A 288,358-nucleotide genomic window follows, 5' to 3' on the forward strand; every position below is an offset into this window, starting at 1 on the left:
AATAAATAATGGAATTACATGATCAATGCTTGATTTGTAGAGTATGAATCATGCTGCCGTGTTCTGTTTCAGTTGGAGGTTTTTTTCATTAATTTCACTGAAATTCCCGAAAGTAGTGCGTTAAGAGTAGTCCAGTAGTGACAGGATAGTCAAATGGACCAATATCCTGTAGTGTTGGCGGAAAAAATACGGTCTAACCTTTGTTAGCTGTAGCAGTATAAAAAAAACAATTTTCGGACTAAGGGCTCCTTTTACGAAGGTGCGCTAGCGTTTTTTAACGCACGCATCGGATTAGCGCGGGCTATAGTGCGCGCTAGCTGAAAAACTACCGCCTGCTCAAGAGGAGGCAGTAGTGGCTAGCACGTGCGGCATTTTATCGCGCGCTATTCTGCGTGTTAAGGCCCTAAAATGCCTTCGAAAAAGGAGCCCTAAGTTGTTGACATGGTTTTTTGATCTCAGCAAGCCATCTAAGGTGACTCCTAGGATCTAAGAGGATTTTTCAATTTTGAAGTTGGTTCCATTTGCCAATATCATGGAAGATGAAATCGAGTGTGTTTATAGCTCAAACTATAGTATTGTAGGGTTTTTTTTTAAGTATTTAGTTTAAGATGGTACTTTGTCAACCATTCTTGTACTTTACCACCTCCTTTTTTACAAAACTGCAAAATGCTCTGTGCAACTCCTGACACTCATAGAGTTCCTATGAGCATTGGGAGCAGCGCAGAGCATTCAGCACGCTGGCCTGCTCTAAAAACCACTCTCGTGGTTTTGTAAAAAGAGGGGGGGGGGGTAAATAAATAAAAGAAAAATATAATCTGCATATGAGAAAAGCCATTCTCCTGGTCTTAGGGTAATTGAGTTTAGAGAGGTCATAAAGATGTTGTATAGCAGTGTTGATATAGGAGATCCTTAAAGATTCCATCTTTCGGGACTCTCCCCCTCTTCTACAAAACTGTGCTAGCAGTTTGTAGCGCAGAGAGCCGCGATGAATGGCCCAAGCTGCTCCCAATGCTCATAGGAAGTCTATGAGCGTCAGGAGCAGCGCGGACCATTCAGCGCGGCTCCCTGTGCTAGAAACTGCTAGCGCAGTTTAATAGAAGAGGGAGTCTGTATTGTCTATTTGCCACCTTGAAGCCACTGTAGAACAAATCCTGATATTCCTAACTTGTATAATTTATCTAGTAACAGAGTGGGATTTACTGTGTCAAATGTCCACCCGCACTTAAAGCTGATTTTACCCTGGACTCTATCATCAACTAAACATGTCTCTTTGCTGTGTGAATTTCTGAACCCATGTTAAGAGGGTAACAGCAGATTCTGGCTGAGTATGAACATAAATGGGAATATCCTATTGCATTTCAATTTGTGAAATGTTGGTTTCCTTACATAGTAACATAGTAAATGACAGCAGATAAAAACCTAAATGGTTCATCCAGTCTGCCCAATAGGCGCATGCATTACAAATCCATGATTAAGTTCAATTGTCTTTGTTCATTGATATTTCTGAGTTATAAACCCTAGAAGTCTGCCCAGTAATGTGCTTAGGTTCCAATTACTGGAGTTACCATCGAAGCTCACTACAGCCTATCTCGACCATCTCAAATTACTGGAGTTCCCATGAAAGCCTTCTCCAGCCCATCCTAAGCTGGATAGCCATATACAGGTCAAACCGTTCAAGTCTGCCCAGTACTGGCCTTGGTTCTTCCAATTATACCCTTCATTTTCTGATTAGGAATCCTCTGTATTTCTCCCATGCTGTTTTGAATTCTGTCACTGTTTTCTTCTCCACCATCTCCTTCGGGAGAACATTCCAGGCATCCACCACCCTCTCCATGAAAAATAATTTCCTAATATTATTCCTACCACTCCACAACCTCAATTTAAATCCTCTAGTTTTACCATTTTTCTTTCTCTGGAAAAGATTTGGTTCTATATTAATATCTTTTAAGTATTTAAATGCCTGTATCTCCCCTGTTCCTCCTGTCCTATAGAGTATACATATTCAGGTCTTCCAGTCTCTCCTTGTACATCTTTTGGCTCAAACTTCCTACCATCTTTGTTGCGTTTCGATGGACAACTTCAAGTCTTATATCCTTCACCAGATACAGTCTCCAAATTTGAACACAATACTCCAAGTGGGACCTCACCAATGTCCTGGACAGGGGCATAAACACCTCCTTTCTTCTACTGATTATCCCTCTTTCCATACAGCCTAGTATCCTTCTGCCTTGTAGGCACGTCTTGTAGGCACGTCATTTGGCGGTTTGCAGTTGAAGGGCATGACCAGGCCGAGTTATATCCACTGTGGCCCACCCTCTCTGACTACTTCCTGTTTCCGCTAGGGTTGGCCACAGTGGATAGAAGACGCCGAAGCCAGCGGTAGCGCGGTGCAGCACTTTTCTCTGAATTTAAACGCAGCGGCTGGGAAGGGGGTGGCAGGAAATGCTGCTGCTGCACAGGAAAGGCTGGGAAATGCTGCTGCTGCACAGGGAAGTGAGTGTGTGTGTGTGTGTGTGGGAAATGCTGCTTCTGCACAGGGAAGGCAGGGAAATGCTGCTGCACAGGGAAGGGTGGGAAATGCTGCTGCTGCACAGGGAAGTGTGTGTATGTGTGTGTGGGGGGGAAATGCTGCTGCTGCACAGGGAAGGGCGGGAAATGCTGCTGCTGCTGCACAGGGAAGGGTGGGAGGGAAATGCTGCTGCTGCTGCACAGGGAAGTGGAGGGGACAGAGAGGGAAAGGGGGCCTGGGAGCAATCTTGGTTTGCTTTGGGGGAGGGGAGACAGAAGGGGGCCATGGAGAGACAGAAAGACAGGCAGGCAGCGCATTAGAACGAAAGACAGACACACAAAAAGACAGCAGGCAGGGAGAGTGACAGAAAGAAAGAAAGAAAGACAGACAGGGTGCCAGAGAGAGAACCAGAAAGAAAGAAGGACAGACAGCGGAAGGGAGAAAGACAAAAAGAAAGGAAAAGAGAGACAGGGGCAGGGAGAGACACAGAAAGAAAGAAAGAAAGACAGACAGACAGACATATATTAATAAATGTTCTGGAAAAATACAGTAACATAAACTATCCATAAACAGAATCTTCAACTTAGCCATGGTAAGGGATAAAGTAGTCAGCTCACATCCAGGTGTTAATTAAACACGAGCACAATTTGATAAAATCCATATGGAATCAATAGATGATTCAACTGGGACAAAAAGACTGAAGATCGTTAGCATATAATTAACAATTTACTCTTAAAAAGGCAAGTACTTTGCAGATAGGGACCATCTATATATCTAGCTAGCTACCTAGGTTGGTAGATGCGTGGAACAGTCTCCCGGAAGAGGTGGTGGAGATAGAGACTGTTTTTGAATTCAAGAAAGCTTGTGATAGGCACGTGGGATCTCTTAGAGAGAGGAAGAGATAATGGTTACTGCGGATGGGGGAGACTGTATGGGCCATTTGGCCTTTATCAGCCATCATGTTTCTATGTAACATCGATGAGAACGCTGATCATTGCAGTATGCTTGATAACTGGAATATATTTGGTCCTGGAATGAAGCCCTCAGTAACCTGTAATGGCTGAATATTGATAACAACCACTTGATGCAGGTGGGTACTTTTTCTTTTATCGGGCTTCAAACCACTAATTTTTAAATTCTTTTTTATATTTTTTGTTAATAAAACTGTTTAATTCTTTTCAAAACTTTAAAACTTGATAGTTTATTCTTACTATCTATGTGAACTTATAAAGCGACACTTATCTGATTAAACGAGTCGCTTGTCAGCTGTGCTCAGACTATCGGCCCGACGGGACCCGTTTCGCCACTCTGGCTTCTTCTGGGGTCAATATAGTCGAGCTGCAACATTAAAAGATGATCTTATAATCAATCTACTTTAACAGTTTTTATTTTTATACCAATTTCTGACCTTACTTAAATTGTACTAACGGTACTCACCGCTCACAGCCAAACCCGGCTTTTTCAGATTCAAAATATGGCGTCGGCAAACACACACTTGTGCGCATGTCTTTTATTTGTAACAGGCAATGACATCATCAGCCCTTACCATAACGTTTTATGTCACCAATTTTTTATTTTTTGTTATTTAATTCTTCTTTAATTCTTTGATTCTTTAATCCTTAATACAGATGTTATTACAGGAAAGCGTACCAATCAATAGAGTTATTTAAGCCATGAGGCTTCAAAGTGTTTAACGTAAAAATCCATTTGCATTCTGCTTGGTGTAGCTTCTTTTGTCTGTTGCCTCCCCTTATTGTTGGTTCAATCATGTCAAAGCAAAAAAATTTTAGATCTTTAAACTTGTGGTTTTTATCTATGCAGTGTTCGACCAAGGGAGCCGATGTTCTTGCATATTTTAAATTAGATTTGTGTTCAGACAATCTCTGTTTAAATGGTCTAGTCGACATACCTATGTACCACAGATTGCAAGGGCAAATAATTGCATAGATGATATGGTCGGAAGAACATGTCAAAAAATGACTGATAGTAACCTCCCTTCCATTCTTTGGATTAACAAAAACCTTGGTTGGAATTACCATCTCGCAAAATGCACACTTGCCACATCTGAAGAAACCCTTAGGCAATAGCCTTGGAGTGCTGTTAACTGTAGATTTTAAAAGCGCTGGACTCAACACATCTTTTAAATTTCTATCTCTTGCAAACGCTATTCTTAACTGATCTTCATGAAACAACGGATGAGATTGTATAATGCTCCAATTGTTTCTAAGGATAGCGGCAGGTATATACCCTACAGCAGAAAACCGCAAAACACAAGTTTGTACTTCTTCCTGTTGAACTTTGATAACTCTATTTTCTAAAAGAGCATCTCGGTTGTAATATCTCGCTCTTTTATAGGCTTGTTTTACAACATTTAGGGGATATCCTCTTTCTGTCAGTTTTCTTTTCAATCTTTTTGCTTGTGATTTAAAATTCCTTATAGAGGAACAGTTCCTCCTCAATCTGAGAAACTGGGAGAAGGGCAAGTTCTTTCTAAGCACAATCGGATGGCAGCTCTTGAAATCCAATAAGGTGTTCCTGTCCGTAGGTTTTAAATGGACATCGAACTCAAAATGATCGAATTCTTGTGTTATAATTAAGTCCAAAAAAATGATCTTATTCGTGGCATAGGTCATTGTGAATTGAATATTGCTATCACAACCATTAAGCCAACTTTTGAACTGTAATAAATTTTGTTCAGATCCAGTCCATAACATTATGATGTCGTCAATATAACGATACCAATTATAAATATGGACATCAAAAGGAGACTGCTTAATCCATGTACTTTCAAAACACTCCATAAAAAGGTTTGCAACAGAGGGAGCAAAAGTTGCCCCCATCGCAACTCCCTTCTTTTGCTTGAAAAAACTATTGTCAAATAGAAAAAAATTTTCTTTCATTGCTGTTCTTGTAAGGAAACATAAGAAATCTGTAGGGATTGAATGAGGACGACTACGGGCTTCCAAGATGTTCTGAATGACAGTTAAAGCTTCGTCCTGAGGGATCGACGTGTACAATGACACAACGTCAAAAGAAACCAGCAGAAAAGGGAAGTCTTCTTTTGGAATACTGTCCAACTTATTGATAATGTCTTTTGAATCTTTTAAGTAAGAGTCCATTTTGCTGACTTCAGGTTTCAAAAAATGGTCAACAAATATTGAAAGCGGTTCAAGAAGAGACCCGCGGGAAGACATGATTGGTCTGCCTGGAGGGTTAGAGAGACTTTTGTGGATCTTAGGTAACGTGTATAATACAGGAACCAATGGAAATTTGATATTGAGAAATTTATGATCCTTAAGAGTTAGAAAACCTTCTCTTAAGCCTTTATCGGTTTCTGTCAAGATTTTCCTCTGTATACGTTTGGTGGGATTTAAAGCTAATTTTTCATATGTATCTTGGTCACTGAGTTGACTAACAATTTCCTGAAAATAATCTTTTTTATCACTGATTACAATTGCCCCACCCTTATCAGCTTTCTTTATGATAATTGTGCTATCTTTTTTAAGTTCAATCATAGCTTGTTGTTCTTCCCTAGTGAGGTTGGCTTGATACCGGGGATTGGTATTAGACCATTCTGTCACCTCACGTAGCACACATTGTTTGAAAGCATTGATGACCGGATCAAGGGGGATTGGAGGGGACCATGTAGATGGAGGGTTAACCACTGTGCGATCTCCTGAAAAAGTAGTATTATTAAAGAAAATTTTAATCTGTAACTTGCGTAAAAATTTCTCAAAATCCACATTAAATTGGAATAGATCAAATTTAGTCGATGGTACAAAAGACAGGCTATGGGATAACAAAGAAATCTCATTATCATTCAAATCCCTACTGGACAAGTTAATTACCACTGGTTTGGTCTGGTCTGTGACCGTGTATTCGGTCTGCTGTATTGAGACCCTCGTCGGCCTCTTGCCCGGCCTCTTCTGGGCGGTTGACCTCTTGACAAAAAAGAAGAAGAAGAGGAATGATTACTACTTGTAGAGCTAGATGTTGAATGACTGTCAGAACTGACAGATTGCGTCGTATCATCTGGTTTTTGCGTATCTTTTTTGTACATCCAAGAATAAACTCTATTAGCTGAATAATCGTGTTCATCCCTCTGATTAAACGAGTCGCTTGTCAGCTGTGCTCAGACTATCGGCCCGACGGGACCCGTTTCGCCACTCTGGCTTCTTCTGGGGTCAATATAGTCGAGCTGCAACATTAAAAGATGATCTTATAATCAATCTACTTTAACAGTTTTTATTTTTATACCAATTTCTGACCTTACTTAAATTGTACTAACGGTACTCACCGCTCACAGCCAAACCCGGCTTTTTCAGATTCAAAATATGGCGTCGGCAAACACACACTTGTGCGCATGTCTTTTATTTGTAACAGGCAATGACATCATCAGCCCTTACCATAACGTTTTATGTCACTAATTTAAAATATGCAAGAACATCGGCTCCCTTGGTCGAACACTGCATAGATAAAAACCACAAGTTTAAAGATCTAAAATTTTTTTGCTTTGACATGATTGAACCAACAATAAGGGGAGGCAACAGACAAAGCTACACCAAGCAGAATGCAAATGGATTTTTACGTTAAACACTTTGAAGCCTCATGGCTTAAATAACTCTATTGATTGGTACGCTTTCCTGTAATAACATCTGTATTAAGGATTAAAGAATCAAAGAATTAAATAACAAAAAATAAAAAATTGGTGACATAAAACGTTATGGTAAGGGCTGATGATGTCATTGCCTGTTACAAATAAAAGACATGCGCACAAGTGTGTGTTTGCCGACGCCATATTTTGAATCTGAAAAAGCCGGGTTTGGCTGTGAGCGGTGAGTACCGTTAGTACAATTTAAGTAAGGTCAGAAATTGGTATAAAAATAAAAACTGTTAAAGTAGATTGATTATAAGATCATCTTTTAATGTTGCAGCTCGACTATATTGACCCCAGAAGAAGCCAGAGTGGCGAAACGGGTCCCGTCGGGCCGATAGTCTGAGCACAGCTGACAAGCGACTCGTTTAATCAGATAAGTGTCGCTTTATAAGTTCACATAGATAGTAAGAATAAACTATCAAGTTTTAAAGTTTTGAAAAGAATTAAACAGTTTTATTAACAAAAAATATAAAAAAGAATTTAAAAATTAGTGGTTTGAAGCCCAATGAAAGAAAAAGTACCCACCTGCATCAAGTGGTTGTTATCAATATTCAGCCATTACAGGTTACTGAGGGCTTCATTCCAGGACCAAATATATTCCAGTCCACATTTTGAGTTTGACTTTCTGTGATTAAGGGACTGGCTACCATTCCTTCCCAGTAGTATGCTTGATAAGCCTTCTAGCCACAATAAACATATAATCTCCTGACATATTCTAAACATGCAATTTTTTTGTTTAGAAAAGATCTGAACCATGGCAATACACCTGCAACCCCAAAGGTTTTTAATCAACATCTTTTTTTTTTAAATTTCTTTATTCAGTTTTGCATATTACAACAAGTGTATCAGAAAAATTCATATGATCTTATAAATACACACTTGATTTTCCTTCATGTAACACTTTAAGTACAACATATCATTTTTGTATTCATATTTTATAATAATTTAAATATTATGTAAAACATTTTATATGTATAACAATTATAATTAAAATAGAAAAACCCCCACTCCCTCCCTACCTGTTTCAGAAAATCTAACCTAATACATCAAAAATATTAATTAATTCATACATATAATGAGAAAAATAAAATAATACCCACCCACATCCCTGCTTAACAAATATCTTATTATGGGAAAATGTTATCAATCATTACAAAAGTCTGCTAATGGTCTCCAGATCTTCTGAAATTTACCAAAATAACCTTTCTGTGTTGCTAATTGATCATCTTGTTGTCTTATTCTTATTATTTATTATCTTTTCATTTTTATTATTATTACAACTGTTTATATTATTGTATTTTTAATATTGTGTTTTATGTTATATCTGTACCTAATAGGACCCCTGATGAAGGTTGTCCGAAACACGGACCGTGTTGGGTCCCCTGTTTGGTAAAAAGGTTTTAATATATAGTTTGCTTGTCACAATAAAATTCGCCTACATCGTTGTACATATCTGCAGTTTTGGTTTGTTTGTTCCTGGCTGGTTTTTTCACTGCAGACAAGGTTGGACCTCCCTTCTTTTGGTTCTGTTGCTCTTTGCTATTGTGCGCTCCATTTTATATATATGGCAAACCGAATTCCACCAAAAGTTATAACTTAAACTGTCATAATTTTTCCAATTGTATGTTATTTGTTGAATTGCTACTCCAGTCAATATGAATAAAAGTTTGTTATTATGTGACGAAATTTGACTCTTAATCAACATCTGATAAATAATGGTATAAAATGTTGCTGTGATATCTAGAATAGCCATATTCCCCCATTTTTGGCCATCTTGCTGATATGTGCATGAAAATTAATTGGCTAACAAGCCTTAACCATCAATAATCAGGTGCCAACAACCAAGTATTGATGTTAATTGGCACTCATTAAAATTTGCACGCACATATGGCTGAGTGTGATTCTATAAAGCAGGGTGCCCAACTTCCATGGTGCATATCTCGAAAGAAATGTTGCCACAGGAGAGTGTGAGAATGTCGGAGTATTTTGAAAAGTCATGCATGTAGTTATAGAATACTGCCTAAGCGCACCTAACTTGGGTATTAGCATTTAAACCATATGTCAGCAAGCATATGCCTGATGCCTAAAATTAGACATGGGAATCAGTTCTTATCATGATTCTATAAAGTGGATGTGTCTCTGTACTATATTTTGGTCTACCCAAACAAGCGAAACTGTGGAAATCCAATGTTCTTGACGCGTCTTTTAATCAGTAAAGCCTTAAAAATACAATGTCCACATTTGTTACTAAAGGACCCAACATGGGCCATATTTCAACAAAACACGCCTTCCTCAGGGATCCAAGATATTGAATATGCAACCTTAATCAACATACTCTTGCAATTGAATCATTGCTGATTTCTCTAAAACTGTTGCCAGAGAAAGAAGTGATAAGATAGGCCAAAAGTTCTTGACAACACTAGGATGTTATTTAGGATTTTTTAACAACAGTGTAACAGATGTTAACTTCAAAGAGTCCATCTAAGGACCAACTAAATTTTCTTGTAAAGCTTGTAAAACAGATGCTGATCGGTGAGCTAGAGGAGAGAATTTGTCCCCATCCCTGCAGGAACTCAATTTCCCCATCCCGTCCCAACAAGTTTTGTTGCTGTCCTTCTCCTTGCCCCATTCCTGTAAGCTCTGCCTTAACTGCATAAACCTCGAACGCTTATGATTTTAAAGTGCTTGAGGCTTGTTCGGATGAGGATTGAGCTTGTAGGAATGGGGCAGGGACAGGAAAAGAACTTGGCGGGACAGGATGGGAAAATGAGTTCCCGCGGGGACGGGGGAAAATTTGTCCCCGTGTAATTCTCTAGAGGACTAGTAGATGTTCTAAAATGGATGTCCCTACTGCACGTAACCAGTGCATGAGCGTCCATTTCTCCAGAATGGCCTCTATATCGGCAGTTCTGGCTCTGAACTACCAGCGGAACTTGCATAGTCCTGACCCAGATTAGATTTCCTTCAAAAATGCTGCTCATAATCTGGCAATCTTGCATTCTTGGCCTCAACTGATATCAAACGAAAGGTGTAATTAATCTCCAGTGAACTTCTTCCTAACCATGCGGGAATTATTTTTTTTGCAGATGTGGTAGCTCCTGCTTCTGCTTGATTAAGGAATTGTAACTGGGTGCAATTCAGAACAGTTCTTTACCTCATAAGACTGTCCTGTTTCAGGCTGTACTCTCCAAGTGAACATTGCTCTAGTTGGAATTGAATTTATCTTTTATAATAACAATCCCGTTGTAGCTCTACAAGCACTCTGAGATATACATCTCAATAATGGAAGTCTCTTGTATAATAGAAGTACTGTAGGTTATCACCAAATTTTGCCTTAGGACTGGCAGAGTATGCACAACATATACTACAATGGCATAACGATTTCTCTTTCTTTTGTTTATCTGTGATCCTGCAGATTAAATTCTTGAAAACATTAAAATGTCACTGCTTTCAATGCGAACATTTTTCCTTATTACCCTTATCTGGTCATACTTCAGTTTTATGTTCTTTGCTACAAGCAGCTCTCAATCTCTTACCAGAATGGTTATGTACCAGATTCCAGGGGTTCATAGACAACGGCGCGAAAGACAAAAGCGCGTGCCGACAATTGAGCGCAGCGTGCGCCGCCGTGCCGCTCTAAATTACAGTTTTTAGGGGCTCCGACGGGGGGTTTTGTTGGGGAACCCCCCCAGTTTACTTAATAGACATCGCACCGGCGTTATGGGGGGTTTGGGGGGAACAGGGAAAAAGTGAAGTTTTCAGTAAAATGTGGGGGGTTACAACCCCCCACACCCCCCACAACGCGGCGCGATGTCTATTAAGTAAAGTAGGGGGGGTTCCTCCCCCACGCCCCCCCCGTCAGAGCGCTAAAAACAGTAATTTAGAGCGGTGTGGCGGCGCACGCTGCGCTCAATTGTCTGGGCGCGCCTTTGTCCCGGCACGCATTTGACCTGACACCGATTCCAGGCTACATTGCCAGGCAGCTGGGTTTGAATTTTAGGTTTAATTGCTCACCTTTTCAGATTCATGCTAAAGGCAAGTTACATTCAGAAAAGCAGGCACTTCCCTATTCCTAATAGCTTACAGGTGAAAAGGATGGTGCAGGCTGAAAAATTTTATGCTGGCACAGTGGTTAGAGCTACAGCTTCAGCACCCTGAGGTTGTGGATTCAAACCTTGCATTGCTCCCTGTGATCCTGGGTAAGTCACTTAAGGGCAAATTCTATAAGAAGGGCTCAAAAGTTAGGCGCCTACATAGGCACTGTTCAGTGCGATTCAAGTAAAATTGGGTGCTGTTTAGTGAATCGCACTGATTGGCACCTATTTGGGCACCTATTTTGGAGGCGCCCAGTAAATAGGCCAGCTCTAGGCACAACTAAAAGTTAGACGCCCATGCAAGTGCTTAAGCACGCTTAAGAGCAGCGATTCTGTAAGAAGGAGCCTAACACATAGCCACGCCCACACCTAGCATCCATAGCGCCTATTGTTTTGAAGGCTGCCTAAATTTTTAGAGGCGCCCTGTTACAGAATCACACTTTGTTGATAGGCGCCTATGTTTCAATCAGTGCTGATTAAAAAGCCTAATTGTGCATGTTATTCAATTTAGATAGGCGCCTATCTAGGTGGCCGCCTCTGAAATAGGTGCCTAACTTTAGGCGCTGGTTACAGAATTTGGGCCTTAATCCTCCACTGCCCCAGGTACATTAGATAGATTGTGAACCCACCAGGATAGACAGGGAAAATACTTGAAGTATGTAAACTGCTTTGAGTGTGGTTTTGTATAAATACAAAAAGGCAGTATACAAGCCCTAATCCCTCTTCCCTTGTGGTTTCTATGAATGTTCTTTTTTTTTTTTTTCATTCTCTTATCATGGTAGAAATGTCATTAATACAATGTCTGTCATGCTATGTTTGTTACACCATGCATGTATATATAATATACACTTCTCCCTCACCATTCGCGGTTTCCCTACTCGCAATTTCACATAATCGTGATTTTTGGGGGAGGGGGCAGGAGGGAAAACCCCCCCCATATTTTTGTCTTCCCCCCGGCATCCTGGCCTTACCTGGTGGTCTAGCTGGTTTTCGGGGCAGGAGTGATCTTCCTACGCTCCTGCCCTGTGCAGAGAGCCATTAGGAAATGGCTGTGGAGAGTTCCCGTAGTCTCTAGAGAGACTAAGGGAACTCCCCACAGCCATTTCTTAATGGCTATCTGCACAGGACAGTAGCGTAGGAAGATCGCTCCTGCCCCGAAAACCAGCTAGACCACCAGGTAAGGCCAGGGGAAGGCGGAAGGGAGGCGGGGTGGGTCAGAGCCGGATATTCACGGTTTTTCACCATTCGCGGTCCGGCTTTGCCCCTATCCCCCGTGAATAACGAGGGAGAAGTGTAATGGCTGCCATGCTATGCTAGCTATGCTTGTAATACTATGTTTGTCATGCTAAGTTGCCCTCCTATGTTATGTATGTAAACTTGTAACCCATTCTGAGTTTTCCTGGGAGGACGGGGTATAAAGCCAAATAAATAAGAGCGTATGCTCTTTTGGAATGAACGTGTAGTCTTCCAAACCAGCGTGCACTCCTTTGAAAGAGTGCACACTATCCAGAGAGTGTACACTATTCACTGCCGATTTGTGCATGCAACTTAATTGTTTTACAAGCCAATCAGTGCCAGTAACCTAATTGATACTAATTAGAAGTTACATACACAACTTTCTAAGCACATTCTATAAAGTGATGCACATAAATTCTAGTTTGGGAATCTTAAAAGGAGTCATGGCCAGGGGTGGGGCATGGATGGATCATGAGCATTCTTAAAATTTAAGCGCAGTGTTATAGAATATGACCAATCCAGGCACACATTAGAAACAGGTATTTAGGCCTGGTTTTCATTAGCCTAAATGTTAGTCACACAAACAGGTGCTAAGCATGATTCTATAAACTGCACATAGTTTCAGAAGTGTTTTATAGAATCGCTGTAAGTGCCATCCTTTTTGGCGCTGATTTTTTAGACATCATATAAGAACATAAGAATTGCCGCTGCTGGGTCAGCTCAGTGGTCCATCCTGCCCAGTAGTCCGCTCACGCGGTGGACCTCAGGTCAAAGACCAGTGCTCTATATGAGTCCAGCCTCACCTGCGTACATTCCAGTTTAGCAGGAACTTGTCCAACTTTGTTTTGAAACCCTGAAGTGTGTTTTCCCCTATAACAGATTCCGGAAGAGCGTTCCAGTTTTCCATCACTCTCTGGGTGAAGAAGAATTTCCTTATGTTTGTACGAAATCTATCCCCTTTCAACTTTAGAGCATGCCCTCTCGTTCTCCCTACCTTGGAAAGGGTGAATAATCTGTCTTTATCTACTAAGTCTATTCCCTTCAGTATTTTGGCTCAGACTGCACATTATTCAGACAGTGCACCCTATTCACAGAGGGCCAGATTCTGTAATTGGCGCCTAAAAACGATAGGTGCCTATAGGCGCAGAGGGGCTGATTCTATAAATGGCGTGCCGATCGTAGGCAGCGGTAGGCGTCCTATCGCTGTCTAACCAGTCAATTGGGATGCATGTTTTCTTTAAAAAAAACCAAAAAAAAAACCAAGGCAGGCCACCCTACACTGTTGCGGGTGCAGGTGCGTGTGCAGGGAGACGCATTGGGACACTTAAACTCGCCTAAGGCTGAGTGTGGGTGTGGTTTTATCCGGAAGTGGCCATGGGCAAGCTTAAGCAGCCCTAGGCATCTCCCTAGGGCTGCAATAGATGCCTGAAATGTAGGTCAGCAAAATACTGGCCTACATTTCAAATACTAAATTGAAATACCCTCGTGGGAACTTCACAAAATCATATAACACACACACTTCCCACTTATATTAAAGTGCAAAATCTATTCTATATACAGGAGTCGGCCTCAGTAACGGAGCCTACGCGTAGTCGTAGTCAATGACTGGGGTATTCAGCGTAGTTGTTTTAGCTCCTTTTCCTCCAATCATTGGCCATACTCCCGTATTTTATTCTATTTAAAAGACTTCTAATAATTTATTCAATAATTTATTTTTCTAAAAAAATTTTTTTCTTTTTTATGGTATCTCACTAAAGATTTTTTTACTATTTATCATAACACACTACACTTTCTTATCTAAGTATATTTGCACTACTACATCTATCAAAAGACTATCTTGTTTCATCTCTATCTTTTTTCAGTTGTTTATAGCAAATCATCTTCAATGCTACTGAAAGGTTACATAGCTTTTTGGTCAGCGCTTGTATTTCAAGAAGAGCCTTATCATAACACACTACACTTTCTTATCTAAGTATATTTGCACTACTACATCTATCAAAAGACTATCTTGTTTCATCTCTATCTTTTTTTCAGTTGTTTATAGCAAATCATCTTCAATGCTACTGAAAGGTTACTTAGCTTTTTGGTCAGCGCTTGTATTTCAAGAAGAGCCAACGTGGCCAACGTTTCGTGGGTAACAGTTCAAACCCACTGCATCAGGGCCAAAATATATAGGAATCAAGCCGTATTCTTGTATAGTTCGACAGCAGTCTTAATTTCAAATAGACATGGCCGCTGAGCTGATCAAGGTAAGGAAATTGCCCTGCTGCCAAAGCCCCAAACCCCTTAAAGCATCTAGGACCTCTGATATCCCATGAACCAGAACCCCCAACCCCCCGACACCTCCCAAGGCCACAGGCCTAGCAACCTACACCTCTAACTCTACTCCCCCTTCTCCCCCCGTATCTTGTAGTTGAAAGTCTGGCTAGCGTGATTCATATACCCTCTGTCTGGCAGGCCCACCACTCCAAAATGACAGGCCTTCCCCTTCCCGGTGCACTCTGGGGTGTACCAGGAATGGGCCTAAGGCTCTGTTTGGCTCAGATAAATACGTGCAGTGGGAGTTGCCTAAGGCTCCGATTGGCTCAGATGCCATAGACCCCTCTCCAGTGCATTTTGCTGGCCTACATTTCAGGCTGAGTTTTTCAACAACAAAATTATCAACCTGAGATCCATCCTTTCGACCACTACAACCAATCATTCGAACTACCCAGTTGCCCAACTCATAGTCGAACCTAGGGTAGACATGTTCTGGAATAATTTTAACATCCCCACCTGGCTTCAATTCTGCAAATTCTATTCAAAATACGCTGACTCCTACTGCAAATTAGACTGTTGCCCACCAAACATTATGAAAGTTGCCCCAGTCTCCTTTTAAAGCCAAATTACATACTTGGCTCACCTCTCTACTACTGTCAGGCACTTTTCCCGATGCCTCAGGCCAAATTCTGATCACTCCAATCATAAAAAACCCCAAGGAATCCATTAAGCTGACTACAAACTACAGACCCATCGCGTGCATCCCATTTTTTATAAAGCTGATGGAAGGCCTGGTTAACCAGAACTTAGTAGCTAACCTGGATAAATTCAACATACTGCACGACAACTGCCCCAGCATACTGGACTGCCCCAGCAGACCTACACGCAGAGTCCATATGTTCACCCATCCATCAATAAAGGCCTGCCGATACAAAAGATACCTAGAGAGAACACTTGCTTTCCAAGCAGGCCAAATGAACAACTGGCTGAGCATCTTAATAACGCACGCTTCCTCCTATCTAAGTTTTAGAAAACTAGTAAAAACAAACTTGTTCAACCGATTTGTATTCTAATTGCTTCCTTTGCCCTATCGCTTTACTCCTTTTTTTTTTTTTACCACGTTCTCTCATTTCCTCTTTGCTCTTGGCCTACTTGAATTGATGTCTGTCCAGTGCCCCATTCTCGCTGAATGTTTGCAGCAGGCTCCTGCTCTCTTTTTCCTATATCTGCTTCATGTACTTTAATACCTTCTTTGTACCTATCTTCGCTGATTGTCCAGCTCCTCTTATTGTGAACTGCCTCAAACTACTATGGCTTTGGCGTTATATAAGAATAAAATTATTATTCTTATTCTTATTAAATTAATGTAAACCTTTCTGAGCTCCCTGGGGAGAACGGTATAGAAAATTGAATAAATAAATAAAAATAATGGAGGAAAGGCGAGATACTGTATAGAGAATATAGAGGTTTGACACAGGGCAGGGAGAGAAAGAGTGAGAGAGAGAGATGGTAGAAAGTGGGAAAGAAACAGAAATATTGGATATTGTAGTGGAAGGGAAGGTACAGAGATGAAACATAAATGGTGAGCACAGAGAAAGAAGAAAACGTCAAATGGGCAGGAGACCCTGGTGAACGAGTTGACGGAAGACAAACAGAAACCAGAGCCTGGGACCAACATGATATGAAAAATGGCCAGACAACAAAAGGTAGAAAAAAAAATTTATTTTCTGTTTTGCGATTACAATATGTCAGATTTGAAATGTGTAGCCTGCCTGAGCTGGTGTTAGACAATGAGTGTGAGCTAGGACCTAACACGAGAGAGGCAAAGTCTTTTTTATTTTGTTTACACCACAGTACCGGAGTGGGATTGGATAGGGCAAAGGGGGGCGGGCGAGGAGGCTACAAAAATAAATCCACCAGACTGTTTGAAAAAAAATGCCCGATTGGGCAGGAAAAGTGAATTGAATTGAAAAATCAATTCAATAGGCCAAATGGAATCAAATTTAAAAAATTTTTCCCTGAATTGGGCAGCACTATTGGCTACTATTGGAAACAAGAAACTGGGCTACATGGACCATTGGTCTGATCTAGTATGACTGTTCTTATGTTCTCTATATGGCAGCCAATATACACTCACGGATTAATTGGCCTAATCGGTGTCAATAACTGGCAATTAAATACCTCATAATTGACAGTAATTGGGACTAATTAAAAGTTACATGCAAACTCAGAAAGTGCAATTCTATAAAAAGTACATATATGCCAGTTTTAGTGCACAAACTTGAAAAGGAGACGTGGCTGGGGTGGATCAGTGGTCTTTTAAAAAATTGTGCATTGGTATAGAATATGCCCGGTCCACTCACAACTTAGGATCAGGCATTTAGACCTATTCTTAGTTTGTGCACTACTGACAGCATGATAAAACCCATATACTTTCATGGGGGTTTTTTGCTCATTGGAAAAAAAAGTCAAGAAGAAACACCCCCCAAAAATCCAACAAAGCTGCAGTAGATGTAGGACAGCAAAGAAAGCCAAAAAAAAAAATACAGCAGAACAGATGTATTTGATGCCAAGTATTTATTTGCAACAGAAATTTTTTGACCCCCCCCCCATCTGTATAAAAAACATGATTTTTAGTAACAATCCACACATCACACAAGAGTGTACCTAGGAAAAGGCAGCATCTTACATACTGCAGTGAGCAGTAGTTTAATACACCCATCGTAAAACTAAGCAAGCCAGACTAGTACAGATCAATCCTACACAGTCAATCCTAACAGAAAACCATGTGTTTCGAAAACACAGAAAACGCCTTCGCCTAGTATGGAGTATGTAATCACAAACTAACCCCTCCCCCTTTTACAAAACTGTAGTGCGGTTTTTAGCCACAGTGATAACAGCTCAGACGCTCATAGAATTCTGAGCATCAGAGCTGTTACCACCATGGCCGGTGCTAAAAAAATACTCTACAGTTTTGTAAAAGGGGAGATAAAATAGAAATACATAAACAAAGGTTAAACTGAAGAACCACCAAGAAGCTGGACTCCACATAGAATGCAACACCACAGAAACAGTGATGCTTGTCCCCCATTTTTTTCTACCTTTGTCTTCTCTGGTTTCTGCTTTCCTCATCTTCTTGTCACTTCCTTTCATCCACTGTCTGCCCCTTCTTTATGGCATCTTCTCTCCTTCTGTGCCCCTTCCAGAAACTGTATGCATCCCCCTTCCATCTCTCCCTTCACCCACATTGGTCTGGCATCCATCTTCTTCCCTTCCCTCCTCCAATGGTCTGGCATCTCTCTCCTCTTATTCCCTACCCTCTACTACACCCCCATGGTCTGCCATTTCACTCTCTCCTCTCCCTTCCCCCCACTTCCATCAGTATCTGCCCCCTTTCTCTCCCTCCACCACTCTTCCATACTACGCTGCCCCACCACCCTTCCATACCATCCTTCCCACCACCCTTCCATACCACCCATTCTCTCTCCATCTACACATTGCAGATGTCGGCTCTGCACTCTGAGCTCCATGGCAAAAGGCAGCCCGAAAGCAGAAATAGAACAGCTGGCGACATCGGCATCGACTTCCCGTCCCCCTCCCCAGGCATCAATGGCAACGCGGCCGGCTCTGTTACAGAAGGTCCCACAATGACTGCACCTGCCGGTCCATCCCTTACAACTTCACTTACTCCAGAATAAGTGAGTGATGTCATAAGGGGATGGACCGGCAGACACAGTCATCACGGGACCTTCTGTAACAGAGCTGGCCGCGTTGCCATTGATGCTGGGGGGTGGGGGGGGGGGGCATTGCCATCAATGCTGTTTAAAAAAAATGGCAAGGTGAGTCGTTCCTCCTTCAGTGGGCCCCCCTCACAGTTTCTGGCCCTAGGCACATGCCTACTGGGCCTATCCATTAATCCGGCCCTGCTTGTACCCATTCTACACCACTCAGGATTTTGTAGACTTCAATCATATCTCCTCTCAGCTGTCTCTTTTCCAAGCTGAAGAGCCCTAGTCTGTTTAGTCTTTCCAAGTTTTATTTAAAATTTGATAAAATGCTTATAAAAATTTCTACGCGATTTACATGAAAAAGTTAAGGCAAAAAAACACAAACCAAGACTGATGCATAATAAGGATCTGTAGTTTATCTCCGAATTTTAAGTCTCGAAGGCGTCATTATAAAGACAACTTTTAAGGGAATCTGTCTAATCGTGTTTCTTCTCTAATAAAGGATGGCAAGTGGTTCCATGTTTGCGGTGCGGTTACTGAAAAAGTTTCAACTCGTCTCATGTATGGTATGATCTACTGCGCCAAGCGTTACCTGTGTCCATATCAATGCTGACGAGCGCTTGGCAGCGTGACTTAGATATACTTGCTGATGATAAAATATGGCAGGAAGTGTGGACCAGGTCATTTAGGTCGATTAGTTCATAAATTTTTTATTGCATCGGGCTCACTGGACACCGCAGAAGATTGCTAAATTTTCACATAAATCCTCTAATCTATGTTGGTCCTGTGAGAAATCAATGGGTACACTACCCCACATGATTTTTCAATGCTCTATGCTTACGATATACTGGCAGAGAGTTTGGATCACCATATCCTCCATACTGAAGATCCATGAACCGTTAAATTTCAAAATGATTGTGCTTGGACAACAAAGTCTCACACAATCCCTAACGGAGCCCAACGCTTGCTTGCTTAATATTCTACTATTTCTGGCTATCCAAAACATCTTGCACTGCTGGAAGAATTTGCCTAAGGGAGAATTCATAGTATGGTGGAACACAGTTTATATTACTAGCGAGTTTGAAAGTTTAACAGCAGAAAAACATCATTCCACTAAATCATTCCTTAAAATCTGGAGTCCGGTCCAATCTTATTGTAATTCAGACCACTGACAATCAGTATGTTAGATCATATGGTATAAAGATTACACTGATCATCTTCTCTTAACATAATTAAGTGATGCTCGTTAGTCCGCATTTATAACCAGAGTACTCTTGATGGGGAAGAAAGCCATTCTCACCAACTGGCTGTCTACTACTCCCCCGACTTATGCTCAATGGAGATCCCTGATAATCCACGCAACGCTAGAGCGGAGACTGGTGGGAGACCTGGATCGTGGTCCGGGTCGTAGATTTCGACAGACCTGGGAATGTTTCTGGCAGGATCTCACTCTACATGCCCGTAGTAGACTCTTAAATATTTAGGAAGATTTCGGACTCTCAGTTTTTGTTATGGCATTGGACTCCGGGGGTGGGGAGGGTTGGGAAGGGGAGGGGGTTGCATTGTTCTTTCTTGGAATAAGTTACTGATTGTATTGTTTGTTTTCTGTTGGAACAATAAAAATCATTTGAACATAAGTGATGCTCGTTGGAAGTTCTCTTATATGCTTGTATGCAGGCAGACATAACATTTACTGATAATGCATGTGGTAGTCTAATATATCAGTTATATATATTTTATACATATAATATGCATTGCACAGCTGATTTGTTTTATTCAATAATTGTACACTTAGTTTATTTGTTTTAGAAACTTAATAAAATACTTGAACTTAAAAAGAAAGAAAACTTTTAAGGAGGGGACGAGAGGCGTTCCAACCCCTTTATCATCCTGGTCGTTCTTCTTTGAAACTTTTCTAGTGCCGCTACATTTAGTAGCACTACTTGTACAGAAATTATTAATAATAGCAGTAGTAGTTATGAAACTGGCACTTTAGTATTTGCCTTTCTTGGAGTGCAGCAGGGCACAGTGAACTCTGTGATCCATGCCACCAATAACATGGGATACTTTTCTACATAAAAATAGTTTAGCCCTTTATTTGGCATTGTTGCTCAGAAGCAACGTGTGTTTCTATGGCTCTTATGTTGCTCTTGGTGAACATCAAGTTATGTAAAGCAGCCATTTCACCATCTGCCAATTAAAGGGTTAGGGTGAAGGGGTAAGCTTCTCAGTGTGACCAAAATGTCTGGAATGCCAGGAACTGGTCACTCTGAAGAATTTACTTTTTAGGTTGTGGGTTGAATAGTGAAATTTTGAGTGCCATATATGCCCTTTGCTGGGGACTGGGGTTGATAAGGTTGAAGGTGGAGCTTGATTTGATTGTGGGTTTTTATTCTGTTGAAGAGGAATTCAGTGGCTGGATGTGGTGAGTTTACTGTGCTGGAATAGATTGTATATTGTAGAGTATGAGCTATGGAGGCTGGAGATTTACAGCTCAGTGGCCAGGACAGGAATCCTGGTTTTGATGAGTTAAGGGCAATTGACAGGGAGGGCTATGGTTGGGATGGAAAAAGGGCTTGAAAGAGGAGGATTATGGGCTTTGTGTCCTGTTCCACAGGTGGAGGATATTGAGGGTTTTGAACATTATAGGAAGGGAGAGGCTAAAGCAGCGGCCTCAAACTCAAACCCACATTTTGGATTTGTAGGTATGTGGAGGGCCGCAGAAAAAATAATTAATGTATTATTAAAGAAATGATAACTTTGCATGAGGTAAAACTCGTTATAGTTTATAAATCTTTCCTTATGTGCGTCTGGTAGTGCTATAGAAATAATAAATAGTAGTAGAGGGATATAGTTGTTAGGGTATTCATAGGGTTAATCCACATAATGGTGGTGGGACTTATCTTCAAGAGGCCTTTGGAGTTTGTGAGGGTGCCCCTTCTAGATCTACAGGGTGCAGAGCGTCTGTTGATAACTTAGGTTGCAGTTGACATTGAAGAATCAGCGTGCCTTTATCTGGAAAAAAAATAATCAGGAACCTTTAAGCTGGTAAAACCAAAAACTAAAAATGTTCAGGGATGCTCAGTAGCAATGTAGCAGAAGCATCCCAGTAAGAATAAGTGTTACAGAAAGATTTCATAATGCTATGAGCAAACAGCTGAGATTTGACTTACCAGTTTTAAAGGATCGTTCATTTCATTGTTCCACTAATTTGGTGTAAGTCCGTATGAACATTACTGTTGCAAAATAATTCATTTTCTTTTACTCTAAAGTTATCAAATGCAATTTATAAACGATTGCACATCAATTGTTTAAGGGCAAATTGGTCCACATTTATTTACATATGAAGTGTGTTGTTTTTTTTTAGTTATAACGGACAAAGTGTATACCAACAGTCAACAGCAGCAAGACTTTTAAGGAACAGAGCAATCACTAGATTGTGTCATGCATGTATATCTATATATATACACAAAAAGAAAACCGTAAAAAAGTACAAAACTTGAAGGTTTAAGGTTACATACAAGATATAAAATGGGAACCAAAATTCTATATCTCTCAGAACTATATCTGAGAGGGGAGTACTATACCCTTTCTGTATTTTATTAAAAAGATAACTAGCAATATTAGGTGCAATTATTGAAATAAACTAATTTGACACAATTCTGTGCTAAGGCCAAAAGGCTTGATTTTGAATGTACTCGTAGGCTGGTACATCCGTTTCTGAAGACTGCAGCTGCATTTGCTAGAGGTAATGCACCAATACTGTAGACCCACAGTAGAACGAACATGCCTAGTCTTGAAATCCTAACCTCTGGCGGTAGGGGTTCGATAAACTGCGTTCCTTCAAGTGCTCTGAAAAAGGTTAATTACCTAATGCTACATACTCATTTCGGTATATTCTGTAATAAATTATATAACATATAAAAAACACCATAATCATAAACCAACCAATATGATAGCATGTTTTTATCCATAACATTCCAGATTCTAACAATTTTTGATTCTTACCATCTCTGACCTCCAATGGCATCGTTTTCTTTCTTACACTTCTTTTCAAGTACATGTTATGGAAAGCAGCTCAGTAGAACCCAATAAACTGTTCCATCATTATTGCAAACCCCCCCAAAAACAAAAATAATACTTGGTTGTTGGTTTTTTTCCCCACTAAACATCAATACAAACACTTAACAAACAGTATAAAAGTTATTTAGCTTAAATAGATACAATCTCTTTTGAAATGAAATACTGTTGTAATACTTAATGAGCATATTCTGATGAAGTGGTGAAAATACATTTAAAGAGAATATATTGCAACAGTCTGAACATTAAAGTCTTCATTTTTGCTCCTGCGTCTGTGAAGTTATTAAATTATGGATTTGTGGCAATGAAAAAGTCATGTGTCGTATCGTTTTAAGAAGGATTCTTAAAAATATTTATGGTCACTTCTCAGACAAGTTCATTCTTTTAGACTTAATAAAGGCCATGCCGTGGGTTCTCATATGAGTATTTAAGGCAGCTTCAGTTTCAAATGTTTTTGCACAGACTTTACATTTTCTGTCTGATGATATACTGTCAGATGATTCATCCTCAAGGCCGGGATGGTTTCCCTGTTGATGGTTCTCTCCAGATCCATTTTGTTTAGATACAGGTTGGGGTTCCTTCAGCTTATGCACTATGAAGAGATGCCTGGAGAGAGAGACATGGGAGGTGTAACAGAGGCCACATTCCCTACATTGGTATGAAGAACCATCTGATTTGTGCTGAGGGATATGTTCATGGAACTGAAGGAGATTTTCTGTAGTAAAGCCACACACAGCACATTTGTGAACTTTAAACACATTTATCTTTAACTTTTTCAGTGGTTGAGTAATAGATCCTTTAGGGGGCCTGAACTCCACAACTGCTTCTTCCATCTTGCGCTTTGGACTAGGTGCCTAAAGGAAAAGAAAATGTTTGCATAAGTTTATTAAAACAAACCAATTATTCTATGAATGTCCATATCTCATCCTGCAATATCTAGAACAGTGTTTCTCAACACAAGGTACGTGCACCCTTGTGGGTACGCGGGCCACTTGTTGGGGGTGCACAGCTTGGCCACCATGGAGAATATTCCCTGCCCGCCCGTCTGTTGAAGCCATGCTGCCGCTGGCAGGGATCCCTCCTTGCTGCCCGCCCCACCCGCTGAAGCCACTGCCAGGGATCCCTTTCCGCCCTCCCCCTCTCCTCCCTCCTTCCTGATACACAGGGCTTCCCTCCAATGTCAAAGGAAAGCCTTCCAGGTCAGCGGGAGGGGGAGGAAGAGGGGGAGGTTCCCAGTTACCTCATTCCTTCTGCCTTCAGTGGCTTGTTGGGGGGACACACTGCCGGCAGCGGTTCACACGCTGCACAAAGCTGACCTGGAAACCTTCTCTCCGACATCATAGCTGACGTTGGAGGGAAGGCTTGTGGGTCAGCCACGTGCAGTGTGTGAATCACTGCCTGTGCGTCCCTCCAACAAGCTGCTGAAGGCAGAAGAAGCGAGTGTGGCTCATATAAGTATGGGGATACGTTCTTTCTGGGACAAAGGGAGAAAGGAGGAAGGGGAGAAGTGCATTTGTTGGGCATGAGTGTGTGAGTGAGAGGGAAAGAGAAGGTGGCACATGGGGAAAGGAAGAAAGAGGAAAATTGGGCATAGAGAGAGGTAGAGATGCATGGGGAAGAGAAGGATGAGAGGCAGAAATGTTGGATATGGTGGTGGAAAGGGAACAGAGAGACATATTGAAGGGGAAGGAAATTGGACATAGTGATGGAGGTAGGTGTGGAGAGAGGTGCTGGAGAGAGGTGATAGAAGGAGAAGGGAAGTGCTGGAGAGAAGTGATAGAAGGAGAAATGGGCATGGGGCTGGTGGGCAGTGGTGAAAAGTGCTGCACATGATCCGGGGGATGAGAGAGGGAAAAATGTTGGACTCATGGAAGGACAAAGAGAGAGATTTTAGCTGGGGAAGGGAATGAGGTCCGGAGGAGAGGATGCGTGCTGGAGGCAGAAAGAAAGAAATATTGGATGCACAGTCAAAAGGAAATGCAACCAGAGACTCATGAAATCACCAGCCAACAAAGGTAGGAAAATTTTATGATACTTAACATTTTCTCTGCATACAGTGTACTTTGTTGTTTTTTTAAAAAATTTTTGTTGTTACCAGAATGTATTAATAAGATTATATTGTGTGCATATGAAAAATGGATGGAAGAAATTGCATTACAATTAGTACTATTATTATGGGGTGGGTCAGGAGCGGAGCTTGGACAGTTGATATTTTTTAGGCTTAGGGGGTACTTGGCTTGAAGAGGTTGAGAAACACTGATCTAGAATATAAGGAATACTAGGACAGTGTCTCGCAAACTTTACGAGCCGGTGGCTTACTAAATTAGCAATACACAGTTTGCAATACACTGTACTAGGACATCTGGGTAGGTTTTCCATAGGGTAGGTTTTCCATAAGGTGACGACTAAAGGCTCCTTTCACTAAGGCGCACTAGTGTTTTTAGCGTGCGCAAAACCGCGCGATAGATGAAAATACTAATGCAAGCTTTATGGAAGCGTTAGTGTCTAGTGCGCGTGGCATTGTAGCGCACGCTAGGCACGCACTAAAACCGCTAGCGCACCTTAGTAAAAGAAGCCCTAAGAGGTGATATGACTAGTGTCTAAAAATATCTGAGAAATCAATATTTCATCACTCACTCTAATTCTGCAAATTCAAACAACCTTCAAAAATTGGCTCTAGCGCGTACGACAGCTACAAAATCTCTCTCCATATATTGAAAAACAAGTCTGACCACAGTGGTCCATGCCGTGGTAACTTCACGACTATACTATAATGCCCTGTACACTGGTCAAATCAAAAATAGTTTACATTAGTTCCAACTAATTCAGAATGCTTCAGCACGACTAATAGATGGCTGCAAGCGATGCATCGCACCCTAAAACACCCACAGAAGCCTGCCTGGATATATTGAAGAGGTACTTGGAGGACAGAAGTTATGGAAGCAGAAAGTAAGACTTGACAAGACAGAACGCTGGAACAAAGGTACCAAGAGACGTTTTACAGAAAGAAAGTGACTATTTGTAGAAATGAATTATTGCTGAGATGGGGTAGAATCTTACGATGCTATTTTTAATGTTTCCTTTTAGTTATCAACCGGGGTGGAGGATGACACGGGTGAGAAGTGTTATGAAATGTGTGTGTCATCCAGGGTATGGAGGTGAATATCTAAAAGGAACCCCTCCCTCTAGTCTGCCTTAGATTGAGTACTACAAGAACCTAAGAATGAGGCCAGGTGCATGCATTTGCATATGCAAATAAGGCTAAATGGACATCTTTATAATACTTGTTCTCCAGTGAAGAAGTGAGAGCAAGTGAGTGGTTGATCCCAGAAAGGTCATAGGAATGTCTCCTTAGAGCAAAGTGAACTTCTGGCAGAAGAACTGGATTTTTATAAAGTCACCCCGAGTACACTAGTTCACAATAATAACCACATCTGTTTCTGAATTTCTTTCTTATAGGCAAAAACTTTTGTGGTTGACAGTGGCTTAGTTGCATTGAAAAGCTGTTTAAGAAGCTACTGAGCCAGTCAGAGTCTAAAAAGTTCTGAAAACCTAGATATGTGCTTGATCTCTGTCACAGTGTGATAATATTCTGTGGCACAAGTGGTATTTATAGTAGATGCCCTGTTATAGGATTATTCCTAATGTGAAGAAGAAAAAGGTTTACATCTGTTATACCAAAGTTTGATTTCCACAAAGTTGAAATATTTGAATATGTAGATATGTCAACTGATATTCACTGCCAAATAAATGATAATACACTAAGCTCTACCTTGTTTAGACCATGCATTATTTTACCTTATTGTCCTTCTGTACAGTTTCTTCTTTTACAGAGGCCGATTCTGCCATTTCTTTCACATCGGGATTTTTAATGCCATGCATTAACTGAATATGCTTTTCTAACATCAGCCTTTTAGTAAAAGTACGTTTTGAATCAGGACAGTGCCTACATATAAAAAAGAAATGTGTAACCATCATTCAAAGATCACGTTTGTCTTGAGAAGTAACAATACTATGTTAATTTTTGAACATTTTTATTTTGTTAAGTCAATAGCTTCTACCACTTTGTCTAGCACTGGCATCAAACTCATCAGTCTGTGGTTTCATGGATCACCCCTAGGGTCCTTTTAAAAAACTTTAAAGATTAAAAATTTTCCTACTCAGGTGAAATCCTCTCTTCCTACTCAAGAAGAGTCCTCTCTCTCCTCTAGGACCAAATCCCTCACATCATTTTTCTCCCTCTTGCTCCTCTCTATCCTTCCAGGGCTTAAACCTTTTCTAACAACTCATCTCCTCTGACAGTAGGAGTGGAGATTTCATTGTGACATGCCTCCTCCTGTTCCTGGCCCTTCTGAAACTTCTGCTCCTCTTTAGAAATGGGTGTGTTTGTGTGTTCTCTCTGGCATGCTCTTTTGATCGTTACTTGCTCTAGTTGGGGAAGGGGGTGTTTCTTATGCCCTCCTTTGCCTTTTCCTCTCAGCAGTGCTGTAAATGTAGCCCTCTTGATGATGGCAGGGGCAACTCCTGTAACTCCACTCTGATAGTTTCTTTAGGCAGGTGGCTGCAGTGTTTTCCATTCTCACCATCAATATAATAATAAGTTGCTTGAGTTGAGTAAATGAGTCTATTCTTCATTCCCTGTATATAGGTAATCTTTGCAGGTTTTTTTGTAGGAGAAAACATAAGAGTAGTAAGTTTCATTTGTCAAACCTGATTTGCACCATTGATTTTTGACAGGTGCCATGACCGGTTGTCAGCCAATGAGAACTGAGGTTCTGCCTTAGCCCCATCCACTCTCTACCCAAGACATGCCCACACTGTATCCAAGCCACACCCCTCTCTCCCTGCTCTACACATTTTGATGAGATCACCAGAAGTGATGTCATAACTCCTTCCTAAACCCTACCACTTTTGGTGATGTCATAGGAAGTGATGCTATGACTGCCTAGGCCACAGCCTTTTCAACGTGGCAGCAACTATGGGTCACACAAATCCAAGATGGTGGCGCTCACAGCATCACTTCCTTTTTTCACTACTCATTGCCATGGATGAGTCACATGATGGTACGTGGCATACATTGCTAGATGCCCCCTACAGTGTCTGAGGAGCATGTGCAGTTTGTGCAGTCACTGAGCATTGCATTCTGGTTCCTTTTACTTTTCTCTGCCAGACTGCCCCTAAACTATTTATTTCTTTCAATCACAGGTTCAGCATTACTGCTTTTTGATTCTACAAATTTTGAACCTCTCATTGTTGTTGTTTTTTTTAAATTCTTTATTGATTTTCAAACTACAAATGCGCAATAAATGATTCACATTTTTGTACATTATATAATAAGTGCAACAAACTTACAAATATTACTGCACAAAGAAATCCCCCCCCAGCTAATAAACAAATATATCAAAACCTTCATGAAACTATTCATAAAATCCCTGGATCAATTCCAATTCCACACCCTTCCCTTACCCCCCCCTCCCCAGGATGTGTATGTTTACTTGTCTATAAAATAAAATTAATTATTTCTCTTTACAGTATTTAGCCAATGGCTCCCAAACATCCATAAAATTCTTAAATCGTCCCTGTTGTATGGCCATGCAACGCTCCATTTTATAAGTATAACACATGGATTCCCACCAGAATGTATACTTTAACCTATCCCAGTTTTTCCAATTTCTTAAAATAAGCTGCATGGCAACCCCTGTCATTACTAATAGAATCTTGTTATTTCTCATTGATAATTGGCTTTTAGCTCTCATAAGAGTAGCAAATAAAATCGTACATATTATTTACATATTATTTACTTGGATTCTCTAACATATTATTTACTTGGTCCCAAATAGACCTCCAAAACTGTAGTATCAAGGGACAATGGTAAAGTAAATGATCCAAAGTCTCAGCTTCAAGATGACAATGCCAGCATCTATTAGATTTGGAACTATCTAATTTATGTAAACGAACAGGGGACCAGAAAGCTCTATGTAATAAGAAAAACCAAGTTTGTCTCATAGATGCTGACACCGTACCTTTCATCCTCCAAGTCCAAATTCGTGGCCATTGAGACGCAGTAATCTGATGCTTAATCTCAATGCTCCAAATGTCACGAAGACCAGTTTTTGGTTTCTTATTCAAAAATCCAAATATTAATTGATACCACTGAGCGGCCTGGTGCCCCGAAAGTCCACCTGAAAACATAATATTGGAAAGCTATATTGATTTGTAAGATTTTTCCATTCAGGGAACCCCTCCTGAATGGCTTGCTTCATTTGCAACCATCTGTAGCTTTGTGATTTATTAAGACCAAATTTGTGTTGCAATTGTGAAAATTCAAGCACCTTACCATCTGATATCACAACATCCAAAGTGTGTATACCTGCCTTCATCCAATACTTCCAGATGACCTTAAATCCGCCAATTTGAATCTTGGAGTTTAGCCAGAGGAACTGATAAGTGGATTTAAGTATTAGAATAGGTGTCAAAATTATTTATATATTTCAATGTCTGCCATGTATCTAGTAAAATTCGATTGTCCTTATACAGCCTAGGCATCTTGATACTTATATTATTGAACCTCTCATTGTTGTTGGTTGTTGTTTTTTGGGTTTTTTTTAACAGACCTTCACAGGTATTTGCAAATGTCTGTGTTTAGCCTGGCTTTTGTTTATTTTTACAAATGGCAAAGTCCTTACATAGACACCATGAGGTTTAAGATAGCTCAGAGTCCTCTCTCATCCAATTTCCCTGCCCTTAAAATGTGTTTTTATGGTCACCATGAGCTAATGACACAGAATGGCAAGCCTACTCCTCTTCCTCCTCCTCCTCCTCCTATGAGGGTCCAAGTTCCTTTTATTTTCCCTGCCCTTAATCTTTTTCATTCAAAAAAAAAATTTTTTTCAATCATGGGCACAGCATTATTGCTTTAATTCTGTCAGATCTGCTAGCCTCTCATTGCTTTTTTTTTTTTATTGACCTTCACAAATGTTTGCAAAAGTCTGTATTTAAGAAGCCCCCTCTTCCTCCCTTAAGAGATCTTTATGGCAACCCATCAATTCTGAAAAAGCAGAGCTGAGTTTTAAGAGGTTTGAAAAAGCCAAAACCTCCCTGTACCCCTTGCTGTGCATTCAGAATTAAAAGAAAATAAGCCATCGCAAAGGTTTCCCCTCTCCTCTCCTCCCTTCCCTCTCTCAGCTTAAGCCCTTCATTCATTCATTAGGGTGCCTTTTGGGAATAAAGAAAAAATACAATTTATACTATTTGTTTTGGCTTTTTACTTGTCTGATAGGGCACCTTTCAGAACCAAGGAAAAATATATTTTATACCTTGCCTGAACAGTATTTTAAATTATTTTAAATGGTTTCAGATCTGTCATGAGAAAATAAGATTTAAGTATGACTGGGAAGAGTGGTTTTAAATGTAGGACATTGAGAGTCAGTGTGAGGGAGAGTGTGGTGGCGAATAGTGTAAAACAGGAAGTGAAGCTATGGGCACTACCATCTTTCATTTGTGCAACCTATACTTGCCACATCTTGGAAAGGGGGAGGGGTGGCCCAGGCAGAGTTATGATGTCACTTCCTGTGACATCACAATGCAGCAGGTTTTAGGGAGGAATGTCACTTCTGATGAGGTCCTGGAATGTCACTTCCCCTGTCCTGAAGGTTCTGGAATTTCCCCTGATGTAATATCTAAAGGATATTTCTGGAAATGCTCAGGTCAAGAGGTCAGAACAAGAGGCGTGAAAAGCATCATTTTCCCAGAGAGAAACCAAGTCCAAAAGAGTATAAAAATGAACTCCCATGAGGGGTCATGGTTCCTGGCAACCATTCTCTAAGAAGGGGACTGCTGGTTCCTTCTCCTGAGGCCTGCAGGGTGATGGCTGTAAGGGCATAGCTTGGGTGGAAAATGGATGATGCTTAGGGCTCATTTTACTAAACTGCGATAGTGTTTTTAGCGCATCCTGAACTGCCACATGCGCTAAACCCGCGCTAAGCGGCTAGAACTAACGACAGCTGAATGCTGGTGTTAGCATTTAGCGCACGGGGCAATTCATCGTGCACTAAGCGCGCGCTAAAACCGCTATCGCAGCTTAGTAAAAGGAGCCCTTAGTTTAGAGAGGGAAGGGCTAAGGCAAATCCTCTTCTGACTGAATTACAACCCAGAATCAATTATGCAAATTAGGTTTAACAAAAGTCAATGAACCTTACAAATAGCACAAAATGCAACCTCTCTGTTGCTAAGTGGACTTAAAAATCTGACCATATTACATCAATTTTGCATGAATTGTATTGGTTTCTTATCAAATATTGTGTGCAATTTATAGTACTAGCACTTGTATTCAAGGCAATCAATTATTTATTTTAAAAATTTATCTCACGCCTATTACCTAGACAAGTTACAAATCACATACATAAAAATCACTCACAAACCTATAATCGGCTATTAAAATTAACCTACACAAATAAATGTCAATCAGTAAGATTCAGGCAATAGTTTATAAAAATGTCTTGATGATTAATCAAAGTAAGTGTACAAATAAATATGTTTTAAGCATTTGCCGAAATTGATCAGCACTTTTACACAAACGTGAAATGCCTTTGGAATTCTCGAAATAGAATTCAAAAATTGCTGCTAAGCACTGTTCTATAAAGGGCATTCCGGGATGAGCGCTCTTTACGGAATAGTGCTTGGAGCCGATTTCCACGCCTAAAGTTGAGCGTCGGTATTTACACCAGCTGAAACCTGGTGTAAATGCTGACGCTGAACTCATGGCATTTTGGCACATAAATGGTGCTATTCTATAACACCACACACACATTTTCAGAATGCCTCAACTCGTCCATGCCCCTCCTGTGACCCTGCTTTCTTTTGAGTTGCGCACTATGGGATTCAGGCACCAGGTGTTATAGAATATTGTGCAAGCAGATGCATGCACAAACCAAACTTAGTGCAAATTACCTTCAATAATTGATTGTTAAGGACAATTAATTGATAGTTAATGGCTCATTAACCAATGTAGTTGCATGAGCATCTTGGATCCATGCCACAATTTCAGCACCATATATAGAATCCAAAAACTACTGTCAAGCTTACAAACTACAATCATCAAATAAGTGTCACATATTGCACAACATACAAAATCCTCTACTTACTTTCAAAACCAAACACTAATACCCCCGCTTTCAATGACAAATATCTGATTCCTTATACCTCTTCCTGGGCACTTTGATCCAACAATCAAAACTTGTTAGCAATTCCGTCCATACGGGAAATCTTCTATGACACAACCAATAAAACCATTTTCTCGGTCACTGCCCCCTCCTTATGGAACGCTCTCCCGTCAGACATTAGATCAGAACCCTCCCTGGATAAATCCAAACTAAAAACCTTCCTCTTCAAGGACGCCTAAGAAACTTGAGAGGAGACCTTACACACTGCAAACATAATCCGCCTTGGCAGAGAATAGCAAACACTTCTCTGAAGTGACCCTCTCCCTATCGTATTCTCCACTACCTCTTTCCTCCTTTTTTTCTTTTCATCTCGATGTATTTTTACTCTCTCCCCCCTCTTCCCTCTCGTTTCAGTTAAGTTCTTTTGTCTCATCAACCCTTATTCATTTTAATTTACAAATGTTATATTTTACTATAATTAGTATTGTAAACCATCTAGGTATTTATTGATAGATGGTTCAAAAATTATATGGAAACAGTGGCTACAGGCTGGAATTAGAACGTTGGATGATATAATTTTTCAATACAAATTGGCTTCCCTGCTTCAGTTGCAACAGTCATTTGATTTATCAAAGACTCAATCTTTTAAATGGTTGCAATTGAAACAAGCTATTCAAAAAGGGGTTCCTGAGTGGCGTACTCTTACAAGCCAATAGAGTTTTCCCTTTTTATGTTTTCAAGTGGACTTTCAAGGACATCAGGCTTCTAAGTAGTATAAGTTAATATCTGAGTAAATGCCTAAAAAATCTAGGACAAGTCTCTGTGATATTTGGAGTATGGAAATACAACATAACATCCCTGTGTCTCAGTGGTCCAGAATATGGAATCGCAGAGTGAAATATACAGCCTCAGCTGCTATGAGGCAAACTTTGCACTTTTTACTGTATAGAATATTTTGAACTCTGGTGAGGCATTGTCAATTTGAACCAGGTACTTTAGATCATCTATTATTTCATTGCCCGCTGATCCAGGCTTTTTGGAAATTGATATGGAGCAAAATTATAACAATTCTTAAGAGTTCCTATTCCATCATCATATGGGATTGTTTTATTTGGTACCTCAATAATGCCTAAAAGTCCACTTGATGATCATAAAGATAATCTCTCTAAAGCAGAGAGAACGAGAGGGCACTCTCTAAAGTTAAAAGGGGATAGATTTCGTACATACCACCCAGAAAGTGGTGGAAAACTGGAACGCTCTTCCAGAGTCTGTCATAGGGGAAAACACCCTCCAGGGATTCAAGACAAAGTTAGACAAGTTCTTGTTGAACCAGAATGTACGCAGGTAAAGCTAGTCTCAGTTAGGGCACTGGTCTTTGACCTAAGGGCCGTTGCGTGAGCAGACTGCTGGGCACGATGGACCACTGGTCTGACCTAGCAGCGTCAATTCTTATGTTCTTAATTTTTGATGGAGTGAAAAATCAATCCACTTGTACCCATTTTTGTAGACTCCCCTCATATCTCCCACTCTCTCCTGCCAGAACCCCCAAACCCCCCCCCAACTGTCCATGGCAGGAGTGCCCCATCGGTAGTAATTAATCATATCTCTGCCTCATAGGATTTTGTGGACTTCAATCATATTTCCCCTCAGCCATCTCTTTTCCAAGCTGAAGAGCCCTAACCTTTTTAGTCTTTCCTCAAATGAGAAGAGATCCATCCCCTTTAGCATCTCAGTCGCTCTTCTTTGAACCTTTTCTAGTTCCACTATATCTTTCTTGAGATAAGGAGACCAGAATTGAATGCAGTATTCCAGGTGAGCTCACACCATGAAGCAATACAGGGGCATTATTACATTCTTAGTCTTGTTAACCATCCCTTTTTTAATAATTCCTAGCATCTTGTTAGCTTTTTTGGCCGCCGTCACATATTCGGTGGAAGGTTTCATTGTATTGTCTACAATGATACCCAGATACTTTTCTTGGGCGTTACCCTCCAAGGTGGACCCTAGCATCCAGTAACTAATCTGGATTATTCTTCCCAATGTGCATCACTTTGCATTTGTCCACATTAAATTTCATCTACCACTTGGACTCCCAGTCTTCCAATTTCCTAAGGTTTGCCTGCAATTTTTCACAATCTGCTTGCGTTTTAACAACTTTGAACAATTTAGTGTCATCTGCAAATTTAATCACCTCACTCATCGTTCCAATTTCCATATCATTTATAAATAAATTATATTTGCCTTTGAGTGGTATTTCAATTATTTCTGAGATGGATTTTATTTTTTCTCATGTGCAACGTGATATTATTGCAGGAATAATATCATGTATATCCTCCAATTCTCATACCATATCTAAATATTTTCAAACACTTAAAAAATAAAGGGAAGATAAACTATCTACCCCCAAATCAGGATTATCCAAAATGTGATGCTATAAATTACATTTAATTAATTAGCTTTCCAAACTGGTTAGCAAACAAATGTTAATCTGTTCATTAATCTGTGTTTTTCCACTTACGAGCATGTATACACTTTCCGAATGCCCTTGTGCTTGATACGATTATGACGACAAAGACTATGGGAGGAACTGAAGGATTTATCGCATTGTCGACAAGGGTGTTTCTTCATTTGCTTTGGAGAGAGAGAAAAGAAGAGGAAAGTCCAATGAAAAAGTGAAACTATAAAAAAAATCCCTTCAATTTTGACAGAATAACGTAATAATTTTAAAGGCTGATATTCAGCCGGGGTAGTCAGTGTTTTTGGTTTTGTATTTTTTAATGCCAGCCATCAAAGTTGAATTAAATCTGCATATTCAAGGCCAATATTCGGATAATGGCCAGCCCTGACCACCAGCATTATCTTAATATCAGTGATATTTAGTCCAATAACCAGATAGGACTGCCCTCACTCTACCCACAGACAGTTCCAGTGCTATCCATATAGTGGAAGGGTGGTCTGTGGAGACTTTGACCAGCATTATCCAGGTAATGCTGCTGAAAATCTGGGTAGGACCCTAGTCAGCAGGATTGATTTGGTAGCTGACGTGGTTTGCTTTTCTTAAGACTGTCCTAGCATTATCTGGTTAGCACCAAAATAGTCCAACTGATTTTCAGAGGCACTATTTGGATTGGACCAATGAAAACCATCACATAGCTCCTGGCATTAATCTGGATAGCAGGTGCTCTTTCTGGATAAGTTCTTCTGAATATGACCCATATATCTGTATCTATGTATATTAATCTATTAACTATTCAGCCTAATATTTAAAGTAATTTTAGCAGGCAAGAGAGAATCTGTCCCACTTAAATCACTTGTAGCCACCTAACCACTGATATTCAGCAGCATTTAACTGGGCTGTCCAACTGAATATTGGCTCTGACTGGCCATGTGTGGACAGATTAGGTGTGGTACAAGAGGCGGAGTTGGCGATGAGCCAGCAGTTATGCCGTCCCGCAATAATAATAATCATAATAACTTTAGTGGTTCACAAAAGAAACTGTGAGAACACAGTGATGATATATCAAAATGCATAATTGATAAAAATCACAATTTTCATTAAAATTGATACATGTCTTTATGCACGTTTATTGAACAGATAAGTTTTCAATGATCTTCTAAAAGCCTGGTAAGAAGGAGAAGTCATAATCAAGCCACTTAAACTCCGATTGGCCAGATACCTAAAGTCCCTCCCATGGGAAGGACCTTAGGCATCTGAGCCAATCAAGGCCTTAGGCCCCTCCCCAGTGCATCCTAGAATGCACTGGGAAGGGAAAGGCCTGCCATTTTGCAGTGGTGGGCCTGCCGGCAGTAAGGAGTGGACATCCCTCTTACTGGCCATAAAATAAAGGTACAGGGGGCATTTGGGGGGTGTCAGGGAGTTGTCTGAGTGGAATCAGGGATTGTCAGGAGGATCTTGGAGGATGTCAGGGTGGAGTCAGGGAGTGTCATGGGGATGTTGGGGTGTTGAGGTGGAGTCGAGGAAGTGTTTGGTGGGGTTTGGAGGATGATGGGGTCAGCGGCAGGAGGGAATTGGCATCCCTCCTGCTGAGGGATGCCTCAGGGTGTGGTGGCAGGAGGTAGTGGGCATCCCTCCTGCTTTGGACTGTGTTAGGAGGGTTCATTGTTGCAGCAGGAAGAATTGAGCACACCTCCTGCTGTGGATAGTTGAGAGGGGGGCTTCAAGGGTTCCAGCAAGAGGGACTAGGCTTCCCTCCTGCCGGCTGACTTTGCGGCGGGGGGAGGAATGGGCTCCCTGCTGTGCCCACTAAACTGAATGCGGCAGGGAGATTCCCTTGCCATAATTAGCTCAGTGGCAATGCGATTCTCTAACCAGCGCCTGTGACATGGACGCCGATTAGAGAATCGGGGTGGTTATAAGGGGTTAGGTGTTTGTCCGTTAGGACAGACGCGATTCTACATAGGATGCCCGTATGCGATTCTCAAAAGCCACTTAGGTGGCTGCTGAGACCGGGCGTCCTATACAAAATCAGGCCCTAAGAGTCTAATAAAACTATTATAAAGAAATAAAACCTGACATGGCTGTATATAGTCAGTTAGGCTTCATAAAAGCAGTTTATTATTTATTTGTGTATTTTTTTTCAGTTTGTTTCTTATAATGTGTATGTCTGATCATCAAAGCCCTTAAAGAAAATGGGCCAGAGTTCTTGAAAAACATGATCTCTACACACACACACGTTATGGCTGTTTGGTGGAAGATGGGCTGTGGAGGGCTTCAATGGCTGGGATGGTGTAGATGGGCTGGAGTGAACTTTGACGTAGACTTCAGTAGTTGGAACCTAAGCATAGTACCGGGCAGAGCTTTGGATTCTTGCCCAGAAATAGCTAAGAAGAAAAGAAAAAAAATTTAAAATTGAATCAGGTTGGATGGACCATTCGAGCCTTTATCTGCCATTATCTACTATGTTACTATCCTAGCTAAGATAATATTTAAGCACCTGTCTGACCTCATGTGCAACTTTCTTTAAATTAGTCCCCTTTTTTTTTTTACTCCTGTTACTCTATCTTATCTATCTATATGTTTCATCTTTGCTTACACTCTATACCAGGGATGTCAAAGTCCCTCCTCGAGGGCCGCAATCCAGTCGGGTTTTCAGGATTTCCCCAATGAATATGCATGAGATCTATTTGCATACACTGCTTTCATTGTATGCTAATAGATCTCATGCATATTCATTGGGGAAATCCTGAAAAACTGACTGGATTGCGGCCCTCGAGGAGGAACTTTGACACCCTTGCCCTTTACTATTAAAATGTTTTATTCCTAATGGAGCTTTGCATTTGTTATTTGAATACTTTTACTGCTGCAATTGTCTATTGCTTCTTTGTGACTTATTCTTGCTGTATACTTCCTTGAGTGAATTCCCTCGAACAGGTGGTAAATAAATCCTAATAAATAATAATGTATTTGATGTGTGTTAGACATTTTTTCAACCGCATTGACTGACTTAATGCAGCGCTTCTTAGCTCAGTCCTCGAGGCACACTCAGCCAGTCAGGTTTTCAGTACATCCGCAATGAATATGTATGAGAGAGATTTGCATATACTGTAATGAAGGTAATGCATGCAGATCTCTCTCTTGCACATTCATTGTGGATATACTGAAAACCCAACTGGCTGGGAGTGCCCCGAGGACTGAGTTTAGAATCACTGGCTTAATATACATAAATATAACGGTTAATGCATATTACTGTACATCAATTTAGTACACACTAATTTTTTTAAGGCACACTGGTGAGCCAAGTGCACTGACAAAAGCACTTCCCTGCTGTAAATTCTTTTTGCAGAAGGGATGCTGGGTGAAAAAAATACACTACATGCTAAAATGTTGATGTTTTTATATCTTTCCAAGAGTTATTTTACTTGAATACTCCTATAAAAAAATGTAGAAGTTTTGTATATTGGCATCATGAAGTATCTATATTTGTTTATCTATAGGTAGATATTCATTAGACTCTCTGCTAACTGAAGCTCAAGCAACCAGCAAAAAAAAAAAAAATCAAAGAAATACTGTAATACTTTAAATTAAATTGAAAATAAAATAATTTTCTTTGGGAACTTTAAGTGTAAACTTGGCACCCCACACCCGAGTACACCCACGCTTTGCCTACCATATGTCCGGTAGTTTGTCTGTAACAGTTTATGGTATGGCATAGTATGGGGTATAGTATTAGTTAGGGCTATTTTAAATAGTAAATCTCAAGCAACCAGAAACTACATTTATCCGGTATCTGTTACATTGCATTAGTGATTTTTATTCCGCCATTATCTTGTGGTTCAAGGTGGATTACAGAAGAGGATTTCTGGACATGTCCAGAGGTGTTATAGAGTAGAGCGGGTTGCTTCAGAGGATTGAAATGTTTCATTCGGTGTTAGTTAGTCTTCATGAATTTCTTGAATAGTAAGGTTTTAATTTCTTTTCTGAAAGTTTTGTAGTCTGGGGTCGTGATTAGTAGAATGGAGAGTTGGTGGTCTAGTTTTGCTGCCTCTGTGGCTAGAAGGCCATCGTACAGTTTTTTCTATTTGATGTCTCTGATTGTAGGGTATGTTTGTTCTCCTGTGTCTGGTTGTGGTAGTTTGGATTAGGCAGTTGTTCAAGTAGGCTGGGCTGTCACCATTTATGGATTTAAATAGTAGACAGTAGAATTTAAATAGTATTCTTGCTTGAATTGGGAGCCAGTGTGAGTCAAGGTATGCCTCGGAGTTGTGGTCGTGTTTTCTTAGTGAATAGATTAGTCTCAGGGCTGTGTTTTGTACTATTTGTAGTTGTTTTATCATATTGCGGGGCAGGGGAGATAAAGGATGTTGTAGTAGTCAAGGAGACCTAGGACTAGGGACTGGACCATGAGCTGGAATTGCTTTCTGTCGAAGAATTTTCGAACTTGCCGTAGGTTTCTCATGACCGTGAATGATTTCTGTATTGTTTTGTTGATTTATGGTTGCATGGTGCAGCATCTGTCTATCGTCATTCCCAGAAGTTTTGAATGGGTTGAATGGGGTATGTGATTGAGTTTATTACTAGGTTTGTTATGGTTGGGGTTTTATTTTTTATTTTTCGAGAAGTATGAATTTTGTTTTGTATGGGTTCAGTTTTAGTTTGTGGTCTTTCATCCATGGGTGCAGGTTAACTGAGAGTCTACTGTATGTTCATATGTATTGATGAAAGAAGCTTTATGACTAGCTGAGAGAAAGTCTTGATCTGCATATGAAATGTTATAAATAATTAGATTAATATAACAATATTCTTTCAACGTGTTGGCGTTTAGCGTGTATTAATTCGATTGGCGCACGCTAATCAGCGCACCTTAGTAAAAGAGGGGGTTAGTTTCCTTTTTTATTATTTTTAAAATTCCGACCCTGCCATTATACTTACCTTTCATCTTTTCTTTACTATGCTTATTGTAGTTCTTCCCACTTCCCTTACATATAAGTCTGTAATGTCCACGTATTTGTTGTAGTTAATAATTGAGACCCCGTTTTTAATTGTAAATCGCTTTGAATTTATGATATTGCGATACATCAAAATTTTAATAAAACTAGAAACTAGAATCTGCTTTAAGGCCTTAAGAAAAATGTTATGTGGGCATTGCAATTCCTATAAAACATGGTTCCCTGAAATAAGGGGATGCCACATTGTTGATGTTGGGAATGTGTGAAGGTCTGTTTGCAGAAATGACAATTACCACAGAATTCATTAAACTGCAATACTCAGGTACCACAGTTTAGTGAATCAAAAGGTTAATTTACTGGATGTAAAATTGTAATGGTAATGTGCATTTCAGTGCTCTTCATTATATAGGCCCCTTAAAGACTGAATTCGATAGAGAGAGCTTGTCGAGACTCATCAAGCCTAATGACTATTGTCCAATGCAACTCATCCATGTTGACACAAATGATATTGCTAGGTATCCCTCTGAACGTATCAAAAGTGACTTCATGGCTCTGGGAGAGAAGGTGAAGCAGACAGATGCACAGGTGGTGTTCTTGTCAATCTCAGACCTCCATCTCCATCCTGGGACCTCAATGTAGTTCTGAACAATTGATGACAACCTCTTTTGAACCTTCCTGTCCTGGAAAACAGCTTTTCTCATAGCACTCACATCAGCTAGAAGAGTTAATGAGCTTCAACCGTTAGTCACCTGTTATCCTTACTTACAATTTTTTCCAAGCAAGGTACAGTTACGAACTCAACCTAAGTTCCTTCCCAAGGTGGTTTCAGACTTTCACCTTAACCAAACCATTATGTTACCATCATTTTTTCCACCTCCACACTCATCTGAGGCAGAGGAGCACCTTCATTCCTTGGATTGCAGAAAGGCACTTCTTATTACCTCAAGGCAGCTTCTCATCTCCGAAAATCGACTCAGTTGTTCATTTCCTACAATCCAGCTACCTGTGGCCAACCAGTGTCAAAGAGAGCCATTTCTTCATGGATTTCATGCTGTATACATTTTTGCTACACAAGAGCTCATCTTCAGCCCCCTAGTTCAATTGGAGCACATAAACTTTGCACTACAGAGGTTTCCATAGCCAACTTGAAGTCCATCCCAATCCAGGATATTTGTAAAGCAGCTTTCTGGTCGTCCGTACATACTTTCACAAAGCACGACTGCTTAGACCAAAATTTAGCTTAAGATGTTCGCTTTGGTCAATCTGTTTTACGAAACCTCTTTGCAATATAGACTGTTTCCACTGCCCGTATACTTTTTCAGCTTCAGTCTCCTTGGGGTTTTGGCCAGGTACTAGTGACCCTGCTTGTCTTCGGAGAAACCAAAGTTGCTTACCTGTAACAGATGTTCTCTGTAGACAGCAGGGTAATGCAGCCACACTTGCCCGCCCGCCATCCCCTCGTCTCCACTTCTCCTAGTACTAGAGACAAAACTGACAGGAGGAGAGGAGGGACTCGAGGAGTAGGGCATGTTGCACATGCTCAGTAAGCTTAAAGCTTACTATAGCTAGGGGAGGGCACCAATACACAGGCTCAGTCAGAGAGTTCACTGCACAAACTATAGCAGGACATGTTTATCCTACCCTAGGACTTATCGCCGGCCGCGGCAGTATTAGCTTCGATGCTCATAAGAATTCTATGAGTGTCAGAGCTAATACCTAATGCAGCTTCGTACAAGGGGGGTATATGTTTCATCTTTGCTTACACCCTATGCTATTAAAATGTTTTATTGCTATTGTAATGTAGCTTACCTCTGTTTGACTTATTCTTGCTGTACACTGCCTTAAGTGAATTCCTTCTAAAAGGTGGTAAATAAATCATAATAAATAATAATGTATTGATGCATGTTAGAAATTTTTTTAACCGTTTTGACCGACAGGGGTCCTTTTACTAAGGTACGCTAACCGATTTAGTGCGTGCTAAATGCTAATGCGTCCATTATATTCAATGGGCACATTAGCATTTAGTGAGCACTAATCTTTAACGCATGCTAAATCAGTTTCGAGCGCCTTAGTAAAAGGACCCCTCAGTCCTCGAGGCATACTCAGCCAGTGAGGTTTTCAGTATATGTACAACATATTTTTTCTATGCAACTTCTTTAAATTAGTCCCCTCCTGCTATTCTATCTTATTTGTCTATATGCTCCATCTTTGCTATGCCCTATGCTGTCTATTAAAATGTTTCAAATTACAATCCATTATCACAGTTCAAAATCCTTTAAACACTCATAACAGAGATAAAAAGATAAAAATGTACAAATAAGTGAATAATGATTGAACCCTTATGGCTGTGTAAAGTGCCCTACAACCTATTGTAAAGTGCCCTACAACCTATTGTAACCTAGTGTAAAGTGCCCTACAACCTATTGTGTTCAGTGTAATCACTCAACTAAGGTTGCAGGAGGGACCATCATCACAATCTTTACAGTCCCTTCCTCCCTTGGTTACCATTATTCAATTACTTGTAACAACATCAAATGGTAACTTATCTGAAGTTGTTGGTGGGAGGCTTCTTATCAGGTGACTCGGCAACCATAGATTAAATGGATAAAAATGCTAGTGCCTTAAAAGTGCTCATGCGTGTAATCAACCAGGAATCATAGTGAGAAACCAAGCCCCTCGACTTGAGTTTCGTGTCTTTCTTCAGGAGGGGGGGGGGGTCTCTTCTCTAGGCTGATACAAACTCGGAAGGAAACCAGACCGGGTCGAGACCGGGCTGCTGGGTATTATAATGTTTCCAAACTATAAACAATCCTAACTGAGTGGTATAAATATTTAATGTATCACAGAAGTCAAATCTCCACTCCTATGAAGAAATCTATACTCAAACACTCACACTCCACTTTTATAGTTTATCTATACTTGGAGCTTGATATTCGTTCAGGAAAAGGCCTCAGAAATAAGGAGTACTCCGCTTATAATTTCAGTGGTAATCATTACCAGCGTAGGTGTATTCCAAACACGTACTCCGTACTGCAATCATTGGCCAAAAACAAAATAAAAGAACAGGTTTTTGGCCAGTGATTGCAGTACGGAGTACATAGAAACATAGAAAAAAGCAGCAGAAAAGGGCTATAGCCCACCAAGTCTGCCCATTCCAAGTATCCCCTCCCCTGAATTTACTCCCTTAAAGATCCCACGTGAGTATCCCATTTTCTCTTAAAATCCATCACGCTGCTGGCCTTTATCACCTGGAGTGGGAGTCTGTTCCAATGATCCACTACTCTTTCGGTGAAGAAGTACTTCCTGGAGTCGCCATGAAACTTCCCTCCCCTGATCTTCAGCGGATGCCCTCTGGTGGTTGAGGGTCCCATGAGCCAGAAGATATCATCTTCTGACTCGATGCGTCCCGTGATGTACTTATACGTTTCAATCATATCTCCCCGTTCTCTTCTTTCCTCAAGTGAGTACAGCCGCAATTTTTTTAATCTTTCTTCATACGTGAGATCCTTGAGCCCCAAGAACTGAGCTGAACCGACTCGATCCTGAGCACGTCCTTTCGGTAGTGTGGTCTCCAAAACTGAACACAGTACTCCAAGTGAGGCCTCACCATGGCTCTGTACAACGGCATCATAACTTCAGGTCTCCTGCTGACGAAACCTCTGCGGATACACCCCATCATTTGTCTTGCCCTGGAGGAAGCCTTCTCCACTTGATTGGCAACCTTCATGTCCTCACTAATGATCACCTCTAGGTCGCGTTCCGCCGTGGTCCTAACCAAGGTACGTGTTTGGAATACACCTATGCTGGTAATGATTACCACTGAAATTATAAGCGAAATACTCCTTATTTCTGAGGCCTTTTCCTGAACGAATATCAAGCTCCAAGTATAGATAAACTATAAAAGTGGAGTGCGAGTGTTTGAGTATAGACTTCTTCATAGGAGTGGAGTATTAAAATGTTTCACCATGTATTGTGTCGACACCGTAATGTGGCATACTATGCCATACTTTGATTGTAATTTGAATATTTTTACTGCTGTAATTGTCTATTGCTTATGTCTGACTTATTCATGCTGTACACCGCCTTGAGTGAATTCCTTCAAAAAGGCGGTAAATATATCCTAATAAATAACTTTGAGGAATACTCCCAATCTGCCCATCTCCCATTTCCGCACCTCCTTTTTGGCATCACATGCAAATTTTAGGCGCTGATCCTATGCCTGAATTTATGCTCATAAATTCATATTAAAACCAATTAATGCTAATTGCTCATTAAAAGCCAGTTATCAGCACTAATTTGCTCATTATTCAATTAAGTTGCATATGAATAAGGAGCAAATGCAAAATTTACACACGTAACTCAAAATGCCATTTATAGAATGGGTAAATATCCTGAATACTGGCATTTATGTGTATATATCCCAATATTAAGGCTACATGCTATTCTGCAAAATGGCACCCCAAAGTGATAAGAACATAAGAGATGCCACTGCTGGATCAGACCAGTGGTCCATCGTGCTCAGCAGTCCGCTCACGTGGTGGCCCTTTTGGTCAAAGACCAGCGCCCTAACTGAGACTAGCCCTACCAGCGTACGTCCTTGTTCAGTAGGAACTTGTCTAACTTTGTCTTGTATCCCTGGAGGGTGTTTTCCCCTATGACAGCCTCCGGGAGGGCGTTCCATTTTTCCACCACTCTCTGGGTAAAGAAAAACTTCCTTACGTTTGTACGGAATCTATCCCCTTTCAACTTTAGAGAATGCCCTCTCATTCTCTCTACCTTGGAGAGGGTAAACAACCTGTCCTTATCCACTAAGTCTACCCTCTTCATTACCTTGAATGTTTTGATCATGTCCCCTCTCAATCTGCTCTTTTTGAGGGAGAAAAGGCCCATTTTCTCTAATCTTTCGCTGTACAGCAGCTCCTCCAACTCCTTAACCATCTTAGTCGCTTTTCTCTGGACCCTTTCGAGTAGTACCGTGTCCTTCTTCATGTACGGCGATGGTGCATAGTTTGCAGGTGGGTGTTCACATGAGTGGAGTTTAGATAGAGTGTGGGTGGGATGCTATAGAATACTATGCCCTACATATGTTCTGTAGTAAATCTACTCCTAGCTCTAGGGGAGGAGTAGCTTAGTGGTTAGTACAGTGATCTGGGGAACTGAGTTCAATTCTCACTGCAGGTCCTTGTGACTCTGGGCAAGTCTTTTAACCCTCCATTGCCCCAGGTACAAAATACTGCTTTGATTGTAACCACAGAAAGGTGGTATATCAAGTCCCATTCCCTTTCCTTTCTTGCCATGTAACGTTATAAAGAAACATAGGCACCTACTTTTCTTTATAGAGTAAGTTCTAAGGGGCTGATTCTTGTCAGGCCGCCAAAAGATAGGTGGCGGTAGGTGTCCTACTGCTGCCTAACTTAATAGTTTTAATTGATCACGTCGTTTAAAAACCAATTAAAATGTGATTTTTTTAAAAATAGCCGCTGCTAAACTGCTTCCCCAACCGGCGCCTGTCTCCCTGGTGGCTAGCAGCGCATAGTGACACTGAAGCCTGGAAGGAGGTGGCACTAGACTTTGGCGTCACTACGCGCCACTGGCAGCTATTCTGACACGACTCTAGGCATTGAAAATGCAGACCTGTGAAATGTAGGCCTAGGGTCCTGTCAAGCCGTGTTTCTGGAAGTGCTGCTTGTTGGCGATTGGCATGCGGCAGGCGCCCGTTTTGTAAGCCGTTTTCAGAATCAGCCCCTAAGTCAGCAGATTTTAGGTGCCTAAATATAGGTGTCCCTTTACAGAATTACCCTCTAAACTCCTGTTTGTAACGGTATCAGAATCAAACAACCTTTGATTGTTATTTTATTTTGAGATTTGACAGAAAACAAATGAAGCAAGAAAATGATCATTTGTTAACTATCTAGGCCTCAATTTGTGTAAAATCAATATTAACATGTATTTGCTTTTGAGACATAAACCACCATTATTCTACCTTGCCATGTTCTTTCCTCATGTGCGTTATATATACATCTCTCTGAGAAAAGAGCTGATCACATTCCCAACAGGTCCAGCCTGGGTTGTTTGCTTTCTTTGGTGCTCCTCCTTTCTTAACAGGCAAGGGAGACTTCTCCGGCCTTTCTGTCCCATTGATAAGCTTCGTTTCTTCTCTGTTACCAGCAGAATTCTGAGTTGTAGGTTTGGTGCTCAAAGGTAGGTTTATGCCTAGATTTGGTGGACCCTCAATGCTTTTCAACGTCCCATGCATAGTCTGTGAAATAAAAATGAAAACAATGGTAAAATCTAATCTTTGATTTTTTATACCCAACCCAACAGGAGGGCTTGACTCGGTCAACAAAATATTAATAAAATTATACAGATTAGAACAGAAACTATGGGCTCCTTTTACTAAGCTGTGCTAGCGGTTTTAGCGTGTGCTTAGCGACCGCTATACGCTAATGCCTTCATAGAGCTGGCGTTAGTATTTTCCACGTAGCGCAGGGGTTAGCGCTCGCTAATCTTCAGTGTGCGCTAAAAACGCTAGCGCACCTTAGTAAAAGGAGCCCTATATCTTTTAGGCCAGAATTTTATCTTTTATGATTGATTATTTGAAAATGAAGGATCATTAGTAAATTTCTGAACTATGTCTTCATTACTTTACGAAAAGTGGGTAGATGAGAGAGAACTCTAATTATAGAAGGAAGGTCATTCCAAACTTTTATGAATAAAAAAGAAAATGATTTGACAAAAATTGGCCATAGTTTTTATTCCTTTAACAGTGGCATAGCCAAGTTTATATTTCTGAGAGCTCCTAGAATTAGAAATTTCATGTGAACCAAAGGAGAAAAAATACCATATAGGATTTTGAAAATTACAGTTGCACATTTAAATTGGATCCTAGCAATTCCCTGGTCTTAATATGAGAGGATGATTTTGATAGTAGTACCATACTAAGGGCTGTGAGAACAGTGCGGCCATAGGGATATAACTATGAGGGGCGCATAAAAATTGCTCCCAGCCCATCATCTCCTCTTATTGTTGGTGCAGGGGCATCAGTGGGTGAGTTACATACAGTCGCCCAAATTCTGTATACGTTGCCCAAAGTTTCGGGTGCTATTTTGGGTATGGATTGCAAATCCACCTCTAAAGTAATTGGCTAAATTAGCGATAACAATCGTTAATTGACCTTAGCAAGCGCTAATTGGCACCAATTACTTACTACACGTGGATCTGTAATCCACGCACAAGATTTATCTTGCATGCAACTCCAAAGGGGACGTAGCCAAAAGAGGGGCATGGGAGGGTCCGTGATGTTCTCAGGAGTTAGAAGCAGAGCTATAGAATACTTCTAATTCTGTGCCTAACCAACAGCAGTTGGGTATTACTATTCCTTTTAATTATTTCTATAGCGCTACCAGACATATGCAGTGCTGTAGAGTCACAAAGAAGACCCTGCTTAAAAGAGCTTATAACCTAAACAGGCAAGACAGACAAACAGGATATCATGGATACAGTTAAGGGGAATGGTTAATCAGCTGGCTGGGTTGGAGGGCAGAGGGGAGTAAAGGACAATCAAGACATTGTGACATCACTGATGAGCTTGGCTCTTATTGGTGGAATGAGGCATTATGACATCACAAGCTCAGCTCTGCTTCCCAAAGACAAACAGGATGCCATGGATACAGTTAAGGGGAACGGTTAATCAGTGGGCTGGATTGGAGGGCAGAGGAGTAGGATTAAGGATTGAAGGTTATATCAAAAAGGTGGGCTTTCAGTCTGCTTTTCTGCTTTTAAACAAGGGAAGGGGCTTGGTGGACATGAGCATTTAGACCAGCCTTTAGCAAACATAAATGCTCATGCCTAAAATCAGGCACAAAAAATGTATGGTAGGCTAATATTCTATAAGGGCCATTTTGCATGTAACATTATTTATAAACTTTGGGCCCAATTCTATATATGTCGCTTAAAAAATTAACGCTGACTAGTGTGCGCTGCATAAATTTAAATTAAAACCAATTAATGCTAATAATTAAAACCAATTAATGCTAATAATTTAAATTTATGCATGATTCTATAAAAGTTAGGTGCACTTCGTGTCTAAATGTTTGTTGACTGGAACCTTCTCATCCTACGCCTCAGTTACCCATGCACTATTGTGTCCATATATTCGTGAGGTTGTCATCTTCCTCTTGTTCCCAAATTTTGAGAAGAAACATTGTGAGGGCAGAAAAATTGGTCAGTTTTTTTGAATAATGGGAAGATCTTTCTTGATTGGCTGATCAGAAGGGAGAGAGATCCCAGGGTGTTGGGGAAGGGAAGCAGATGCCAGACCATGGGGTGAGTTAGGGTGGGAAGGAGGGAAGGAAAGAAGAAGAGAGAGATGCCAGAGCATGGGGGAGGGAGTGAAGACAGAAAGAGAAAAATGGAAGGCACAAAGATGGAATGGAATGGAGAATGAAGAGAAGATGAGGAAAGCAGAAACCAGTAATGACAAAAGGTAGAAGAAAGATTTTTCCTATTGTTGCTTTAGAATAAAGTAGTATTGTAGCTGTATTGATAAACATTTATAAACAGAAAATGGAACTAAGGTAATATTTTAATTGGACTAATTTTAATACATTTTTTACTAACTTTTGGACACCAAAATCCCCTTGCTCAGGCAGTGGCATATCGGGGAGGGGGGGTGGGGGTGTGAAGCCGGGGGGGTGTTAAAAAATGACCGTCCTCAGGTGTCACATACCCTAGGTACGCCACTGTGAAGGAGGAACCTATTCATTCCAGAATCAAAAGCGAGTAAGAGTAACAGAGCAGAGGAAGTCAGAAAAATCTCTTTGCTTAAATTTATACAATGGCCAACAGCGTGCAAGATTTTAAGAGTAAATGGAATGCCCATGTGGGATCCCTAAGAGGGTAGAGTTAAGGAGATGGGTCATTAGGAGCGTAGACTATGGGGGTGGGTCAGCAGAGCGGGCAGACTTGATGGGCTATGGCCCTTATCTGCCGTCTTTTTTCTCTGTTTCTATTTTTTTCTGGTTGGCCTTATTGAAAAAAAAATTCAACTGTACACTGCTTTGCCAGTATTAGATAAAAGATGGTAAAGAAAGTGAAATAATAAACCATATACATACAATTTGCAACCCTCCCAGCCTTTTTCACAAGTGAGGTAAATTCTCCGCCGCTCATAGGAATTCTATGAACGTCGAAGCATTTACCTTGCCGGCCCGTGCCGTTTAGTAAAAGGAACCCTTAGGAACCAAGTTTATCATTTTAAAGATTCAGAATGAGCAGAAATTCACATACCTTGATATGATCCATCATCAGTTGTTTCTGTGCATACAAAAGAGAACAGTCTGGACACTTGAAAACAGACACCTTCTGATTTTCAATATGTTGGTCAAAGTGGCGATACAGCAAGGGTTGCAAAGTGAACACTGTGTCACACATGGAACATTTATATATTATTCTGCAAAGAAAAATACAAAGGTCAATTCATTTTTTAAGAATAAGAGCTAACCTTATACAGTTATTTCCAGCAATGAAAAACTTAAAGAAATAAACACTAATTCAAATAGATGCGGTATTAGGAGTAAAGTATCCAACTAAGCGGGGAAGTTATCAACATTGGCTACCATTAACCACTCTGGAGTGTTCCCTGGATTTAGGGGGGCTTACCTGATAGATGCCCCCAGCAGGATCATATTTATAATTCTCCCAAGTCCATCTTAAGAATGGCTTATGGATTTTTCTTTTAGGAAATTCTCCAACCCTTTTTTAAACCCTGCTAAGCTGAAAAATGAGTTCAATTGCACGTGGAATGAAGAAGTATTTTCTCCGATTTGTTTAAGATTTACTACTTAGCAGCTTCATTGCATGTTCCCTAGTCCTTATATTTTTGGAAAGAGTAAACAAGTGATTCACGTTTACCTGTTCCACTCCACTCAGTATTTTATTGACCTCTATCATATCTCTCCTCGACTGTCTCTTCTCCAAGCTGAAGAGCCCTAGACTTGGGAAACTCCACTGCTTATTTCTAGAATAAGCAGCATAAAATCTGTTTTACTCTAGGGATTTTGCCAGGTACTTGTTACCTGGATTGGCCACTGTAGGAACAGTGGACCTTTGGTCCATCCCAGTAAGGCAACAATTAAATTCTTGTGTCTTATGACTGAAAAAGCATACTCAAGCCTAGAGCAAGAATCAGAATTTATTAGGTAAAAGAATTTGTGCAAAAGGCAAAGCCCTTATATGGTCATGTGCTCAATTACAGAACAGAAAATGCAACTTGCCATATAAACTTGTGGAGATCATTCTTCTTTTTCTCTGAATCAAATTACTGTAGTCTACAGAGAGATATTGGATACCCACAATAAAACCAGTGACTATAACAGTTCAGTGAGGCTCTTGTCTCTAAATTGCTCTTTGGGTTAACCTTTAACAAGAATATGAAAAGAAGAAGAATGTGAAAAATAAAAAACTGTAGTGGATGTTGAACATGTCGCCTCTGGTCGATTCTGTGATCTGACTCAAGAGCACTTCAAGGCGCTGAAGAGCCACTTGGCAAGCTGCCATCTGGCTTCTTTCTTTGCAAAGGGCAGATTTGTCTATTAGGATTCTAAGGTTTGTGGACCTCCACCTGCCATTTACCAGTCACGTACAAATAAATCATAAAATCATGTTAGATGAGGATTCTCTAGAATTAAAACAATTTACTGGGGTCCCTCATGCAAATAAATTGACAAATAGTACATTTGTCTGGTGCAATCCATTCCGTATACAAAAACAAGACAGTCCATAATGCAGCCATTGACAAGCACAGAGTAGAAGCTTCTTCATGAACTACATTTAGCAAAGGAACTTTTGGGAAAGTGACCTACCCTGGTTTTCCTCATATTGATACCTGTACAGCTTGATACAGGTTCTTTCTTCATGAAAAAAAAAAATTGGAATACTCCTAAACATACAGCACATGAGATCCTACTGAATCCCTTGCAGGCAGTAACCCTATAGAATCTTTGCTTGTCTGGTAATTCTCTCTCCGACTCCTTACAGAATTATAAACCATTTCTTAGTGCTGGCGGCGGAGCTGCTTGAAGAAGCAGAGATTGGTAGGAGTGGAAGCACGAGTCTTGCTGCTGCAATGATTCACGGCTGTAACTGACCTTGTCTGTGTCCCAGTCCAGTCATGTCATCATTTTGTGACAGCAGCTGTCAGGTGATATCATCGGTATGCCTGAGGAAGGACGTTTGATCAGGGTTTTCCATTGGTCACCAAAAATCAGAAACTTACTTTACATGACTTGATATCATGCATCATCAAAACAGCACAATTTTTTTAAAATAACAAATTCAAAACTGATTTAACAAATAAACCTCCAAGGCAATGCTCCCTCTAAGGAGTGGCCAAATGCATGCAATTTTTTCTTTTTTTTGGTGTGAGCAACAAGTTCTAAAAATTAAAAAATGTTTGATCTCAGTATTAGCAATCTATTTCTGTACATAGCACAAAAAACTATTACACATATGGTAATTGATTTATACCCCCTTTTTACTAAACTGCAACAGCAGTTATTAGTGCTGGAAGCCGCGCTGAATGCTCCGCGCTGCTGCTGACACTCATAGGAACTCTATGAGCGTCAGGAGCAGCGCGGAGCATTCAGCGTGGCTCCCTGCGCTAATAACAGCTATCATGGTTTAGTAAAAGGGGGGAGGGTTAGTTAATTTTTTATACTTTCATTTTGTTTGAAAGTCAGATCGGGTCTGTATTTTTGTGAGCAACCATGTAAAGACCATATAAAATGTATGAGCAGTTGCTTACACATTCTGCTTAGAGGGAAAATAACTCCCAGGTTACATTTAAGCAAAACCTTTTCATAGAACTATTTATTTTCCACTTAAAGACCACTCACAATGCTGATTTCATCTTAACTGCAAGCCTTCATCAGAATCCATCCAGCCAATATTCAAAAAAGGCCTTTGTCGACAAACAAAACTCCCTCTCCCCTTACCAATCTGGCTTCAGAAAATTCCATAGCATGGAAATGGTCCTGGTAGACATTATCAATGACTGCTGGAACATACTAGACAAAGGAAACAACAGGCTACTTGTCCTCCTGGACCTTAGTGCCACCTTCAATACCATCGATCATCATACTTGTCCTCCTGGACCTCAGTGCTGCCTTTAATACCATCGATCATCCCTGCCTCCTCACCAGACTTGCAAAGATTGGAATGGGTGATCGACCACTCTGGTGGTTCTTGTCATTGCTGAGCCAAAGCGTCCTACTATTACGACCTAAACCGATAAAATATGGAGTACTGCAGGGTGCTCTCCTGTCACCTCTGCTTTTCAACCTCTATATCAGATTGGTGATAGACATTGCCTCAAAACACCACATAAAGATTCACTCGTTTGTTGATGACTTACAACTGTACCTATCACTATGCTCTAACCAAGATGCCTAAATCTCAAAATTATACGACTGCCTTTCAGAAATAAAAAGCTGGATGTCCGAAACAAGCTGTAACTAAACGCGGTGAAAACCGAGCTCATCTGGATAAGGAGAGGTGACCCCAAACTTGCCCGCCCATCAATCTCTTGGGAATTGACCACCCTTATGGCCAAAGACAACGTACACAGCCTAGGGGTGATCCTGGATGGTGACCTTTTGATTTCTGACCACATCTCCCAAGTAGTATCCACCTCATTCTACTACCTCTGACAGCTACGGAAAATCAGACAATATTTCTCAGAGCCAGACTTCTCTCAACTATTTTACATCTCTGTCCTCTCCCGTATGGACTACTGCAACATGCTCCTAAATGGGCTACTGAAAAAAATCCTCCATCGACTTCAACGAGTACAAAATGCCATCATTCAGCTCCTGAAGAACCTCCGCATATGAGATCTGATCGCCCTGATTTTGCGCACTGCTCAATGGCTGCCGATTGAACAACGAAGTATATTCAAAGGCATAGTAATGGCCTCCAAACTCTTCCATGACATGGTACTGCCATCATGTTTCTATGTTCCATAAGCTCCTATCGGTGGCTTCTTCATATTTGCAATTTAGAAAATTGTTGAAATCATTATTGTTTACCAAATTTATTGGTAATTGAAAATCCGGTAATTTATTTAATAACTGAAAATGCTTGCTATTTGAACTACAAATTGTATTCTGCAAATTTTGTAAGTTGCTGTAGCTTTATAGTTTCTTTGTACACCGCAATGAACTGAAAGGTATTTGCGGTCTAGAAATGGAAATGAGTCTGTGTCTTCTTTCAGACAGAGCTGCCACAGTAACACTGGGTACCTCTGACACACCGAAAAGCCTCCAAAAAACCTGAAAATAATAAAGTATAATCAGAGCAGATCAGAAAAACACCTTTCAACTCGCGAGTAGAAGGAAAAGACTGAGGAGCACTGTCAAGTGATGCAGGAGCTGGAGCTAAGAGAGAAAAAGATGTAGATGGGTGAGAACATTTCCACTTCAATAGAGCAGTTTGGGGAGATTATTAAGCCTGATATAATCTGTATGGATGATCTGTGGAAGGCCATAGCCACTATGGATTCCAACCTCAAAAAAGCCGTAGCAATGGTACATTCAGATTGTGCTGCTATAAGCTCCCAGGCAAATGCACAAGGAGTTATTCTTAGTGAACAGACTGAGAGCATTAAAAGGCATGAAGAGCAAATTGTCCAAATAAAATCTTTGGAGTCAGAGATAATTATGGAAAGGGCATTCAAAAAAAGTTAGGCAAAGAAGAGATAATCTAAGATTTCTACATTTTCCCAAGTCTCCGATAATCTCCCCTCTGGAAATGGTGCGAAAATACTTTAAAGAGATTTTGTTCATACCTGAAGAATTTTTGCCACCTATAATGAGAGTCCAGAGTATTTCAGCGTGTTCCAAGAAACAAATGGTTTCTACCCCAAGAGGAGAAATGGAGCAACAACGGGCTTAAAGACTAGTTCCATATAAATTATTTTTAAACAATAAGTTACACTATGATCCCTGAAGCAGGCAACTGTATGCCAAAACACAGTTGTGTCGGGTCTCATCATAGATGTTACTGGTTGCTGGATTTAATAAACTGGATCCTTAAAAAAAAAAAAAAGCCTTTGTGACCTTCATCTTGCTCTATTTTTTTCCCTCAAACTCCTCCCCATCCACGCTATCATGTCGACATGCATACTTTTACAGGATTTTATAACACTCCATTTAGCATATATGTGGCCCACGCACACAGGAAAATACCTTTATAAAATGATCCCCATACTGCAGAATCACTTCAAATATCTGCCTGACTCTTAGGAATTTATAAGAAAAAAAAAATCATTTCTTACTTTGGTTCTCCTATTTTGACACCGGGATGTTGCGTATAGGCATGGGAATGGGTGCTGGGAGCAGATTTAAATGCCATGGGACATATGGGACATTTGTAGAAGACTTCACAATGTGATCCTTGAATGTGAGATTTCAGTGCAGCCACATCAGAGTATACAACATTGCAATGCACACAGCTGCAAAAAAATAAAAAAGTAACAAAACACAAGAATCATTAGTATTCAATATTTTGACTTTTCAAAGAGTGATTCTAACCTGAAGTTACAGTAGAACCTTGCCAACAGTGAACAGCACATTTCCTGATAATCTGAACATTTCCTAAAACAATTTAAGCTGCATTTCGGTATGCCAATCTCCTTACAGTACATGACTTTAGGATTACAGCTGCACAGCTGTGCTAGTATCAATGTTTGGTACCTTTTACCACACTACTAATAAGGGATATTCTAAAGCACAGGTGTCGAAGTCGGTCCTCGAGGGCCGCAATCCAGTCGGGTTTTCAGAATTTCCCCAATGAATATGCATTGAAAGCAGTGCATGCACATAGATCTCATGCATATTCATTGGGGAAATCTTGAAAACCCGACTGGATTGCGGCCCTCGAGGATCAACTTTGACACCCCTGTTCTAAAGTGATAAAGTTGTTTAATTGAGGTGATAAGCTCACTATCCATTTCTTTCCACTTATGAATAGAGTACTCTATGATCTTTCCCCGAAGAACTGACTTTCCCGCTTCCTAGTAGACTACTGAATCAACATCCTGGAGGTTGCTGCATGCGAGGTAAGAGCTCCAGGCTTCCAGAAGGAATACCTGAAAATCTGGGTCCATGTAAAGAATGGGGTTCATTTTCCATCCAGGAGGGGCTTTCCCCTGCTGTAGATGCAACTCCACCCAACCCAGAATATGACCTGAAACCCCCCATTGTCGATGCCAGCTCTCTGAGTCCCAGACAAGAGGGAAGGAGAGACCACAAGATACAAATCCAGTCTGGCCTAGACTTTATGAACCTGAGAGAAAAAGTTATAAATTGTGCTCCTCTGGGTGCAGAACGTGCCAAATGTCTAACAACCCCAAATCATTAGTAAGAGGATTAATGCCCCTTCCACCCACCCCCCGAGGGTCTAGGTTTCCGGGGGGCTACAGTTCACTAAAGATCAGCCTTGATTATATTAAAGTTGCCACCCTCTATAAGTTGGTACTCATGTAAGGTACCTATGGTTGCGAGCAGTGTTGAGAAAAATGTATATGAAAATGGGGTTCTGTCTCAAGTGTAAATGTAAACCAGGTATGTACATCCACTCGTTCCTTGAGTGCACTGAACTCACCCTTTTGCAGGGCTTCCTAGAGTCTTTCCTCCATAGGCCTATAGAGTGGGACTGGCTCCCTTCTGCTGGGCTTCCAGGACTCTATGCAGGAGCATGGTTTTTCATTTCCCCAGTATACATTTCTGTAGATTGCCCTTTTGGTGGCAAAACACCTGGTACTGACCTACTGGGTTTCCGAGGACTCCCCTCCCACCGCTCAATTGCGGACCAAGCGGAGAGAAATGGCTCAATTTGAGATTCGTTCCTATGATAACTCCCACAGACTGGATATGCGACATTATGTGACATTGGGGAGGGGGGGCTTTCTGGATCTCCTTCCCACCTAATCGCTTTCTGTCCGGGGCTTACTTGTGGCACCAATGCTTCCTTACCTTTACTCCAAAGGGGGGGGGGGGAGGAAGGCGGATCTTCTGGGGGAGGTTTGCGTTGGATTCCTGATGCATGTCTGTGGAATGGAGTGGAGTGTATGGGATGCAGCTGATTTGTTTGGCTTTCTTTATGAAAACTACTATGGCTGTCGGTCTAGCCTGGAACTTTACTAGTCCTGGATGGCGGGGACTTGGACTGTTTCGCTGTTTATGCTTCGCTGGACCCTCGTCTCCCCCTTGATGGACTTGCTGTTTGGGGATGTTTGGCTCTCCTAGATTTTTCATTGTTACCTTGTTCTTCCTGTATTGCTCTTCTGCTGCCTGTGATTCCATGTCTGGACCATTTGCCATTTTCAATAAAAATATATTTAAGAAGAAAAAGAAAATGGGGTTCATTTTTTAAAAAAAGTAGCATTAAGGGGCAGATGAATGTTTTTCTCACCAAACCCTTCCAATTCACTATTTTTGAAACCCCCATTCTTAGACGGATTTCTAACCTGTTCATCTGCAGTAGGGCAGGTTAGAGGTTTGGGCAGGGCTAGGGTGGGGTTTATGATTTGGATGTCTTTCGCAATAATCCAACATTTTAGAAAATATCCAGGGCACGATTTGGAGTGTCACCAGGAGTGGGATCCCTAGGATAGTAGACTTGGGGGTGGGTCAGTAGAGTGGGCAGACCTGATGGGCTATGGCCCTTATCTGCCATCATCTTCTATGTTTCTATGACCTATTTTAACAATGAAAAAGTGCCAAAATGGTGCCTAAACTGACCGGATAACCACTGGAGGGATGAAAGCATTACTTCTACCCCAACACTCCCCCAGTGGTCACTGACCATCTCACATCTAAAGCTGTGAATTTTATTTATTTATTTGAGTATTTATATACCACTTATTACCTAAGTGGTTTACATTCAGGTACTCAAGCATTTTCCCCTATCTGTCCCGGTGGGCTCACACTCTATCTAATGTACCTGGGGCAATGGGGGATTAAGTGACTTGCCCAGGGTCACAAGGAGCAGCATGGGATTTGAACCCACAACCTCAGGGTGCTGAGGCTGTAGCTCTAACCACTGTGCCACACACAGTACATACCAGCCTGTATGACAGCTTCACATATTATGACCAGTCTTATCAGGGCAATAAGCAGGTTCCTGGAGTAGCGTAGTGGGCAGTGTAGCGGATTAAAGAGATAGGACTCAGGCTCATATCCTACTCCAGCTACTACACTTATGATAGAATATTTGAGCCTTCCACAACCCATCCAAATCCTATTGTACCTAAATGTAGGAGACACATAACATAAAAACGCACTTCTATACCGCAAAACCATTAAGTTCTATTCGGTTTACAAAAGATAAGGATCTACAAAATAAATAGAATAAACAGAATATATCTAACTTCCAAGAGATTGAATAAAAAGGACGCAATTAAATAATTCAAATCCTTGTCCCAAGAAGCTGTTTGAAAGGACAAAAGATGCTGATGAAGTCTCTTAAGATTTATAACCCTTAACGGACAGAAATGCAAATAGCGCATGAGATTTCCTAGGCTATTTTGAGGCAGTAAATACAAATTAATTCAAAAGATATTCAGGTATTTAACCAGCATATGCCTTGAAGCAGATGCATCCGAACTTAAACTTGATCCCAGCCTCCACCGGTAAACAAGCAACTGTTTATAGAAAGGTGTGACATTCTGGCATAAGGGCTATTAGGGTGGTATATAGTTGGGTCCAGTAGGTTTTAGGTGGATATTGGAGGGTTCACCATATGTTATAAGGGGACTGTGGTAAGATATGTTCCTAGGCCTTTTTATGTGAAGTTCACTGCAGTGCCCCCTAGAGTGCTCTACTGCTCTGATGGGATGTCAGTGTGGCCAGTCTACTAAAAATGCTGGCCCTTCCTACATCCCAATAGCTTGTTTCGTGAATTTTTCTATCCAACACTTTTTTTTTCCTGAAAATTGTTCAAAAATATAGATGCTCTGAGGACAAGCATATCTGAGAAATAGCCATTTTCAAAACAAAAAGTTAGATGTTTTTCTGTTTCAAAAATGGTCAATGTTCGCTACTGGATTTTTGTGCTCGTTCTGCAAAATGTCCAAACTCAGATTTGGACATCATATCGAAAACGCCCTTCTATATGTTAGGTACATATATAGAAAAATAACAAAAATGGGATGTCAAACATTCAGATTGTTTGTTTATTTTATCAATATAGTATCATTTGAATTTTTGTTGTTTTGCAGGTACATATATAGAACACAAAGGCACCAGGAGTTCACCCAGCCAGATAACACAACGGCAATCAGGATCTTGAATAAGCCACTCCTCGCTTTCTCCCACTGAAAAAGGCAAAGGCAAGCCCTCCCAATTTTGCATGCTCTGAGTTAGTGAGGTACATCTCCTGTATGAACAACACATCCATGTGCACGCATTTGCAATATGATAGCATATTTTAGTTCTCTTTACCATTGAGTGGATCCCGTCCACAGTTAAGGGCAGACTGGATGGATCATTTGGCCTTTATCTGCCATCATATTTCTGTTTCTAAGGTGGCAATTTATATGCTATTCAACCCCATATGTGAACATGGTAGAAACCTGAAAAAATTATACTGTGAAATTTGACGTGGAGATGATCTCCAAATAATCTGCCCCTCAGGGTCTGCCGATAAGCAATACAAGTCCTCACAGCTCCAAGACAAATAAGATACACAGACACAGGAGATTTGTACCCATACCTGGTCCTATCTACATCTTTACCCCTTCCCCCAGCAGTGGCACAAGAACACCAAAACCCTTACCATCAGCAACAATTTAAAAAAAAAAATCCCACTCCCCTCTTCCCTTCCCCCCCAAAGATCTCTAGAAGTATTCCATGTACATACCCATATATACACACATGCACATATCCAAACAGCCCCCCCAGTCTTACTCTACCCCCACCCACTGTGACAGCTATCCCACCTGTTCCTGGATTATCACCCAGTCCACTCCCCCTCTCATCTCCCAATAAGCATAACATTATAAAACAAAGCATACAAATGGAATTACACTGATAAGAACGAGAAGGTCCACAGGTGACTGAACAGTGGCTCAAACATATAGATAATGCACCACCCACTCTAGTCATAAATAATGCCCGCAAACAACATTAAAGCAATCAAGCGAAAGGTCAGCAAGGTGGAGTGCTGGACTAACTTGGAACATAGGTCCCCTAAGGAACAGTCCAAACATGCAGATGATAGAGTCCAGCTCAGCAGCGATAAGTCGCACTCTATGCCCATCCAAAGCCCCAAGGTAGCCCATGGAAATATTTTAAATATCATGCAGAGAGATCGGGAGACAAAAGGTTCTCCCCAAATGTTCTTACACCTCCTGCCAACCCTAGAATACATAGAAGCAAAGTCACTCGAGGCGATATAGTCACAGTCAACATTACACAGTTCAGTGAACAGATGCCCACAGGGCCAGTAGATGCTAAAATAGTGCCATCATTGAGGCAGAAGCTAGTCAAAAAGTGCAGAGCTCCTCCAGTTTAGACAGCATCATTGTGCAGTTGTTATGAGTATTTCTCAGCTTGGTTGGGTACTGAAAGGAAATTTGACTTCCTGTGCGTGTAATTAGGAGTGGTTTGGTGCAAAAGCCCGATGTTGCTCTGAAACCTTGGCTGAGAAGTCTTGGAACATTAACAGCTTTGTGCCCTTGCATTTCAGGGATCGCTGTTGCGGGTACAGTTCCAACAATTTGGCCTTAGTAGAATAGTTTAAGAAACGTGCTATCACTAGGTGTAGTCATATTCCCTCTTCTTGCTGCACACCAACCTAATGCACTCTCTACACGTGCACAAGCCCAGCGCTCTGAGGAAGGCCCAAGGTTTGGGGGAGCCACTGCTCTACAGGTTCTGACAGTTCCTTGTCTCTCATGGCTATTATATCACCCACAGTTTTCCTGGTCTTCTACTTATTCCTCCATAATCTTTAGCTGGGACTCCAGAGCTCTTATTTATTCCTCAGCCGACACCACTCAGTCCTCCTTGGTGGAGATAAGAACATAAGAAGTTGCCTCCGCTGGGTCAGACCAGGGGCCAATCGTGCCCAGCAGTCCGCTCCCGCGGCGGCCCATCACTTGTAAGTGATCCTTTGTCTAAGACCCTTTAATCCCCATGTTTCTTCTGTCTATACCCTTCATGATCCTATCTCTACCTCTATCTATATCTATATCCCTCAATCCCCGTATTCTTCAGGAACTTGTCCAATCCCTCTATGAATCCCCTTAATGTACTCTGTCCTATCACATCCTCCGGAAGCGCATTCCAGGTGTCCACCACCCTTTGAGTGAAGAAAAATTTCCTAGCATTGGTTCTAAACCTGTCCCCTTTCAGTTTCTCCGAGTGCCCCCTCGTTCTTTTAGTTCCCAATAGGATGAAGAATCTGTCCCTTTCCACCTTCTCTATGCCTTTCATGATCTTGTATGTCTCTATCATGTCTCCTCCGAGTCTTCGTTTTTCCAGGGTGAAGAGCTCCAGCCTTTCTAGTCTCTATGCATATGAAAGGTTTTCCATACCTTTTATCATTTTTGTTTCTCTTCTCTGAACCCTCTCAAGTATCTCCATGTCCTTCTTTAGGTATGGCGAACAATATTGGGCACAGTACTCCAGTTGTGGTCGTACCATCGCGCGGTACAGCGGCATGATGACTTCCTTCGTTCTGGTCATAATACCCTTCTTAATAATACCCAACATTCTGTTTGCCTTCTTCGAGGCTGCTGCGCATTGTGCCCCTCAACTTGTTGTGAGCTGAGCAGTGTGATCAACAATGTTATCTGTAAGTTTATCCACGGCAGAGTGCAGCTCAGCAAATTTATCATCAAGTAGGTGGGATAGGTGGTGCATGGAAACATAAGAATAGCCTTACTGGGTCAGACCAAAGGTCGATCAAGCCCAGTAGCCCGTTCTCATGGTGGCCAATCCAGGTCACTAGTACCTGACCAAAACCCAAAGAGTAGCAACATTCCAGCATCTCAAAGAATAGCAATATTCTGGAACCCCAATGAGAGCAACATTCCAGAGCTAAGATTATGATGTCATAATGCCTCATTCCACAGTGCCTCAGAGCCAACCTCATCAGTGATGTTACAATGGCTTAATTGTTCTATACTTGGCTCACGTAAGAACATAAGAATAGCCATACTGGGTCAGACCAATGGTCCATCAAGCCATGTAGCCCGTTTTCACGGTGGCAAATCCAGGTCACTAGTACCTGGCCAAAACCCAGAGTAGCAACATTCCATGCTACTGATCCAGGGCAAGCAGTGGCTTCCCCCATGTCTTTCTCAATCACAAACTATGGACTTTTCCTCCAGGAAATTGTCCAGCTACATTATCCACTCATACCCCATCTGCACTGTATCCTCCTGAAGGGCGGCCAAAGAGATCTCTGGCTGTTGTGATGCCATCTTTTTAGGAGTACATGCGGGTCTGTCTCTGCTGGGGCCTGCTGACTTCACAGACATAACTGATGCAAGAAAGATGTCTTCTGCTTAAAAACCTCAAAGCATATTCGGTAGGTCTCAGATTCCGAAGAGAGAAAAGCTCAAACAATGACCTCAGTAGTGCTGCTGTTGAAATCAAACTTTTTCCAAACAAAACTAATGCACCATCATCGTCATCAGTCATCAGTCAGAAACTCTATATTAATTTTATTGTGGTAATTTTATTTTTATATGCAAAACTTTCTGTTATTCTCATAATACTTAATAATACTTTGAAGTGGCAATACGCATCTTAGAGTCTAACGGCAGGGGAAGATTCTCTGACATAGAATCTATATTTCACTTATTGCTTTATCAAGGAATCCCCTATACAACAAAACATGAAATTATGATGTCAGAAAAGATTTATTGTCTTTTGTGAACTCAATATCCATCTCAGTATTAGTATTAATTAATTAATTAATTAAAACATTTATATACCGTATATTACCTATACGGTTTACATAATAACAGGCATAAAATGTTAAACAAAACATACGTAGTTCAACTGTTGCAGAACAACACTCCTTAAAAAAACATACCTTTCATGGCCATCGTCGTACTTCTTGCCTCTATTCTCATACAAAGATGGCAGTGGCATTATTTGCACAATATTTAAATATCTACCAATCAAGTAATTAACTAGTTTAGCGACCGGCATTCATCCAATCCTTTTCAAATTAAATGCTAAATGAGGGTCATCCACACTAATTCTAAATGTATTTATTTTAGGTATTTATACACTACTTATCAAAGTTATCTAAGTGGTTTACAATCATGTACTCAAGTATTTTCCCTATCTGTCCCAGTGGGCTCACAATCTCTCTAATGTACTCGGGGCAATGGAGGATTGAGTGACTTGCCCCAGGTCACAAGGAGCAGTGTGGGATTTGAACCCACAACCTCAGGGTACTGAGGCTGTTGCTCTAATCACTCTGCCACTCTTTCCAATTTAATTATTTTATAGACGATTCTTTCACAAAGCAATAAGTGAAACATAGATTCTATGTCAGAGAATCTATCCCTGCTGTTAAACTCTAAGATGAGTATTACCATTTTAAAATTAATATTAGTCTGTTTGGAAAAAGTTTGATTTCAAAAGCGGCACTGCTGGAGTCATTGTTTGAGCTTTTCCGCTCTTCAGAGTCTGAGACCTATACTCGTATGCTTTGACGGCTGAGGGGAGATATGATTGAAGTCTACAAAATCCTGAGTGCATTACAACGGGTACAAGTGGATCGATTTTTCACTCTGTCAAATTAAGTTACAGGGAAATACTTTTAAAACCAATAGGGGGAAATTTTTTTTCACTCACAGAATAATTAAGCTCTGGAACGCATTGCCAGAAGTTGTGATAAGAGCAGATAGCGTAGCTGGTTTTAAGAAAGATTTGGACAAGTTCCTGGAGGAAAAGTCCATAGTCTGTTATTGAGAAAGACACTGTTTGCCCTGGATTGGAAGCATGGAATATTGCTACTCCTTGGGTTTTGACCAGGTACAAGTGACCTGGATTGGCCATCGTGAGAACAGGCTACTGGGCTTGATGGACCACTGGTCTCTCCCAGTAAGGCTATTCTTATGTTCTTATAGTATTTTGTGACTTGAGAGATACTTTGAAGTCAAAGATATTGGTGCCTTTGAGATATCTGTTGTGTTTAAGAATCGCACTGGACAATTCCCAGACATTCATACTACAGATCCAGTAAGATCCCACCCTCGTTCCATTTGTGTTGTAGGCAAAAATATTGGGATTTTTGGTAAATGAGAGCAGAGCTCAGCCTCGAAGTGTCCGTTCAGGCTGCCACCATCACATGACCTCCTCAAATCAAGAAAAATTCTAATTCTTGCCCCCATATAAAATTCAGTACTGTCTGAATTCAAGTTGAAGAACAGTATTATAATCTCCACAGATGTTCCAAAAAGTCAGTTAGATTACACTTCTGGCCACTTCTTGGCCCCCAGCTGCTCTTCCCAAATCCACATTAGAAATAGACAAATAGACTGTCCACTGTGGTAATCAAGGAAGACTTCAGAATATTCATAAAGCGCAGATTGTTCTTCCTCATATTCTACTCTTTTCTGCAAAGTGTCTCTCTCCTTGAGCTGAACAGATTTAAAAAGTCCTGAATACACATACTTGGGCTTCTAAGGAGTCCAATAAAGCAACCTGTTGGATCTGAGTTTGAACTTGCTCCATAAACTAAGAGGAAAAATTAGTCTTTTAGATATTTGAAATTAATGTATCTGAAATGAATTACCCATCCAGGACAGCGGAGGGAGGGGGGAGGGCTGGGGGGGTGTTTTATGCACAGTATTCAGTGCATTTTGATTGTGCTGTCTATGTAAATTGTCTTGCACTTGTATCAGCTTTTTGTTTATAAAATTAATAAACAGTCTTAAAAATGAAATGAATTACCCATTTACTGAAGTGCCAAGTGGTAAAGCGGTTGCATTTCACACAAGAAGCTGTGCTGTTCCTGTAAGGTTTGCCAACAGTAAAGAAGTACTTCCCAATGTGCCTCTCCCATGTCCACTCACAGGTGAAGACCCAGGACCACCCAATGCTGACAAAGTCTTTGCACGGGTCTGCAGCCTCCAAGCCTCTAAAGTTGCCTGCTTCAATTCTCAGATTGTACATTTTCTTTCTTTTGCAATTTTTTTAAATGCAACAAGTAGTATGAAAGATAGTAACAATCATTCAACATGACTTATCTGTTAAGATAAGTGCTGCTTTATTAATTTCCCGCTAGGAAACCTTTTGATTGAATCAGATTAATGCATTGATTTTTAACATAAGAATAGCCTTACTGGTCAGACCAATGGTCCATCAAGCCCAGTAGCCCGTTCTCACTGTGGCCAATCCAGGTCACTAGTACCTGGCCAAAACCCAAGGTGTGGCAACATTCCATGCTACTGATCCAAGGCAAGCAATGGCTTCCCCCATGTCTTTCTCAATAACAGACTATGGACTTTTCCTCCAGGAACTTGTCCAAACCTTTCTTAAAACCAGCTACGCTATCCGCTCTTACCACAACCTCTGGCAATGTGTTCCAGAGCTTAACTATTCTCTGAGTGAAAAAAAATGTCCTCCTAAATATAAACATGTAGTGTGAGGTTTATAGCCAATGAAGGAGAACGAGCCTGAATGAGTAGCAAAGTTGAATGATTTATTATTGCTACGAGGTCTTTCTTCCATTAACTTATTAAAAAATTGATATATGGACAACGGTGAGTTGCTTCACTATTGATATTTGTATGATTTTTTACATTGTTGTGGAATATTGCCCTCATCTGTGAGTAGTTCTTGAGCCAGCCATAAAGGGAAATACTGATTTAGCCAATTCCATCCTATGTTGCAATATAAAGACTTTGTGATAATAAAATCAGCGAACATTACTCCCATTTTGGTCTTGTGTTTTTTTCAGTCTACTCAAAGCAATTTTTGGAACTTTAGATTTCCACAAGAAAGACATAAGTAACTTGTCTATTAGATTGCGAGTCAGAATTTTTATAATAAAAGTAAGATTCATTTCACATTAAAAATACTAGCAATTGAATAGCAAATTGTCTTAAAAGGCACTCAAAAAATACATTATTTTTGACCATTGCACACTAGGGAAAGTAAACCTGTAGGTGGCAGAAGACTCCAGGAATCTGCCTGTTGAATATGCTACTATGTAGATTCCAGAGTATAGCTTATATCCATTACAATTTTCCTTTAAGGCAACCAAAATATTCAGATCTTTAACACATACAATATTTTAAGAAACAATTCCACCAGTTTACAGCTGCTTATTTACAAGACATTTTTGGGCCAATATTCAAAAATAGGGATGCTTTCTGACGTAAACTATAAAAATGGTGCGAAGTTTGCACCAAAGGACATATGAGAAAAGACTTTAACGATCTGAATATGTATACACTAGAAGAGAGGAAGGATAGGGGAAATATGTTACAGATGTTTAGCTACTTGAAAGGTACTGGGCTTGATGAACCTTCGGTGTGACCCAGTATGGTAATTCGTATATTCTTATTAATATGCAAACAAATATTTTCCACAAATGGGGAAGTATTAGAATCAGGGGACATGAATTAAGATGGCAGGGTAGTAGACTAGGGCCCTGTTTTACTAAGGTGCGCCAACCGATTAGCGTGCGCTAATCGATTTAGTGCATGCTAAACGCTAATGTGTGCATGTTAGTCTATGGGCGTGTTAACGTTTAGCACGTGCTAATTCGATTAGTGCATGCTAATCGGTTAGCGCACCTTAATAAAAGAGGGGGTAGAAGTAACATCAGGAAACACTTCTGCATAGAGAGGGTGATGGATGTTTGGAATGCCCTCCCAGGGGAGGTGGTGGAGACAAAAATGGGCACAATTGAAAAATGCTTGGGATAAGCGTAGAGCAGTGTCTCTCCAACTGTGTGCCATGGCACAATGGTGTGCCCTGAAGAGATTCTGGGTGTGCCACAAAAGATTCCAGAATTTTGATTCCCTTCATAAGTATACACTAGAATAGATGCCTCTTATTCCAAGTGATAAATATCCGTTGTGATATATGATTCAACCACTCTTAATAACTGTAAATTTCGTAACTTTACTGAAGCTTCGGACCTCAGAAACACCACTCATCGCTCAAATGTTTATCATAGCGATAAGCTTGACGTGTTGTCTCCTCACTGACCCACTTTTTTGTAAAATGAATGGTCGGATCACAATAGACTGATTGTGGGAAGTGATCCTTGATAAAGCGTTGAATATGCAAAACGTGTCGGATCCGAGTTTCCCCGATCATAAAAACTCAGATAAGTCATAAACCTTTAGTACATATGTACAAAGCATTTGACTGGAAAACTTTAAAATTTACTGATAATTTAACATCCGTACCAGTACAACAATCCACGTGTCAATCCTTATGGTTGAACTCCAAGATTCAAATTGGTGAGTCTAAGATCCTCTGGAAGTATTGGCTGCAGGCAGGCATAAGCACATTAGATGATGTACTATCAAATGGAAAAATGCTTGATTTTTCATGACTGCAACAATCATTCGGTATCTCAAAGTCTCAAGCATATAAGTGGTTGCAGTTGAAGCAGGCCATTCAGAAGGGGTTCCCTGAGTGGCGTAATTTTAAAAATCAGTATAGCTTGCCAGACCTATGCTTCCAGACAGATTTTCTAAGGCATCAGGCCCCAAGTGGTATAAATTAATATCGGAATATTTGAACAAAAAGCCAAAAACTAGTCTGAGAGACATTTGGAGCACTGAGATTAAGCAGCAGATTCTGCTTCTCAATTAGAGAATGACACGGTGAAAAAATTGGTCCCCGTCACCGCCCCGTCCCCGTCTCACCATCCCCGTCACCGCCCCGTCCCCGTCTCACCATCCCCGTCACCGCCCCGTCCCCGTCTCACCATCCTCTTCACCGCCCCGTCACCGCCACTGCCACCCCATTCACCGCCCCGTCACCGCCACTGCAATCCCATTCACTTTTCTTTATTTACGTATAAAGGAAACATTCTTTAAAACTTTAAAACTTAGTTAAATATTAGTTAATAACTATACAAAAACAAAACACGCAGAGAAAAAATTAATTAATATAAATTCTCAAAACTGACACATTTTGATCACTAAATTTAAAATAGTTATTTTTCATACAGTTTTTCAATCACTAATCTTCCACCACCCCTGGGGCTAGCAATGCAAAAACAAACACGACATGTACTTTAAATGCTGCCGTGATTAGCATAGTGACCGCGGCTACGGCTGCAAGTCTCCCCTCCCCCCAGCGATCACGGCAGGAGGGCACCCAACCCCTCCTGTAGACCCCCCCAACGGCCCTCCCGACAATTGCAGCAGAAGGGTACCCAACCCCTCCTGCTGGACCCCCCCCCAATGAACCCTCCCACCCCGGAACCCCCTTAGTCTTACTTTCCAAGTTGGACCGGACGGCTCCTCACACGTATGGCCAGCAGGCTTGCCTCCGTCCAAATGAGGCAGGCCCGCCCCTACCCTGCCCAACCCACAGGATCCTAGGGCCTGATTGGTCTAGGCACCTAAAGCCACTCCCGCTATAGGAGGGGCCTTAGGTGCTTGGGCCAATCAGGCCCTAGGATCCTGTGGGTTAGGCAGGGGAGGGGCGGGCCCTCCTCATTTGGACGGAGACAGGCCTGCTGGCCAGACGAGCGAGGAGCTGTCCGGTCCAACTTGGAAAGTAAGACTAAGGGGGTTCCGGGGTGGGAGGGTTCGTTGGGGGGGGGGTCCAGCAGGAGGGGTTGGGTACCCTCCTGCCGGCGATCTTAGGGGAGGCCATTGGGAGGCAGGGGAGGGGAGGGGCGGGCCCGCCTCATTTGGACGGAGGCAGGCCTGCTGGCCAGACGAGCGAGGAGCTGTCCGGTCCAACTTGGAAAGTAAGACTAAGGGGGTTCCGGGGTGGGAGGGTTCGTTGGGGGGGGTCCAGCAGGAGGGGTTGGGTACCCTCCTGCCGGCGATCTTAGGGGAGGCCATTGGGAGGACCGGCAGGAGGGGTTGGGTACCCTTCTGCTGCGATTGGCAGGAAGGGTTGATCTGACAAATGAGGAGCACGGTGAAACACAGGTAAATAGCGGTTCCTAGAAGGGGGTACATTGGCCCGCGGGGACAAACCTGTTCACCGTTTCCGCGGTCGGTGAATGGCCTTGTCCCCGTCACCGCAGCGACTGCTAGTTTTCTTCCACGTTTTCGGCGGTGACCCGCGGCTTAAATGCGGTGGCCGCGGGTAAACCGTCACCGTGTCATTCTCTATTCTCAATGGCCACGAATTTGGACTTGGAGGATGAGAGGTACAGCGTCAGCATCTATGAGACAAACATGTTTTTTTTTTTGTTACATAGAAGTTTCTGGACCCCTGTTCGTTTTCAGAAATTAGATAGTTCTAAATCTAATAGATGCAGGCACTGTCATCTTGAAATAGGGATACTGGATCATCTGTTGTTCTATTGTCCTTTGGTACTCAATTTTTGGAAGTCGATATGGGGACAGATTAATACCATACTGGAATCATCGATTCCATTGACATATGATGTCTGCACCTCCCAAAATTTTTTTAAAATTTTTTTGTAATTGCTATGTCCAGAGGATTACAAAATTTTATATCCTACTGAGATGTTGAGGTCTTTTCTCCACTGCTATAAAAGTATCTGTGGTAGTTTTCCTATTGTACTGTGATACCTGAATGCATGTTTTGAATTGACCATATAAACTGCTATATAGACAAATATTATGTAGTTAAAGTAGAGAAGGATTTGGGATGGGGTAAGAAGAGGTCAAGTAGAGAATGACACAGGCACAAATTTCCCCCATTCCCATGGGATCTCTCTATCCCCCATCTCATGCCTGCGAGCTCTGCCCTCATATACACAAGCCTTGACCACTTTAAAATCATAAGGCTTGCAGACATGGGACAGGGACAGAACTCTCAGGGATATTGCGATCCTGCAGACAGGGACAAATTTGTCCCATGTCATTCTCTACTCAGAAGTTTTATAATAGAAGTCATATTCAGTCACAATCCATGTAGTTTATGCATCCAAATCTGAACACAGGAATTATCAGGGATAACTTTATGCAGATAACTTATCTATATAAAGTTATGCTGCTATTTTCAGCATCCACACTTGAATGCATTGGTCCTCTGAAAATCCACATAAAAATTATACAGAAATATATGCTTATATACGCACTTCCATCCCACTGAACATGAGTGCCTTTACTTATAGGATGTGATCTTCTTAAATGCTAAAAGTTACTACACAGGAAATATAGAATCTGAAGCTCTGGAATTATTTTTTTCTAGTTGAACTCATCTGACACACAAAATATCTATCATTTTACAGCATATTTTAAATATCCCTACTAAAGAGTGAACACATAGCAATGCTTACCGAAAGCCAACTCTCCTAGTATAATGCAAACAATTCTTGGTGACATGAGTCTGAAAATGAACGGATCGGCAGATCGCACCACATTCAGGGCACGTGTATGGGGATTTATGCTGATGGATCCTCTGATGGGATGCAAAGCTGCACTGGTTAGGAAGCAACATTTGACAAATACTACAAGTTTTCTGAAAAAAAAAAAAGAAAAAAATTGTAATGAACAAAATCAATACAAAATACTTGGCTACAGAATATATATTTGTGAATATTTCCCCCAACTGATGCATCTGTTCTATATAAAAACTGAATTTTAGCAGAATATTTTAATAAAGATCATATGAAATAATGCTATTTTATTTATTTGCATTTATTACTGACTGTCTTTAAACAAACCCAAAGCAAATTACAATCACGTTAAAATATAATCCAAATCAATCAATGCAAGGGGAATTCTCTATTCCAATCCTTCATACAACAATACCCCCCCCTACCAAACCACCCATACTTCCCACTAGCTACATGCCAGTATAATCCAGTATAATAAGGGGGCAGCAATAGGCATTGGCCAGTAATTTGCTTCCACAAATGGGTATAAGGTAGATTTTTTTTTTGATGATGCTGAACCACCATCTATGTCAGAGAATCAGAGTAAAGCCCTCTGCCATAGATTAATTCACTCTCATTTTCAATCACCTCATCAAAAAATGCATTCCAGAGTGCTGATAGAATTGAGAAACGAACTTGCAGAGCTATTGTTAGTAATTTTTCTTTAAAATCCAGCATAGTAACGCACAAAAGTAAGGTAGAAAACTGGAACACTCTTCCGGAGTCTGTCATAGGGGAAAACAACCTCCAGGGATTCAAGACAAAGTTAGACAAGTTCATAATGAATAAGGACGTATGCTGGTAGGACTAGTCTCAGTTAGGGTGCTGGTCTTTGACCAGAGGGCCACCGCATGAGCGGACTGCTGGGCGTGATGGACCACTGGTCTGACCCAGCAGCGGCAATTCTTATGTTCTTATGTATCGGAAGACTGGAGGATGGCCAACGTGACACTGATTTAAAAAAAAAAAAATGTTCCAGAGGTGATCTGGGAAATTATAGCCTGTTAAGACTCACATGAAACAAATGACATGGACCTAATAAAACCAATATATATTAAGTTTTATTTTACCATAGCCCAAAGTTCTTCCTTTGCCATATCATCTATCACTTCACAAACCTATTTTCTTCACCACCATTCCTAGCTACTCCCCTCCCCCCTCACACTTCTTTGTGGTGAGTGCTATGAAAGCCCTTACTTAATTCTATCTTCAACTGAAAATTTTGGGGCAGAAGAATCAAAGAAGACAAAAGACACAATCATGTCCTGTATTCCCAGCCATGAGGTCACTAATTGCTCCATCAGTATGAGCAACACTTTTAGTTTAATCAATCTCTATTTTAGGGTCTAGGGACGATTCAGCGCAGCTGTTTCAGCACTGAATCAGCCACAGTGAATCTTCCTACAACCGGCTGTCATCTTGGGGGCATCATAGCAGCACCTGACCTCCAAACTAGGGCTGACTCTGTATTCTTCCCCGCCATTTGAGTGACCCCCCTGCCACCGCATACCTCTTAAAGAGTTTACCGGCGCAAGCAGCATCTTCTGCCTTCTGCTTGCGCTGGCCTCGGCTCCCCTCTGACACGACGTCCTGGTCCCATGACTACAAAGTGATATCAGAAGGGAGCCAGGGCTGGAGTGAGCAAGGGATGAAAGATGCTGTTTGCGCTGGTAAACTTTTCAAGAGGCATGCGTGGGGGGGTGGGGGGAAGGAGGGTGGCAAGGAGGAGAAGCGCTCGGAGGGAGCGATCCACACCCCCTTATTAAGCTACTGGGGTGGAGAGGAGGAGAAGCACCAACAGCGACATGGAGAGGAAGATTCAGCGCGGCTGTCTCAGGCCCGCCATGATAAAATATCCTGGGCTGAAAGAGCTGGGATGAATCGTCCCATTCTCTAGGACAGTGTTTCTCAACTCAGTCCTGGAGTACTTGCCAGTCAGGTTTTCAGCATATCCATAATGAATATGCCTAAACTTTGATTTGCATAGACTGCCTCCATTCTATCCAAATTTCTTTCATGCATATTGTGACAGTGACCCTGGGCAGCACAGTGGGGATCCTTTATTGAGTGCCCTGGAGATCCCTGTTACTGCCTTTAAGCAAAGATTATGCCTGGAAGTACCCCAGAGCAGAAAACTACAACTCCCAGAATTCCCTAGGTTTATTCCTCTCCCTTTAAGAGGCAGTATTTAGAACCCATGGTAAAAGGTGAATGGTTCCTTTAATAGTCTGTCTGAGGGGGTGGGGCAGGGTAATGCAAGGCCCTTTATCTCTGATAGTTTGCCAAGTAGAGGGGGAGCTGAGAGAAAGGAGAAGCAGAAGGGAGTCCTGGAAGGCTTGCCCACACCAGCTGGTTGATTGGGGAAATGGAAGACATCTGCCCAGAGCCAGAGAGTCCTGCAGAGGAAACTTGCCCAGACGCCACCATGTAGTGGGAAAGTAGCTCACCCTAGGAACAAAAGGGGGAGGCTGAACTGGAGCTGTAGCCACAGCACGGCAGGTGGGAAGTTTCCTACTTTAAAAGTTATTACAGTTTGTTTTGTGAGTGTGCTGTGCTAGCACCTGGGAACAGGAAGAAAAGAAAGCCTGTTTTGCCTTTTTGTTGTTTTAGTATTTTTGCTTGGGGATTGTGTGGCCCACAGAAGTGGCTAAAAATCAGGAACTGGACTTTAAAACTGAAATACCTGTAGGACTGGAACTCAGATGGGTTCCAGGGAAAAGTTTTGTTTGGGGTTTATTTTTCTCTGTGGTCAGAACTGCTTATCCCAGGACTGTTCTGGAAAAGACTAAAGTACTGAAGCATTGCAGAGTGGGAATAAATTTATCTATTTTGTTTCTGCTTTAATTTTGCTCTCCTGGAGAGTAGTGCAAGCCAGGGCGGGGCTGCTGCCGTGGAACTGTATGGGGACTCCCCCCCCCCCCACACACAGATTGGGTTTTTTTATTTTTGGGAGAAAAGATTGTAATGTTGCCAGTGCATAGAAAAATGTGTTCTAATCTGAACTGTTGAGAACTTTACTGCACAAGAGTTATTTTTGTGAATTACTGATATGAACTGAGTTTAATGAAAGCACCTGAATTAAACTGAGAAGTATTTTTTGAAAACTTTTGTGTGATGAACTTTATTTTTGCACACAGCTAAGAGAACAGAGCCAGAGCACACCAGTGGGCATGGGAGCCACTGGTAGGTTACAGGTCATAAACATCTATTCCTTGTGGCAAGGGCCCTGGGTGGGTCACTCTGGCTCAGCCCAAGTGTCACTGCCACAATATTAATTGTGGATATACTGGAAACCTGATTAGCAAGGGGTATTCCAGGACCGAGTTGAGAAACACTGCTCTAGGATGATTCAGTGCGGCCGTTTTTAAGTTCAACTAGAAAGAATTACAATAGTGAAATTGTGATAAAAGTAACATTTGTACGGGAGGTAATGATGCTGGGTCCGCTTGATAACTGTAATCATAACATGATCAGATTGATATAATCCCTGGAATAAGTTCACACAGGAAATCCAATACAACAGCATTAACTTTAAAAAAAGGAGGCTATGATAGCACGAGAAGAATGGTAAAAAAATGAAACACAGAGTAGCAGCTGCAAAGATAAAAAAAATTTCCATGTATTAAAAAAGAAGGAAGGAAGACCAAATGGCAGCTGTTAGCGACTGAGGTGAAGGAAGCTATTAGAGCTAAAAGAGAATCCTTCAGAAAGTGGAAGAGGGATCCGACTGAAAATAATTATAAACAGCATAAGGAATGGCAAGTCAAATGCAAGGCACTAATAAGAAAGGCAAAGAGAGACCTTGAAAAGAAGATTGCACTGGAAACAAAAATATACAGTAAAAACTTTTTTAGATATAGTAAAAGCAAGAAGATAGGAAGAGAATTGGTTGGACTACTAGACAACAAAGGGATAAAAGGGGCTCTCAGGGAAGACAAAGCCATAGCAGAAAGATTAATTGAATTCTTTGCTTCGGCCTTCACTGAGGAAGATGTGATGGAGTTACTGGTGCCAGAAATGGTATTCAATTTTGATGAATCAGAGAAACTCAAACAAATCTCTGTAACACTGGAAGATGTAGTAAATCAATTTAACAAACTGAACAGTAGCAAATCGCCTGGACCAGATGGTATACATTCCAGAGTGCTGATAGAATTGAGAAATGAACTTGCAGAGCTATTGTTTGTAATTTTTCTTTAAAATCCAGCAAAGTACTAGAAGACTGGAGGATGGCCAACGTGACTCTGGTTTAAAAAAAATGTTCCAGGGGTAATCTGGGAAATTATAGCCTGTTGAATCTGATATTGGTGCCATAGAAAATGGTAAAAAGTATTATAAAGAACAAAATGACAGGACATATACATAAGCATGGGTTAATGAGAAAAAGCCAACATGGATTTAGTCAAAGGAAATCTTGCCTCACCAATCTACTGAAATTCTTTGAAGGGGTAAAAGAACATGTGGATAAAGGTGAGCCGGTTGATATTGTGTATTTGGATTTTCAAAAGGCATTTGACAAAATACCTCATGAAAACTTCTGAGGAAATTAGAGAGTCATTGGATAGGAGGAAAAGTCCTATTATGGATTAAGAACTGGTTGAAAGATATAAAACAGACAATAAGTTTAAATGGTCAATATTCTCAATGGAGAAGGGTATATAGTGGGGTTTCCCAGGTGTCTGTGCTGGGACTGCTGCTTTTTAACATATTTATCAGTAATGTAGAGATGGGAATAACTAGTGAGATAATTAAATTTGCTGATGACACAAAATTGTTCAAAGTTGTTAAATCGTAAGAGGATTGTGAAACTGGGAGACTGGGCATCATAATGGCAGATGACGTTTAATATGAGCAAGTGCAAAGTGATGTATACGGGAAAGAGGAACCCGAACTATAGCTACGTGATGCAGGGTTCTAAATTAGGAGTCACTGCCCAGGAAAAGGTTCTAAGGGCTCCTTTTACAAAGGTGTGCTAGCATTTTTAACGCACGCACCGGATTAGTGCGCGCTATAGCTATAGCGCACACTAGCCGAAAATCTACCGCCTGCTCAAAAGGAGGCGGTAGCGGATAGCACACGCGGCAATTTAGCGTGCGCTATTCCGAATGTTAAGGCCCTAGCGCGCCTTTGTAAAAGGAGCCCTAAGTGTCATCACTGAGGATACGTTGAAACCCTCAGCTCAATGTGTGGCAGCAGCTAAGAAAGCAAACAGAATGTTAGGAATTATCAGGAAAGGAATGGCAAACAAAGGGGAAAATGTTATAAATAGAGACATGATGGCAGATAAAGGCCAAATGGCCCATCCAACTCGGCCCATCCGCAATAACCATCTCTAAGAGATCCCACGTGCCTATCCCACGCTCTTGTATCACTCTGTGGTACGGCCGCACCTCGAATATTGCGTGCAGTTCTGGTTGCTGTACCTGAGAAAAAATGTAGCAGAATTAGAAAAGGTACAGAGAAGGGCATGAATCAACTAAAGAATGAAACATGCGCAACGCAGAAGCATCACGTAAATATGTTAACGTGCAATCTTATATCTCGCTGAATCCTCATTAATTAGAGTTCTAGGCAGGTAACAGGCAACATATTGTTACACAGAATTTTGTATAGAGTGAATTAAATATGTTCAAAGAATTATACATGCTACATAAAGTTATCAAATTGTTATGAAACTGTACATACAGTCTGAGGTAATATAAGTATTATAAACAGCAGCTGGCCATTAACATTGTTTTTGTTTTGGGTGACTTGCATTATTAGTCTGAGTCTCTTTGGACCCCTGGTAGGGATTTCTAATAGATCTCAATTGTCTTAATATACCAAAGCTATCTTTTGTTAAATTAGATATATGTTCTGAAAATATCAATTCAGAGTCAATAAAAATTCCTAGATAACGGAAACTCGTGACAGTTGAAAGAAGCTTCCATTAAACAAAAGTATACATGTGGGTTGATCCCTATGGCCTCTAATCCAACATGCCTTTGGTTTTTTCAAAATTTAGAACTAATCCATGATTGTATACCCACTCAGAAATGGATGTCAATGTGTCCTGCAAAAGAGTAAAATCTGGTGTAATTGAGGAAATATCTGGGTAACAATAAAATCAAATTCCCAATTGCTGCAATTTATCAGTGAACTTAAAAATATATTGAAAAGTATAGGCAAAAGGGAGGAACCCTGTGGAAGACCACAGGGAGCTTGGAATGATTGCATAGTGATATTCTGAAAAGAACAGTCTCTCAAAATAGATCTAATCTAATCTAATCTAATCCTTAGGTTTGTATACCGCATCATCTCCACGTTCGTAGAGCTCGACGCGGTTTACAGTAGGAGAAATAGGAAGGAACTACAACAGAAGGTTAGAGGTAGAAGTGGGAAGAAAATTTACAGGACTTGGGATGGCAAGATATAAGAGTTTCCTTGATTTCTAAGTTGGAGGGAGACTTACATTTTTTGAGAAAAGCCCAGTTTTCAGATGTTTGCGGAAAACTTGGAGAGAGCTCAAGTTCCGAAGAGGGGAGGTAAGGTTGTTCCAGAGCTCAGTGATTTTGAAGTGGAGGGAGGTCCCTAGCTTTCCTGTGTGGGAAAGATCTAAATCATTTTAGCACTTTACCCCTTATGTCAATAGAAAATCAGGCAAAAGTATAAAAGATCACATCTACAAGATCAAAAGCTGGAGTCAAGTCTAGCGAAATTGTCAAAGTTAGACCTGAACCATCCAACACACTATAAAGCTCATTTAGTAACATTGTGATTATTGTCTCAGTTCCCTGGCCTAGTTTAAATCCCGCTTGTCTCAGGTGTAAAATAACATTTTTTTTCAATATAACTAATTAACTAAGAGCAAACCACTTTCTCCGTAACTTTTGCCCAAAAAATTAAATTTGCTGATGGCCGATAACTTGATAGTAATACCAGAACTTCCAAAGGCTTTTTTTTAAAACTGGGCATATTGTTTTTTTAAACTGGGTATATTTTAGGCAGCATCCTCAACTTGACTATGATTTACCATCAAAACTATAAAAGGGAGGGTTCTAGACCTGTCCTTAAATCTCTAAATTTTGGACACAACTCTTGACTTATGTAGCGGGCCTATGGATCTGTGTTTGGCGCTTACATCCTAACTTTCTTTTTTACCCTGAATGCACACCTGCTGATGACACAAATACGGCTTGGTTGTAAGGCTTTCTTTCGTAGGACTAGTCTGCTGGGCAAGAAGAGTATCTTGGCTTGCTGGATTTCTCTGTACCCGCCTATAATATCTCAATGGACATTCTTCATGATACAACAAGCCTGGAACGCAGAGCTATTCTCGATTTGGACTCTCAAACAGGTCATCTCTTTGTACAATGCTGGACTCCATTTTGTGATACTTTGACTCATTATCTTAGAGAAAAAATTTGGTATTGACTTGCTTGTTTGGTTTGCTTGTATTGGTTGCTGCTGCTCCTGGGGATGGGTGAGTGGAGGGAGGGAGGGTGGCGTGGAGGACAGGGGATTTAGATGGGTTGTTTGATGCTGTTTAGTGGTCATTTACTACCTTTTTTTGATGTATTTGTTTGCAATCATGCTCACTGTACTGTTGTGAAACTTTAATAAAAATTATTTAAACATTAAAAAAAGGGAGGGTTCTAGAATAGCTGCATGGAGATGACAGCCTGAGTAAGTTTTACTAGTAAGTGATTTTAACATGCCAGATGTTGACTGGGTTATCCCTACTGTGGGGTCTTCTAGAAGCAGGGAGAACTGTTCTAGCAGTTGTTAATGGTACACATGTGGGATGGGGGTCATATTGGACTTAGTGCTTACAAATGGGGAAAGTATTTCTGATGTTACAGTGGGTGATCATCTGGCATTTAGGGCTCCTTTTACGAAGGTGTGCTAGCGTTTTTAGTGCATGCACCGGATTAGCGCGCACTAGCCGAAAAACTACCATCTGCTCAAGAAGAGGCGGTAGCAGCTAGCGTGTGCTATTCTGCGTGTTAAGGCCCTAACGCGCCTTCGTAAAAGGAGCCCTTAGTGATCACAGCATAGTATGGTTTAATATTAAGACGGGTACAGAGAGGGCTCATTCAAAAGCAAAGGTTCTAGACTTTAACCTAACTTTGTTCGGTTGGGGGATACATCAAGGAATTGTTGTTTGGATGGGAACATCTGGAAGGAGTAGAAATGCAGTGGGCAAAAATGAAAGAAGTTATTGTAAGGGTGATAAACCATTTTGTGAGGCAAGTAAGTAAAAGTAGGAGGAAAAGAAGGCCACTTTGGTTCTCAAAAGTAGTAGCTGAGAAGGTAAGGAATAAGAGGTTAGCTTTCATAAACTACAAAAGATCGCAGAAAGGAAGATAGGCAACATTATCTGGAAAAGTTGAGAGAGGCTGGTCATAAAGTCAGGAAAGCAAAGATGCAAATGGAAGAAAAAATAGCTAACATGATAAAACGGGGAGACAAGACATTTTTTAGATATATTAGTGATAGGAAGAAGTGCAAAAGTGGCATTGTGAAGATCAAAGGTAAAGGGGAGGAATATGTAGAAGCTGATAAAGAAAAGGCTGAATTGCTTAACAAATATTTCTCTTCTGAAGCGCCGGGAGCGGGACCGTAGAAAACAAACGTAAATAGGTATAGAAGAGTAAGAGACCCTGATCAATTTTTAGAGAGCTATGTTCGTGAGGAGCTAGCTAAAATAAAGGTAGACAAAGCGATGGGGCTGGATGGTGTACATCCTAGGGTGCTGAAGGAACTTAGGGAAGCTCTGGTGGCTCCACTGACTGACCTTTTCAATGCTTCTCTAGAGTTGAGAGTAGTACCGGAGGACTGGAGAAGAGTGGATGAGGTCCCTCTACACAAAAGTGGAAGTAGGGAATTACAGGCCAATAAGTCTGACTTCTGTGGTAAGCAAATTAATGGAAACACTTTTAAAACAGAGAATGGTGAAGTCTCTGGAATCCAGTGGCTTACAGGACCAAAGGCAACATGGATTCACTAGAGATAGTCATGTGAAAAAATTAGGACACCCCATGAAATATTCAGTTCTTTCTTAAGAAATGTTCACATATCGATGTCAAATCTTTTTTTTATTTATCTCTGGAAAAGAACGTGATGTAATTGCAGGTAAACAACATAACTTTTCCTTGATTTACTCATGAAGCAAAAGGTATCCACAAAAATGTGTATTCTAACTGAGGAATAAATTAGGATACCCCTCACATATCCTCCCACTTAAAGTGGCTCAAATCACACACAGGTGTAACACATCAGATGCACATGATTAGAACATTATTACTTAGAAATTTGAAGGAGGTTTGCCCTACTTAAACCTCAGACATTTACCCCCTCTTCTACTAACCCGTAGCAGTGGTAGTAACTACTCTGATGCCCATAGAATTCCTACGAGCATTGGAGCAGTTACTGCTGCTGTCGGAGCCAAAACCCACGCTACGTGTTAGTAAAGGAGGGGGTTAGTTTGGTGTGCTCATGACTGCTGCGGTGAGAGTAAACTCCACGGTGAGATCAAAAGAGCTGTCTGAGGCTTTCGGAAAGAAGATTGTAGCAGCTTACAAGTCTGGTAAGGGATCTAAAAAGATCTTGAAAGAATTTGACATTAGCCATTCCACGGTCTGGAAAATAGTGTACAAGTGGATGACTTTCCAAACAACCGCCAACATGCCCAGGTCTGGCTGTCCAAGCAAGTTGACTCCCAGAGCAGAACAAAAGATGCTAAAAGAAGTCTCCAAAAACCCTAAAATGTCATCACGGGACCTACAGCAGGCTCTTGCTACTGTTGATGTGAAAGTGTATGCCTCTACAATCAGAAAGACTGCACAAATTTAACTTGCATGGGAGGTGTGCAAGGAGGAAACCTTTGCTCTCTAAGAGAAACATCAAGGCCAGGCTGAAGTTTGCCAGAGAGAATGTAGATAAATACCAGGATTTCTGCAATAGTGTTCTATGGATAGATGAGTCTAAAATTGAATTATTTAGACACCAGAAAAGAGGACATGTTTGGCGTACACCAAATACAGCATTCCAGGAAAAGAACCTCATACCAACTGTGAAGCATGGAGGTGGAACTGTCATGGTTTGGGGATGCTTTGCTGCAGCAGGACCTGGCCAGCTCATCATCATAGAATCCATGAATTCTATTGTGTATCAGAAGGTGCTTGAGGAAAATGTGAGACCATCTGTAAGAAAATTAAAGCTGAAGCGGAACTGGACTCTGTAACATGAAAATAACCCAAAACGTACCAGTAAATCTACCAAGGACTGACTGAAAACTAAGAAATGGACAGTCCTGGAGTGGCCTTGTCAAAGCCCTGATCTTAATCCCATTGAGATGCTGTGGGGTGATTTGAAATGGGCTGTACCTGCAAGAAACCCCTCAAACATCTCACAGCTGAAAGAATTCTGCATTGAGAAGTGGACCAAACTATCCTTAGACTGATGACAGAGACTGGTAGATGGTTACAAGAAGCATCTCACTGCAGTTATTTCAGCCAAAGGGGGTAACACTAGCTATTAGGGTGTAGGGTGTCCTAATTTATTCCTCAGTTAGAATACACATTTTTGTGGCTATCTTTTCTTTCATGAGTAAATCAAGGAAACGTTTTGTTGTTTACCTGCAATTACATCACTTTCTTTTCCAGACATAAATTTAAAAAAAAGATTTGTCATCAATATGTGAACATTTCTTAAGAAAGAACTGAATATTTCATGGGGTGTCCTAATTTTTTCACGACTGTTGGTCGTGTCAGACAAATCTGATCAATTTCTTTGACTAGGTGACCAGAGAATTGGGTAGAGGGAATGCACTAAATGTGGTTTATTTAGATTTTAGCAAAGCCTTTGACAGTGTTCCACACAGACATCTAATAAATAAATCGAGTGCCCTAAGGATGGGCCCCAAAGTAATGGGCTAGGTCAGGAACTGGTTGAGTGGAAGATGACAGGGAGTAGTTGTCAATGGAGATCGATCTGAAGAAAGGGATGTTACCAATGGTGTGCCTCAAGGTTCTGTTCTTGGGCCTGTTCTTTTTAACATTTTTAGAAGCGATATTGCTGAAAGGCTGTCAGGTAAAATTTGTCTCTTTGCAGATGATACCAAAACCTGCAATAGAGTGGACGCCCCGGATGATGTGAATAACATGAAGAAAGCCCTAGCGAAGCTTGAAGAATGGTCTGAAATTTGGCAGCTAAAATTTAATGCTAAGAAATGCAAGATTATCCATTTGGGCTAAAAAATCCCGAAGGACCAGTACAGTTTAGGGGGTGAAGAACTTGTGCATGACAGAAGAGCGGGACTTGGGTGTGATTGTATGTGATGATTTTAAGGTGACCAAACAGATTGAAAAGGTGATGGCAAAAACTAGAAGAATGTTAGGGTGCATAGGAAGAGGTATGGCCAGTAGGAAAAAGGAGGTATTGATGCCCTTGTGTAAGACTCTGGTGAGACCTCATTTAGAATATTGTGTACAATTCTGGAGACCACATCTTTACAAAGATATAAAAAGGATGGAGTCGGTCCAGAGGAAGGCTACTAAAATGATGTGTAGTCTTCATCATAAGGTGTATGGGGACAGATTTAAAGATCTCAGTATGTATACTTTGGAGGAAAGGCAGGAGAGGGGAGATATGATTGAGACGTTTAAATACCTATGTGGCATAAATCTTCATGAGTCGGGTCTCTTTCATTTAAAAGGAAGATTTGGAATGAGAGAGCATAGCATGAAGTTAAGAGGTGAAAGGCTCAGGAGTAATCTAAGGAAATATTTTTTTTACAGAACAGGTGGTAGATGTGTGGAACAGTCTCCTGGAAGAGGTGGTGGAGACAGAGACTGTGTTTGAATTCAAGAAAGCATGAGATAGGCACATGGGATCTCTTAGAGAGAGGAAGAGATAATGGTTACTGCGGATGGGCAGACTGGATGGGCTATTTGGCCTTTATCTGCCATCATGTTTCTATGTTGAGTACTCAGCTCTTATCGACTAATTGTAATTTTATCGAGAACTTTGCTGTTCTTATATGAAATAGAAAATTACCCTTGGGAACACCTTTGTAGAAAATGGCTATAAGTAAACCAGGAAAATGTAAGAATTATGAACATATTTCACCGAATAAACAGGCAGATAAAACAGATGAGGCTTCTATACTGGCTGAGTTTCTGAAAGAACTGTTAAGTGACACCAAACATGATACTGAAGACATCAAAGAAGAGGTTACAAATATATGAAAATCAAGAAGCTGCAGTGAGAACTGAATACGACAACACTGATGTGACGTCAGGATGCTAGGGTGCCTAGGAAGAGGTATGGCCAGTAGGAAAAAGTTTAGGCTGGTTTCAGAAAAGATCGAGGAACAAGAGACATTATTGCCAATGTTAGATGAATATTGGAGAAGAGCAAAGACTGTGTAGATCATAAGAAACTATGGAGAACTCTAGTGCAAATGGGATACCCAAACACATAACTCAGCTGATAGAGAGCCTATATGAAAATCAAGAAGCTGCAGTGAGAACTGAATACGACAACACTGATGTGACGTCAGGATGCTAGGGTGCCTAGGAAGAGGTATGGCCAGTAGGAAAAAGGAGGTATTGATTCTTCTGTATAAGACTCTGGTAAGACCTCATTTAGAATATTGCATACAATTCTGGAGACTGCACCTTCAAATATATACAGACTGGATGGGCTATTTGGCCTTTATCTGCCTTTATGTTTCTATGTTGAGTACTCAGCTCTTATCGACTAATTGTAATTTTATCGAGAACTTTGCTGTTCTTATATGAAATAGAAAATTACCCTTGGGAACACCTTTGTAGAAAATGGCTATAAGTAAACCAGGAAAATGTAAGAATTATGAACATATTTCACCGAATAAACAGGCAGATAAAACAGATGAGGCTTCTATACTGGCTGAGTTTCTGAAAGAACTGTTAAGTGACACCAAACATGATACTGAAGACATCAAAGAAGAGGTTACAAATATAAAAGCTGAATTGATATCCTTTAAAACTAGACTGAATATGTCTAAAAGCAGTTTAGATGTTGGGGAAAATAATTTAAGGGTGTATAGTTTTCCATAATACAACGAAGGCTCCAATCATACATTGAGTAAGAACTACCCAAAGTTTAGGCTGGTTTCAGAAAAGATCGAGGAACAAGAGACATTATTGCCAATGTTAGATGAATATTGGAGAAGAGCAAAGACTGTGTAGATCATAAGAAACTATGGAGAACTCTAGTGCAAATGGGATACCCAAACACATAACTCAGCTGATAGAGAGCCTATATGAAAATCAAGAAGCTGCAGTGAGAACTGAATACGACAACACTGATGTGACGTCAGGATGCTAGGGTGCCTAGGAAGAGGTATGGCCAGTAGGAAAAAGGAGGTATTGATTCTTCTGTATAAGACTCTGGTAAGACCTCATTTAGAATATTGCATACAATTCTGGAGACCGCACCTTCAAATATATACAGTATAAAAAGGATGGAGTCGGTCCAGAGGGACTATACATTTCAATCTATCCCACATGCTACATTTTCCAGAACTGATTTTTTTTTTTTTTTAATTAGCAAATCATTGGCTCAACATATTAGTGCTGCTGAAGTCAAAGAAATTTCAATTTCAGATCATGCTCCGGTTATATTTAAACTTAAGTAAGATACTCAGCGAGGATCCTTGGAGATTTAATGCTGAATTACTGCTTAAAGAAGACTTTATTGAATACATTAAAGTGGCTATTCAAACTTATTTTGAATTAAATAAGCCTTCAGACTCTCCTTGACACATCTTATGGGATGTTTTTAAGGCTTATATTACAGGAAGAATTATATCATATCCGGCTTATTGGTCTAAGGAAAATTCAAAAAGAATTAGTAATATAGAATATCAAAATAATCATAATATTGAATTATAAGCACGATTACTGCAGCGTGCTGAATTACTAAAGCTGCTACATAGAGAAACTTATAACTTATTACTTAGTAGGGAAGCTAGTAAAAATGTTTTTATTCAAAATGCAATTTATTATGCTTCTAACGATAGGTGTGGACATCAACTTGTGCAGTATTTAAAAGCTAAGAGTAACAATACTGGCATACATGCCATTTCAGATGAAAATGGATATGTGTTAATAGAAGATGAGGACATACTAAAATGTTTTAAAGATTACTATCTGGAACTATTTACATCAGAAATAGAAAATAAAAAAATACCTTCTTCTTTGAGAATTTGTTCACTCTTTACTACCGGATAAAGAATATGAAATGTTATGTCAGGATATAGATAAAAAGGAAATTTTGGCTGCACTGGAAAGTATGGCTAAAGGTAAATCTCCAGGACCAGATGGTCTAACATTGGAGCTTTATTGGGCTTTCAGAAAATTGCTAATTCCTCAAATGATGGACTATTATTCCTATTTAATGTATTCAGGAATAGTTACTGGTACGTTCATAATAGCTTAATTATTGTATTGCCTAAGCCTGGAAAAGATCTTCTTAAGGTCCCGAATTATTGGCCTTTATTGCTTATTAATGTGGATACTAAAATTTATGACAAAATTTTGGGAAATAAATCACAACATATTTTACCAAAATTAATTCATTTGGATCAAATGGATGATACTCATGTGATAACAACACAAGAATGTTTACAAATGTAATACTGCATGCAAATGATAATATAGATCAACCAATGATTGTAATAGGACTAGATGAGGAAAAAGCTTTTGATTGAATGGAATGGACTTTCATATTTGAGATATTGAGCTGGTTTGGCTTTCCAGAGAAATTTATAAACATGATTAAAGTTCTTTATACTGCACGTACAACCAGATTATTCATTAATAATAAGTTGTCCGACCAATTTTATCCAACTAGAGGAATGAGGCAAGGTTGTTCACTTTCCCCATTGCTGTTTAATATAGCTTTAGAACCAATATTGATAGCAAAATGTAACAACCCATATATTAAAAGCTTGACATATGGAATAGAGGAGATAAAACTATCTGCAACACTGATGATATATTACTTTATTCTATGCCTGATTCAATTCAGCATATACTTCATACCTTAGAAGTATATTCCTCTGTATCTGATATACCTGGGAGTATACCTGTGGGCGGGGCCTTAGGCACATGGAACAAACCCAGCCCATGTGCCGATCCGATCGGGGGGGGGGGGGATGCATCAGGGCAGGAGGGGTTGGGCTCCCTCCTGCCTATATTTTATTAGGGGGGGTTCGCGTCTCGGCAGGAGAGATTGGCTATCTCTCCTGCTGTGATAGCAATCCCCCAAACTGCCACCAACCGCAGCACTTCGGGGTGAGAATCGCAGCAGAGGAGATGCCTCATATTTCCTGCTGCGATCCTCACCCCGAAGTGCCACGGTTGGCGGCAGTTCGGGCAATCACCATCACGGCAGGGGAGATGAGCCATCTCTCCTGCCCGATCATTTCTTGGGGGGGGGGTGGATTCTGTAACCAGTGTTCTTTTTGACAGACACCGGTTATAGAATCCAGCTTTTAGGCGAAGGACTGGCCCCTCCTTTGCCTAAAAGGTCTTATTTTGGGCATTTGGGACTTAGGCTGTTTTTTGGTTGGTAATGTTTTGTCATCATGGCAACACCTGCAGACTTCTGGGTGCCTCAAGCCGTGGCCACTACCTTTAGTGTGCCCCGGCTCGAGAAAGTTTGAGAGACACTCTCCTAGATGAAGCCTTTATTAGATCAAATAAATAATCCACATAAAAATGTCTAGGGCCTGAACCACTAGAAACATATGGACCCAACACGGTCCATGTTTTGACACTATTGTCTTCCTAAGGGATCTCTATAGGTCCTATAGGCAGGTTTATAAAGATGATAGCTCCTGCGCTGGTGAGATACATTCAATAGCGAAAGTGACTATAGCATATGACTCCCATGTTTTATTATTACTTATCTTAATCTGTTCTGAGTAAAATTTCTTTTTAGTCAATTTGATCTCATTGTCATATACCTTCTGGCACTGTATACAACAAAACAGTTGATAATGGAAATGCATGTTGTTTCCACCATCGACACTGTAGTTGTCTAAGATGCGGCCTCAATAATGTACGACCAGCAATAAACCATCCATTTTTTTTTTCTCTCCAAGAAAGGAGTTTTCTCTTTCTTAGGAGTTATCTGATCCAATCTGGCTCTCAAAATTTCATCCCAGAGTAGTGCCTTCCAAAGATTTCTCCCAAAAACCAAATGGCAAACTATTAGACAAAGAAGACAGTTTATCATGATCTAACTTATATTAAATTCTACTCTTGACCTTCTCTACAATTTTTTATGTAACAATCATATCTCAAGCAATTAAATAATGATCCATCTGAAATAATGATGTATTCTTTGGATTTCCAAACATCTCAGTAGAGGGGAAGAAGAAATACCAAATCTAAGGTATGCCCCAAAGTATGAGTTAGGGTAACATGTTGAGTTAAACCCAGATTGTCAATAAATAATTTAAAATAAATTGTTTGAGGAAAGACAGGATCATCCACATGCATAGTAAAGTCCCCTAAAACTATTAAGTTTGGCAGTTGTACCGTTAACTTTGAAATCGATATATACCATCCAAAAACCTGTTGATATCCCTGGTGGACAATAAAAAAAAAGTAGCTAAATAAATTGGAACTAGATAAGCTACCTTAGCAATCAATACTTCTTGGTAAGGCAAGTGTGGTATCTTAATATTTGTTACTGGTAGTCCATTTTCAAATATAATGGCCAATCCCCCTCCTTTTCTATTTTCCCAGGAATGAGATTTATATGAATAATTTGCTGGAGCAGCCTGAACCAAATATGTTTCCTTCCCTGGTCTCAGTCAGGTTTCCATTAGGCAGATTACATTTAATTTATGATCCTCAAGCACATCTCGAAGAAGCCTTCTTTTTCAACGACCTACAATTTAATAATGCAACATGAATGACTGACCAATATTAAGGTAAATCGGCATTCAAACAAGTTGTATCTTAATTAACCACCCTCCTTTACAAAGCTAGCCACAGCAGTAAGAACTCTGACACTCAAAGACATAAGCAAACCAAGGCAAACTGTATAAATGGATACTGTTTTGGAACCCCCCTCCAAGTTTGTAGACTACTTTTGAAGCCTGAAGAAGGAAAATCGTATGTCCAAGACACTACTCATTTCCTATGGATAATTACATCTATCACAATACAGCCATATCATCTACTAGTTACTATGGACTTGGAATCTTTATACAGCAACGTTCCTCAACAGGAAAATTTAGACATTGTGAATGAAGTGTTATACAATATGGGTTCCTCTCACTGGGTCCCAAGGGAGTTCCTCGTGTCTCTTGCTGTTATGGTGTTACAAAAGAACTATTTTGAGTTTGAGGGTATATGCTACTTGCAATGACACTGTCATGGCCCCCACTGTGGCTAATTTGTATTACCCAATTCAAAAATATCCATTTATACAGTTCGTCTTGGTTTGCATATATCCGTGTGTGGATCAGGTACCCTAACATCTTCTTTGTTTGGTCTTACTCAGTAGCTGATTTGATGGCGTTTCACAACTGGCTAAATACCCTCGACTGTCAGCTCAAGTTTACAATGGTATATTATAAGAATACCATCACTTTTTTGGACACTTCAGTGAACAAAACGGAACCTAACTCAAGAATAGGCAATTCCAGTCCTCAAGAGCCACAGGCAGGTTAGGTTTTAAGGATATACACAATAAATATACATGAGATAGATTTGCATCTCAAGGAGGCAGTGCATGCAAATCCATCTCATATATATTCATTGTGGATATCCTGAAAACCTGACCGGTCTAACTTGACTACCACTATTTACTGCAAGGACACTGAGCGAAAAATATATTTAGATTATAGCAGTTGCCATTCTACCACGTTGAAACAAGCCTTACCCATTAGTCAATTCTTTCGTATTCGTCGCATTTGTACAAATAACGTAAATTTAAAAAAACAAGCAAAATTGATGTCAGAATGTTCTCGTCAAGGGGTTATCCTGAATGGATAATAAAACAAGCATTCTTAAGAGCATGGTATGCTAACCCTAGTTTGTTGTTACAACTCCGTCAAAAGGGAACTATGGAGAGGCAAGTATGTGTCCTCACATATTCAGATTACGCCAATGAAGTGGCCCAAATTATTAAGCATTGGTGCATTTTAGCCATGCATCAGACATTTGCGGAGGCTCCGTGTCTGGCCTTTTCTCGTCCTAAGAATTTGGGCATTTTTTTTTTAACCACTTCTTTTAAAAGGCCAGTGAAAGACAATTCCAGGCACATAGGTGAACATCGTCCCTGTGGTCCGTGTCTTGTGTGCACTCTTTGCATTGCTCCACATGGACTAGTCTAAGGATGCAAAAAGTTTATTCCCTCAGACACCATACTACCTGTAAGTCCCAATGGGTAATATATGTGATCATATGTCCCTGCATACTTGTATATGTGGGACGCACTTCACGACAGATGAAGGTTATATTACAGGAACATAAAAGCAAATTTTACACACAACAACATCAGCTCCCATGGTTACCCACTGTCTGGATAATTAACATTCTTTCTTTGATGTCAGGTGATTTATCTTGGAACAAATTCCAGATACATCCAGGGGTGACAAAATGTCCCACGTTTAGGGGTCCTTTTACTAAGGCACGCTAGCCATTTTAGCACCTTAGTAAAAGGACCCCTTAGTTGCGGGAACAGTTTTGGATATTTGAACTGAATTCAGTACAACCAAATGGCTTTGAATGAGCATACTGAATGGAACTCTCATTATTTAATTTGAAATGGGGGTTGTTTTGGTCTGCCCATGTGGGACTTGTCGAGGTTTTTTCTGGAAATGTAATTTCAGCGATTTCTATTTATACTCAAAAGTACCAGGTTTGGGGGACTACATTTGAAAGTATTTGAATAACTGCCATTGTGATTCCCCATTCAAGAGTTTCCAGTGAAGTTTTCATTCAGTTTATACTTATGACGTCATCATGGGTTTTTTTTCTTTTTAAGCAATGCAGCTACTTGGGCTCCTCCCTTCCACCTGGAAACAAACACAACTCGAGCAGTGCTGGTATCAATGTTAGAGTTGTTTTGGGTTACATGAATTATAAGGAAGGGGAAGTGCCCTGCAACCAAGCTTGGTTGAACCGGACAAGATTTAGATTACTTCAGGGAAGCGCACAATATCCTTTAGTTTTCTTTTCTTTAAACATTGTAGTTCTACTGTCTCTCCCCATATCTCAGGTTTGCCCCTTGTCAGAGTTTGTCCACATTTTATTTTAATCATTCTTGTACCTCCCTATTTTAGTGAAGCACACCGCTTAGAAATTTTGTAAGCTTTAAATGTCATATTAAATTAAAAATTGTGACTGTTGAAGCACTCAAGTTAGTGAAAGTCTGTTAGTCTGCATTTAAGTTTGGCGAGTTCTGTTGTTCAAGCAATAGAAAGGCTGGGGCTAATTTTCAAAAAACAGCATAAAGTGGCAGTCAGACATCTTACTGGACAAAACGTCTGAGTAATCATTTTTGAAACTGACTTCTAGACGTCTTGCTAGGCTTTCTGTCTGCAGTGTGTCCAAAATTTAAGGAGGCATGTTATGGGCAAGCTTAGGGCATGCTTTGCATTTGGATGTCTTATAGACATAATTGAACATTCAAGACATCCAGGATTGGCGATTTAGATGTTCAAAGCTAGACCTGTTTTAAAAGAGAATAAAGACCTAAAAGGTACCCAAACTAGCCAGATGACCACTGAAGGGAAGAAGGCATGACTCCCCCCACATTCCCCCAGTGGCCACTGACTGACCCCTTTCCACATGGTATGGGAAAATCCCAGTAGACCAGCAAGCAGTCTGGATTAGCCTGGTGGGTGGAATAGTGAACCATAGTGAGGGGAACCCATATCCCATTCTAACCATAACATTTATGGTGAAAAATGTAAGCACACCAAAACCTACCAAAATCCTACTGTACTGCCATACAGATGACACCTGCAGCCATAAGGGCTATTGGAGTGGTAAGTGGGTATAGTAGGTTTTGGAGAAGTTTTGAAGGGCTCACTATACATTATAAGGGGATTATGGTGTGATGTATACCTGGCACCCTTTATATGCATTTCACAGCAGTGCCCTCTAAGGCAGTGCTTCTCAACTCGGTCCTGGAGTACCCCCTTGCCAGTCAGGTTTTCAGGATATCCATATTGAATTTGCATAAACTTGATTTGCACACACTGCTTCCATTATATGCAAATTTCTTTCATACATATTCATTGTGGATATCTTGAAAACTTGACTGGCAAGGGGATAATCCAGGACCGAGTTGAGAAATACTGCTCTAAGGTGCCCCACTGCTTTGCTGGCATGTCTATGTGACCAGTCCAATAAAAATGCTAACCTCCTCCTATATGCAAATGGCTTGTTTTGGATGTGTTTTATCTGGATGTCCTATTTTTTGAAAATGGGCAAAAAAGATAGATGTCTTGTTAGGCCAAGAGGTCTAGCAGGTCATTTTCAGAAAAAAAAAAAAAAAAAGATAAGGCATTTTGTGGTTTCGATAAATGAACATTTTCTTTACTGTAACATGATGGCAGATAAAGACCTGAACGGTTCATCCAGTCTGCCCATTAGTTATACATATTATTAATTCATTATTAAATTGTTGTTTTTCTTTGTTATTTCTGAGCTATAGACCGTAAAGTCCACCTGGTACTGTCCTAGGTTCCAGCTGCTGGAGTTGCCGCCCAAGCTCACTCCAGCCTATCCAACCATCTCGTTATTTGCAGGATATCTACCATACCGTCTGAACAGTAACATCCTTATGTTCCAAGTTACTGGAGTTCCCATTGATGCCCTCCCCAGCCCCATCCTACACCAAATCACCATATATGGAACATAGACTGAGCAAGTCTGCCCAGTACTGACCTTAGTTCTTTAATTTATACCATTCATTTTCTATTTTTGGACGTCTTTCCCAAAACATCCAAACTCTTACTTAGATCTCCTATTGAAAATGCCCCTCTGTGTTTATGTGGCTGTGAGAATCAGGTATAATGTCTAAGCAGATCACAGATTCAAAAAAGAATGGCAAAACCAGGATCATTACATATTATTAACCCACATACAATCAGAGATATCGTGTAGAATTAGTCATCTTGACTAACCAATTCAGTACTTCTTCTAGTACATCTCGGTATAGTTGGGCAAAGGTCCAGTTGGTATCTTATTCCAGATAGTCTGTTCACTAGTGATCTTAATTCCAATGTTGAGATAGTATTAAAAGCTGTCCATGTTCTCCCACTGGTATATCGATTAGACTGCTTACAAGGATAATATTGTCTAGTTGATTGGTCATCGTATTTTCATATAACTTGAATATATTCTCATTCCTGTTCACCAAGGGGATTTACATTTGAGGTAGTCACTGGTGAGCTGTTTGTCATTTTGTTAGAATTTTGAACAATTTCTTTAAGTCTGGTTTGTCTTTCTCAATCATATCTGCCTAGTATTTTAATCTGTGTTTTATTTTTCTGTTATAGTATGCATGTTGTTTCCTCAATCTGTCTCTAAGTGATTGATCTCCTGATTTCTTCCAAATTCTTTCTAATTTACAGCATTTTCTCTTTTCAGGTTTCTCAGTTCTGTTGAGTACCATGGTTTCTTCTCGCTTCTCAGTAAATTTTTATCTACTAGCAGAGCTATCGATTCTAATGTGAATTCTATGGATTCTGTCCATTCTTTATGGTTATGGTCCAGGTTTGGGTTGTTTGTAAAGAGGATCCCAGTTTTTGAACTTATAGCTCAAAGCAATATGGGATTTGTAGTGCCTGATCCTGCCCATTATCATCAGTAATGCAAGTCCCATAATGCAAGAGGATGGGGTACTCAGAAATCCAGGACCAGTCCAAAATCTGCAGCCTGGAACTAGGTACCTTGGCACCTCTGCTATTCCTGAATGAATGGATAGTACTGGAACACATTTTTTCTCTATTAAAAGCTTAAAATTAATTAAAAGAAAACCACAGTTGGACAGAATAGATACCTTCTTTAGGCTTGTAAATATTTTTTTGAAGATTCAAGCTTTCAGGACAGCCAAAAAATGCATAAATATAAATCAACTAATTTGTGACCTGTGTTGTGCGCTCTTCTCTTTCACAAACAGAAATCCAGGTTTACTTGCATTACTTTGCCTAAGGTGTAAACTTTCCATAATGCACTTAGCTATAATAATGCACTTAGCTATGAGGTTAAATGTAAAATTTTAAGTATGCATAAAATAACCTGAGTTCCTGCAGAGCATTATGCGTGTAACACACACAGAAACACTTACCCAACAACAGACTGTCACACAGAGAGACAGAGGAAAGACAAAGTGGAAGGGGGAGATAATAAAAGCAAGACAGTAAAGGCAATAACGGGCAGGAGAGGGAAAGAGATAGGACCAAAGAGCAAAGGAAAGATAACAACAACAACAAAAGCTTGGGGTCACAAAGAAGGGTAAGAGAAGCCTTATGCCTACATTTGTGAAATACACGTGTCCCGCTCATGTTCCATCCTAACTCTGCCCATGTGTACACTCATTTCTTCAAACTACACATCACCACATTTAGGAAATTTCTTATAGAATAACATTTATTCAAAAGTTGGCATTTATGTCCACATGTGGCACCTGCATCATAGAATTACCCCTATTCTGTTCACATGTATTTTTATGTGTAGGATAATTTTATGAGAGGCATTTTATGCATGGATACTATAATATACTTGCGAAAATGCCTTCAATAAAGTTACCCTCATAACCTAGATGTTTAGGGGATAATGCTATGAAGTCATTCTAGCACGTACGTGGCAACATGCATGATTAGAATGGCTTTTTACAAATTAGGTCCAGCTGGAGTAAAGTATATGTATTGGCATGAATGCATGTACATTTATGGTAGGATTTGCTGGGGCACTGTCAGGGAGAAGCATGGAATGGGATAAGTGATGAAGTACACATGCTGATTATGAAATATGCTAATTGACACGTGATACTTGTGTACACTACACTTGGACATTTACAGCTGTTCTCAAGCAGTTGTGGTGTCCATTTCTTCAATCTTGATTCTGTCACTACAGGATCTCTGCTAGTATTTCATAAAGATATATATGCCACTTACTGTATACATACTACTATCCATTCAGTCATGTCCGACTCTGATATGCTGTAGACCAGTCCTCGCCCTGTTTTCCACGGCTTCTTTCAATTGCTTGATGTACGTTCCCATGTCATTCTTGATGGTATCCAGCCAACGGGCCTTTGGTCTCCCTTGCTTCCTTTTACCACTGACCATTCCAAGTAGCACCTCTTTTTCTAGTGAATTTGCCTTCATCACATGTCCAAAATAGGTCAGTTTCTGTCTGGTCATCTTGCCTTCCAGGGACAACTCTGGGTTTATAGAATCAATAACATCTTTGTTGATGGTCCTAGCGGTCCAAGGGGATTTGTAGAAGTCTTTTATGTAAGTCTCTATAAAATAATGCTATCATAGACACATTCTTGCCCAAATATAGGCAACCTGTTATGAAACTACCCTCATACTACTACTACAACTACTATTAATTATTTCTATAGTGCTACCAGATGTAAACAGCGCTGTACAGAGTCACAAAGAAGAGAGTCCCTGCTCAAAGAGCTTACAATCTAAACAGCCAAGACAGACAAACAGGATGTCATGGATACAGTTAAGGGGAACGGTTAATCTGCTGGCTGGATTGGAGGGCAGTGAGGAGTAGGGTTATGGATTGAAGGCTACATCAAAAAGGTGAGTTTTCCATTTGCTTTTAAACAAGGGAAGGGAAGGGGCTTGGTGAACAAACTAAGGCAATTTATTCCAGGTATAGGGGGCAGCTGGATGAAAGGAACGAAGTCTGGAGTTGGCAGTGGAGGAGAAGGGTAAAGCTAAGAGCGGAGTTCTCTGGGAGTTCTCTCATAGTAGCTGAGTTTCATCACAAAACATAAAAAAGAGTTTTCAAGCACTCGCTTCACACCCCAAAACTTCCCTTCTCTATAATTTCTGACATAAAAGCCATGAATGGTACAGAAAACATTTGTGTATCTGATTGTAACATGCCTTGAACTCAGATTTGAAAAAGGCACATAAAATTCAAATCCCAGCATGCATATGATTTAATTTCATAAGACAATCGAACAAAATTTCTTATTCCAATAACAAAATGCACAGCTTGCTTTGACTGAAGACTCTTATAAGTTAATGTCATAGTACAAAGATGAAAAATTACTCACTTCCAGCTCCTGAACTTTTCACAATCCATCTTGGCGTATTATAGGACTTAAAGTAATGATTTCAATGTGTAGAATTAGGGACTACAAACCCCACACTGCTTTGGGATGTAAATTCAAAACCAGGACTACCCCAAAATCTCTATCATGGACCTGGGCAACTTGGCATCTCTGATAACAGGTCTTATCAGTACAATCTACTTCTACTTTATTAGTTAGTCTTTACTATGCAAAAGCCTTATTTCTTATCACAACTAGGTTTTGTTTTGGTTTCCCTTCTATTTTCGCTAAGAAGATCACTACACACTAGCTTTGTTAATGCATAAAAGAAAGAAAAGCATCTCTCTCTTGACAGCAGAAGAACGGTGGAGTCAGCTTACCAGAAGACAGATGGAAAACTAGCACGGAAGCTTTGTCAAAGCTCATATAAGCAGATTATATTGTAAGTTGTATTACAATGAGAACATCGCTCCTCACCCCTATTATTTTGCCCCACAAAAAATATATTTGCTTAACACACAGAGTTTTCCCTCATTCCCTGTAGCAAGGAATAGAAATACTGTATTTAACTTGCAAATGGCTATATGGAAGCCTGGTGTTTTTACACTGTAGGCATATTTATTTTAAGACTGGACAAACCCAACTGAATTTTGAGATTTTTACATCATTTCGTTCTATTACATTTACTTAAGGGTCCTTTTAGTAAGATACAGTAAGCGCTAGTGTGTGCTTATCACAGCCTAAAATGGTTTATTGCAGGACATGCATCAGGCGTCCAGTGGTAAGTTTGAAATTGGCGTGTGCTAACCTCATGCAAAAAATATTGTCTAATCAGTTACCATGTCCACTATGTAGTGCGTGGGATCTCTGCGAGGAAGAGACAGTAGATGCTGTGGATGGGCAGACTGAAAGGGCCATTTGGCCTTTATCTGTTTTCATGTTTCTATAAAATAGGAATAGCTAAATGCTAGCATGGTAATTTTATTTTAATGTAAAACCTAAATAAATCAACCCGAGTGGTATATATGATCAAAATCACAACTCAACATTTAAATTTCACTCAACTTGGAGAAGTACATTGTATATAGAAAAAATCTATTCAAGTTTATAAAGGAAAAGGCCTCAGAAATGGAGCCTACACGCAGTCATAATGTCATAGACTAGATTGTTCAGCGTAGTTTAAATGCTCCTTGCTCCAGTCATTGGCCAAAAACCTGTGTTATAAAATTCTAACTTTCCCAACAGTAGATAACTTATTTATGAACTTTTTTTACACTATCATGAAATTTTATTGAAACTATTGAGAAATTCAATTTGATTGTTATAGATTCTCATCCTATCAAACATTAATTTTTCAAAACTCTTTTTTTAATTTTATTATTTAGTTTTATGCACCAATCCACTCAACTGAAACCGGTGACTAATAATTTATTTCTCTAAAAACAGTGTTTAGTCTTAAAAAGACGCCACTTATGTGAAAGCAGTGCTTAGTCAGAAAAAAGTGCCGACGACGCGGCCAGCGTCTTGCGGAGTTATGTTCTTATCCGCTGCATCAGAGCCAAAATTTAGGCATTACAGATTTCTGCATACAGAAAAATATATAATTACAAACTTGTCTATAAACATTTATCCTAGCAAAAAACCAAAATAGTACTTACTTCACAGATATATTATGTCAACGATTTTCAGTTGAAAACAAGATGGCGACAGCGTCTGTTTTATACATTCAGGAACGTACTGACGTCAAACCTCTCTATACATCTTATTGGTACAAAATTGTGTTCAAACCCCATAGATCCAAAAAATACAACTAGAGGATCCTAGATAAAATGTTGCCATTCTATGGTTTTATTTAAACTGTTCGGATACAAAGTATCCAAACGATTAATCCATCACGCTGGGCCAGATATCACCTGAAGTTGCCTCTTCTTCCTGGTTTCAATACTTCTATTACTATTGCACGCAGTGTCATAAAGTTATGATTTTTTTTCAATGCAGTGTTTTGCTAAAGGTGCCCCCATGTTGCCCCCTTGAGGGAATTGATCCAGATCCATATTCTCTGTTAGTCACCATTGATGTATGTTCTCTCTACACCATAATTCCACAAGATGAAGCATCTGACATTATCCAGGAAACTTTGGACAAAAGAATGAGCCCTAACGTACCAACGTAATGTTGATATAGTTCTAAAAGAGAGTTTCTTTATGGTTGAAGAGCATCTTTTCCATCACAAATCGGGCATTGCGATGGGTATCACAATGGCACCGTCAGTTGTGAATCTATTTATGGACAAATTTGAACACAAATGGATATATCAGACAGTTTTTTTCTGGATCAGATATATTGACGATATATTTTTAATCTGGAATGGAGGACTAGAGAAATTAACAAGTTTTTTAAAGTATATTAACAACAGTCATCCAAAAGTTAAATTCACCTATTCATTTAGTCCTGTAATAATATCATTTTTGGATGTGTGTGTGGAGATTATTGATGGCAAGTTTCACACAAAAGTATACACTAAACCTACGGACTGTAATTCTGTCCTTCATTTCTCTAGTGCTCATCCTAGCTCCCTGAAGAAAAGTTTGCCTTTTTCTCAATTCTTAAGAATCCGGAGAATTTGTACATCTAATGCAGAATTTAAAAAAGAGGCAGGCATCATGAAAGATAAATTTCTACAATGGGGTTATCCCAGCAAAATAGTAACAGCAGAATATAAAAGAGCTTATTTTAATCATTGTGAGTCTTTATTGACTCTCAAACGGCACAGTAGCCAGAAAACACATGAACGTTGTATAACTTGCGTGTTAACATATGCTAAAAATAGCTACCAGGTCGTTCGCTCACTTAAGAAACATTGGGAAATACTAAGAATATCAGGAGTATTTCAGAACTGCCATTTAAGAATAGCGTATCGTAGGAATCATAATCTAAAAGAGATATTATGTTCATCAGTGCCACTGAATATTATCTTGGATAGGGAGAGTGACAACTTAGGACATTATACCTGTGGGAATTGCCAAATGTGTGAGATAATGATATGCACTAAAAATTTTGCAATCTGAGAGATGAAAAAGAATTTATCTTGAATCATACTTCTAATTGCAAAACACAAGGGGTAGTGTATGCTCTTAAATGCCCATGTGATCTTATATATGTGGGACAAACATCGAGAAAGTTTAATATTCGCCTCGCAGAACATAAAAGTAATATTAAAAATCATAGCATGGGGGCACCTTTAGCAAAACACTGCATTGAAAAAAATCATAACTTTATGACACTGCGTGCAATAGTAATAGAAGTATTGAAACCAGGAAGAAGAGGCAACTTCAGACGATAACTGGCCCAGCGTGAATAACGATGGATTAATCGTTTGGATACTTTGTATCCGAACGGTTTAAATAAAACCATAGAATGGCAACATTTTTTTCTAGGATCCTCTAGTTGTATTTTTTGGATCTATGGGGTTTGAACACAGTTTTGTACCAATAGGATGTATAGAGAGGATTGACGTCAGTACGTTCCTGAATGTATAAAACAGACGCTATCGCCATCTTGTTTTCAACTGAAAATCGTTGACATAATATAGCTGTGAAGTAAGTACTATTTTGATTTTTTGCTAGGATAAATGTTTATAGACAAGTTTGTAATTATATATTTTTCTGTATGCAGAAGTCTGTAATGCCTAAATTTTGGCCCTCATGCAGCGGATAAAAACATAACTCCGCGAAACGCTGGCTGCGTCGGCACTTTTTTCTGACTAAGCACTGACTTCATATAAGTGGCGTCTTTTTAAGACTAAACACTGTTTTTAGAGAAATAACTTATTAGTCACCGGTTTCAGTTGAGTGGATTGGTGCATAAAAACAAATAATAAAATTTAAAAAAGAGCTTTGAAAAATTAATGTTTGATAGGATGAGAATCTATAACAATCAAATTGAATTTCTCAATAGTTTCAAAAAAATTTCATGATAGTGTAAAAAAAAGTTCATAAATAAGTTATCTACTGTTGGGAAAGTTAGAGTTTTATAACACAGGTTTTTGGCCAATGACTGGAGCAAGGAGCATTTAAACTACGCTGAACAATCTAGTCTATGACATTATGACTGTGCGTAGGCTCCATTTCTGAGACCTTTTCCTGTATAAACTTGAATAGATTTTTTCTACATACATTGTACTTCTCCAAGATGAGTGCAATTTAAATTTTATTTTAATGGTCATGTGCTCATGGCCCGCCCTCGGCGCTCAAGAACGCCGAGGCACCATGACTCATCATTCTCTGTAGAATGTAGAGGAGCACTGCGTCAAAGAGTGAGTTTTGTTTGTGCTTAATCTTCAATGTTTTGGGGGGTTAACTGACATTACATTGATACTAATTTGTTTGTTTAGGTTTACCTTCTATGTGAGCTAACATGGCCTTGATGAAGTAGCTAAGTTGCTATGAAACGATTATCAACTGGCTGCGCATAAGATTTTTCATACTGGGACTATTGATCCTTCACGTTTTCTAGCAACAGTTTGTACACATTGGCTTGTAACAAAAGTTTTTTATGCCTATGGGCTCCTTTTACTAAGGAGCACTAGCGTTTTTAGCGCGCACTAGCCCAAAAATTACCGCCAGCTTAATAGAAGGCGGTAGTGGCTAGCGCACGCGGCATTTTAGCATGTGCTAAGCGCGTGCTAAAACCGCTATCGCACCTTTGTAAAAGGAGCCCTGTGATGTGTGGTTGGTAGAGCGGTTTTCCTTCACCTTTGAACTGAGGTTTTTTCTTTTGTTTTCAATCCAAGTATATACCGTATTTTCACGCAAATAACACGCACCCGTATAAAACGCGCACACGTGTATAGCGCGCAGAAATCACGATGATAAGCACAAAAACTTTGGTATAACGCGCTCACGATTATACCGCGCATGCTGCCCGACTCTCCGTTCATCCCCCTGACTTCCGTGCACTGCCCCGCCTCTCCGTGCGCTGTCCCGACTCTCCGTTCACCCCCCCCCTGACTTCCGTGCACTGCCCCGCCTCTCCGTGCGCTGTCCCGACTCTCCGTTCACCCCCCCTGACTTCCGTGCACTGCCCCGCTTCTCCGTGCGCTGTCCCGACTCTCCGTTCACCCCCCCCCCTGACTTCCGTGCACTGCCCTGACTTTCCGTGCGCTGTCCCGACTCTCCGTTCACCCCCCCTGACTTCCGTGCACTGCCCCGCCTCTCCGTGCGCTGTCCCGACTCTCCGTTCCCCCCCCCTGACTTCCGTGCACTGCCCCGCCTCTCCGTGCGCTGTCCCGACTCTCCGTTCACCCCCCCCCCTGACTTCCGTGCACTGCCCTGACTTTCCGTGCGCTGTCCCGACTCTCCGTTCACCCCCCCTGACTTCCGTGCACTGCCCCGCCTCTCCGTGCGCTGTCCCGACTCTCCGTTCACCCCCCCTGACTTCCGTGCACTGCCCCGCCTCTCCGTGCGCTGTCCCGACTCTCCGTTCACCCCCCCTGACTTCCGTGCACTGCCCTGACTTTCCGTGCGCTGTCCCGACTCTCCGTTCACCCCCCCTGACTTCCATGCACTGCCCCGCCTCTCCGTGCGCTGTCCCGACTCTCCGTTCACCCCCCCTGACTTCCGTGCACTGCCCCGCCTCTCCGTGCGCTGTCCCGACTCTCCGTTCACCCCCCCCCCGACGTCCGATTCATCCCCCCCCCCCCGGCAGGACCATTCGCACCCCCACCCCGAAGGACCGCCGACTCCCCGACAATATCGGGCCAGGAGGGAGCCCAAACCCTCCTGGCCACGGCGACCCCCTACCCCCACCCCGCACTACATTACGGGCAGGAGGGATCCCAGGCCCTCCTGCCCTCGACGCAAACCCCCTCCCCCCCAATGACCGCCCCCCCCAAGAACCTCCGACCGCCCCCCCAGCCGACCCGCGACCCCCCTGGCGACCCCCACGACGCCCCCACCCCCCTTCCCCGTACCTTTGGTAGTTGGGCCAGAAGGGAGCCCAAACCCTCCTGGCCACGGCGACCCCCTAACCCCACCCCGCACTACATTACGGGCAGGAGGGATCCCAGGCCCTCCTGCCCTCGACGCAAACCCCCCTCCCCCCCAACGACCGCCCCCCCAAGAACCTCCGACCGCCCCCCCAGCCGACCCGCGACCCCCCTGGCGACCCCCACGACCCCCCCACCCCCCTTCCCCGTACCTTTGGTAGTTGGCCGGACAGACGGGAGCCAAACCCGCCTGTCCGGCAGGCAGCCAACGAAGGAATGAGGCCGGATTGGCCCATCCGTCCTAAAGCTCCGCCTACTGGTGGGGCCTAAGGCGCGTGGGCCAATCAGAATAGGCCCTGGAGCCTTAGGTCCCACCTGGGGGCGCGGCCTGAGGCACATGGGCCCAACCCGACCATGTGCCTCAGGCCGCGCCACATAGAATTGTAGGATATTACATTACATTATATTAGGGATTTCTATTCCGCCATTACCTATGGTATGCGGAATATAATTTTTTTTTTTTAAATGACCAGAAAAATGACTAGAAAGTCAGTTTCAAAAATGGCCACTTGGACATTTTGACTAGTAAGATATCCAAGTGCCATCTTTTGGACGTCTGTCTTTTTTGAAAATGAGCCCCTTAGTATCTGTGATAAGTTTCAATGTATGTCCAATGATGCCATGTGATTGTTTACATTTTACTGTAACTAGAAAAACCTAGATTTTGTAGTTACAGATCCAAGCCACATTTTTAAAAGCATTTAGCCAAACTCTAGAATCCAATATCCAGCATGGATTTTACTTATGGCTGCTTCACTGGCCTTTTGAATTTTCCTAATGCATTTTTCTCCGAGTGCTGATTCATCACTTTTCTCAAATGAAATTTAAATAATAAATACAAAACAAAGTGAAATACACGTACATTTCTCAGCTTTGGAATTTAAATTTAAAAGATACTCTACTTGTGAACTTGTATCTGCAGCCTGTTGGAAGTGCGTAGCAAGAGATGTCTCATCTTGGAAAACTTCATTACACTCCAAACACTTTAGACTATGTCTACAAAGTTTTGATGGATCTTCATCCAGAGGCATGGCAGGAATAATAGGCGTACTCAATGGAGCTGATATGACTGTCCCGGTTATGCCAGACTGTATCTTCGTGACAGTATGTGTACCAGCTCCCACGGGGCTCAAAAGAGGGATCGAGAGCGTGGCAGAAGTGCTACTGGAAGTAGCTGCAATCATCTGATCTGCAGGGACCGGCTTTAAAATCAGATGAGAACACTGCATCACAACACCTTTTTCCTTATGTCCGCGAGCATGGGAAAGAAGGCTGCACTTATTATAGAAAACTAAGTTCTTTGTGCAATGGTTGCATGTCACTTCAATCCGCACGCTCCTACGATCGTAATGCTGCATTAGGCTCTTTTCCAGGGCAAATGAATCCCCACATTCCAAACACTTGTATCCACGGGACGGCAAATTAATACCTGCATTGGTCGGAGGGCTAAGGTTTGGGACGTAAATTGGAACGGGATTTACGCTGCTCAGCACCTTATTGAAAGCTTCAACCACAGAGCTCTGTGAAGAGGCCACAACGTGGACCCGAGAAACCTTTTTAACAGGGTGGGCGTTTGCAGCAGAGATCAATGCCTGTTTTATCTGCTGCTGTGATTTGGTAAGTACTTGGCGGAGTTCAGAGGTGGTTTGAGCACTTTGAGGGAGAAGATTAAGATTGGCAAGATGGACTGTCTTTGGTACAAGTTTAGCACTGGCAAGACTCGATGCTGGGACCACCACCGTCTGTTGCTGGATAGCACTGGCAGCTTTTATAATGGCACTGCTGGCGCTCTGAACGGAAGCGGCAGAGATTACGGTGGCTTTCACAGTGGTGTTATTAGAAAGCTTTAAATTAATTACTTGAGACCCTGCAGTTTTCACTGCTGAAACCGGAAGGAAGGCAGTAGCCACGGGCTTAATGGTAACTTGTTTGGGAGCAAGGTCTGGAGAAGGTACGACTGCATTAGTAACAACCGCTGGCTGGAGTGATGTTCGAGGTGGAGAAGAAAGAACAGCCACGGACGATGAAGATGACAGAAGCGAGGAAACTACCATGGAGGCTGTTTGGTCCATGCCTTTTTTCCCGCAGTCCATTTCAAACTCCGGCAAGACTCTTGTCACCGTCCGTTTGATCTCGCCAGATGAAGTCTTTATGGTTTTTATGCGAACTTTTGGAATTGCAGGTGTTGATCCAGCGGGAGAAGATGGCGACCCTTTGCTGCTGCTTTCACTTGACACACTCCTGGGGCTATCGGATGGTTTCAAAGGTTTCTTTACACCATCAATGAGACTTTGAGGTTCTAGCGAACCCTCTGCAGCCCTGGGGCTCACACTCACTTCCTTTGACAATGGAGATGATTCTCTTGAATTAGACTGAGTATCTTTACAAACATCAGTAGCTGCTTTCTTAGCGCTGAGAGCAGCAATCGCAGCAATGCATGAAGAAAGCTTTGCTGAGGATTTGGATTTGGACTGCGAACCACTGCCGATATTAGCTTCACTTTTTTCACTGCTAACCTTTCCATCAAAAACGTGGCTTTCAAGCACCTTTTCAGCGTTGTCTTCCAATTTTCTGGCTTTAAAAGGTTCATAAACACTTACACAAGTAGAACTAGTTTCAGTTTCTCGTTTATGTAGTTTATTTTTGTCCACATTGCTTGCGGCCAAAGCACAAGCTTTCTTCAGGTTATCCTCTCCAAGTGCTCTTATTCTTTCGTACTCCTGCTGAGAAATAGACCCTGTCAATATATTTGCAGTAAAATTTGGACGCCTCTCTTCTTTATCAGGTGGATCATCCACTTCAATTTTTTCATCATCATCAAATTCTTCTGCGCTAGAAATAGGGCTAAACTGATTGAAAGTGCAGGCCTTGAGGGTTGCCTCAGGTACAGGCCCTTCCTCTTTCAGAGACTTTCCTCCTTCCTTGTTGAATCGCTCCAGAGCCGACACTGTGAGAAACCCATTGTGTAAACCATTGCCTGCGGAATGATGACTATCTTTTTCCATTCCATCAGAAGAATCAATATTACGCACATTTTTTACAATAACACTTACACCAACATCGGAAGATGAAGGAGCATGAGAATCGTCATCTGTATGGGCATTCTGCTTCATGTGAATTTCATGATCATCATGTCCAGACTCAATAGCTGCTTTAGGGTCAACCATGTCAGGGATGTCAAAAGCTGCAAGGAGGTCATCAAAATCTGGAGTCTTCATATCTCCCATGTTCGTGTGCCTCTCTAGATGTAAATCTGTAAAATGAAAATATCATTCTGTAAACATCTTGAATATAGCATGCTTATCTACAATGCAATTTGTAAAGACAAGTTTCACCCCAAAACTATCAATTATAAAAGAGGCGTTGTCAATTAACAACTGATCTACTAAAGTTGAACATTGTAGACTTTGAATTAAAGTATAAAACACCAAGGTGGCAATTCTTTAAAATATAGGCACCAATTGTATGCACAAATTCAACATTAGTCTGCCCAAAAACTGGGAATGCACTTACCTCTCTAATTACCATGGCCACATGCATGTGCAGTATATTATATACATGTACATTCCCTGAAAGTGAGCAAGTTTGGGCATTGAGCAGGACCAACAACCAAATATGCAAGATGCATTCTATAAATTTCAGGCATGGGGATGGCATGCATAAGATGCACCCTAATGTGCACCTCCTATAAATAGCAAATAAGTGGCAGAGAAGGCATCTCTTTTGGTCTGGAGCATTGGTTGGTGCATTGTGCTGATGGATGGAGTCTCAGTTTGTGGTCAGGCCTCACTCTTCCTCTAATTAACCATCTCTCTGCCCTCGCCTAACCTTCTATAACCATATTAACTTTCTACCAAAAGTTGTGGGTCAATAACTTTTCTGATACCTGCTAGTTCTCATGATTTATTGAGGCTTCTAAATTAAGTTTGGAGTTACCGTATTTTTCGCTCCATAAGATGCACTTTTTCCCCCCAAAAAAGTGGGTGGAAATATCTGGGCATCTTATGGGGCAAATATAACAATTTAATAACCCCCCCCCCCTCCGTCATACCTTTTGAAATCCCCCTTAAATCTTTGTGGTCCAGTGGTGTATCTGCAGGAGCAAGCTTTCCGCACTCCTGCCCCTTCCTCGCTGGATGGCTGCCTTATTATGTCGGCATACAAGGCAAGAGAGAGCTTTTCGCGCTCCAGCCTGGGCCCGCACTGCTCCCTGAATGACTGCCATCAGTCATTTTAGACAGGTACTTATTTTGTACCTGAGGCAATTAAATGTTAAGTGACTTGCCAGAGTCACAAGGAGCTGCAGTGGGAATCAAATTCACAACCTTAAGGGTGCTGAGGCAATAGCTCACTAGACCACTAGACCACTTCATCCACAGAGAAAATCTGAATAAGTTCTTCAATCACACATAAGAGCATCACCCTTTTACCTGAACCTTTAGAAGAGCAGAATTTTCAGAATGTAACAATCTTTTGGGCTGGTAAATGGTTACCCTACTCTTGAAATACTCTGGAATTGCATCATGCAAAAATTGATGACAAAATCATCATAACCTTATATTGTACTCTAAAAGCCACTGGCAGCCAGTGCAATTGCCAAAGACAAGGTGTAATATGGGCATATTTTGATGTTCCTGTGATCAGGTAGAAACTGACATTTCAGCCACCACGCTGTGGCTTTCTTCAGGGTATGTTGTGAGGTCTATAGTGGGTCTCTGCAAATAGTGGGTCCACTGACCTGATTAGGAACCTGCAACAAACTCAGTGGCAGCTGTGGAAACTCTGAAAGAACATACAACCCAGCTTCACAGGGAGAACATCTTAAACTCAGCAGAGACTTTCCATTCACAGGAGGGGTGGGGGAGGGGGGGGAGACTAACTGAATTTCCCAACAAAATTCAAATTGGTGACCAATGGACTGCCATGTTCCCAATCAGGTCAGTGGACCCACTATTTACAAAGACAAAACTGCAGACCTCACAGCATACCCTGAAGAAAGCCACAGCGTGGTGGCTGAAATGTCAGTTTCTACCTGACAAAACGCAGTGAGACCCAGAAACCTGCAACAAGCACAATGGCACGCTGAGGAAACCCTGAGAGAACATATGTCTCCCTAGGCTGTCATCCCATCTGGCTCCAGGTTTCAAAATAGAACAGATTACCCCTAGTGTTGGTCTTCTGGTACTAGGCATTACAAGACTCCCATTAGATGCCATTTTGAGGCCCTTATAGATCAAGGTTGCATTATAGTCATGCTATCAGTAGTTTGACAGCCAGCAAACAACACTGACCCATACACTAGCCATCACTGGTGACTACTCTTTTTCTTTGTCCCTTTTCTGCCCACAACTCGTCTCTACCCATATTAAGCAGTTCCAGTGCTGCGCTAGTTACTGTAAAAAAGTAACTAGTTACCGTTACTAGTTACATGGGATAAAAACTAATTAGTTACCGATTTCAGTTACTCTTCACTAACTATAAATAGTTACTTTACTGGTTACAAAAAAAAGTTAACTAGGTAGTTAATAGTTACTTTATTTATTAATTATAACTTTATTTTCAAATGAGTTTCTTATTGGCTCTGAGCATTAAAAGCAATTTAAAATGCTTGTCGGTTAAACTGTTCCTACGTGGTGTAAGAATCTGTCCACCGATGCTAGAGTCTCTCCACTGGTGTTCTTGATGGAAGGCTCGTATTCTTCAGAATAAACACTTCTTTCACAGGTGAATAGCGCTGGAGACTGGATATGTCATGTGCAGCATCATTCAAGAAGAGGTCTAGTTCTGATTGCACAGCGTTGACCCCTTTATTTGATTCATAGAAACACTGGAAGATGTACTGCATTAGTTGTGTTTGCAGCATCAGCCTGAGCCTGCATTGCTTGCATCAGCAAGTATTTGGCACAATCTCTGGAAGCATCTGACTGGATTCAGTGCAGTTTGAATTATGGATGTGAAACACTTGCTACTATCAAATCAACCTTAGCTTCAAGTGGACCAAAGCACTTAATGATTCCATTCATTAGAGCAGGGGTGTCCAATGTCGGTCCTCGAGGACCGCAGTCCAGTCGGGTTTTCAGGATTTCCCCAATGAATATGCATTGAAAGCAGTGCATGCAAATAGATCTCATGCATATTCATTGAGGAAATCCTGAAAACCCGACTGGACTGCGGCCCTCGAGGACCGACATTGGACACCCCTGCATTAGAGCATCAACAAGTGGGTTGGCAAATTTGAGTGAAGGCCTGATGAGAGGTAAGGTGTACATGCAGGGAAGAAATCATTGGCAGAACTCTCATGAAACACTGGTCTTCAGCCTGCAGTGTGTCCAGTGGATGCAATCAGGTCAAAAGTATGTCATCCTTGCAAATGTGAACATGCCAATGCTGCAGACCTTCGTTCCAGTGTGCTGATCTCGATCCAGTGTATGGTAACTCTAAAAACGCTTCTATTGTGGGAAGTCCATATGTCATCTGTTGTGCAGATTCAGTCCATGTGACAGCTTATTTTGAAGGTAGTCTGTCATCTTACAATGCAGATCCTCAGCATGTCCAGTGACAGCCTTGCGAGTCAATACAGTTTTGCCTGGGTGAAGACCAGTGACCAACTGAATGAATTCTGGTGACTTGACCACTGAGAAGGCTTGCATATCCCCAATAATAAAATTTATGATGAGATCTTTGACCCTTTTCTGTGACACAATGATGCCCCCGTTACTGCTCCGTGAAGCAGCCAAAGTTTGCTGTTTCTTTGGCAGGGTTTCTGATGCATCTGATGAAGAACAGCTTGCTGATCTCTACAATGAAGGCAGCTCATCATGCACAGCCGGATGGAGATTTTGCAGGTGCTTCTTAAGATTTGCTGTAGTATTAGTTGAAACAAAAGGAAACAACTGTGGAACCGATGATCTTGATGCAAACATTATTCAGAAACTTGATTATAAAAGGTGCAGTTCATAAAACCAAAACGATCATACATAGTAGATAAGTTGTGGTCTAGACCCGACATGGTCCGTTTTTCAATTGAGAGTGTCCTCCTTCCAGGATCTGGTGTACTATGAAGCTCAACAATACACAGCATTTTGTCATGCTCAGCAGCATAATATCTTTTGTGGTTCATAGTGTACCAGACCTCAGAAGAAGGTCACTGTCGACCAAAACACAGACTGTGTTGGGTCTATACCACAACTTATCTACTGTGTATGATCATTTTGGTTTTATGATATTGCTGAAGGGTTGTGCGGGAATATTTGCCTCTTTGTGGATAATACCAAAATCTGCAAAAGAGCAGACATGCCGGATGGTGTGAATTACATGAAGAAAATCCTAGCGAAGCTTGAAGAATGGTCTGAAATTTGGCAGTTAAAATTTAATGCTAAGAAATACAAGGTATCTTTTGTTTCATGAGTAAATCAAGGAAAAGTTTTGTTGTTTACCTGCAATTACCTCATTTTCTTTTCAAGCGATAAATAAAAAAAAGATTTGACATCAATATGAGAACATTTCTTAAGAAAGAACTGAATATTTCATGGGGTGTCCTAATTTTTTCACATGACTGTAGGTCGTGTCAGACAAATCTGATCAATTTCTTTGACTAGGTGACCAGAGAATTGGTAGAGGGAGTGTGCTAAATGTGGTGTATTTGGATTTTAGCAAAGCCTTTGACGGTATTCCACACAGACGTCTAATAAATAAACTGAGTGCCCTCAGAATGGGCCCCAAAGTAATGGGCTGGGGCAGGAACTGGTTGAGTGGAGGCCAACAGGGGGTAGAGGTCAACGGAGATGGCCTGAGGAAAGGGATGTTACCAGTGGTGTGCCTCTTGGGCCTGTTCTTTTTAACACTTTTAGAAGTGATATTGCTGAAGGGCAATAGAGTGGACGCCCCGGATAATGTGAAAAACATGAAGAAAGCCCTAGCAAAACTTGAAGAATGGTCTGAAATTTGACAGCTAAAATTTAATGCTATGAAATGCAAGTTTATCCATTTGGGCTGCAAAAACCCGAAGAGCAGTACAGTTTAGGGGGTGAAGAACTTATGTGCACAACAGAAGAGTGGACTTGGGTGTGATTGTATGTGATGATCTTAAGGTGACCAAACAGATTGAAAAGGTGATGGCTAAAACAAGAAGGATGCTAGTGTGCATAGGAAGAGGTATGGCCAGTAGGAAAAAGAAGGTATTGATGCCCCTATAAGACATTGGCGAGACCTCATTTAGAATATTGTGTACAATTCTGGAGGCCGCACCTTCAAAAAGATATAAAAAGGATGGAGTTGGTCCAGAGGAAGGCTACTAAAATGGTGTGTGGTCTTCGTGATAAGGCGAATGGGGACAGATTTAAAGATCTCAACCTGTATACTTTGGAAGAAAGGCGGGAGAGGGGAGATATGATAAAGATGTTTAAATACCTATGTGGCATAAATGTGCATGAGTCGGGTCTCTTTCATTTGAAAGGAAATTTTGGAATGAGAGAGCATAGCATGAAGTTAAGAGGTGATAGGCTCAGGAGTAATCTAAGGAAATATTTTTTTACAGAACAGGTGGTAGACGTATGGAACAGTCTCCCGGAAGAGGTGGTGGAGACAGAGACTGTGTCTGACTTCAAGAAAGCATGAGAGGCACATGGGATCTCTTAGAGAGAGGAAGAGATAATGGTTACTGCTGATAGGCAAACTGGATGGGCTATTTGGCCTTTATCTGCTATCATGTTTCTATGAACTGCATCTTGTACATCAAAAGTTTCTGAATAAAGTTTTTTTTATCAAGATTATCGGCTCCACAGTTGTTTCCTTTTGTTCCTGCCTTCCTGCTTTTCCTGTGGAATTCTCCTGGTAGATTCTGTCATTTCCTGTAGTATTAGTTGCACAGCTGTAGATCTGCTTAGAAGCTGGCAGACAAAGTTACATGGATATTTCTGCTGTCTGACCCTTCTAGTATAAAAAATTCTGCAAAGACCGAATGCTCAGTTGTATTGTGATTATCATTTTTTCACCATTTTGGGCTTAAACCACAGCCAACACTCATTCCCTCAAGAGAGTCCCAGTTTCTCAGGATTCTGACAAGATGCTTTGCCAATCCACAGGTCTTTGTCACTGTCTCCTTTTTATCTCAGGATGAGAATATTTTATTTCCACAGCTGTCCTTGGATGCTTCCTTTTGGAAGGGGGGGAGACTCTTCCTCCCCTTCTAGGATTCTTTCCCCAGTGTTTGGGGCCTCTTAGCCACTTCAGAGACCCTTTTTATTACTAACAACAGTACATGCAAATGAGTTTGCAAATGAGTCCCCTTAAGTATGCAAAAACATTCTAGCTCTTTATGAAGCAGTTCTTTTAGTTTAGTATAGCCCGTTTGGCAGGCTGTCAACATGTAAGCCGGTACTATTAATAGTTCCCTCACTCAAAAACATTAATACACGGCGGCAATTCATCTTTTCTGTCACAGCCCCTCAAATATGGAATTCCCTCCCTATTTACGTATGGGAAGAATGCAATTTAGACAGATTCAAGAGCAAGTTAAAATGCTTTCTTTTTAAAGATGCATTTGACAGCTAGAAAGCTAGATTAGGAGCCTCAATTGAATCTTATTTCCTAACTTTTTTGAAGCCCACTGCTCTCCCCCTCCTATTGTTTTTTTTTTCCCTTACTCATCTTATTTACTATCAATAACTTGTATTTCTTTCCCCATTTTTTCCTTCTGTATTATATGTTCTGTCAGATTAGTCGTATTTATTTGGTTTGTTTCCCCCAGAAATTTGTAATTGTACTGTTTTGTACATCGCTTAGAATTTTGAATAAGTGAGTAATCGAATCTAGAATAAACTTGAAACTTTACTGTAATGCAGTGTGACGAGGCAAGAGAAACGAGTTGAATTGGAGGCTTAATGAGAAAAATAGCACGAATGGAAATTCATCATCAATTGTTCTGCATGATATGCAAGCAATAACGCAAAAGTTGCTTGCAAATTTTGTTAGTAGTTACTAAAATAAAATAACTAATTACTTTAAAAAAAAAATTGTAATTAATTTTCAAACTTTGTCAGTGCCGTACAATTAATTTAGACATAAACACTACGAAGAAGGCACTTTAAATACACAATTAATATATAAAACAATCATTTCCCCCCAAACTAATAGATGAAGAGATATTATAGAATTAAAATATTATAATTAAGTAATTTTAGTAATCAGAATACCTTTCCCTCCACCCACCTACCCTGGAAGTGCAAGGAAATCTAATACATGATGATTAGTGCGATTCAACAAATGCAGTCAATGGGCACCACACCTTATTAAATGTTTTACTAAACCCCAAACACTCCGCATTCATTCTCTCGTACTTATAAGCGGTACAAACACTTGCCCATCAAAATGTGTAATTAAGTCTGTTGTAATTCTTCCAGTTTCGTGTAATCATTTGGATAGCTATTCCCGTCATAATCAAGAAAAGACGGCTTTTATATTTATCCAAAGAAGGCTTAAGATGTAATAGCGTACCACAAATTATGGCTTCATAAGTTAACGTTAACTAATTACTTAATTTACCCCCTCTTCTACGAAACCACGCAGAGAGCCGCGCTGAATGGCCCATCCTGCTCCCGACGCTCATTGAGTTTCTATGAGCATTGGGAGCAGCGCGGGCCATTCAGCGCGGCTCTCTGCGCGGTTTTGTAGAAGAGGGGGGATAGTTACCTAAAAATGTAACAAATTACAGTTAGTAGTGTCTCTCAAACTTTCTGGCCGGCGGCACACTAAATTTAGTGCCCCGGCCGGAAGGCACCCAGTAGTGGGCAGATGTCAACACGATGACATCATCCGTATGCGTGATGTCATCGTAACAACATCTGCGTAGGCCCATCTGGCCACGACACGCTTCGGTGGAGAGATCCGGGAGGTGTGGGGAGAGGAGGAGAGACGCCGACCAGGAGGAGAGTCATCTGCGCCGACTGACTTCCTACAGGACGTGCCGGCGTTGACGACTCTCCTCCTCACCAGTGTGTCGTGGCACACCTGAAATCTCAGGAGGCATACTGGTGTGCTGTGGCACACAGTTTGCGATACACTGCTGTAACTAGTTACTACCCAGTGCTGCAGTTAACATAGGATTACTTCCATTCTTGCTGATATAGCATGAGATAGTCATTAGCATGCATCTCTGTGACAAAATCCATTGTATCTGCTTAACAAAGTTTAGTTAAAAGACCTCTTTAAAGTAAAGTAATTCCAAACACTATTAACAGTTTTAACGTATGGCGAAGACATGGCTAGTTGCATCATTGTAATCTTTTGATATAGATTGATATCATGTATTTTAAATGGTATTTATTATTTTACTGTAATATTTGCAAAATTTATGTACTATTCCATTTTATATACAATACAATCGGCACTTCTGTACCACCTGCACCATTTAGCTCTAAGCAGATTTCAATAAAATCTTTAAAAGAACATCTTCAAAGAACAAATTCTTTTACAAATTATAATAAATAAAAATAACTCGGGATACTCCCAAACATTTAACAAACAATCAAGATTTTAACAGTTTGCAAAATTTTAAATACTGTATATACTCAAATATAAGATGATCCAAATATAAGTTGAGGTACCCTTTTTCCCCCAAAAAAGGAGGGAAAAAGGTTGACGAATATAAGCCGGAGGAGTTAATATTCATGTGCCCTGCCCTGTCAGGATCTGTACCCAGCCCTCCTCACTCTCTGCCCTGCCAGGCTCTCCACCCTGTCCCCCCTCCTTTCTGCCAGGCTCTGCACCCTGTCCCACCTCACTACTCTGTACCCTCTCCCCCACCTCTCTCCCGATGTCCTGAAGGCGTCCACTGAACCTGCCATATGACCTGGTGGTTCAGAGGTAGGCCGGGTCAGGAGTGATCCCTTCTGTCTCTCTCCTGCCTCTCCCGTGTACCTTTTTGAATCTCTGGTGGTCCAGCGGTGTACCAGGCAGGAGTGCGCTTTCTGCGTTCCTACCCCACATTGCCTCCACTACCGGGAAGGAGGTAAAAAAAAACTGTCAGAGTTGGCCAGGACAGGAGATAGGAGGGATCCCTCCTGTACCAGCCCACCAGGTCATACAACAGGCTGGCAGTGGCCTGAAACAATTCCGGGAGGGGGGCAGGTGGGCACTGACCTGAATATAAGATGAGACCCCCATTTTAGGGCCATTTTTTGGCACAAAAGTCTCATCTTATATTCAAGTCTATACGGTAATTGCCCTCAGAGTACAAAGCCACTGGTAAAGCATTCCATTTTTCTGGTACCTTTACCCTAAAAGATCTATTACATATTGTTTTCAATCTAAATTCCATAATAGCATGTAACTCCACTTTATTAATTTAAGCTGCATGAGTCATACGAGAAGATCTTAGTTTCAAACAGAAGGGCAAATAAATAAATAAATTGTATACAATATCTTGTAACAATTGAGAAAGGTGAAATATACAGTAAGGGGCTTATTTTCAAAAAAGATAGACGTTGAAATGACAGCAAGTTTATCAAGTTTCAAGTTTATCAAGTTTATTCATATTATTTGATTGAACACTTTACCAAATTACAAATCATTGTACAAAAGGTAAAAATATGATTTTAGAAAAATCACATATACATAATTCGTTACCAGACCTACTTGGGTATTTGCTTTTTAAAGCCACGGGAAACAGTAGGAAAGAGGGGAGGAAATACAATTTTAAAGAAAAAGTACATAAAAGGGAAGTACATAAGGAGGGTAAGAAGAAGAGGATTGCTGGCGGAGATGGGGTCGAATAAGAGAACTATTAAAAAATCTTAATTTGGAGATGGCTGAAATCATAAAGTATTACATCTTGGTTGGACATTGTATTTTCAGTTAAAGGCTTATTTAAAAAGAAGGCTCTTTAAACTACTCTTAAATTTCTGCAAATCTTGTTCGAGTCTTAGATATAAGGGAAGAGAGTTCCAAGTCATTGGAGCAGTTACAGAAAAAATAGAAGCACGGCGTGTTCCGATAATTTTTAAGGAAGGAACATTAAGGGTAAACTGTGAAGTAGATCTACGAACTCTCGATGAGTTCTGTGGAATCAAAAGCCTATCTTTAAATGCCGGGGCATTGGTTTGTATAGTCTTGAAGACTAAAAGAGCTATTTTATATGTAATCCTATATGTAACTGGCAACCAGTGAGCTTTTTGCAGTAATGGGGTGACATGGTCAAATTTTTTTGAGCCTGAAATTATCTTTATTGCTGTGTTTTGTATAAGTTGAAGACGCTTTATGTCTTTTAAATATGCCCCTTTTAATAAAGAATTGCAATAATCTAATTTAGATATTACTAGGGAATGAACTAGTATATTGAGGAAGTTTTTATCAAGGAGGGGGGACTAGTGATCGTATCATCCTCAACTTATAGAAGCAATTTTTGGCCAATGCACTGATGTGCGAACGAAACGTAAGTTTATTGTCTATTAGCACACCCAGAATTTTAGTGTTGTTAGTTTGTTTGAGTGGCTTGTTATCAATTAAGACTGGGGCAATAAGTTGTACCCCTTCTTTCCCTGAGAAAAGCACAGCAGTGGTTTTGTTGATGCTTAGGGATAGCTTATTGACATTTAGCCAGTCGTGGATTTTGGCTAGCTTTTGGTTGATGTTAGAAATGTCGTGTGAACTTGTGGGATCAATTGTGTGCAGAAGTTGGAAGTCATCTGGATAAGCATATACTGTGAACCCAATGGATTGACAAAGAGTTAAAAGAGGAGCCAAGTAGATGTTAAACAGTAAAGGAGACAATATAGAACCTTGCGGAACTCCGAAATTGGTTTGATAAGGTTCTGAAAATGAGTTTCTGAAATGCACTGTTGAAAATCTATCTGTGAAATACGATCGAAACCATTCAAGAACTTGGTCATTTATACCGATGGAAAAGAGTCGTTGAAGTAGTAGATGATGGTCTTGCTAGTCAAAACGTGGGCATTCTCAAAACAGACTTTCTAGATGTCTTTCTAGTCGTTTTGTCTCCAGTGCATCTAAATCTTAAGGGGGGCATTAGAGGTATGATTTGGGCGGGCTTAGGACTTGGACACTCCACAGGGATAATCAAACCTAAAAACAAAAAAAAATTCCAGGGCTTTTTTAAAGATGTTTGGAGCTAGACCTGTTTTAAAAGCATCTAAATGCTAAAATGGACCAGATGACCACTGGAGTGATTAAGGCATGACCCACCCTTACTCCCACAGTGGTCACCAACCCCCTCCCACCATCCAAAGATGTAAAAATAAAACCAAAAAACAGTTCTGTCCAGCCTGTATGACAGATTCACATGGCTCACATACATCGACACAGCAGAGCAGAAGAGCATGCTAAGGATTACTGCAGTGAATGTCATATTAAAAGTCCCAGGTACAGATGTCACTATAACTTGCTTATAGTGAGTCTTCCAAAACCTACTGTATCTACATGAAGATGACCCTGCAGGCATAAGGGCTAGTGTTGTGGTCTACTGGTGGGCACAGTAAGTTTTGGGTGAGTTTTGGAGGGCTCACCATACAATATATGCAAGTTATAGTGATATCTGTACCTGGAACTTTTAATACAACATTCACTGCAGTAATCCTTAGAGTGCCCCTCTGCTGTACTAAGGAATGTTCAGCTGTCTGTGGACAGTTTGCTAAGAATGTTGGCTGCTTTGACGTCCGAAAAGATTGCTTTTGTGCGTTTTTCATGTGGACGTCTTTATATTCGAGAATGGCCAAAAAAGATAGATGCAAGGGATAGCCATCCAAATGATTATGAAAAACTGGAAGAATTGTGGCCGACTAAATTTCACCTTCTGGTGGAATTCGTTATGCTTATGTTACCGATATGAGAAAATGTTTTCTGATCAAAAAGGCAATAATAAGTGGTTTAATCTGACATGGGGGCCCATTGGCTAATTTTATTGATTCTAATTTAATTGTTCATTATTCCTTTACTTCTAGATATCATTTATATATCCAGGGAGGGGGGGTTGTATATTGAGATTGGTTTATTGAAAATATATATATGGACGTAATATTGTATGGTTTTTCTTGTTTACATTGAGATTGGGGGGAGGAGGGTGAAAATCTTTTTCATGTATTTTAGTGAAGGATGGTAGTGCTATTTTTCAAATGCCTTGTATGAATCTCTGTATGTATACACTGTTTTAAGTTTGAAAATGAATAAAGATAAAAAAAGATGCACGGGCCCAAACATCTAGATAACATATTTTAAAAAAAAAGTTTTGAAAATGAACATTTTCTCTACTGGATTTCTGGACGTCTTTCCCAAAAGTCCAAACTCAGACTTAGATGCCCCTCTAAATGTCTAAATTAAATTACAGAAATTCCAGTTGATAGCAAGAGAGTGAAGTTGGTGGCTGAGAGGTCAGGAATGACTCTAACCCACTCCACTTTCTGTCCCGTCTCTCCAAATCTGCAGAGCACAAGTCAGGTTGAACAGATGAACCAGGCTTTAAACTGGACAGGTTAGAGAAGTACTGTTCTACTTGCCTTCAGCTGGAAATGGATCATCCAGGGGTTGCAAGTGGGGAGTAGAAATGTAAGCATCGAATAAAGAACCCAGCATGGATAACGGCAGCTGTAAAAAAGGCGATCAGTAACAAGAAAGCATCGTTCAAAAAATGGAAACAGGACCAAACGCAGGCCAACCAAAAGGAACACAAGGAAAGCCAGAAGGAGTGCCACCAAGTGGTTAGGAGAGCAAAGAGGGAATATGAAGAGAGACTAGCGGGAGAGGCAAAAAATTTCAAATCATTCTTCAGGTACGTAAAGGGAAAGCAACCAGCGAGGGAGGAAGTGTGGCCCTTGGATGATGGGGATAGAAAGGGAGTAGTGAGGGAGGAAAAAGAAATAGCTGACAAGTTAAATGACTTCTTTACGTCAGTCTTCACGAGGGAGGACACATCCAACATTCCGGAACCAGAGGAAATAGAAAATGGAGATCAAGATAGCAGGCTGGTCCAATTAGAGGTGAGCCAGGAGAATGTCCTCAGGCAGATAGACAAGCTAAAGAGCGACAAGTCACCAGGTCCGGACGGCATTCACCCAAGGGTGCTCAAGGAATTAAGGAATGAAATAGCAGAGACACTTCAGCAAATATGCAACCTATCCCTAAAAACTGGAGAGATCCCGGAGGACTGGAAAATAGCTAATGTCACGCCCATCTTCAAGAAGGGTTCGAGGGGCGACCCGGGAAACTATAGGCCGGTAAGCCTCACATCGGTCCCGGGAAAGATGATGGAGGCACTGATTAAGGACAGCATCTGTGACCATATCGAAAAAAATGGACAGCTAAGGTCGAGCCAGCATGGGTTCTGCAAGGGTAGGTCGTGCCTCACAAACTTGTTGTACTTCTTTGAGGGGGTAAATAACCAGGTGGACAAAGGTGAACCCATAGACATAATTTACCTAGACTTCCAGAAAGCCTTCGATAAGGTACCACATGAGCGGTTGCTCAGGAAGCTATGGAATCATGGGGTGCGCGGGGAGGTCCACCGATGGATCAAAAACTGGCTGGCAGACAGGAAGCAGAGGGTTGGTGTAAAGGGCCATTACTCGGACTGGCAAGGGGTCACGAGCGGGGTTCCTCAAGGATCGGTGCTGGGACCGCTCCTGTTTAACATATTCATTGACGACCTGGAGGCGGGAACAAAATGCGAGGTCATCAAATTCGCAGATGACACCAAACTATTCAGCAAGGTTGAAACCACGGTTGACTGCGAGACTCTCCAAAGGGATCTTACGACATTGGAAGAATGGGCGAAAAAGTGGCAAATGAGCTTCAATGTAGGGAAATGCAAGGTCATGCATATAGGGAGAAGGAACCCGATGTTCACTTACAAAATGGGGGGATCAATGCTAGGGGTCAGTAATCTGGAAAGAGACTTGGGAGTGATGGTAGACACGACATTGAAGGCGTCGGCACAATGCGCCACAGCCTCGAGGAAAGCAAACCAAATGTTAGGTATCATTAAGAAGGGTATCTCGACCAGAACGAAGGAAGTCATCCTGCCACTGTACCGGGCTATGGTGCGCCCGCATCTGGAATACTGTGTACAGTACTGGTCACCGTACCTCAAAAAGGACATGGCAATGCTTGAGGGAGTCCAGAGAAGAGCAACTAAACTGATTAAGGGTATGGAAAACCTTACATACACTGACAGACTGAAGAAGCTGGGGCTGTTCTCCCTGGAAAAGCGGAGACTCAGAGGAGATATGATAGAGACCTTCAAGATCCTGAGGGGCATCGAAAAGGTTGACAAAGACAGATTTTTCAATTTGAAAGAAACCACAAGAACAAGGGGTCACTCGATGAAATTGAAGGGGGACAGGTTTAAAACAAACGCAAGGAAGTACTTTTTCACACAGAGGGTGGTGGACACATGGAACACCCTTCCGGAGGCCGTGATAAGAAATAGCACAGTACAGGGTTTCAAGGATGACCTGGATAGGTTCCTGGAAGACAAAGGGATTGAGGGGTACAGATAAGAGCAGTGGAAGGTTTAGAGATAAGTGTAGAGGTAGGCAATAAAATTAGTCAGGGACCGCTGACCAGGCAATATGCCTGATGGGCCGCCGCGTGAGCGGACCGCTGGGCTGGATGGACCTCTGGTCTGCCCCGGCGGAGGCGACTACTTATGTACTTATGTACTTATGTACTTATGTACATTGGCCTCTGGGTACTGGAGACCCATAATACACTACTGCTAGGGACTCCAGGACAGAACATACTGTAGGTTATAAGGAGAGAAAGCAGGGATACCCTGGTCAAAATCTATATTTAAATGAATTCTGTAACAGTATTGGTTTCCGTGTGTAAGGAAATATTTTTTACAGAAAGGCATTCAAACCTACATGTTGAAATGGTAGAGACAAAAATATATAAAATTAGAAGTCTAAACCATGGGACAAGCGCAGAAGATTCTCAGTGGGGAGAAGTAGGGAAAGCCCGAGATCAAGTATTGCATAGAAAAGATTTTTTTAAAAAGAGGCAGAATGAACAGGTGTTGTACTCTTTATCTGCCATTATGTTCTGTGTTTCTCTAAGTAACAATCGTAAAATCACTTCAAGTAAATCTTAAGGGCTCCTTTTACTAAGGTTCGCTAGCCTCCATAGAGCTTGCGTTAGTATTTCTCGTTTAGGGCGTGGTTTTCACGTGCTAGTAAAAGGAGCCTTAAGTTTCAGCGGTATCTCAAACCGTGCCAACTCTTGATTAGTGTTCAGAATACCAGTGTTGCTACTGCTTCATTTTGGATTAATCTGTCCTGTTCGCATGCTGCCCTCAGCAGCTTATATATTTTATTTATGGGAGTGTGTGGCGCACACTGAGGTTGTGGGTTCAAATCCCTCGCTTGCTCCTTGTGACCCTGGGCAAGTCACTATCCCCTCATTGCCCCAGGTACACTAGATCAGTGATTCCCAACCCTGTCCTGGAGGAACACCAGGCCAATCGGGTTTTCAGGCTAGCCCTAATGAATATGCATGAGAGAGATTTGCATATGATGGAAGTGATAGGCATGCAAATTTGCTTCATGCATATTCATTAGGGCTAGCCTGAAAACCCAATTGGCCTGGTGTTCCTCCAGGACAGGGTTGGGAACCACTGCACTAGATAGAGTTTGAGCCCACCGGGACAGATAGGGAAATATGATAAAGTACCTGAATGTAAACCACTTAGGATATAAGTGGTATATATATATATATATATATATAAATAAATAAATACTGTATTTAGTTATATTTATTATTTGTAATGTGACTTATTGGTGCATGGTGCATTCTTCACCCGGAGTTTTGGATGGACCAATGACAAATGGAAATAGAAAGAATGTGGTTCTACAATCAACAAACTAAGGCCTGGTTTTATTCTACCGCCTAAAGCTGTCCTGCTAACTACGGCATCCCTAAACCCCAATCCTAAAATGTAATTGCTGTCAGCTTCATTCAGCAGTTCATTTATTTAGAATTTATAAGCCATTTTGCTTCTGTTTGCTTAGGACTAGTAATGTACTGTGAGATAAAATGCATTAATGTAAGTTCACAATGAAGTAATAAATTACTCTCAAATGAAAGGTAAGTGAAGGCTGTTTCTTTCTCTAATGGGTTTTCTGAATTTTCTGAAGAGAATCTATAACATTAATAAAAGAAAGGTAACAAAGTGTCTGGATAGAGCTGAAACCTTTATGAGGCTAATGGAGCACCTGGAACAAAACAAGGTCCCTGTTTTGGGTAATGCTGGGAACTAAATCATCTCTAACACTTCCGTCTGTAAACGTCTGTGAATTTATAATGGAATCATCTCTGTTCAGGTGTTCTTTGTAAAATTTAGCCATACTGAGTCAGACCAATGCTAGCCCAGTCTCCTATTTCCAACAGTGGTCAAGCCAGGTCAAAGTACCTGGCAGAAACCCAGAAAGTAGAAACGTTCCATGCTACTGATCGAAGGCAGTGGCTTCCCCCATGTCTGTCTCAATAGCAGACTATGGACTTTTTTTCCAGGAACTTGTCCAAACCTTTCTTACACATAGCTATGCTAAACACTGTAACCACCTCCTCTGGAAATGAGTTTCAGAGCTTAACTATTTGAGCATTTGTTTTAAAAGTATTCCAATATAATTTCATTGAGTGTCCCCTGGTTTTTATACTTTTGGAAAGGATGAAAAATCGATTCCCTCTTACCTGTCCTACACCAATCGAGATTTTATAGACCTCAATCATATTCCCCCTTAACCGTCTCTTTTCCAAGTTGAAAAGCCGCAACCTCTTTTAGTTTTTCCTCATACGAAGAGGCATTTCATCCCCTTTATTATTTTGGTTGTTCTTCTTTGAACCTTTTTTAATTCCACTATATCTTTTTTTGAGATACGGCAACCAAAACTGTGCACAATACTCATGGTGGGAACACACAATGGAGAGCTACAGAGGCATTATAATATTCTCAATCTTATTCACCATCTCTTTCTTCATAATTCCTAGCATCCTGCTTACTTTTTTTGTCATAGCCACACACTGGGCAGAAGATTTTGGATTATTCTTCCTGATGTGCATTTTTGCATTTGTCCACATTAAATTTCATCTGCCATTTGGATGCTCAGTCTTCCAATTTTCTAAGATCTTCCTACAATTTTTCACAGTTATCATATGTTTTTTGACACATTTGAATAGTTGACTTATCTGAAAATTGGATCACCTCACTCATCGCTCCAGTTTCCAGATCATTTATAAATAAGTTAAATAGCACCGGTCCCAGTACAGACCCCTGCGGCACTCCACTGTTTAGTCAGTGTTCCCGCTAAGCTGCGCTGGGGTGCGCTGGCGCACAAAATATTACCTCGCAGCGCACAAGTTTCTCGTCACAGCGCACACAGTGTAGAGCACAGTTCTTCAACCGCCGGTCCGCAAACAAAATCTTGCCGGTCCGCGAAGGATTCGGTCCCCGCCGCAACGAAAGGCCGGCGTCAGCTGACTTGCAACTTCCTGTTGCAATCGCTGTGCCGGGACTCCTGCCTTCCACCGCGTTTGCCTCCTGCCTTGTCTCCGCACCTCCAGACCAGCAGCGGCAGCTGTGTATGCTTTTAACTTCGGCACAGAGCTGCCCCTAATCAATAGTTTAGCGCGGTTTCATAAGGCAGCCTCGGGGCCTTTGCTAGGCCGGCCCACATCGCATCATCGAAGCGGGCCGGCTATCAAAGGCCCCGAGGCTGCCTCATGAAACCGCGCTAAACTATTGATTAGGGGCAGCTCTGTGCCGAAGTTAAAAGTATACAGAGCTGCCGCTGCTGGTCTGAACTCTTGGGCCGCTGAAGGAGGGCAAAAAGCAGCTGTCCTGGAGGTTTCCCTTCCTCTCGCCTTTACAGGTTCCTTTTTTCCACCTTTTTTTTTTTCCCTTCAAACGGCAACGGGCCCCAGCATCGACATCAATCAAGTAAGTTCCACTGTCAATCAAGCGGTTCTGCTCGGCCAAAGCTTCCCCTGTGACATGAGCCACCCTCAGGGGAAAGAAAGTGACCCACAAAGGTGAGGGGAAGGGGGGCAGATGATGGAAGTGAGAAGAAGGGAGAGAGAGCAGAAGGCAGATGGATGTCAGTTGAGAAGGGAGAGCAGATGCTGAATGGAAGTGGGGAAAGAACACATACTGGATGGAAGGAGGAGATAAATAAAGGGGGAAGAAAATAGTAAGATAATGGAGGGGTGAGGGAAAGGGGTGACAAGCTGTGTGTAGACACAGTGAAAAGAGGGAAACGGGACTAAATAGTAAGAAAGAATTTAATTTAGATGGAGGCAGAAAATAGAGAAGGAAGACCAGAGAAGAAAAGGGAAGAGAGAGCAGAGAATGATCAGATCTGAGTGGAGGAAATGAGAAGAGAGATATGCTAAAAACCACAGGGGGGAGGGAAGGATAGAGATGACAGACCATGAGGGGAACAGAAGGAAGATGATGGATGCTAGACCAAATTGGGGGGTGTGGGGGGGCAGGAGGAGAGATGGCAGGGAAAGACAGACAGTGAATGGAAGGGGCAGATGCTGGACTGAAGAGACAGAGAAGGTTATCATGCTGCTGTACCGGGCCATGGTACGCCCTCACCTGGAGTACTGCGTCCAGCACTGGTACTTTAAGAAGGACACGGTACTACTCGAAAGGATCCAGAGAAGAGCAACTAAAATGGTTAAGGGGCTGGAGGAGTTGCCGTACAGCGAAAGATTAGAGAAACTGGGCCTCTTCTCCCTTGAGCAGAGGAGATTGAGAGGGGACATGATAGAAACATTCAAGGTACTGAAGGGAATAGACTTAGTAGCTAAGGCAGGGAGAACGAGAGGGCACTCTCTAAAGTTGAAAGGGGATAGATTCCATACAAACGTAAGGAAGTTCTGTGGTAGAAAGCAACATATTTATTTGGCTCATAACTTGCTGGCGCCCGATATTTTTAGCTCACAGTGAAAAAAGTTTGCTCACAACACCCGCCCGCTTAGAGGGAACACTGCTCTCCTCCATTGAGAAAAATGACCATTTAACTCTACCCTTTGTTTTCTATCCAATAACCAGTTCCTAATCCACATATGAACACTGCCTCCTATCCTACAACTCTAATTTTTTTCAAAAGTCTCTCATGAGGAACGAAAATCTAGATACACTACATTAACCATCTCACTTTTATTCACGTTTATTTACAACTTCAAAGAAATCAAGCAAACTAGTGAGGCAGAATATCCTTGGCTGAACCCATGCTGACCCTGTCCCATTAAATTATATTTGTCTATGTGTTCCATGATTTTATTTTTTATAATTGTTTCCACTATTTTGCCTTTTTAAAAATTGGCATAACATTGGCTACCCTCCAATCTTCAGTACCATGGACAATGTTAGTGATAGGTTACGGATCACTAACAGCAGATCAGCAATTTCATGTTTGAGTTCTTTCAGTACTCTGGGACGTATACCAGCCAAGTTCAGGTGATTTATCACTTTAACTTGTCAATTTGGCTTAGTATGTCTTTCAGGTTCACAGAGATTTCATTGAACCTGAAAAACATTTCTGGTTCAGGTAGATCTCTTCATTCAGCCTCTCCGCTAAGGTTTATCCTCCCTGAACACCCCTTTTGCTCCTTGATCAACCAACAGTCCTATGGATTCCCTCACAGGTTTTCTGCTTCTGATGTACCTGAAAAAGTTACTATGAGTTTTTGCCTCTTTGGCAAGTTTCTCTTCATATTTTTTTAAATTTTTTTTATCAATGCTTTGCATCTAATTTGCCAGTATTTGTGTCACTTCCTATTTTCTTCATTCTGTTCCTTTTTCAATTCTTTGAAGAATGTTATTTTGGCTCTAATAGCCTCTTTCACTTCTCCTTTTAACCATGTTGGCTCTCTTTTCTCCTTCTTTTCACCTTTGTTAATATGTGGAAAACATCTGGTCTGGGCTTCCACGATGGTATTTTTAAATAACGAACCACAAACAGAAGGGAATATCAGCTCCTGCACACAAGAGTCCAAATGAAAAAGCAGAGAAGTCCATGTCTTCAAGCCACAGAAACTTTAATAGCAACCATGTAAACTAAAACATTCACAAGACTTGAAAGCCTACCTCAGGAGTACTTATAAATGAAACATGTGATATCTCCATATTTTTTGTTATGGAGAAGAGGTTATCAAGAGATCCATGGTGACTAACGCGTTTTCTACATTCTCCGGATATCGCATTAATTGGAATAAATCGGAAGCAATGCCATTAAATGAAAATACATTTCACTCTGATTTAGATCCTGTAGCCCTAAAATGGTCTCCTGAACAGTTTCACAAGCACAGAGACACTAAACTTGAAAACACTTCTCAAAAAGTTTATGCATTGACTTCTAGATGGTCCCCATATAATTTGTCATGGTGGGGGAGAATAGAAGCGGTCAAAATGACATTCTCTCCTATTATTAATCATGTATTAGGTATGCTTCCCAGACTCACCAACCGTTCTTTTACAAGGACATTGATACTCTCCTCTCCAAATTTATTTGGAATAACAAACCTCCTTGCATCGCTATTTCCACATCAAAGTTACCTAAAAAAACATGGGGGAATGGGTTTCCCTGACTATTATCTTGCTATGCTCCTGAGATATGGCACTTTGTGGATGGCTGGTATCTCTCAGACCTCTATTCCACCAGCTTGGTACTCCATTGAATCTTATTTTGCCTCTTCAATTCCACTTAAATGTATTCCCTTTAAGGATAACCTCAAACGTCTGTTGTCACGATACAATTGTTTTTACTAACTACGCTATACAAGCTTATGAAAAGGTATCTCCCTCTCAGAATAAATTATTCTCTTGCCACCCCTCTTTGGTATAACCCTAATATCATTATTGGTGGCAAACCATTATGTTAGTCTTCCTGGACGGAGAAAGACATTTGGAACTTTAACCAAATTATTTTTAATAATTCTCTATTATCTTTCTAACAATTACACTCCAAATACAGTATTCCTTCTGTGGAATTTTATAGATGGTTACAACTGAAACATTGTTTAACTAAATAAAAATGGCCTTTACACCCTAATACTCCCCTAACATCCAAATTCTCAGAATTCTGTTACTTCGGATTTACATTCGGTCATACCACCTCATTATTTTATACATTTTTTATAATTTCGTCCTTGACTACAACCATTTGTTCCAAACGGCTTTGGACTTATGAAACTAACTGGTCAGGTTCGGATGACCAATGGTTATATTTTTTCCAACACTCTCAACGTCCTACCTTGTCCACTAGTCTAATGCAATCGCTATATTTCCTTTTTAATAAAGCTTATTGGACCTCAAGTAAACTTCATAAGGCTCACTTAATGGAATCAAACAAATGCTGGCATTGTAACAGTTAATTGGGAGACCTTAAACATATGATTTATGATTGCCCAATTATTCAACCATTTTGGAGGTCAGTCTGGAAAACCATATGTAATATTCTCCCCATTACTTCTCCATTATCTTTTGATATTGTTCTATTTAGATCTCTCGCCATGCCTGGTGCCATGGATATATAGCATTCCAAATTATTTGATGCTCTAATTACCATTACTTTAGAAATGATTCTCTTGCATTGGAAATCTGCCCAATTATTAAACACTTCTTTCTGGTGGGCTACGGTACTGATGATTCATAATTATGAATATGGTAACATAGTAGATGATGGCAGATAAAGACCCGAATGGTCTATCCAGAATGTAAAGCTAACTCCCTTACAAATAAGGGTTTCAAAACTAACCAAATATGGTCTCCCTTAACGAATATATCTTCTCATCCCTAAACTCTAGGTACATTCCAACTGGATTGAACATTGTGTATAATATTTATTCTTAACTCTACTTCTCCTGCAACGGTCCTTAGGTCAAAGACCAGTGCCCTAACAGTCTAACCTTACCTGTGTATGTTCTGGTTCAGTTAGACAAGTTCCTGCTGAACCAGAACATACGCAGGTAAGGCTAGACTGTTAGGGCACTGATCTTTGACCAAAGGGCCGCCGTTGGAGCGGACTGCTTGGCACAATGGACCACTGGTCTCACCCAGCAGTGGCAATTCTTATGTTATTACCAGTTTTGATGAATGTGCCATGTTCAACCTAATGGGTCTACATAGGAGCTTACTGCTAATTTCCCATTTCATGGCTTCATATAACTGTTAGGTTATATTCACTATACATAGGTGCTTATTGTTTCACTGTTGCACCTATAATCATGTATGTATCATTTCTACAGCATGTTCTTATGTAACTTCTTATAAGAACATAAGAATTGCTGCTGCTGGGTCAGACCAGTGGTCCATCGTGCCCAGCAGTCTGCTCACGCAGCGGACCTCTGATCAAAGACCAGCACCCTAACTGAGACTAGCCCTACCTGCATATATTCTGGTTCAGCAGGAACTTTTCTAACTTTATCTTGAATCCCTGGAGGGTGTTTCCCCTATTATAGCCTCCGGGAGGGCGTTCCAGTTTTCTACCACTCTCTGGATAACGAAGAACTTCCTTACGTTCGTATGGAATCTATCCCCTTTCAACTTTAGAGAGTGCCCTCTCGTTCTCCCTACCTTGGAGAGGGTGAACAATCTGTTTTTATCTGCTAAGTCTATTCCCTTCAGTATTTTGAATGTTTCGATCATATCCCCTCTCAGTCTCCTCTTTTCAAGGGAGAAAAGGCCCAGTTTCTCCAATCTCTCACTGTTCGGCAACTCCTCCAGCCCCTTAACCATCTTAGTCGCTCTTCTCTGGACCCTTTCGAGTAGTACCATGATGTTCTTCATGTACGGCGACCAGTGCTGGACGCAGTACTCCAGGTGAGGGCTCACCATGGCCCGGTACAGCGGCATGATAACCTTCTCCAATCTGTTCGTGACCCCCCCTTCTTTATCATTCCTAGCATTCTGTTCGCTCTTTTTGCCGCCGCCGCACATTGCGTGGACGGCTTCATTGACTTGTTGATCATAACTCCCAAGTCTCTTTCCTGGGAGGTCTCTCCAAGTACCGCCCCAGACATCCTGTATTTGTGCATGAGATTTTGTTTATACTTATCAACGTTGAACCTCATCAGCCATGTTGATGCCCATTCCTCAAGCCTGATTATGTCACATTGCAGATCTTTGCAATCCCCCTGTATCTTCACTACTCTGAATAACTTTGTATCGTCTGCAAATTTAATCACCTCACTCGTTGTACCAATGTCCAATGTTAAAATTTCAATAAAAAAAGATTTAAAAATGAAAATCAATCACGTGATATAATAAGAAAATTACAAGGCAAGGTAAAACCGCATATCATGCATATCCATATAATTGATAACAGTTTGGACAAGTTGCCATATAATGGATATGCATGTCATGTGGTTTTACCTTGCCTTGAAATTTTCTTTTTATATCATGTGATTGATGATTCATTCATAAGGACTCCTCAGGCATGGCCGTTGTCGAGTCATGTGAATTTTTAAATAACATCCATGCCTAATTTAAAGTTCTAATCTTTGTTGCCATAAGAACATAAAAATAGCCTTACTGGGTCAGACCAATGGACCATCAAGCCCAATAGCCCGTTTTCATGGTGGCCATTCCAGGTAACTAGTACCTGGCCAAAACCCAAGGAGTAGCAATATTCCATGCTACCGATCTAGGGCAAGAAATGGCTTACCCCATGTCTTTCTCAATAACAGACTATGGACTTTTGTTCCAGGAACTTTTCCAAACTTTTCTTAAAACCAGCTACGCTATTCGCTCTTACCACAACCTCTGGCAATGCGCTCCAGAGCTTAACTATTCTTTGAGTGAAAAAATTTCTTCCTATTGGTTTTAAAAGTATTTCCCTGTAACTTCATCAAGTGTCCCCTAGTCTTTGTAATTCTTGACAGAGTGAAAAATTAATACACTCGTACCCGTTCTACTCCACTCAGGATTTTGTAGACTTCAATCATATCTCCCCTCAGCCGTCTCTTTTCCAAGCTGAAGAGCCATAACCATTTTAGTCTTTCCTCAAATAAGAGGAGTTCTATCCCCTTTATCATCTTGGTCGCTCTTCTTTGAACCTTTTCTAGCGCCACTATATCTTTCTTGAAATAAGGAGACCAGAATTGAAAGCAATACTCCAGATGAGGTCGCACCATGGAGCAATACAGGGGCATTATAACATTCTTAGATTTGTTAACCATCCCTTTTAAAATAATTCCTAGCATCCTGTTCGCTTTTTTGGCTACCGCCGCACATTGCCGATCCTTTTAGCTTCTTTTTAACCATTTCTTAACCATTTTTCTCATCTTATCATAGTCACACTCTCCAAAATTAAACACTGCTTTACTAGATTTCTTTAATGACATCACTCCAGATAGCAGTTCAAATTTGAAACAGAGAAACAGAAATATGAAGGCAGACAAAGGCCAAATGGCCCATCCAGTTTGCCCTTCCACAGCATTCACTATCTCCTTTCCCTAAGAGATCCTACTTGCCTCTCCCACACTTTCTTGAATTCAGACACAGTTTTTGTCTCCACCACCTCTACTGATTGCCTATTCCACGTATCTATCACCCTTTCTGTAAAAAAGTATTTTCTTAGATTACTCCTGAGCCTATCACCTTTTAACTTCATCCTATGACCTTTCATTCCAGAGCTTCCTTTCAAATGAAAGAGACTTGCCTCATACGCATTTATGCCATATAGGTATTTAAACATCTCTATCATATCTTCCCTCTCCCACCTTTCCTCCAAAGTACACATATTGAGATCTTTAAGTTTGTCCCCATACGATTAGCGAAGAACACGCTTACTCTCCAGCTCAAGTGCTACAAAACACAAACTTTAGTACGTCTGTATCACGCGCGCATGTAGAAACTACCGTGGGACGCCTGAGGAAAGAATAAAGAGGCTAGGGCTCGTCAGCTTGGCAAAGAGAAGGCTGAGGGGAGATATGATTAATTGAAGTCTACAAAATCCTGAGTGGTGTAGAAAGGGTACAAGTAAATTGATTTTCTATTTTATCAAAAATTACAAAGACTAGGGGACACTCAAAGTTATAGGTGTAATCAATGTAAATTTGATCACACGTGAATGGTAAATTAGTTTTGCTATTCATTTAAATTTACGTTATTTAAACAACATCTGATACATCACTACTAGAAAGTTTTACGCAGGGAAATACTTTTAGAACCGATAGGAAGAAATACTTTTTCACAGAAAATAGTAAAGCTCTGGATCACATTGCCAGAGGATGTGGTAACAGCGGTTAACGTAGCTGGTTTTAATAAAGGTTTGGACAAGTTCCCGGATGAAAAGTCCATTTGTGATCTGGATTGGCCAATGTGGAAACAGGATGCTGTTTATGTTCTTAAGTTAGTACATTTTAACTTGTGGTAGGCACACTTTAGTGTTTATCGCAGTGCAGTAAAAGAACTTCTTTATTATAGAACATACGAGAAGATATAATAGCATCATTACACAGGACAGAGCAAAGGAAATGCCCAGCACTTTGAAGGAGGTTACTGAGATTATAGGTCATATACACAAAAAGTCCCAGTTTGCTAAGCAACTGTCTATCTCCCCTCTAGCGTTAATAAGCTACAAAGGTTAAAGTTAAGAAATAATGTTCACTTGTTTCCCCAACACCACTTCTCAATATCAGAAGGCTTATTCTTTACAGGGCATATTCTCTGCAAAATCATCGTAGCAGTCTCCGGATGAAAACTTACGTCATGTTTGCAATCATCGTATCTGGTGGGTAACAGTGATATTTAATATCATCTTGGTCTTGTAATGTAATTTATTTATTTACTCAATCTCCCAAAAGAGCCCAGAATGGGTTACAGAATTCACATTCATAATATATAACAGAAATAAAGTACAAAAAATATATATACTCTTAAGTCAATCAATTGGGGGGGGGGGGAAGTACTTCATATCAATGTGATTAATGTGAGGGTTAATCTTGGTTGGCACAAATTTTATGCATCTTTGATTATCTTCCACACTACGAAAGATCTTGTGCATATCTAGCCTACTGTCCAATAAGCAACAGATCCAAGTCGCTTCTTTGTAGTCTCTCTTAGTGAATTAGAATGCCACCGTTGTTTTCTTCTTGCTAGCCCGGATAACAGTCCTACCCCCAGCTAACAGTCCTACCTCAACTTGAAGGTGCCTGGTGAAAGATTTAACATGTGATGTGTCATCATCCAATCTGTATCCATATACGCAGCTTGGAGAAGAGATGCTTCAGGGGAAATATGATAGAGGTCTATAAAATACTGAGTGGAATGGAAAGGGTAGATGTAAATCACTTGTTTATTTATTTATTCAATTTTCTATACCGTTCTCCCAGAGAAGCTCAGAATGATTTGCATTAATTTATTCAGGTACTTAAGCATTTTTCTCTGTCTGTCCTGGTGGGCTCAGTCTAATGTACCTGAGGCAATGGGGGGAATTAAGGTCCTGATTCTATATAGAATGCCTGGTCTCAGCAACCACTTAAGCAGCTTTTGAGAATCACACATGGGCGTCCTATATAGAATTACATCTGTCCTAATGGACAGACGCCTAACTCCGCCTAACCACCCTGATTCCCTAACTGGTGTCCATGACACAGATGCTGTTTAGAGAATCGCACTGCCACTTAGCTGATCGCGGCAAGGGAATCTCTCTGTCACGATCACCTGAGCAGCAGGGAACCCCTGAACCCTCCCACACTGTCCATGGGAGGAGGGATGCCCACTCCCTCTTGCTGAATCTGTGAACCCCCCATACTGTCCACGGCAGGAGGTATGCCCAATCCCTCCTGCCGGCACCTCTCCCCCCCCACCCCACAATATCCCCAGCAGGAGGGATGCCCACTCCCTCCTACTGGCATCCCCAAACCCATGACACTCCTAAACCCCCCCACAGCCAAAATCCTGACCCCTGCAAAGCCCACCTGGACCCTCCCGTACCTTTAAAAACAAGGCCGGCCAGAGGGATGCCTATTCCTTCTGGCTGGCAGGCACACCTCTTCAGAATGGCATCCTGGGATGCATCAGGGGAAGGTCCTAAGCCCATGATTGGCCCAGGCACCTAAGACCCCTCCTATAGGAGGGGCTTTAGGCACATGGATTTGGCATCCCTCCTGCTGTGGACAGTGTGAGGGGGTGGCAGCAGGAGGGAGTGGGCATCCCTCCTTCCAGCTGACTTACGTTGGGATTCACGGGTTCCCTGCCACAGCTGCTCAGCTGATAGTGGCAGGGAGATTTCCTTGCTGCGATCAGTTTAGCAGCTGCATCTATTTGAAACGTAGGCCAGCATTTTGCTGGCCTACATTTCAGGCACCTATCACGGCCCTAGGGAGATGCCTAGGGCTGTTAAGCTCGCCTAAGGCCACTTTCGGGTGAAACCATGCCCATGCCAAGCCTTGGGTGGCCTCAAGAATCCCTAGGCGCGTCCCTGTACCTACGACAGACGTCTACAGTGCAGGCGGTCTGCCTCGGGTTTGGTCTTTTTTTTAGAAAACATGTGTCCTGATTGGCTGGTTAAACAGCGATAGGACGCTTACTGCCATTTATACCCAGGGTCACAAGGAGTAGAGTCGGTTTGAACCCACAACCTCAGGGTGCTGAGGCTGTAGCACTGCACCACATTCTCCTGTGAGACACCTATCATATCTCTAATAAGAAAATATTTATTACACACTGATCTTGCATTAAAATGGAAACAGGGAACTGGAAGATAAGAAGGAGTTTTCTCAAGGTAGGACTTAACAGGAATTAGGTCTCTAACACTAGTGGTGAGTTTGGGTTGTCTCTTTACTGACAGAATGGTTTACTCTTTCCAAAAATACTAGGACTAGGGGACATGCGATGAAGCTATTAAGTAGTAGATTTAAAACAAACTGGAGAAAATATTTCTTCACTCAACATGTAATTAAACTCTGGAATTCATTGCCAGAGAATGTGGTAAAAGCAGTTAGCTTAGCAAGTTTGGATAATTTCCTAAAAACAAAAGTCCATAAGCCATTATTGAGGATAAGTAGCATAAAATCTGTTTTACTCCTTAGAATCTTACTATGTACTCTTATGTTCTTATTTGGATTTTCATTCACTGGCACTTTAAACTATTTGTGGATGGTTGCTTTCAGATATCGCAATACTATTTGGTGCACTCCAAAGACTGTGATTTTCCTGGTGATATTTGGTTTTCTTACTGTAGCTTACTAATTGATTGTTGAGGAATCTCTGTATGGTCATCCTTCATATATTCTAGATCCATGGGCTCCATTCTTCATTTGCCTCCCCATTTCTAAAGTGGGTCAATTTCACACTAATTTTATTCTTTTGACTTTTGACCTTTTCTTCTCTTCTACTTAATCTAAGATGTAGATCCATCTGTTATCTTTCTCTGTTGCTTACTCTTTACATGTACTCCTTGCACAAAAACTTAGTTAACTCTCTCACTTCAGGAATTAGCAGCTTGCTTGGCACCTTAAATGTTCTTTTAAACCATTCACACTAGTTTCTTGTCTTCCAGACCTATATAAACTCAGGTAGATGTTTCATGTACAAGACTTAGGGCTAGATTCACTAACCTCATGGATCCGATCCGTGGGCGATTCGATCCGTGAGGTAGCCGGGTGCCCGATTCACAACACATCCTCATGCAAATGGGGGCGATTGGAGTCACGCCCCAACCGACCGCACTGATCGCTGGAGAACAATCCTGATGAATGCGCAGACCATCTTCTTTGCCTGTAGATGGTCTGCGCACGCTCTCCGCGCATGGAAGCCCGTGGATTTTTTAATGTTGTTGCCCGTGGTTAATGCTGTTGCCTTTAAAAGAAGACTGTTGCCGGCAGCGCTCACTCTCCCCATCCCACTTCGACATAGTGCAGCCCCACTTTTAACCCGCGGGTTAAAACCGTGGGTTAAAAGCATGGGCTCGCAGAGGGGGACTTCTGAGCAGGCAGTGGGGAGTTTGGTTGCTGGAGGGAATCCTGGCTTTGCACTGGGCTAACGGAGCAGGGCGGCAGAGAACTGGAGAAGCAGAGCAGGGCACTTTTGATTGGTTTTTTTCAGGGCGGCAGAGTGCAGGACAGTCAGCAAGGACATGAGCAACTGGCCCTCAGCAGTTGCTCACGTTTGGATCGGCCAGACCAATTGGTTTGTTTAGTGAATCGCTGCCGAATGCATTTCCCCTCATTTGCATGTGCGGATCGGGTGCGGACAGGATCGGCCAGAAGGTTAGTGAATTGGGTTGGGGTCGCAAACTGGTCAGGACACAATTGGGGGGCTTAGTGAATCTGGCCCTTAATGTCTATACATTAAGGCAAAGAAGATGGTTTTGCTTGTTAGAGAGGTAATAAAAGCAATAAAGACAACGAAACAGTACCCACCTTCTGAATTCAGGAGTCAAAGTAAAAATTCATTATAGCTGAGGAACTATATGCTCCAGAAGGCATTGAGGCTTTTCAGTTCAGCCAAGATGAGTTGACACAGCTGTGGGGGAGAAGATGGTGTAGCCGTACTTCTCCCAGCTGAAAGTAATAAACAACAGCTGTGACAGGTCTTGCACCCCTCAGGCCTTAAAAAGGTGTTTTCCTTTAAAGGGAGGCAGAACATAAGTCCCATAAGGCTTTGCACTAGAGCAATATAAACAATAAGCCAGGGTGTAAGTAGGGACTCCTATAAACATCCACAGGTTGTGTCTTGTCAACAGGATGCCACAGGGGAAGATCTGGCTCCCTGATTATAGGCTAAAGTTAAACATAGAGTAGAAGGAGAAATTTAAGTAGGAGGCAAACTCCCATTAGACTTGGGGGCTAGAGTTATTGCCTCCAAGAATCTAGGAAGGGGAGGAGAAATTAGGGAAACATTAGCCCCAACCAGAAGAGATACAGGAGGGTCCTAGAAGAGTGGCCTAGAAGAGGGGCAGCAAAGCCTCTGAGCCCCCAGGAAACTAAGTCCATATTAAAAGAGGCTGGATGGAGCAAGGCCACTTATCCTAATAGGGTGGGAAATGAGTAACCCTTAAGATAAACCCTAAGGAGAAGGGAGAGGCTGATGCCTGGAAGCCCCTTTTAAAAGCTTTCCCGAGGAATCAGTGGGAGAGAAGAAGCTGCCAAAGAAAGATTCCTCAGCTGAGAAAAAAAAAGACTGCATGGCCTGAGAAACCCCAGGCCAGAAAGCCTGTGGAGGAAGGTTCACAGAGGAACAAAATGAAAAGGTATTTTTCCTTGACAGTGGGGAGAAGTTTCCTTGTAATTTTTCTTTGCATGTTTGATTTTGGATATTTTTCTTTTGAACTGAGAATAACAGCCAATGGTGGAGGACAGGACCATAAAGTCAAGTTAAGTGTTCCTGCTATTCATTGAAATGGGCTCAGTATCAATGTTTTGATTTCTTTGTAAAGAAGGACTTTGAGGAGAGAATTACTCCAATGGAGCTAGGCTAAGGGAGCTTAATCTGTACAAGGCTTGGTTATGGAGATAGCATAATTTGTATATTGTCCCAGACTCTAACAAAATTTGTTCCTTTTTGAAGTAGAAGAGTTCAAGGCTCTAAATAGAACTTGTGTCTTGCCCAAGGAAAGAAGGTGCTGGATGGAAAGAAGTCCAGCTGAAGAAATTTGGGAAAGTCACCCTACATGTACAGGGGACTAGCAAGGAGTTCTACTGCTGTTAACTAGAAGATGCCTTCAAGTGTTTAGTAGAGGTAAAGTCTTTCACTGTTGTCCTGAATGACTGCTAGCTGGGAGCCTTGTCACAATTTAGCGGTAGTGATTGCTGTCAGCTAAAAGGACTGATCACACAGTAAATGAGAGAGAAGCCCAGGAAAAATATTAGCAGAGAAGAGGGGGAGGAGAAACCCTCAAGTGGATTGCTGGTTAATAGGCAGACAGTACAGAGGAAATCTATGAATGAGCTACAGGGCTCACTTGAAGGCATGAGGCCTTGGATCTCCCCACTGGTCTCTCTTTTTTTCATTTAATTTATGCATATATTTACAATTATCTTTGAGTAATATCACTTGAAAACAGAAATCAGAAACAAGAATGAAAAACCAACTTTAGTTCTCAATAAACTAGGAGGGGCTTCAGGAAATTAAATATTCAGATGATAGTCCTATCCAATGAAAAAATCCAACAATTGCTTAGGCTCAAATAAAATATAACATGTACCACTATAACCTACAGAACATTTAGCAGGAAATTTCAATATTTATGTGGCATCTAGCACCAATATTTTTGGCCTAAGGGCTACAAAATCTTTCTTTCACCTCTGTGTCATTTGAGCCAGATCAGGAAATATGTGAATTGTAGAGCCCTAGACAAAAATAGAGACACAAAATTAAATTTCTAACATGCTCAAAGGTGAAAGTCACTAAGACAATAGATCTATCCATTATGATTCCCAGGGCACTTTAAAAAAAAAAAAAAAGCTGCTACTTTCATGGAATCTGGAGATTTCTAAGATTCCCCAATGGAGTGGAACTTCCAAGTACTACTCTTCCTAAAACCAAATATTGAGCTCTTACTGTAGAAGTCACAGTTTCAGGTGGAGCCATTATAATTTCCTGGAGAAATTTCAGAAACGTTTCCATTGTAAAAATTAATGTGGCTTTTGGAAAAGTCAATAACCCCAGATTATTCTTCCACAACTGAATTTCCATATACTCCAGTTTATGATTCATTAATTCTCTCTCTTTCATCAGGGACAATTTCAAATGTTTTATCTCACCCATTTAATCCTAATGTTTGTCCAGTCTGTCTTCATAATGAACTAACAAATCTCCACGTTCCTCCACCTTAGTCATAACAGTTCTCTAATCACTTTGAAAATTATGAAAAGACATTTTTAGAGAGGTGTCCCCTGTCCTAATAGCATCCCTTGTAGCAGGCTTGTCCAACCCATGGCCCGTGGACCAAAACTTGGCCCACCAATCCCATTTTTTTGGTCCGCAGAAGTCCTCTGATGGGATCCCTGCTTACCCGCTGCACTGGTGTAATCAGGAGCTTGAGCTGCATGATACCGGGAGTTGAGGCTGTTCCTGTGGTATCTAATCTTGTGAGACTTGATACCAAGAGACTAACCTCAATTTCTGGTGAAAACATGGCTCAACCTCATGGTAAAACAAGTTCCAGCAGAGAAGCAGGGATCCTGTTGGAGATTCTGCAGACCACTGTCAGCTGGGAAGAAGAGAACCCAATAAATTTGTCTACCAGTGGCAGGGAGGCAAAAATCCATTGAAGGTAGCAATAGGCAATCAGGTGACGGGACAGAGACAGTATATATAATAGAAAGAACAGGTAAAAGGATAGGGGGTATGGGAGAGAGAGAGACAGAAAATCAGCCAGACACCAGGAGAAAGGCAAATGGGAGACAGAAGTGTACAAAATTTATGTACTGCTTTGAGGCAAAAATAAAAAAAGCTGGGATGGTGAGGAGAGTCATAGTTGCTGAAGAAACCATGGAGTTTCATTCTGAAACTACCATTGACTTTATTGAGATAGTTGGGAACAGTGACATAGCAAAAGGGGGGGGGGGCCTAGGCCTTTCCACTTTAGATTCAGGCCTACTACAAACTTGCACTACATCTGTTAAATGGATGGTAAGGATGCCAAAGCCTCATCAGCTAAGGAAATTCACCTCCTGGTGCTGCTACAGTAACCAGGAAGTCAGTGAGTGCCTCCAGCCACTGACATTGGGCCTCCTAACAAGTGCTTAGTTCACGCAAGACCTGAGCATGCTCGTGGCATCCTGCCAACTTATTTGAGGTTACAGGGATGAAGACTTAGGAGCAACGCTGAGAAATTCTTCTTCACAGAGAGGGTAGTAGATGCCTGGAATGCCCTCCCAAGGAAAGTGGTAGAGAGGAAAACGGTGATGGAATTAAAAAAAAGCATGGGATAAAAATAGAGGATCTCTAATTAGAAAAGGAAGGATGTAAATTAAAGAACTAAGGCCGGAATTGGACAGACTTGCACAGCCTGTGTCCCATATATGGTGATTTGGTGTAGGATGGGCTGGGGTGGGCATCAATGGAAACTCCACTAACTTGGAACATGAGGATGTTACTGGTCAGAATTTATGGTAGATATCCTGCAAACAACGGGATGGTTGGATAGGCTGGAGTGAGCTTGGACAGCAACTTCAGCATTTGGAACCTAGGACAATACCAGACTTTACATTCTATCAAAGAAGAGACAAGTTAATCATATTTGATGGGTATAACTTATGGGCAGACTGGATGGACAGGTCAGGTCTTTATCTGCCATCATTTACTATGTTACTACAGCAGCACCAGGAAGAGGTGTGTTGCTCAGCAGGGGATTTCTTTGGCTGGTAGCAAAGGTACTAACTGTAATGCATGAGGGGGAAGGGAATATATTACTCCTACTACTTATCACTTATATAGCTCTCCCCAGTCTACCTCTGCTCCCTTCCAAAAAAAATCAGAGGGCTGGCTATGTCTCTGGTGGAGAACCCTTAGGTTAAGCCTCCCCAGCCCCAATCACAACCTTTCCGGCCTTTAGACCTAGCAATGGTGAATGATGCAGGAAGAGAGGAGAGGCAGAAAAATAGCACACAATTAGAAAAAATTAAATGGCCAGACTGTAAAAGTAGAAGAAAAAATTATTTTTAATTGAGGATGAAGAAATGTGGTAGCAATGTTAATGCACTTTAAAAATTAATATAAAGAAAATAAAAAATGGGAAATAAGGTGACACCTTTTTAAAGATCTCAGTGTTCCTTTTACAAAGCAGTAAATGTATATGCTGAATATGAACAAATCCATGGGAACTGAATTGGCTTCTTTGCATTCAGTATGTCACTAATTGGTAATGCTGCTTTGTAAAAGGAGCACTAAATAAATTTTTGACTAGTTTTTGGAGGCCAAAACTTTTTTCAGGTCTGGACAGAATAGTGTTGTTCTAATATGCCTGTCCTGACAAGCAAGGAGATCTTGTCTCCGAAAACTAGTTAAAAATGTAATAAATTAGTCCAATTAGAAGGTACCTTATTCTCCATATGCACACTTGTGTTTTGGTCCTCCGAATGTTACAAAATATAAAATGTGGCCCCTGAAAGAAAAAAGGTTGGGCAAGCCTGCCTTATAATATAGAAACATAGAATATGACGGCAGAAAAGGGCCGATGGCCCAACAAGTTTGCCCACTCGAGAACCCTCCCTCCAACTAGTCTGCCTGCTCAAGGACCCTTCTTCCCTGGAGTATCTATCGATTGAGCATAACTCCGTAGTACTCCCACCTGTTTGTCCCATCGACTCTTGAAGTCGAGCACGTTACTGGCCTCGACCACCTGGTGGGGAAGATCATTCCATCGATCAATCACCCGTTCAGTGAAGAAGTATTTCCTGGTGTCACCATGAAATCTTCCTCCCTTAAGTTTTAGTGGATGCCCTCTTGTTGCCGTGGGACCCTTTAGAAAAAAGATTTCCTCCTCCACTTTGATGTGGCCCATGATGTATTTAAATGTTTCTATCATGTCCCCCCTTTCTCTGCGTTCTTCAAGAGAATATAAGTGCAGTTTGATCAGACGTTCTTCATATGGGATGCCTTTAAGTCCTGAGACCATCTTAGTGGCCATTGATTACAGCTGGTTTTTGCAACTCCTCCAATGATGGAATGACATAATTTTGCCTTCATGCCAAAGCAACTGGACATACGATTAGATCTGAGGATACAAAAATCTTGGAGAATGAAGGTCATTGGTGTCCAAGAAGAATCAATGAGATAGCAAATCACCTTCATAACTTCCATGGAGACAAAGGGCTCACCCTAACCAAAGCATGGTAACCACTTATCCAAAAGAAATTTAGTGCAAAAAAGTACTGAGGCTGAGGACAAATGCCTTTTTCTCTTCTCACATGTGACTTCAGAAAATCCTCCTTCCACTCCCCCCCCCCCAGGTCAGAACTGTTCCAGTTAATTTCCAGCCTCTTTCCCTCCAGTATTTCATTTTGTGACCAACGGACCGTCTTGACAAAATTCAAATTTATTTTTCTTGCCAAAATTCATGATCAACAGACTTTCCTGCCTCAATCACCTCAAGCCCCAGCCAATCAGGTTTGAGAACCCACTATATATAAAGACAAACTGCAGACCTCTCAGAACACCCTAAAGAAATCTGCAACATGATGAATGAAACTCAGATGTCACGAGACCCAGACAACTACAACAATCATGATGCCAGCTGCGGAAGTCTAAGAGAACAATTTTATAAATATTTTGTTTTGTTTGGGAGGGTAAATGTGTGCCTAATTTAAGCCTATTTTATAAAATCCTATAGGCACTTATGTGTTTTTAAACAATTGCCCCACAAAAGCAGTTCAAATCAGAGCTATAAATGAACTGCTGATGTAAATATAAATGCCTTCATTATGCATGAATGCCCATATTCTATTAGGATTGTGTATAAATCCCAACTCTGAAAGTGCTGTCCTCAAAATTTACCCTACTACTACTACTCACAAGTTGGATACAATTTGAGAAAGGAAGAAAAAGACCTCAGTGATAGTTTAGATGCTTATAAATAAATAAAGAACAAACCTACCTTTTACAAAGTGGCAGTAGGAATTCTCCAGCAGCAAATGCATCAAAGCCCATAGGAACTGAATGAGCTTTGGTGAATTTGCCATAGGGGAATCTCTACCGCAGCTTTGTAAAAGGGGTTATAAGTGTCTTTTATTTATTTATTTTAAAATTCTTTATTCATTTTAAAGTCTTACAGCAAGTGTACAGGAATATGTCATTAATAACTACAATATAACACTTGAAATTCTTTCTCATATAATCCTAAAAACATAAAAATTATAACCCTTCCCACCCACCCTTCCTCAATTAGTGCAATCATACATATCTTAAATATATTATAATCACATTATTTAGTAAAATTTCCATAACAACCCCCTAAGTGTCTTTTATTATAATAATAATAATTTATTTGTGTACCGCCATACCAGGGAGGTTCTAAGCAGCTCACAACACAGGAAATGATACATACATACAATTCCATCAAAATATCCAGATGAAATACGACAAGGAGCTACATACATTTCAATAACACATCTTACCATATAGATAGAAATGCAAGTGATAAAAACATAATGAAGTTAAGAGAAAATATTAAGATATCAACTTACTAAATAAATAAGTCTTTAACAATTTCCTAAAACCTAAATAAGAAGCTTCTAACATCATTTTACCGAGCCATGTATTCAATTTGGCGGCCTGAAAAGAAAAGGTCCTATCAAGGAACTTCTTATAATGGCAGGATTTTACAGAAGGATATGTAAATAACTGCACTCTCAGTGTGTTTTTATTAGAATGACTCCAAGAAAAGTGAGAAAGTGAGTAACCTGGTGACAGACCGAACGCTACTCTATAACAGATGCATGAAAACTTGAACAACACTCTAAGCTCCACCGGCAACCAGTGTAGTTTCAGGTAGAAAGGAGTGACATGTTCCCATTTTTTTAGACCGTAAATAAGGCGGACCGCAGTATTTTGAACTACTCTCAATCTCTTTAAAATTTTCATAGGGGTCCCTAGATAAACGATGTTACAGTAGTCGAGAGTACTTAAAATGGAAGATTGCACCAGTGATTCATCTGGAGATAAGTCAATAATACTTTAAGAACATAAGAATTGCTGCTGTTGGGTCAGACCAATATTCTATCGTGCCCAGCAGTAAGCTCCCGCGGAAGCCCTTGGTCAAAGACCAGCGCCCTAACTGAGTCTAGCAGCCTTACCTGGGTACGTTCGGGTTCAGTAGGAACTTGTCTAACTTTGTCATGAATCCCTGGAGGGTGTTTTCCCCTATAACAGCCTCCAGAAGAGCGTTCCAGATTTCTACCACTCTCTGGATGAAGAAGAACTTCCTTACGTTTGTATGTAATCTATCCCCTTTTAACTTTAGAGAGTGCCCTCTCGTTCTCTCTACCTTGGAGAGGGTGAATAACCTGTCTTTATCTACTAAGGGCTCCTTTTACAAAGGTGTGTTAGGGCCTTAACACGCGGAATAGCATGCGCTAAAATGCCGCGCATGCTAGCCGCTACTGCCTCCTCTTGAGCAGGCAGTAGTTTTTCAACTAGCCTGCGCTATAGCGCGTGCTAATCTGGGGTATGCACTAAAAATGCTAGCGCATCTTTGTAAAAGGAGCCCTAAGTCTATTCCCTTCAGTATCTTGAATGTTTCGATCATGTCCCCTCTCAGTCTCTTTTCAAGGGAGAAGAGGTCCAGTTTCTCTAATCTCTCACTGTACGGCAACTCCTCCAGCTCCTTAACCATTTTAGTCGCTCTTCTCTGGACCCATTCGAGTACTACTATGTCCTTCTTCATGTATGACAACCAGTGCTGGACACAGTATTCCAGGTGGGGGCATACCATGGCCCGTCACAGCGACATGATAACCTTCTCCAATCTGTTTGTGATCCCCTTCTTAATCATTCCTAGCATTCTTTTCGCCCTTTTTGCCGCTGCCACGCATTGCACGGACAGCTTCATTGACTTGCCTACCAGTACTCCCAAGTCTCTTTCCTGGGGGGGTCTCTCCGAGTACTGCATCGGACATCCTGTATTCATTTATAAGATTTTTGTTACCGATATGCATCACCTCATTTGCCATGTCACAGCCCATTTCTCGAGCATGTTTATGTTACGTTGCAGGTCTTCGCAATCCTTCTGTGTCTTCACTACTCTAAATAACTTTGTATCATCTGCAAATTTAATCATCTCGCTCGTCGTACCAATTTCCAGGTCGTTTATAAATATGTTGAAGAGCATGGGTCCAAGAACCGAACCCTGCGGCACTCCATTCATGACGCTTTTCCAGTCCGAGTATTGTCCATTTACCTCCACTCTCTGTTTCCTATCTGCCAACCAGTTTTCAATCCAAGTGAGTATTTTACCCTCGATTCCATGTCTCACAATTTTTCGAAGTAGTCATTCATGTGGAACCTTGTCAAACGCCTTCTGAAAATCCAGATATATAATGTCGACAGGGTCACCCTTGTCTATCTTGGAAATACAGAAGAACCCTCTGATTTAAAGGCATCCACATTTTTTTTAAACTCATGATTCCAGCATCAGTTCAGACAGCATCAGTGCCTCCTCATAAGAATATAAGAATAGCCTTACTGGGTCAGACCAATGGTCCATCAAGCCCAGTAGCCCGTTCTCATGGTGGTCAATCCAGGTCCCTAGTACCTGGCCAAAACACAAGGAGTAGCAACATTCCATGCTACTGATCCAAGGCAAGCAATGGCTTCCCCATGTCTTTCTCAATAACAGACGATGGACTATCCACCCCAATCTCAGTTTCATCGACTCCCCTACAAACAGTGCAAGTACTCAAACTATTGGGTGTCACTTTTGATAGAAAACTAACTTACCACAATCAAATTAGCTCTTTGGAAACCTGTTTCCAAAGACTCCGTATGATTCGCTCACTCACCAAATTACTTGACCCAACATCCATCAAAATCTTAATTCATTCATTAGTAATTTCACATCTCAATTACCGCTATGCTCTTTATAATGCTCAATTACTACAATGTCTTTACCTATACTGCAATGCTCTTCATAATCCAGAAGGAAATAAGGCACTTGTAGATTGTGCAAAATATTTCATTTAAAATTATACCTAATGCAAGGAAATACGACCACGTTATGCCGTTACTAATTAAAGCCCATTGGCTTCCCATAGAGCACAGAATAGCCTATTAAGGCCTAGATCCACTAAGCTTTGCGAGCCTTCTCCGACCAGTTTGCGAGCCTTCTCCTACCCCTCGACCCGATTCACTAACCTCCTGGCCGATCATTCTCCACCCGATCCAATCCACGCATGCAAATGAGGGGAAATGGCATGCAAAGTAGGAAGGCAACAATTCACTAAACAGAAGAAGGAACACCGACTGAGGGATACAGATAAGGGTAGATAAGAGTATGGAAAGAGTAAAGATAAAAACAAGGGGGCTATAGGGCTAAATCAAGATAACATGACAGGTCATGGACCTGATGGGCTGCCACGGGTGCGGACTGCTGGGCGCGATGGACCTCTGGTCTGACCCACCGGAGGCAAATTCTTAATTCTTAAGCGACTGCTGAGGACCAGTTGCTCACGTTCTTGCTGACTGTCCTGCTCTCTGCTGCCCTGAAATCCTAGTAAAGACAAGATTTGCCGACTCTCCTGCTCTCTGCCGCCCTGTCCCTGCCAACTCTCCTGCTCTCTGCTGCCCTGTCCCTGCCGACTCGCCTGCTTTCTGCCGCCCTTCCCTGCAATGCGAGCCTGCGGTTTTAACCGACGGGTTAAAATGGTACAGCATGTTCTGTTACCCAAGGTTGTACAAGACCCCCCTCTGATTGCGTTAATTTGCATGAAAACTTGTAGTGAATCGGTCGCCCGGCCACGGATAGCCCACGGATCAGATCGGTGAGTTTAGTGAATCTAGGCCAAAACCCTTTTACTAAAATTTAAAACCCATACCACTAATCTTCCTGATTTCATTAACAGACTTCTTATTCCATACTCCCCTCAAAGGTCCCTCCGCTCTACATCTCAAAACTTACTTGCCATTCTATCTCTTAGACATATCAATATGATGTGTTCAAATATTTTTTCAGTTACTGCACCATCCCTATCATATGGAACTCTACACTAAATCATTTATGAGAAGAAACATCTTTAACTTAATTCAAGTCTAAATTAAAAACCTACCGTACTTGTTTAGGGACGCTTTTGATGTATAATCGTCCTGTTATGGCGTGATCTTCTTGATTTTTTAACTACTTACCTGGCATTCGATCCCTACCCTATGTTTTCTACCCCTTCTTTGTGCTTTTTCTTTAAATAATATAGTTCTACCTTTTCCCTCATGTTCCAATCAGTCCATTTGTCCTGTTAGTCCTTTGTTTGTCAACTGAAACTTAAAGTTCTGTTTTTATAATTGTACTAGTGTTTAAGCCCATTACATTAATGGGTGCTAGAATAGATGTGTAAACTTTTAGCACAATGGGGCATTGAGGCCATTCTTTCTTTCTTTCTTTGCTTCCTGCTCCCCCTGTCCAGCAGTAGCCCTTCTCCCTTCCTTTTATCTCCCCCCTGTACAGCATTACCCCTTCCCTGTCCAGCAGCACCCCTTCCCTGCTCCCCCTGTACAGCAGTAGCCTTTCTCCCTTCCTTTTACCTCCCCACTGTGCAACAGCAGCATTTCTCTTCCCCCCCCCCTTCCCTGGTCTTCCTTCTCCCTCTTTCCCTCTCTCTCTCGCCCCAAAAGGGTGCTGCTGCAGCATTTCCCCCGCGGTCTCACACAGCCATCGGCAGCATTTCTCAATCTCTCTTCCCTCCCCCTCCCAGATCTCACACAGCTGTTGCCAGCGCAGTATTCACAACTCGCTGTTCCTGCTTGCTTTGGGCCTTTGTCGCTTCCGGGTCCCACCTACTTTATAGTTCTGTGAAGGCAGGACCTGGCAGCGAGGAAGGCTCGAAGCAAACAGGAGCAGCGAGTTGAAGTGTCCCTCCATGTCCTAACTTCCGCCAATGCCGTCCTAGCCAGGAAACGATTTCGGCCATGCTCCGGGGCTTTAACACTGTGCTTGCCGGCTTCGTTTCTCCTCCCTCCCCCCTCATGACTTAACTTCCGGTTTTGGAGGAACAGGGTTGGGAAGTTGGCAAGCAAGCGCAGTCAGAAGTCAGCCAGCGTCGGAGATCAGGAAATCAGCTGAGGCAGGCACTGCGCATGCGCAGCCACGGCACCACGGATCACGGACCCACCAAGTTTGATGTGTGCATGCGTGCTAAGGGTATTATTATAGCAGATGTTATTTTACCCTTTTGGATGTATACTAGCTTGAAGTTTGATTTGGCAGTATAACAAATTTTTTAATAAACTTGGACTTTTCCTCCAGGAAATTGTCCAAACCTTTCTTAAAACCAACTACACTATCCGCTCTTACCACAACCTCCTCGGTCCAAATCAACCAGACAAATTCAGAACAATTAATAGCAGTATTTAATCTGTCATTTCAGCATTTAACTCCTTAACAAATATCAGTTTTAGAATTAAAGTAATGCATGTTCCCATACACATATGACCTCTTTCTTACAAGAGCTTATTTACAAAACATTTTCAGGAAACTTTGATTACAACAATGAGAACAAAACCAATCTGAATCAAAAATATTTTGCCAATTTTTTCAAATTCCCTTCTACTTGGTGTCCATTGGGACCATTAGATTCTTTTCAACAATTAGTGTTATCTCCTTTAACAAGTTTAGAAGATAAGCTTTAAATGGTTTGCAGCAAGACAAGTCTATAGTCATTATTGGATCAGTCAAAGGGGGAATGGTGGTAGTACAAGATAGATCTAAATACGTTGTGGAAGTTTTATGAAGCAATTCTCATATTAGAACTTTTAAAGGCAATTATTTTAATGGAAAAATAGGTTCTTACCTCAGTAATCTTCTTTCTGTTATAATGCATAGGATTCTGCATTGAAGCTGTTGTCCTTTAGTTGCGAACTTTGCAGAAGGGTGTCGCTCATATCTTTCGACTCCTCTCCTTCACCAGTGGAGAACCACTCCCTCTTCAGTTAGTATCAAAACAATCGAACTCCAAGAACAGAAGAAAAGAGAAGGAGGCACATGGGGAACTTTCCTGGAGACAACATACATTTCTATTCTGCTCTATAACTCATGAAAAAAGAACAATAATCAACATGAACTTGCAGCCTAGGAGTATCCAGAAGCCAACTTGCTGTGTACAACTAACACTATCACATAAGAAATCCCAAGGTTCAACAAAAAATAGTGTTGCTCTTAATAAGTTCTTTATTCTTCTTGTTGTTTTGTTTTTGGTTTTTTAATATGCTCATCCAAATGACAGGAGAAGCAGCCCAGTGATGGACCCTAACAATGTTCAAGGCAGCAAACAGACAAATTGTAAATCTGCACAGGGTGGGCTGAAGAGAATCCTATGTCTTGTAACAGAAAGAAGATTATTGAGTTAAGAACCTAATCTTCCATTCTGTTGCAAAGAATTAGAATTCTGTACTGAAGTTGACATTCCAAAGCAGAGCCAGATGTCTAGGGACAGATAAGCCTGCCCACAGCACTGAAGACCCAAATGTGGCATCCTCTTGAGCTACCACATCCACTCTGCAGAACCTTATAAAGCTATGAAGAGTAAACCTAGTGGCTGCTTTACCGATTTCATTGAGTTGAATAGCCTTGGACTTCGCCTAGGAGGAGGCCACACTTCTAGAATTGGGAGTTATACCGGAGGACTGAAGGGGGGATGTGGTCCCTCTACACAAAAGTGAAAGTAAGGAAGATGTAGGGAATTACAGGCCAGTAAGTCTGACTTCTCTTGTAAGCAAATTAATGGAAACGCTTATAAAACAAAGAATGGTGAAGTTTCTGGAATCCAGTGGATTACAGGACTGAAGGCAACATGGATTCACTAGAGGTAGATCTTAAGGTGGCCAAACAGGTTGAAAAGATGACGGCAAAAGCTAGAAGGATACTAGGGTGCATAGGGAGAGGTATGGCAAGTAGGAAAAAGGAGCTATTGATGCCCTTGTATAAAGTCTCTGGTGAGACCTCATTTATAATATTGTGTATAATTCTTGAGGCCGCACCTTCAAAAAGATATAAAAAGGATGGAGTTGGTCCAGAGGAAGGCTACTAAAATGGTGCCTAGTCTTCAAGTAGATGTTTGAAACCGTTTCCCAGAAGAGGTACTGTAGACAGAGACTCTGTCTAAATTCAAGAAAGCGTGGGATAGACATGTGCAATCTCTTAGAGAGAGGAAGAGAGAATGGTTACAGCGGATGGGCAGACTGGATGGGCTATTTGGCCTTTATCTGCCATCATGTTTCTATGAAAGAGAAGCAGGACTTTGGAGTGATAGTATGTGATGATCTTAAGGTGGCCAAAGCTAGAAGGATGCTAGGGTGCATAGAGAGAGGTAAGGCCAGTAGGAAAAAGTAGGTATTGATTTCCCTGTATAAGACTCTGGTGAGTCCTCTTTTAGAATATTGTGTACAATTCTGGAGACTGCACTTTCAAAATGATATAAACAGGATTGAGTTGGTCCAGAGGAAGGCTACTAAAATGGTTAGTGGCTGTCATCATAAGACATGGGGACATACTTAAAGATCTCAATATGTATACCATACCATATTGTTTCTTATACCCCTGGGAATCATTGCAGCTTACATGAGATTATTAAGGTTAGCAGAATAGACATTAAAAATCATAGCAAGACTATAATGAAAATAGATGTGTTTTTAGTACCTTCCTAAATTGAAAATAGGAGGCGGTCTGATGTAAGCAGATCAGGAGGCAGTTCCAAATTTTGGGGCCTTGAAACTCGAAGGTGGATTCGAAGAGTGATTTCCTCTGATCTTGACATGGAGAGGGAAGAGGTAATTTATGGCATTGAGTCATTCTTGAGTTATAGAAGGAGTATGAAACTTGGATGGCTGAAGTTAGCTCAGTCAAGCTTTCTCCATATATAGCCCTGTGAACCATACATACAATTTTAAACTGAATTCTATACTTGACTGGCAGCCAGTGTAGTTCTATCAGCAGTGGACTGGCCCTCTCAAATCGAGCCTTGTGAAAAACCAGTCTAGCCACTGTGTTCTGGAATAGCTGTACCCTCTGAAGTCCTTTTTTTGTGATGTTGTAATATAAAGAGTTGCAATAATCTAGATATGGAAGTTGAACTACTTGAGTCAATGTCCAAAATCTAGTTGGACTCAGGACTGATCTTATCATCCTCAACTGCCTCAATCTGAAGAAAAATCTTTTGAACAGATATAAAAAGGATGGAGTCGGTCCAGAGGAAGGCTACTAAAATGGTGTGTGGTCTTCGTGATAAGGTATATGGGGACAAACTTAAAGATCTCAAACTGTATACTTTGGAGGAAATGCGGGAGAGGGGAGATATGATAGAGACGTTTAAGTACCTATATAATGTAAATGTGCATGAGTCAAGTCAAGGAAACTCTGCAATGAGAGGGCATAGGATGAAATTAGGAGGTGATAGGCTCAGGATTAATCTAAGGAAATACTTTTTACAGAAAGGGTGGTAGATGCTTGGAACAGTCTACCGGAAGAGGTGGTGGAAACAGAGACTGTGTCTGAATTCAAGAGGGCCTGGGATAGTAACGTGGGATCTCTCAGAGAGAGAAAGAGATAATGGTTACTGTAGATGGGCAGACTAGATGGACCATTTGGCCTTTATCTGCCATCATGTTTCTATGTTTCTATGAGGTAATCTGCTCGCTCATGGCTAGATTGGAATCTAGAATTACTGCTAATACTTTTGATGTTTTATTAATCATAAGCTTCTCACCTGAGGATAGGGTACTGAGCTCTCTGGGGAGAAAGGGATAGAAAACAAATTAAATAAATAAATACTTTGGAGAAAAAGCAGGAGAGGGGAGATATGACAGAGATGTTTAAATACCTACATGGCATAGTATAAATGCACATGAGACGAGTCTGTTTCATTTGAAAGGAAGCTCTGGAATGAGAGGGCATAGGATGAAGATAAATGGAGATAGACTCAGGAGTAATCTAAGATACTTTTTTTATAGAAAGGGTGTTAGACGTGTGGGGAATAGGCTCCAGGTAGATATGGTGGAAACAAATCCTATGTCTGAATTCAAGAAAGCGTGGGACAGGCACATTGGATGTCTTAGGGAAAAGAGGAGATGCTATGGATGGGCAGACTGGATGGGCCATTTGGCTTTTATCTGCCATCATACTTCTGTTTCTATGCTATGAGAGAGATATGTGGCTGTTTGCTGCAGGCAATATAGGAGATCTTAGAGATACTGAAGCCCAAGGCGTGACGCTACCTTCAGGTATTAGGCTCGATGGCAGCCACCCTGGAAGTCATCCCCTGGGTGAAAGCACATATGCATCCTCTCCCAAATTCCCTCCTCTCCTGGTGGTCCGTATGACAGTATTCTTTTCAGATGCAGCTCCTCTGGTCATGAGAGGCATGGAGCAGCTTATGTTGGTGGCTCCAGAGCAACTCCTTATCAAAAGGCATGCCCCTCAGAACCACCTCGTGAGTGATGCTCACAACTGATGCCAGCCTGAACAGCTGGGGGTCCATTTGCTTTGATTACCTGCTCCAGGGCAAATGGGTGCCACAGGAGAGCAAGTGGTCCATAAATCATCTGGAACTGAGAGCCATTCATTTTGCGTTGAAAGTACTGGAGATTTCCCTAGTAGGAAAGGTAGTCAGAGTATTCTCCAACAATGCCACCACGGTAGCATATATGAACAGAACAGACAGGTAGGCACCAGAAGTATCCCATTGCATCTGGAACACAGATGTTGTTCAAGTGAGCGAGTTCCGTTTTTTAAGCAGTTCTTAAGTTGAATTTGTATGTAACTCGGATCCTGTACAGTACAGTCTATAAAAACATTAAACGTTAAAGAACATTAAACAGTCCTCATAATAAAATACTGTAGTTTAAATAGAAAGAAAAGATAGAAGGTTTACACTTACTTTTGTTCTTCATCTGTCCCACTGTTCCCTCTCCACCATCACATCCATCATTTCTTCCTCTCATCTCTCTTCCCCATGAATCTGTACTTCACGCCTCCCCCCCACCAGTCCAATCTTTCTCTTTCCCTCCCTATGCCCAACAATTCACCTCTTTCTTCATTTCCTCATGTGCACCATCTCTCTTCCCCTCTCACACAGACACCCATGCCCTTTCTATTCCTTCCCCCACCTCAGCATCTCTTGCCCTCACTTCCTCCATTCTTCCATCCTATGTCTCAAGTTCATTCTGTGTCTCAAGTTCATGCTCCCTCTCTCCTTCCATCTTTCCATCCTTATTCTGAAATTTGTGCTCCCTCCCTTCCTTCTAAGTCCCAACGTGGCCATGTTTCTCCCTTCCTGTGCCAACGCACCCCTCTTTTCCGCCTTTCCTGTCCCAACGCAACCCTCCTCCTCCCTTCTGTGTCCCAACATGCCCCTCATCATCCTTCCCTCTGACCCGTGTCCCAAATTCATGCCTTCCTCCCCTGGAGGTTTACCTCCGCTGACCGGCTGCCTCCTCCCAGCCATATTTTTGTCCACAAAGCCACAGTCACAGTTCCTACACGTGGCCCGCAGCTGACCCAGAAGTCTTCCCTTTGATGTCAGAGGGAAGGCTTCCAGGTCAGCCACAGGCCGTGTGCAAGAGCCGTTGCTTGCAGCTTTGTGAAAAGAAGTGCAGCTGGGAGGAGACAGCCAGCCAGTGTAGGTAAACACCTGCAGGAGGAAGGCAACAAATTTGGAAAGCAGAACTGAGGGAATGATGATGAGGGGCGTGTTGGGACATGGAAGGGAGGAAGAGGGGAGTGTTGGCAGGACCTTGGTTCGTAAGTACAGGTCTGAAGTAAGTCGGGCATTCTTAACTCGGGGACTGTCTATATATCAGCCGCATTTGATACAGACAACCTTTCAGCGCTTCTTTTTTGTCTAAGTGAACTTGGCCTGGGTAGCATAGTTTTAAAGTGGAAGTCATCTTGTGGGGTGCCTCAAGGTTCACCGCTATCCCCTTCTTTATTTAATGTTTATTTATGAGTCTTAGGAAAATTATTTTCTTGACTACATATTCATATAATTTCATATGCAGATTATATTTTTTTGCTTTGCTCTGCTAAAGACCAATTTGATGATACTGTGAAATTTGTGAAGTGTTTAGTGGAAGAACTGAGCAGTGGCCCATATGGATTTCTTAAAGTTAAAGAAACTAAAAACTAGAGTGTTATGTTTTGGAGCTTTTGACTCACTCCTAATAATGGATTTAATATTGATCTCCGGCGAGACACTTAGGTTAGAGAGAGCTGCTAAAATTCTAGCAATTGTCAACTCAGGCCTTACTTTTGAAGATCAGATTAACTCATTGGTCAGGAAGGTGTTTTTTTTTTTAGAATGAGATAATTAAGAATTATAATATCCGTTCTGAGTCAGAATAGCTTTAGGATTGTAGCTCAGGCAGTTCTACTCCCTCATTTAGATTACTACAATGCCTTTTATTGTGGTACAACTGAGAAGGGGGTTTAAGAGACTGCAGTTATTGCAGAAAACTGAAGCAAGATTGATTTACTGCCTGGATAAATTTGAGAGGGTTAGTCCATTGCTGATGGAATACATTGGTTGCCAGTGAAAAAGAAAATCTTGTTTAAAATTGCTTCTTTGATTCATACAAGAATATACAGAATAAATTCAGATGGGTTGATCTCAGCAATAAGGATCCAAATACCATTTAATGGCTCGAGAACAGTGCCAAAGTTATAAGCTAAATTTCCCTTTGCATATCAGGGACCTAAGATTTGAAATAGCTTACCCCTTTGCGATGGCTTGATTCTTCTTATTATTTTTGGATGATGCTAAAAGACAGATCTCTTCTCTCCTTAATGATATATTAAGTTTGATGTTGTAAATCCCTAGATTGCGGGGTGGAGTATTGTAAGATACAAGAAACAATATGGTATGGTACTTGCAAAAAAAATGAGCCAATGAGCTACCAATTCTCTATCGATGATGTCACTTCCTCAAAGGTGAGTCAGTTGAAATCTAGATTTATAGAAAGCTTTAAATAAAGTCTCTCATGAGAGGCTCCTGAGAAAATTAAAAAGCCATGAGATAGAAGGCAATAACCAGGAATTGGTTAAAAAGATAGAAAAGAGAGAGTAGGGTTAAAAGAGGAGATAGATGGAGGAAGATAGATAGTGGCGTATCCAGGGATCTGTACTGGGACTTGCACTTTTCAGCATATTCATAAATGATCTGGAAATGGGAACATGACTAAAGTAATCAATTTTGCAGATACAGTACTTTAAACCAAATTGTAGTTCCCTAAAAAAACAGGGAAAAAGTTAAGTTTCCAGTATAATGAGGGGGGTTACAACCCCCCTAAACCCCCCACAACGCCAGCGCAATCTCTATTAAGTAAAGTGGGGGGGGGGTCCCCACCAACACCCCCTGTCGGAGCCCTTTAAAATATGGTTTTTCTTCGGCGCGATGAAGTCCTGCGCTCAGTTGTCCGCGCTCGGTTGTCAGCGCACCTTTGTCCTCGCGCGCTTTAGACTATGAATCCTACCCCCCTACCCTTCTGTTTCAGTTGGTCTGTATGTCGAGTTGTTTGCCCCATTTTATAGTTAGTCCATAAATTGTAATAGTATATGTGTACATTTTAATGACTTATTATTGTATCTTGCTTAGCCAAACAAAATAAGCAATTATATCAAATTTTAATAAAAACTTGAATGACACAAAATTATTCAAAGCTGTTAAACTGCATGCATATTGTAAGAAATTGCAGGAGGACCTTGTGAGACTGGAAGATTGTGCACCCAAATAGCAGATGAAATGTAACAGGGACAAGTGCAAAGTGATGCACCTAAAGAAGTGATGCACCCAAACTATAGCTATACCATACAAGGTTCCAAATTAACAGCCACTACCTGAACAAAAAAGATCTAGATGTCATTGTGAACACCAAAATCTCTTGCTCTGCTGTGGGTGGCACAATGCCTTTGTATTACTCCATGGTGCAACTGTACCTTGAGTATACTATATAATTTTGGGCACCACATCTCATAAGAATAGCATTATTGGGTCAGACCAATGGTCTATCAAGCCCAGTAGCCCATTCTCACAGTGGCCAATCCAGGTCACTAGTACCTGGCCAAAATCCAAGGAGTAGCAATATTCCATGCTACCTCTTTCCTCTATCTTGGCTCTCCTCGAATCCTACCTCCACCAGATCCACTCAAAAATTCAAATTATCCTTCCCCTCTTTAAAAGGCATATCCCATATAGGAAAACTTGGGACATCCCTCCTCTTCAGGATCACCGAGCTGTGGAACAGCTTCACTGCCCCTCTTCAGAGTTCGACCTCCCTCCAATGCTTTCGAAAACATTTGAAAACTTGGCTTTTCGCTAAAATGTAACTACTCCCTCCCTCTCCATTATACTAAGTCCCCTCTTTCTTTCTTTTTACTAAGCCCTTCTCCTTTACATTGGAGTTCCTTTCTATATTAATTCCTGTAAACCGTGTCGAGCTCCACTTTTGTGGAGATGATGCGGTATATAAACTTAAGGTTTAGTTTAGTTTTAGTTTAGTTTGATAACAGACTAGGAACTTGTCCAAACCTTTCTTAAAACCAGCTACGCTATCTGCTCTTACCACATCCTCTGGCAACGCGTTCCAGAGCTTAACTATTCTCAGTGAAAAAAAATTTCCACCCATTGGTTTTAAAAGTATTTCCTTGTAACTTCATCGAGTGTTCCCCTATTCTTTGTCATTTTTGACCGAGTGAAAAATTGATCCACTTGTACCTGTTCTGCTCCACTCAGGATTTTGTAGACTTCAATCATATCTCCACTCAGCTGTCTCTTTTCCAAGCTGAAGAGCCCTAACCATCAGGGCAGGATTAACCAATAGGCCAAGTGGGCACGTGCCTAGGGCCCGAAATGGTCAGGGGGGGCCCGATGAAGGAAGGCATCAACATTGTTTTTTCTAAACAGCGATGGGCCCCTCCAGCATCAATTGGCAACGTGGGCCCCACCCCAATCGGCAAACCTCCCCCCCCCCCATCGACAGAAAATAAGACAAACAAGCAACATGGGTAAGAAAGGTAACGGGAACTGTAATTGTGCTTGCCCAAAGCTTCCCTCTGACGCAGCTTCCTGTTTCTGCCTGGGCGCATGGTGGGGTGGGGTGGAGCAGGAGGCCCAGTATATTTGTGTGCCTAGGGGCCCTCGACAAATTAATCCTGCCCTGCTAACTGTTTTAGTCTTTCCTCATACGAGAGGAGTTCCATCACCTTTACCATCTTGGTCACTCTTCTTTGAACCTTTTCTGGCGCCACTATATCTTTCTTGAGATAAGGAGACCAGAACTGAACGCAATATTCCAAATGAGGTCGCACCATGGAGTGATACAGGGGCATTATGACATTCTTAGTTTTATTAACCATCATTTTTTTAAATAATTGCCAGGTATTGCAGAATTAGAAAAGGTACAGAAGAACAGCAAAATTGATTAAGGGAACAGAATTCCTCTCTTTTGAGGAAAGACTAAAGAGGTTAGGGCTTGTCAGCTTGAAGAAAAAATTGCTTTGGGGGAGAAATGACAGTTCTATGAAATCTTCCTGAGTGAAGTGGAAACTGAAAATACAAATCAATTGTTTCCTCTTTCAAAAAGTACAAAGAAGTTACATCATGCATAGCTAACCTCTGGGACTCATTGATGGACGATGCTACAAAAGCTGGTAGTATAGCTGGGTTTAAAATAGGTTAGGATAAATTCTTGGAGAAAAAGTCCACATTATTATTAAAAGAGGGATGGTTAACAAGACTAAGAATCGTTCCATGGTGTGACCTCACCTGGAGTATTGCGTTCAATTCTGGGTGCCTTATCTCAAGAAAGATATAGTGGAACTAGAAAAGGTGGCCAAGGTGATACAGGGGGTGGATCTCCTCTCGTATGAGGAAAGACTAAAAAGGTTAGGGCTCTTCAGCTTGGAGAAGAGATGACTGAGTGGATACATGATTGAAGTGTACAAAATCCTGAGTGGTGTAGAATGGGTACAAGTGGATTGATTTTTTTACCCCATCAAAAATTAGGGGATACTCAAAATATTTTTTTCACTCAGAATAGTTAAGCTCTGGAACGTGTTGCCAGAGGTTGTGGTAAGAGCGATTAACGTAGCTGGTTTTAAGAAAGGTTTGGACAATTTCCCGGAGGAAAAGTCTATATTATTGAGACAGACATGGGGAAAGCCACTACTTGTCCTGGATCAGTAGCATGAAATGTTGCTACTATTTAGGTTTATTCTGCAGGTAAGCAACATGGAGTCTTACTACTTTTGGGGATCCTACCAGATACTTGTGACTTGGATTGGGCCACTATTAGAAAAAAGATACTGTGCTATGGTCTGAACTAATTTGGCAGTTCTTATGTTCTTCCTCTGCAGCTCCTCAATATCTCCCCTCTTTTACCGTTTCCTATACTCCTCCCCAAGAACTCCCTTCATTGGGTAAGTCAATTATCTGTACCATTCTCTACTGCCAACTCCAGTCTATGTCCATTCTCTCTTGCTGTACCATACACCTAGAACAGACTGCCTGAGTCAGTACATCAAGCTCTTTTTCTGGTAGTATTCAAATCTAGGCTAAAAGCCTACTTCTTCGAAGTTGTAAACCACCCATGCCTGTTTATCATTCCCTCTCTGAAAAACTTCCTAATCCTATCCTGTTTGTCTGATTAGATTATAAGCTTTACTGAGCAGGGATGTTTCTTGAATGTTTAAAGTACAGCACTGGGTACATCTAACAGCACTATAGAAATTATAAGTAGTAGTAGTAGTAGTTTTTAAGTTCACCATTGGCTTCAACTATCACATCTGTTAAGTGTTTACACAAAAGAAGAATAAGCATGGAAAACTCACAAATTCTTGCCCCTAGATGGCGCTCCTCTAGAACAGGGTGTAGGCACTAATATCACTAAGAGCCTCTTTTATCTAGCATGGGCCAGTGCAGTAAATGCACTGAAGCCCATAGGGATTGAATAGGCATTGGTAGGGTTACCAGATTTTCCGTTTGGATAATCCGGACCCCTAGACCCGCCCCTCAGGCCCGCCTAGTTCCACCCATCCCCGCCCCTTTTCGCTCCAATCCTGCCCCCAATCCCGCCCTAGCCCCCCCCCCCCCCGGGGAAATTCGAACGTCTGGTAACCCTAGGCTTTGGTGCATTTGCCAGGTGGCACTCACTGCTGTATCTTGATAAAAGAGGCCCTATGGAGGAAAGTATACACCAACCCTACTCTGTGAATAAATGCAGCAGTTTAGTTTCATGTGGTTATCAAAGCAGCGCCACTCAATCAGCACCAAAATCAATCGCAACTTTTTTTTTTTAATGTGGGAAAAGGGAAAACAATCTATTGAATTAAAAAAATACATTCTTGGACCACAATATTTCAAGCAGAAAGTACTATGGATACCGACAAATGGCGTTATATGCGTCTATCTCACGCCTCCTGACTCCTTCTAGCATATTTGACGATTGCTTGCATCTAAAAGATATTTGAAAGGAAAGAATGTGTATGTGTGTGCTTCAATTACAGAAATACTGACATTTCCTGAGCCCAGGCTCTCAACATTCCTCACTCAAAATGTCATCCAACCTCAGTATGCCGGCATAACACGACTCAGAAGTCTACAGATCATCCTCTTTACAAAATCTGAAAACTGACATGCCAAATGCTGTACCACATTAACTTCATTCATATACCAAAGATGGAAAGCAGCTTGTGGTACAACTAGACATTTCAGAACCCTAAATGCATGTTCTCTTCACAGGCAAAGTAGAAATGACATGTCAGAATGTTACCAGGAAAATCTTAGGAGACTATACAGAAGATTTTTCAGGCCAAACATTTGCCTCAGAACTATGAAGCAGACTCAAAGATGATCTCAGGAAAGAGAAAAGTGATAATCCTCACTCTTTTCTCTTCCTAACGCTGCCCAGTTCGAATCCATTTCTTTCTGGTTTGCAGGGTATCCTGCTGTACAATGAGGATGTGCTTCCTCAGTATCACAAAGCTTACATGGATTACACGGTATCACATAAACCACCAGCTTGCACTGTTTAAACTCTGAATTTTTCATCCTTACTGAGGGCTTCTTTAAGCCTCCCCAAATCCCTTTGTGATCATAACTAGGGGAAATTCACGTATTTTCCTGACACAGCCTGTGGCTGAGGCCTTCCTTTCCACACACATCTGCTGCCTGCTTCCCTCTGGCCTTCCACCCTCAGAGCACTGCAATATCTGCCCCCTTTTTTTGTCATTACCGTTTGCAGACTTACGTGATAATTTCCTAATTATGCTTTTCTTCCAGTTATCTCTTCCAGGCAAACTAACACAATGCTCAGTTTAGGTGGATGTAGATTCTTGCTTGGGAGCAGTATGGTACAGCTGCAGGCAATCACAGTGAGGAAAGGAAGAAAAAAAAAAAAAAAGCACGGCAAAGCCAGACAGGGCCTGCCTCTGCAACACCAGCTGTAAACAGCAGGCCCTGGAGCCATTACTGTCAGTTTTCCATTCTCTCTCATAGCCTTCACATGCATTCGTGCGTGTAGGTACCTCCACACACATTTTTCCCAGGAACACAAAACAATCTATTTGTTGTATATGGAAGGTATGAAACCTGCTCAGTTGCAAGCACTAAGTCCACATTCATGTTGACCACAGATACACAGATTTAGAGAACCAATCCTCCATCCCTTAAGAGTCTTTTCAGGCAAGGTCCTATGGCAGGCTTGCAAATAACAAGGGATGATTAAAACAGGAAGCAGTAGAAATACGTGGGAGAGGAGGAATGTTACTGGTAATAATGTCATCCACACTTCTTACAATTAAGATAAAAAATACAGACCTTCAGACAGCACGCTTTGTAGTCAAATGCCAATACAGAAGGTACAATGAATTCCATGCAAAGGAAGGCAAACAACCTGGATGTTTCTCTTTTATATAACAATCTTACGTCTTCACTGCAGATAGCAAGGGAAGCAGTGACTGTTTCTCTCTGAATTAGTAAACGCCCTAATCTTTTATTTTTCCTCTCCGTCTTGAATAGTTTGTAAGCTCTGTGGAGCAGGGACTGTCTTTGATGTGGATGTGAATGGCAATATCTCGTAGCACCATACAGATGATAAACGGATGCGGTTGCCATGTTAGTCCACTGTAATAATTTGGAGGCCGTATCTGGTGAAGGATATAAAAAGATTTGAAGAGATCCAGAGGAAGGCCACGAAAATGGTAAGGGGTTTGAACCAAAAGAAGTATGAGAAGAGCCTGGAAGACCTAAATATGTATACTCTGGAGGAGAGGAGGGACAGGGGAGATATGATACAGATGTTTAAAAACTTGAAATATAGAACCAAATCTTATCCAGAGAAAATGGTAAAACTAGAGGGCATAATCTGACGTTGCAGGAAGGAAGACTCAGGAGCAATGTTTGGAAATTCTTTTTCATGGAGAGGGTGGTATAGGCCTGGAATGCCCTCCCAAGGGAAGTGGTGGAGAATAAAACAGTGATGGAATTCAAAAAAGTGTGGGATAAAAATAGAGGATCTCTAACTAGAAAACAAAGAATGTAAATTAAAGAGCTAAGGCCGGTACTGGACAGACTTGCACAATCTGTGTCCCGTGTTTGATGATTTGGTATAGGATTGGGCTGGGGTGGGCATCAATGGGAACTCCACTAACTTGGAACATGAGGATGTTATTGGCCAGACTTTAAGGTAGATATCATACAAACAACAGGATGGTTGGATAGGCTGGAGTGAGCTTGGACGGCAACTTCAACATTTGGAACCTAGGGCAATACTAGGTGGACTTTACAGTCTACGGCCCAGAAACATCAAAAAAGAGATAAGTTCATTTAATCATGTATTTTTAATGGGTATAACTAATGGGTGGACTGGATGGACCGTTAAGGCCGTCATTTACTATGTTACTATGTAATTAGAAATAGGTACTAATGACACAAAACAAAGGAAATTAGGTGATCCCCCCCTTTCAGTGAACTAACTAACCCACCCCCCCCCTCACTCCCCCATGGCAGTGGGTTTCTAATATATTTTTAACAAGTTTTCAAAGGTAGAACCTTCTTCTTCAGGTTGGGTGTGAGCAAAGATCACAATATCAATATATATATAAGAGAAACCTGAGAAGCATTTCAGTGACAGTCTAGTGATAGGTAGGAGGTGGGGGGGGAAGAGAGAAAGAAACAGAGAGATGGATGAGTAATCGGAAACTGACAACCCATTCACCCAACTGACAACCTATCTGTTTCTCAATCCCACTACCACCATCTTTCCTTTGAGATTGTCACTGAAATACTTTTCATGTTTCATGTTTTTTTTTTTCTCTCCTTTCCTTTTTCCTCTCTCTTTTTTTTTTTTTTAGATTCCCCATCCTAGTGTTCCTCTGAACTTTAAAAATACTTAATTGTAGTTCTATCACATCTCCCCTTTTGTATTAGTTGGTCTGTATGTCCAATTGTCTACCCCATTATCTTAAATTTTAAATTGTGTGTAAAAAATATATGTTTATATTTGATTAATTTTTTGTATCTCGCTTAGTAAAACTAAATAAGCGTTCATCAAAGTCCAATAAAACTTGAAACTTGATATATACCGCATATAGATATGCCGTCATATTTTTCCTCCCTCTTGACCTAAAGAAGGTTCTGTCCTCCAAAGCTTATCAAACATGTAAAAATTATCATCTTATTTTCCTTTCTTGTGTTTTTATTTCTATTTATTACATAAATAGAAATAAATGTAGACCGGTTATGCAACTGCAAAGCTCCTTCATAAATCAGTTACTGTTTGCCCGTCATTGCATTTCCGTAATTGCCAAATTATGAAACAATGATCTAAGCACTTGAAGGACATGCATGCAAGTTGCTCCATACCATAGGCTCTGCAGTAAAGAATAAAGAAACGCAGTCCCAGTATACTGGTTATCCCTAATAGACATGTACTGTTTCCCATACACTACTTTCCTAAATCATAACCACCCCCACCCCTTTTACTAAGCCGTGGTAGAGGTTTCTACCATGGCTCGGAGCGCTAAATACTCCCATGCTACTCTGACGCTTCTAGAATTCCTATGAGCGTCGGAGCATTGAGTGCCCTGCGCTGTGCTAGAAACCTCTACCGCAGCTTAGTAAAAGAGGGCCAAAGTTCCAATGATTGGTTGATTGATTTTAAAAATTTATATTCTGCGTATCCTACAATTCTATGCGGATTACAAGAAACATCCAAAATACAAGAGGACATACAAATAACAATTTACAACCTAAAAAAACTCCAAACATAAATAAAATAAACAAAATCATAAAAACTATCCCCGATGTCTCCTACTTTACTGCACTCCTCTGAAAACCAGTCAGAAAGGAAAAGCAAAATCTAGTTCACAACAAACTAATCTCCTTTTTCTCTTGATTAGGGAAGGGAGAAAACATTATAGCAGGCTGTATTGTTAACTACAAACCGGAAAAGAAGGAATGGCCAAGGATTTCCTATTATAGGGATTAACAAGGGCTCCTTTCACGACATTCTCCAAGGGAAAATATGTAGTGCTCCTCCAGTTCCTGCTCTAGCAGCCTTTGTGCCATCCCTTTGCTCTGTTCACTCCTGCTCCCTGCCTTTTCCCTCTCAGACCGTGCTCTCCCTCTCCCAGGCCTCCAGCTCTGAGGAAAAAGAACCAGATGCCAGCTGAAATGAAAGCACATTCTTAAAAAAAACCAAAAACAACCACCCACAAGAAGCACGGAGTTCTAGCCTCAGTAAACGTGAAGCTGAAAGGAGAAAAAAAAAACAACAACGGGGCCTTCACATGCTCACCTTAGTTTTAAAAATGATCCTGCTGGTTAAGCCACTACTGTTCTATTGCATATCCCTGAAAATATATCTTCCTTGAGAATGCATGTCTCCATTAGCATTACAGTTTTAGAAAACATGTTTGATGAATAGACTCAACTGTAATTCCCAGCCATAAAATCTGTCCTCGTTTACATTTCGAAAAGCATCTTACCTTACATAAGATCTAGTATGCTGGCACTGAGCTCCTATGTAATCAGTAAATGATGAATACTTGAAGTTTAATACTGCTGTTTTACAAAATGCTGCACTCCCATTGTCTAGTTTTTTTTCTGTTCAGGCCTGCTCTGTACACAAAGAGAGAGCTGGCCACATGAAATCTGGACATCATACCTGTAATCTCACCAACCCTTCAGAAGAACATCTCTTCACTTGCACCCATATCAATGCTCCTCCACCAGTGTGACAATCCACATCCAGTTCTCTCTGCATGCTTCTCCAAGCTATTATTACAGCCATTCTCAAAAGGCAACGATCGCACCATTCGTGAACCTTGACCTTTCAGAAAGACATTTGAACCCAGTGAGCGGTCACTGTGACACATGACACAGCACATAGCACATCTGCAAAACCCAGAGGAGTTAAAAGCACCTCCAGCCAGAGGGCCTGCTCTGATACAGGCTGCATTTCAAAACAAGCTGCTTGAAAGCATTTCATGCTCAGCTCTGCAGTCAGACTGTGTTTCCTGGCCTATCTACACAGACATACAGCAGCATTCTCTAACTCTGACTACAAATAAAAGCCTGGCACACAGCAAAAGATAAAAAGCATGCAAAACAGCAATTTGTTTCAGTCACAATCAACTACAAATAAATATCCGCTCTTGCTTGATTTTCCTACATATTTGTAAAGAGGTATCATTCAGGGATCATCCCTAAGAAAGCATCTTTTCCACTAAGGGTCATAAATCTCACCTCTGCCCATCCTTTTAAGCAAATGGCACCCAAGCATTCCAGTCTTTGCAGATATGTACATTTATGCATCATCTTTATTAGTCCATTAGCCACATACCAGTGCAGTGTATCTAGTGTGCATTCATACTGTTTTGGGCTGGTACCTTCCTGCAAGCTCCTCTGCTTTTGGTTGCCATGAAGGAGGAAGCTGTCCCAGTGAAGCTCAGTGGCTGCATTGTTCAGCAGCTGATCTGCCTCAAACCAGTTTCAGCCGGTTCCTGGTCACCCTACAGAAAAAAACTATGGCAACCCTCGGATTTCACTTGCCAGCAAAGTCTCCCCGAAACCCCTCGGTGGGCTCTCTCCCTGGGTTATTCTTTATGTACACCTCCCGAGCTGTGATCCTAAGCGGTGGCCGGTGCTCCCCCAGCAGTGCAGGCACACTTCCCTGCAGTAATAAGGCGAGTGCAGAGCCTGTGCAGCTAAACAGAGGAGGGGGGGAGTACTCACATAAAGCATCTCTCTTTCTTTAGCCTTTGCTTTTCCGGTGTTCCTCCTGTTTCATGGAGCTGTCAGGCCCCCCCAGTAGTAAGGCCAGATTCCGTCTACCTTCGTCTTGAGATCTGATCTGTAACCTGCTGCCCACTTTCTCTCCACGAACCTGGCAGCTCAAAAATTCACTGAGCAAGTCAGGGTACAGTTGGGGCAGCTTGAACGTATTTTGCTGTGAGAGGGCAGGGACCCCCTCAACAGGCTGGTTAGGTAATGAAAGAAGGTGCAGTAACAGGGATTTTTAGTCACTGACATTTTGCCAGATGGAGAAAACTGAAAAGCTACTAGCCTCTACTTAAAACCTGAGCTCTTATCCTTGCTCACCAACTGCGAATAAAAGCATATCTGCCCAATGCAATAGATCTTCATCCCCAACCCCCAGAGTAAGTCTCTGTACTGCTAGGGTACCGAGTCCCTGAATTTTGCTTTTAGGACTGCAAAGTGTGGTCCTACGCTTAGGTGTTACCGGACGTCTGGATTTCCCCGGACATGTCCGGGGGTCTGGAAGGCTTTTCAAAACCCGGCACTTTTTGTCCGAGTTTTGAAAAGCCTCCTCAAATTGCGTCGGGCAGGGAGAAGTCTGCGCATGCGCGGCCTTCCTCCCTGCCAGACAAGAGCAGGCAGTGGGGGCGGGGCTAAGGTAGGACTGGGGGCGGGATTAGGGTGGAACTGGGCGGGGATGGGCAAAATTGGGCAGGTCTAGGGGTCTGGATTTTCCAATTGGAAAATCTGGCAACCCTGCCTAGCATGTCAGAATTGTAGTGAAACCAGCTCGTTTGTTGGATAGGGAGAGAGCAAGGCCTACTGCAGAAAGCTCCTCGGATGAAAACTTAACTAATTTTTGGTCAGCAAGTCTGTGACACCTGTTCTTCAATATAATCCTAAGGCTCTTTAAGAAACAAACACTAAATAAAGCATATAATATAATCCTAAGGCACTCTATACTAGTCTAATATATTCCTAGTAGCTTAATAAGGTTTAATTAATTAATCAGCTTAATAATAAGATGCAGACAGTAGTCCAGCAGCAAGAGGGGTGCTATCCAGTCTTTTGCACTGAGTGACATATGTATGATTTTCTCCCAGTTGACGAGAAGTTATTTGTTTGTGCTTGCTGTAAAGACCTCCTAGCTCCCAGAGAACGAGTACGTTCCTTTGAGGCTAGAGTAGCAGACTTGGAGGAGCTGAGGGAGACAGAGAAGTACATAAAGGAGACCTACAGGGATGTTATAGAGAAGTCCCACCTCCAGTCTGGTAGCCCCTGTGCTGCCTTGGAGGAGAGAGGTCTCCTAGAAGGACAGCATCACCCTAGTGAAGTAGGAAATAATCCTGTAGCCAGGACCTGCCCACCAGGGGAAGCAATATCCTCTCGTACCAAGGATACGTCTCCAGGGGCTTCTGCTCAGGAAGGAAGGGTTAGGACAGCTGTTGTAGTTGTTGATTCAATCATTAGGCATGTAGATAGCTGGGTGGCTGTTGGGCGTGAGGATTGCTTGGTCACTTGCCTGCCTGGTGCGAAGGTAGCAGACCTCATGCGTCACTTAGATAGGATTTTAGATAGTGCTGGGGAGGAGCCAGTTGTCTTGTTACATGTAGGCACCAATGCATAGGAAAATGTGGGAGGGAGGTTCTGGAAACCAAATTTAGGCTCTTAAGTAGAAAGCTGAAATCCAGATCCTCCAGGGTTGCATTTTCAGAAATGCTTCCAGTTCTACGTGCATGACCCAAAAAGCAAGCAGAGTTCTGAAGTCTCAATGTGTGGTTGAGACAATGGTGCAGGGATGAGAGATTTAGATTTGTTAGGAACTGGGCTACCTTCTGGGAAAGGGGAAGCCTATTCTGAAAGGATGGATTCCACCTTAACCGGGATGGAACCAGGCTGCTGGCGCTAATGTTTAAAAAGGAGAAAAGGCACCTTTTAAATTAAGATGGGGGGGGGAAGCCGACAATCATCCAGGATACTCTTGAATCAGAACATTTAGGGAGTCCCAATAGAAAGGTTTCAAAAATGTTGAAAGAAAGCCAAGAGTACTTAAGAGAGAAGCAGAGTAAAGTTGTCAAGTTATCCCTGTCATCTTCTCAGTAGCCCATAGACACAAGGAAAAACCACAATTTGAAGTGTCTGTATACAAATGCTAGAAGCCTAAAAAATAAAATAGGAGAGTTAGAGTATATAGCACTGAATGATGAGGTAGATATAATAGGCATCTCAGAGACCTGGTGGAAGGAGGACAATCAATGGGACACTGTGGACTCATTTTACTAAGCTGCGTTAGGGCTTTAACACACAGAATAGCACGCACTACATTGCCGCACACGCAAGACCTTAATGCCAGCATTGAGCTGGTGTAGCGCACGGTTATTTCCTGCGTGCTCTAAAAATGCTAGCGCACCATAGTAAAAGGAGCCCTGTATTACCTGGGTATAAATTATATCGCAAGGATAGAGAAGATCAAATTGGGGGGAGGGGGAGTTGAGCTATATGTTAAAGAGAGAATTGAATCAAATAAAATAAACAGTCTGCATGACATATATAGCAGTGTGGAATCCATAAGGATAGAAATTCCATGTGTGAAGGTAATGAATATAAAGGTAAGGTTATACTACCATCCCCCAGGACAAATTGGGGAACAGTATAATAACGGGTGATTTCAATTACCCCAACATTGGCTGGTTAAATGTTACATCAGGGAGTGCTAATGAGATAAAATTTCTAGATGTCATAAATGACTGTTTCTTGGAACAACTGGTCCAGGAACCAACAAGAGGGGAAGCTATTTTAGATTTGGTCCTTAGTGGAATGCAAGGTATAGTACAGGAGTTAACTGTGATGGGTCTGCTGGAAAACAGTGATCATAACATGATCAAATTTGAGTTGATACCTGCAGTGACGTTGCAAAAGAAATCTACTTTAGAGGCATTTAATTTTTGAAAGGGAAACTATGATAAAATGAGGAAAATAGTTAAAAAGAAGCTAAAAGGATCAATTGCAAAGGTTAGGACTGTAAACCAGGCATGGGTGTTATTTAAAAATACCATCATGGAAGCTCAGACCAGATATATTCCACGTATTAATAAAGGTGGAAAGAAGAGGAAATGAGAGCCAGCAAGGTTAAAAGGTGAAGTGAAAGAGGCTATTAGAGCTCAAAAAACATCCTTTAAAGAATGGGAAAAGGATCCGAATGAAGAAAATAAGAAGAGACACAAACACTGACAAGTTAGATGCAAAGCATTGATAAAGAAAGCTAAGAAAGAATATGAAGAGAAACTTGCAACAGAGGCAAAAACTCATAACAATTTTTATAAGTAAATCAGAAGCAGAAAACCTGTGAGGGAATCTGTGGGACCGCTAGACGATCAAGGAGCAAAAGGGGCATTCAGGGAGGATAAGGCCATAGTGGAGAGACTGAATTAATTCTTTCCTTAGGTCTTTATGAAAGAAGATATAAGAGATTTACCTGAACCAAAAATGGTTTTCAAGGGTGATGATGTGGAGGAACTGAAAAAAGCTCGGCGAATCTGGAAAATGTACCATATATACTCAAATATAAACCAACCCGAATATAAATTGAGGTAACCTTCCCCCCCCCAAAAAAAAAAAACTGTAGTGCTTTGCCTTTCCCTGCCAAGTTCTGCACCCTGTTCCCCCTCCCTTGCTGATCTGCCAGGCTCTGCATCCAGTCCCTTCACTCATTCCCTCCTTCCTTGCCAGATTATGTACCCTGTCTCCCCCTCCTCCCAATGCCTTGCAGGCCTCCACCTGGCCTGCCGTAAATCCTGGTGGTCCAGCAGTGGGCTGGGACAGGAGGGATCCCTCCTGCTTCCTGTTTCAGCCAATTCCAAGAATTTTTACCTCTCTCCTGCCTCCCTCGCATACCTTTAGAATCCCTGGTGGTTCAGCGGTAAACCGTGGCAGGTGCGACCTTCCTTCGCTCCTGTCCGTGCAGAGCTGCTAGCTGATTGGCTGCCACGAGTTAAAGGCAGCCAATCAGCTAGCAGCTCTGCATGGGCTGGAGCAAAGGAAGTGCTCTGCTATGGCTGCTATGAGTTCAATGTTCCCATGAGAACTTGTGGTAGTCAATCAGTTAGGAGCAAAGGACGGTCACTCCTGCTGCGGTTCACCATTGGACCATCAGGGATTCTAAATGTACATGGGGGAGGTAAAAATTCGTAGAATCATCTAGGACAGGAGGCGGGAGGGATCCCTGCTGTCCCGGCCCACCACTGGATCACCAGGGATTTAAAAGGTACACCAAGGAGGAGAAGGGAGGTAAAAGTTATTAGAATTGGCAGGGGCAGAAGACGTAAGGGATACTTCCTAGCCTAGCCCACCACTGGACTACCAGGTCTCATGGCAGGGTCTGCAATAGGTTCCTATTTTTGGAGCCATATTTTTTGGCCCCAAAATCTCAGTTTATATTTGAGTATATAAGGTACAAAGCCAAATCAACAAGTTACAAAGTGATAAATCACCTGGACCAGGTGGTATATATTCCAGGGTACTAGAAGTACTCAAACATGAAATTGCTGACCTGCTGTTACTGATCTGTAACCTGTTGCTAAAATTGTCTGAAGTACCTGAGCTGGAAACTGGAACGACGAGCAGTGGCATACCAAGGGGGGGGGGAGGTCCGCCCTGGGTGCAGCCTTAGGGGGGGTGCACAGCTAGCCCGGTCCCGATCGTGCTCCCTCCCTCCTTACTTAAGGTGCCCAGCGAGATGACCGAGCAGTAAACCTCCCTCCAGTAGCGTCGGCAGCCTCAGCACGCTAAACAGGCTGCTTCGCGGATTTCTCCTGCCGGTGAGTCCCTCTGCCGCGTCACTGATGACATCACCGGCCGGAGAAAGCCGCGAAGCAGCCTGTTTAGTGTGCTGCGGCTGCCGACGCTATTGGAGAGAGATTTGCTGCTCGGTCTTCTCGCTGGGAGGGTCGGAAGGGTTCACTTGGGGGAGAGAGATAGGAGGGTCAGCAGGGGTTCTGCTGGGAGGGGGGAGAAGCGGTCTGCCTCAGTGCTCCAAGGCCTGGCACCATTACCTTCTTCGGGCAGCAGTAGCGTTTACAATTCGCTGCTGTTGCCGGCTTCAGGCCTTCCTCTCTGCCGGTTCCTGCCTACTTCCTGTTTTTATGAATGTAGGACCCGACAGAGAGGAAGGCCTGAAGCCGGCAACAGCAGTGAATTGTGAATGCTTCTGCTGCCCGATGAAGTTCAGGACACCAGGCCTTGGGTGACAGAAGGAGGAAAGGGAGCAGAGGGGGAGAGAATTGGGGAGAGTGTTGCTGTACCCAACTGGAGGGAAAAGGAAAATGAGGGAGGGAATGAAAGGAGATGCCAGGGCTTGGAGGGAAGAAGAGATGTCAGGGCATGGAAGGAAGGAGGAAGGTATGCCAGACCAAAAGAAAAGGAAGGGGGAAAAGAAGGAGGAGATGTCAGAGCATGGAGGGGAGAAAGAGATGGAAGAAAAGGAAAGGAGAGAGATGCGGGGAATCAGGGAAGGGATGATGCCAGACCGTGGGATGGGAAGGAAAGAAAGGAGAAGAGAGAGATGCCAGAGCATAGGGGAGGGGTGGTGACAGAGAGAGAAAAATGGAGAGGTGACAGAGTTGAAATCAGTCATGTACAAAGGAGAGAAGGGGCACAGAATAGATAGTTTATGGAAGGAGCATAGAAAGAGGGAAGATGCCATATGGAAGAGAGAGAGAGGGTGGACACTGGATGGAAAGAGCACAGAGGGCAGTGAATGGAAGGGGCGAGATAGAGGGTGAACAGTAGATGGAAGGGGTAGAGAGAGGGACACAGACACTGAATGGAAGTGTGGTGGAGAGGAGGAAAGGGGGAGCAGATGCTGGAAGGAAGTGGGTTGGAGAAAGAAAAAAAGGGCACATGCAGGATTGAGGGAAGAGGATAGAGTTAGTTACTGGAAGGGGTGAGGGAAAGAGGTGGCAAGCTATAGATAGACACAGTGAAAGAGGGAAATTGAGGACTGAATAGTAAAAAAGAATTTAGACAGAGGCAGAAAACAAATTGAGAAAGAAGAACAGGAGGAAGGGAGCGGAGAGAGAGATGCCAGAACAGGGGGAAGGAGAGGAGACAGATACCAGACCAATGGGGTGAAAGGAGAGATGGAAGGGGGAGACATACAGTTTCTGGAAGGGGCATAGAAGGAGAGAAGATGCCATATAGGGGCAGAGAGATGGCAGACAGTAGATGGAAGGAAGAGAGAAACAAGAAGATGAGGAAAGCAGAAACCAGAGAAGACAAAGGTTGAACAAAAATTTTCTATTTATTTATTGCTTTAGGAGACATGTGTCACTGTTTCTGTGGTGTTGCATTGTATGCAGAGTCCAGCTTCTTCCTAGTTCAATTTAACCTTTGTCTATGTATTTCTATTTTATCCCCCCTTTTACAAAACTGTGGAGTATTTTTTTAGCGCCAGCCATGGTGGTAGCAGCTCTGATGCTCAGAATTCTATGAGAGTCAGAGCTGTTACCTCTGTGGTTAAAATCCACACTACAGTTTTATAAAAGGGAGAGGGGTTAGTTTGTGATGACATTCCATACTAGGCAAAAGTGTTTTCTGTGTTCTGTGTGTTCAAAAGACATGGTTTCCTGTTAGGATTGACGGTGTAGGATTGATCTGTACTAGTCTGGCTTGTTTAGTTTTACAATGGGTTTATTGATGTACTGCTCACTGTAGTATGTAAGATGCTGCCTTTTCCTAGGTACTCATGTGTGACGTTTGGCTTGTTACTAAAAATCATGTTTTTCGTAAAGATGGGGGGGGGGTGGCAAAAAATGATGGGCCCTGGGTGTCACACATGCTAGGTACGCCACTGATGATGAGTGAGGTGATTAAATTTGCAGATGACACTAAATTATTTAAAGTTGTTAAAAAGCATACAAATTGTGAAAAATTGCAGGCAGACCTTAAGAAATTGGAAGACTGGGTGTTCAAATGGCAGATGAAATTTAATGTGGACAAATGCTCATTGGGAAGAATAACCCAAATCATAGATACCAGATGCTAGGGTCCACCTTGGGGATTAACACCCAATAAAAGATCTGGGTGTCATTGTAGACAATATGATTAAACTTTCTGCCCAATGTGTGATGGCTGCCAAAAAAGCAAGCAAGATGCTAGGAATTACAGTATTTAAAAAGATATGGTTAACAAGACTAAGAATGTTATAATGCCTCTGTTTCGCTCCATGGTGCAACCTCACCTGGAGTATTATGTTCAATTGTTGTCTCATTTCAAGAAAGATATGGCGGCACTAGAAAAGGTTCAAAGAAGAGCAACTAAGATGATAAAGGGGATGGAACTCCTCTCATATGAGGAAAGACTAAATATGTTAGGGCTCTTCAGCTTCGAAAATGCTGAGGGGGAGATATGATTGAAGTCTACATAAGAGCATAAGAATTGCCACTGCTGAGTCAGACCAGTGGTCCATCATGCCCAGCAGTCCGCTCACGCGGCGGCCCTCTGGTCTAAGACCAGCACCCTAACTGAGACTAGCCCTACCAGCGCACGCTCTTGTTCAGCAGAAACTTGGCTAACTTTGTCTTGAATCCTTGGAGGGTGTTTTCCCCTATAACAGCCTCTGGATCGATTTTTCACTCATCAAAAATTACAAAGACTAGGGGACACTCAATGAAGTCACAGGGAAATACTTTTAAAACCAATAAGTGGAAATATTTTTCCAATCAGAGAATAGTTTAGCTCTGAAATGCATTGCCAGAGGTTGTAGTAAGAGTGGATAGTGTAGCTGGTTTTAAGAAAGGTTTGGACAATTTCATAAGAACATAAGAAATGGCTTCGCCGGATCAGACCCTAGGTCCATCTAGTCCGGCGACCCGCACCCGCGGAGGCCAAGCCAGGTGTTCCCTGTTGAGAAACTCGTATCCCTCAATGTGATTTGCGAGAAGGTGTGCATCCAACTTGCCCTTGAATCCCGGAATGGTGGTCTCCATCACGACCTCCTCCGGGAGTGCGTTCCAAGCGTCCATCACTCGTTGTGCAAAGCAGAATTTCCTGATATTTGTCCTGGGCCTGGTGCCCCTCAGCTTCAATCCATGACCTCTTGTCCGAGTCACATTGGACAATGTGAATAACGATGTTTCTTGCTCTATTTTGTCGAATCCTTTTAATATTTTAAAAGTCTCTATCATGTCCCCTCGCAGTCTTCTCTTCTCGAGGGTGAACAATCCCAGTTTTCCGAGGCGTTCTTTGTAGCTCAAGTTCTTGATACCTTTAACTAGCTTCGTGGTTCGTCTTTGCACCCTCTCCAGCAGGGTTATATCATTCTTTAGGTAGGGAGACCAGTGTTGGACACAGTATTCCAAGTGTGGTCTGACCATTGCTCTGTAAAGCGGCATTATGATGTCCTCCGATCTACTCGTGATCCCCTTCTTTATCATGCCCAACATCCTGTTTGCTTTCTTTGCTGCCGCTGCGCATTGTGCTGATGGAGGAAAAGTCCATAGTCTGTTATTGAGATGGACATGTGGGGAGCCACTGCTTGCCCTGGATTGATAGCATGGAATGTTGCTACTCTTTGGTTTTCTGTCAGGTTCTAGTGACCTGATTGGCCACCATAAGGCTGGGCTACTGGGATAGATGGACCATTCATCTGACCCAGTAAGGCTATTCTTATAGTTCCAGCAGTGAGCAAGCTAAGTTTGCTACTTTCACTAACTGCATTTATTTATTGCGATGTATTATCCACCTTTATGAAGAAATTCCTGGCTCTGGCTCTCGAGGACTGGAATTGCCTACCCCTGACCTAGGTGACTAGGCTTCCAGATGCACATTGCTTAATTCTTTCCTTTCCTCCCTGTCTCCAAGCTCAATCCTGAGTCATAACATAACAAATCACTTCTATAGCGCATTACTAGAAAGTTCAATGTGGTTAACAAATATTAAAAAACAATACAGCAAACAGATATGTCTTCAGTTGCTTTCGAAAATGATGATAAGACTCAGAGCTCAATAACAAAAGTTTCAATTCCTTATCCCAGCAAGCTGCCTGACAAGAAAGCAAACAATGAAGATGTTTTTTTTATAACGGCAACCTTTGATAGATGGAAATTTCAAGAGACTATGTGAACTTCCCTTTCTTGCCCTCTCACCCAATCCCCATTCTGTGTCATGGTCTCTTCCTTCCCCTTCTTCTGCAAATTCTTTCCTGGCTTCTTTCTGCTTTTTCCTAGTCATCTCCACTAGTTCCCATAATAGAACCTTTCCTCTCACTCGGACAACAATGAAGGAAGGCAGCTCCTGCCCATGCAGAGCTGCTGGCTGATTGGCTGCCGTGAGTTCACCACAGCCAATCAGTTAGTGGCTCTGCAAATTACAAACTGGTAATTTTAGATCTGTAATTCATCAAGTTGCTAGGACTTGAACTTGAGTCGATGGCACCTAACTAATGTTTTTATGACACATGATCATTATTTTAATATTTGTGTTTATAATGATGCACTGTATATTTCTTTTGATTGGTTTTCTTTTTCTTTTGCTAATTGTATAAATATTTTTTTACTGTTCTAGACTTCAAAGCAGACGTTTTCACGCCAAAACACAGACAGTGTTGGATCCAAGAATAAAGTTTTTCCCTGACTTTTAATATTAAACCACACCATGTGGTGATCACTGGATGCCAGATGATCACCCACCGTAACATCAGAACCACTTTCCCCATTTGTAAGCACTAAGTCTAGTATGGCCCCATCCCATGTGGGTTCCATTACCAACTGTTGGAACAGTTCTCCTTGTAAAGAATCCAGGATCACCCTACTTCTAAAGACCCTTCAATATGGATATCCCAATTAACATCTGGCATGTTAAAATCACCTATTAGTAATACTTCCCCTTTTACTGTTATATTCTGAATGTCTATTATTAAATCTCTGTCCACTTCTTCTGTCTATGAAGGAGGCCTGTATATTGCACCAATGTAAATACATTTTCCAGTCCCTCTTTTCAGATTGACCCACAGTGCCTCTTCCTTACCCTGCAGATCCTGCAATTCTGTGGTTTTAATATATAAAATGCTACTGTCCCTCCTTTTCTTCCTACCCTGTCTTTCCTGAACATATTATAGCCTGGTATAACTATATCCTAGTTATGGTTCTCCATGAATCGCGTCTCTGTGATTGCCACTAAATCCAACTCAGCCTCTTCTATCATAGCTTCTAGAATCCAGAACCATGTTGCCCATACTTTGAGCATTAGTATATACTGTTTTCCAGACATTGCTCCCTTTTCCCATTTGTTTAGAGGTATTTAGTGATTCACTTACCTGAGGTCTTATAATCACCTGGGGGCTTTGATCACCCTGTTCCCATGATTCTAGCTTAAAGCCCTCTTCAGTAGGTTAGCCAGTCTGCTGCTGAAGATGCTTCATTCCTTCGTTGATAGATGTACTCCATCCCTGCTTAGCAGCCCTTTAAAAATTATCCCATGGTCCAGGAAGTTGAAATGCTCTTGATGACACCATCCACGCATCCATTTCCAGGATGTGAGCTTCTCTGCCTTGGCCTTTACCTTCAACAGGGAGGATCAACGAGAATACCAGATGTGCACCTGACTGCTTCACCTTCCCTTACAGAGCCACAAAGTCACTTTTGATATGTTCGGAGGTGTACCATTAGTGCCAACACGGATTAGCAGCATCAGATAATAGTTATCAGGCTTGATGAGTCTCAACAAGATCTCTGTAATATCTTGTACAGTATTTTGGTACCAGGCAGACCGCATACCTACTGAGACATTGTGTCTGGACTGCAGATGGACGCCTCTGTACCCTTCAGAAGGAAAAAAACAACCACCACACTACCTTATGCCTCCAGCAACACTGAGGATTTCAAATTTTGGTCCTTTGTCTTCCTGCGATGCTCTCATCTCCTACACTTCCAGGGCTACATACCAGTTTTTCAGTTCAAGGGCAGGTGGATCACAGTATCAATCCTGCAGGGTCCTATAGTCTGAGATCAGCTCTGCTCCCTCAGCATGGCCTCTTCTCCACTGCTGGAAATCTTTGATGCCTTATGAAGCATTTCATCAATGTACCTCTCATTTTCATGGATGCTTCTTAGTCTTGCCACCTCTTCTCTCAGTTCCTACCTTCAAGAGGGATTCAAGCTGAATACAGCTTGCACATGGAACCACTCCCTTTGATTGGGTAACAATTTCTGTCTGCACAGATAGAAGCTGTGGCCTGTAAAACAGCTTCGGTGACACTGTAGTTGCAGAAGTACTCTCACTTGATGAAAAAATAGAGAAAAAAAATCAGAAAAAGATCCTACTAAAGCAATGCCCTGTTCCTAATTGACCGAAGAGCCTATAAATCAAAAGATCAGCCATGGTTGGGAGAAAGCTGGGGTGGGTGGGTGGAAATTAAACACTAAACAAAGACTTTCCTCAACTGCAATCTATGCCCTAATCTGATTTTATTTTATGTTTTGAAATGCAACCTAAAATGCTAATCTAGATTAAAACACTTTTTTATATAAAAACATTAACCGACTCTAAACGCTACACTATTGCCTAAAGTGACTTTGCTGAAAAAAACAGAGTACTGAACTAACAAAGAAAAAGAGAAGGACAATGGAATAACCTACTGAAGCCCAAATTTGAATGCAAGCAGGTAAGATATTTCAATTGAGATTTTCTTCCCTTTAGTTTAGCAGATCCTCACTTATCACCTCTTCAGGACAAGGAGCAGTTAGCTACACTTCCTGGATGAGTCATCCTGCACTGATCCTGACTTCTTGACTTTTCCCTTTAATTAGGCACTATTGTTTAACTGAAAGGCAACTAAACAAAAAGGCAGTTTCTAACCCCTGGATTCTCTAATTGGCATTGAAATCGGCTGCCGCCTTAAAAGCAGCAGCTGATTGCATGTCAATCCCCCAACGGCATTTGTTAGAGAATTGCACCAGGGCCTGCCATCAGCTGATTGCAGCAGTGTAATTCAAATCAGCTGAGCCAGCAGGACTCCCCAAAACTGTGACTTCAGGGAGTCCTGCCAGCTTAGTTGATTGGGGATTACCCTGCTGTGATCAGCTGAACCAGCAAGGAGATCCTCATTTCCTCTCTCCCTCCCACTCACTGATCCCTGAGCCCCCCTCAAAAAAAGAGCCCCTTCCTACTGTACCCAACACCCCCAATATACACCTAGCCCCCCTCCTGACATCCCCGTACACCCCTCCACACACCTTGTACCTTTGTATGAAACACTGGCAGGAGGGATGCCCGCTTCCTCCTGCTGATAGGGTCACCTCTTCACAATGGGGCCCTTCCCCCTTCCAGTGTTTCTTGGGATTCACTGGGAGGGGCCTAAGGCTCAAAGTCAATCAGGGTCACCTTCGACCCCTCCCAGTGATACACTCTATGCAAATACAGGACCACAAAATAAAAATCCAAATGAAACCCTAAGATGCCAGACTCTGCATGCAGTACAACACCAGAGAAATAGAAACAAATGCATTTTTTCTTGAACACTACAAAATACAGACAGCAGATATAAATTCTCAAAACTGACATATTTCAATCACTAAATTGAGAATAAAATAATTTTTCCTACCTTTGTTGTCTAGTGATTTTATTTTTCTAATCATCTTTCCCAGTCTCTGGTTGCACTTCCTTCTGTCTGTGCTCATGTGTTTCCAAGACCTTCTTATCCATTTGCTGTTTCTCTCCTTCAGTTTCTACCCTTCATTCGTCTTTGGTATTAACTTTTAATATTCAACTTTCTTCAATTTTTCTGCTTCCTTCTTTAATCTACTTTTCCATGTCTTCCCTTTCTTCCCCATCTATCCATGTGTACCAGTGAGAATTCTCTTAATTAATTCAAAGCAAACCTCAAAACTTTCCTTTTCAAAGATGCCTATCAATAATGCTCCTAAGAACCTATTAAAGGGGGGAAAATGCTTTTAAGAAGTGACATCCCCATCTCCCTTCTGTTACTTCCTATCCCTCTATCCTTCCTTTTATTTTTATTTACATGTTGTAATTAAAACTTCCCTATTTCCCAGTTCCTTTCATTTCTAATATGTCTAATTTTGTCTTAGTCCAGTTTTAGCCCCTCTTTATTTTATTTTAACCCAATTTCTATATTAGATTTTTCCAATTTTTAATATTGTAATCCATCCAGATACATGTGATGGTCGGTATATCAAGCCATAAATAAACTTGAAACATAAAACACCATCTCCTCCCCCCTCTTTGCCCAAACCCTCCTTTTTCTTCTAACCATCTTTATTCTCTACTATTCCCATCTTTTCTTAAACAGTGATTTTCCATCTCTCTTCCTTTCTCTACCCCTCCCATCCCTGTTCATCATCTCCTCCCTCTCTCTCCCCTTCTTCTCAAGCCCTGTGCAGAATCTCCTCCCTCTCTCTCTCTCTCTCTCTCTCTCTCTCTCTCTCTCGTGGTCTGACATCTTTCTCCTCTCCTTCCCACAGGCTGGCATCTCTCTCACTTCCTTCACTTCCCCCCTCTCCCTTTGTGGTCTGGTAGCTCTCTGTCCTTCTTTTCTCCTCTCCCCTATCTTAGTTTGAAATCAATGTTTATCAAGGAGAAGGAGGTGGTTTACAATGTCAAAAGCAGCAAATAGATCAAGAAGGATGAGGACAGAATAGAGGCCTTTGGATTTGACCAAGAACAGGTCATTGGAGACTTTAGCAAGAGCAGTTTCCATAGAGTGCAAGGGGCAAAAGCCTAATTGGAGTTGGTCAAGAATAGCTAGGGATGACAGAAAGTCTAGGCAGCGGTGGTGAACAGTACGTTCAAGTAGCTTTTATAAGAAGGGGAGGAGGTAGCTGTAGCAATAGTTGGTGGGGCAGGCAGGATCCAGTGAGGGCACAGTTCCATCTTTTGATCTAGAGCGCAGATCCACTTGCCTGCTTGGCATAGCTCCATCTTCGCATGTAGAGCACGGCTCACTTACCTGCTTGGCACAGCTCCAACTTTGGATGTGGAGTGCAGCTTCACTTGCCTGCTAGGCACAGCTCCATCTTCACAGGTAGAACGCGGCTTCACTTGCCTGCTAGGCACAGATCCATCTTCGCATGTAGAGTGCAGCTCCACTTACCTGCTTGGCACAGCTTCAACTTTGGATGTAGAACGCCGCTCTGAATGCCTGCCTAGCGCATCTCTATCTTTCAATGTAGAGTACAGTTAGGGATGTTGACTGTCCTTGTCTCCATCTCTGGATGTACAATGCCGCTCTGGGCGCAGTTCACTCTTATAGGGTAGAGTGCCCTACTGACTGACTACTTGGTGCAGCTTTCTCACTAGATGTAGATCCCTGAGTCAGCTGCTTATGTGGCACAACTACGTCTCAAGATATTGCATTTTGTTTCATCAAGATATTGCACTCTGTTTCATTCAAGATATTGCACTTTGTTTCAGCCTGGATATAGGCTGTTGACTGCAGCACTGTTTTGAAACTCTGTGCACAGCACCATCTCTAGGGTCAAGGGTAACCTCTGTTATGTTTGGTAAGCTCATTTTGTATGGTATGATGTGTGGGACACTCTTCATGGTTGTCTAAAGCAACTCCATGGAACGGTTCTATTTCTAAGTAGGCATGTAAGTCTTCGCCCTGCTGTCTGTAGGGGTTTTCAACTCTGCCACCCTTCGAGATTCAGAGGCAGTACTTCAGATCCTTTTTGACTCTGGGGGGCTCTAGTGCTCTAGTTCTGGTTTACTTGACACCGATCTGGAATAGATTTACTGCCCTGCAGATAACAGATTTCACTCTATGTGTGGTTCTAGGAGCCAGTGGATCTATCTTAGCCTATTTTTCTTCTTTTTCAAGGATGGTAGACCACAAGCCTTGGTATACCTTGTTTTCTGCATACTGGTCTTGGTCACACCCTGCTAAGGACTGCTTTGCTACATTCCACATGTTTAGATTCATCTGCTGCTGATGACATGGAAGGTAACATTATGTATCTGTCATTACATGACCGGGCCAAGTGGAATTATTCATCACAAGTCCACCCCCAGGCACCTTGGTTCTCTGTAAAACACAATACAGCAGGGTTACACACACAATTCTTCAAACATGTGACCAGGTCTTCCCGACATCCTAGTCATCCCGAGGTCCTCCCTGGACTCCTTCTTCTCTCGGGTCCTCCCTGGACTCCGTCCCTCTAGGTCTCTCCTAAGTCCTTCCTCTGACCCTGTATTGGCCCTCCAGGTCTTTGGCAGCTTCTGGTGCTATTCACTGGTCATTTTGCTGGTTGATACCATCCCAGCTGGTCCCTCCACTGGATGCTTCTTAGATCTTGGCAAATGCTTCCAGGGTCTCTCAGGCAGCTTCACCTGGGAGTCTTCTCTGATGGCTTTTGGCCTGACCTCCTCAGTCTTGGACTCTGCCAGCTCTTCCAGCTACCTCTTGTGGGGGACACCGTCAGTCCCTCACTCCCTGGTCTCTTGGGACCCACCACCTGGATTCTTCTTCACCAGTCCCACTGATGTTCGTCAAGCTTGAACAACTTCCCTGAATCCAGGCTCTACCGGGCTTTCCAGCTACTTCTAGCCCTTTCCTACCAGTGTATAGGACCCCACGGAACCTCCCACCACCCGGCTTCACCTAGGGCCAGATCTCTCCACTGGTGTATAGGTCCCCACAGACACTCCCACCACTAGACTTTCTACTGCTGCACCAGTCCCCCCTGTCAACTTGTCAACTTGGCCACTCTACTCTGCTGCACCAGACCCCCTGTCAGCAGGTCCTTCCAAGCATACTGGAAATCAGACCATCATTCCTCCTCCCAAAGGAGCTCCTTGCTTTCTGAGCTCTCTGTACTGGGTGCTGTTCTTTTTGGCACCAAAATCCACTCAGGGTGAGTAGACAGGTCCCAGCAGCATTTACAGCTCTTATGCAAACCAGCTCTCCTCTCAGGCTCAATAAGCTCCACTGCTTGGGCTCCCTCCGCTGGCTAGTGACAGGTACTCCACCTGATATATTCTTTCCTTTAGTCACAGCAGATGAATTCAGGGCCCTGCCCTTTAGGTTTCTTTCTCTTTTGCCTTTACTCCATAGGACATGTAATGCTTAATCAGGAAACCAAAAAAGCGTGGAGGGGCATAATCGAAAGGAACATCTAAGTCCGTTTGCGTCTAAGTCGCAAGTAGTCCAAACTAAAAACAGCCTAGGACACATTTTCGAAAAATACGTCCACATTTTTTTTGTTTCGAAAATTGTCTAATTATACGTCCTGCCGATCTGATCGTCCAAGCCGCTAAATCATCCATCTTTATACCACATTTCCGTCCAACTTTTCGTCCAAGTCCAAAATGCCTAGAACAAACCCTGTTGGACGTGGGAGGGGTCTGCAAAGTGATGAACTGAACACCCAGATATGCCACCTAAATAGTGGGGTATCTTATAGCGCACTGTTGTGAACTTCACAAAAAGGGTGTCATGTCTTCGCCTTATTACAGCTCCCTTATAGGTCATGGTGAGCCCCCCAAACCACCTCCAGAATCCCCTAGACCTACTTATCTACCATCCCAATAGCCCTTATTGCTGCAGAAGCCACTTATATGCCAGTAAAAAAGGGGTTGGGGGATGTATAGGGGTGTGCACATGTTTTATTACCAATGCAGTGATTACAGGGGCTTATGGGCATGGGTCCTCCTCTCCATGGGTCCCTAACCCACCCTCAAGATGGCTTAAGCCGCCTCTGTGCTGGAAGACTAGGCTTTCCTATGCCAGGCGGCCAGGTGATGATGGTCTGAAGACTCAATTTTAAAGGTGTGATTAATATTTTTATGGGGGGAGGGTCAGTGATCATTGGGGTAGTGTGTAGGGGTCTGTTTTATGTGTTTTCAGTGCTTATCTGGTGACTTTAGGTAGGTTTTTGTGACTTAGACCATGTTTTAGATGGTCTAAGTCACAACGTCCAAGTTCCGTCGATCCTAGGCTGTATAACTTTCGGTTATACATGCTGTATGACTAAGTCTAAGCAGGCCCACATCCCGCCCCACTCCCACCCTCAACACTCCTCCCTGAAACGCCCCATTTAGCTTTGGTCGTTCAGCGGAACTATGAAGGCCCAGGTCATTTAGAAATACGTCCAAAACCCATTTTTATTATCAGCACTTGGACCTTTTGGGGAAATGTTCGTCCAAGTGCCGACTTAGGCCAGTTTTTGGACGTTTTTCTCTTTCGATTATGAGCCCCATAACTTCTGTTAAAGGAGGTGTAGAACTTGTAAGTTGAACAATTTTAATATTAGAGGGAGCCAACAATGCCAGACCTCCACTCTTTGAGCCATAAGTTCTAGGAGATAAATAAGAAGAGTAATGTTTGGGCAAGCTCCTGCCTCAATTTCTTAAGAGTTGCGGAGAATCATGGCTTTGGCCTATATCCTGATTTTACCTCAATACGTTTTTCTGGTGCCATAGCATCCAGAGAAGTTTTTAGAGCAGAATTCCACACTCCTACCAGATCTTCCAACTCAGTAACCCCATCAGTCTGAAGAGTTGATATCAAAAGTGTCTTCAGATCTGAAATTTCAAATTCTGGTCTAATCCTCCAACATTTAGATATCTAACTCTCTTGTATTTTAACCTGATCCTGTATCTCAAAACTAATTAGCACATGATCAGACCACCCCACTAACCTTCCTACCAGGGACTAACAGAATCTCTTTTGTAATTTCTGTCTTAAAAAAATCAAATCCAGCATATTTCCTGCCTGATGTGTATCAAAGTTAACTGTTTATCTAAAAAGACAAGCTTCTAAGACCTGACATAAAACAGAATCCTGCTCACCAGAATTTTTATTGCAGGTCCTAGGGATATTGAAATCACCTAGTACACACAAGTATTCCAAATCTAAAGCTAGATTGAACAAAAATTGGAGCAAGGCAGAGCAGTCATGTACTAACGAGCCTGGTGGACTATATACTAAACATAAGTTTAGTTGATGCCCTACTAGCACTAAGATCTCTCCAAAATCTGTGCTCTCCACACAGACTATTCTAAAGTTTAAATCCTTTCGATAGAAAATCATATCACCACCTTCCCTCCGATAACTTCTAAAGGCCCATTCCCATTTATAGTCTTCAAGACAACATTGACATACAATTACTAAATCTGAATCTAATAACCATGTCTCTGTCACACAATAAGATGTCAGCTGACTGGGATTCCTCATTTGATAAGCCACCTTTCAATATAAAAGCAAAGCAGTGTACAATAAAAACTAGAAACAAGGAAAGTAATTACAAAGTTTATATAGGAAAGAACAAAGGAAGAATGGAACAGAGAGAAAAAATGAGAGAGAAGATTATCCACATAAGCAGAAGAACTTTGTATAGCTTGCTGCCTCAGTCCAGGACTCTCTAAGTAGATGTGCTACCTTCTACAGAAAGCTAAACCTTAACACATCAATGCACATGCAGGAAGTCCTTAAAATTTTCTGAAATATACTTTATTGAATAAATATAGAAGATGTACTCACAGTCAGCAGTTTTCTGAACATTGCAGCTGGGGATGAAGGTGAAGATTAAAGATTTGTGGCACAGGTGAGAGAATAGTATACACAATAAGGTATTCCTAGTTCCTGATGAAATGATGAATTATTCATGTATGTGGTCGGATAGCTTCAAGTAAAATAACTTGCCCTTTCTTTGGGGACTACAGTCTTATGTGTTTGAGATGGGAAGGTAAGTTATGACTGATCCCTGAGACAAAAGGGTCCTCAGTGAATACACATAAGGCTAGGGGAGGGGGAAGGGGAGAGACCAATAGGGACAGAGCTTGGGAGAACATAGGAAGGGACAGGTGTGGAGAAATATAATCAAACCTATGTGCATGGGTAAGTAAGCAGTCGACATTGTATATCTGGATTTTCAGAAGGCAGTCGACAAGGTTCCGCATGAACGACTACTTTGAAAAATTGTGAGCCATGAAATCGAGGGAGAAATACTCACGTGGATTAAAAACTGGCTGGCGGATAGGAAACGGAGAGTGGGGGTAAATGGACAATACTCGGACTGGAAAAGCGTCACCAGTGGAGTGTTGCAGGGTTCGGTGCTTGGATCTATGCTCTTCAACATATTTATAAATGATCTGGAAATTGGTACGACAAGTGAGGTGATTAAATTTGCTGACGATACGAAGTTATTCAGAGTAGTGAAGACGCAGGAGGATTGCGAAGACCTGCAATGTGACATAGCACTCTCGAGAAATGGGCTGTGACATGGCAAATGAGGTTCAACGTGGATAAGTGTAAGGTGATACTTGTCAGTAACAAAAATCTTATACACGAATACAGGATGTCCGGGGCGGTACTTGGAGAGACACCCCAGGAAAGAGACTTGGGAGTACTGGTCAACAAGTCGATGAAGCCATTCGCGCAATACGGTGAAAAGGGTGAACAGAATGCTAGGAATGATAAAGAAGGGGATCACGAACAGATTGGAGAAGGTTATCATGCCGCTGTTCCGGGCCATGGTACACCCTCATCTGGAATACTGCGTCCAGCACTGGTCGCCGTACATGAAGAAGGACACAGTACTACTCGAAAGGGTCTAGAGAAGAGCGACTAAAATGGTTAAGGGGCTGGAGGAGTTGCCGTACAGCGAGAGATTAGAGAAACTGGGCCTCTTCTCCCCTGAAAAGAGGAGACTGAGAGGGGACATGATCAAAACATTCAAGATACTGAAGGGAATAGACTTAGTAGATAAAGACAGGTTGTTCTCCCTCTCCAAGATAGAGAGAACGAGAGGGCATTCTCTAAAGTTAAAAGGGGATAGATTCCGTACAAACGTAAGAAAGTTCTTCTTTACCCAGAGAGTGGTAACTGGATCGCTCTTCTGGAGGCTGTTATAGGGGAAAACACCCTCCAGGGATTCACAACAAAATTAGATGAGTTCTTGCTGGACTGGAACGTACACAGGTAGGGCTGGTCTCAGTTAGGGCGCTGGTGTTTGACCTAGGGGTCACCGCGTGAGTGGACTGCTGGGCATGATGGACCACTGGTCTGACCCAGCAGTGGCAATTCTTATGTTCTTATGAAGTATTTTGAATGGCCTGAAGCCTTTTGTAGCAAAGCCTTGGGGGATACCTGAGAAAATATTGTTAACATATGACCTGCAATAAACAATAGTGGGAATGTCATCACTAGGTGCCATGTTAAATATACAGGTATCACATGGTACATTTCCATGATAAGATGCAACAACCACTTACAGTATGTTACCATGGCTTAGTAAAAGATCCCCAAAGTAATTAAAAAAAAGATTTAACTCTAAAGGGCCTAACTAATCAGTTAGCACCTTTTCTGACATATCCCGATACAGATAAGATAGACAACAATCTTGCTGGCATTCTGTTCTGAATAATCTATTTGCCAGTAATTTTACTTCATTTAACAGTATTAAATGCTGTCCATGTTCTATCCATAAAGGATATCTTCAATGATGTTGTAATAGTTCATCACATTGAGGAAAGGCTAAAGCGGCTAGGGTTCTTCAGCTTGGAGAAGAGACAGCTCAAGGGTGATATGATAGAGGTCTATAAAATACTGAGAGGAGTGGAAAAGGTAGATGTGAATCACTGGTTTACTCTGTCCAAATATACTAGGACTAGGGGGCATGCGATGAAGTAGTAGATTTAAAACAAACTGGAGAAAATATTTCTTCACACAACATGTAATTAAACTCTGGAATTCGTTGCTGGAGAATGTTGTGAAATCAGCTAGCTTAGCGGGGTTTTAAAAAGTTGGGATAATTTCCTAAAAAAAAAAAGTCTACAGGCCATTATTGAGATGGCTTGGGGGAAATCCACTGCTTAATCCAAGGATAAGCAGCATAACATCTGTTTTACTACTTGGGATCTTGCTAGGTATGTGGGACCTGAATTAGCCACTATTGGAGACAGGATACTGGACTTGATGGACCTTCGGCCTGTCCCAGTATGGCAATTCTTTAGTGTCTTTCTGACAGACCAGTAAAGTATTTTCACTATAAGTGAGACCATTGTACAGCTACCCAGATATTTGACATACTATAGCATCAGAAACAATCAATGCAGAAGCAGCAGGAACTTTTACTCAAGGGAGTAAAGCTCAGAAATGCAATCTTATCTCCTATTAAAAGAAAAATATGATTTATTAGATTATGACTCATGCTTAGTGACCTTCTCTGGCTATGAGTCAGAACATGCAAGATACAAGCCAAACAAACTTTCTGACATTTCTAAATTAAACATTCATAGACATCATTTTTGGCTACTAAATTTGTCTCCTGATTTTTAAAATTAATTTTGCCTAATGTTAAGTATTGCGTCATGACACAGAATGTGGCAGCAAAGTTTATTGCTTATTGAAAGTTTCAATACTGCTACTAATGGACTGTGTAGTCAATTCAAAGCGGTTTATATTAGCTTCAATTACGGTGTTGCAATACCTGAGCTTCGGTGATGGTGTTACAATATGTGTTTCCCTGAAAATAAGACAGTGTCTTATATTAATTTTGGTTCCAAAAATCGCACTAGGGCTTATTTTGGGGGACGTCTTATTTTTTTCATGTACAACAATCATCTATCTCTCCCTTCCTCTCCTCTACCCCAATCCTTCCTCTTTACTTCCCCCCCTCCCATGCAGCATCATTCCTGCCCTCTCACCCATCCCCTTGTACAGCAGAACCCTACTGACCCTCCCACCGTGAGACTAACATACTTCCACTCCAAGGCCTCCTAAAGCAGCAGGGATGAGGGTTGCTGAATTGATGAGTTGGGGATGGAGTTGGGAACATTCGAGGGGGGGCTTCGGGGATCAATCTTAATTAGGGCTTATTTTTGGGGTAGGGCTTATATTAGGGTCATCTTTAAAAATCTTGCTAGGGCTTATTTTCGGGATAGGTCTTATGAGCTATGATTTAAGGACTTTTACAATGGTGTTATGACACATGAGTTTGTACAGTTTTTACACATTATCTTCACCCTATATATGTGTCATTTATATACTATATTTACCCTACATTTATATACTATATTTACCCTACATTTATATACTATATTTACCCTACATTTACATTTATCTTACATAATTATACCAAATACAATGTAGTTTAGATTACTATATTTACCCCATATCTATATTTATCCTACATATTTATACCATAATATATTCATTTTAAGTTTATATATTACGGGGCTCATAATAAAAAAAAAAAACGTCCAAAAAGGAGCCTAAATCGGTACTTGGATGATCAAAAAGCCAGATCGTCCAAGTACCGATAATCAAAGCTAGTTTTAGACATATCTAAAACCAGCTTAGGCCTTTCCCCTGTCTCTAAACGCTTAGAGCGAAAAGAGGCGTTTTTAGAGGAAGGGAAATGGCGGGAGGTAGGCCAACCTAGACATAGTCGTACAGCAAGTATAACCAAAAACTTGAGCAGGTTGCCCAGTTGGAACTTATACGTTTTGACTTAAACCAAGTCAAAACAGGTATAAGTTCTGAAAAGGGGTCGCTGAGCTGATCGCAGCTGCCGCGATCAGCTCAGCAACCCCAGCAACCTGCCCACCCCCCACCACAATGATCGCGGCAGGAGAGATGCCCAATCTTTCCTGCCGCGGTTCGTGGAAGTTCGAGGGGAGGGGTGATCGCGATCACGGCAGGAGAGATGTCCAATCTCTCCTGCCGTGATCCACCCCCCCACCCCGAACCAATACTGGCAGGAGGGAGCCCAACCCCTCCTGCCCACGACACACCCCCATCCCCCCTTAAAATACAGGCATCGTGGGCAGGAAGGGTTGGGCTCCCTCCTGCCCATATTTTAGGTTGTGGGGGGTCGCCGTGGGCAAGAGGGCCTGGGATCCCTCCTGCCCGTATTTTAAGGGGGTTGGGGGGGTTGCGGGGCTCGTGTCTCGGCAGGAGGGGTTGGGCTCCCTCCTGCCGGTATTGGATCGGGGGTGGGGGATGGATCTCTCCTGCCACGGGTTGGGGCAGTTCGGGGTGGAGGGGCGATCGCAATCACGGCAGAGGAGATGAGCCATCTCTCCTGCCGCGATTGTTGCGGGGGAAGGGGTGGTTTCTTTAACCGGTGTTGTTTTTGTCAGATGCTTGTTACAGAATCCAGCTTTTAGGCGAAGGACTGGCCCCTCCTTCGCCTAAAAGGTCTTGTTTTGGGCATTTGGGACTTAGGCTATTTTTTTGGTTGATAATGTGTTGTAAGTTTAGATGTAGTGGTTGTTTGGGCATTTAAACCACTGAACACAGAGGTAGGCCATTCTCAAAAAACCCCTCATTTTGGACGTTTTTTTGAGAATGGACATTTTCCCTGCTGCTACTTTCAGCGTTTAGGGCCTTAGGCTCCTTCACACTTCTATTGTCTGTGTTTTATTTATCATATATTTTGCACATGTGAATTTTTCCTGTTTTCATCCTGTCATGTTTCAAGTGGGATTTGGTCATTATGTCCTCCTTGTTTCTACTCCCCCCTAGTTAAAGTGGTCTTTGAAAAGGATGTTCTTTATTCCTTTCTTGAACTTTCTGGTGTCCTATTCTAGTTTTAATTCCTTCGGAAAGGAGTTCCACAACATTGAAGCCATCACAGAGAACATTTTTGTCCTGATGCTTTTTGTATTTGATTTCTCTGTAGAAGGGTATTTTCAGTAGGTATTCCTGGCTCGATCACAGGGCGTATATTGGTGTATGGTTGTGTAGTCTGGTTGCTAGGTATTGTGGTTCTGAAAGATGAATGATTTGGGGATGGGATGGGATGGGATGGGAAAGGAGATATTTGATCATGTCGCACAAAAATAAAGCCACAGGTTGCATAGCATTTCACAGGGAAAATTAGAACTTTGAAGCCATGGAGCATTTTGTAAAGTACAGGTAAGAAGTAAGAAAGCATAAGTCTTTGCTGATATACTATATAAAAGTTGTCTAATATTACTGCATGTCAAAAGGCTAACAATTCAATATCTCATCTGTTCACTGTCAAGCAATTTGTGCATGATTTACTTAATCAAACACTTATTGTGTGGACTTTCAGATAGCAATCAGGCATACAAGGCCGGTTGCTGAAACTCTGCATCGGTCCAATCTTTATTAATATTTTATTTTTTTGTACAGTGGTGCCTCACACAACGAACTTAATTCGTTCCAGGAGCAAGTTTGTTATGCGAAAAGTTCGTTATGTGAAACGCGTTTTCCCATAACAATACATGTTAAAAAAAATAATTTGTTCTGCAGCATAAAATATGCTAAGATGACATAAAAAAAGATAAATTTGTCAAAATGGTGATCTTGCTGAGGCCAAACTCTTTGACGAGGTCACACTGTTTTACCCCACATTCACTCCTTCTAATTATTTCCCGTTTCATTTCAACAGAAATCACCTTCCTGCTTTTTTTAGAAGCCATGATATATAAAAAATATTGAGTTTATCTTAAAAGGACGACTGTATACAGTGAGAGAGGGCAGTTAAGCGCAGTGACTAACGACTGCCTGCAGTGCCTGCGCGGAAGGATGCAATACATCGGCAGCTCGGGCGACTTCGTTGTGTGAAACGAAGTTCGTTGTGTGAAACGAAGTTCGTTGTGTGAAGTTCGTTGTGTGAAACGAAGTTCGTTGTGTGAATCAAGACATGAAGTTCGTTGTGTGAAGCGTTCGTTGTGCGAGGCGTTCGTTATGCGAGGCACCACTGTATTTATTTTTGTTTTTCTTATATTTTTAAAAGTAAAGGGAACCTCACTTAACTTATAGTGAAATGCTCCTGTACTCTCCTCTCCCAACATGCATGTTTCAGAATGAAACCTTCTTCAGGGTCGAGGAATGCTATAAAATAGAAATCGACAGAACAGAGCGCTGAGCCTTATTGTTTCACAACTGACAACATGTACAGCAGAGCCTGCCTCCATTCTCATTCCTTAGCTAACAAGAAGAAATGAAATAATGAATTAGAAACGCTTACCATATGCGGGGGCTATCACGACAACTGTACATGGCCGCGGATTGTATATTGCAGATTATATACAGCTGGCCCGACGTACATAATGAAGCGTGTGACGTAATTCACGCAACCGTTCGCGGCACAGCCTCAGTCAAGCGGCACAATGAAAACAAATGAAGTAACCTATTTTAAAGAATTGACAGCCATTCGATCTCCTTGATAAGACCTGAGGGGGCCTAGAGAATTTAAGTTATATATCCATCTTTGTTCTTTAACAGCTAGTGCTGATATACAGCATGAGCAGCCATTTTTCAAATATACATGCCTGAAAAGAAAGTGGCATCAAATCAACAGCTTTCATGTAGAAATGCCAACAGTTGCATATGGAAGGAGCAATTTTACAACTTAAATGTGCATAGTCTACCCAATATTCAGCAGTATTTAGCTGGCCGGGAACAGCTAGGTACCCCTGCGTTGGCTAATTGCCAATATTCAGTGGGTGATAGACAGCTATCTCCCACTGAATATCCCAGTCAGCTGATTGGCCAGTGACTGGATATGTTGTGTGACATAGTTGGTCACCACCAATATTCATTGGTTCACTGGCTAAGTCTAACAGGCAAAGATAGACCTGCTTTTTGGGCGGGTCTATCTTTGGCCACTATGTCTTATTATTGAATATCTGGGTTTGCCACTGACTTGATTTCATTGAGGAATTTATCTCCCTAGCGTGCCCGGATATTACATTTATCAAGTCGATATTGGGGTAATTGAGATCAAAGCAATAATTATAAATATCCTCTACTCTCATCCGAATGAACGTAGAGACTGCTGCCGCATAAACCACAATAGTGGAACAACCAAAAGGTCTAAAAAAGTGAAGAAAAAAAAAAGACCCTCTTCTTCAACTAAAATTCCAACTGCAATCAACCTCCATCCCCCCCTTCCTTTCTGCACTCTTCTTAACTTGTACTTAAGTTGCTGTATAGTCATTGTACTGTACAAATGTATTCCACTGTGAATGTTGGCTTGTAACCTGTTCTGAGCTACTGGGCGGATGGAATAGAAATCGAATTAAATAAATAAATAAATCTGAACTCCACTAATATAGCCATGCTAACAAGTAGCAAGTTCAGCTTAATCACCAGTCCAAGAAATTTCCATTGTATATTAATCAATAATGTTGCAGACAGCCTCCCATTACCTGTGGGAAGTTCAGATGTATAAAACACACGATCTCTTTAAACTTCAAATTTAAGCAGGAAAAAACCCCCAAAGTCACTTAGCTTTGTAAGTCCAAAAAGCCATCTTTTTCAAAATACATCCTGCTGCATGTCTCTTGACAGGAGTCCTGTGTCACACAAAGCGTCTACAGGAGAGTCAGAGAGTCACTTTTTCATAACACAGTACACTTCTCCCTCTGTATTAGCAGTGATAGGGGATTAACAGACGTGCAAATAACATTTTCATATGTTATTCGCTGTTTTCTATTAAAAACTATCGTGAATATGGTGAAACCGCAAAAAACAAGATGGGAGACCTGGCCTGCTCCTGGGAATCAGCAATTTTCTCTGTAAACGCTTGGAATCAGCGATTTCTCTATGCAAGCTGAAGTAATTTTTTGGGGGGAAGGAGCCAGCAAGCAAAAAATTGCAAATAATCAAAACCGCGATTGCTGAGACCATGAATATGGAGGGAGAAGTGTAGTCACAAAATAGCAAAGCAAAGAATTCATTTAATTTCTCAGCTATGGCATTGTCTTCCTTGAACAGCCCCTTTACCCTTCGGTCATCTAGTGGCTCAACTGGCCATTTTGTGACTACTGCGTCTTTGCAGAGGCATGGCACCTGTACTCCCCTCCACCACCCCACCACCCCGCTGCCACGAGCGCACGAGCCGTTTTCCTTCCCTTCCCCCATACCTCTGTAACATTCCTGGCATGAGCAGCAACCCCAACCTGATGTCACACCTGCAATGGCTCCTCTTCTGATGTCACTTCCTGGACCCACACCTAGGAAGTGATGTCAGAGGTAGAGCCCATGCAAGCGTGACAGTAGGTTGGGGGTTGCTGCTCGTGTTACAGAGGTATGGGAGAAGGGAAGTGGCATATGCGCGCGTGGGAGTGGGAAAGGAGAATGAGGGGGTGGAGAAGAGGGTGGGGGAAGGGTGCCATTGCCCTGGGCGCTTCTCACTCTCAATACGCCACTGGCCAGGCAGACAATAGTATACTCCTATCAGTATCCTTTTCCCCTCTACACTTGGAATTTCTACCCAGAGGATTCAGTTTCTCTTCACACTGAATTCAAAAGGGCCTGGGATAGGCACGTGGGATCTCTCGGAGAGAGAAAGAGATAATGGTTACAGCGGATGGGCAGACTAGATGGGCCATTTGGCCTTAATCTGCCGTCATGTTTCTATTTTTCTATTATCTTTCTTGCCTGAAGTGGTTTCCCCCTTTCATGCTGTGTTTGTCCACTTTAATGGTAATAAATAGAAATACAGTGCTCACCTGCGAATTCGCGGTCGGAGAATCAAAGACTCACTAATTCGCGGTATTCTCCGACCGCCTCTTCCTGTACTAAATTCAGGCTACACCAATCAGGAGCTGTGTGTCAAAGCAGTTCTTGACTGGTGTAGCCTGACTTTAGCAACAGGAAGAGGTGGTCGGAGCAGACCGCAAGTGATTTTGCACCCGCCTGCGCCCCAGCTGCTTTCTCCTGCCTCGGTGCCCCAACTGCCCTCTCCTGCCTATAAAAACCATATTCGAGATTTTTCAAATTTGCGGGGGTTCCTGGATAGGAAACCCCCGTGAATTTCAGGGGAGTACTGTAAAACAAATACAACTTTTTTTATTTAACTAACAGTACATTTTGTATTATCTTTTGAAGACAAATACCTTCTTCTTCAGATCATAAATGAGCAAATCATGACAAATATCAGAATATACAAATGAAACATAAAAGGATTCCAATGACAGTCTTTCACAGGAAGCAGTGGGGTTTGGGGAGGAGGGGGGCTTGAGTTAGAAACAGGAAAAGTGGATGGCTGATCTGAGGGTGACAAAGCAATATAATTTTAAAGGTTTCAAATGTGATAGGAAACTCAGATCTGTAAGTCCTATCTGGTGGGTATCAAAATAGACCAAACAACATAATGTCTTTTATTAATGGTTTGACCCATTAAACAATGATGAAATCCTAAAAATGTTAAAACAAATGAAGTCCTGACTAGGATCCAAGTTTCAGCGACTCCGTCGCCTTCCTCAGGGGACAATAGTAAGCTTGGACTTTGAGAACGGAGGAAGAAAAGAACCGAGAAACCTGCAAGCCGGAAATCTGGGACCTCAGAATGCAGTGAGTGAGTGAAAAATCCCCCCCAAACTGTACTCAAAATAGTTCATCGTTTCAGGTTTTATGTTCCTGGATTGTTCCTTTTAGTATTCTTACCATAAAGTCAAGTATACAATGTGCTGGCTTTGCAAAGTACTGTCCCGGCTGAATATCAGGCCCTATAGTGTTTTTATTTTTCATTCTATCTTCCCATGGAACTTTTTCTATGTACATAATTATATTTGCAGACTTTCATTATGTACTTTCTCTAGCTGCATTAAATTGTTTATGAAATGTATTACCAGAATTACACCTAATATTCAAGATGTAAACAGACCATGTATAATGGAATAATCATGCTTTCTGCTTTGTTTGCAAGTCCTTTCTTTATAACTCCTTAGCCCTTACATCCTTTTATCTGTTTTGATTGCTGTATATACAAGTGGGCTAAAGCATTTTTAGATAATTCTCCACAATGGATCCAAACTCTCTTTACTAAGAGGTAATGGCCAGATGTTTGGATTATTTATTCCTGCATTCATTACGCTTGTGTTTGTCAGTGCTAAAGCTCATATGCTACTTTATTCCTAGGCCTCAATGCTCAAAGCTCCAGCACTGAAGTGAATAGCACCAGTCTCATACTGCGGGAACAGCGCAAAAACATAGCCCTCCAAGGCGCAAACTAATTGCATTCAAATTATGTGAAAGCTGTAAAAGCAAAACAAGGGGAAGAAATGTGCCTGGCACACAGTAAGCACAGCTCTTGTGTGCATGTGCCAGGCAAACTTAAAAGCAAAGCACGCATCAGCACCATTCTTCTGCACATTTACAGCCAGATTATGTATATGGTGCCGCTATCAGCGGCCGCTGATCGTGTGTCAGTCACGCGATGGCACTGTATGCAGAATCGTGCCTCCAAGGCAAGATAGGTGTCAGAAATGTAGATCCTATGGTGCCGGTGCTTATCTATGCTGTGAATCGCGCCTATGTAGGTGCTTTCAAGCGTCTAACGCTGCTTCTGGCGTTAGCCATGCCCATAGTGGCATTAGGTGCCAGACAGCGCCTACGTAGGCAGGTTCTGGCACCTTTTATTTAGGCGCCGGTAGGTGATGGAACATCGGGGTGGGGGGGGGGGGGGGGAATTTCACCATTTCTAACAACGTTTGTCAATTAACTTAGATACCAGTCGGGCGGTTACCAGCTCCTAACTCCATCTTTTACAAAAGGTGCGCTACAACATACATAGTAACATAGTAGATGACGGCAGATAAAGACCCGAATGGTCCATCCAGTCTGCCCAACCTGATTCAATTTAAATTTTTTTATTTTTTTTCTTCTTAGCTATTTCTGGGCAAGAATCCAAAGCTTTACCCGGTACTATGCTTTTTAGCGCGCGTTAAATATTATCGGGCGTTAAACACGCGCTAAACGCAAACCGCGCATGTTGTCCTATGGACGCGTTAGCGGTTAGCGCACGCGTCGATTTAGCGCGCGCTAAACATGCGCTAAAACGCTTAGCGCACCTTTGTAAAAGAGGGCCTAAGTTTTGGCACCAGTTATACAATTTCCCCATTAATGTACCATGGCTGCACACATCTAGCAAAACTATAGAAATGATAGGTAGTAGTAGCAAATGGATGAGATGGGGATGGGACTTTATATACTGCCTTTCTGTGGTTACAATCATAGCAGTTCAGATATTTTGGTGCCTGGGGCAATGGACTTTTAAGTGACTTCAAACAGAGAAGGAAAGGATCTGCACAGATAAACGAAGACACACCACAAAGTGGAGCCGGCCAAACAAATGGAGACATGACCCACAGATACTTCCCGCACAATCTTTATCTGTGGACTCGCTCAACACGGCCGTGCTTTGGCACAGTGTCAGTGTCAAGTGTCATTATCTGCGACAGAAAGCTGATGCATGTAGTATTCACAATGCTCAGAAGGTGCACATTCAGACTTTCCATGGCTGGTTCTATCTTATCAAGATTTGTAATTCTTTTCCAGTATGTTAAGTTGTAGTTTGTGCACTGTAGATAAATTTTGATGGACGGTATATCAAAGAAATAACAAACTTGGAAACTCTGTTGTAGGTAAAAGCTCTAGCCAGTTAATAGTTTTTAGCACCTAACCACAGATATCCAGTGGGAAATAACTGGTTATCTTCTGCAGAATATCCTCAGTTAGTGGCTAGCTGCTAACAGCCTATAATCACTAGACATAGTTGGTTAGGTGCTGATATTCACCAATAGCAGGCCTATCTTTAACCACCAAAAGATATACCTCTCCATTAGTCTGAGGCTTTTCTTTCGCTTAAGTACTTATCCAGTTTTTGTGGCTTTTGTGGTGCGCTCATATTTTGGAGTGTTTTTTGTATGTTTTGTTGGCATTATTTTCCTTCCATTCCTCTTTTTTTTTTTTTTTTTTTGCATTGTTGCTGTCTTTAACCACTGCATAAATAGCAGGCCTATCTTTAACTGCTAAGCACTTAACCGATTAGCACTGGATATCAGCTTAACCAACTGAGTTGCCTTGGTCAAAAATGAAAGCAGATATTCAATGCCAGTCGCTGGATACAACCTGCCACTGAATATCCTGTCTGACTACCAGCAACGGGCAGTCACTATGCAGCCTGATGCCGGCTAAATATCAGGTGGGGCTGTTCTCTGCTATGAGAACAGTGTTTTCTTGGTGTATTTGCTTCTAACACAAAACACTCCCCCCCCCAAAAAAAAAAAAACCAGGCCCTAGGCCCCTTCTCGGTGCATCCCACAATGCACTGGGAAGGGGCAGGCTCACCATTCAGACGAAGACGGGCCTACAAGATGTACGGAGAGAGGACCCATCCGGCAGGCCATCAAAAATATGTTAGAGGGGGGTCCGGGCATCCCTCCTGCTGGTGAAGACAGCGTGGGTTCAGGGGGGTGTCCGGCAGGACAGACTGAGCATCTCTCCTGCCAGTGAAGATAGCGTGGGTTGCTATAATAACTTACTATTTCAATTCAATTCATAATCACGTACCCGCTAACGGCTAGTACCATCTCGGATCGTATAGGAATCAAGACTGAAAGAGGAGCGCCATTAGGAAAATCAAAGTTCGTGCTACTGAACATCTTGGCAACATTCAGCGAGGCAGATTAGCAGCACTTTTAGTTTCCCACTGGCAGGAACAAGCTCATTCCATAGATTCATTGAGATACACTGTTTTGTATCATGCCAGGGATTATTCAGGGGATTTATAATAATAATAATAACAGCTTATACCGTGAAGTTCTATGCGGTTTACAAAGATTAAGCAAAGGTACAAATTGATTGACTTTAAGAGGGGAGGAAGAAAGAAGGTTAATAGGACAGGAAATCCATTTTTGAGGAGGGTGTGATCAATAGAACAAGTTAATCGCTATAGAGGGGAGAGAGAAGAGAGGATCAGTTGTCTAGATACTTTAGGAACAGGTGTGTTTTCAGACGTTTCCTAAATTCCTCATAAGTAGTGGGCGAAAGCAATTGTTCTAGGTCTTTACCCCATGATGCTGCTTGGTGCGAGAGAAGATGTTCATGGTGTTTTTTTCAGTTTACAACCTCTTACTGGGGGGGGAAACGAAGTTGGAATGTGAGCTTCTCTTGTGTCTTGTTGGCTGAGAAGACGAAAAAGTCAGTTATATATTTAGGGGCAAGTCCGTGTAGTGCTTTGAAGCAGAAGCAGGCAAATTTATACTTTACGCGCGCCTCCATTGGCAGCCGATGCAGCTGCCGGTAGTAGGGTGTCACGTGGTCAAACTTCCTCAGCCCAAAGATCAGTTTGACCGCTGCATTTTGCATCAATTGTAAACGCTGCATGTTCTTTTGTGAAATTTCTAAATAGGCGATGTTACAGTAGTCAAGTAGACTCAGTACGAGGGATTGGACTAGGGTTCTGAATGCCGCTGTATCGAAATAAGCTTTAATGGATCTGAGTTTCCAGAGAGTGAAAAATCCCTTTCTGATCAAGGAGTCCACCTGTTCTCTCATGGTTAGGCACTGATCCAAAGTTACACCTAGTATCTTTATGGTAGTTTGGATAGGGTAATTAAGATTATTGATACATATTGGTGATTTGGTGTCAAGCGGATGTGGCGAAGCAACGAAGAAAGCTGTCTTTTCTGAATTAAGTTTGAGCCTAAAGGTTGTCATCCAGTGCTCCATCACATTTATGGCTTCCAAGTTTTTATTAATGAAAGAACACAGGTATATTTTCAATTGGCAAACTTTAGCCCCATATGGGTTAAACATGGAAATTGTTTCAATTGTGAGCCCCAGTAGTGTCCCTTTGGTTATTTAAAGTGTGTGTTATAAAACTCCAATGATAAATATGTTAAAAGAAGAACATTTAAACTAGTATAAAAGGCTGTAAAAGCCATACTAATATAGGGCTCTATGTTCTCTCAGGGTTTCTGAAGCTGGCATTGTGCTTGCTGCAGGTTTCCGGGTCTCGCTACGTCTTGTCAGGTAGAAACCGACATTTCAGCCACCGTGCTGTGGCTTTCTTCAGCTTATGCTGTGAGGTCTGCAGTTTGTCTTTGGAAAGAGTGAATCCACTGACCTGATTGGGAACAGGGCAGTTCATTGGTCACCAATTTGAATTTTAGTGGGAAAATCAATTGGTCTCTCCCACCCACCCCCCCCTCCACACACACATAATGGAAAAGTCTTTGGTGAGTTTAAGATGTTCTCCCCATGAAGCTGGGTTATAAGTTTCTCTCTGGGTTTCAACAACTGGCATTCAGAATTGCTAATTTGTTTGTAGCTCTAAATAAGAAAGCCACCTAACTATAAGAAAAAAAAAAATTGAGAAGATCACTCTCACTGGGTAACATTTACACTTTTCCCTCTGTATTTGCAATTTCAGCATTCGCGATTTCGATTATTCACGTTTTTTTGCATGCTGGCTCCTCCCCCCAAATTACAACAGCTTGCATAGAGAAATCGCTGATTCCAAGTGTTTACAGAGAAAATTGACGATTCCCAGTACTTTCTTCACCGTGTTTTGCCTCTCCTTCAGGAACAGGCCAGGTCTCCCACCATGTTATTTGCAGTTTCGCCATATTCAAGATGTTTTTTTTTAATAGAAAACAACGAATAACATATGAAAAAGTTATTCACTGTTTTTCTGTATTTGCGGTTCTGTTAATCCCCTATCACAAGTTTCAAGTTTATTTAAAATATTTGATTTGATCGCAAAATCCAAATCCAATGCGATTTACACTTAGTTATAAAATTGGGTAAAAACCCCCCAAAAAGTCATAATAATTGAACTAGACAGTTAGTACTATTTTAACAAAACAATACATGTGAAAAAGGGAGGGAAAAAAAAATAAAGGATTAAATACAATTCGTAAACAAATAAAAAAGGGATAGGTAATGAAACAAGAGGTTGGGGAAGGTTACCCACTTAATTTTTGCTTACCAGCACTACTGGTATCCTGTAAAGCAGGGGTGCCCAACGCGTCGATCGCGATCGACCAGTAGCTCAGGAAGGCAACTCGAGTCGATCGCACTCGTGTTGCCGTCCTGATCTACGGGCCGATCAGCCTTCCTCTCCAGTGTTCTCCCTAGGGCCTTTTAGCTGGGCGGTCCACCCAGCTGTCATCTGCCGCTGCTGAACATTAAAAAAAAACCCCAAAAAAACGGCTTGGAGATTTCAGCCCCTAGCGAACTTATGCTCCGGGCTCTAACGTGTGCGTGTAGGCTTCTCTTCTCTTCCCTCCGAAACCGGAAGTTATGCCCGGGGAGGGGGAGGGGGGGAGAAGGGAAGCCTGCACGCACATGTTGAGAGCCCTGAAGCAAGCGTTCGCTACGGGCTAAGGCGGGAGACATGTTAGTGAAGCATTTCCTCTTCTTGCTGCCGGGTCCTGCCTACTTTCTGTTTCCGCGAAGGCAGGACCCGGCAGCATTTCCCCCAACAGTTCCTCGCGATGCTGGTCGGCCGAAGCAGGGAGAGGTTGGGGTGTCGTCGGCTTTTGGGCGTGTTATTGGCGTCGGCTTTCGGGCCTGTTATTGGTGGCGGTTTGGGTCCTGGTCCCCAATGGCAGTTTGGGTCCCCGATGGCAGTGGCAGTGTCTTGGGGGAGGGCAGGGAGAAAGAAAGAAAAAGGGCAGGCAGGGAGACAGAAGGAAAGAAGAGAAACAGAAAAAAAGGAAAGGGAGGCAGAGAGAAAGAAAGGGCAGGGAGAGAGGAAGGAAAAGTTGGGGGAGGGAATGAGGTGTGGAGGAGAGGAAGCATATAGGCTGAAAGAAGGGAAGAAAGACTGGATGCACAGTCAGAAGAAGAAAGTGCAACCAGAGACTCATGAAATCACCAGACAAGGTAGGAAAAATGATTTTATTTTAAATTTAGTGATCGAAATGTGTCTCAATTTATATCTGCTGTCTATATTTTACACTAAGGTCCCCTTTTACTAAACCGCAATAGAGTTTTTTAGCGCAGGGAGCCTATGAGCGTCGAGAGCAGCGCTGGGCATTCAGCGCAGCTCCCTGCGCTCTAAAAACTGCTATCGTGGTTTAGTAAAAAGGGAGGGGGGTATATGTTTGTCTATTTTTGTATGGTTGTTACTGAGGTGATAGTGCTTAGAGTCATCTGCTTTGACCTCTTTGAAAAACCCTGGAATAGGAATGATAATTAACATTTTCTATGCGTACAGTGTGCGTTGTGTTTTATTAAAATTTTATTGTTGGTAGATCATTTTGACTTGGTCATTTTAAAAGTAGCTCGCAAGCCCAAAAAGTGTGGGCACCCCTGCTGTAAAGTATCCTTTGAAATAATTCAGTTAAAAGTGTCCTTAAAAAGCCAGCTTTTTAGAAGACTAGAAGTGTAGATAATTGGAGTGCTCAGATAAGAGGAACTGGCAGGTGTGATTTACTTTCATAAAGCAGTTTATTAGGGAGTCTCTGTGGGTGTTTGATAAAGTGCCAAATTTGGACTTGGAAGGAGCACTGGAATACTGGAAGGATCTAGAGCAGATCAGGGCTGCAGCCCATTGTAATACATTGATTGCATTTTTGAAGGATAGAGTGAATGCTTCAGAAGGCTTTTCAACCAGAACAGTTGAAATATAAAGAGCAGTAGGTCTATTCACTATGGGGTCATTTTATTAAGGCGTGGTAACCGATTTAGTGCACGCTAAAGATTATCGCACGCTAAATGCTAAGGAATCCATTATATTCTATGGGCGCTTTAGCATTTTGCAGTGTGCACTAAATCGGTTAACGCACCTTAATAAAAGGACCCCTATGTAATAAAATTGCATTTATTTATTTATTTATTTTGCTCCTGGTTAATAAGTGTTCTTTCTTAATTGCCCTCAAACTTTGCTTTTGTGACCAGGACATTGATATTTTGAAATTTACTTTTTTGCAACACATTCCAGATTGATTCCAAACTGAGTAAACTTAGGGCCACTTTTACTAAGGTGCAAACATTTGGCAGATGCATTTTGTTATGCATGTGGTCAATTTATCAAGACAAGAGGGAAAAAGTACTCCATAGAAGCATTGGCTAAGATGTACGATGCTTACAAGGCATGTTTTGGCATGCCTGTTGGGGATCAAGATAAACCTTGGGCACCTCACCACATGTGAGCACTGCCAAAAAAAACAAAAACTCTGGAAGGTAAGACAATGTTGTTTCTCACCAGGATGGAGGAATTTTCTGTTATAAAATGTCTTAGAATGCTTAATTAAAAAAAAAAATTATTAAATTGTAAAATTTGCAATGCTATTTGAAAATACAGTGGAACCTTGGTTTACGAGCATAATTCATTCCAGAAGCATGCTCGTAAACCAAATTACTCGTATATCAAAGCAAGTAAGGAAGTAAGGGCAACTCGGTTGATTGGTTCCCCCTCCCCCAAGGCCACTGGCACTGCTCCACCTCACCCCACCACATCCCAAAAAGACCCCCACCCCGAGGTCACTGGCATGCTCCCCCCACCCCGAGAACTGGCATCACACACACACTCCCTGTCTGTGAACGCTGCCCCCCCCCCCACAAACCGGCATCGCCCACCTTCCCAAACACAAGCCCTTACCCCGATCTGGTACCGGCACGCAGCCGGTGCCAGTACCTGAAGATCCTGCCTCTTGCCTGGGCTGGGCCTTGAGCATCTGCGCATGCTCAAGGCCTTCTGGCTCCTGCTCTCTCCAGTACAGATGCTCAAGGCCAAGCCCAGGCAAGAGGCAGGATCTTCAGGCACCGACACCGGCACATCCTGTGAGTTGGTGCTGTGTGCCGGTGCCATATCGAGGTAAGGGCTTGTGTTTGGGCAGGCGGGCAATGCCGGTTCACAGGGTGGGGCGATGCCTGTTCTCGGGGGGGGGGGGGGCATTCGCGGGCAGGGGGAGCAATGCCGGTTTTCGGGGGGGGCGCTCACAAATCGCGTTACTCGCAAACCGCGTTACTCGCAAACCGAGGGTTGACTGTATATCATATATGAAATAGGTTGCGAGAATCTCATACACATTAGTCACAGGTGAAATTAATTTAGAGGTCCTTTTATTAAGGCACGCTAGCCGAATTAGCACACGCTAAATATTAGTACACGCTAAACGCTAATGCGTCCATTATATTCTATGGACGTGTAAGCGTTTAGTGCACACTAATATTTAGTGCACGCTAAATCGGCTAGCACGTCTTAGTAAAAGAGGGGAGTTATTGTTTTCATTACCACAATTTAATTTGTTCTTCTACAGGATGGAACATAGGGGGAAAGAGAGCCATGAGTTTGTTATCCCTAGAATTTGGTGAAGAACCCACTGATCACTCAAGCAACTGCTACTTCTGCATGGTGGACCCTTCCAAACGCTGAAATGGCAAGCATGCATCTGTAATCACATATCCAGACATTCCTTCATTCATTGCCACATTGCCCTGAGCTCCCCCCACCCACTCTTCCAGAGAGCAAGTCAGAGGGAGGGAGATGATGCAGATCAAGTTTACAACATCAGTGGTGCAGCTGATGAGAGAAACCCACACTATCCAAACCAAAAAGACCTCAATGACTTTTGATCAGAGAGCTTGGTCTCACCAAGTCCAGTGCTGAACTTTTGACATCTAAATGGAACTTGTTGGATGAAAGTGTGCAAGTCACAGATCAGAGGAACGTCGCCAAGCTTCTCTCACTTTCTTCACCCATCAAGATGGGCTCTGCTTCTGCCACAATGTGATCAGTCTTGTTGAGGCAATTGGAATCGCCTGTATCCCAAGAGTGGTATCTCTTGATTGACAGCTCATCTAGGAGCATCAAATCCATGCTGCTCCATAACGGGAACAAGTACCCGTCTCTTCCACTGGTGTTACAGGGAAATACTCTTAAAACCAATAGAAGGAAATTTTTTTTCACTCAGAGAATAAACTCTGGGACACGTTGCCAAAGGATGTAGTAAGAATGGATAGCGTAGCTAGTTTTAAGAAAGGTTTGGACAAGTTCCTGGAGGAAAAGTCCATAGTCTGTTATTGAGAAAGACACTGTTTGCCCTGGATTGGAAGCATGGAATATTGCTACACCCTGGGTTTTGGCCAGGTACTAGTGACCTGGATTGACCACCGTGAGAAAGGGCTACTCGGCTTGGACCATTGGTCTGACCCAGTAAGGCTATTATGTTCTTATGTTCACTCAGCACACCTCAAAGAGGATTATAACAGCATCAAGATCTTACTATGCGCCTTGAAGTATACAACAGACATTTGGAAACAATAGACATTTTCTACACTTTTTATACATGAACAATTAGGAAATTACACGTATTGCCCAGGAACAAAAATCATGTTACATAATTTTATCTATCCAGACTTTGGCAAGTGTAGTTTGCACCAGTGAAGAGGCTGCTATGTGAGATACTTCCGCTTGCATTTGGCCAAGTTGTAAGTGCAGATGCAAGCGGCATTATGGGGCAAAGATCTGGAACAATTGCTCACGCCTACTACTTATGGGGAATTTAGGAAACACCTAAAAACATATCTGTTCCTGAAGTATTTAGGCAACTAACCTGTACAATCCTACTCCACAATAACTGATCTCTAGCGCTGTTAATAACTAGCTTCTAACCTTGTTAATTCTAATTAATTTGTAACATCTTTTAACCATTGTAAACCGCATAGAACTTCATGGTCCTGCGGTATATAAACTGTTCTTCTTCTTCTTATTATTATTGGTAGGAGCTATGGACTCTAGAAGTGGTTAAAGCATTTTCATCACCACTGGAGAAGGAAGGTCATAGTTCAAGGGTGATATTTCCGAGCAAGAGAATCATGAGGCCCAGAGTAGTATGGTAGAGCAATAGAGGAAGTGGGTCTGATAAGCAGAGAACCCTGAAGATATTAGAAACCTAGATATTGATTTATGTATCTTTAAAATTAATTTAATTTAGACAGTTTACTTTTTTTATATATATATATACTGATTTATGTAAAGTTAATCTTTTTTTTTAGATTGTAAGCCGCCAAGAAGGCTACGACCTTTGGTGAGGGATATATTTAAAAAAAACAACAACTTGGAACTGCACAGAAAGGAAAAACAAGCTCCGAGCCACATAGGGAGGAGCGAACACAAATCGGCCGAAGCCTTGGGGCCAATCGGCAAGAAGTAGGGGAAGGGGGGGGGCAGGATAGATTAGGGGTGAGCGGAGGGGAGGTCGCCCCTCTCGATCCGGCCTCACACGAGGCGGACACGGCTTCCCTTCTGCTCACCAATTTTCTCCTTAACAATTCCCCTTACCGGCTTTGAGTTCCTCCGGCGACTGGAGCGGCTATCCTGTTGCTGCCTACAAGTGCGCCCCACGTCGGACAGCAGTGGCTGGCCCAGTCCCGATGCTGACGTCCCAGGGACAGCCTTGCTGCTGCACCCTGGACTGCCCCATGTTCCTCCGGCCTGCAGAGGCGCCAGCAAGGAAGCGCTGGAGCGCTCCTGTGCCCCTGCAGAGCTTGGCCGTACAACAGGTGAGCATGTGCCGACCGGGAAGCGGGGGAGGCAGGTCACCATCGGCCACGTGGCGCACGAGTGATCAGCTTGGCTGCCGCTATTCTTCAGTCAAGCCTAGATATTGGACACTAGAGAATGACACGAGGACAAATTTTTCCCCGTTCCTGCAGGAACTCATTTTCCCATCCTGTTCTGGAGAGTTCTTTTCCTGTCCCTCTCCCATCCTGAAAGCTCTGTCCTCATCTGCACAAGCCTCAAGCCCTTTAAAATCTTAAGTATTTGAGGCTTGTGTCATTAAGGCAGAGCTTACAGGAATGGAGCAGGGACAGGAACAGCGACAAAACTCATGGGGACGGCACAGGGAAATTGTGTTCCTGCAGGGATGGGGAAAATTTTGTCCCCATGTCATTCTCTATCGGGCACTAAAGGCAATATTTTATAATGCCTTAGGTGTGCTCTAACACGATTACAGAACTGAACTACAATGTGCTTTTTGCATCATCTATTTTTTGACACGACTTACAGAATTGCCACCATAATCCAAACAGCAAATATTCACCTTATCGATTTATCCTCACAATTTTCATTTGTTTCCTTAAAACAATTCAAAATTAGAGTGTCAATAATATGACTTTTTATTGAGCAGATCATAACTCTAAAAAGAAAAAAAAACCCAATCAAATTGTGGGAAAAAGTGCAAAAACTCATTCACAGAGGCTCGTTCAATGCAGAGTGCGTCAGGAGCGACATTAATCTAGAGGATGCACTTTTGGGATGTCACGTCCTTGGCTCTTTCTTTTGTCTTTCATTTTGTGGTCATGATTTATAAGCTTCTATTCTGGACCTGAGTGACTGATTGCCATTAGGAATGCTGCCAGTCCTAAAAACACACAAAAGCGTGTGATTTTGTATTTTCAAGATATCCTTTATTTTTTTTGTACCAATATCTTCTTTCCACATGCTGATTTCCCAGCACTGCTACAGTGTCACCATTAATGTAAACTATTATCAGAACATAAATTAAACCAATTCAATTTGCACTGTCAAAGTAAGCTGAATCACACAACAAGCAAATGATGGATACAGATTTACTGAAGATTCAACTGTTTGTGAGGTAGGAAGGAAGGTAGGGCAAAAGAATAGCATCTAGGAAGAGTGAAAAACTATTTTGTAAGGACACGTACACTATGGACGCTAGTGAAAAGGTCTAAAATAGACACAAAATTGCAGAGTCATTGTTGGTCTTGTAAGTCTGCAATTGGAACTTTGGAACATATGTTATATACTTGTCCATTTGTAAAATCCTATTGGGAAAAAATTTGGGAAACTATATCTGAGCTACTTTATCTATCAGAAGGGTTTGTCATATCCTGTACATCCCCATTGATGTACAGGATATGACAAAAGGGGAGCAAAAAGATTCAGAAAGGGGAACAAAAAGAGTCGAATAAAGGACCCGATATGGATGACTAAAATAGTGAAGGAAGCGATAAGTAATAAGAAAAATTCATTCAGGAGATGGAAAAAGGACAAAACTGAAGGGAACTGGATAGAGCACAGGAAGTATCAAAAAGAATGTCACCGTGTGGTTCGAAAAGCCAAAAGAGAGTATGAAGAGAGGTTAGCCAGGGAGGCTCGAAATTTCAAACCGTTCTTCAGATATGTTAAAGGGAAACAGCCAGCTAGGGAGGAGGTGGGACCGCTGAATGATGGAGTCAGGAAGGGAGTAGTGAAGGAGGAGAAAGAAGTCGCGGAAAGACTGAACATGTTCTTTTCGTCTGTATTTACAAACGAAGACACAACCAACATACCGGAACCTGAGCAATTCTTCAATGGAAATCAAGCAGAAAAATTAACATTCATGGAAGTGAGCCTTGAAGATGTGCGCAGGCAGATAGATAAACTAAAAATTGACAAATCTCCAGGTCCGGACGGAATCCATCCAAGGGTTCTGAAGGAACTAAAGGAGGAGATAGCAGAACTACTGCAGCAAATATGCAACCTATCCCTGAAAACAGGCGAGATCCCGGAGGATTGGAAGACGGCCAACATCACACCCATGTTTAAAAAGGGATCAAGAGGTGACCCGGGAAACTACAGACCGGTGAGTCTGACCTCAGTTCCGGGAAAAATGGCGGAAGCACTGATAAAAGAAAACATCGATGATCACTTGGAAAGAAACAAACTTCTGATAACCAGCCAACATGGTTTCTGCAGGGGGAGATCATGCCTAACTAACTTACTACACTTCTTCGAAGGAATTAACAAACAGATGGACAGAGGTGACCCCATAGACATCATATACCTTGATTTCCAAAAAGCCTTTGACAAGGTGCCTCATGAATGATTACTCCGGAAACTGAAGAACCATGGGGTGGACGGAGACGTACATAGATGGATCAGAAACTGGTTGGCAGGTAGGAAACAAAGGGTAGGGTTGAAGGGCCACTACTCTGACTGGAGGAGGGTCACGAGTGGTGTTTCGCAGGGCTCGGTGCTCGGGCCGCTGTTATTTAATATATACATAAATGATCTAGAAACAGGGACGAAGTGTGAGATAATAAAATTTGCAGATGACACCAAACTATTTAGGGGAGCTCAGACTAAAGAGGACTGTGAGGAATTGCAAAGAGACTTGAACAAACTAGAGGAATGGGCGACAAAATGGCAAATGAAGTTCAACGTTGAGAAATGTAAAGTATTGCATGTGGGAAGCAGAAACCCGAGGTACAACTATACGATGGGAGGGATGTTATTGAATGAGAGTACCCAAGAGAGGCACTTGGGGGTAATGGTGGACAGGTCAATGAAGCCGACGGCACAGTGCGCAGCGGCTGCTAAGAGAGCGAATAGAATGCTAGGTATAATCAAGAAGGGTATTACAACCAGGACGAAAGAAGTTATCCTGCCGCTGTATTGGGCAATGGTGCGCCCACACCTGGAATACTGCGTCCAGTTTTGGTCGCCATACCTTAAGAAGGATATGGCGTTACTCGAGAGAGTTCAGAGAAGAGCGACACGTCTGATAAAAGGGATGGAAAACCTTTCATATGCTGAGAGATTGGAGAAACTGGGTCTCTTTTCCCTGGAGAAGAGGAGACTTAGAGGGGATATGATAGAGACTTATAAGATCATGAGGGGCATAGAGAGAGTAGAGAGGGACAGATTCGTCAAACTTTCAAAAAATAAAAGAATAAGAGGGCATTCAGAAAAGTTGAAAGGGGACAGATTCAATACAAATGCCAGGAAGTTCTTCTTTACCCAACGTGTGGTGGACACTTGGAATGTGCTTCCAGAGGACGTTATAGGGCAGAATACAGTACTGGGATTTAAGAGAGGATTGGACATTTTCCTGCTGGAAAAGGGAATAGAAGGGTATAAATAGAGGATTACTGCTCAGGTCCTGGACCTGTTGGGCCACCGCGTGAGCGGACTGCTGGGCAAGATGGACCTCAGGTCTGACCCAGCAGAGGCATTGCTTATGTTCTTATGTTAAGGTGCGATAACCGATTTAGCGCGCTTAAGATTAGCGTGCACTAAATGCTAAGGCATCCATTATATCCTATTGCAGGGGTAGGGAACTCCGGTCCTCGAGAGCCGTATTCCAGTCGGGTTTTCAGAATTTCCCCAATGAATATGTATTGAAAGCAGTGCATGCAAATAGATCTCATGCATATTCATTGGGGAAATCCTGAAAACCCGACTGGAATACGGCTCTTGAGGACCGGAGTTCCCTACCCCTGTCCTATGGGCATCTTAGCATTTAGTGCGTGCTAAATTGGTTAATGCACCTTAATAAAAGGACCCCCAACCCCCCTTTACTAAACTGCGGTAACGGTTATTAGCACAGCGAGCTATGCTGAACACTCCGCGCTACTCCCAATGCTCATAGGAACTCTATGAGCATCAGGAACAGCGCAGAGCATTCAGCGCAGCTCGCTGCCCTAATAACCACTATTGTGGTTTAGTAAAAAGGGGGTATATTAAGTGCAATAAGTTTAGAAAATAAGGGGTCCTTTTACTAAGGCGCGCTAGTGCATCTTAGCGCACAGTAAATGCTAACGTGTGGCAACGTGTTCATAGGATATAATGGACGCGTTAGCACACATTAGCATTTAGCGCATGCTAAGACACACTAGCATGCCTTAGTAAAAGGACCTCTAAATTAGATAAATATAAAGGACAGTTATTGAAAATTTTAATCTTGATTACAATTAAATCAAAATTAATTGGAAAGATCTTTCACAATTAGACTATAATAGTTGGTGGAATATGGTGTGCTTATACAGTATGTTAAATACAAAAATGTTTTTGCTATAAGGTCTGGCAACTTATGTAAATTTTAAAAAATATCATGATAGGTGTTGGAATTTGGGGGTCCATCATAGGTGTTGGAATGGGGGGGGCCACAGGGGCCGTGGCCTCCCCAAAAATCTGATCCCTGGTGGTCCAGGGGAGCAGCGGGAAGGAGCGAGCTTGCCACACTCCTGCCTGCTGCTAACCTGGTCGATGGCAACTGATTTCTTTTGCTGCTGAGCGGCAACCAGAAGGAGTGCACTTTGGTGCTGCCTGCTCGGCGCTCAGCGACTTCTTTGGCTCCCGCTAATTCTCACGAATCGCAAGAATTTGTGGGAGCCAGTCAAAGAAGCCACTGAGCGCTGAACAGGCAGCGCCAAAGCGCGCTCCTGCTGGTTGACACTCAGCAGCAGAAGAAATCAGCCAACACTGACTGGGAGGAGGTAGGAGGATGGGGCAGGGTGTACTGCAGAGCCTGGGAGGGAAGGGGGCTGGGTGCACAGTCTGACAGGGAAGAGAGGGAAGGATGGAAGGGGGCTGGGTGTAGAGCCTGACAGGGGTTGGGAGGGAAGGAGCTGGGTGCAGAGTCTGACAGGGGAGAGAGGGAAGGAAGGAAGGGGACTGGGTGAAGAGCCTGACAGGGGAGGGAGGGAAGAGGGCTGGGTGCAATGCCTGACAGGGGAGGGTGGGGGGCTGGGTGCAGAGCCTGGCAGGGAGAGGCTGGGTACAGGGGGTAAGGAGTTGGGATGGCAGGGAGGACAGATGCTCAAGAAGTTGGGAAAGATACTGCACATACTGGGAGAGGGCTGGGAAGAACAAATGCACAGGCTGGGGGTTAGAAAAGGAGGAAAAGAAAGATGCTGCACAGGTAGAGTAGTGGGAAGGGAGAGAAATAAATGCTGCTGGTGGGGGAGGGAAAAGGAACGGAGAATTGTTGGACATAGGTTGTGGTGTGAGAGGGAAAGAGAGATGATGTATATGGGGAAAGGAAGAAAGAGGGAGAATTGTTGGATATGATAGTGGTGGAGAGGAGGGAGGGAGAAATATTACACTGGGAGGGAGGAGAGATGACCCAAAGAAGGGAGAGATGTCAGAACACTGGAATGGGAAGGAGAGAGAGAGATGCTAGACCACAGAATGGAAGGGAAGGAGGGGGGAGAGAGAGATGCCAGACCGCAGAAAGGAAAGGAGAAAGATATTAGACCTCGGGAAGAGGGAGGAAAGGAGAGAGAGATGCCAGACCATGGGAGAGGAAAGAGATTCCAGGCTATGAGAAGGAGCGGAGAAAGATGCCAGACCATATGAGGGAGAGGATTGAGATGGTGCATAGGGATGAAGGGGAAGGGGAGACAGAGGGAGGAGATGGTGCATAGAGATGGGTGCAACAGGGAAGAGATAAGAAGAAATGCTTCTTGTGGATGGGAGTAGGGGAAAAGAAAGAGGGATGAGATGGTACACATGGATAGATGGGAAGGGAAGGCATGGAAAAGCAGATTTTGAGATAAAAGTAGAAAAATGGAAGAAAGTTTGAATGTTAAAAGTTAATGATAAAGACGGATGTATGGCAGAAAGTGAAGCAGAGAAAAACAGCAAATAGATAAGGTGGCCCTGGATACACAGTTAAGAGCACAGACAGAAGGACGTGCAGCCAGAGACTGGGAAAGATAGTTTGAAAACCAAAATCACCAGGCAACAAAGATAGGGGAAATTATTTTATTTTCAATTTAGTGATTGAATTGTGTCAGTTTTGAGAAATTATATCTGCTGTCTATATTTTGCACTGTTCAGGAAGAAATGCATTTGTTTCTATTTCTCTGGGGGTTGTACTGCATGCAGAGTCGTGCATCTTAAGGGGTTTGTATATATTAGTACTTAGGGGTTATCTGTGTTCTGCATGTGTGACCAAGGCCAGGTGTTCTGGTAGAAATGAATATTCAGAAACAATGTGCTTTGCGTAGTTTAATTTTGTGGTTAACCATTATGTATTGTTTGTATATATGAAAAATGAATGGAAAAAATGGTATAATTAGTATTATTATGGTGTGGGGTCTGGGGGGGCAGAGCTTGGGCGGGGTCTGGGGCAGAGCTTGGAGGCCCCCCAAACAAAACAGCGTTCTTCTGCCTATGGGGTCTATTATACACTTACAGTTAAAATAACCAAATTTTTTCTAGGATATAAAGGTACCATAAGATATACAGTATATTTGGAAAGCTATGATTTTTAAAAATGTTTTGTTATATGTCAATTTGAATCTGTAGAAGCAGTATGTATTGTTTGTAAAATGCCAGGGCTAATTTAAGTTATGTTTTTAAAGCATTGTATATATGTGGAGGGGCATCTAAGTCTAAACGCTATTGTGTGCATGTTAGTCTATGGATGTGTTAGCATTTAGCGCACGCTAATTCAATTAGTGCACGCTAATCGGTTAGTGCACTTTAGTAAAAGAGGGGGTAAGTTTGGATGTTTTGAAAAAGTCATCCAGAAAGCCAGTAGAGGAAATGTCCATTCTCAAAACAGCAAAATATCTATCTTTTTTTTTTTAGAATGTCTTAGTGCATCTATCTTTTTTGGCCATTCTTAAATATGAAGACATCAACATGAAAAATGCACGAAAGAAAGTTTTTCAGATGTACCCAACTACCTTGTCCATCAACCAGAGGAACCCCAATCAGTTGGGCCGGTTTCCTGGAGTCCTGCATGGAATTGTGAAATGCTGGCCATAGTTAGTGGGCCGATCCTCTGAATAAGATAAGTAGCTTTATACTATTATCTGGATACCAAGCAGGAAGATGGAGGGGAAGACTCACCAGATCACAGACAAGACAGACCGAAAGGGACACAAGAGGGAAGGACACACAAGAAGGGAACAGGCTGCAAACTCAAGTGTATGTACACAAATGCAAGGAGCCTTAGAAATAAGATCGGTGAATTAGAAGCTGTGGCACAAAAGGATAATGTTGACATCATCGGCATCACAGAAACATGGTGGACTGATGAAAATGTCTGGGACACAGTGCTACCGGGATACAAAATATACCGCAGAGACAGAGTGACACAAAAATGAAGAGGCATTGTCATATACGTCAAAGAGGGAATTGAATCTACTGGAGAGAACATGCCACAACAGACGGATACGTTAGAGTCTCTATGGGTCAAAATTCCAGGAACAAATGGACCGGAAACGAGGATATGCATCTACTACCGACCCCCAGGGCAGTCCGAAGAAATTGATGGAGAAATGACAGATGAGATTAAACGCAACTGCAAGGGAGGCAAAGCAGTTATCATGGGCGATTTCAACCATCCGGGGATAGAATGGAACCTCGGCACCTCCGGCTGTGCTAGAGAGACCAAGTTCCTGGAAACTGTAGGGGATTGCTTCCTGGAACAACTTGTCAAGGAAAACACGAGAGGAAACGCAATTCTGGACTTAATTCTAAATGGACTGCGAGGACCGGCACAGGATGTAGAAGTAGAAGGGATGCTGGGAAACAGTGATCACAATATGATCCGCTTCAAGAAGCGATTGGATTGGATGATCCGCTTCAAGAAGAGATTGGATGATTTCCTGAAGGAAAAGGGGATAGAAGGGTATAGATAGAGGATTACTATACAGGTCCTGGACCTGATGGGCTGCCGCATAAGTGGCATGATGGACCTCTGGTCTGACCCAGCAGAGGCATTACTTATGTACTTATGTATTTATGTAACCTGGAAACAGGGGTGAAACATCGGTCCAGAACAACGGCCACGGCGCTAAACTCCGAAAAAGTAATTATGAAGGGATGAGACGCATGGTAGGGAAGAAGATTAAGAAGAGGATAAACACTGTAAAGACACTAGAGCAAACTTGGTCTCTTTTTAAGGATACGGTCACCGAGGCACAAAATCTATATATACCGCGTATCAAAAAGGAATCAAAGAGGAAAAAGAATAAAGAAAAAGCATGGCTCACTGTAGAGGTTAACAAAGCGATCGGAGACAAAAAAACCTCATTTAAGGAATGGAAAAGATCAAAACCAGCTGAAAACTGGAATAAGCACAAACAACATCAACGCAGGTGCCATAAGGTGGTTAAAGGGGCCAAAAGAGACTATGAGGAAAAAATAGCCAAGGAGGCGAAAAACTTCAAGTCGTTCTTTTGATATATTAAAGGGAAACAACCTGCGAAGGAAGTGGTGGGACTGTTGGATGACCAAGGAACAAAGGGAGTGCTAAAGGAGGACAAAGCAATCACAGAAAACATTTTTTTGCATCTGTATTTACCGAAGAGGATATACACAGCATACCGGAACCCTTCAGGCTATATGCTGAAAGTGAAAACAGGAAACTGACAAGGTTAACAGTCAGTTTAGAAGAGGTATGCAGGCAGATTGATAGGCTCAAGAGCGATAAATCTCCGGGACTGGATGGCATCCAACCGAGGATCATCAAGGAACTGAAAGGTGCTATAGTTGAACTGCTTCAACTAATAGCCAATCAGTCGATCAAATCAGGAAAGATTCCGGAGGACTGGAAGGTGGCGAATGTTACACCGATCTTCAAAAAAGGTTAGAGGGGAGACCTGGGAAACTACAGACCGGTGAGTCTGACCTCAATACCGGGAAAGATGGTAGAGGCACTGATAAAGGACCGCATCATTGATCACCTTGATGGACAAGGTCTGATGAGGACCAGTCAGCACGGTTTCAGCAAAGACAGATGTTGTCTGACAAACTTGCTGCACTTCTTTGAGGGAGTGAACAGGCAGATAGACAAGGGCGACCCGGTCGACATTGTATATCTGGATTTTCAGAAGGCATTCGACCAGGTTCCACATGACCGCTACTTCGGAAAATTGCAGGCCATGGAATCGAGGGTGAAATACTCACGTGAATTAGAAACTGGCTGGAGCATAGGAAACAGAGAGTTGGGATAAATGGACAATACTCGGAATAGAAGAGCGTCACCGGTGGGGTGCTGTAGGGCTCGGTGCTTGGACCCATGTTCTTCAAGATCTTTATAAATGATCTGTAAATGGGTACGACGAGCGAGGTGATTAAATTTGCGGACGATACAAAGTTATTCAGAGTAGTGAAGACGCAGGGGAACTGTGAAGATCTGCAACATGACATAATCAGGCTTGAGGAATGGGCATCGACATGGCAGATGAGGTTCAACGTGGACAAGTGTAAAGTGATGCATGTCGGTAACAAAAATCTCATGCACAAATACAGGATGTCCAGGGCGGTACTTGGAGAGACCTCCCAGGAAAGGGACTTGGGAGTTCTAATCGACAAATTGATGAAGCCATCCATGCAATGTGTGGCGGTGGTGGAAAGGATGAACAGAATGCTAGGAATGATAACGAAGGGGATCACGAACAGATTGGAGAAGGTTATTATGCCGCTGTACCAGGCCATGGTGCACCCTCACCTGGAGGACTGCATACAGCACTGATTGCCATACATGAAAAAGGACACGGTACTACTCGAAAGGGTCTAGAAAAGAGTGACTAAGATGGTTAAGGGGTTGGAGGAACTGCCGTACAGCGAAAGATTAGAGAAACTGGGCCTCTTCTCCCTCGAACAGAGGAGATTGAGAGGGGACATGATCGAAACATTCAAGGTACTGAAGGGGATAGACTTAGTAGATAAGGACAGGTTGTTCAACCTCTCCAAGGTAGGGAGAACGAGAGGGCACTCTCTAAAGTTCAAATGGGATAGATTCCATACAAACGTAAGGAAGTTCTTCTTCACCCAGAGAGTGGGAGAAAGCTGGAACGCTCTTCCGGAGTCTGTCATAGGGGAAAACACTGTCCAGGGATTCAGAACAAAGTTAGATAAGTTCCTGCTGAACAAGGATGTACGCTGATAGAAATAGTCTCGGTTAGGGCGCTGGTCTTTGACCGGAGGGCCACCGCTTGAGTGGACTGACTCAGCAGCAACAATTCTTATGTTCTTATGTTTATCATTCTTTTATTGCATTGCACAGAGTCATTTTAAATGTGGTAAAAAGAGAGTTTTTTTTTAATGCCCATGAGGTTCTGTTCAGGCAGACCTTGAGCTGCTGCGGTGGCTGGCTTTTGCTGCATTTTCTGAGGCTTTTTCCTCCTTTTCACATTTAAATTAACTCATACATCAACTTTTAAGTTTATTTAAAATTTATTATACCGCCAAACCAGACTTCTAAGCGGTGTACATTGATAAAAAGGTAATTATATAAGATACATTAAAAAAAAAAAAATTAAAATCCATCTGAATTAGTAAACATAAACATCACTGGGAAAAGTTAGTATGACAAACAAGTGGACGGGACAAACTGTAACAAAAAGAAAGACGGATAGAACTACAAAATTAAAAGAAAAGGAACTTGGAAGGGGCAAACATAAGGTGGGGGAAAGGACATTGTTGGGGATTGTCGAATTGTCCTTATAAGGACAATTACAGTCAAAAAGTGTCACTGAACAGAAAGATTTTCTGAACAGAAAAGTTTTCAATTTGGATATGAAGTAATTTAAAGTTGTTTCTTCTCTTAGATTGTTTGGTATGGAGTTCCAGAGGGAGGGAGTGATAACTGAAAAGATGCTTGATCGCATGGCATAAGAACATAAGAATTGCCACTGCTGGGCCAGACCAGTGGTCCATCGTGCCCAGCAGTCCGCTCCCGCGGCGGCCCCCAGGTCAAAGACCAGCGCCCTAACTGAGACAAGCCCTACCTGCGCATGTTCTTGTTCAGCAGGAACTTATCTAACTTTGTCTTGAATCCCTGAAGGGTGTTTTCCCCTATGACAGACTCCGGAAGAGCGCTCCAGTTTTCCACCACTCTCTGGGTGAAGAAGAACTTTCTTACGTTTGTACGGAATCTGTCCCCTTTCAACTTTAGAGAGGGCCCTCTCGTTCTCCCTTACCCCCCCCCTCTTTTACTAAAGTGCGCTAACCGATTAGCGCGTGCTAATCGAATTAGCACACGCTAAATGCTAAGGCGTCCATAGACTAACATGCACATGTTAGCGTTTAGCGCGCGCTAAATCGATTAGCACACGCTAATCAGTTAATGCGCCTTAGTAAAAGAGGGCCTTAGAGATGGAATAGTGAGGAGATTGGATTGGGTCTTGATTGTTGAATATGTGAAGTTTCCTTCACTGCACTATGGGGGTCTTTTACTAAGGTGCACTAACCGATTTAGCGCACGCTAAATAATAATGCGCCCATTATATTCTATGGACACATTAGCGCACGCTAAATTGGCTAGCGCTCCTTAGTAAAAGACCCCCCTATTTTTGATGAAAGTGTTATGTTGAGATGTTTCAAATTATATATTTACCTCATAGCTGGCTATTCACCTCAGTAAACATTTATAACACCACCATTTGTATCTATTGAGGTTTTTTTTCTGTAAACCATATAAGTGAGAACAATACTATAACAGTAAAATGACTGCTTTCTTTTTTTAAATGATTTATCAACAAATACACACATAGATTTAAATGTTCCAGAAATCTAATTCATCTGTTTAAAACTATATCAAAAAAATTTGGTGGAAAAAATAAGGGTGAATGTTAAGCTCTCCTTATCTACGAAGAACCATGCTTCTGCACTTTGGGTATCTGCAAAGACTTGTATTGAATTTGAAAACAATGTCAACTTTGGGTGAATTTACGACCAACTAGGTTAATTGAATTTTTCAGATAGAAAAGGTTATGTTATGGTATTTAATTTTTGCAGGTATGACAATCTAAATGTGATTCAGAGCAGGTTTATTTTTACCTTTTCCTATTCTAATATTGTCAAAATTAAATAAATACATTTGTTGTACAGCAAACCAACCAATGTTCAAAAGTAAGTAGATAAAGACTTTAAAAACGCAGATCCAGTCTTTTTAAAGATAGCATTGGTATTATTAAGGTACTGTTTAAGCAAATAGATTCAATAAATAATTGATAAATGCCTTTAATTCACATTTTAATGCTTTATTTACTATTTTTTTCTATTTTAAAAACTCTATGGCCTTCTTTTACTAAGTTGCGTTAACCGAGTAGCACATGCTAATTAAATTAGCGTGCGCTATACGCTAATGCATGCATGTTAGTCTATGGATACGTTAGCCGTTTAGCGCACCTTAGGAAAAGAGGGGGTATGTAACAACTTTGCGCTACTACTTCCCACCTATGCGGGGACAGGAAACAGTAGCAAAGGAAAAGCTTCCGGGCCGCTGAAGGCAGTGTATGTACCTCACTCACGCTACCAGTTGCCCGAAGAATGAAAGAGCGGTTTCAGCGATGGATTCTGCAGGGGGGGGGGATGGAAACCTGAACTGCAGTGTAGGCTGCCCAAAAGGTCTCCACGGGCCGCCATTAGCTTGCGGGCCTTGCAATGAAAACCACTTGCCTAGAATAATGGCAAAAGCAAATGATGAAAGAAAGGCACCAGAACCTGAGGTTAAGAACGTAAGAATAGCTTTACTGGGTCAACCCAATGGTCCATCAAACCCAGTAGCCTGTTCTCACAGTGGCCAACACAACAAACAGTGGAATTGTCCCAGTCAGAATGGTGAGCACCAAAAAAAGTGTCCTTCAACTCATCTGATACATCCAAATGCCTTTATTCATCCAAGAGCTCATATATATATCCAATAACTCAATGACCCGACATGTACATGTTTCGGCCCAACCGGCCTGCCTCAGGAGTCTTTTGAGTCTTCAATGGATATGGTAAAAATGTATAAAGTACAAGGTTGCACACACCCTCTAAAAGCGGCTAATACAAAGCAGTGAACCAGTGGCCAATCCAGGTCCCTAGTATGAGTGCAAAAGCATGTGGAGAGAGGTACAATGGGAAGTCCTGCACCAAGAAATGCCTAGCCAAAGCATACCTCAAATGGAGATCTGAAAGGTCAGTTAAGATGTGTATCATCATAGACAATTAAAGCAACACATCACTAGCAAGGCCAGCGTTCTATGACTTGTTTAGCACCCGTGAAGACTATTTCACCTAAAGTCTCAAACCCTGTGTAGGAATCATACAGACCAACAACAAAACAAACTGTGGACAAAACACAATGTTCTTGACCTTCCTTTATTTCTTCAGTCAGTGTTAAGATAAATATCTACATCCACTGTATTAAAAACTAATGGGCCTGACACGAGCCTTGTTTCAGCTAACAAGGCCTTCCTCAAGGGTCAGGTTGTAAAATAATACGCTGGTGTTGTGGAAGTGTTATGCAAATCGCAAATACCGTGTGTAGAACTATTCAGGGCTATCCGCTAGTACACAGAAACTGCTGAAACAAATCTCTGTAAACCTAGAAGTCAAACTAAAGAGTAGCAAATCATCTGAAATGGATGGCATACATCTCAGATTACTGATAGAACAAAAACTTAACTTGTAGGGTTATTAGTCATTTGTAATTTATACTTAAATCAAGTATAGTGCGTTAATTCCAATTTTTTTAAAATTACAGAACGGGGCAAATGGTAGATCTATTTATTTATTTAAAACAATTTTAATCCGTCTTTATCCAAGGCAGCTTACAAAATTTCTATACACAATAAAATTACAAACTAAACAGACATATATCAGATGGGGTAAGGGGTAATGAAATTTAATATACCACCTTTTTGTATTCACTTTCATGTTTTATCTGCTGTATATTGTTTTTTGATTAATAAAAATTATAGCGACAGGCTCCCGATATAACTCATTTGGACACAGGAACTATCGACTTCGCTTTCAGACAAGCAATAGCATCATCTATGGAAAGTCAGTAATAGACCTTTATAGTCAGCATCGATTCTGCAATTTCTCTACTTTGTTTTTCACCAATCGATGTGGACTCCCATTAAACAACACGTTGCAAGACCTCAATCTTCTGATTTATGTTGGAGATGTCATTCCTTTAAAAGTACTTTTCAGCATTTGCTTTTTGACTGTTCAATAGTTTCCTCATTTTGGACTCAGGTCTGGGATATAATCTGTTCTTTTTACCAATTACTGAGCGTCTACAATATGTATAACATAACATAACATAACATAAAATTTTATTTATACAGTAAAACCTTGGATTGCGAGTAACTTGGTGTGTAAGTATTTTGCAAAACAAGCAAAACGTTTTCTTAAATTTTAACATGATAAATGAGCAAAGTCTTGCAATACGAGTATATACAGTATAAGCGCATGACAACTGAGCCGATGGTACTTCTCTCTGATGCTGCGAGAGTGTAGCGACTGTTCTAAATTAGCGAGGTCTTGCAACACAAGTACATACAGTATTTTGTATTTAAGTTTTTGGGTTGTGGAATTGTCTGAGTTTCTATTATTTCTTATGGGGAAATTCGCTTTGAAATACGAGTGTTTTGGATTACAAGCATGTCTCCGGAACGAATTATGCTCGCAAACCAAGGTTTTACTGTATACCGTAATACACCGTGAAGTTTGATGCAGTTAACAGGGATTAGATAGAGGATCATACAGTACATAAGAGGGGAGGGCACAATGATAAGCAACATAGGAGTGTAAATAAAGGATCGTGGCAGGTCAGAGTCAAAAACAATACAGGTTAGATGATAAATGAACTCAAGAAATAAACAGAATGGATCTCGTGACACATAAAGATACAGTAAGTCCATACACAGAGCCTTCCTTCATCTTGAGGAGAATGAAAGACATACAAAGAGGGCACAGGTTTTAGTGGTCTATAAGGAATTTATTGGAAAGATAGATATGTATATATATTTTTTCTCACAGGTGCAATAATTTATAGTTTATTATTAATATTCCGCCTTTAAACCAAACGGATTACAACCAAACTTACACAATTAGAAATCACAAAATAAAACCAAACATGTCAAAACATCAGAATTGCCAATTCATATAAAAGGCATCAGCTATCATACTTCATCTTACAAAACAGATGATACTTTAACAATTTTTAAATTTACACAAATCATTTTGTTGCATTCTGGAAGCCTGTTCCACTCAGCAGGTCCCGCACATAGAAAAATACTAGATTTCATAGTTTGTAAATGTATTTTCTTCTTCAGTTTCATGCAGTCTTAAATTTAATTGAAGAAATTACATTTACAGAAAAGATATATTTTTAATTTTCACCTCAAAAGCATGTATGATGAGGGCGACCCAATAATAGGGAATAGTTCCCAGCTCTAGTGAACTGCTTGATATGATAGTAGTTTAGTCATGTAAGCTTTTTTAAGTTTTCCTAGCAGGGAGGGGTAGGCAAAGATGGAGTTGGAGCACAAAAGGCGGGTTGTGAGTGAACTCAAATAATTCAGTTGTGTAGTTTGGTAGGAGGCAAATTGTCATCTTGTGTTCCTTGGGTCTCACTTCTCCACTCATGGACAACCAGGCCAACTATGTGACATATTAATGGAAGTGGCCCTAAAAATAGTCCTGTATCATTGAAAAGTTATGGCGGGCCTTAGGGCCTGATTGGCCCAAGTGCCTCAAGGCCCGCCACAGGAGAGGCCTTTGGCGCCTGGGCCAACCAGAATTGACAGACACCAGTTATAGAATCCAGCTTTTAGGTGAAGGACTGGCTCCTCCTTCACCTATAAGCTCTTGTATTGGGTGTTTGGGACGTAGGGTTTTTTGGTCTGGGCCTTTGAACAGCTGAACGTAGAGACAGGCCATTATTTTTTTTAAAAAACAACAACCTCCTTTTGGATTTTTTTTTAGAATGGACATTTTCCCTGCTTCTACTTTCAACGTTTAGGGCCTTAGGCCAAAAGGGGACTTAGGTTTTTAAAAAAAATATATCAATACATCACGGGTGGAATAGTTTAACTAATATTGCGCAGTTTGAATTTTGCATCGTAGCACGGTTTTTAGGGCCTGCTGTGGCAGTAACAGCTTCAACACTCATAGGAATTCCTATGAGCATCAGAGCTGTTACCGCCGTGGCCAGCGCTTAAAACCACGCTATGGTTTTGTAAACGGGGGGGGGGGGGGGAAAGGGGGGTTCTTAAAATAAAGACCAGCTTATTTAGGCCTCCTTTTATCAAACTGTTTTAGAGTTTTTTTATCGCTGGATGCGGCGGTAAAAGTTCCAACGCTCATAGGAATCCTATGAGCGTCGGAGCTTTTACTACAGTGACTGGCGATAAAAATCCCTAACGCAGTTTAATGAAAGGGGGCTTTAGTGAAACAGTGTTGATATAAGCCTCTGAATATGAAACTGGAAAGAAATTGGTAGCAGATCACTGACTAGAATGAGGCCTGTAACCCAGGCAATGCAAGTTTTAGTTATTTATTTAAAACTTATGATAAAGCTGAGGAACAAGAGTAGGTCAGATCTACAGGACAATATAATACAGCATGTTTAATCCAAACAATTCAATCTCTGGGGGTGACCTAGAGAAGAAGGAAAGGCTTGGGAACTCAACGTATAAAAAGTAAGCTCCAGCGATAGGAAGATGTAGAAAACATTTGGAGGTAAGGGTAAGCTGAGAAGGCAGAGATGGAGGCCTCTGAACAGTGCATGGTACCCTAGTACAGGAGTAGGCAATTCCGGTCCTCGAGAGCCGGAGCCAGGTCAGATTTTCAGGATATCCAGAATATATATGCATGAGATAGATTTGCATCTCAAGGAGGCAGTGCTTGCAAATCCATCTCATACATATTCATTGTGGCTATCCTGAAAACATGACATGGCTTCGGCTCTTGAGGACCGGAATTGCCTACCCCTGCCCTAGTACATGCAATGGAATAGAGTTTGAAAAGAAAAAAAAAGAAAGCTTATAATGTGAAACAATCAGGATGAGAAGATATTTCTTTATAGTGATGTAAAATATTATCCTGTAGCTTACCTTCCTCTTTAAATGATAAATTCTGTTTCTGTTTTATTAAGACAGTCAAAATGCTGTAGCTAGTTCTAAATTGAATTTTATAGCCTCGAGCAAAACAAAAAACCTAGAAACAAAGGCAATCTAATCTACATTCTATAAGAAGTTGTTGCCTGTTCTTTATTTACTGCCAGCTTGCGGGTAACTTGTTTTATTTGTAATAGAAAAACATGTTAGCAGTTGAGTGGACTGCTTTTTAAGGAAATGTAGAGTCTCCATTTCCACCCCTCTGCAAAAATGAAACACCTCTGGCATACCATTACAAAACTGTAAAACATGTTCATATACTAAGCCATGGACCAGTGCTGGCCGCAGAAATTTCCTGCTGGTCCACAGGGCCGGCACGTGCATCAGGTCCAAAATTGTGTTCTTCAACCCGCCGGTCTGCGGTGCGTTCGATACGGCATTATCTTCGGGCTGGCTCCCTCTTCCTCACTGACTCAGTGCTCAAAGCCATAGGCAGGGGCTACTACGTGCATCCTGCGCCTGAATCGGAAGCCTTCTCTCAGATGAGGCGCGGGACACGCAAAGAGCCGCTGCCCACAGCTTTGTGCACTGCATCAGTGAGGAAGAGGGAGCCGGCCTGAAGATAACACTGGGGGCAGAATAAAACGGCCAGGCAGGAGCAGGCCAGAAGGTAAGGCATAGCATGGAGGGAGGGAGATAATAAAGGTATGGGAGAATGATTTTATTTTTGAATTTAGTGATTGAATTGTGTCAATTCTGAGAATTTACATCTGCTGTCAGTATTTTGCACTGTTCAGGAGGAAATGCATTTGTTTCTTTTTCTCTGGGGTTGTTCTGCATGCAGAGTTTTGCATCTTAGGGTTTGTTTGTACTTTTAGTTTTTGGTCCCGTATTTGCATAGGGGTTATCTGTGTTCTGGTAGGAATGAATGTTGAGAAGCATACAGTGTGCTTTGTGTAGTTTAATTTTGTGGTTAACCATTATGTGTTGTTAATCTATAACATTTTATTGAAGGAAATAATATAATAGAAATAGATTTCATTCAATTAGAATTACAAATATCATATTTACTTAAATATTTCTAGCTTTCCTTCAAAGTAAATTTTTCATATAATCCCAATCAACCACCCTACTACCCCTCACTTCCCTTCCCCCTTCCCCTCAATCCCCCCTTTTTCCCCTCCCCTTTTCAATGTATAACAAAAATATGATACATATTAACTCATAACAATTAAATTCATAAAAATAATTATGTGTTGTTAATAAGATTGTATTGTGTGTATTTATGAAAAATGAATGGAAAAACTAGTGTTACAATTATTACTAAGGGGCGTGGTCTGGGGCGGAGATTGGGTAGAGATGGGCGGGGTCTGGCCCATGACTTAGCCCAGTGTTCTTCACCGATGCCGATGAAGACTGATGCCGGTCTACAAAATAATTCTTTTATTTCTGCCGGTCCATAGGTGTAAAAAGGTTGACAAACACTGTTCTAAGCAATGTCAAAATATTGTTTTCCAGAAAAACATTTACCCCTTCTTTTACAAAGCTGCGCTATGCTTTTTAGCGCATGGTAAATATTAGCCTGCGTTAATTATGTGCTAAACGCTAATGCATGCATGTTATCCTATGGATGCGTTAGCGGTTAGCGCACGCTAAACGCGCACTAAAACGCTTAACGCACCTTTGTAAAAGAGGGCCTTAGAAAATATGAAGTAGAGATTATGACAAAAATTTCTTTCCGTAATATTGTAAGTTGATTTGAAATCGTTCTGCCATCTAATATAATAAAAGCCTAAGCCGCGCATGCGTACTCTTATCTGCGTGCTCCCGTTTTCCATGCGCTGTAGGTCCCCCGCAGGTAGGAGTGCACATGCGCGCTTCCACGCATCTCTCTCTCCCAAGGCAGATGTCGGCTTCGGGCGGTGCGGAGGCTGTCTGTCGCGGCGACTGTAGGCCGCGGCGGCTGCAGACCATGGCGGCAGTCGGCTCCTGCAAGCCACGGTGGCTACAGGCCGCGGCGGCTTGAGGCGGCTGTCGGCGGAGGGATGACGCGAGGTAAGGGGTACTGCTGGACAGGGGAAGAGACGGGGGTGTGTGTGTGTGTAGAAAAAGGAAGGGAGGCCTGCTGCTGGATGGGGGGAGCAGGAAAGAGGTGCTGATGGACACTGGGAAGGTAAAAGGAAGGGAGCTGAGGAAAAAGAAAGACAGAAAGAAAGACAGAAATACAGAAGAAGAGGAGAAGAAGGAGAGAAAGAGAGAAATAAATAAAGATAGACACACACACATATATTCTAGCACCCGTTAATGTAACGGGCTATAAGACTAGTTTATTTATAACCCACATTATCTAAAAATCTAAGGGACCTTATCTTAAGGTGTGCTAAGAAATGGGCTGAGCATATTTTAGCATGGGACTTTTCTGCTCGTTAAGCCCATGAAGGGATACTTTTCATGTGTCTTGCAGTATTCTTTCAACTGTGTTTGAAGTTGTAAATCCAGACATTGTTTGCCTTCTCTTGCTGAAATCCTGCAAGGCTATTTTATTATGTAGTTTTCCTTAAGTTATGTTTGAAGTTGTAAATCCAGACTGTTTGCCTTCTCTTGCTGATATATTACAAGGCCATTGTATGTTTGAGAGATGTGTTTTCTTATTCTGTTGTGAAGTAAATTGAAGTGTTTTCTTAGCTGTATTTGTAAGAAAATTTAGATAAGAGGCTCTGACCAAAGCACTTCTAGACCTTGGTCTTAGATAAGTAAAGGATTTGTTATTTCTTTTAAAGTTGCATGTGATCTGTGTCCATATATGGTTTGCATTTATGTCATATGTTGACGACCCTTACCCATGTAAAATGATATAAAAAGAGGTACAGAATATTCAATAAAGCGGACATGTTTAGGAGATAATAGGCGTCTGTTTTCTCTTAGATATTGTCCCCGGATGCATCTGCTTGTCAAATGACGGAGTGTGTATGGCCATAATCGGGCCTTATCCTTTTCAGCCCATTTCTAACACAGCCCTAAAACAGGACTTTTTTCTTTTTCATTTTTGTAGGTCCTGCACTCATTTTACCATTAGTGTGCAAAACCTGAAAAACTAGCATTGCACACCAAGGCCCTGATTCTGTAAATGACTCCTAAAGTCAGGTGCCTAGATTGGCAAACCTAGCTGATCTAGGCGCCTAACTTAGGCCCTCTGAAGGGCAAATTCTATAAGAAGCGCCCAAAAAGTTTGGCGCCCAATTAGGCACCGTTCGGCGCGATTCAAGTAGAATTGGGTGCTGTTTAATGAATCACACTGAGCGGCACCTATTTCGGAGGCGCCCGATAAATAGGCCAGCTCTAGGCACAACTAAAAGTTCGGTGCGTTTAAACACGCTTAGGAGCAGCGATTCTGCAACAAGGCGCCTAACATGTAGCCGCGCCAACATTTAACGTGCAGAGCGCCTATTTTTTTTTTGAAGGCCGCCTAAATTTCTAGAAGCGCCTTATTGCAGAATCGCTCTTTCTTGATAGGCGCCTAAATTTCAATTAGTGCTGATTAAAAAGCTTAATTGAGCTTGTTAAACAATTTAGATAGGCGCCTATCTAGTTGGGCGCCCCCAAAATAGGTGCCTAACGTTAGACACCGATTACAGAATTTGGGCCTCTTTTACTAAGATGTGGTAGAGGTTTCTACCGCGGCCCGAGGCGCTAAATGCTCCAACGCTGCTCATTCTATGAATTCTATGAGCATCGGAGCAGCATCAGAACCTTTAGCGCTCCAGGCCATGGTAGAAACCTCTACCACGGCTTAGTAAAAGGGGAGTTAATGTTCTTAATTGGCTTAGTTGGCACAGCTAATTGAAAGCAGCATTAAAAACAATGAAAAATAATTTAAAAATTAGCCCCCCTTTTACTAAACCGTGATAGCAATTATTAGCGCAGTGAGCCTCGCTGAATGCTCCACGCCACTCCTGACGCTCACAGTTAACGCTAAGAAATTTGATCACGTCACCCCTCTCCTCAAAAAAGCTCACTGGTTACCTGTTTCTCACAGGGTTACTTTCAAAACTCTCCTTCTTGCTTAAAGTCCAATCCAGTCATATTCCCTCATTCATAGACAGATTGCTGATCCCCCTACGTATCTCAGCGGTCCATACGCTCTTCTCAACCACATCTGGCCATTCCTTCTGTTCGACAGTTTTACGATACGACACGTAAAACAATCTTCTCAGTAACAGCCCAGGCAGGATTAACCAATAGGCCAAGTAGGCACGTGGCCTAGGGCCCGAAATGGTCAGGGGGGCCCGATGAAGGAGAGCATCAACATTGTTTCTTCCAAATGGTGATGGGCCCCTCCAGCATCGATCGGCAATGCGGGCTCCCCCCTCCCCGATCGGAAACACGGGCCCCATCCCGATTGGCAACGCCCCCCCCCCCCCCATCAACAGAAAGTAAGACAAGCAAGCAACGCGGGTAAGAAAGACAGCGGGAACTGTAATTGTGCAAGCGGTACTGCTTGACCAAAGCTTCCCTCTGACGCAGCTTCCTGTTTCCGCCTGAGCGCATGGTGGGGTGGGGCGGGGCAGGTGGCCAAGTGTCCTTGGGCCTTTGACGAATTAATCCTGCCCTGGTTAACAGCCCCCACATTGTGGGAATGCCCTACCTCTTGCTATTAGATAAGAAACTAGCATCTTATACTTTAAATCCAGCCTTAAAACATTTCTTTTCAAAGATACTTACGAGATCTATTCCTAAGGCTTTTTCGCTTACGAGACTCAGACAATTGGCTCAACATTAAAGACTCCCTTACTCCTTTTGTTTTTCCCTTTCCCCTTTCTTTTTAGTTTTATGCAATATATCCTCCCCATCTACCCTGCATGTTATGTCTGTTTTATTTATGTAAGTCTGTTAGCTACCTCTTTTGTATTTTTAATATTTGTTTTACAATTTCAGTATAACTGTAAACCAAATAAACTTGAAACTTGGTTTGACTTAGGGCTCCTTTTACAAAGGTGTGCTGGCAGTTTTTAGCGCTTGATAAAATGCCACGCGCGCTAGCCGCTACCGCCTCCTTTTAAGCAGGTGGTAATTTTTCGGCTGGCGCACACTATAGCACGCGCTAATCTTGTGTGCGCACTTTTGTAAAAGGAGCCCTTAGGCGCCATTAGGCATATGACTTAGGTGCACTCATTTAGACCAAGGAAACCCTGGCCTAAATGGGCGTGCACCTAAGGTTTCAACGCTTACTGACTTCGAAGACTGTTTTGGCACCGCTAGACGCCATTCTATGAATGGCGCCTAGCGGAAGATTGACAATTGCCCTCAACAGCGCCTAGGACTTAGGCACCATTTATAGAATCAGGCCCTAAATGTTCCTACGTTAAGTCTACATTACTGCACTACTAATTGTATTCATTCATAAATGTTGTTATAATGTTGCTCTCTACAATGACAAAGTAACAACGTATTATGAAAAGCAAAAAAAAAAAAAATCACTTATCTTGGATAGAAGGAGTGGTTCTCATGATAGTGACGTTGTTGGCGTAGTTCTCTTTAACTGTGGATAGCAGTCTATTCAATAACACGAGCCATGACTCATCAATACATTTCCCGTATCCAATTGTGCCAAAAATGAAAAATAATCGGGGTGTATTTAAGGATATACAACTGAGGACTGCATATCTTAGGAATAAAAATCTCATAGAATTAATGGAAAAAGAACATAAGAATTGCTGCTTCTAGGTCAGACCAGTAGTCCATCATGCCCAGCAGTCCACTCACGTGGTGACCCTCTGATCAAAGACCAGCACCCTAACTGAGACTAGCCCTATCAGTGTACGTCCTTTTTCAACCGGAACTTATCTAATTTTGTCTTGAATTCCTGGAGGGTGTCTTCCCCTATGACAGACTCCGGAAGAGCATTCCAGTTTTCTACCACTCTCTGGGTAAAGAACTTCCTTACTTTTGTACGGAATCTATCCCCTTTGAACTCTATCCCTCTCGTTCTCTCTACCTTGGAGAGGGTGAACAACCTGTCTTTATCTATTAAGTCTATTCCCTTCAGTATTTTGAATGTTTCGATCATGTCCCCTCTCAATCTCCTCTGTTCAAGGGAGACGAGGCCCAGTTTCTCTAATCTTTTGCTGTACAGCAGCTCCTCCAATCCCTTAACCATCTTAGCTGCTCTTCTCTGGACCCTTTTGAGTAGTACCGTATCCTTCTTCATGTACGGGGACCAGTGCTGGACGCAGTACTCCAAGTGAATTGTTTCTCCTATAATGTGGGCCTTATTAGAGAGATTGATAATATTATATTGAATGATATTTGGCCTGATATGTCATCTGATTTTTCTTTTTCTTTGATATGTTATATCTCTCTTTTTCCTTATATATATACTGGCTTATGTATATTTATGAAAGTATGAAAGAATTAAAAAAATATATATATGGAACTCTTTGGTGGGTCAGATACGAAACTGCTATGAAAAGGGTAGGTTTAGAAAATTAAAGACGCAGCTATTTGTAGATGCTTTTCATTAGTTATTTTTGCTAAAGTTGATGAACGATCCATGATCTTTATTATCCATCCCTTGGTATTCCTTTGAAGATTGTATGTATGGTATGTTTATTTTATTATATGCCTATATTTTATCATGTATTTGTTTTTATTATATGTTCGTTTTAAATACTGTGCATGTAAATTATGTATACCGTTTAGTTTTAAGCAGTATATAAATTTTTAAAATAAATAAATGATACCGCTGCGGCCGGCAATAAAAAAGCATAACGCAGCTTTATAAAAGGGGGCCTTAATCTAGATCTGTTTGCTGTCATCCAAGCTTTTATGGAACAGAGACAAAAACAAGGTATTTTAAAGCTTCTTCAACTGATCCTTCCACAGGAAAAAAAGAATTGAAGGTCTTCCGCATATAAGCAGAACTAAAAGTTACAGCAGGAAAGAACACGGCACATCAGTCCAATATAAATGCTAAAAAAGATTGCCGAGAGCCCTGAACCTTGAAGTACTTCTGACTTTAGACTCATCCAGTCAGAAAAATTATGGTCTCTCTAGACTTGAAAGGTTCTATGAGAAATAAATGAAGAAAGATCACTTCGAGACATTTCCCCCAATTCCCAGTGCATTCAAACCGTGAATCAATATTCCATGATACACAATATCAATCAAGTTCAAGTTTTATTTCACATTTGATGGATCGCCTATTTCAAAATTCTAGGCGATGTACATAATAATATAATATAGAAACTTTAACCAAATTACAAAATCAATTAAGACTCACATGAAAGATAGGGAAGGAGGGTAAAGTTACAATGTGGGAGAAGAAAAAAACAAAAAACCAGGAAAGAACGAAAGGTAGGGTAAAATTTATGAATAAAAATTTATGCGTAAAAAATTTATGCATTAAAATTGTTTAAGGGCGTCCTTTAGTTATATTATAAATCAAAGGCGTCCTTAAATAAATAAGATTTTAAAAGCTTTTTAAATGTTATGATATCACTTTCAATTCTGATGTAATGGGGAAGGGAGTTCCACCATTGTGGCCCTGCGACGGTAAACATTTCAGCTCTTCGTGTTCCGATGACTTTTAATGATGGCACAGTTAATCACTGTTGAAATGTCTAAGGATACCAAGAAGGCCTGCCAGCAAAATTTTTTTAGAGTCACTAGGGTTAGAACGCCTAGGGATTATTCTTCACCCTCTCCCCAAGACCCCAGGAATACCCTATTATGTTCATGAAAAGTGCAGGTAGGCAATGGGGCCAATCTAAATTTTTAAGGGTACTGGAGAAGGAGGGAGGGAAATCTGGGAAGTGCCACTATTTTAGTAAAGGGATCAAGGAAGGGATGTGCTGGGGAGATCCGAGGGAGAATACCTTTTTTTTTTTTTTTTTTTTTTAAAAGAGGATCAAGAGTGTGGAATTATTTTGGGTACTGTAAAAGATGGTGTCTCTTAAGCTGGGGCAGGACGTTTGTGATACTCCCAGCCACAGCAAGGCAACAAAACATAAACCGCATGCAATTAACTAACCTGTAATACTCAGGTACCATAATTTGAGATTAAGGGGTGGTAGACTCAAGGGCAATGTAAGGAAATTCTTCTTTACAGAGAGGGTGGTGGATGCCTGGAATGCGCTCCCGAGAGAGGTGGTGGAGAGGAAAATGGTGATGGAGTTCAAAAAAGCGTGGCCAGAGGATCTAGAATCAGAAAATAATAGTAAATATTGAAGAACTAAGGCCAGTACTAGGCAGACTTGCATGGTCTGTGTCTGTATATGGCCGTTTAGTGGAGGATGGGCTGGGGAGGGCTTCAATGGCTGGGAGGGGTCTCAAACTTGGGGCCCACGGGCCATATGCGGCCCACCAGGTACTATTTTGAGGCCCTTGGTATTATAAAGAATGATTCTTTATGGAAAACTTGTGCCTATGTGTCCGGCGGTCGTGCCAGCGGTTGCTGTAAGCTCATGCAAGCGATTGTGAGGTGGAGTGGAGAGGACATTCGCATGCAGATGCAGGAAACCGCTTGCGTAAGATAACAACAGCGAGGCGGGCAACGTTGCAGAACGTAAGGTAACCATTGGAGGCAGTGCAGCTTGTGCGTGTGTCCGGTGCTGGAGGAGGTGAGAGCTGAAGGTGGTTCTGGATGCGACCGCCAGACATTTAAGGCACAAGTTTTCCATAAAGAATCCTTCTTTATAATAGCGAGGGCCTCAAAATAGTTGGTCCATAATCTTGTCTCTTGCAGTTGGTTCTTTGATAGTTTTTCAGTTTCTGCATGTTGCACTGCTTTCAGCCGTGTAGAGCTGAAATTATCAGAAGCAATTAAGGAAAGATTTATAAACTACCGTATTTTCACGCATATAACGCGCACCCGTGTAAAACGCGCACACGGGTATAGCTCGCAGAAACCACGATTTTATGGACAAAAACTTTTGTATACCGCGCTCACAGGTATACCGCGCATGCTGCCCGACATTCCTTTCGCCCGCCCCGACTCTCCTCTGGCCACCCCGACTCTCCTTTCGCCCTCTCCGTGCGCTGTCCCAACTCTCCGTTTACCCGCCCTGCCCTGCCCTGCCCCCCCCCCCCCCGGCAGGACCACTCGCACCCCCACCCCGAAGGACCGCCGACTCCCCGACAATATCGGGCCAGAAGGGAGCCCAAACCCTCCTGGCCACGGCGACCCCCTACCCCCACCCCGCACTACATTACGGGCAGGAGGGATCCCAGGCCCTCCTGCCCTCGACGCAAACCCCCCTCCCTCCAACAACCGCCCCCCCCAAGAACCTCCGACCGCCCCCTCATAAATGCTTTTATTAGAAGCTTATGGCTTGCCCACTAAATATCCTCCCTTCTGGAAGACACAGCAGAGAGTCTAATAAGAGCCCACGAGAAGAGACGTTATATGCGTGAAAATACGGTATATGACAACTTTGCATGAGGTAAAACTTGTTATAGTTACTATAAGTTTCAAGTTTATTAAAAATTTTATATACCACCTTATCATTTATTTCAAGGTGGTTATACATTTTAAAATAGGGTAAAAACAGATGATACAATTAAATATAACTTTAACAAAATAAACATACAAGATTAGATAAAACAATGACATACACGATTAGAGAAACGGGAACGAGTGGGAAAAAAGGGGAGAACTACAATGATTAAAGAAAAGTAAGATATAAAGGTATAAACAAAAGGGAGGGATTAAAAACAAGTAAGCCCAATACGAGTACACTTATAAAAGGTAAAAAAATTTAAAATCCTTAAAAAGGACATTTACACTTGAAATGCATCTTTGAAAAGGAATGTTTTAAGAAAAGATTTAAATTTCTCAAGATTAGTTATCTCTCTTAGAGCATTTGGTGCCGAATTCTAGAGGGTTGGGGCACCTACTGAAAAGATAGTGTTTCTTCTAGTGTTAATATGAATGGTATTGGGATTGCTAATAAATTTTGCTCTGAGGAACGAAGAAAACGCGATGTAGCATACGGTATCAAAAATTTATTAAAGAATTCTGGCTGTCCAGTGTTTCTTATTTTAAAAGTCAATAATAGAGTTTTATAGATGACACAGTGGTGGATGGGAAGCCAATGGGCGTTTATCAGAAGAGGAGTTACGTGGTCAAATTTTTTGGCCTTGTAGATGACTTTTATTGCTGTATTCTGGATTATTTGTAGACGTTTTAACTCTTTTTTTGGTAATACCATGGTAACGAGTTTTACCTCATGCAAAGTTGTCATTTCTTTAATAAGACATTAACTATTTTTTTTTTCTGTGACCCTCCAAGTATCTACAAATCCAAAATGTGGCCCTGCAAAGGGTTTGAGTTTGAGACCACTGGTGTAGACGGACTGGAGTGAGCTTTGACGGAGACTTCAGTAGTTGGAACCTAAGAACAGTACCGGGCAGATCTTTGGATTCTTGCCCAGAAATAGCTAAGAAGAAGAAAAAAAAAAAACCCCAACAAGTTTTTTGATTGAATCAGATTGGGCAGACTAGATGGACCATTCAGGTCTTTATCTGCTGTCATCTACTATGTTACTATGTTAGAGTTAATGAATCCTGCAGTGCAGTTTTCTATGGTAAAATAGTGCCCAAACATACTAATTTACAAAGGGTTAATAGACAGAGGCCTATCTTGTTGTATTGCAAGGCTAAATTCAAAGCCTAGGAAGGAAAAGGAGCCAGGTCAAATTTTCTCTTTGACAGCTAAACCTACAACCCTCTTCAAAAACTTAACTACGAGGTAAATTTGTGCTGGTTATGCAGGTACTGTAGTCACTAAACTGTAGGGATTCAACTTTGGCTTAGACCAGTATCTCTCAACCTGTGTGCCCTGAAGAGATTCCAGGTGTGCCACTAGAGATTCTAGAATTTTACTTTATTTTTAAAAATTCCCTTCCTAAGTATATACACTAGAACAGTGGTCTCAAACTCGTGGCCCGGGGCCCACATGCAGCCCACCAGGTACTATTTTGAGGCCCTCGGTATGTTTATCATAATCACAAAAGTAAAATAAAACAGTTTCTTGATCATATGTCTCTTTAGCTATAAATGACAATATTATTATTATTAAGACTTGGCCAAAAGGAAAGAATTATAAACTATAAAGAGTTCTACCGCATGCAAAATTGTCATTTCTTTAATAAGACATTAACTATTTTTTCTGCGGCCCTCCAAGTACCTACAAATCCAAAATGTGGCCCTGCAAAGGGTTTGAGTTTGAGACCACTGCACTAGAATAAATGATATGTATGTCGCGTATGCAAGAATCTATCAATGTTATGGGTGTCTGTGTGTGTAAGGATACAACCGAGTACCACCACAGGTTAATAATAATAATAATAATAATAAAAATAACTTTATTTTTGTATACCGCAGTACCAGAATAGTTCAGAGCGGTTTACATGGCAAGAGACTGTACATCTACAGCGAAGTTACAAATAAGTCAATCAATCAATCAATATAGCTTAGCAAGTCGGAAGCAGTCAAGAAGGAGATAGCGAGGTTATAAACAAGTCAATCAGCGTAGCTTAGGAAGTCGGGTGCAGGTAGGTAGAAGGCAGGTAGGTAGGAGGTGCAGGTAGGTGGGAGGAACACAGCATAGTTAAAGGTAGAGTTGCAAGGAGGGCGGGAGTCAGAGATATTTGTCAAAGAGATAAGTTTTGATTGATTTCCTGAAAGTTTGGTAGGAGGGAGAATTACTATAAGATTAAAGCCTAAATGGAGGAAAAGATCTTAGATTCACCACTTAGGGAACATGTGTGGTTCTCCCTAAGATATTGTGGTGTTGGGTTTCTTTCATCGATCAAAAAACCTCCATCCTATCCTAATAGCTAGTCATTAATAAAACATATTTTTACTTTTTATATCATTTTTTAAATTAATGATAGCATCATACCAATATTTGAATGAATCTATTCGCCGGGACCCACAAAATTCAATATTTAAAAATGGCTCCCTGAAAATATGCAGGAAAAAGAAAATAACTTATCTGCAATTGATGAGGCACTACATAAAGTTAAAATGCTTTGGTGTTGTATTTTACGAAGGTAAAGTGCTGAGTACCATATTACTCGCACAAAGATAAAGTGCTAAATGTAGTATTGCTCAGTGGGTCCCATTTCGACTTATTAAACAGGCTTCATCAGGAAACGAGCTAATCAAAATATGAATAAAGAAAGAGAAAATATATTAGAAATTCATTCAAAATAACTGCCAAATATTTCTAATAGCACACAAAATAACTGACTACATGTATTCAGTTGATCATTTACTGTCACATCGGATTCAACTCAAAATGGCGCTTAAATCCTAAGAGAATGCCGATGCATGTGCATTAGGCATGCACATTTGAGCGTAATGATTGGTTCTAAAAGTATGTCAAATTTATACAGCTTAATAAATAAATACAATAGTATTTTTGCTATTAATTTAGAAAATTATTTAAAGTGCTTCAAAGGAATACTGGGCAATTTAAAAAAAACAAGGTCCAACTAGTCCATTTAGGCTTTAATCTTATAGTATTAACTTGTGGTGGTACTTGGTTTTTTGATTGTTGATACACATCTTTCACCATTCGTTTTGATTGTTAAGGATACAACCGCCCAGACAAGCAGCATTCTTTGACATGAAGGTCCTTGAAAACTAACAGCAGGTAATTTTATTTTTATTTTTTATGCAGTAGTTATCCTAACTTGAGCAACAAAGCAATCAAGACTTTCTTACCGTTCGGATCTTATCTTTGCAAACTTGGATTTTGCAATTAAATCGAAAAAAAGAGAATGACTTCAGATGGTGGATGATGAAATGTGTGTTTGCTTGTAGACTATTGAGCTACGTTTTGAGTTAATTTGCACTCAAAAACAAGCACATCTATCGCATTGATTAGCAATTCTATTCTATCTACTTAGTTTCGCCGTTGTTACAATTGCCCATACGTAGCTTATTTGCCTATATTTTATCACGTATTTGTTTTAAATATATTTTATCATGTATTTGTTTTAAATAAATAACTCTCACACTTAATTTTTTTTTGGTTTTGCAATTTTGTAATTTCAATTCTAATGTGCCGTGAAAAACATTTGCTCCATTTACCCCCTCTTTTACTAAGATGCGCTAATCAAATTAGCGCGCGTTAAATGCTAACGCATCCATACTAACATGCACGCATTAGCACTTAACGTGCGCTAATTTGATTAGCGCATGCTAATCAGTTAGCACACCTTAGTAAAAGAGGGACCTAGTGTGTCAGAGCTTTGAAAGACACTGGCTTAGACAAACATCTTATATTGTATAATGCTGCCATCCAGTGGCCAACATGTTATATATATATTTATTTATTTATTTTTTTAACTGTACTGTGCACATCAGTACACATATCAATTCAGTTTTGCTTTAAAATTTTTTGTAATGAAATGATTTCTTTCCTCTTGCATTTGCACATTTGGAGCCTGATTCTACAAATGGCAGCTAGGTTTGGTGCCACTAAGCGCCCTAATCACAGACTCCTAGTGATACCTACATTAAATTTGCATGCAACTAAATTATTTGCATGCAACTAAATTGTTTTTAATACCTTTTTTAATGGCATGGTAATTGCCAAGTTCAAATTGATGGGTGGAGATGTTGGAAGCTTTATGCTTTGGAAGGTCACGAGCCTGTGAATGCCTGTGAAGAAGGAAACGAAACGGGGTACTTTGTCGGGCAGCCAGTTTGTCATGCTTTTGAAGATAAGCACATTTTCATTTTCATATTTATTTATTTTTTTAACTGTACTGTGCACCCCAACCCCCCGCCTTTTTTCACGAAACAGCGAAAGTGGTTTTTAGTGCAGGCCAGCGCACTGAATGCTCTGAGCTGCTCCTGACACTCGGGGCTCCTTTCATGAAACCGCGTTAGCAGTTTAACACGCGTAATAATGCGTGCTAAACTGCCAGACGTGCTAGCCGCTACTGTCTCCTCTTGAGCAGGCAGTAATTTTTCAGCTAGCGCGGGGGTTAGCGCGTGATTAAAAGTCGTGCTTGCTAAAGCCGCTAACGCGACTTCGTAAAAGGAGCCCTCAGAGTTCCTAGGAGCGTCGGGAGCAGCGCAGCGCATTCAGCGCCAGTCTGTGCTAAAAACCGCTATCATGGTTTTGTGAAAGGGGGGGAGGGTAATTATTTAAAGTTCATAGTTTGAAAAAATAAATAAATAAATAAGGAAAAAATTTTTGGGTCACATGGTAATTTTGTGATTTCAATGACTATTTGAGTTGAGTCTCTATTTGATTTGATATTTTATGTATATGCACTTGTATACACACCGTGGATATATATGATGTATAGGGTATACGTACATTGGGCCAGCGCTAGGTGCGCTAATTGTAGGAAATAACCCCAGTGGACTTTATTTTGGTTATTCTGTAAGGTCCCCTGATGACTGATTACATCCACGCAAAGGTAGGGGAGGGACATTAAGGTGGGCAGACTAGATGGGCCGTGGGCCCTTATCTGCCGTCTATTTCTTTGTTTCTATATCAGTAGTGGAATATACAATATGTAGATATCATTAGATGGTTCAAAGATAGTTCCACCATGTTGTTATAGAGACACAGGGTGGGTTTTTCTTTTGTAGATAATTGTTATAACCTCCCTGTACAATTTTCAATTTTGAGGGGGGATTTTTTGGTCTAATGGTAATTGACCACACCATTAAAAAAGAAATTAAAAACATTTTTTCTTATTATCCATTAAGGTTGCAAGCGAATATCCATGTGTGCGCCTAGCGACGCCTATGTCAAGGCACCCTCCACCTCCTAATGATGCCTACCTCAAAAGTAGGCATGATTAAGGGTGGAGAATATAAGTGGTAAACGTAGGCATCGCCAGGCATGCAAATTAGGCCCCGGTGAATTAAGCTAGGTAAAACCTGGCCTAATATACGGGTGCCTACCTTAACAATGCCCATCTTAATTCATTTGCTTATTATTTCACATCTTGATTACTGTAACTCTTTATACCCGGGTATTTGTCAAAAAGAGATTAGACGCCTACAAGTGATACAAAACACCGCCATGAACTTCTATATAAGGCTAAAAAATTTGACCATGTTACTCCTCTTCTCTCAGATGCTCACTGGTTACCTGCTATTCACCGTATGACACGTAGGGCTCTTTTTACGAAGGTGTGCTAGCATTTTTAGCGTACGATAGCCGAAAAACTACAAGCCTTCGTAAAAGGAGCCCATACAATTTTATTTCTCATGTTTAAATAAGAGATGAACACACAAGCTTTTATAGACGGTTTATAGAACATTACGCTCTAACCATCAAAAATCTCTCCATCCCTTTGCTACGTCCTATCGTATATGACACCATGCCCTCTTATCTATGCCAAGAAATCTCCATATCCAAGTTTATGACCAACCATAAAACAAAGGTGTGCTATGGTTTTTAGCGCACGCTAAACACGCGCCAAACGCTAACGGGTGCATGTTATCCTATGGATGCGTTAGCGGTTAGCACGCATGCTGATTTAGCACATGCTAAACGCACGCTCAAACACTTAGCACACCTTTGTAAAAGAAGGCCATAATTTTTCTTAGATGACAGGCTGATTTTAATAACCCCCCCCTTCCTATTTTGCTTTTCCTTTGTTTTCTTTCCTATATAAATATTGTATTTTTCCCCTTCATTCCTTATGTATTCACTTGTTTGGTTGTAATGTTTCCAATACCTGTGCTATTTACGCTTTTGTTGTTCCTGCTGTTGTCACGGTTTAATAAAAAGATTTAAATATATAAAATTTAATTTTATTGTAGACCGCTCAGACTTTTTTGATGAGCGATATATCAAGATTTTAAATAAACTTAAAATGAAGGGGTCCTTTACTAAGGCGCGCTAGTGCATCTTAGCGTGCGCTATAGGCTAACACGTGCTAATGCCTCCATTATATCCTAAGGATGCGTTAGCATGTGTTAGCATTTAGTGCGCACTAATTTTTAGCATGCGCTAAGATGCACTAGCGTGCCTTAGTAAAAGGACCCCTTAGTCTGCCTAGGTGCCGCTAGGCGTGTTTCTACAAAGAACATCTAGTGGTTGATTGACCACCACACGGAGCAACGCCTACAAGTAAGGCACGCTTAGGCGCCGTTAACAGAATCAGGCCCTTCTTGCATTGGCTTATTTGAACTTTTAGATGAGTTGCAGGATAGGTTTACTACAAAGTTTTTTCAATAAGTTAGTCCAATAAAAAAGGTATCATTCTATTTATTTTGTTTTATTTCTATTTATTACCTTAAAGTGAACTAATCATTTTATTCTGTCAGTTTTAGAAAAATGCCCTGGAGATAAGGTGTAGAGAATGATATTGTCCCCGCCCCCGCAGGAACTCAATTTTCCCCTTCCATCCCCGCGAGTTTTGTCGCCGTCCCTGTCCCATGCCTTAACCTCACAAGCCTCGAACACTTATGATTTTAAAGGGTTTGAGGTTTGTGCAGATGAGGATGGAGCTTGCAGGAATGGGGCAGGGACAGGAAAAGAACTCGTGGGGACGGGAAAATGAGTTCCCGCGGGGAAGGGGATGCAACATTGGCTTATTTGGATTTTTATAAGCATGCTACCTTTATTGCTCTAAATCGGAATCCCCAATAAATGAGATAGTCATGCAAATGGCAGTCCTTATTCCTACTGACACTGTCACATGGAGAGAGAAACAAGTCATGTTGCTGTAACCTATTAAGAGTTCTATATGAATTAACTCTGTCGAAAAATGTTGTAGATCAACAGGTTGGTTGATTTAGAAGTTTATTTTGGTGCAGATAAAGCTAATGGGTTATTGTAAAGATAGCGGATGGAGTGCAGCGAGATTAGAGTTTGCTGGTGGGTATATGTAAATTTAAAAATAGTCCGATATAGATATGTTTTAAGGTATGCTAGTTTGGGCGGTGATGGGTGAATTTCCTATCCTGCACAATGTAGAGCAATGGGATATCCTAACACAATCTGTAATTACAATCGCAAAACAAAATAAAATAAAATAAGATAAAACAAAAGCATGTGTAGAGCTATATATGAGTGGTCACAACATATAGATAGAGGATGAGGTAACCTTAGGTTGACCCTTGAAGCCTTCAGTAAATGTTAGAGCTTTTAGCAAATGAAAAATTGGTTTGAAATAATATACTTGTGTAAAGATTTTATTCTTTATTCTTTATTGTTTAGTGCTGATAATATTAATGATAGTGCTCCTGAAGAAGCTCTGTTCCATACTGAGAGAGCGAAACGGAGATCTTCCGTCGTTTCTTGATGGCTGAGTAGTATTCACAAGCTAAGTACTACTACAATAATGATATAAGAAGATTTTTGCAGCAAATAGCTACAGTAAACAGTTAAAATTAAATTAAATCTTAGGAAATTAATAATAATAATAAAAGAATAAAAGGACCGATGATAGCTCACATTAAGGTTACATGCCGAAAAGTATACTAATCATAGAATAATAACACAATGGCTATACCACCAACTGGAACCTTCAATGTATTATGAAAAGAGAAAATAGTCCCAGTATATATTAATCTCCAAATCTCATAAGGAGAACATAAGATACACGATCCTCAGAGGGTGAATTACCCACAGGTTCAAGTGAGCAGCTCTCACTCAACCATAATAAAATATAACAAATAAAAAATAACAAAGAAAACAAAGAAAAGTATACTAATGGCATTATAACTGTGAGCGCTTGAGTTACATTATGAAATTCTTTTATTATATAAGTTTATGAGGAATTTTTAAATGACATGTGAAGCAGTGTGGCTCGAGCAGTAGACTACATATTTGGTGATAATTAAGTGCGGTGCACAAGATATATCTGAAGGATTTCTTACTAGTAGATCAACTTCCCCCATCAAATAGCGGAGTCATCTGTAGTGAGTGGTGTACAGCTGTAGCAAGATACATCCAAGTGTTCAGTAAGCATCTCGGTATGCTAAATATGTGATTCAGGAGGAGATGTGTTAACTGCACAGACAGTAATAAAAATTTATGGCATTCCGTGAAACCTTCATATGGTTATTCACGTTCTGAATGGCCATGCAATTAGTACAAATGCTGTTTCCACTGAGATTGGTCTCATATGCCCTCCATAAATGGCATCATCTATCCTCTGTTAAAGGCAAAAAAATCTTTTGAAGTGGTTTATAATTTGTTTCTTCCTCGTGCTGTCACTTTTCGCAATGTTTCAAAGTTTGGAACCTAATTAACACAGGGGAGTATGTGATCCGATACTTAAAAACGTGCTCAAAAGCAGCTTCACAAGCACTGAATTAAACTAAGAAAAAAAATTTGCCTTAAACTTTATAAAATATCAGGATCAGTTCTTTTTTTTAAAAACTTTTTATTTATAACCTTTTTCAATTAATTTGTGGTGATGCTGCAGTGACCATGAAGATGGTTTACAAGTGGTTTGAGTGATTTCGTAATGGTTGTGAATCGGTTGAAGATGACGAGCGATTGGGATGTCCTTCAACATCAAAACCCCAAGAGAATGTTGAAAGAGTAAGCAAAATGATTCACTCAAATAGGCGATTGACTATTATGGAAATTTCAGAGAATCTGATCATCTTTTATGGTTCGTCAAAACATTGTAACAACAGATATGAACATGAGGCGAGTGAGTGCAACCTGAGAATGGGAAAACGGTTTCATCCTCCATCATGACAACGTTTCGTGTCACATATCGCTTCTGGTAGGGCAATTTCTATCAGATCAAAACATCCACCATATTCACCAGATCTGGCACTGTGCAACTTCTGGCTCTTCCCCAAAGTCAAAATAACCATGAAAGGTAAACATTTTAAATTGATTAAGGACATCGAGGTAGCCATGACACTCATGAAAGAGTACTTCTAGAACTCCTTCAGGAAGTGGCAAAAATGATGGGATAAGTGTGACTGAAGCAAAGGGACTATTTTGAGGGGAATTAATGGCAATGCGTCTTTTTTTTGTAATAATTTTTTTTATTTTGTACTTTCTTTTCTCTCATAGAAACTTAAGAAACAGAGAAACATGATGGCAGATAAAAGCCAAATGGCCCATCCAGTTGGCCCATCCACAGTAACCATTATCACGTCCACTCTCTAACAAATCCCACATGCCTATCCCATGCTTTCTTGAATTCAGACAGTCTCTTTCTCCACCACCTCTTGCATGGAACAATCTCCTGGATCTACCATCCTTTCTGTAAAAAAGTATTTCCTTAGATTACTCCTGAGCCTATAACCTCTTAACTTCATCCTATGCCCTCTCATCGCAGAGCTTCCTTTCAAATGAAAGAGACTTGACTCATGCACATTTAAACCACATAGATATTTAAACGTCTCTATCATATCTCCCCTCTCCTGCCTTTCCTCCAAAGTATACTTGTTGAGATCTTTAAGACTGTCCCCATACACCTTCCAAGTTCAAAATGTCCAAATCTAGACCATTTGGACTTGGGAGGGGCCAGCACTGAAATGGACTGGCCACATAGACATGCCAATAGAGCATGCCAATAGTTAAGCTGATGGGATGGGCCTTTGACATGGACACCGGTTAGAGAATCAGGCCAGTTAGGCAGGGTTGGGCGTCTGTCCCTTAGGGCCGACGCGATTCTGTATAGGACGCCAGTGTGCAATTCTCAGCTGCTTCTTAGGCAGCTGCAGAATCTGGCATCCTATACAGAATTTCCCCTAAGGGTATGATAGAATCAATGGTGTTGAAGAAGACATCTGTTGAAGTCCTGTACTCCTCTGCATAAGGGAAATTTCTAATGAATGTATAACTACCACAAAACTACCACTGGGTGTCAGGAAACCATAAAAGACAGGATGGTGACAAACTCTGACCTCTAGTGGTGATCTAGTAGTAGAAGTCAGGCTGCCATATTCTAAAGGTACTGCAAGACCACCACTAAGAGTCAGCTGGTGCTATTTTGAATCCAAAAGGGCAAGAACAACTGGGAATTGCTCCTTTCCCCATTCCCTACACCCCAGAAAAACCTCCCAAGGAGAAGAGTAATGCTTTTGGATGAATGAGTACAAAAAGCAAGAACTTGGGGAGGGAGGATCTGAAATAGCTGGAGGGTCTCAAATGCCTCAGGGATGAGGTGAGGGTGTAATGATGGGAGTCTCTAATGCCTTTGGGGGATGGGACTTGTGGTTATGGTGGCAGGAGAATCTCCCTTGTCTTGGGGGTGGAGGTTGTGCACAAATCTAGAACTTGCCACAAATTCTCCCCAGGGAGAAAGAATAATGTATGCATGGATGACACAAAACTATTCAAAGTTGTCAAAATACATGAGGACTATGAAAAACTGCAGGAAGACCTTAGGAAATTGGAAAATTGGGCATCAAAATGGCACATGAAATTTGATGTGGACAAATGCAAAGCGATGCACATCAGGAAGTATAATCCAAATTATAGTTATCTAGGGTCCAATTTAGGAATAGGCACACATGAAAAAGATTTGGGTTCAGACCAATGTATCTCAAACTCTGTGCTGCGGCAGATTCCAGGAGTGCCGCGAGACGCTGGAGAGGAGGAGAGTGCTGGCTGACTGCCTACAGGACGTGTCTCTTGCAGTGAGAGGCACATTCTGTAGGCAGTCAGCTGGCGCTGGCACCTCTCTTTCACTATGCGCCTCCCTTTTTGTAGAAACCCTCTCCCCCTCACTTGGTGGCTCAGGGCCTTGTCTGGAGGGCCTTTGCGTGATGATGTTGTGCGTGTGCATGACATCATCGCGTCAACATCTGTGCATATAAGGATGCGCTCCAGCTGCGGTTTCCTGAAGTTTGCAAGACACTGGTTTAGACACAATGCTAAAATCTTCTGCCCAATGTGCGGATGTGGCAAAACAAGCAAACAGGATGCTAGGCATTATTAGGCAAGGAATGGTAATTAACACCAAGAATATTGCAATGCCTCTGTATCACTCCATGGTGCATCCTCACCATGAGTATTGCACACAGTTCTGGTCACCATATTGCAAAAAAGATATAGCGGAATTAGAAAAGGTTCAAAGAAGAGCAGCCAAAATGATAAAGGGGATGAAACCTTTCTCATATGAGGAAAGCCTAAAGAAGTTGGGGCTCTTCAGCCTAGAAAGAGACGGCCAATGGGGCATACGATTGAGGTCTTCAGAATCCTGAGTGGTGTAGAATGGGTAGGAGCGAATCAATTTTTCACCCTTTCAAAAAAATACAAAAACTAGGGGACACTCAATGAAATTACCTGGGAATACTTTTAAAACAAATAGGAGGAAACATTTCTTTTTTTACTCAAAGAATAGTTAAGAATAGTTAAAAGATTTCATGAGTGACAACTTGCCTTTCAAGCTGCTCTGCATGATGATGATTTCAGGCGTTTGTGCTTGATCGCCCATTCCTATCTTCAGTTTAGAAGGCACCTGAAGACATTTCTTTTTGATAACTTCATAGTCAACTAGATCCTCTACTCTCAGATCTGTTTGTATTTTTAGAATTCTTTTGTAAACCGCATAGAACTATTTGTTTATGCGGCCTAGAAATTGATTTATTGCATTGTATCTCATTGCCAGAGGATGAGGTTCGGCGGTTAGCATAACTGGGTTTAAGAAAGGTCTGGACAAGTTCCTGGAAGAAAAGTCCATAGCCTGCTGTTGAGGCAGATTTAGGGAATGCCACTGCTTGTGCTGGATTGATAGCATGGAATCCCTGTTTCTAGAACAGCAGCGCCTGGTAGGGGAAAGCCTAGTACAGTAGCACACAGGTGTCTTTAGTAGCATGGTGTGTAAGTTAGTGAAATGCAGAAAGGAGGACCCAGGCCCATAAGCCACTCTAACCACTTCAAAACCTTACTATTCTGCCATATAGGTGCCACCTGCAGCCATTAGGGCTATTGGGTGGTAGAGAGGTGGGTATAGTAAGATTGAGGGGAGTTTTAGAGGGCTCACCATAACTTTTAAGGGGGTTATGGTGAGATGTATATCTGGCATCCACCTTTATGTGAAGTTCACAGTAGTGCCTTCTAAGGTGCTCCACTACTCTGTTGGCATATCTGTGTGGCCAGTCCATTACAGTGTTGGCCTCTTCCATGTCCAGATATTCTGGATTTAGATGGTTTGAACTTGGACGATTTTGTGGTCGAAAATGTTGTAAAAAAAAAAGTTTGATGTCCTACGGTTGGACGTCTGTCGGCCAAAATATCCAAATACAGTGGAACCTTGGTTTATGAGCATAATTTGTTCCAGAAGCATGCTCGTAAACCAATTTACTCATATATCAAAGCGAGTTTCCCCATAGAAAGTAAGGGAAACTCGCTTGATTCGTTCCACCTCCCATCGGCACTGCTCCACCCCACAACATCCCTAAAAGACCTCCCCACCCCCGAGGACACTGGTGCACTTCCACATCTCCCCCCCCCATGAACTGGCATGACCCCCTGCCCGCAAACACTGCCCCCCGTGAGCCGGCATCACCCCCCTCACGAATACCCACCCCCCCGTGTGAACTGGTATCCCTTGCCCACCCAAACTGAAAGCTTACCCCCCAATGTGGCACCGGCATGCAGCACCAACCCACAGGAGGTGCTGGTGCTGGTGCCCAAAGACCGTGCCTCTCCTCCGACTGGGCCTTGAGCATCTACACATGCTCAAGGCCTTCTGGCTAACTCCTCTCTCCAAGATTTTCAGAGAGAACGAGAGCCAGAAGGCCTGAGCATGCGTAGATGCTCAAGGCCCAGTAGGAGGAGAGGCATGATCTTCGGGCACCAGTACCTCCTGTGGGTTGGTGCTGCGTGCCGGTGCCACATTGGGGGGGGGTAAGCTTTCAGTTTGGGTGGGCAGAGGATGCCAGTTCACGCGGGGGGGGGGGGCGGCGATGCTGGTTCATGGGGGCAGTGTTTGCGGACGGGGAGGGGGGCGATGCTGGTTAGCAGGTGGGGGGACTTGCAAATCGAGGTTTGCAAGTCACGATTTGAGAGAATGTTTTGCTCGTCTTGGAAAACACTCGTAAACCAGTGCACTCGTAAACCGAGGTTTGACTATAATCCATTTTCTCCAAAAAAGTTTTGGGTGTTTAGCAGTTTTGATAATGGACATTTTTCCTCCCTGACTTTTGGACATCTTGCGAGAAACGCCCAAAGTCGGACTTAGTCGTCATATTAAAAATGCCCCTCCGCATCATTTAATAGTACTGTACAAAATAAGAGTTCTTAAAAAAATAACTTTTAGGCCCTCTTTTACTAAGCCATGGTAGAGGTTTCTACCATAACCTGGAGCGCTAAATGCTCCAACGCTCATAGGAATTCTATGAGAGACGGAGCAGAGTCGGAGCATTTAGCGCTCTGGGCTGAGGTAGAAAGGAAGGAGGTTAGCCATTTAAGTTGAAAATCAAATATTCAATGGTCAGTTTAAATGGATAATATTGCTTCTTTAATAATCTGATTCATTTGATTCCCATCCGAGATATTCATTAGTTCCAGAGTAATGACTTTCATTTGTAATGAAAAAAGACCTGAAAGTTACTAATACAATAAAGGTTGATAGCATAAGAGCTACTTTGTTGCAACATATAAATTAGCAAAATTGGCTTCATTTCTTTCTGTGGAGTGCCATTGTCTGAAAGAAGTAAAAAATGTCATTTAAAATGAATGGAGCAGGGTTGCTGTGGTAACGCAAATCCCAGAAATGATACAGTGTAATATGAGAATCTGGAGGGAAAAAGAGGCACTTAAGAATATGAAACAACAATTCAAAAGTTACAGAAACTGATTTTTGCATCACGGCCCTAGTTTTTCAGAAAATAAACAAGCCGTTTGCGGAAAGCATTTCAGAATCTATCACCGGAAGAGGTAAAACGCAGACCTCACGGATCTAAACCCGTACGGCCTTAAAAATCTGAGGTCCGTGTCGGTCCGTGTCCCTGCCACTTGTAGTTTCTGTCGCTGACAGACCTCGAAGAGATTTTTAGCGCTGACGGATCCGTCTCAGCATAGGGAGGGAAAAGTGTTAGGATCCGTCAGCGCTAAAAATCTCTTCGAGGTCTGTCAGAGCCAGAGACTAGTGCTGGAGTGCAGAGCAGAAGCCAAGAGAGCGGGGACATAGGTTTTGGATGTGCGTTATAAAAAAGAAGTCTCCATACTCCAGCACTAGTCTCTGGCTCTGACAGACCTCGAAGAGATTTTTAGCGCTGACGGTTCCTAACACTTTTCCCTCCCTATGCTGAGACGGATCCGTCAGCGCTCAAATCTCAATCAAGATCTGTCAGTGACAGAAACTACAAGTGGCAGGGACACGGACCTCAGATTTTTAAGGCCGTTCGGGTTTAGATCCGCGAGGTCCGTGAGGTCCGCGTGTTACCCCTTCCCATCTATCACTAAGCGGCTGATTGGAGAATGTGTGGCACAGGGGTTAGGGGCAGTGATGTTCCAATTGAAATTACAGCAGAAACATCATGGCTGGCCAGCACTTAGCCTAAAACATCTGCACATGCTCAAAGCCTGCCCGCTTCTGCTCCCTGTGATGTTGGAAGTTTGGAGGGGGTTGGAGCTTGGGCATGCACTCCAGACAGTCGCAATGCCTCTATTATGCTGATTGGAGTATTGCTATCCTGGGGGGGGGGAGGGAAGTAGGGAAAATAAATACCTTGTAGAGAGGAGGAAGGGAGAAAGAGCTATAAGGAAGGAGCTGCTGAAGACCATTTGGGAGAGAATGGAGAGAGAGAAATGTTGAAAGGGGGAGGGAAAAAAAGAGATGCTGAAGGGGGGAGGGAAGGAGAGAGATGATGGAGACAATGGGAAGGAGATAAGGAAGGAGATAAATCCTGAACACCACCCAGGGTGGAGGTTGAGAGGTAGGGAAGAAGAGAAATGCTGGACACCTTGGAGAGGGGGCTTGGGAAGCAGGGAAGAAGTGAGATGCTGGTTGCCAAATGGAGGGAGACTATGGGATGGTAGAGGAAGGAAATGGAAGGAGTTATGCTAGTTTGGGGGGCAGGGTGGAGCTGGGGTAGGGGAAGAGCTTCCACTGCACCTGCCTCTCAGTTTATTTTAAACAGAAATCCATAGTGCACTTATTTGTATTCCTTAAGAGCGAAGTTCAAGCCTTGGGTTGCTATTGGCTTTAGAGTAGGGGCATAAAGGTTTTGCATTATGTCATAATTATTTTAAATAGAAGCATTCTGACACATATAGTAGCAACAAACACTTTATCCGTTGCATTGCTAATAGATCATATTTTAAATGTCACTTTCCTGGCAGTAAGAGCAAACACACGGTATCTCTGTAGGTTTTATGAACATGTAGCCGTGTTCAGCAGCTGTTCCTTTAATGTTTGGAGATGCGCCCATTTATAAAAAAACACAAATCAATTCAGCTTTCAATATGGCACAGTCTCCGCATGCTTTGTACACATCGACAGCCCCTGTCAACCTGAGACAAAATAGAATGACAGTTTATATAGCAAGTAAAATATTACAAAGGCAAAAAATATGAAGGTGCTCAAGCTAATGCAATAGTTGCACATTTAGACAGATGTCAGCAGGATCATTATGCCTAGCAAGTAAAATCATACATTACATATTTTACCCAATTTCAAGAGAGACTTTTTGGTCAGTCTGATTTTGAATGTACTTCCCAAAGCATTGTGGTATTTGTAGTCCCCTGATCCTATCCAATGAAGTCAGTGTTGTAGATTCCCATAGTTTACCAGGATATCATTGTTAGATATTCAGGACTGATCTAGGATCTCCTTCTCGGAACCTGGTAACTCAGACATTGTTATGAGTCTACAAAAAACCAGTATTGCCCTTGCTTTTTTTTGTAACTTACCCAAGTGCTTGGCACAGGAAAAATCTATAGCAATAAATCTTCATGCCATTCTCAGCCTTTGGCTTATTTGGCATCTAAATGGTAAATGTTATAACGTCCATCACCACGTGCAGTATGCATCGGGTGTCACGCAAGTGTGAAAAGCTTGCTAGGAAAGTTTCATCTTTATTTGGCCTGTGTGTTCATCCGAAAGACACCCAAATGAATTGCTGTACAAACTTTGCTGACTTTGATATAGGAGGATTTGACACATCTCTAAAGATATAAATAACCAGACCAGCATGCCTCAGGTTCAGGAGAGAAATGATGAAGATATGTTGCTATAACACAACAACAGGACAATAAAATTGAGTAAAAACTGCTATGGATATACCTAGTAATAATGGAATAAAGCAATGGAAAACCTATAACAGGACTTCCTATTTTGCTTTGTTTAGATGAGTTTCTCTCCAAAAAGAGCCCTTGTGGAGGGACAGTCTGTCCACCTGTCTATCCAACCATATGAATTTTTTTTTTTTTTAATTTATCTTTATTAGCAATTGCAAAGGGAACATACAACCAGGATCACAACTAGCAGAACAAACAGATCAGGCATAGTTGGTATCTATACCATATGAATTTTTATGCATGCACAAACACTTGTGCACAGACGTAACAGAAGAATAGTGAACAATATGGTGTTGGGAAACAGAGGTCCTATAACTGAAAGAAGAGAAAGAGCCAGAGGTAGAGATGGGGAACACAGACCCCATTTCCTAGAAAGAGAAGGCACTAGTAGTGGTGGTGGCAGCTGATGGTGGTAAACCCAAAGTCCATCTTCACAGAATGCAAGGACCAGCAGCGGTGGCGTGAGAAGCCGCAGAGTGATAAGTACCGCGGAAGTGATGACTAAAGATGTAGAATGGCGGAGCGCCCAGGCCCCAAAGAAGTGACGGACCAGAGGCCATGGCAGCAGAAGTCAAACACTCTCTTTTACAAAGGTGCGCTAAGGTTTTTAAGAGCACGCTAAACACACCCTCCACGCTAACGCGTGCATGCTATCCTATGGACGCGTTAGCAGTTAGTGCATGCGTTGATTTAGCGTGCGCTAAATCCACGCTAAAACGCTTAGCGCGCCTTTTGTAAAAGAGGGCCAAAGGTGGCAGGTGGAACAGACTTCGCCAACCTGGGGAGCTTGCGAGAGTAATGCAAGTGATAGCCAGTTTAGAGGAAAAGGGAGAGGCAGTAGAAAGGGATATAAAGGAAGAGGAGGGAGGAGAATGAGATAGGAAATAGGCTCTAATGAAGAGACTGAGGCCCTGTCCATTTCTTGGAAAAGTTTTGTAGTGTCATTTCCTGTGACTTTTTTTTACACCAAACTGTATAATACATTATCAGCTTCCCTTTTATCTTATGGAATATGAATCCCATAAGGAACATGTTTATTGTTTAGTTTGTGATGTTTAGATTGTGATGTAGGCTCAATATAAAGGCACTATACAAAAAACTAGTGATAGTTTTTATTAAAAATATATATATATAAAACAATACTAGGCCTACAGAAATCCTTATCTTCTAATCCAGCTGTAATGGATAAAAGAGAGCAAGTTCAAAAAGATTCCAGGTCCTAAACTACTGTTGCCAAAAATGCAGTTTGGAAATACTTAAACAAATGCACATCTAAACACCACAGAAATAAATGGAAAATATTTCCATTCTGTATAACCCTGTGTAGCCCTACAGACGCCTGTATAACCCTACAAATGCCAAACAGAAAGACACTCTCTTTCATTTGGTAGGGACGTGCATTTGTTTTCGGATGAATGATAAACCACAATGAACGAGGCCATTTATGATTCATGCCAGGAAGTGGGTCTATGTTCAACTCAGCCAGCCAGCCACTTTTGGTCAGTAAATGATTCTCCAGCCTTTGCTACAGGGTAAAGATGATTGGAGAAGGCAATGACAAACCATCTCACTAAAAGTCTATCAAAAAAGCATCATGCAAGTGGAGGCCCCCATATGTTCTTCTCAAATTAGTGCTCACATACAGGATCAAATTGAGTAAAAATGTGCCCCATTTTCAGTATTTAAAATTATCTATGGGGGCCAGGTAAAGAGCACTAATTTTGTGTATTGTCAATGGGAAGCTTGCTGGGGATCAAACCCATCATCCTTAAAGCCACAGGAATTCTACAAGATCAAGGCAGATGCCAGTGCATAGTTATCCTATGGGCAACAGAAGGAAAGATAAGCCCCTGGAAGATCCCATTGGACCAGTATGCAGTCCTTAATCAAGGACGCATACTATGTTAGTGACATATTTCATCTGCTGCCCAGAGGATAACTATTCTCTGGTTAATACCTTAAGCCTCATGGACTTTGTCCTGAGATGTGATGCACTGAAGCAAGGGAGGCAATTTCAGCACTTTCACTACTTAGAGTGATATTTTCTGCATTTTATTTCCTTTGGAAAATCAAGGGTAGTATGGGGCTTATATCATGGAGCTAAGATCCTTTCTCTTACGGCTGTGTTTGCAACCCTGGCAGGGAACAGACTACTTGATGGAGAGTTAAAATAGAAGCAGATGATAAACTTGGATCTATGAACTCTGACAACTAGGTGTTTTTGGACGACAAAACACAGTTCATCAATAGAGATCTTTGACGGACATTAGTGCTTTTTCTTCTGTTAGCTCTGACAATCAGAACAATAAAGGGGTGGGGTTGGGGGTGAAGAAGGAGAGAGTTTGGAAAGATAACAGAGAAGGAGGGACAATAAAGTTCAGTTTAAACTTCTTAAAACAAACTAAAAGCTCTATAAGAGACAGGTAAAGGGTCATAGATTTGATGTATCATCTTTCTGTGGCAGAATCAAAGTGACTTGCATATTCTATGCAGGCACTTTTCTCAGTCCTTACTGGGCTTACAATATATTTTTGTACCTGGGACAATGGAGGATTAATTGACTTCCCCAGGTTCACAAGGAGCGGCAGTAGGAATCAAACCCAGTTTCCCAGATTTTCAGCCCACTACAATTGATGTTAAAAACAGTAGTATCTATGATAGCATTATTGATTAATTGTTAATTGTCATCATATTGCTATATTGTTTTGCTTTTTTTTTCTTCTCTACCTTTTCTTTTCTCATACATTTGACTCATGTTCTTATAATAATAATAATAATTTATTTCTTATATACCGCTGTACCGTGAGGTTCTAAGCGGTTTACAGTAGAAACAGAAGAAATGCAATAAGTAAGATTAATTAAGATGAAGAGAAAGTACTTAGAGTTCCCTGACTTCATAAAGGCTCACATTCTTGCTAAAGTACTTGAGAAAAATAAATTAGTTAGGTTATAAACATAGAGTAGAAGAAGGTAGGAAAACAGTTCATAGGAAAATTAATTTCAAATACATTATACATTATATATTGTTCAAGGCGGAATACAAATTATAGGAATTACCAAAAGAATTGCGTAATAAAGATTATCTAGATAAATTACATAACAGTGATTCGTGTACATTGTATGGTGTGGTAGAGGATTCAATTATGAGAATTACATATCAGGGGAATCAAGTGATAACAGAATATAGTGGAGATTATCAGTATATACGGTTTACAGATTGGAAGTTACCTAATAATGACGTAAGAAATTTATTGGATAGTGTGGAAAATGTTTATATAGGAATCAGAGTATGTATGATAGGAAAGGTTCTAAGAGTTGAATTAATGTGTTATTCTATCGAGGGAGAGCTTGTGCATAAGGGAGGATATTAGTTGGTAATGACGTGTTTTCTGAATAGAAATGTTTTGATTTCTTTTCGAAACACTTTGATGTCTGTTGTATTGATCATTAGTTTGGTGATTGTGGGGTCAATTTTTGCTGCCTGTGTCGCTAGAAGGCTGTCGTATAGTTTCTTAAGACGGGTTCCATTATTAGGTTGGAAGGTGAATAGGTTTTGAGTTCTTCTTGATCTGGATGAGCGGTAGCGGTTTAGGCGGTTGTTTAGGTAACAGGGGGCAGTTCCATGGGTTATCTTAAACAGCAGACAATAGAACTTGAATTGAGTTCTTGCTTTTATTGGAAGCCAGTGAGAGTCTATATAGGCGGGAGTGATGTGGTCAAATTTGCTGAGACAGTAGATGAGTCTGATGGCAGTGTTCTGAACTGTCTGTAGTTGTTTTATCATATTGTTAGGACATGTTAGGTAGAGGCTGTTGCAGTAATCCAAGTTACTGAGTGTGAGGGATTGTACAATGATCTTGTAGTGTTCTTTGGTAAAGAAATTTCTTATTTTTCTTAGGTTTCGCATGGTGAAGAATGCCTTCTGTATGACTTTGTGTATCTGTGTCTGTATAGTGCAGCGTCTATCTAATTGTATTCCTAGAATTTTTAGAGTGCTCTGTATGGGATATTTGATTTTATTTACTTCCAGTTCTGTTATAGATTGCTTTTGTTCCTTCTCTAGTAGTAGGAATTTGGTTTTCTCTGCGTTCAGTTTCAATTTATGGTTCTTCATCCATTTTTCTACAATTTCCAGTGTTGTTATCAGGTGTTCATTAGAGCTGGGGTCTTGTATGTCAAATGGGAGAATGATGGTTATGTCATCTGCGTAACTGAAAGATGTTATATTTAGGGCGTCTAGGGCAGTGCCTAAGGAAGCTATGAAGAGGTTGAATAGTATGGGCGATAGTGGGGATCCTTGTGGTACTCCGCAGGGGTTTGTCCAAGGTTCAGATAAAATATCTTTTGACTTAACTCTATATGATCTTGTTTGAAGGAAGCCTTGGAACCAGTTGTGAACTTTACCAGTTATTCCTATGGCATCTAGTGTCTGAAGAAGTATTAGATGATCTACTAAGTCAAATGCTGCTGAAAGGTCGAGTTGGATGATTAGTAACTTGTTTCCTTTGCTGAGGTGCTGTCGGGCTATATCAAGTAAAGATACCAGTAATGTTTCTGTGCTGTGATTGGCTCTGAAACCAGATTGAGTTGGATGTAGAATGTTGTGGTCTTCAAGGTAATTGGATAGATATTGTGCAACTAGATCCTCTATGATTTTGATGTATAGTGGGATAGAAGCAATTGGTCTATAATTTGTTGGGTTGTCTATTGGGCCTTTGGGATCTTTTAGTATGGGGGTGATTATTATTTCTCCAAGTTCCGGAGGGAATTGACCTTCCTTGAGAGTGGTTTGCAACCATAGCGTGAGACAAGTAATGAATTTGGTAGATGCTGTTGCTAATAGGTAAGGAGGACAGTTGTTCAAATCACAGGAGGATTTGCTTATTTTTTGTATAGCAGGTCCAGGTCTGACCATTGTGTTGTTGGGAAGTTGGTCCAGGTCCTATCTGCTGAGATGGCTTTGTCATTTGTGGGTTTTATTGGTATCTCTTCAATGATATTTTGGGAATTGTTGAATGTAGATCTGATTGTGGTGATTTTATTTTTGAAGTAGTCTGATAATTGTGAAGCTGTTGGAGTCTGGGTTCCTTGGGTGGCGAGGAAGGGTTTGGTATCTGTGAGGTTTTTTACAATGCTGAAAAGTTTTTTGGTGTCTAGTTTTTCAGTGCCAATGAGTTTGGAGTAATAGTCTTTACGTTTTTCCTTTAGTTTGATTTTATATTGTTTGATTTGGGATCTCCATTCTGTTTTAATGTGTATTATATTGTTGTATTCATTTATGAATGATCTATTTAAATGTCAATAAAAATGAATGAACTCAAAAACAGTAGTAAAATAACAGCAAATGAGGATTTTGACATTGGAAAAGTGTTGGCTTGTGTACCAAAAGACAAAAAAAAAATGAAATTACTTTTTCAGATAAGGACGGAACGCGACCTAGGGGTGATCATTAGTGAGGACATGAAGGCTGCCAATCAAGTGGAGAAGGCTTCCTCCAGGGCAAGACAAATGATGGGGTGTATCCACAGAGGTTTCGTCAGCAGGAGACCTGAAGTTATGATGCCGTTGTACAGAGCCATGGTGAGGCCTCACTTGGAGTACTGTGTTCAGTTTTGGAGACCACACTACCGAAAGGACGCGCTGAGGATCGAGTCGGTTCAGCGAACGGCCACCAGGATGGTCTTGGGGCTCAAGGATCTCACGTATGAAGAAAGACTAAAGAAATTGCGGCTGTACTCACTTGAGGAAAGAAGAGAACGGGGAGATATGATTGAAACGTATAAGTACATCACGGGACGCATCGAGTCAGAAGATGATATCTTCTGGCTCATGGGACCCTTGACCACCAGAGGGCATCCGCTGAAAATCAGGGGAGGGAAGTTTCATGGCGACTCCAGGAAGTACTTCTTCACCGAAAGAGTAGTGGATCATTGGAACAGACTCCCACTCCAGGTGATAAAGGCCAGCAGCGTGACGGATTTTAAGAGAAAATGGGATACTCACGTGGGATCTTTAAGGGAGTAAATTCAGGGGAGGGGATACTTGGAATGGGCAGACTTGGTGGGCTATAGCCCTTTTCTGCTGCTTTTTTCTATGTTTCTATGTTTCTATGACAAAGGTGAAAAAGCACTAATTGGCTTGGACATTATAGGAGCTTAATTTGACTATGATAGATTACATTCAGATGGGCCTCTGACCCATCATTTCTTTGTGGCCTTGCATCCTTGCTCCCCCCCCCTTATAGCTTTGGTTATACCTCTGGCTTTAGGTAGTAGGGTCTGTAGTATTCATCATGCTGTGACTTTTGGCTCTACCAATGCTCATCCTTGCATTTATACATTCGCCTACTATACTGAAGCCCAAATCATTGAAAGTAAATTATTTGCCTGAGATGTATCCTTAGTTGTCACTCATATAGAGGAGGAAATATTTAAGAAAGTAAAAGCCAATTATATGGATGCTCTGGGTGCTTGAGCATCCCCAATATTAAATAAACTCATTGACTATGCGCAGGGAGCAGTAATTTCTGTTGGGTTTAGCACTCTCAATAATTTTGAAAAGTTTGTTCCAATAGTGAACATATGAACTTAAGAATAGCTTTACTGGGTCAGACCAATGGTCCATCAAGACCAGTAGCCCGTTCTCATGGTGGCCAATCCAGGTCACTAGTACCTGGCCAAAACCCAAGGTGTACCAATACAGGGCAAGCAGCGACTTCCCCTGTGTCGCTCTCAATAACAGACTATGCACTTTTCCTCCAGAAACTTGTCTAAATCTTTCTTAAAAACCAGCTATGCTATCCACTCTTACCACATCCTCTGTGGTATTGCTGATAGAAACAAGATGTGTTTCTGTATTGTTTCTTCCTTACTGTATTCTGATAAAACTCAAACACGGGCCTAAATATTTCAGAGTCCTATATTATTCAGGATTCAAAGTGTTACGAATGTCTTTGTTGTTAATGGTATCATCTCTAAAACGTCGGAGGTGACCAGTGGGGTGCCGCAGGGCTCGGCCTTGGGCCCGATGCTTTTCAACATATTTGTAAGAGACATGACTCAAGGGCTTCAAGGTAAAATAACATTATTTGCCGATGATGCCAAACTATGTAATATTGTGAGTAACGGCAATCTGTCAGACAGCATGACGCAAGACCTGCTTTTATTGGAACATTGGTCTTTGACCTGGCAGCTTAGCTTCAACGCTAACAAATGCAAGGTCATGCACCTTGGCAACAATAATCCGTGTAGAATGTACATATTGAATGGAGAAACCTTAGCAAGGACTGCCGCAGAATGGGATTTGGGGGTGATCATCAGCGAAGACATGAAAACGGCCAAACAAGTGGAGAAGGCTTCATCCAGGGCTAGGCAAATGCTGGGTTGTATCCGGAGAAGCTTTGTTAGTCGGAAGCCCGACGTCCTAATGCCTTTGTACAGAACCATGGTGAGGCCTCATCTTGAGTACTGCGTACAATTCTGGAGGCCATATTACCGCAAAGATGTGCTGAGAATCGAGTCGGTACAGCGAATGGCCACCAGGATGGTCTCGGGGCTCAAAGATCTATCATATGAAGAAAGGCTGAACGAATTGCGGCTATACTCTCTCGAAGAACGTAGGGAGAGAGGGGACATGATTGTCACTGGTCGCATCAAGGTAGAAGATGATATTTTCCTTCTTAGAGGACCCTCAGCCACAAGAGGACACCCACTGAAAATAAAGGGCGGGAAGTTTCATGGCGACACCAGGAAGTACTTCTTCACTGAAAGAGTGGTGGACAGCTGGAATAAGCTCCCAGTACAGGTGGTCGAGGCCAGCAGCCAGCAGCGTGCCAGATTTTAAGAACAGATGGGATGCTCATGTCGGATCTCTACGAGGGAAAAGGTCATCAGAGAGCGATTAACTAGGGGGGTGGGTCAATGGAGTGGGCAGACTCGATGGGCCTTGGCCTCTTTCTGCCGTCACTTTCTATGTTTCTATGTTTCTATTTCTCTATGACCCCATATATAAACTGAAATGGGTTCTATGGTGAGAAAGGACAGAATGTTAAAGGAACAAAGAAGGTTTCGGAAGGCCTAATGAAATAAAGGCATGGAAGTCAGTGGAGTAAAGGAAAATATAAGTAGAATTTATTTATTATTTATTTCTAATATTTCTAGACCACCTAAAACTAAGCGGTTAACAATTGGGAAACATTCATAATAATTCATACATAATACATTTACAAAATGTATTAAAATTACATTGCAATTACATTGCAATCTCATCCCCTAAAATTAATGTTGAGAACTCATAGAATTTACACATTAGCTATCACATTAAATAATGTGCAATAACCACAGCTTAGAATTCTTAAAATAAATCTACCAGGTAGTTAAAAAAAAAAAAAAAAAAGCCTCCACAAACAGTTGAGTCTTCAACATCTTTCTAAACACAGGTAATCAGGAAAGTAGAATGAGTGTGATGTATCTGTTGGAAATGGTATGAACCGACCATAAAGATAACTCCTACCCAAACCAATGCTGACTAGACTCCCTATCTAAGCCGACCAGAGAACCTTCTATGATCGCCTAAGAGAAATCGCTATAACGGTCTTGATAAACTGTCCTGCTGTGTATGTAAATTGTCCTATTTCATTACATTACATTAGGGATTTCTATTCTGCCATTACCTTGCGGTTCAAGGCGGCTTACAAAAGATTTATAAACAAGGTTACAATGGGAGCACAATAGATTTGCTAGAGTGGTAGAGAGTAGATCTTTTGACATTTCTTTGGTAGTTAAGAACAGGGAGGCTTAACAGAAGATTTATAAACTACAATTGCCTTGCTATGATAGTAAATGGTAGATCCTTTGTCTATTTTAGTGTTGTTGAGAGTACATGAGGTTAGGGCTGTTTCAGGAATTTCTTGAAAAGTATAGTTTTTAGTTCTTTTCTGAATGTCTTGTAGTCTGGGGTGGACATCAGAAGGTTGGAGATCTGGTTGTCCAGTCTTGCTGCTTGAGTGGCTAGGAGGTCATCGTGTAGTTTTGATCGTTTTACTTCTTTGATCGGGGTGGGGGGGGGGGGGGAATGAATGGGGAGTGTGTTTTTCTGTGTCTGGTTGTGGATGCTGGGATGAGGCGGTTGTTCAGGTAGGACGGGCTGTCTCCGTTAAGAGTTTTAAATAACATGCAGTAGAATTTGAATTGTATTCTTTCTTGGATTGGTAGCCAATGTGAGTTGATGTAGGCTTCAGTGATATGGTCATGTTTTCTCAATGAGTAGATGAGTCTTAAAGATGTATTTTGGATTGTTTGTAGTTGTTTGGTCATAAAGGTTGGGCATGGGAGGTAGAGGATGTTGCAATAGTCCAGTAGTCCTAGGATTAAGGATTGTAGTATAAGCTGGAATTGTGTTCTTTCAAAGAATTTCCGAATTTGTCTGAGATTTCTCATGATAGCGAAGGATTTCTGTATTGTGTTGTTTATTTGCGGTTGCATGGTACAGCATCTGTCTATAGTTATTCCTAGTAGTTTTATGGTGGTTTGGATGGGGTAGTTGATTGAGTTGAGTTCTAGGTTGGCTATGGTTTGGATTTTGTCATTTTCGAAGAGAATGAATTTGGTTTTGTCTGGGTTGAGTTTAAGTTTGTGCTGTATGAAATTTGTACTCATTTATTCAAATTGTATTTTCCTGACCTATATTATGTGTATAAATTTGTAACTCGTTCTGGGCTCTTATGGGAGGATGGGCTAAAGAATTGAATAAATAAATAATAAATAAATAAATAAATGTGAAGAAGTAAAGATAGATGTGGAAATGATACAAGGTAGAGATGTAGCTTAGTGGTTAGAACAGTGGTCCCCAACCATGTCCTGGGGGACCATTAGTCAGTCAGGTTTTCGGGATAGCCCTAATGAATATGCATGGGGCAGATCTGCATTCCTATCATCTTCATTACATGAAAATCTCTTTCATGCATATTCATTAGGGCTACCCTGCAAACCTGACTGGCTGGTGGTCCCCCAGGACAGGGTTGGGGACCACTGGGTTAGAACACTGCTAGCAACCAGGGAAGGAGGGCGTTGATCCTGCTCCTTGTGATACTGGGTAAGTCACTTAACTCTACATTGCCTCAGGTATAAATGTAGATGGTAAAACCCTCCAAGGACAAGGATATTACTTATAGGGGCATTTTCCTAAAATAAAAATGTCCAAAAAACCTTCCTAAGTCAGCACTTGAATGTCCTAAATGCTGGGACGTCCAAGTGCCGATATTTGAAACCATTTTTCTGGACGTCTAGCAGGATGTTTGTCCCATTGTGTGTCCAGAGCTTAAAGGGGCGTGTTTGGAAGCATGCTATGGGCAGTCTTTGTGCAGGCTTAGACTTGGACATCTTGTAGCTATAATCAAACATTTTGCAGGATGTCCTGGACGGAACTTAAACATTTTGGGCTACACCTGTTGTAGAAGCATCTAAGTACTAAAAAGGTACCCAAACTAACCAGATGACCACTAGAGAGAATAAGTACTGACATCCCCCCCAACACACACACACACATTCCCCCAGTAGCATCTGATATAATAATAATAATAATAATAATAACTTTATTCTTCTATACCGCCACAATCTTGCGACTTCTAGGCGGTTTACAATCAAGATAGCTGGACATTCAGCAAAATACAATATGCAGATAATCAGAGGAAATACAGAGAGCAGAGACTTTAAGAAAGCAAGAATATAGAAATATAATTTTCTGAGCAAGAGTATAAGATGTACATTTTGGTAGGTAATGTCCGACAGGACCTGTTTGGAATAAAATAACAACGAAAAATTATGATAAGATGAAGATAACAGTTTATATGTATCACGGTACCGTGAAATTCAGGTGGGCTAAGGAGGGGGGGTAAAGGTAGGGAGGGTAGGGGGGGACCGTTATTGGGGAGAGAGAGGGGAGAGCGGGTCAATTGTTTAGGTATGGGAAAGCCAACACAGGTGTGTTGAGTAGTCTAGTGAGTGGGCTAGTGAACTATGGAGAGGAGGACCCAGATCCATAAAGCACTCTAACCTGTATATTTATGGCGGAAAATGTAAGGTAACCTGGACGTCCAGGTAGATGATTAAAAAAACAAACATTTTTTGGGGATTCTAGCAGTTCAGGTTTTGAAAATGGCCCTTTGCCTCCAAATTCGGATGTTTTGTGGGAAATGTCCAAAGTCAAACTTCTACTGCTTAAAAGTTGAAGCCACTCTTAACTAGTACAATCACTCTCAGTCACATACTTTGAGTACTAATCTAAAATTGAATTGCTGAACCCACTCATCCAAGACCGTGGGATAGATCTTTTAGGGCTCCTTTTACAAAGCCACGTTAGTGGTTTAACGCGCTTAATAATGTGCACTAAACTGCTGGCTGCGCTAGCCGCTACTGCCACCTCTTCAGCAGGCGGTAGTTTCTCGGCTAGCGCGGAGGTTTAACGCGTGATTAAAAGTCGCGCGCTACATTTTTTCCATTTATATAAGATAAAATCCTAGCAATTATTATTATTATTATTATTTTTTTTAATCTACTATTACCCAATTACCCTTTATGCTCCAATAAGACCTGGTACTAGAGAATGACACGGTGAAAAAATTGGTCCCCGTCACCGCCCCGTCCCCGTCTCACCATCCTCTGCACCGCCCCGTCACCGTCATTCCCTTCACCGCCCCGTCACCGCCACTGCCACCCCATTCACCGCCCCGTCACCGCCACTGCAACCCCATTCACCGCCCCGTCACCGTCACCGCTGCATACATAAAAGCCTCAAACGGGTACGATTTTATATACTTTTCTAATATCTCCCCTATGTATCTGCCATTGCCCCCCCCTGTGTCCATATACCATCCCCATGGCATGTCCCCTTTTTGTCTCTGTCCCTATGCCCCATGCACATAATTTCCCCTCTTTCTGTTACCTTCCTGTGTCCAGATATCCCCTATCTTCCTCTTCCATACCAGTGTGTCTCTTCTTTTCAACCCCATCTAGCTTTTTTCCCTCTTTCTTCCCCCCCCCCCTGCTTCTAGCATCTGGCTCACCTGCCTGTCCTTCCCTTTCTTTCCTGCTGTGGGTTTTTCTTTCCGTTTTCATCACCTTGGCCCAGAATCCTTTTCCCTTTCACTCCCTCCTTACAGTCTGAGCCGGGAACACGGGTGATCGCACGGTCCTCGCAGCCCCCACCCGCCTGCCCAATCGATCCTAGTGTTTAGCCAGTTCTCTCCCTTCTCCTCACCTTAATTTGCAGGCTTTCTTTTTCAGCGACCTGCACGCTTTCCCAAAGAGCCGCACACGCGCGGCTGCTCAGTGTTCAATCTTCTGCTCTGCTGCAACTTCCTGTTTCCGGTTGCGTCAGAGCAGAAGATCGAAACTGAGCAGCTGCGGCTCTTTGATAGCGTGCGGATCGCCGAAAAAGAAAATCTACAAACTAAGGTGAGGAGAAGGGAGAGAGCTGGCTAAACACTAGAATCGATTGGGCAGGCAGGTGTGAGCTGCGGGGACCGCGCGATCCTTCATGCCTCACTGCGGGGACAAGACCCATTCACCGCCCCGCGGGCGGTGAATGGCCTTGTCCCCGTCGCCGCAGCGACTGCTAGTTTTCTTCCCCGTTTTCGGCGGTGACCCGCGGCTAAAATGCGGTGGCCGCGGGTAAACCGCCACCGTGTCATTCTCTACCTGGTACCTCATCTCCACACACCCATTCAAGCCAGTGAAAGGAGTCTTCTCCCTGCGAAAGCATTACTTTTGCATCTCTGCTCTAACTATGCCCTTGGATATCCTGGCAGCAGTTTAAAGTAGCCTGAGCACCTGACACTTTGTTCACACTTTTGGCATTTGGAGTAATGAACTGTAATAAATATAGTACATGTAACATAGTAAATGGCAGGAAATAAAGACCATAGAACACGATTGGGGTTAGTAATCCAAGAGTGGTAAAGGAGAAAGTGTCCATCACATGACTGGTTAGGACAGCAGTCTTAAGAAGAGGTTGAAGATATTGAAATACAGTCTGGACTGGAGTTATGAGATTGTATAGTAATGGTTTTATATTCTTTAATGCGAGAATGTTTTAGGAAGTGAGTTATGTTATAATTTATTTTCCTTTTTAGGAGAAGAGTTAAGAGCTGTAAGAATGAAAGCTGAATGTAGTTCAAATGAAGAAAGGGGGTGTTTGATTTAAAGTTTGGATTCTGGATTGACTGAGAAAGGTGTGAGTGAGTAGAAAGAATGGATGCGTGGAGATGAGGGTTTAGGGAGGGATGGGGGAGGGGGTTTAGTTTGGGATTTTGGATGTGGGGGAAAATTATATCTATTTATATGTGTAAAGGAAAAGCAATGAAATATTGGGATGAATGGTGTAATCACTTGCGATGGATTTAAAAATATTCTCGTTGAATGTCAATGGCCTTAATCATCCAGTTAAGAGAAAAAAATACTTAACTTTCTAAAAAATAAAAATAAAAAAGTTGCGCGCTAAAGCCGTTAACGCAGCTTAGTAAAGGGAGCCCTTAGTCTAATTTATCTATTTTTATTGTATGGACCTTCAGAATACAATCAGGCACAGATTTCTTCTGATTGTTTCTATCTCCATCGGTCCACCTTTTATTGAATATTTCTATTTTTTTTTTTTTTTTCTCATTCATTAATTCATAATTTAATAAATTCAGTAGCCATCACTTAGCTTTTAAACTGTTTCTTCATTATCTTTCACTAACCACCTCTCCCGACATGCATGTTTCACTGGAAAATTTCTTCAGGGTCGAGGGGAACTGAATCTATGTCAAAAATAATTGCAGGTTAGACTATTCTTAACAGTTTGTAGTCCAGCAATCATTCTGTTTAATAATCTAACTCGAGGATTGCAAACCAAACAGCAAGCACATTGATGTTAAAACGCTTACCGTTTGCGGGAGCTACTAGCCATCAGAAAACATGGCCGGCGTTTGTAATCACTGCTTTTAAATCCAGCTGCTTCCTCACTGAGACGAGCTCAATCAAAGTCAAACTTAGACATCCTATCAAAAATAGCCTTCTTAGGGCTCCTTTTAATAAGGTGCGCTAGCGGTTTTAGCATGCGCTATAATGCTGCGCGTGCTAGACGCTAACGCCTCCATAGAGCTTGGTTAGCGTGGTTAGCGTGCGCTAATCTTGAGCGTGCGCTAAAAACGCTAGCTTACCTTAGTAAAAGGAGCCCTTAGTGTACCTAAATGTAGCTCACCTTAAGGTATTGAAAAAAATTACAAGATAAATATAAATAAATTACAGAATAGAATAGAGGTTTGAGAAATTATAAACAGAAGATAATGTTGATATAATAAGCAGTTTGTTTTAAATGAGGTTTTCACACCAAGGCTCGAGCAGGATGAATTAAGAATTGAACCCATGCAAGATGATTTAATTTATGTCAATTATTTCTAAGATTTCTATGGGAAAAGTTACCACAAAGCCAGAAAATCAGAAGGCAATTGATAGTAAAGAACATGACCTTTCTATGTCACCTAATGAGGTCTGTGAAAGGGAGAATGTGACACTGGAAATGAAACATGAAAAGATAGATAAAAGCTGAATCAAATACTAAGATTGTCCAAATGAAGAGTAGACATACAAGAATTAAAATTTATCAAAGAACTTATTAACGCAGCTTATCCAATCTTCCATTGTTACACTAAAAGATTCCAATGTCACCATTTTTGGCTTCAAAATCCCAAGCTGATAATTAAACTTGCATGTCCAATTATCTCCCCAGCTTTCAATGTACTAGATACTGCACATCCTCTGCTGATTATTGGCTGTTCCTCTTTTCATCTTAATGAGAGGATCCACATAAGCACTTTCCAAGCAGACATGGAGGGGTACTTTCAAAAAGATGTCTAAGTCCGACTCGGGATGTCCAGAATTGGACGTTCAAAAAAGAGAGCCCATAATCGAAAAGACATCCAGGAAGAATAGGATGTTTGGAAAATGAAGTAACTAAGCATCTGCAAAATCGCTGTCTAAAATCCATTGTATTGGACGTCCAAGAGTTCCGATTATACGACCCCTAAAACATCTAAGGTAGACATAGAAACATGATGGCAGATAAAGGCCAAATGGCCCGTCTAGTCTGCCCATCCCACATACCTATCCCAGGCCCTCTTAAATTCAGACACAGTCTCTGTTTCCACCACCTCTTCCGGGAGACTGTTCCACGCATTGTGAAACTCAATCTATGCCTGCTAGCTATGTCCCTCCAGAAGCATATACAGTCTGACACTCATTCTATTTCTGACTTTAAAACACCTTTTAAGCAGGCTGTAGATGTACCAGCAGCTACCACCAGACGTCACCACTCAGAGCATGTCCTGCTAGAACTTTTCCCTCTACACATGTGGAGGAAGGGACTAACTTAATTAGAGTTCCCTACACCAGATAGGGAAGGGGGTGCCTGTAGGTGGCTGAACAAGCAAGCCACAGTTTTGGAACAGAAAAAGGCTAGAGCAAGGGCAAGGAACAGGCTGGAGGGGCTGAGAGCTCTGGATAGAATGGAGTTGTCACAAGCCATGGAACTAGGGCTGCCTGAGCAGATGCCTCCTGAGATGGTTGCTCTGAGTGAGCAACTTGTAGACATTGAGCCAGCTGGAGAATCTGATGAAATGGAGGTATGTTGGTCTACTAGAGCCAGCCAACAGCCATGAGAAAGCAGAGCGTTTTTACAAGCTGTGTTGTTGTGGAACTATTTTTGAAAGCACTGCTAAGCTGGTAGCCCCTTTTGAAAGACCACAGGATTTAGAGACGGAGAAAGTTTTCTCTTTTAGTTTTCCATGCTGTTTTGTTTTCCCCCCATTATGTGTGAGTGGGGGTGGGGCATTTGTTGTCTGTTTGCAGCAGGAAGAGTGAGGAAACTCTGCTATGCTTCGGTGGTGGGTTTAAGTGGGATATTTTTGTTACAACCTTTTTCCATCCAGTTAGCTGCTGGCAACCAGTGTCCTAACACTGGAACAGGCTAGGCAAACTGCCATATAAGCCTATCTTATATCAAAGAGGAATTGATTATTGCACTGTTGCATATGAAACTGTTCAGCTTATGAACTTCAGGCTTGCCGTAGCCTAGAACTGCCTTAAAATTTTCCAAGGGAACTGTTCCTGAGAATCGAATTACAGACCTATCGAATTACAGACCTATCGCGAGCATTCCCTTATTTGTAAAGCTGATGGAAGGTTTGGTTAACCAGGACTTAGTAACCTATCTGGATAAATTCAACATACACACAACTGGGTGAAGATTCAAACTCAGGGTTTGTTCCCAAAATTCATCGATACAGCAACAACTGGTGAAGGAACAAACAGTATTTTAAATACCTTTTTAAACTTCAGTGGCGCTCAGAGTCCAAGATGGAGTAAAAAACCTCAATGTGGGGTACAAAACCCCTAAAGAGTGTTTTTTGTAGAATCTATCATTGCACCATTAAAAGTGAAAAGGTAATAAAAATGCTTATTCAAAAAACATGCTTAAATTATTATGTCCATATAGCAAAATAATTCTTCAATATGTGAATAAATTCAAAAAACGTGAGTTCATAAAGAACTTATCTTGAATGTTCAGTTAGCGTTGACCCGGCGAGGTTCTGACGCGTTTCGCCAATCCTGGCTGCTTCAGAGAACCCGCTAACATGCTAGTGAACCACTGCTTAAAATGTGTCCTGGTTCAGAGGAACTTCTTTTACAGGAAATGTAAAAGGTCACAGGAAATGTAAAAGAAGTTCCTCTGAACCAGGACACATTTTAAGCAGTGGTTCACTAGCATGTTAGCGGGTTCTCTGAAGCAGCCAGGGTTGGCGAAACGCGTCAGAACCTCGCCGGGTCAACGCTAACTGAACATTCAAGATAAGTTCTTTATGAACTCACGTTTTTTGAATTTATTCACATATTGAAGAATTATTTTGCTATATGGACATAATAATTTAAGCATGTTTTTTGAATAAGCATTTTTATTACCTTTTCACTTCTAATGGTGCAATGATAGATTCTACAAAAAACACTCTTTAGGGGTTTTGTACCCCACATTGAGGTTTTTTACTCCATCTTGGACTCTGAGCGCCACTGAAGTTTAAAAAGGTATTTAAAATACTGTTTGTTCCTTCACCAGTTGCTAAATTCAACATACTACATGATAACCAGTCAGGTTTTTGCCTCATTGCTAGATTCCCTCCATTGCTTATTTAGTTAGGGTACAAGTGCACTAGTCCTGCAATTTGATTTAAGTAATGCCTTCGACTTAGTCGACCATGTTATCCTAATTGACTATTTGGAGTCAATTGGACTTTCGGGTAACGTGTTAAAATGGTTTCAGGGTTTTTTGAGTAAAGATTGTACCAAGTTTATAGTGACAATAAACAATCCTTCAGCTGGACAAACTCATGTGGAGTCCTGCAGTGTTCCCCCCTATCCCCTACACTGTTTAACATTTACCTAGCCTCATTGGGGAATCTATACTGCAAAGTTTACAAGTCAAATTTTACATCTATGTTGACGATATCACTATAGTTTTCCCCTAACAAATCTGACTTCTGAGATAAACCTGACTTCAGAGACGAAGGACCATCTGGCATCTATTTTAAAGCAAATTGAACTATGGATGGCCGAATTCAAATTGAAACTCAACTCAGAAAAAATCAAATTCTTTCTGGCGAGTCCGAACGATAAAATCAAAGATTCATCAATTTCCTTGAATGGACAAGACTTTCCTATTGACGATTCCATAAAAATTCTGGGAGTGACTCTGGTCCGTTACCTTACTCTAGATGCACACACGGAGTTACTGGTTAGAAAAGGCTTCTTGACTTTATGTAAACTAAGAACCATCAGAAAGTACTTTGATGCAACTTCATTCCATTTATTGGTACAATCCTCCATTCTAAGCATGCTTGACTACTGTAACATCATTTATTTGGGGTCTTTCAAGAAAACCATTCAAAGACTCCAAATTATTCAAAACTCTGCAGTTCGATTGATTTTGGTATAAAAAATTGAGACCATATAACTCCCTATTATCAAAAACTTCATTGGCTGCCCCTGGAGGCAAGAGTTCTGTTCAAATTTGCCTGTCTTTGTTTCAAATCTATTCTTGGTTCGGCCCCTATGTACTTAGTTTCTCATTTTAACTTGGATTGTTCTATTAGGCCTACACCAGAGTTCATATGTTTATCCATCCAACAATAAAGGCCTGCCGATATAAAAGATTCCTAGACAGAACACTTGCTTTCCAAGCAGGTCAACTGAACAATTGGCTGGGTAACATTATTACGCACTCCTCATCCTATCTAAGTTTTAGAAAACTAGTAAAAACAAACCTGTTTAACCGATTTGTAACCTAAGAACTCTTAAAGCCCTATCTCTTTACACTCTAACCGATTTGAAACCTAAGAACTCTTAAGCCTTTTCTCTGTATTCTGCTTACATGTGTTCGATGACTTTACATTGTACATGTACCTACTTTCGCTGATTGTCCAGCTCTTCTTAGTGTAAACCGCCTCAAACTATTATGGCTTTGGCGGTATATAAGAATAAAATTATTATTATTATTATTTTGAACTTGGGAAGTTTTGTATTTTATTTGTTTTTGCTCCCTGCTGAGCTGAATCTGAATCTGTCTTTTTCTGTTGAATATATTTTTGGCTTGGGAGCCATAAGCCTTGGTTTTCTTATTTTTTCCTGAGGATAATAAAGGGGCAAGAACTGAGAACTGAAATACTGGTGGTGTGTGATTTCATGCTCATGTGCCTTTTTCCTGATTATGCCTATGAGGCCCAAATTGAACCCATAGGCTATTAAATTCTGCCATAGGTTACCCATGAGCCATCGCCCTATTGGGGGCTATGAAAGCATCTACCACCCTTTCTATAAAAAAGTATTTCCTCAGATTACTCCAGAACCTATCACCTCTTAACTTCATCCTATTTCGTCTCATTGCAGAGTTTCCTTTCAAATGAAAGAGACTCGACATATGCACATTTATATTATGTAGGTTTTTAAATGTTTGTATCATATCTCCCCTCTCCCGCCTTTCCTCCAAAGTATACAGATTGAGATCTTTAAGTCTGTCCCCATATGCCTTATCACGAAGACCACACACCATTTTAGTAGCCTTCCTCTGGACCAACTCCATTCTTTTTATATCTTTTTGAAGGTGCAGCCTCCAGAATTGTACACAATATTCTAAATGAGGTCTCACCAGAGTCTTATACAGAGGCATCAATACCGCATTTTTCCTACTCTCCCTATGTAACCTAGCATCATTCTAGCTTTAGCTGGGGGTGCAGCAGTTTCCCACAATCTAAATGTCGGAGCTGCACTAGATGTCCAAATCTTTTTCAGAAATCACCTATTTGGATGTCTTGACTGATGGCCATTTGTGAACACTAAAACATCTAAGTTTAAAAGGACCAAACCCAAGCCATTTGGATGTATGCTACACTAGTCACACAGACATTCATATATCGAGTGATCATCTGGTCAGTTTGGGTTCCTTTTTGGCACTTAGACACTTTTAAAACAGGTCTAGCTCCAGGCATCTAAGTTCCATCCTGGACATCTTTGAAAAGGTTTGATTATCGCCACAAGATGTTCAAGTGTTAAACATGCCTCCAACATGCCCGGCCATAACACACCTCCAACACACCCCCTTGAACTTTGGATTAGAGAATGACACGGGGAGCGATCCCCGCAGCGAACCGCTGCGTGGCTGCGGTTTGGCTGCGGGTTATGGTGACCTCATTAGCAAATCGCCGCAGACGCGGGGACAAATCCTTTCACCGACCGCAAAAACGGTGAATAGATTTGTCCCCGCAGGCCAATGTCCCCCCCTCTAGGAACCGCAATTTACCTGTGTTTTCACCGTGCTCCTCATTTGTCAGATCAACCCTTCCTGCCAATAGAACCCGCCCCCCCCCCCCGACGATCGCCCTCACTGGTAGGAGGGTGCCCAACCCCTCCTGCCGGCACCCCCAACGGCCCCCTATATCGCCAATAGGAGGGTGCCCAACCCCTCCTGCCGGTCCCTCCCCCAACAAACCCCGCCATCCCGAAACACCACCCTTAGTCTTACTTTCCAAGTTGGACCGGACAGCTCCTCGCTCATCTGGCCAGCAGGCCTGCCTCCGTCCAAATGAGGCGGGCCCGCCCCTCCCCTCCCCTGCCTAACCCATAGGATCCTAGGGCCTGATTGGCCCAAGCACCTAAGGCCCCTCCTATAGCGGGAGTGGCTTTAGGTGCCTAGACCAATCAGGCCCTAGGATCATGTGGGTTGGGCAGGGTAGGGGCGGGCCCGCCTCATTTGGATGGAGGCAAGCCTGCTGGCCATACGTGTGAGGAGCCGTCCGGTCCAACTTGGAAAGTAAGACTAAGGGGGTTCCGGGGTGGGAGGGTTCGTTGGGGGGGGGTCCAGCCGGAGGGGTTGGGTACCCTCCTGCCGGCGATCTTAGGGGAGGCCATTGGGAGGACCGGCAGGAGGGGTTGGGTACCCTTCTGCTGCGATTGTCGGGAGGGCCGTTGGGGGGGTCTACAGGAGGGGTTGGGTGCCCTCCTGCCGTGATCGCTGGGGGGAGGGGAGACTTGCAGCCGTAGCCGCGGTCACTATGCTAATCACGGCAGGGAGATCTTTGCCGCGATTAGGTACAGCGGCCGCGTCTACTTACCATATAGGCTAACATTGTAAGCATTTAAAGTACATGTCGTGTTTGTTTTTGCATTGCTAGCCCCAGGGGTGGTGGAAGATTAGTGATTGAAAAACTGTATGAAAAATAACTATTTTAAATTTAGTGATCAAAATGTGTCAGTTTTGAGAATTTATATTAATTAATTTTTTCTCTGCGTGTTTTGTTTTTGTATAGTTATTAACTAATATTTAACTAAGTTTTAAGTTTTAAAGTTTTAAAGAATGTTTCCTTTATACGTAAATAAAGAAAAGTGAATGGGATTGCAGTGGCGGTGACGGGGCGGTGAATGGGGTGGCAGTGGTGGTGACGGGGCGGTGAAGAGGATGGTGAGACGGGGACGGGGCGGTGACGGGGATGGTGAGACGGGGACGGGGCGGTGACGGGGACCAATTTTTTCACCGTGTCATTCTCTACTTTGGATGCACGGTTGGTTTCAAAAATTGACACTTGGATTTCCTGGTGATTAGGATGTCCTAGTGCCGATTTATGTCATTTTTTGGATACCTTAGTGTTTGAAAATGCTATTAAAAGTCATCTCTCAGCTCCAGTGGCTTCAGCGTTTCTTCCTTGGCACAGGCAATGACCTCAGAGACCCTTCTCCATCTGCTTCAAGAAAAGTCACTCCCATTGATGGGCAAATCTCTCTTCAGTGCTGGAAACTGTGACCTGATCTAAGTATAAATCACAGAGTGGGGTCATGGAGACATACTAAGAGAACAGTGTTTCTCAAGTCGGTCCTGGAGTACCCCCTTGCCAGTCAGGTTTTCAGGATATCCACAATGAAGATTGGTTTGCATGCATTGTGCACAAATCTGTTCCATGCATATTCATTGTGGATATCCTGAAAACCTGACTGGCAAGGGGGTACTCCAGGACCAATTTGAGAAACACTGCCTTAGAGGACATCTGCTGTGAACTTCACATAAAGAGGGTGTCAGGTACACATTTCACCTTATAATGTGTGGTGAGCCCTCAAAAACTCCCCCTCCCAAACTAGGGTTTAAAAAAAGAGGACCCCCCCCCTGGCTCCGCCCTATTCTTCCTCCAGCTCCACCCCATTCTGCCCCCAGCCGAACCTCCTGCCTCCTCTCCCGAGGTCTAGAGACGCTCTGTGCATGTGCAGACATCGACGTGATGACATCACATGCATGCACATACATATGATGTCATTGTGTCGACATCTGCACATGCACAGAAGGCCTCCAGACATGACCTTGAGCTGGGGACTTCCAAAACCCAGATAAACTGCAGGTTTTGGAAATCCCTCTGGGCACCCGGACAGTCCTCCAAAAAAAGGACATGTTTGGATTTTTTCCAGACATCTGGTAACCCTACCCCAATCCTACTATGCCCACCTGGCTGCAGGTGGCACCTATATGGCAGTATAGTAGGGTTTTGGTGGCCTCACACTTTCCACTATAAATGTAGTGGTTAAAGTGGCTTATGGGCCCAATATGGTGAAGTTCCGCCTCCTGATGATGTTGGTCTCCTGATTGACGGCTGTAATTCTGCTCTACTGGGAGTGAATGGTGCAGATTGTCTTCCTGATGATGTTGGTCTACTGATTGATGGCTGTGCTTCTGTTCTGCTGAGAGTAGGGATGGTGTTTATGACACCGAGAGCCCTCCTCCTTATGACGCTGAGAGCCCTCCTCCTTATGACGCTGATGCTCCGCCCTCGGATGACGCCGATGGTCTGCCTCCGCTGGGTTGTGCCGGTGTCTGTATTCAGGGGAGTCTGAGGTTGATCGTGTGGACCGTGGACACGATGGCTGCTGGCGTCATTGCTCACTTCTCCTTGCTGCTTGTTAAATGCAGGAGGTGAGTTTTTTGCTGGGCTCGCCGACTTTGTGGGCAGAGTAGCTGAAGAGGGAGGTCGAGCATAAGCAGGGTCTTGTAGGAGGAGCTACCATTTGTTTTCCCTGGTCTTGCAAGCTCGTTTAGTTAGAGCAGCACATTGCAGGCAAAAATCTGAATCGTGCTGCGATCCCAAACATTTAAGGCAAAGTTTGGTGCAGGTCAGTGATACGCATCCTTGCCGTACAAGTTGTACATGATTTAAATCCTGGTTTCTTTTCCGTCGTGGCCGTGATTTGCTTAAAACGCGGTTTGAACAAAAACGATTGAAATAGCGGTTTAATTGCAGTTAAGTTATTAACTATCCAAATAAAATAAAAAAATGTGACAAGGGCACGTTTGGCTAACTGAGCGCTGCGGCTGTTAGAAAATAACTGAAGGTATAGTGCGGGTTCTGTTGCTATTAGCTACATGTGGGTAGACTATTTAAGACAGCTGTGTGCTGCTCTACTAGGCTTTCCCATACCAGGTGCTGCTGTTCTAGAGACAGGTATGTACTGTTTCATTCAGATCTTTGTGGGGTGGGAGGGGGGTCAGTGACCACTGGGTGAATGTGTAGAGTGTCATACCTTCATATATCGAGTGGTCATCTGGTCAGTTTGTGTTCCTTTTTGGCACTTAGACACTTTTAAAACAGGTCTAGCTCCAGGCATCTAAGTTCCATCCTGGACATCTTTGAAAAGGTTTGATTATCGCCACAAGATGTTCAAGTGTTAAACATGCCTCCAACATGCCCGGCCATAACACACCTCCAACACACCCCCTTGAACTTTGGATGCACAATTGGTTTCAAAAATTGACACTTGGATTTCCTGGTGATTAGGATGTCCTAATGCCGATTTATGTCATTTTTTGGACACCTTAGTGTTTGAAAATTACATTACAGATTTCTATTCTGCCATTACCTATCGGTTCAAAGCGGATTACAAAAAGAGTTATGGAAGAAGGGTTACAACGTTAGATCAGAGAAGGTTTCCAAGAGAGGGAAAAGTAGGATCTGGGGTTAGGGAGGGGATGGTAAGAGGGGGGGGGGGGGGTTAATCTTTATCATGGTTGAAACGAACAAGATCCATTTCTTGGTCCCGAAATCGTCCTGCAAACATTCTATCATCTATTACAGATGTCTGGAGGCAATTCCCCTTAGAAAGAAAGATACGCAGACAGAGTTCTAAAGGGATAGCCTGTTTTATTATTAGTCTGCATTCATTTATATATCCTTGAACATGGGTCAGTGGTAACCATCACAGGAAAAGGGGGATGGACAAGAGAGGGGAGGGGGTGTGTGAGCAGGATATGTACATGGCAGGGGAGTTTGAGTCTTTATTGTCTTAAAGACGAAACTTTGTTAACATGATTAAATGACCTCTTCCCAAACCATTAAGAAAGTAAACACAAACATTCTGCATTTGATTACCTCCAGCACAGGCAGGAACAAAGACATAAAATATGTGTGTCCTTTTTAAATGTGTCCTTTCATAGACAGAGACAGAAAACCTATCCTTTCCTTTCAATCACCTCTTACGTCATGAAAATGACATCATAAATGCACAGCATGAGCGTGGAGGGAGAGATGTCTCATGAGGAGGGTTTTTAGGGGCTGTAATATGAGTCAAACAGCGCAGGAACAGTCTAAAATTACATAAGCAACAAGAGTGCAGATAATAATAAAGATTATAACAATAAGAAGGTCTTTCACCCACCCCTGCATCCAAATAAAATACAGATCCCAAGGATTAGATAAACCAGAATTACGTTTAAGTTCAGCAGAGAGGTCTTCTAATTTTTTAATGGCCATAGTAACCTTACCCGTGGGACCTGCATTGTCAGGAATAAAGGTGCAACAGGATAAAGTATTTTTGACACCCAACAAAGCGTTGCTGATTATAATAAATGTAATTAATCCAATCACCATTCTTATTGATAATAATAAGGGACTCAAACCTAGCCTTAACCTGGTCTCGGGCCTTGAATTCATCTGGGACCCCTCTTGGGACTCCTATCTCATCTATGTATAGCTAAAGCGCACTGGCCTATCTACTGGCTGAGTAGTTTAACACGGAGCCGGAGGTCTCCACAGAGCCAGTAAATATCGCCTAAAGCAAAATCTAATGCGGCAACAGTGAAGCATACTTATAATTTCCAAAAAAGAATACTAGGCTGTAGTTAAATTTCCAGTATGCCTCGGACAATAGTTTCTGATTAATACATTAACACATTTTAGCTAATCATGATTTAATCAGGACTACTTGAAACCATCTTCCTGCCCTCAGGGTCTATCTGCATCCCCATGCCAGAGTCAGATTGATACAATTTCCCATAGGCCTTGAGTGACACCAGCTATGCCAACCAAAATGCTGAACGCCTGCAACAGCTATGCTGACATCTTCCATATTCTTTGAAATGAAAGCAAACTTGTGATACCCTTAGCCAGTTTGCCTCGCTTATGCCTTGCCAATCTCTAACAGTATATCATAGCTGTCCTCCAAGCTATGAAGATGAACAGTTCCCATTATAAGTTCAAACCTCTGTCTTAGGTTGCATAGGTCGTATCTATATCTTACCCGTCGTTGAGCGAATGAACGGTGCATAAGGGATGCAGGAAACTTTCTCAGGAGGCCCAGGCAAAAAGGTACAAAGATGTCATAAGAGAGTATGTAAGTATGGGATATGGGATAATATTATCTCTGACCCTGGTAATGGCAATGCAATAGGCCATGCCAAATTGAAACCAAATTAGAACCAAATTAGCAAGTGTCAGAGAAGATACTGGAAATTCATGTATAACTGCTTTACAAGCTAAAAGGAACCTTGTGAAAAAAGAAATGTACACGTGTTTCACTCTACAACAAAGGAGAATCATAGCAAAATTTGTAGAATAGTTAAGATAGGGTGAATTAAAACATTAAATACTTGGTCTGCAGTGGGCGAATACTCAAAGAAAAGTTCCCAAACTTGAGACATGAGCATCTCGGAGCAAATTTTGTGCAATCTGTTCATTTTCAAAAGTGATAGTATGATTCACTTCTTTGGAGGTTTTCTTAAGTTGTTCAATAAAGTTCAGCAGCTTATGAAATGTCTCATTGCCCATACCAAGAGGTAGTAGATGTACAGCATATGAAATAAAGTCTGGAATGTCCATAGAATAGGTTAAATAGGTGGAATTGTACAGCAAAGCGTTCTTAGGAAGGTGGCTATATCCGATGAACAGGAAACATTGTGTAAAAGTCTTTGCAGTCAGGGTGCAGGAAGATGAATTACAGTCTCTTTAAACTGGTGAGATGCACGCTTGGGATGAAATGATGTTTGCACAGGATCTGTCAGTTACTGGAAACTAGTAGTGTTCACCCTTGAGATGAAATGATGTCTGTGCATACAAGGAGGGATTTGAAAAGAGTCCCGATATCATTCAGCAGCTGTACTTCAGTGTGATCCAAATAAGAGATAGAAAACGGGAGAGAAACCATGTTGCCTGTACTGAATGTAGAGAGAGAGAGAGAGAAACCAGGTTGCCTGTACTGAATGTGGCAACATGTGACAATATTAATGCATTTACTTGTTATAGTTATGGCAAAAGAGAGACAATATTCAAGTACTTAAGGTTCTTAATCAGACATTCCAAAAAGATATGTTTTTGTGTGCTGCATATAACTATTATGGCAATTCAGAGAGACCATAATTCTGTACTGAATGTATTTAAAAAATAATGTCAGAAATGTGTACTGAATGGTTCATATCTAGTGAGCACCATAGAATAAACACTGTATAGATATAGAATAAAACCTTTTCTTAAAATATATAACCCCTAACTAAGCTACATTTAGCATATGCAAGTTATAGGGAAAAAAGAACATTGCGCATTTGGGCTAGTAAAAAGTGGGAAAAGAGCTAGCTCTAGAAATGGCCAATATTATGTATCCTGGGGTACCCCTCAAACCAAAACAAGTAGACAAAACACAGACCACATGGCACAGACAAAACACAAAACACATAGCTCTAGGCTTCAAACTATTCTTCCATCGGTCAAGTGTTCAGAACTGAACTTATCTCTGGAAATAAACACATTGTTATAGAAAAACAAAACAGAGATGAATACATGAGTAAAGTATATGGACAAATAATGCATAGCATAACCATCTCATATTTAGAAAAGCTAATGTCTCTTTGGATCGTCTTTATCTCTGCAGTGACAAAGAGGATCCCTGGAAAACACCAGAAATATCCTAGTGCCAAAACTGGGATGGGCATGCATATATCCGAACCGCTGCTAAGAAAAAGAAAAGAAAAACACATTTTAATTTTGCAACATCCTAATTTCAGCTAAAACAATAGGAAGGAATTTTTTTCCATTCACAAATGTGCCAGCTGTGGCTTTCCAGATTTTATCTTTAATAGTCCTGTTCATGCGTTCGACAATACCGGAACTCTGTGGGTGATATGGGAGATGAAATTTCCACTCAGTGTGGAGTGCGATAGCTAAATCTTTGCATACTCTGGCAGTGAAAGCAGGACCATTATCTGAGTTGATGTGTGTGGGACATCCCCACCTAGGGATGATATTAAGCTTTATTAAGGGATTTCTTGAAGAGTATAGTTTTTATTTCCTTTCTGAACATCTTGTAGTCTGGGGTTGTTGTCAATAGGTTGGAGACTTGGTTGTCTATCTTCGCTGCCTGAATGGCCAGTACTCCGTTGTATAGTTTTTTCCATTTTACTTCTTTGATTGGGGGGTAAGTCAATGGGGTGTGTGTTTTTCTATGCCTGGTAGAGGTGGTTTAGATGAGGCGGTCGTTTAGGTAGGTCGGGCTGTCTCCATTTATAGTTTTAAATAGTATACAGTAGAATTTAAATTGTATTCTTTCCTGGATTGGAAGCCAATGAGAATTGATGAATGCCTCAGTAATGTGATCATGTTTTTTCAATGAATAGACGAGTCTCAGAGCTGTATTCTGAATTGTCTGTAGTTGTTTAATCATTATTGCAGGGCAGGGGAGGTAGAGGATGTTGCAATAGTCTAGGATACTTAGGATTAGAGATTGTACTAGGAGCTGAAATTGGGGTTTTTCGAAGAATTTTCGGACTTGTCTAAGGTTTCTCATAACTGCAAAAGATTTCTGTATTGTTTTGTTAATGCTCTTAAAAGTCATCTCTCAGCTCCAGGGGCTTCAGCGTTTCTTCCTTGGCACAGGCAATGACCTCAGAGACCCTTCTCCATCTGCTTCAAGAAAAGTCGCTCCCATTGATGGGCAAATCTCTCTTCAGTGCTGGAAACTGTGACCTGATCTAAGTATAAATCACAGAGTGGGGTCATGAAGCGGTACAGGGGAGGAGTCAGATAGAAAAGTCCTAACATTCCCTTTCTTCTTGAGCACGACAGCAAGTTGCTCAGATCTTACATGAAGCTTCAGATCACATGTTTTCTCTTGGTGGGTATAATCTTTCTTTCCTCTATCTTGCTTTTTCTAATACTTCTACTTTCCTTTTAATCACATATTATACCTTGCTTTATTCCAGGACAAGCAGGCAGCATATTCTCACATGTGGGTGACATCATCTACGGAGCCCCGACGCGGACAGCTTTTCAAGCAAACTTGATTGAAGTTTCAAGCTTGCTATGCTGCACCACGCATGTGCATGCCTTCTCCCTCCACTAGAGGGCGCATCCCCACCTCGTGGTCCTCAGTTCTGTTTCTTCCGCGGAGCCAGAAGCCCTGTTGAGTTTTTGCTCCGTGCTGATTTGCCTTCTGTCATCGCGGCTGGGTTTATTTGCTTGGTCGCTGTGCTTTGTTTGTTGTTTTCTTTCGTTCGTGTTGTCAAAATCGTTGAAAAAAAATAAAAATTTTACTTCCAGGCTCCGGGGGCTCCCGGTAGCCGCGGCCGCGGAACCTCGCTCGTTCATATCCCGGCCTCTGTCGGGCTTTAAGAAGTGCACCCGGTGCGATCGGTGACTTTCCATCACCGATCCCCACCGGTGGTGCCTTGTCTGCCTGGGTGCGGATCACCCGACGGACTCTTGCTCGAGGTGCTCTACTTTTCAGCCTCGTGCGCTCCGCCGCCGGCGTGCCCGCATGGCGGAGTTCTTCAGTGTGGACCCCGCGGCGGGGAAGGCCTCGACGTCGGCCTCGGCTTCGGCCCCGGCCTTGACCTCGGCCTCGGCAACCTCGACCTCGCCGCGGATGTCTTTGTCTGCGAAGCCTGCATCTTCGACTCCGAAGTCGGCCCCGGGTAAGTCCCCGCTTCCTTCCTCTGTTCTTGGGCTCCTCGACGGGGGCGGATGGGTCGTCCTCGGCCCCGCCCCGGGTGTCGAAGTCGGGTGCTCCGCGGGAATACTCGATGCCGAGGTCGCCCTCGAGGGAGCACCCGCCGGTCCCGGACATGCCGGCCATGATGGCCATGCCTGTGTTCCAAGACATGCTCCGAGCGCTCATCACCTCGGAGCTGTCCTATGCCCTGGCCCACCTGCAGCCGACCTCGGCTCCCTCTGAGGCCCCGACATTGGCGCCGACCTCGGCCCCGGTGGGGGTCCCTGCCTCGGCCTCGGCCGTGGACCAGCCTGTGCGGAGCGTGTGACCTCGGGACAAGGTGCGCCGGGTGCGCAGGATTTCTTCCTCTGAATCCTCGATGAGGTCCTCCCGGGGGTCTTCGTCCTCAGGTCGGCCTCGGGCGAAGCGCCGGTCCCATAAGTCTAAGCGACCTCGTGGGTCACCCCGGCGGCGTGGCCGTTCCTCGCCGGCCCGGGAGGCGGAGGCTCTGAGGGTTTCGGAACTCAGTTTGTCTAATCCGCGACTGCTTCGTTTCCCTGCGGGGAAGGGATCGAGAGAGTCCTCCCCGAGTAGGAGAAAGGCTTCGGTGCCCTGGACCCCGGGGTCTTCTCCGAGGGGCTCCAAGGGGCTTCAGAGGTCTCCGACCCCGACGCGGTCCCTCGGGGCGGCTTCATGGGGATCGGAGGCTGGTTCGAGTCGTGAGCCCAGATAATCATGCGAGGCTTCTCTGTCCTTCTTGGCGGGGCGCCCTCTCGCTCTCCTTCCCCTCCCTCGAGGCCCTCTTCTTTTTTGAGGTTTGTAGTGGATAAGGGGAAGGCTTTGGACCTGGATCTTTTGGCGGGGTCCCAGTATTCAAAAGAGTTTCTGGAGGAACAGGATTTGCCTTCTCCTCCCAGGGAGTCTCCCCGCCTGCCCTTTAACAAGGTCCTGCTGCAGACCTTCTTGCGGAATTTGGATTCCCCTTATGCTGTGACGGCTGTCCCTTCCAAGATGGAATCTAAATACCGCACGGTCCCCTGTAAGGGGTTCGAGAAGGCCCAGTTGTCCCACCAGTCTTTGCTGGTGGAGTCGTCGTTGAAAAAGTCTCAGCCTTCTCGGGTGTCCGCAGCGGTTCCGCCCGGGCGTGAGGGGCGTACCCTGGATAAGTTTGGGCGCCGCCTTTACCAAAACTCCATGATGGCTAATAGGGTCCTGAACTACGCGTTCACATTTAGCTCTTACCTCCGCCATCTGGTCAAGTCCATGCCTCGTTATCAGGGCATCATGCCGGACTCGCATAAGGTGGACTTTGGCAGGCTCGTGGATTCTCTGTCCAAGCTGCGCCTTTTCCTTTTCCATGCCATTTACGACGCCTTCGAGCTGACTTCACGGGTCTCCGCGTTCACGGTGGCGATGCACAGGCTTGCCTGGTTGCGCATTGTAGATATGGATCCCAATCTACAGGAGCGCCTGGCCAATTTGCCCTGCGTAGGGTCGGAGCTCTTCGATGAGTCCTGGAGGCGGCGACCAAGCGCCTTTCCGAACATGAGCGCTCCTTCGCCTCCCTCGTGCGCCCCAAGGTGAAGGCATCGGCCACGAAACCGTTCCGGCCTCCACCGCGGCGCTATCCACAGAAGTCTACGCCGGCGTTCTCTAGGCCTCCGCCCCGGCGTCCTCCGCAGCAGGCCAGGGCTCAACAGCAGAAGCCTCAGGCACCAGGGTCGTCTAAGCCTGCGCCGTCTTTTTGACACCTTGAGCGGATGGGGGCAGGCCCCCTCCACACTGCATTCGACCCCGTTACCCATCGGGGGTCGGTTGAGGGCCTTTCATTCCGCCTGGACTCTCATCACCTCGGATGCTTGGGTGCTCCGAGTCGTCTCGGAGGGTTACTCTCTCAACTTCAAGGAACTCCCACCGGACAGTCCGCCCGGCGCGTGTCCTTCCAACCGGGCTCAACTTCCCCTTCTCCTCTCGGAAATCAGGGCCTTGTTGAGTCTTCGGGCTGTGGAGCGGGTACCTCCCGACCAACGGGGGAGGGGTTTTTACTCCTGTTATTTTCTGGTCCCAAAAAAGACCAGGGTCCTGCGCCCCATTTTGGACCTCCGGAGGCTCAACAAGTTCCTTGTCCGGGAGAAGTTCCGTATGCTATCTCTACCGGTCCTGTACCCACTGTTGGACGAGGGGGACTGGATGTGCTCCCTGGATCTAAAGGAAGCTTATACCCATGTCCCGGTGCATCCCGCCTTCCGAAAGTTTCTACGGTTCCAGGTGGGGGAGTTGCACCTTCAATACCGGGTCCTCCCCTTTGGCTTGGCATCGTCCCCTCACGTCTTCACGAAGTGTATGGTGGTGGTCGCGGCGGCCCTGCGCTCCGAGGGCATGCAGGTCTTTCCCTACCTGGACGATTGGCTGATCAAAGCTTCGTCCAGGGAGGGGGTTATCTTAGCGACCCGACAGACTATCATCTTCCTTCAACGTCTGGGGTTCGAGGTGAACTTTCCCAAGTCTCAATTGTGCCCTGCTCAATCCCTTCAGTTCATCGGGGCCGTGCTGGACACGGTTCGCCTCCGTTCGTTCCTCCCTCCTCTGCAGTTGGAGGCCCTGCTTCGCCTCAGCCGTCAGGTAGCGCTGCAGCCCGCGGTATCAGCACAGCGCCTGATGATTCTGCTGGGCCACATGGCGTCCACGGTTCATGTCACCCCATTTGCCCGCTTGCACCAGAGGATCCCTCAGTGGACGTTGGCCTCACAATGGCGTCAGGACCGGGACCCGGTCTCCGCCCCTGTGACAGTGACTCCCTCTTTGAGACACTCGCTTCGTTGGTGGACCAACTCTTCCAATCTTTCCAGGGGTTTGCTCTTTCTCGCCCCTTCGCATCACAAGGTCCTGACCACGGACTCTTCGGAGTACGCTTGGGGGGCTCATCTGGACGGTTTGTGGACTCAAGGTCTGTGGTCGGCGGAGGACCGTCTTTGTCACATCAATGTCTTGGAGCTTCGCGCCATATTTCTGGTGGCTCGAGCTTTCTGCCACCTGCTGCACGATCAGGTAGTCCTAGTGCGGACGGACAACCAGGTGGCAATGTACTATGTGAACAAGCAGGGGGGGACGGGCTCTTGGTCTTTGTGCCAAGAGGCCCTTCGCCTCTGGGAGTGGGCGGTCTCTCGAAACATCTTCCTTCGGGCGGTTTATATTCAGGGGGAGCGGAACTGTCTGGCGGACAAACTCAGTCGCCTCCTACAGCCGCATGAATGGTCGCTAAACTCCCGAGTCCTGCACAAGATCTTCAACCGTTGGGGGACTCCTCAGGTGGATCTGTTTGCCTCTCCGGAGACTCACAAGCTCCCGTTCTATTGTTCTCGGATGTACTCCACGGATCGTCTCGAGGCCGATGTCTTTCTTCTCGCATGGGAAGGGAGGTTCCTTTATGCGTTCCCTCCGTTTCCTCTGATCTTGCGAACGTTGGTACATCTCAAATCCGCCATAGCCACTATGATTCTCATTGCGCCTCGTTGGCCGCGTCAACCTTGGTTCTCCCTGCTTCTTCAACTCAGTGTCAGGGAACCTCTCCTTCTGCCTGTTTTTCCCTCTCTGCTGTCTCAGAGTCGGGGTTCGCTGTTGCATCCCAATATTCGGTCATTACATCTGACGGCTTGGTTCCTTTCCCCCTGACTTCGGTTCCGATTTCTCAGTCGGTCAGGGAGATTTTGGAAGCCTCGCGCAAGGTCTCGACTCGGCTTTGCTATTCCCAGAAATGGACCAGATTTTCATCCTGGTGTTCATCGCATCGTCTTGATCCGAACTCGGTTCCAGTGGCTTCGGTCCTGGAATATCTGCTTCATTTATCTCAGTCTGGTCTGAAGACGACTTCCATTCGGGTGCATCTCAGTGCTATTGCTGCTTTCCATTGGCATCTAGAGGGTAGGTCTCTCTCCCTTCATCCTCTGGTCACGCGTTTCATGAGGGGTCTTTTGCACGTTCATCGGCCTATAAAGCCTCCTCCTGTGGTTTGGAATCTTAACGTAGTGCTGGCTCAACTGATGAAACCTCCGTTTGAGCCTATGGACAGATCTCATCTCAAGTTCCTCACTTGAAGGTGATCTTTCTAATTGCGCTCACTTCCGCTCGACGGATTAGTGAGCTCCAGGCTTTGGTTGCGGATCCTCCTTTCACTGTGTTCCATCATGACAAGGTGGTTCTCCGCACCCATCCGAAGTTTTTGCCAAAGGTTGTGTCTGATTTCCACCTCAATCAGTCCATTGTACTTCCGTTGTTTTTTCCAAAGCCACCCTCTCATCCTGGCGAGGTGGCGCTTCACACGCTTGACTGTAAGAGGGCGTTGGCTTTTTATCTACAACGCACTCAGTCGCATCAGAAGGTTCCTCAACTGTTTTTGTCTTTCGATCCTAATCGGTTGGGACGTCCTGTTTCCAAGCGCACCTTGTCCAATTGGTTAGCTGCTTGTATCTCTTTTTGCTACGCTCAGGCTGGTCTCACGCTCCATGGTCGAGTCACGGGGCATAAGGTACGGGCTATGGCAGCTTCTGTTGCTTTCCTCCGGGCTACACCTATGTAGGACATCTGTAAGGCTGCCACTTGGTCTTCGGTTCATACTTTCACCTCCCACTACTGTCTGGATACTTTGTCCAGGAGCGACGGCCGCTTTGGCCAGTCGGTTTTGCATAACCTGTTTTCCTAAATTGCCATCCTCCCACCTACCCTTTTTTTTGGTTGGCTTGGAGGTCACCCACATGTGAGAATATGCTACCTGCTTGTCCTGGGATAAAGCACAGTTACTTACCGTAACAGGTGTTATCCAGGGACAGCAGGCAGATATTCTCACAACCCGCCCTCCTCCCCGGGGATGGCTTCTTTGCTGGCTATGGAACTGAGGACCACGAGGTGGGGATGCGCCCTCTAGTGGAGGGAGAAGGCATGCACATGCGTGGTGCAGCATAGCAAACTTGAAACTTCAAACAAGTTTGCTTGAAAAGCTGTCCACGTCGGGGCTCCGTAGATGACGTCACCCACATGTGAGAATATCTGCCTGCTGTCCCTGGATAACACCTGTTACGGTAAGTAACTGTGCTATTTGTGTATGTCATGAAGGTGTAACCATCTCCTTGTTGAATTGTGGGCTGTGGCCACCTGCAGCTCTTCTCTGCATGGCCGCCTCAGCCTCTTATTTCCTCATGGAACTGTGCGTGTCCCCAATTCCATGATTCTAAGAGCTAATGAAACTGCAGCGTGGTATCTGGTCAATTGGCAGTTGGAGTGGACAAAGGTATCCCATTTGCCCAGGCTTTTAAATTCACCTAGACATAGGGAGAGGATAAGAAGCAGAACCTCTGCCTGTGAATCTACCCAATTAGGCCTGCTGTCCCCCTACAGGGGAAGTTCACAAATAAGTACCTCCACTAGGGTGGGTAGTAGAAGAGAAAAAGACTGAGAAAGGACTCACTGTCACTCACCAACCATTACAGCATTACCTTTTTCCTGAGTCCTTGCGATTGCTGAAATCTACCATCTGACCCCCTTTTTCCCCCCCCCCCACTCCCCCCCATGATCTGTAACTGGAGCACTGCTTGCTGCATGTCTATTTACAGAGGATAAAAGCCTCCTGGAAAATAGGGCAGAAGAGATCCTTAGAAGCTTGAGTAGTATTTCATATGTACACAAAATGGAATGGGTTATACTGGGCTCTTGTACAACTTAATGAGCTCTCATACGTTCCTATAGGATCATCATAAAAATACATGAGGTAGTATTCTGTTACAGTGGTCAGCAAGTTTGGGGTTGTTTTTTTTTTTTTTTTTTTTTTTTTACCACCATGGCATTTAAAAAATAGATATATTCAGTGGCGTTAGACATATAATCAGCAGTACTATGTGCAGATCACTGACAGTGGCAGCTATATGTATAACAGATATTCAGCCTTGCACTTAAGGTAAGAGAGTATGCATGCACCTATTTCATGCCTATTCTATAAATGGTAGTAAATGCCTTCTTTTCCTTATAGAATACTAGAGTAAATGGCAGAAAACACACCTACATTTAAGGCAGAATCAAATGCTTGTACCTAGATGTTAGCCAGACAGCACATAAATTATCAAATCTTTAACACACATATTTTTGCCTTCCATCCATGATTTACCCAAACTTCTCCACTGCATATATCCACTGGCAAAGTGTGCATCATTACAATATGGTGCATAATTTTCCGCTGGTCGTATTCAATAATAGATCATTTACACACGTGGAGGGGCTCATAATCGAAAAACTAAAACGTCCCCAAAAATCCACCTAAGTTGGTGCTTGGCTGTGCATCCAGAGTTCAAGGGGGCGTGCTGGGAGGCGTGTTGTGGGCTGGCTTTGGGCGTGCTTCACATGGATGTCTTGTAGTGATAATCAAACCTTTTCCAAGACGTCCTGGCCAAAATGTAGACCTTCAAACCTAGACCTGTTTTAGAAGCATCTAAGTGCCACAAAGGTACCTAAACTGACCAGATGACCACTGAATACATTAAGGTATGACCCCCCCCACACACAATCCTCCAGTGCTCACTAGCCCCCTCCCATCCCCCCAAATCTGAATGAAAGAATACATACCTGTCTCTAGAACAGCAGCACTTGGTATGGGAAAGCCTAGTATTGTCTGATTGTCCAGCACTTCTTACTGTAAACCGCCTCAAACTATTATGGCTTTGGCGGTATATAAGAATAAATTATTGTTATTAGTAGTAGTAGTAGTAGTAGTAGAGCATCACACAGGCGTCTTAAGTAACATGGTGGATGGGTTAGTGAACCACAGAGAGGATGACTCAGGCCCATAAGTCACTCTAAATGCTACATTTTAGTGTTAGCCCATTAAAACCCACCAAAACCCTACTCTATTGCCATATAGGTGCTACCTGCAGCCATGAGAGCTATTGGGGTGGCAGACAGGTGGATCTAATTGGTTTGGGGGTTGTTTTGGAGGGCTCAGCATAAATTATAAGGGGCATATGGCACTCTTTATGTGAAGTTCACAGCTGTGCCCTCTAAAGGTGTCCCACTGCTCTGTTGGCATGTCTGTGTGGCCAGTCCATTACAATGCTGGCCCCTCCCATGTCCAAATGGCCTGGATTTGGACACTTTTCAACTAGGTCATTTCTTTGGTCAAAACTGGGATATAAAATTATTTATTTATTTAATTCGTTTTCTATCCCGTCCTCCCTAAAGAGCTCAGGATGGGTTACAGGTTAACATGCATAATATACAATGTTACAATTTGCCATAGTTACAGTACAAGTTTTTTTTAATATACTGAATTACGCTTACCGGCCCTATGTGACATAACATTTAGGCGTACCCGTTTAGACCAAGAGAAACCACTATAGGCGGGCATTCACATGGACAGAGCCCAGGCGGGCTTATATGTCTAACTTATATGTGTATCTCCCAAATCTAGGCTTGAGCACTGACAGCAGATAAGGCTGGCATTAAGCTGAGCTAGACGCCTAACTTAACCATTTAAAAAGCTTAATCAGCGCCGATAATGAGCTCATAATCAGCAAAAATTAAAATTAGTTGGTTGGTAGTCACCTAACTCAGTAGGCACTTACCGCTTTCAGGTAGGTGTCTAACCCATGGTGCCATAGGGTTTGATGCCTACTGGCACCTAAGTCCCATTTAGGTACTGCTAGGCACGATTCTATAAACAGCATCTAACTTATGATTGACATGTGATATGCCGTATATAGAATTGAGGCCTAAATGATCACACCTAAATACATATGTGGAAATATAGTATTCTACAAAATAAAATAGGTACCTTTAAGATATGCGCCTCTTTGGGGGCAAGCCTATAAATAAGGCATTAACAGTCACACACAGAATATGTGCATTAATGCTAAGAATATGTTTATTTTATTTATTCCATTTTTCTATACCATTTTCCCAGGGGAGCTCAGAACGATTTACATGCATTTATTTAGGTACTCAAGCATTTTTCCCTGTTTGTCCTGGTGGGCTCACAATCTGTCTAATGTACCTGGGGCAATGTGGGGGCTAAGTGACTTGCCCAAGGTCAAAAGAAGCAGCATGGGTTTGAACCCACAACCTCAGGGTGCCAAGGCTGTAGCTTTAGCTTCTGTGCCACACACCGGCATATAGATGAATATGTGTATGCATATGCATGTAAATGCCCAAAATCCACTTAAGGCCATATCTTACATAGCATGTGCTGTATCTGACAGGTGGGGGTGTGCAAATGGGCAGAGAACTTACACGAATAATTTACAGACTGCTATAAGTTACTCTTGTATCTCTATCATTTAGGCATGAGCATTAACACCAGTGCACCTAACTGCATATTTTCATTTATACAATGTAATTTAAAACTTTCCCCTCCCTTTTCTTCCCTTTTGTCTCATACCCTTTGTAATCAAGTCTTTGTTTTGACCTCTTCCCCTTATTTTCATTTAGAATTTTTATTTTCTCCCTTTTCTATATATAACTTTTTTATAATTTTTAATTTTTATCTCTCTATTATTGTAAACCGACCAGATACTTGTGATGGTCGATATATCAAAAAATTTATAAACTTGAAACTATCTACTACCTAATTACCTCACCAATCAGTTCATAGTCACCAGACCCAGACGATCCACTCGACCTCAGCCATCCTTCACGTTCCCCTCAGTCAAGGGCTACACGCACAAGAGATTCATCAACAGACTTCTACCCTACCAAGCCACCTGCAAGGATCCTGAATGGAGCCGAATGGACAGATCATCCACATCCTACATGCACGTCAGAAAACTCCTCAAAATGCACCTCTTCTCCAAAATCAACGACCCACCTTAAATCCCCAGAAAAACTCTGCCGACTCCATTGATCCGACTCCATGTTGCTACTCTCAGACTATGAGCTCCCTTACTTATTTATTAACCTCCCTTCTCGGTTAGGTCCTCTTAATTCCCTCTCTGCGATCCTCCAGTCTCTCAGGTCTCTTCTCCTTTAATGCAGCTCGCTGACTCTTCTCAGCCATTTTTAGGTAAACTGCCTTGAACCGAAAGGCACTCGCAATATATAAATAAAAATTTATGTTATGTTATGCTATCTGAATATTTGCCTTCCAGGCCATATTCTGTCTAAGGTGTTCAAAAAAATTAGGGCCGATCAGCAAGGTGCTTAGCATGATTCTATAAATGGCTCCTGCTATATACAGAATCGCGCTTAGCGGCCCTATGTGGCACAACCTTTAGGCGTACCCTTATAGACCAAGGAAAACCACTATGGGACCGATGTTCTTTTAGAGAATAGGCTCTAATAGACAAAGTCTAGGACCCTCTTTTACTAAGGTGCGCTAACGTGTCCATAGGATATCATGCATGCATTAGTGTTTAGCGTGCGCTAATATTTATCGCACGCTAAAAAGCATAGGTAGGTGTCTAAATTTAGGTGCATTGTTACAGAATTGTCCTCCGCATATATAGCTAAACCTTTTTTGCTGGCTTAAATTAAACCATTTAATTGTTTGAATGGTGGATCAACATAAGAATTGCTGTAATGGGTCTGTCTTGTCTCAACAGTGGCCAGTCCAGGTCATAAGCATGTGGGCAGGATCCCCAAAATAGCAACATTCCATGGTATGTACCCCAGGAATAAGCAGCAGTTTCCGCTTACTAATGATTTATGGACATTTCTTCTGGGAATGTGTCCAAACGTTTTTTTTAGACATGCTAAGCTGACTGTATTTGCTACACTCTTAAGCAATGAGTTCCAAAGCTTAGCTATACACTGAGTGAAAAAAAAAATGTTTTTCAGTTTCCTTTAAATGTATTACTTAGTAACTTTATGGTCAGTCTTTTGGCGGCTGCAGGCATGTGTGTAGTTTGTTTTCAGCCACAGTGATCAAACTGCCTAAAAAAAAACAAGGATAATCAATCTAGGTGTAGGTTTATTCATTTATCTTCTGCCTATACCTAAGTGGAGTACAAAGAACATAAGAAGTGCCTCTGCTGGGTCAGACCAGAGGTCCATCGTGCCCAGCAGTCCGCTCGAGCGGCAGCCCAACAGGTCCAGGACCTGTGTAGTAGTCCTCTATCTATACCCCTCTATCCCTTTTTCCTTCAGAAAATTGTCCAATCCCTTCTTGAACCCTAATACCGTACTCTGTCCTATCATGCCCTCTAGAAGCACATTCCAGGTGTCCACCACCCGTTGGGTGAAGAAAAACTTCCTAGCATTGGTTTTGAATCTGTCCCCTTTCAGCTTTTCCGAATGCCCTCTCTTGTAGTTTTCAAAAGTTTGAAGAATCTGTCCCTCTCTGCTTTCTCTATGCCCTTCATGATCTTGTAAGTCTCTATCATATCCCCTCTAATGCTCCTCTTCTCCAGTTTCTCCAGTCTCTCCGTGTATGAAAGGTTTTCCATACCCTTTATTAAACGTGCAGGCCAATTTAAGTTAAATCCTACTATCCCATAAAACCTATAGACTGCGTGACTTACAGTATATCCATAATTCTGTCAAACAATAACAATTTATTATTTCTATAGTGCTACCAAGTGCACGCAGCGCTGTTCATTGTACTTGCAAGACATGGTCCCTACTCAGAAGAGCTTACAATTTAATTATCTAATAGAATTAAGCGGGTACCTGTTCCCCAACCTTCTGTGTCTTTGGACCTTCCCTTTGTTTTATTTTTACTTCTATTTTTTTAGAATTGTATTTATGCCAATTGCTGTCAGCCGCCTCCCTCCTTACATGTATTACTGTATTAGTATTGAATGTTATGTTTGTCAGTTTTATTATTTTACCTAATTCGGAATTTATGTAAACCGCATTGGATTTGGATTATGCAAATTAATCAAAGAAATTAAATAAACTTGAAACTAAACTTGAAAAAAATTATGACAGACACACAGAAAGGGCTAAAAGATGGTAGGGGAAGATTAAGGGAATGACAGACAGATATGTTGGTTGGGCCAGTGTTTAAATGCAGTTTCAAATAAGTATGTTTTTATTCTGGCTTTGAATACCGCCAGAGATGGAGCCTGATATAATGAGCCAGGCAGGTTGTTGCAAGCATGCAGTGCAGCAAGGTTGAAGTTACAGAGACGGGAGTTGGTGGTGGAGGAGAAGGGTTCGGAGAGGAGAGACTTGTCTGACGAGCAGAGTATGAAGTTACAAGAGAGGAGAGATACTGAGGAGCTGCAGGTCGAATACACTTGAACGTCAGTAAGAGAAGTTTGAATCATATGCGGAGACAGGCTGGGATCCAGGAAGCGACCTGAGATGAGCAATGTGGGTATAATGACCCTGGCAGAATATGAGGAGTGCAGTAGTGCTGCCCGATTCAGGAAAAAAATTTTGATTCGATTCGATTCAGCCTATTGAATTGATTTTTCGATTCGATTTTCCTGCCCAATTGGGTGTTTTTTTTTCAAACATCCTGGTGGGTTTATTTTATAGCCTTCTCCTAACCAAACTGGCGCTGTGGTGTAAACAAAATAAACAAACAAAAAAGACTTTTCCTCTCTCTGTTAAATCCTAGCTCACGTTTGCGGTCTAACACCAGCTCTGGCAGGATACATGTTTCAAATCTGACATATTGTAATCACAAAACCTTTTGTTGTCTGGTCATTATTCAAATCTTGTTGGTCCCAGGCTCTGGTTGTCTTCTGATAACTTGCTTCTTTCTTCTTTCTCCATGCTAACCATCCATCTGCCATCTCTAGCCTCCCCTTCCATTTCCCTTCCCTCCCCAGGAGGTCTGGCATCTTTCCTTTTTTTCGTCTCCCTCCACAGATCCACCTTTTCTTAACTACCCTTTCATCCAGCATCTCTCCCTCCTTCCCCACCACCCCAGGGTCCACTATCTCTCCCTTTCTTTTCCCTACTACCCTCCTATCCAGTATCTCTACCCCCCTCCACATCATCCCTTGTGTCTAACTTCTCTCCCTTTCTGTTCCTTCCCTCCCTAAATCCCATGGTCTATCATCTCTCTCCCTCTCCTCTCTTTTCAGACCCATTATTTCTTCCCCCTCCCCAAAGTCTGGCATATGCGCGTCTCTTTGAATCCCCCTTCCCTCCCTCCCTCCGTGTACTTCTACACCAGGGCCCCTTCCCCTGAAGTCCTGCCCCCCCTTAAAGGTCTGCATCCCTCCCCTGAAGGCCTGTCCTCCCCTTGAAGGCCTGCATCCTCCAAAGGCTTGCCTGCCTGTCCATCCCCTTGAAGGTCTGTCCCCCCCATGAAGGCCTGCACCTCCCCCTGAAGACCTGTCCCCCCCCTTGAAGGCCTGTCCCCCCTTGAAGGCCTGCATCCCACCCCTGAAGGACTTCCTGTCCCCCTTAAAGGCCTGTCCCCCCCTTGAAGGCCTGTCTCCCCCCTTTGAAGGCTTGTCCCCCCCCTTGAAGGCCTGCATTCCACCCCTGAAGGCCTGTCCCAATCCCCACCCCAAAGGAATGCTCACCCCCCCCGAAGGCCTGTCTCCCCCCTTGAAGGCCTGTCTCTCCCTTGAAGGCCTGTACCCCCCTTGAAGGCCTGTCCCCCCTTGAAGGCCTGCCGGCCTGTCTCCCTTGAAGGTCTGTCCCTCCATGAAGGCCTGTCTACCCCATGAAGGCCTGTCTCCCCCATGAAGGTTTGTCCTCGCTTTGAGGCCTGCATCTCCCCCTGAAGGCCTGTCTCCCCTCCTTAAAGGGTGCATCTCACCCCTGAAGGCCTGCCCGCTCCACCCCCCACCCCGAAGGACTGCTCAACACCCCCCGCCACGGGAAGGACTGTGTGTTCCCCCTGGCCTCCCCGCACCCTTTACCTTATAGAAGCAGCCTGCAGCAAGATCACGATGCCAGCAATCTTTGTATTGCTTCGGAGCTGTTTCCTCTGCCACGGTCCTGCCCCTCCTCTTATGAAGCAAGATGCCAGGGGGGGAAGCCGGACGCCGGGGGGGAGGAACCGGACAGCAGCACTAACTGGCTGATGCTTCCCCCTCGCCCTCTAAAGCAGGTGTGGCAGCGGCCGGCCAGCAAGAGTAGTGCTGCCGCTCCTGCTTTAGGGGGCGAGGGGGGAGGGTCAGCCGAATCGGGAAGCCGATTTTTTTTTGTTTTGAATCGATTCGAATTGATTCACCCGAAGTGAATCGGTGAACCGATTCGAATCGTGAATCGGGCAGCACTAGTGTGCAGTAGCTTTCTGAACAGATTGACGTGGAGAGATATGGCTTAACAGTAGACCGGTGAGAAACACATTGCAGTAATCCAGACGAGAGGTGACAAAGGTGTGGATGAGGGTTTTGGCAGCGTGCTCAGAAAGGAAAGGATGTATTTTAGCAATATTATAGAGAAAGAAATGACAAGTTTTGGAAGTCTGTTGGATATGAGAGGAGGAGAGCGACAAATCGAAGATGACCCTGAGGTTGCAAGCCGATGAGACAGGGAGGATGAGAGCGTTATCCACCGCTATAGAGAACGGGGGAAGGGGAGATGCGGGTTAGGAGGAAAGATAAGGAGTTCTGTCTTGGCCATGTTTAATTTTAGATAGCGGCAAGACATCCAGGTAGCAACATCAGAGAGGCAGGCCGAGATTTCTGTAGAAATTTCAGGCATGGAGCAATGCCTAAGATCGCATTTGATATACAGTATATGCCTTAACAAACAGGGGCATAGCCAACCAAATTTGGATGGGCCTAGACCCAAGTTGGATGGACAAATTTCTCCCTCACCTGCCCAGAGAATGTTCCCCTCAACCCCAGCACTCTGGTGTCTCTCTCACCTGGACGATCTGGACCCCCTAGCACTCCAGTGTCTTAAGCCCACCACCACATAGATTTTAGAGATCCAATTTTCACCGGCAGCGAGCAGCATGACTGATACACACAGCTTACACTGGCCCCACAGTCTTCCTTCTGATGTACTCTGCCTATGCAGAAACAGGACTTTGCATCAGAAGAAAAGACTGTGGGGCCAGCATGAGCAGCATATATAAATCACGCTGCTTGCTGCTGGCAAAGATCAACTCTCTAAAAGGTATGCGACAACAGAGATTTTCAGGAATGTTTAGCTGGTAGGGTTTGGGGATCCCCACCAGCAACATGTAGATGTGCTGCTACTGGGTGGGCCTGAGCCCACCTGTGGCTATGCCACTGTAAAAGTATATTTATATTTGTAAATATATGCATAGGAAGCTGATTCCATACAAAAAAAATCCCACAATTTTCAAAATAATTTATTTGCTGCTGGACTTTTCCCTCTTACACCCCTTCCATGCCTAAGGGATTTTTACAATCAGCTCAGAATTATCATTCCTAGTGTAGTTAATGCAATATAATGAGTAGGACATGAACTGAGTCTGAGGAACGATGAACGGCTTGGTGGCATATTGGAACATCACTTTATGGAAGATAAAATCATATCACTAGGCAGATGGTTGCTGGGTCTAATTCCAGCTGAAAATTACTTCCAGTATCTTCTACATCAGTGGTTCCCAACCCTGTCCTGGAGGACCACCAGGCCAATCGGGTTTTTGGGATAGCCCTAATGAATATGCATGGAGCAGATTTGCATGCCTGTCACTTCCATTATATGCAATTCTCTCTCATGCATATTCATTAGGGCTAGCCCCAATTGGCCTGGTAATCCTCGAGGACAGGGTTGGGAACTACTGTTCTACATAATTATTATATGATTATCCCATAAACCACAGCAGATGGCACTATATCCTCAGTTGAGGAAAGAGGTGTTTTTTGGTATATACACATGGTAGGGTTGTGCATTTTCATTTTGTTCAGCTCTGTTTCCATTTCAGTGTGCTCCGTTTCATTCAGTATGTATTAAATGAGCAGCTGCGAACATGAAAGACCTCACCCAAAACATAAAATAGCGCATATCATTTAATTTAGCATGCTCTATCTGTTGTTAGTGTGTGCTATGTCATTTAGTATTCAGCTAAAATGAAACAGCACATGCTATAACCAAACCAAAAGGAAATGAAAAAAGGCCTTTTTCCTTACATGTCTCAGCATGAGAAACCTCTACCATGGCTTTGTAAAAGGAGCCCTATGAACACAACTTAATGGGAATAAGTTAGCATGGGTTCAGCGAAGGCAGTGGTCTCAAATTCGCGGCCCGCCAGGTACTATTTTGAGGCCCCTCGGTATGTTTATCATAATCACAAAAGTAAAATAAAACAGTTTCTTGATCATATGTCTCTTTAGCTATAAATTACAATATTATTATTAAGACTTAGCCAAAAGGAAAGATTTATAAACTATAAAGAGTTTTTACCTCATGCAAAATTGTCATTTCTTTAATAAGACATTAACTATTTCTTCTGAGGCCCTCCAAGGACCTACAAATCCAAAAGGTGGCCCCGCAAAGGGTTTGAGTTGGAGACCACTGAGCTAAGGCAAGGCTTACTTCACCAATTCATTAAAAGTTTTTGAAGGTGTAGACAACTACTACTACTATTTGGTGGATGCCTGGAATGCACTTCCAGAGGAGGTGGTGGAGCAGAGTACGATTTCGGGTTTCAAGAAGGGGTTGGACAGGTTCCTGAAGGAAAAGGGGATTGAGGGATATAGATAGAGGGGGTACGATACAGGTCAAAATGTCTTCAAAAGAGGATCATTTGCAGGTCACTGACCTGGGGGGCCGCCGCGGGAGCGGACTGCTGGGCACGATGGCCCTGTGGTCTGACTCGGCAGAGGCGATGCTTATGTTCTTATCACTTCTATAGTGTGTTGAAGGGCATACGCAGCGCTGTACATTTTGACATTAAGTAGATGGTCCCTGCTCAGAAGAGTTAATAATCTAACTTGGACAGATAGACATAACATATATGGTTGGGGAAGCAGAGCCCAAGGTGAGAAGAATTAGGAGTTGAAAGCTGTCTCGAAGAAGTGGGCTTTAAACTTGAGCTTGAACACTGTCAGAGATGGAGCCCATCATAGGGATTTGGGCAGTTTGTTCCAGGCATAGGGCACAGCGAGACAGAAGGGGTGGAATCTGGAGTTTGCAGAAAAGGGCACATATAGGAGAGGTTTAACAGCTGAGCGGAGCTCATGGGGGGGGGACATAGGGGGAGATAAATGAATAGAGATAATGAGAGGACATAGGGGGAGATAAGTGAAGATAGATAATGAGAGGTGTCAGCCTAGCTGTCGCTACCATTCAGCATTTTTAGTTGGCATTACTTATGTCAGCGAGGCCTATGGGAAATTATATCAATCTGACTCTGGCATGGGAATGCAGATAGACCCTGAGGACAGGGAAACTGTTTTAAGTATCCCTGATATGGTTTTAAGTAGCCCTGGTAGACCTGATTAAATCATGACTAGCTAAAAGGTGTTAATGTCTGATTAAGAGGGTGCTTAGGCCAATGGCCTGCTTGAATGGAACAAAGAAGCCAGAGGCTAATCCCATCACCATGCTTGCAAGTATCACACCCTCCTTTATCCATTAAATTGACCATTGTCTCAAACAGTTTGCAAATTCTAAACAGAAAGATACTGGGAGATACAATATTTTCTTTATTCAGAATGGGATTCCAAGGTATAAAAGCCTGCTCTCTGCTCTATCAATCGATCTCTCTTTCTATCTAGCTATCTCTTGGCTCTTGGCTTGGCACTCTGGTTCTCTCTTGAGCTCTCTTTATCTCTCTGTCTATCCTTCTCTTTATCTATGGAACACGAAACATCACCCCATCCCCCTTTCACTCTCTCTGCCTTTCCCTAGAACTTCACGCTGTCCTCTGGACTCTGTAAGGCAGGGAAACTGCATTGCTCTCTGCTTAAGTGTAATGCTCTCTGCTTAATTGTAATGCTTCATTGTAATGCTTATAAATATTACTTTTCTGTAAGCCTATTTCTATAATATATTCTTTATATAATGACCTCTGGCTGTGCTCGTTTATTCTACTTCCTGGTGAGTCATCTGTGAGGGAACTGAACCTGGGACCTGGCGTCTGTCAGTGCACATTTCACTTAACCCCTACCACCTAATATTGTGGGGGCCACTTTCAAACTGACATTTTGGGGGCTTTGTCTCAGTCCTTCCTGATGA

At 42.2% G+C, this 288,358-nt stretch overlaps 1 protein-coding gene across 5 annotated transcripts; it reads right to left on the minus strand.

Moving 5' to 3' along the window:
- Window positions 1-21,802: 21,802 nt before the first annotated feature.
- ZNF532 (zinc finger protein 532) lies at window positions 21,803-171,736 on the minus strand. 5 transcript variants are annotated; one of them, XM_033933604.1, is made up of 9 exons: window positions 171,609-171,736; window positions 99,966-102,316; window positions 68,616-68,797; window positions 53,464-53,640; window positions 48,420-48,582; window positions 45,115-45,390; window positions 34,243-34,355; window positions 26,362-26,509; window positions 21,803-23,417 (listed from the first exon to the last, which is right to left on the minus strand). In XM_033933604.1, the coding sequence occupies exons 2-9, from the start codon at window positions 102,288-102,290 to the stop codon at window positions 22,923-22,925; spliced, it is 3,879 nt and encodes a 1,292-aa protein (XP_033789495.1). In that variant the 5' UTR covers window positions 102,291-102,316; window positions 171,609-171,736; the 3' UTR covers window positions 21,803-22,922. The 5 variants fall into 5 exon arrangements, with proteins under 5 accessions (XP_033789495.1, XP_033789488.1, XP_033789479.1 ...); XM_033933597.1 differs by lacking the exon at window positions 171,609-171,736 and adding an exon at window positions 158,882-159,014; XM_033933588.1 differs by lacking the exon at window positions 171,609-171,736 and adding an exon at window positions 154,964-155,094.
- Window positions 171,737-288,358: the final 116,622 nt, after the last annotated feature.

This window comes from Geotrypetes seraphini, chromosome 1 (genome assembly GCF_902459505.1).
Source record: "Geotrypetes seraphini chromosome 1, aGeoSer1.1, whole genome shotgun sequence".
Lineage (NCBI taxonomy): Eukaryota > Metazoa > Chordata > Amphibia > Gymnophiona > Dermophiidae > Geotrypetes > Geotrypetes seraphini.

What these genes read in the sequence shown, in the direction of transcription:
- ZNF532 (XM_033933579.1), bottom strand. Translation starts at nt 154,764, where the DNA reads ATGAAAAATTCAGAGTTTAAACAGTGCAAGCTGGTGGTTTATGTGATA. An exon ending in ACTAGGAGAGTTGGCTTTCG is followed by an intron (nt 53,641 to 68,615) that starts GTAAGCATTGCT and finishes ATTTTTTTGCAG; the next exon opens with CTGTGTGCATTGCAATGTTG. An exon ending in TGATGATGGATCATATCAAG is followed by an intron (nt 45,391 to 48,419) that starts GTATGTGAATTT and finishes TTTATTTCACAG; the next exon opens with ACTATGCATGGGACGTTGAA.